Here is a 238,659-nt window from a genome sequence, read left to right on the forward strand (position 1 = left end):
GGGAGGGGGGAGGCTACCAAGGCACTATCCCGTGTGGCTCGCCGAACTAGAGGGGACTTGAGTAAATGAGTAAAATACGAAAACGACAAAAAAAAGCAATAAAAAAAAGAGTTAAAAGGGGGACTTACAAACTTTAATCTCCTCCAAGGCTTACCTTAATCTCGTCTTCAGTCTCTAGTAGACTTATGAAAGGGGAGGTCCTTCCCAGTGCCAGATCTGAAGGGAGGGTAAAGCTAGGGCCCGTGCCCCAGGTGGCAACTTCAGGGAGCAGCAAATTCAAGTATTGTGCCCGCAAGAGTGGATCCAAAAACGTGCCATGACAGTCATGACGAGGTAAAAGAGACTTAAATTACGAAAAATTTTCGGGTGAGAGTCCTCCAATTTTCAGATTACTCTACTGTCACAAAAGATACCTAAAAAATTTCTTTTTTAGATTTTGTATTTCAAAAAAGTTCCGTATGAGAGCCGCTGATACTGATACTCGCATATTCGGCCTTAACTTGGTTAAATATAGAATATTGTTACAAATTCTGTAAATAGTAATTATTGTAGGAACGTAACCTGTAAATAGTTTCCCGTAATGAATATACAACCCCTTTTTCATTCGGCTAAAGTATACGACCCCTATTTTCTTTCTTTTCATTGATAACGGTCTACTACTTTACAGAAGCGTGTGGAATATTTGAGAAATTTCTTTTCGGTGTATTTAAGCCGTTAGCGATGGATAAACAGTTAGTTTCGATTGAGATTTCGAACTGAGTGCATCTTTGCTCTGTTTATTGCGAGGCATTTCGCTGTGTTGTTTTCGTATTTGGAAGTAAATACGTGTGTAAACGTTGAGTTTACGTGATGTGTGATAATTGCTTAATTGCTGATGAATAATTTAGCAGTTGTTGAAGATCTTTCCTGTACATAGTGTAAATAAATTTCCTGTGTTTTTATCAAGAACTGTGTCTTCATTTCAAGAAAGTGGAAGTCGCACCGAATCCGTTACAATTTGGCGCCCAACGTGGGGCTTCTTCTGGACTTTCTTGGAGTAAGTGTGACTTTGGACATTTTTTTTTCATAAAGACTGTTTGAATTTATAGACTTTGTTTGTATGGTGATTACTCGCGCAATGGATGACCAATTAAAACAACTTCTGGAAGCAATTAATGCTGTGAAAAGCGACTTGACTGAAAATATGGCGGCTAATCAAGAACAATTAAAAAGTGATCTGACTGCAAGTATGTTGGCAAATCAAGACCAGTTAAAAAGCGATTTAACGGTGCTGAAAAAGGACTTAATGTCTAACCAAGAAGAAATTAGAAACGACCTTATTTCGGTAAAGACTGTGATGGAAAATAAATTTAATGACATAGAGCATCGAGTTGATGCTATTGAAGAAAAATTTAATACCGTTGAAAGCCGATTCAATGCTGTAGAAAATAAATTTGAAGATGAAGATAGAAGATTTCATTTACTTAAAGAAGAGATCTTTAAGGACGTGGAAAGGAGATTGGCGACCGCGGAAAGCAGCTCTGTACAGTTTGGCGCTCCCACATCGGTTGCTCGACCGTCCATTAAACTTGCCACATTTGATGGGAAAACTTCGTGGCAGGTTTACAAAACTCAATTCATGATAGTGGCGGAAGCGAACGGATGGGACTCTGCTACCAAGGCCTGTCATCTTGCAGCATCCCTGAGAGGTGACGCAGCGGACATTCTCCAGACCCTTCCGGACAGCCAGCGCCTGGATTTCGCCGCCCTCACATCTGCGTTGGAGCTTCGCTTCGGTGAGAAGTGCCAGAAAGATTTCAGCCGACTCCAGTTGAAGTCCCGTTTCCAGAAAACCGGGGAAACCCTGCAAGAGCTAGCGGCGGACGTCGAGAGATTGTCTCATCTTGCTTTTTGTGACTGTCCTGCGGACGTTCGAGACAACCTGGCACTCAACTACTACATCGACGGGGTTCGAGATCCGGAAATCCAGAAAGCTCTACGGATGGCGGATGTCAAAGACCTGAGTTCTGCTGTTGTGTATGCGATGAAGTTAGAGGCCGCCCAGCAAGCAACCCGCAAGGATCGCCATTCAATCCGCGGCGTGAAAACTGATGAGCCTGATCCGGTTTCGTCACGTTTTGCTGAACTGGAAAAGCAAATAAAAGAAATTGCAGGAATCCTCAAAAGGACTTCGGCTCCCAAGGACCATAATGGACAATCACTTAAGTGCTGGAAATGTGGTGGCGAGGGTCACTTACGAAGAAACTGTGAAGCTCGTCAAGAAACCAGAGGGAAGAGCACCTCTCCCTCGCAGGTCCAGGAAAACTAAGCCATGGCAATCTCGCGGGGCGGAGGTCGCCAAATTGGAATGAGCCCCATCTTAAAGTTTTCCAGATTTCATCGACGAGTGGCGGCAGTAATGGACTGTTTGTTTACGCATATGTAAACGGGTTTCCATGCGAACTGATTATTGACACTGGAGCCAATGTTACGATCATTAGAACAGATGTGGCTCGTCAATTTGGACTCAACATTCTGTGGACGCCGCCCTGCGTTACCCTCCAAACTGTGACAGGTGACAAGATCGAGATTGAAGGTAAAGTGAACTTAGAAATTGTGTTTGGAAATGCCATTTACCATCATACCGCATTCGTTGCTGCTATCATAGACCCCTTCATTCTCGGATTGGACTTTTTAAAGAAGTATGACTTCAACCTCGATTTCAAGACTAACGAGCTGCACTCGACGAGAGAAGACATAGCAGTCTTTCCCGCAGAAAGTGATGTAAAATCCGCTCATCAAATAATTGCCCAAACAGATTTATCAATTCCCTCAAGGTCAGAATCATTAATACCCGGCTCCATTGAAGAAAGCAATAGTTTTAGATTTGGACTCATTGAATACCCCAACTTAAGCAATAACCCAAAAGGAGTGCTGGTAGCATCTACGCTTGTGGACCTTTCTAAGGATGTAATTCCTGTGAGAGTCGCCAACGTGAGTGAAAGGCCAAGGAATATCCGGAAAGGCGAAGTGTTAGCAACTTGTACTCCCGTAAACTGCATCATTAGAAGAATCAATTCCCCCGAGACTGTGTCTTCTGAGTCCTTGACATCGAAGTTAATTGGGAGTGCACCCTTATCGAAGGATCAAAGAACTGCTGCGGAACAATTGGTGGACGACTTCAAGCATCTGTTTTCATCTACATCGGAGGATGTTGGCCGTACGAATTTAACACAGCATAGGATTTACACTGGAGAACACCCCCCTATTAAACAGCATCCAAGACGACTACCGTTCGCTAAGAAGGAAGAGGTTGAAACCCTCCTGAAAGAGATGAAGGAGAATGATATGTAATCGAACCGTCATCCAGTCCTTGGGCCTCTCCCATCGTCTTGGTCCGAAAGAAAGATGGCTCCACCAGATTTTGTGTCGATTACCGACGACTGAATGAAATCACCAAGAAAGACAGTTACCCTCTTCCACGGATAGACGATACCTTGGACACTCTTTCTGGACACAAGTGGTTTTCGACCCTGGACTTGAAGAGCGGCTACTGGCAGGTTGAGATACACCCTGAGGACCGAGAGAAGACAGCGTTTACAACTGGACAAGGCTTATGGCAGTTTAAAGTGATGCCCTTCGGCCTCTGCAATGCACCAGCTACGTTCGAGCGTCTTATGGAGACAGTGTTAAGAGGACTCTCTTACGAATCCTGTCTGGTCTACTTAGACGATATCATCATCGTGGGACGCAGCTTCGAAGAACATCTGGCAAATCTTAGGAAGGTGCTGCAAAAGCTTAAGGAAGCCAATCTGAAGTTAAGCCCGTCCAAATGTAATTTGTTCCGCCGGGAAGTGAACTACCTTGGTCACATCATCTCTTCTGAGGGTGTGCAAACCGATCCAGAGAAGGTATCTGCGGTCAGGAGTTGGAGTCGTCCCGAAAACATCCATCAGTTGCGAAGTTTCCTGGGGCTCTGCACGTACTACAGGAAGTTTGTGAAGGGTTTTTCCAACATTGCACGACCTTTGCATAAGCTGACGGAGAGCAAGCAAAAGTTTGAATGGTCCAAAGAATGCGAAGATGCATTTCTACGACTGAAGGAGGCTTTAACATCAACGCCTATCCTCGCCTATCCTCAGCCTGAAAAATCCTTCATCCTGGACACTGATGCGAGCAACGAGGGAATTGGAGCTGTTTTATCCCAAGAAATTGACGGAAATGAACATGTCATCGCTTACTGGAGCAAATGCTTATCAAAGTCGGAGCGAAATTACTGCGTCACCAGAAAGGAGTTACTGGCCATAGTGAAAGCTGTAGAACACTTCCATCATTACCTCTACGGCCGAAAATTTCTGCTTCGGACAGATCATGCCTCGTTAACTTGGCTTTTGAACTTCAAGAATCCGGAAGGCCAGATAGCCAGATGGATACAGCGGCTCCAGGAATATGACATGGAGATCAAGCATCGAAAAGGGTTATCTCACGGTAATGCTGACGCTTTATCAAGGAGACCCTGTCCTGAGAACTGCCACTATTGTTCCCGAATCGAGAAACAGTATGGAACGACTAGCCCTACTGCCTATCAGGTGACAGTGACTTCAACATCATCAGAACCTGATCCATGGAGTGACGACCAAGTTCGAAAAGATCAACTTGAAGACCCCGACATAAAACCAATTTTGGAATTCATGGAAAGTGACAGTCGGCGACCTAGCTGGCAGGACGTTTCCATCTTCAGTCCTGCAACAAAAAGATACTGGGCTTTATGGAATTCGCTCCATTTACGGAACGGCGTGCTACACCGAAAATGGGAATCTGACGACGGCAAAACATCTAGGTGGCAGTTACTACTTCCTCGATCCAGGATTTCAGATGTTCTGAAAGAAATACATAGTAGTGCGACTGGAGGACATTTTGGTGTCTTGAAAACTCTCAATAAAGTTCGGGAGCGCTTCTTCTGGAGCAAGGCGAAGGATGACGTGGAGAAGTGGTGCCATTCTTGTGACGCCTGTGCTGCTCGTAAAGGACCGAAGAAGAGAAGCAGAGGGAAGCTACATCTGTACAACGTTGGAGCTCCTTTTGAACGAATTGGGATCGACATCCTGGGTCCTCTACCAAGAACTGCTGATGGGAACAAATACATTCTTGTTTCCATCGACTACTTCACCAAATGGCCGGAAGCATATCCCATTCCAGATCAAGAGGCTACTACTGTAGCAGAGACTCTAGTCCAACATTGGATCTCGAGATACGGAACACCTTTGCAGATTCATTCCGATCAAGGGAGGAATTTCATCTCTGCTGTGTTTAAGGGCCTATGTCAAATTTTCGGAATTGAGAAAACTAGGACAACACCACTACACCCACAATCGGACGGCATGGTGGAGAGATTTAACCGCACAATCCTGAATAATCTCTCACTTATGGTATCCAGAAATCAACAGGATTGGGACAAGAAGCTACCTTTGTTCCTGCTGGCCTACCGCAGTGCTGTCCACGAGACTACCGGATATGCCCCATCTCAGATGCTCTTCGGACGAGAGCTTCGGCTACCTTGTCATCTCGTCTTCGGTCGTCCTCCGGATGCGCCTTCATCGCCTGAGGAGTACATCCAGGATCTCCAGTCTCGGCTGGAAGATGTTCATAACTTCGCACGAGAGCGAATCAACATCGCGGCGGAGAAGATGAAGACCCGATACGACACAAGGTCTACTGGACATGAATTCAACGAAGGCGACAAGGTTTGGTTATGGAATCCCATCCGATGGAAAGGTCTTTCACCCAAATTGCAGTCGCATTGGGATGGACCCTACAAAGTCCTTAACCGACTGAATGACGTCGTAGTGAGGATCTAAAAAATCACCTAATGCAAAACCTAGGGTTGTACATTATGATCGGTTAGCCCCATACTATGGCCATAGTTCATGAGTATTACGTAAACAACCATGGTTGATAACATAAAAGTTGTAGATAATTTTTGCTTTTAATGTTTAGTAATATTTCTTGTTATTATTGTGTTTTCTGTATCTGTTAGTTATTAATTAATGTGTATATTTGTAAACTTGTGATAGAAGTTTGGCACCCTTTCTGGGGATTGTACTGCCCGGGACGTGCAGTCCTTAGGAAGGGGGCAATGTTACAAATTCTGTAAATAGTAATTATTGTAGGAACGTAACCTGTAAATAGTTTCCCGTAATGAATATACAACCCCTTTTTCATTCGGCTAAAGTATACGACCCCTATTTTCTTTCTTTTCATTGATAACGGTCTACTACTTTACAGAAGCGTGTGGAATATTTGAGAAATTTCTTTTCGGTGTATTTAAGCCGTTAGCGATGGATAAACAGTTAGTTTCGATTGAGATTTCGAACTGAGTGCATCTTTGCTCTGTTTATTGCGAGGCATTTCGCTGTGTTGTTTTCGTATTTGGAAGTAAATACGTGTGTAAACGTTGAGTTTACGTGATGTGTGATAATTGCTTAATTGCTGATGAATAATTTAGCAGTTGTTGAAGATCTTTCCTGTACATAGTGTAAATAAATTTCCTGTGTTTTTATCAAGAACTGTGTCTTCATTTCAAGAAAGTGGAAGTCGCACCGAATCCGTTACAATATAGAATGTCAATTTAAAAACATCAAGTTCAAATAATCTCTGATAGAGATCTCCTCCGCCCGTTCCCTGTTTAACGATAACATACATAGCTTTAAAATCTGTTTTTATGAAGGAGAGCTCCCGAAGTTTAAATTTCTTCCACCGATATCACCAAAGGTCAAAAAAAAAAAAAAAAAACTCTATAGGTACAAACCCGAACCATGATCAAATTAGCTTAAAATACGTTTTAAGGACTTCATTGACAAAAATTCTGCATTTTTAATAATTCAAGCTCGAAATGTTTTTGGGGACGGGTTCCTGAATTCCTCTTTGCCATAGCCTAAAATTGACATCAGTGTACAGGAAAAAAAAAAAAAAGTGGGAGAGAAACCTGTTGTTTTCACTTTTCTTTACTAAGCATAGCTTAAAGTTGCATTTTTAAGACTTCGGAAAATTTGTGAGAGAGCTCTCAAATATTGCTCCCCTAAGATCGTTTCAACTCGCGTTTTTAAAACTTCAATTTCGGAAAAGTTCCGGGAGAGTCTCCTGTCCCCTAAACGTAACTTCACCATTCAAAGATGTTCTAAAATAGAATTCAATTTAAGAATAGTCTGAAAAATGTATTTACTAGAATATTATGAAAGTGATCTTTTCTAAATATGATGTTTAACGAACAGTTCCAAACTGCTTAAAAGTTTAGATTCATCGTTTAATATATTACAAGATGTTTCTGAAAGAGCACTGAATACCGAACGTTTTTCAAATGCCACGAAGTTTTAAGTACAGCTGCTACAACAGAGAAATGAGTAATGAACCAGGTAGTAGAAGCAGGAAAGGGGCAGGGAGAGAGAGCACTTTCTGTATTCTCTCAACTTGAAATTTAAGTATTAATTCTAGAGTGAACTAAACAAATTCAATTCTACGAAAATATTTAACTTTTAACGTTGTCATCCTTTTACTATTCAGTTTCAAAAAACTGTGAAAGAAATTTGGGCAGTAATACCAGGGCCTGATTACTGAATAGGCCACCTAGACCGCGGCCTAAGGGAGTAGCGGTTTTTAGGGGGACTAGATGGGGCCCTTGCCCTTCCAAAAGGGATAAAATTAATTTAGATCCCATTAACTATTTTTAAATTCATTTCTTCGTAACATAATTCAAATTTTTAAACTATTAATTAAAAAAAACCACCCGAAGCATATTTTAATAGAATCACTTTTGTTTGGAAACTGAATGAAATAAAGCCCCGCACATGACTTTCGCAGCAAATTCTTATTAATGGAAACGACTTACGATCACAATGGCAATTGCTTCGAGATCGCAAATCAAGAGTTTTTGAATATTTCAGTGAAATTTATGAGCTATGAAGCTATGGTTTTTTCTCAGTAACGTAACACATTTGAAGGTCTCATAAAAATATATGAAAGTCTCATATATTTTTATGAGACTCATATTTGAAAGTCTCATAAATCCGACGCCGGGTTCATTCACGTAGTGATGGAGAGGAGAACGTAACGTTACCCATAGGAAAAACTGTACATAAATTTATAAAAACTCAAAAGGGGACTATGGGCCTGTTTCATAACTTATTCCTCGTGTTTTAAAAAATTTGACAGTGTTTCTGATAATTTCCGCTCATTCTTACAAGGATTTTGTGAAATATTTTAGGGTTTTGTATTTAATTGACTTGAACTGTTAAAAGAGATATTTTTCGTCCGCATTTGCCATTCGCAGTATCTTCGCTCACAATATTTCTGTACTTCTAAGTAGATTAATTAACTTTCAAGGCAGAGCCTCATTAACTTATGGTCAGGTCCGTGGAACTGGGCACCACAATTTTAGGGAACACAAACAAGGAGCCCTATACTGCCGTGTCCTTGTAAAGGGCACTAATAGCAAATTTTTCATTTATCTTTTTTTTTTTTGCATTTTTGTCATCTATTGTACGTTTGCTTTGTTGTACAAGCTTGCTTATTTGGTTTCCGCTGAAAAAAAAAGGCGCGAAAAAAAAAGTCTAATTCCAACATTTCCCTATTACTAGTAAATATTGAATCCAAGGCACATTTCTTAAAATATCTCGAAAACTCATTTTTGCAGATACTGCCGTTTACCTGCACACGGCAGTATAGAACACAGAAATTCCAAAACAGAAAAAAAATAACGTTTCGAAAAATATATATAACTAACTGCGTTGCACGATAGATGCTACGTCAAGTGACGCATGTTAAGCAATCAACCTTAAATAAAAGAAGGAAAAAAAAGTGTGAAATCTCCCGTCAACATGCAGAAAAGAGCAATTTTATGACTCAAAATTCAAATTTTGACCTCAATTGATTTATTATTATTATTATTATTATTATTATTATTATTTTTTTACAATTGCAAAAATTCAGCCATTGTTATTTATAAGCGTTAACATTCCGTTTCAAATTTTCTGACGAAACCCCATAGGATGGCGAAAATCCCCCTATGGTAAGTTCCTGAGCATCAAATGATTCCTATGCTAAATTTGGCAAATATTCATCGTAAACTGTTGACTGGTTAAGGAAAACGCCCTATGACGGATATGGAGAAAATCCTCCCTCCCCCTATGAGAATTTCTAAGCATCAACGGACCTCTGTGTCGAATTCGGCATAGATCAGAAGTAAACTGTCGATTTTAATAAAAAACTAGTAGCACTCGCACGGCGATGCCCGTGCTAAGAATTTAAAGGAAGTCCGTTGGATAAAAAACTCTCCCCCCCCCCCTCTTTTGATGTGAAATGATCATTTTTCTCCAACTAAAATGCGTACACACCTTATCAAAAAACCCATTAAAGTATCTTTGGAATTTAAAACTTTTCGCCAAAACAAACAGAAAGATTAACAGTAGCTTTGAAACTCTAAATAATCCTTTAACTGTATAGTCGCTTAACGCGCCGAGCTACCCTATAATAAAAACGTTATAAAGAACAATCACAATAGGGAAGTTGCAACCTATTAAATGTTCATATTTTGGCTATTGGACATTGTTAATTGACCCTCAAAACTAAAAAATTCACCATCGCCGAATTTTAAAACACCGTGATTGATTTTTAATGAATTTTTAAAAATCCACGCGCAAAAGTGCGCTCTTCTGAAACGTCACGAGCTTACGTCACAGGGCGCTAATGGGCAGCCTTCCGCCGAAGATCCCTTGTTTTCGCTAGGGACATTTTGAGCGCGCTGATATTTTTATTCTTTAGAAATTCAATAATACTTTTGAACACACTATGGAGGCCGGATTGGTTAAAGCACAATCTAAATAATCTTCCTCAAGTAACATCAATGATGATATTCGAATATTTCCGAGAGGATGAGATGTTTAATGTTGCAGAAACGCGAGGAGTTAAATGCGAGGAGATAAGCCTTTTACGTTTCGTCTTCGAAGTTAGAATGCACGTCCTTCGGTTTCTTCTCTATAGGAAGAGCGCATTACGTCACTTCCTATGCCATTTGAAGTCACAAGCGCTTGAACTTTAAAAATTAGTTTAAAAAAAACTACTTATCGTACCGCAAAAATTTTTTCACCTATGATGTTCATACATGTTACTCTATTATATAAAAATAAAATTGAAAAATCGAAAACTTCCCTATTGAATAAGACGACAAATCAAATTATTTACTTAGATAAAAATAACTATAAGAACAAATACAAACGTTGCAGAAATAAGGAAAATAAAAACCAATAAAAAAAATCTTACAAAATCAAATTATGTACCTGAATATCGAAAAAAAAAGAAACAAAAACAAAAAAACTGAATTCAAAAAGCAGTTCGCTGACCACAATAGTCCCACAGTAGCGTATCGTCTGAGCCGCGAGACATGGTTCCTCTCAGCTATCGACACTGTCGGCCAGCGCTCTCTCGATGAGTTAACTTACGCCGCCATCTATTCAGAATTCATAGAACTGAACTCACCTTCCCATTTAATAAGTATTCATAAAACTTAACAATTAATTAAACATTTAATTTGCAATTACAAATATTTCAGTCAATTTGATTTGAAAAAAGCAAAGAAAAAAAAAAGCTTTCCTCAATAAATGGACTATTTAACACACACAAAAAAAATTTCAATTTGAACCTGTAGTTCCAGAGATTAACGCGTTCAAACGAACAAACTCTTCAGCTTTATATTATTAGTATAGATACCCCTCCCCCTACACATACATCCATTTTTAAATGGATAGGGTCTGGTGGAGGAAAGTGGTCAATGGAGCAAAGTAAGGCCCCTATATATACGACCCGACGCATCAGCTTAAGATTAGCCATTTTGGATCGGAGCGCGTGTTTAAGTGGCTGTCTTTTCTGGCGAGGTGGTTGTTCACTGTGAGCAATTATTAGCAGCACGTGAATAGTTTGTTAAATAAAATACTTTTTTCGGCAAATTTGGCGAAATCCGAAACTTTGCAGCGGTAACCCTACCAGCGCAACAATGAAAAATCCGATCCAAAATGGCTAAAATTAAGCTGATGCGTCGCCCTATCTATATAGCAGCTCTAGGGCAAAGTGGTCATAAATCTAATAAAGAGCTATCTCATCAAAAACAACCCTGTTGTAAAAATTTCCCCGCCAAGAAAACCCTTAACTTTTCCGCAAAAAAAGAAAGCCTTCACACATCCTAAAGCCAAAAACCCTCAGTCTTAAAAAGTTATGATATCTAGTTTGCCCGCCAAGTATCTGCCAAGCTATCATCCTCCCTCTTCTCCTCTTTCATCACACCTACTTCCATTAGAACCTCCTCTCACCTTCAACTCCTCAGAAATATGGATAGATCCTTTAAATTGTTTATCCTGTCTGGCGGGAAGCTTTTCAAAGTGAAGTGGTTCTTGGTGAGCAAAAAGCTTCCCGCCAAACAAGATAAACAATTTAAAGGATGTAGCCATATTTCTGAGGAATTGAAGGTGGGAGGAGGTTCGAATGGAAGTAAGTGTGATGAAGAAGAGGGAGGATGATAGTTTGGCAGATACTTGGCGGGCAAACTAGATATCATAACTTTTTAAGGCTGAGGGTTTTGGGGTTTAGATGAAGGCTTTCTTTTTTGTGCGGAAAAGTTAAAGGTTTTCTTGGCGGGGAAATTTTTACAACAGGGTTGTTTTTGATGAGATATCACATCTTTTTGCATTGATATTATTACTTTGTCCGTATTTTTAGAATTGAAAACTTCAAGTCAGAAAATGTTCAATTGAAACAACCCTGTTTTGTGTTTTTAAGGAACAATAATGGCAAGCCTAATTTAACGTCAAGTTATTTTCTGACCATTTAGATTCTATGTTCGTTTTGTGAGAATTGGGCTGTTTAAATTTTATTTTGCAATCCTTGTATCCTCTCTGTTGCATAGAAAACTTCTTGGATAATAAAATACTACATTTTAAATTATATTGTTTTCGAGTATTTTACAACTTCGCAATAAATTCTATTAGTTTTTTTATTTGACGGATTATTCAACATTTTCATGAAGGTTTTTTGAAATGTTTTACAGCTTGCGGGCTATTTTAATCTAGCTTTTCACTTTTAATTTTATGACTTTTTTTTCTTAAATCGTATTTACTTTTTAAGAAAATACATCGTATTTACGTTTTAAGTTTTTTAAGTTTTATGGGATAATTTTAATTGTGTGTTTGGAGATTTATCTTTCTTTTGATGGAGGTCTTTGTCTTGTTTAATGCCTAGTTTTGTTTAAAAGAACATTAAAAAGACGAAATAATGCATGTTATTATTAAGCAAAATAAATAAATAAATAAATAAAATAAGCCATTAAATATTTAAAATTGAAAGTGTTAGAAGAGCTGTACAACAGTATAAAGCTTGATCATTTTTTCCCTTTTGTTTCTTAATTAAGTAATAATTTTTCGGAACTCTATTTGAGTGTAATGTTTTCTTATTATGTAATTTAGGTAGTTTAGACATTATTCAGACGCTAACTTTATTATATTCCTAAATGGATAACATATTAAAAACTATCACACCTTTCTTGATGATATTGAGGAAATCCAGGAGTGAAATATGATTAAAATTCTTAGTGAACCAACTTTTGACTATAGTTAACCATCAAAAATTTATTTAAATAAAGTTAATTTCTTCAAAAGAACTAGGAGGGTTGAGCATTAAAAAAATTACGGTTATTCATGATGGTTTTAGTTCAATTTTTTTGAACTATGACGACTTTACTTCACCCCACGTCATTAACCCACATGAAAAAGAAAATGCCATTAAGCTAATTAAACCAATATTTTTCTGCCGAAAATTCAGTTCAGCGTGTTCTTTATTAATGTGACGTAAAGTAAAGACAAAAAAAATTTGAAGTTGGGAAAAAAATCCTGTAATTATTATTTATCTAAGTTGATAATTCTATATTTTATGACCACTTTATCCCACAAGACTCTAATAGATTTCTTAAAACTGCTATCCTTGATTGCTAATACGTTTGTTTCACAAAAAGAAAAAAAAAATCAATTTTTACTATTATGTTTTCAATGTATGGATTGTTATTTTATTTTTCTTTGCTTATTTTTGTTTTGTTTTTTCCTTTCTGAATTAGCCAAATGCTATTTCCAGGATCCGAAAACGCATGAAACACGATACCATGTTGAGGCGTTGAGAGGGGCATCCTTGAAAATAACATTTCCATTACATCGCACATCAACCGTGAAAAAATGCATTTAGAAATATGTTTTTTAAGTAACTAGAACGTGACTGGTCACACCAAATGAGGCACTGTGGAGGTGAAAGATATGTTACTGTACTTTCTTTGCATTCGGGTTATTCAGAAGGAATAAAATTTTCGTAGGTTTTTCATTGGAACGAATGCATCCAAATCTTCTTTCAGTGTATTCTCTCTTTATACAAGTGCGCCCCGATGGGAGGTGACTGATCCCTATTCGGATTTCCTTATTCGGCAAAATTTTTCTGACGATTCGACAATTGAGAATTTCCGCACCCCCGAAAATTCAAGTTCATTGCATCCCTGCCTTTAGTGGTATCCGCACGGCTTTGCCCGTTGTTGAAAATTAATAGGTCATTCGGTTCGCCTGTATAGTTACAAATAATGGATGACGAATTTCTTGCCAATTGGCTATGTTCATTCGATCTCCCATTCCACGTCATGATTATTTCGCAATTTACTTGTCCATCTTATAATAATTTTGCTCTGGAAAGCGTTCTTAAAATTGAAATAAAAAAGGAACAAAATCGAATTTTCGAAAAATCGCTTCGAGGTGCACACCTTTATGTTACAAACTAACTTTGTGCCAAATTTCATGAAAATCGGCCGAACGGTCTGGGCGCTATGCGTGTCACAGACATCCAGACAGAGAGACTTAGAGCTTTATTATTAGTAAAGATAAAGAATACAAATTGTTATTAATTTTTGTTCTTGGCAATAGTAAAAGAGCTTGTTCCAACTAAGGGTAAGGAAAGTAACATAAATTTCCTTACTGTATGATTCCAACCAAACTGGCGCCACGACAAAGCAGTTATAAAAAGTGTATAGTGAAACTAGCTTTCAAACTGATGACTTAAACCAAGAAAAAAAATCCTTGAAAACCAGTATTATCAAAGTCTGATTACCTCACAGGCCAATTAGGCCTGGGCCTAAGGCCCCATTTTCCTAAGGGACCCCGAATGTTTTTAAAACTCATGCATAAAATTAAAAAATCATGTATTTTTGTGAAATTAATAAAAGTTCTTTAAAATAAATGTTAAAATTATTTTAACATTATTTTGCGTCAACTAAAAGTCATAGAATAAAGCCTTGGGCCTCACTTTTAGTTTGCCGCGCACTGTGTATTATTTGAAAAGTTTTGAAAACCCAACACCCACAAATCTATGCTTGCTTACAGGGACGCTCCGAAGGGATGCAACTTCCCGAAAATTCCTAATTCGGCAGATGTTCCACGCAATTGGGTAATTTGGAAATAACATTGCAACATAGAATTTTTTTTTTTTCAATTTTTAAATTGTTCTTCCCAATGTTCCTCCTTTGTTACATGTTATGTTTGTATGAAAATATCATAATATTTTCTAAAATATCGAAAATACCCGATATTTTGATATATTATTTCGGATATTTTGATATATATCCGATATTTTCAATCAGCACAAACTACAGTCTTTAAAATAATAAATGAATCTTTAATCACTCTTTATTTTCTTACATTATTTTTACAATATGTAGGCTTGAAAGTAATGTTTCTTTCATTATTTATATCTAATATTTTATTTTACATTTTTATCGATTTTAATGGAGTAAATTTAGTATTAGATGTTGTACTCATTTTTCCTTACTTACATAGTTATATAATTCAAAAATAAAAAATATGCATTAGTCGGTGCACAGTCATAAGACATTTTTTTTTCTGAACAGCATTGATTATTTAACTAGGCACTTTTAATCTATTAAAATTGTTACATTACTAATAATTTTATGAATATAAAATAAAAAAGGAATATTATATTACTTTGTTACATTAATGATGTATTAATACATCATAAAAATATAGCACATAACTTTTTGGTTAATCTTTACTAATAATAAAGCAGAAAGTCTCTCTGTCCGGAGGATGTCTAGATGTCTGGATGTCTGTAAGATGTCTGTAGGATATCTGTAGGATGTCTGTGACGCGCATAGCGCCTAAACCGTTCGGCCGATTTTCATGAAATTTGGCACAAAGTTAGTATGTAGCATGGGGGTGTGCACCTCGAAGCGATTTTTCGAACATTCCATGTGGATTTTTTTTATTCCAATTTTAAGAAAAAAACTATCATAAATGACGAAATCATCATAACGTGGAACCGTAACATGGGCACAAGCCAATTGGCGAGATTCGAAATTATCATAGCGTGGAACCGTAACGTCGGTACAAGCCAATTGACGAGAAAATTCACCATACATTATTTGTAAATATACAAGCGAACCAAAAGACCTTTAATTTTTCTATTACGGGCGAAGCCGTGCGGGTGCCACTAGTTATAATAATAAATAAACAATATTACTACGATTTATATATTTTTTATATTGAAAATTCAGTAGTTGAAAAAATAAATATCGAAAATATCAAAATATCATATTTTCAAAATAAATATCGGATATATATCATGATATATATCATGATATATATCGACTGATATACTCTATATCGGCGAGCCCTGATGTATTTGTATTTTGTCATTCGGTAAAATTGGAATTCCACTCGACAAACTGAGAACTTTTCCCTTCGAAAACTTTTAGTTCAGAGCGCCCCTGCTTGCTTAGGGTTGGCCTTAAAATTAATTTGTTAACTTAATTAATAAAAGTATATTTAAATCATTCACTTTTGTTTTTGGCAACGATCAAAAACCTTGTTCCACCCACCAACGACAGAACAAGGGGGAGGGTGGCGCCATTACAATTTTTGTGAGGTTGTTTTGAGGGGCATATTTCTCTCTTTTTGGGAGGCTCTTTTTTGAGGGGCACTCTAGCATTTGAGGGTACGCGCTATCGCTTGGGGGGGGGGGGGGCACCCCGGATGTAAGCTTAATAAAAAACAAATAGCAATAAAAACTAATTATATTAATCAAAACATTCAGCATCCAGCTTGACATTCATTTCAATTTTGACGCCTTGAATTCAAATTAATGTTTTTTCACAATCACGAATTGCGATAGGACCCTACTCGTTGGTTTCTTGTTTCTACAATGGAATGGAAATGAAATTCACACACGTCATATTATGACCAGTGATTTTCTAGATCAGGTAATACGTGTCATATCCATAAAAAATGGTAATTAAGTATATCTATTGCAGTAAACTTGCACCCATCATTTATCATAATGATTATATTTACAGCTTATACAGTTATGGTATTTTTTATTTCTGATGAATGTTTTATGATGGGAATTAAAAATCGGAAAATGTATTTTCGTTTCTTAAGTTCATCTATATAGGAGTTTTTCCTTAAAAAACATGACTTTACACACACACACACACACACACACACACACACAAAAAAAAAAAAAAAAACGCTTTAAAATGTAAAATTTGCTTGAGTTAAGCCTTGAATGAACGCAAACGATTTATAACCATGACGTCGAAAATTTGTCTCTCTTTATAAATATCAATTCGAGTTGAATTTATTCTCGTCGAAATGGTAATCTGAAAAATCAAAGGAACATTAAAAACGGTAAGTGAGGATAAATTTGTCATTGCTCAAAAAACAAATAAATAAAAGCACTTAAAATAGCCACTAAAAATGAAATGTATCTACCTACACTGTAACTCTCTCTCTCGCCACACTTTTCTTTTGTGTAAATGCTCGTCAATGATCATCAAGATCGCGCGTTTGCCACACAAGATCATGTTTTACCCACTCATCTCTCAGTTGTTCGCCGCAAGGTCAACTGCGCTATCTTTTTGTTCCGTTCTTTTGTTGAAACGGAACCCAAGCATTCGTGAAGGTCTCCTTCCTCCTCATGAATGAAATAAAATTATACTACGCGAAGCTCGAAACCATATGCTAGAAGTTTAGAGGTGCACCTCACATGATAGTGATAGCATTTCTCTATATACCAGCGGCGGCAAACTTGACTGATTTTGATCAATTTTAGGTTTCCTCCAGAGGGGTAGCGAGAAATTTTCCATGGGGGGGGGGGGAGAACGGATCATTTATTTCTACACCTACCCAACAGACAAATTTATATATATAAATATATAGATAGAAAAAAAAGATTTAAATCGGTAGACAGGGGCGGATAAAAACTACCATTTTAGGTCATGCCCGAGGAATGACCCCCCCCCCCCTCCTTCCTTACAAACGAATCTACGGTTGTGGGTGCGAAAAAATTTCTGAAACTTCTTGGGTGTCAATAAAAAGCGCCAAATCGGCTAGGAATAATGCACCAAAAAGGGTAAAAATGTTACTAATTAATTTCATAAGCAATGAAAAGAAGTAGAAATTTCAAATGTTTACTTTAAAAAACTGAATTTAAAAGATTTCTGCAATCGTTTACATTTTGTTCATAAATTGTTTGAGCACAATGTGGATAGATCATAGTGTCAACGGTTTAAGGAGGGGGGGAGGTTCATGATCCCCACGACCCTCCCCCTGTATCTGCTCCTGCGGGTAGATAAATCATAAATACTATATAGATAGATGCCGACCCTGAACTAAAATGGGGTGGGGGTGGGGGGTAAGTATCCTTGTTGAACCGAACGAAACTCTAAATTTTACCGAATGATAAATTGCGAGCATTGTCGTACAACCGCATCCATGAAAAGAATTGTTAGGCATTGTTTAAAAAAAAAAAACAATATTGCACTTGTCTCCAAATTTGCCGAATCGTTATCCAAATTTGCCGAATTGGGAGCTCACAGCTTCTGGATAGATAGATGTATAGATTGATATAAACAGCCATAGCGGTAGACATGTGCAGAAGTTGTATTTTTTGAAAGTAAAAGTTTTAAGGCGAGCTATAGTTATAAACTTTGCATCTTCATGAGCAGTGCCGGATTTAGGATTTTTCTGAACCGGAAAAAAAAACTTGAAACCATAGCGGCTTGTGTGGGGGAGGGGGGGGGGGCAACCGCTCCCTCACTTTAAAAAGTAGGGGCTAGCCCCTCCACTTTGCTATGCTCAAAATTAACGATCGATCAAAAAATGATCGATTCACGTGCTTCAAGAAAAAAGAATGACCTTAATAGGGGTTTCATACTTTTCTCAAGTTAAATGTAATGTTAATTGTTAAGTAAAATAGAGCTTTTTAAATTAGAAGAAAGGAGTCTACTGTCCCGATTTTTGTGGTCGTGTCCTGAATGCTACAGAGATGATAGGTGATTACATCAATAATAAAGTGAAACTTCATAAAAAAATCAGCTGTAGGGCATCCTGCACTTATTTCAACTGCCCCTGCGCCACTGCCTTCTTGACTAGGAAAGCCAGCACGCTGGTAACGTGACGTCACTGCAGAAGGCGATCGGATCGCGAAGCGCAATTGAGACTTTCTGACGAATTCAGTGTTATTTTAAGAACATTTCAATACAAGAAGCTAATTTTTTCCCTTCCTCAAAATCTAATATGTTGATATATATTGTAAAGTGTTTTTTTTTTTTTTTTCATTTAATAGAAGTTTTGAAAATGTTTAAAATAATGTTCATTTGAAAATACGTATTTCTAATTTCAACCATCATTTTATTTTCGGATCAACAATTATCTTGTAACAATTATTACAACTGCTGGTCAAAAATTTCTTTTTAAAGATATGAACCTTATTTTTTACATACACTTCACAATAAGTTACGTATGAAATTGAAAACCCCTGTAAAGTATCAATTGGAATTTTAAAAATAAATTTCAGATAATATTTGTAGAAATTTCAATGATGAAGTTTGTCTCAATATATAAATTAAATATATCCGTTAGTCACTTTTTTCTAATGCTGATCAAAGCTATAAAACCCAAATTATTATTTGATCTGCAAATCACTTCATAACAAATATTGTTCATTTTAGCTTTATAAAACATATGCATGATACAATTTAACAAATAAGTTAAAAGTGAATTATGTCCTGAAAGTTTCAGAGCTTGTGTGTGCAATTGAAAAAAAAAAATGATTTAAATAAACAACCAATTTTGAAGACAAAATATTTATTATAATTACACATATATATTTACATAACTAGAATTTAACACATAAGATAATTCATAGCAGGTCTGACAACATTTTAAATATTTTTAAAACAGTTTTTAAGTAGAGCAATGGATCAAAACCACTTTTGATCCCGAACAAACTGAAAACATTGTGGTTAATTCATAAAACTCCTATGACTCAAGATATTTAAGTTACTACTTTTATTTTACATTACGACGATGTTTTAATGAGTTAAAAAATCTTTCTCTAAAAGTGGAACAGGGAAAAAACTATTTTTGGTTCTGAAATAATCAGAAAAATGGTTAAGTTATAATTCTAGCAATACAAAATACTCCAGTTACTTCACAAAAGTTAAAGATTTCTCTCATATATTCGTTTTGATTATTTAGCTAGTCATAATATTTTAACTTGCAACAATTTTCTAAAAATATTTCAGTGATTTCTTTTTCTCTCTATCAGGAGAAAAAGTAAAATTATATGACAACACATATAACTCATAACACATGTAAGATCCTGGGTTTAGAAACAAAAGCACAATATGAGAAGAAAATTTTACTACTGAAATTTTTTTTGCTTTCGCTTTATCGAATCTTTTGGACCGGTTTTCTTTTCTACAATATTTTCAGTTTTACTTTTCTTTGCAACATTTTTCTGCTTTATGAGGGAATCATTTTTGTTTTTACAGTAGTTTTTTAGTAGTGTGTTGGTGGAGGCTCTTAATATCATTGTCATAACTTTTAAAGAGTTATATCGCTTGCAGCTAATTAATAGCATGTCTTTACTGTACAGAACATTAAGTGTCTCTTGCAAAGCTGTATTTCGTTGATTTGGCATTTTGAGAAATTTTTCCTCATAATCACTTATTAATTTCTGAACGATTATGAAATTATACACAACTATATTTACAACATCTACAGTTGGATACTTGAGGCCACCTCTATCTGAATTGCTTATAATAATGTGGTTGTCAGATTTTTGCAAAGGTTTATCTATTGTAAAATTAGCTTTAAAAAAATAAAAATTATGATGCGTAATTTTGCAATACTGCACTAATCTAATCCTTCTATTATTTTTTATGTAATTTCACTTGAGTTTTCTGTTTTTTTTAATTACTTATTAAAATGTTAGTAAAATTTCTTCTACATCAATGGCATACAAGTATGAAACACCTCCATTTCCTTAGAGCAAAAAACTTAACAAAACTGCTGCAGAATATTTTTTAACTCGTTAGAAAAAAAGCATTCAAAGAATATGCCGTACCAAAAAAAAAAAATCTTTGTTGTGAGCTACAGACTAAAAGAAAGGCTTTATTAAAATCTATGTACTTGATTTAATAATCAACATGATTTAATATTACAATACTTCAAGTAAGAGATTTCAAAAAATACTTACCAATATAATCTAATTCAGAGGAGGCCACGTGCTGATTCTAACGACGTTCAGGCATGTCGTACGCTTCATCTGCACCTACTACTATCCAGTTGACCACTGAAAGAGAGGCGAGAAAGGAGAAGGGGGAAAATTCCATCGCCTATTAGTGTGACGTCACGGCGAAACTAGTTTCCAGCCTCCTGGCTTTCCTAGTCAAGATGGCGGTGCCTGCGCCCCCACCTCCTTTGACCCCCCACTTTTTTGGTGTACCAGTCACCTATGCTTGAAACTGCCGTTCTTTCAGGTTTTAATACCCAGTTTCAAGACCCTTCCCCCTGCCCAACTCAGAAATGAAGGAATTTGCCCCCACCCTCCCAGAAGTTGCCATCAGGTACAAGGACCCTGGTTTGCTTCCTAATAGATCCGGCACTGTTCCCGAGAGATATTATAAAGTGTTAACCTGTAAATGCCAGAATCCTAGATAAGGTATTATAGTTCATTTCGGCGAATTCAGTCAGAAGTTCTACAAAAAGACTTGAAAACCTTTATAGACTTTGTTTCCATCTTTTTCCCCCTCCATCATCACAATTGTTAAATATTTTAATTTTAATTCAAAATTTAGTTTTTAAGGCGTAATTTCTCCTTTTTCAATACCTTGGCTATTTATAAATATAATCCTTGGGCTATTTATATGGAATTTTCCAGCTTTGTCAGAATCTGGAAATTCTATGATTTTTCATGGTTGTTCTTCCCTTTGAAGTAGCAAGCGACTAAATGATCCGACATTTAGAAGGTTAATTGGGAAATTATTTGGCTTATATTTATGAAGTGCTTTTTCGTGTCTAAAATATGTCGATGTATGGTCCTTGAAATTTTTTTCTTCAATAAGGGTGGGAACCATGATACAGGTATATCTGCCACAGAGAATTAATTTTTACAACAGGACTAAGTTTTCTTATATTTTCTTGCCTCTATTAAATGGTTGATATATACCGTGTTCCCTCCAAAAGAAGACCCAATCTAATATCAAATTTTGTCAAAAAAGGTACACTAGGGCTTACTTTCAGTATACCCATCTTTTGTCTTATTTCTATGCATAATAATTGTTCATATTCAGAAAACACATTTATTCGGGTTGAAGAAATACATTTATTTAAATTTAAGAAATATGCTTATTCAAGTTCGATTCTTGTTTAATAAACATTAAATAATATACAAAATTATTAACACGAGAATGAATTCAAGCACATATGCATGGGGGGTCATGTGGTCACGAGCTAACCTTTAAAGTGAACAAAGGCAGCCAAAACTGCATTTTGGGGACTTCAATTTTGAGAAATTACAGGGGAGAGCCCTATTTGCGCCCAAATACTACTTATGCCCTTTTCTGATTTCTACAGCAAGAGGTTCAGTCTTTTGAATGACAATTCTAACTAGGGCTTTTTTTAGGATTAGGTTTCATTTTTCAGGAAACGCGTTACATTTGAGCGTGTGTCTGTCGGTTATGGCCACGGTCAATGTGATGATTGGTTTTTGTTAATAACTAGCCGCATCGCCTGGCTTTGAACGGTCTATCTCAAAAATAAAAGTTGTGTCAAGTGATGTATTTTCAACAATCAGGCTTAAATAAAAGAAAAAACCCGATGTAAAATTTCACGTCAGAATAATGACAACATATATTAAAAACCCCCATTAAAATTTGGACATCAGTCCCTAAAAATTCCCATTCGAATAAGAAAACTTCGTAAATAAAGTTAACAATACCATGAAAATTCTAATGAATACGGAGAGATATATCTAAAAGGGTCATTATAATAAAGGCAAGAGTCACGAAATAGTGTGAAAAGGACCAAAAACTCCTTGTTAGAATTAAAACTAAGCCCTATAAATCCTTGTAAAAATTAGTATAACAGTCCCCGAAAATCTCCAGTACAATCTCGACATCAGTCCCCATAAAATTCTTACTTGAGTGCGGGCAACAGTCCTTAAAAGCCCCCCTCAGAGTAAGGACAACAGTCATTCCCAAAAATTCAAATTAGAATAAGGACAATAGTCCTCCAAACTCTCCATTAGAAAAAAAAAGTCCATAAAATTTCCTACTCTGATAAGGACATCAGTTTCTAAAAATCCCAGTTAGAATGAGGATTAGTTTTCAAATAACATCAACAATTGCTTTAAAAATATCTGGATAAAGAATGGTTTTGCATTCACACTTACCGATAATTCAGTTTAAAAATGAAAAACATTTATGAAAAGAATTATTTTAAATTCTGTGAAACATCAGGAAAACTAAGTGTTCATTAAATACACAGTACAAATGTGCATACAACTAGATGTAACTGCAACTTAACTACAGAACACATAGAAATAAATGTCATTTTAACTATAAAACTTTTATTATCAATACAATATTTATTACAATATAATATTTACAAATAACTTATGAATCAAACTTTGGTAGTTTAAACATTCCCGCAGAATACACAAGCTGTCGATCTCTAACTTTTTTTTCTAGAAATTGCTTCATGTCCTGTATAGAGCATTCATTTGTGCTGGTGCCTTGAACTGCAAACATCCTTAACATACTATGAATACGCTCCAAAGGCAATGAGTCCATATTTGTTAACATTCCAACAATGAAAGACCAAAATCTCTGGGGGGGGGAATACAAAATATTTCAGACTTTTAGGAAGAAAGTTTGCTGCATAAGTTGAAATATATTAGTCAATAATTTGGTTAAACTAGTTTTTATGGATGTTTTCAGTAAAATTAAAAACAAAGCGTCAAATATCGAGAAAAAATTAAGTCAAAATTTGTTTAGATGCAATTAAAAGGAAATTAATATTGAAATTTGGAGATAAATTTCTCGTGAAGACAATGACAATGGTTCATTTTCTTTTAAGGAAGTAAAAGGTGCTCCTCCTTATGTCCACCAAATAATGTAAATTTTGAATCTGGAATAATTTTCTGTATAATCCGAGTTTTCAGTGATCTGAGGTGAGGGGAGCCCGAATTACCTTGGATTTACTAGACTCTACTGTATATGAAGTAGAGATGAGACGGACTCAGCTTGGGTTCGAGAGCCCGAGCCTGGGCCCGAAGCGGGCTCCGGCTCTAGAATTTGAAGTAGATTTTGGGCTCGGGCTCATGGTAAGATTTTTAACCTTCAATCTCCATACAAATACTTTTTCTATTGAAAATGGATTCTTTATTTTTAAATTTTACTTTGCTGTAGTGTAAAAATGCATAAAACTTAAACCATGGAATAAAATATTTCAATTTTAATATTAGAATTTCTTTTTTGGGCAATAAACGTATACTATTTTTTTTTTTTCAAAAACAAAAAAAGGATATTTGACTTAATATTGCCTCACATGAACATTTAAAAAAAAAAGACAAAAAGTAATTAACAGTTATTTATAACATGTTTGTTTGCGATTACTCTATTACAAGACATAATATACTAATTCATCTGAAATACAGCATTTTGAGATAAGTTTTAATAAAATGATTTTTATTAATAGACAGATTTATAAAAAATGTTTTGAACCAATCGCTGTTGAAATAATAAGAACCCATTTTTGGTTGACTTAAAATAAAACAACAGCTGAGAAACCATGTCGGACTCTAGTGGGTTCGGTTTTGAGAGTTTTCGACTCGGGCTCGGATTTTGACACGAGACAATGTCCCCAGGCTCGGGCTTCCAAAAATGAGCCCGAACTCATCTCTAATATGAAGGTAAGAAACTACAACACAAGCAATATCTCATATTAAGTTCAACTGCTGACATGACATTATCTACTTGGGGCACAAAAGCACACAATTCCTTACGTATGGGACTGTGGATATTTTTAAAAATCATTATCTGGTAATTAAAAAAATAAAGAGCAATGATTTATGTATTTGATACCTGTAGCTCTTCCTCTTTCATTTCTTGTGAAGATGCAGTGACAGATTCTTCTTCCTCTTCAATCATAACGACTGATTCTTGGTTAGTAGTATTCTGGTCCTCAGTCAAAACGAAGACATCCGTTTCTTCTTCATAGAGAATACCATGACTCTGCCAGAAAGTAATTTTTCGTCGCAATACTGATGCTTGCAGCTGTATTTCTGTACTTAATTCATTTATACTCCAACGAGCTAAAATAAGTGTTAAAAAATTAATTTCAGATCTGAGCAGGCAGTATCATAGGTCTGGTGGAAGCATTTCAAATCTTCAAAAAAATGTAGCAGAGTTACAGGTAAAACATTACATGATGAAAATGTCAGAAGAAAGTATCCCTTTTTCTTACACCCTATTCAATGTGAATATCGGCGAAACATAAAAACCAACTAACAATACATGATGCCAAACAAATATGAAGTAAAAATCTGACGCAGAGGTCACCTCAAATTACGGAAGCTTCAGTGAAGCACTTAACCATCTGAGTCTACTATAATCTGTTTCTTTGGAATAGGCCCGTCAAGGACACGTTTCCTGTGTTGTCTCTATGGAAGTGGTAAGAAAGATAACAGCACCATACTCTCGTTTTTATGCACTGCAGTTATGAAACCACATTGAAATAAATATAGTGTTAGTACTAGAAATTTCGAAATTTATACGTTTTAAATCATTTTATCTTTTGCCAAATTAAAGATAATGAATGTTTTCATTGACTACTGCAAATAAATGTGTCAAAATTAAATTGGAAACTTTATTCTTCCTCATACATTTAAAAATATTTAGACATTTATAATTTATTATGTCTTTCAACATTTCTTGTTTAAAATTTTAAAATGTATTTTTGTCAATGAACATAAAATAAATTTGATTTAAATCTTATTATTAGAAACATAACTAGAAGAAGAATCAACCATGTTATATGTTGCAGAGGCAACATATAAAAAAGTTCATAGTATCGTAACCATGACAACCAGAATTATGAAGAATGGGGGTTACTTGGGCTTGACACACTGATTTTAAATACATAGACTATAGCAGTTCAGAGCTGACAGTTTTTAACTTCTACTCTAAAATATTAAAACATAAAATGAATTTAAATACTAACGCTTTTCTTGAAAATGCCATAAAATGGTAGCATGAACAGGTGTCACAGATACATTCAGAGTTCTGCCCTTCAATTCAATGCATAAGTCAACATTGCCCAAGTGAGGTTTCCACACGAGCGTTCGATTTCCCTTGAGTGATTCAAAGGCCTTGGTATACTTCTTTAGATGCTCCCAAATGTACTCAGGAAGCTTAATTTTTTCTTCCTTGAAGGAAGGCCAGAACTGAGCAGATAAGATCATGGTATTCACAGGAAAATCCTAAATATCAAAAAGTATAACTTGAATATAAAAGAAACACATTTCAATCAATCTGTGCATTAAATGAGCTGTTGAGAGTAAAAGTGTCCGAAGTCAATAAAAAAAGATTTTGAGCAATTGAACAGTAGATACTTTCTCACAAAAAAAAAAAAAGAAAACTGCTGCTCTTCTGTTTTATGTTTACTCTCTATGGGCACGTGATTAAACTTAGACTTACACCACTTTTGCATGACATACAATGCGGTTAAAACTAAAAATTTCTGCTGGTGCCTATACAAATTACAAAAAAAAAAAAAAAAAAAAAAAAAAAAAAAAAAAAAAAAAAAAAAAAAAAAAACTTAACCATTTCTGCGCTAAAATGCTCGTATATCAGACAAAAATCATGAAAGCCATGACATGATTTCCTCTTGTATGATTGTCAAACTATATATACCGTAAGATGGGGTAACTTTGGGACACTTTTCAAAGTTTTAACCCCGTTCCTATCTTGATTTTCATACCAAAAAAGCTTAAAAAATCATTAATGTATCAGTTAAGTATTCCTCTTACAAGATATGACAAAAGAATAACTGTATTTGCTATGGTATTTCATGAGAAAAAAAAATTAATTTGTGCCAAATGTACCCCACTGATTGGGATAACAGTGGGACAGTGCTTTATCCTCATTGAAAACAGTAGAAAACAAGATTTTGTACCAATGTTACCCTGCTATTATTATATAGGTGCATTATCTGCATTAGAAACAGCAAGAGAGAAATGAGTTTATATTAATCCTAAAATATTATATTTAGCAGATCATGAGAACAATACATTGTACTTACCGAGTAAAACTCAAGACAACAGATATTACTTTAAACTGTGCTTTTAAATGTTACTAAACAAGCAAATAATGAAACCAATATTATTTAAACACTTTATAAAGTTTAGTTTTTGTCAACCAAAGCCAAAAGATTGCTGTAAACTTGCGGCTCCTTAACACTGAAAATTTCTCAGTCCCAGAGTTACCCCATGAAAAGATGAAAACTTGCATTGTAGAGGTTGTAAAACATAGAATTTATAATAACATGGCTACTTCTAGATTAATCACTTCAGGAGGTATTTTTCAATGTATATACAGATCTTAATGTAATTTGGTGGCATGGGCATCCATTCACAAAATTTTAAGGGGGGGGGGGCTCAGATATTTTCCCCACAGTTTAGCAGGATATTTCTTCATAGAAACAGACTTCAGTACAGATTAGAGTCATTAAAATTCGACATTTTTAATAACTTATTCATTAATGGCTGGAAAAGAAATGCTTTTACATTTTTGCAAAGAAAAAAGTACTAAAAGCAAGGAAATTCCAATTTCTAAGTTGGGGCTTGAGCTCCCACTTGCCCCCCTATATGGGTGCCTTTGTTTGGTGGGCGCAGTTCTTGAAGCGTAAGCTAAAGTTGTATTAAAACAAGAATTTTCAAAAACAAATAGTTATAAAAATTTGCTGTCCCAACAAGTGCAGTTGACTAGGGTTCTGACAACTGCTGTTACATAACTGCACAATACAGGTCTACTCAACGGTAATGATTTCAGGCGGAATCAAAGCAGTGTGTCCCACAGAGAACCCAGTAAACTAAAAATTACCCACTGTTCCAAAGTTAGCCACCCAATCCAAAAGTTACGCTGTTTCTTGGTATTTCAAATAGTTAAAAGATACACATAACTGTAACAATAACATAATCAAATATAAATATTAAAAACGGCACCAAGAAATCTTTTGCAATTACAAAATTCTTTTAACTGCAAACAACAGTGTAGGCGCTTTTCTGTTATAGGTACGAACGTCACTTGCACCATTTTTAACCTTGTTCATTTTATTCATTGTCACCGTGTTTGCTCAAACTTATATAGGAGCTATTTGTTTGGCAATACCATACAAGCCTAAAAGTTTCATTAAAAGAAAAATAATAATATGCCAAATAATGAGATTAAGCCACTGACAGTGAAACAAGACACCAAATGAAAAACAGGCTATTGAATAATATGAAAAATTCCATTAAAATAATTTTCTACATGGCAAAAAAAAAAAAAAATGCTCTATTAAAATGTAAAAGAAGTCAAATACATTCGACTTTCATTCTTGCTGCTCTTACCATCTGATCAAAAGCATTGCTTAGTTACTAAATTAAAAGTTACTTGTAAAGTGAAGTTACTAAAATTGAAGTTAAAGTTGATGGACTTTTCAGCAAATACATTACTGAAATTTGGAAACCATATTTATAGCACATTTATTCATACCAAATAAACGATATTGATATTTTGGTTTGCCTTAAAAATTGCCAATAAAACTCTTTGGAATTTTGCCTAGTTCTGAAACTTTTCTACACTGCATTTTAATAAAATTTATTTTCAGGGGTTTTCACATTTACTTTAGGTATTTTCAATTGCTAGACTTTGATTTAATACTTAAGTACAGTCAAACTCCCATATAATGAGCTCAAAGGGGCCATGGCATTTGCTCGTTATTAATGAGTGCTCGCAAACAACAGGTTTGTGAAAAAAATCATAAAAATTTATACATGCTTGCTTTATTATTTTTATATTTCTATACCATACCAAAGAAGTTGGTTATTTGATTTTAAATCTTATTGTCTTTTTCTTGTTTTTGTTTTCGAGGAGCGTTGGGTCCAAAAAACATCGTCATTTGCATCTGTGGCTTTAAAATATTTTGAAGTTTTTATGCACTTTAGAAGCCCAAGTATGTCGAGGGCTATTTAACTTCAAATTCTTCACATTTGTCGTTATGGTGATCACTTTCATTTCTTTCTCTCTCTTGGATTTCAACTACAATATCCTTGGAAGTATATCCTGGAAGTGATAAAACATTCTCTTCAACAAATCTATTATTTTTAAATGCTCCTCAATTCCACGAATTAAAAAAAAAGGCTGTGTCATCACTTGTTCTCATGATTTATGTCTTATCTCTAACTTTTAATTGAATTCAAAATGTCAGTGGAATTTTTCCAAAAATAGAATGATCTGAGAAGGAAATCAACACACATTTCATGAATTACAAAAATTTTGCTTGTATTAAGCGGGGTTTGCTCGTTAGAAGCGAGTTTTGTTCCCATAGAATTAACATTGTACCAACCAAATCTTTTTGATTTCCCCGCTAAATTCGAGTTCTCGTTAAAACAGGGCTCGCTATAAGTAACTTTGACTGTATTTGTTTTTAAAATAAAAACAAAAGACTTAATAAATTTTCATACCCCACTTTCATAATTCTTTGATTCAGTTGAATTCAAATGAGCATTTAAACGTTTGGAATCCGCAATGTCTCTCAGCATCACTTCACAAGAATGCAGCTGAGATTCACCAAACCTCAGTTTCAGTAGCTCCAAATACCGAATCTCACGCTCTGTATTATAGGAGAAAGTCGTCAGGATTCTGTCAGCCAGAAGACTCCTGTATTCATTTACAAACAGCTCCTTGCTTCCATAAATGTTAACTAAAATGCCAATTATGTCTGAGGAGCGTTGGCATTCTGTGGATTTTGCTAAAATTATAAAAGAAAATAAGGCATGTTTCTATTATCATTCAAAATTTATTTTAAATACACAATCACAATAGATATTCAGAGATCAAAAATCAGTTTTTGCACTATGTGAAAGGTACTCCTGGTTTTTTCTTGAGATGGGTAACATGAAAAGGAAAGAATTTGATAAAATACTATCAATTGCAACTTCCAAACCAACTACAAAAAATTAATTTTCCCCACATATGAAGCCCTTGTGGCCTATTCACTGAATCAATTGAACAAAAATTTTAGATAGAGTAATTTTAAAGTATGCGCCAAAGATTGTGATGATTTTAAACAACACAATGCTCATGGCTACAGTTATAGTGAGCAAACTATACAAACTACTAAGGATGGACAACATGGGATATGTTCACATAGAACAACCAGTAGGTTTAATGATGTTACAGGAAGGGTCCATAGGATGTTTTCATTAACCGGTAGCTGTAATAGAAAGCACCCAGTTATTCACTGGTCACCTTGGTCGACTGGCTACTCGATGCGAATAGACCCATGAAAAGAAATAATATTACACAAGGTGGAGATTATCCATAAACAGACACCCAGCAATGATTATTATATTAAAATAAAACAGTATTTTGCACAAAAATGTTTAGTTTTGTTTAAATTTTAATTAAATGAAAAATCATCAACTTTATTGTGTTAATGGAGTGAAGTTGATTGTGTTTTTGGACCCTAATACTATGTATTTATCATATATTTATTTATATACTATGCATTTATTTATCTATATGCTATGCATTTATTTATCTATATGCTATGCATTTATTTATCTATATACTATGTATTTATTTCTTTATACAGACATTCAACATTAATTTTTATTTTTAACGATAAAAAGGTCCATTTTTATGAAAAAAACATTTCAGGTATGGGGAAAAAAATAACTGAGCAAAAAAAATATCAAAATGCAATTAAATAAACATACTCGGATCAGCATCTATAGGATCAGGACACCATTTTTCCCAATCATCTGCTTCTTCTTCGTTAGAATAATTATCTTCCAATTTCAAAGGAACTCCTTTCATAAGTTCACATGCAAGCTCCCCACAACTATCTTCTCGAAGGCTTGATATAATGCACCTAACAGTATCATCACGTGATCTAAGAAATTAAAGAACTTTGATGTTCAAATTTTATGAAGCAGACTAAAAAATGCATATCACTTAGTATTTTGATACAAAATGAAAATCAAAACATTTTCAAAAATGAAATAAAAACATTGAGAGAAAATGATCAGCTGAAAATGAAGGCCAGTATAAAAACAAAACATGATTTTTTTTAAAAATTATTCAAGTGTGGAGAAAAAACTTACTTTAAATATTTACAAACAGGTTCGCTTACAACTTGCAAAACAACTCCTGTATGATCAAGTACTCTCAAAGCTTTGATTGCTGATATATAGGCTGTTAAAATATCAGCTGTATTCACACCTAAAACAAAAGGGATGAATAAGAATTAGAATCAGCGATAAATACCCTTACAAAAATAATTAAAGGTTTTTGCACTATATGAAATTTCTACAGATCACACTTTAAAAAAAGAAAGGAAAAAAAAATCATACAGTAATTTCTCACTTAAATATATGTCATCTCTTTTGTGATCCTGAATTGTATGTAAATATTTAAAGGTCCAGACAAAAAAAAAACTTTTATTAATATGTCAATGATTTTCTCCCACTTATATACCTTTAAAGTTGATTTGTTTTATAATGACCATTACTTTCATGTACACCAGAGGGGGGCAATTGGGACTGAAAAGTGGGGGAGAGGGAAAAAAACTAAAAGCCACTGGATTTTTAGTGGCAGCAAAAAAGTGAATGAAAAAAAGGGTGGGGGGAGTACAAAATTTTGCAAAGGTTGATTTTGAAAGCATATGAGTGGTAATTGATGTAAATCTAATAGTTTAACTCACGTTTTTCTTAAGATTTGGATCAATTATGTACACAATAACTTTTCCTGAAGAAACACTTAGAAATGAAATAGGCTTACATTCTTCACACCAAAGTATTTTGAGATGTCACAAATGGTAATAATTTCACTAAGCAATGGATCCTTTTGCTGATTGCATAGCAGGAAAACAAATTTAAAAATGTAAACAGTCTGAGTTGGGTTGGCTATGCGATATATCGGATGCAAATTTTTACGATGTTGCGTCATTGTGTAGGGTGTAACTGAGACTGCTTAAATAGCAAGTCGATCAATCAATCGATCTCTAATCATTTAGTTCCGTGGCTGCAGTTGTCGGTTTTGTTTTGAAATGAGCATGTGAGCTCGGTTTGATTTGTCCACTAGAGATGAGTTCAGGCTCATTTTTGAGAGCCCGAGTCCGCCCGAGCCCAAGTGATATTGTCTCAGACCAAAATCCGAGCCTGAAGGAAACTTTCTTGTATCAAAAACCGAGCCTTCTACAGTTTGACATGATCTCTCTGTTAATGAAAAATGTTACGTCAAATGTTCTTCATTAAGAGAGTTTCTAAATTTTCTTAAAATGCTCCACTTCAAATGCATTACTGTATGATATATTGCAATAGTAACTGCAAAAAAACACTATAAATAAGCGTTAATTAATTTATTCATTTATTGGGAGGGGGGGTGGTGGTAAATTTGACATTGATTGAACCAATTTAAATGTTTCTTTCATTTTCTCACATTAGGAAAATGTTTATTTGCTTTGAACTTGTATGAAGATTGGCGAGTGAATATCTGCGATGGAGCCCGAGCCTGAAACCTATTTTCGGTTCTAGAGTACGAGCCCGTTTCGGGCCCAGGCTGAGCCCGCCTCATCTCTATTGTCCATGCAGAGGATGTGGAAGATTTTCTAGAGAAATGTGAAAATAAAGATTCGTTTGCCTGTTTAAAGTGCAGGAAGTGTTCTAAAACAGTACCCTATGCTTGGAAGGCAGTTTTTTAAAAAGGAATTTAGGTTTTAAAGAGTTGATGTTTTGAGAATTAGGCCTAACAGGGTCGGAAGATCCGATTTGGCTCAGATCAGGTTTTGGAGCCGGTCGGACTGTACGGGATTCAGTGTGGGGTGAGGCATCCTCTCATAGACTGTGTGTCCCCTACTAGGGTGAGGTGTCCTCTCACAGACTATGTGTCCTCTACTACTGAATTGTTTCCTGTTTTGCTTGGAAGCCAGGTAAATAATTTCCTGTGCTGCATACGGCGAGGGCATGGGTGTGCTTGGAATGGAGTGACCATTGCCAGGGCATGGTATGTCATAAACGAGTGGAAGTTTTTCAACTCAACAGTACATCTTATAGGTGGATGTAGCCTTCGTGTTTTGTGTGCCAAATGCTTGTGTGTGGACTCCCAGTGGTATGAACTTTTCAATAGTTTTTTTCCTGGACTGTACCAACAATGTGGCATTGTGTTTAGGGTCCATTTATGAAGGACATTTTAGAACTGACAGTTAGAGAAAACTAATGTGTGATATTTCTTAGTAATGTTTGTTGGGGGGGGGGGGGGAATATTGTTTGATTTGTTTATGGGGATTTGATTTTTAGGGGGGGGCATTTTAAGGGGTATTTTGCTCATTTAGGGGGCTCTTACATTTGGGGGGTCTCTGCAATATTGAGGGGGTGCACCCTTGCCCTTAAGGGGGCACCCCTGATATAAATACTTCATTTTTATTATCAAATGATTTAAACTCAATTTAGTGATACCTAATTCAAATTTAAGAGTAACAATTTGCAATATTGTTAATACAATTATCAAAATAGTTGTTTATTACAAGACAGTTCCAATGAATCAGAAATTGTAAAAAAAACAAAAAACCAAAATTTTTACCTGGATGTAGAAGTCTAGTTTCAAGTGAAGTTTTAAGAGTTGTAATTAGTTTTGGCCTCAAATTAGTTAGCGCCAAACATTCTTTTAAGTCCAAAAGAGCATTTTGAGATTCGGGAAATTCAATTATAATATCAAATAATTGTTTCATTCTCACTTCAGCATATGCCTCGTGTAGAATATTGACTAATCTTTCCTGTAAAAGAAAAAGTTTTCAAAAGCAACATATCAAACAAGTAAAAAAATATTTAAAAAAATTGTTACTGCAGTATTATACTCCATAAAATAAAATTATCAAAAGACATTTTGGTTGAAATTATCATCCCACTAGGTAAAATCAATCAACTTTACCCAGTACTTTTCTAGTGAGAGAGTTCAGCTTCTGTCTAGACCGAAAATCAGAGAATGTCGATTTTTACTGAAATATTTGGACTTTTGCTGATGCCTTTGGTACCTGAATGGTGCTATTCACCTACTAGTGCATTTTAGAACCTTTGACTCCAAAAGCACTGACAGAGCTGCAGACTTTGAGGAAAAAAGATCGACTCCGACTCTTAGAACTTCAATCCGTTGATTCTCGACTCTGACTCCTTTATCCCAAAATCAATCTGACTCCGACTTTTTGACTCTGCACCCTTGCATTTAAAGATTTTTCAAGGATAAAATGAGCATTTTTAAGGTCTAGTAAGGATTATTTGAAAGTGTGTACTTGTTACAATAACAAAATAATGAGTTTTGATTTTGTTCCAGTTCACATAAAAGCTTCAGCATTCACAAAACCTCTTACACCTTGTTACAAAAGCTTTAAAATCAATCTTAATACTAGGCAATAAGGATCAGACTGACTACTACTGACCTGAAATTCCAATAAAAGCAAAATATTTAAAAATTAAAGACTAATGTAGTACAATCAGTAATTGAAAAATTTTCAGATGTAATTTTAAAAAATTGTTGTGGTTGCACAGGCTGGACACATTTGAACTATTCTCCCAATGTTTATTCGCTTAATAGAAGCAATAAGCATTTGAGTCTTTACCGTGCACAGAAGTTTGGCCTCAAATACATTGTTTTTAGTCACATGCGATTCAAGGTAGCAATACTTGAAGCTGCAGATTCGGCAAATAATGGCGCTGATTGTTGTAACCAATTATTTAATAACTTAAATCAAATTTTAAAATAAAGAAATTGCTAAAAGAAAAAATAAAATTGGCAGATTTAAGATAGCATAGGTTAAAATAGTTTCCAACTTTAAAAATAATTGAAAAATTTACAAGATGCAAAAGGATTGAAATCTTAAACACTGCATGCAACTTTTGGCGAAGCACTAGCTCCACGTTAGCCAATTTCCAAAAATAAGATATTTACTAAATGAGCTGTTAATTCTGAATAGAAATTCTGCAAGACAGAGGTCAAACTCGTCCCCCCCCCTTTTTTTGCAAATTTTTTAATGTCTCTTTTTAAAAATAAGTCACAAAATTCAAGAACTAAAGATTCATTTTAATATTTTTCAAGGTTTTAAGACACTTGAAAATGATTTTTTACTTATTTTTTTGCAAGCAGTTTTCAAAGTTTCTCAAAAGCTTATAAACCATGAAAAAATACATAAGTGTCACATACATCAAATTTTATTTTCAAGAAAGCCATTCAAATCATAAATTTGTAAAGCTTATACCTTTTTTAAACAACTCTATTTTGATATTGTTGGGAAATATTTAGACTTTTCTTGTCTGTGCTTTTTTTTTTTCTTTTTCTTTTGAGAAGAAAAATGTTAATATTAATGTAATGCAAATGTTAAATATTAACCTACTGCAAGACATAAAATGTATTTATAAAAATTACATAACTGAATTGCACTTTGACATTAAGTAAATTCTCATGGTGAGTTCTAGACCACAGCTTTTATTCCAAGCCTCAAAAACAAAAAATTTTTTAAATAACAAAATAGTATCCACAGTAAAGCATGTGCCTATGAGGCAGAATTAGCTATCAAGGTTCATACTCAATTTTAAAAATAAAAATGAAGGAGTTTGGAGAAGAAAAATGAGATTTTAAAGAACTACTTTTACATCATCAAAATTGATATTTCCTAATCTGTTTGTTTTAGACACAATCACGTAATATAAAGTAATAGTTGGATAAACTGCTGGAAGTGAGGTGAAAGGGAAGCAATACACATACAAATACATGTTAATATTGCATTATACATGTATAAAACTTCGAAAAAAAAGGCATTAATATATAAATAGTAATTTCTGAGCACATTATTTGTGCAAAAATTTTCAAATTTTAAATTTTCCCCGGTGGAAATAAACCTCTTCAGAAAAAAACTTATTTTCTCAAAAGCTTATTTTTTTTCCCCAATTGCTCCTATCTTTAAAGAGTTGTAATATTTGTTTAATTGGAAAGACGAGAAAAGTGATATACAGTAAACCTTCCTTTTACGCGGGTTTATTTTATGTGGTTTCGATTATACGCTGTTTAAGATTTGACAACTTTATTCAATTTTATGCGGATGAGTTTCGGTTTTATGTGGAAGTGGCAAAGCAAACAGATAAAATATTCCCCTCTTTCAAAATCCTAACTCCAAAGGACTTCAGATTACATGTAATAAACTGCATTTTGGCGAGCTAATAATCGAGATTGGGCCACTGGGGACATTTTATGCTATTGGTTCCAGAGCTCTTTCCAGAAGTAAAGTTATTAAACTCATAAAGTTCAGAACTCACTGGAAGAACAGCTTTTAGGAGTAACAAAGGAGGCCAAAGCCAATAAGGATACCGAGGTTGGTGACACAAAACCAAAAATGTTAGCATTGAAAATTTTGAGCCATTCCTCGACAATAGAGATTTTCTTTCTGTTTTGTTAGTGAAGGAAGAGTCTATCATGGAAAGAAAATTCTATCATGGAAATGATCATGGATGCGTTAATGCACTGCAAAGAACTACAGAGAAAAATTCTTGATTGCCAAAAGACTATCATAGCCAGCTCCTTTCTATAAAAACTAAATTAATATATATTTTCTTCATGCATGTTGTGCATAGAAATTGGTATAAGTACACATTAAACTTATTATACAATTAGTTGAATGCTTCACTCGCCAAATCGATTAACTCCATAAAACAAAAAGTCGAGAAAAGTGATGAAGAAGATAGTGTTATCCATAGGAGTGAATGGGCCCTTGTGTTACATTTTCTGCCATCGCATGATCAGAAATGTACTGAATCAAAAGTTTAATATAAATTCACATTCTAAGCATTGATTAAGCACTATTAAAGCAGAAATGTGGATTTTTTTTAAAAGTGAAGTTCATCAATTTGGAAACTGAGGCATCCAGTTATCACAAGGACGAAGTATTTTTTTTATCCACAGAACCTAACCCCTATTTTAACAATAATATTAAGTCCCAATTTACGCAGTTTTGATTTACCCAGCATTTCCGAGGTGTTTCCCCACGTAAAACAAAGGTCTACTGTATTTTGAATAACTCATAGAAAAAGATTGCATAATCTTAAACCAAAAATGGAGGAGGTGTGCAGAGTTAGCATCAAAATGCAAAAGTCTAAGGGCAATTCAAAATAATTTCCTAAATGAAGAAGTAGTGGAGGAGTTTTTAAGGCGCATACAATCCCCAGCTGTAGTAAAAAATTGATTAGTAAAAAAACCCTTTAAATATGAAAATAAATGGGAAATAAATTCAAAAAAAGTACTTACTTTATACTTTTCTAATCGATCTACTGGTTTTGAGTTGTCTGTGTATTCATAAAAGATAGAGCAGAACCATTCCACAATGTCAGTAACAATCCACTAAAGCAAATAATAATAGCATAAATGGGAGATATAATCCACATCTAATTCTCTTCACAATTTTAAATAAAAAAAGAAACAGATATTTCAAATAAATTGCTGCCTTTAGAAATGCCTACACAAACCAATTAGATGTCTTTCACTTCAGATGTCAGTCTTAAAATTAAGATGGATCTCGAATCACCAAATAATTTATGACTACATTTCTCATTTATGATGTCAAGATGACATCATGCTTTTTTAGAACATTTTTGACTCGCCTCCCCCCTTTGTCACAAAATGTAAGGGGAGGTGTGGCACGTTGGTCCGCTTTTTTACTTATCATTTTTTATCTCATCAAAAAATTTAATGAGCAGTTCAATGTTCAATAATAAGTTTCATTAAACACTTCTCAACACCACAAAATTTTTTGGAAATGTTGAAGTGATAAACTATGTATTAATTTTTAAACTTTTGTATTAATTTTTTTACAGAACCTCGTAAAGTGGACCAATGTGCCCCATGGGTGGGGTACGTTGGTCCATCTGGTTTGGCACGTTCGGCTGCATAACTCAAACAACATTTGTTATAATTTTAGTGATATATATTAACAAACGTTGTAACTACCTTGTTCTTTTTTGTGTGTAGAGAGAAAGATATTAAGTTTTAAGATTAATATAACATATTAAATTGATAAATCATCTTTAATTGAAAACATTAATAGGCATTCAATATTAGTACACAATTATTTTTTAAAAATCAAAAGAAAAATCAATTATTGAATATTCATGAGACAATATTGAAGTTAACTAAAGATGTGTTAAATGACATTTGAGAATATGAAAGTGCTACTTCAAAAGCTTTGGAAGTAGCACTTTTATTGGACTGAGTTTTGGGAGGATGAGTCATGATGAGGTAATGGGTGAGCAACCGCCTCAATTTATTAATGTTTTCTAGGGTTCTTATTGAGTAGTGAGGTCTTGCATGATCATGGTACGGAATCACACTTTTTCGGCTGACAATTGCTAGAGAGAACTTCTCGACATTGCACTATTGGATTTCTTTTAGTTTTGGTTGATATTTGACAAAAAACTTGTAAATTTGGCTGACATCCAAAATGCCCTCTCCAGATATTTTTCTCTAGAAACCAATTGATTTGTATCCGCCTGGCATTGAAAATTTGCTCAGTAGAAAGAAAAATGCTATTGATGATTACACAAACTTGTTGAAAATTTAGGGCTTGAAAAAAAAAAAAAAAAACACTGCTTTCAGGTTCTCCAAGAAAAATAGAACTAATAACTATCATTTACTAATGCTCTAAAATTTTATTGCAAGATTACTGATACATTTGCATGAAAGAACTGTTATTAATAAAGCTAATTTGTACTAAATGAATTACCAGGTATAATTTATCTAGAAGAGGAGTTTCAAAATTTCCTTTACAGACATCCTGTATGTGCTTTTTTACTATATCTTGAGCAACATTAATTGGCACATCTCCAATTACAGTCTCAAAAAAATGTAATTCATACCTGAAAAGGAAAAAGTATTTGCTTAGTGAATGCAATATCAATGCCCTTCCAGTGAATACAATGAATATTAATTTTTAATACACGTTTTAGTTTCGGGGTGGAAAGGGGAGGGAAGGAACATAGATGTGCTGTCTATTAGAAATAGTATAAAAATTTAAAATAGTAATTATCATTAATGATTGCAAATTGTTATAGGCATGGAAAAACCTTGAGTCTTCAATACAATTGAGAACTGCAAAAAAGTGCATGCAAGTTCAAAAATTTAAATTTAAGCACCTAGTGTTATTAATGAGATTCAATGCTAAAAGAAAAAAACGAATTTATTGAGATAACTTTCCTCTAAAATCAATATATAAATCAATAAATCAGCAATATATTTTTTAAAAAAATAATCAAACGTAGTTTAGTTACAAAACCTGGTTACTGAGCTAAGGGGAATAAATACGTTCACAGAAAAAAAAGGTGGGGACGGGGAAAAATGTTTATAACTACTAACATAAGATTAAATGAAACTCAGAAAACACTAAAACAAACAAGTAGATGAAGCTTGGCTTCAAACAAAATATTGGGGTTCCCCTCCTCCTGTGCTTATTTTCTGTCTCTATTTATGAAAATAATAATAATAATAATAAATAAATTAACTAAAAAACTGAAATTTATAAAAACACAAGGATTCATTATTCTTGCTCCAATCACCCATTAAATTTCTAGGAGATAATTTTCAAGTCTTTTTAATTTTATGATCATACAAAGAGGCTCAAAATATTAATGAATGCATAAAAATGTCTGATTTTTGTTGTTGACTTATTCCACATAATCTAGCTACTATTTTCATATTTTGTGCAATAATATTGGATAATATAAGGGTAATGGTGGCTAAAGAATCTCATTTAATGTTCATACTACTAATTACTTAAAAAATGCATTTAATAAGTTTTCTGTGCTCTAAGTGGGAAAGCGTTTCCTTAATAAATAAAGAAACCTATTTCGCAAAAATTCACTTATTGCATCAGAGGCTGACACAAATTAAACCAGGGTTGGCTGTATATCGACTTTCATGCAAAAATATACACCACCTTCATTCAGAAATAGAACACTCAAATACAAATGTGACGACTAGTGTTCACTCTAGAAAAAAAAGGGCAGAGTGCTGGCCTTTGAAAGGGGCACTATTTTTTAAAAAGGGCACTATTTTAACCCTTTCCGGCGCGGTGGTCACAAAAAGGGACACCAATTTTAAAAATTTCTTTAAAAAAAAGTTTTTTCTTTAAAACTCCAAAAATCGCTGCATCAGTTGCTTTTATTTCTCTTTAATGCACACAGATGGCAGCACTATTAAATATGACTCTTTTTGTTGTCTTAATTTCTTGTTCAAAATACCTCGATTTTCAAGCTCAAATACAATATTTTTTTCAAGATTTTAAAATTTACACCATAAACTAAATTAGTCAACCATTTTCCCTCAGGAATCCTGAGCTAATCAATCATAATTTTGTAAAAGATTCGAGTTCATTTTTAAATGCATAAACAAAGTTTCTTTCCAGGTGTCCCCAAATGTGGACACCGCCCGTCTAGAGCATTGATCTCACTGTTGTTGGTGAAAGATGTAATTTGATACATTTCAGAAAGGGGGGACCAAAAGAATAGTTTACAATGGGCTTTTGTTTATTTATTTTGGGTTCTTGACCCAGAACAGGTGAATTTGAAGGTCCATGCCTGCACACATTTGAGATCTGCTTTTCCTACCAGACAGTTGTATACTTTTTTTATTATCAGCTTTGATATTATTTTTTCTGTAAATGGTATTATACAGTCGTATTTTTTCATTTAATATTTTATAGCGAAAAAGGAATGCACATAAAGCAAGAACAATATGCCAAAAATATTTTTAACATTTTAAATTGCTTATTTAGATAATTTTATATAATCTATATGAACTTTCTTGAATTTTACTTCATCTTTATCTTGGAATTTTTATAGTAAAAATATTGAATTTTATGTTCTAAATATTCTTAATGGCATAAATTATTGAAATAATTAGTAAAAATGCTTAAGAGCTTAAAATATTTGAAATTACTCCAATTGTCATACGTGGTAAGCATAACCACTTCAGAAAACAATTTCTGCTCTAGGAGGGCGGTGGTCACAAACGGGGACACCACCCCAAGATGGAGGGGGTGAATTTAAAAAAATTTTGACTGTAAAATCAATGTCCAGATAACCAATTTATCCCATCCATTGTGTTTTTTTATTATATTCCTAAAATTTTAATGACCCATGCCTGTAAGGGTTAATGGGGTGTCCCCCCACCCAAGGCCAATGATGCACCACTCAAAAAGTACTGAGATCCCCCCCAATAAGAAGATTAAGAGGAGAAATAACATTTAAAACACCTTGCAAAAATTCCCCCATGGAACCCCCCCCCCCCCCCCAATCGCCGTCACCACTGACTTCAGTATTAAATATGACTTCATCCAGAAAATGCACTTGTCTTCAGAATAGGGTTAGCTCATTCCCCCCCCCCCCCACACACACACATGCCAACTAAGCTAATCATTTTCCACTCTCCATAGGAACATTTATCTTATTCTGAAACTTGGTTTTGGGTGTTTTTCAATACTTTTCAGGCCATAATTTTGGCTACCTGGCTTTAGATGTTTTTCAACACTTTTCAGGCCATAATTTTGACTACCTATCCTATAAGAGTAAAAAAATTCTAGGCATTTCAAAACCCTTTTAATTTCAATTTAAGAAGAACAGTATTTAATTACTGATCTATCCTTTCTACTTAAGAAACTGCCTAGTAATGTGCATAGTGCCATCAAGTATTTTAGTAGACATCAAAATCATGATAAATGTAAGTTCTCATTTTTAAAATATATTACACTTCAAATAGAATAATTAAATTAAAATACTGTGTGCAGTGCTTCAGAAATGCAGTCGTAGCAAGGTGCAAAACAAAAAAGACTTTATTTGAGTTCTATTTCCTAGTCTTGGAGTTGTTCAAATTCATAACACAAATGTGTTTACAGATGTATGTGCTGCTAACTGCAATGGCATAAGCAGCTTGGGCCAAGCAAAGACATCTCAGACAATTTTTGTGAAAATTTAATATATCGGCATTTTATTTTTGTGATTTTTTTTAAAATCAATTTTATAATATTTATGAACGCAAAAGAAGCAGTGTAAGATCATTTTAGTTGAAAAAAGCACAAGTATGTCAAAAGTCTACTTTTTCTTCTGTCAATAAGTGTTTAAATGGTCTGTTATATGAATCATATACAAAGATAATAAAAATACTTAGCAAAAAGGAAAGAATTGAATGAACGCCCTGTCAAAGCAATATGTTTCCATTTTAAACGATTTTTTTATGGGGGGGGGAGGGGGCTGGGGGTTAAAAATCCAAGATATTAAAAAAATACCCTTGTATTTTAGCCCAGTAAGCTTTGCACTATGTTCTTCTTAGGAAACAATCAGAAAGTAAACTTTCCAGAAACAGATGTGAAAAAATTGCTACACAATCACTAGCAATGCGCTAAAATCAGCTAAGCCTAATTTTCACGTGCAAACGAAAAACGGACACAAAGGGCTGAAACGTTAGAAAAATGTCAGTTGATTCACGTTGATTTTCAGAAGATCAAGAATGGGAAGGAATGAAACAATGATCTCTCCCCTTCCCAGAGGACCCTACTCTTCCCACAACCTTTAAAAAACCCACCCTCAGTAAAAGGAAGAACATGCCTTTGTTTCCTACTGATAAGCCTGTTTGAACTCTGGGAATCTCATCCCCTCTTTGCCTAGGTATTTGCTTCCCCTTTTGTTTATGAGGCCGTTTTCAGGGTAAAATTCTGGGAACAATGATAAGACATTGGCGTTTTTGCGGATGATCGCTGGACAAATAAAATTGCTCCGATATCGCGGCAGGTCCAAATGATGCTTGAGGCATCTTTTCAAAAAGCCAGGGTGCAATTTCTTATTTTTGAAAAGGGCAGGGCGCATTCTGCTGATATGGAAAAGGGCAGGGCGCATTCTGCCTGTATGGAAAAGGGCAGGGCGCATTCTGCCTGTATGGAAAAGGGCAGGGCGCTGCCCCCTTCAAAAACGGCGTAGCGGGAACACTAGTGACGACCAGCAATAGGCTCTTGGCCCAGCTAGGATGGTTCTAGTCAATTAATTAGTACCCAATGAAGATCAATGGCCCTCTTAACACTATCCACACTCTTGCTCATTACCACCTCTTCTGGTAAGCTGTTCCAAGTGCCCACAAAACCCTACTAAAGTAGTAGTTTTTCCTTATTTCTAGGTTAGCCTGAGGTTTGAATAGCTTAAAACAATGACCTCTCGTCCTGCTTTCAGTGCAAAAATTTAATCCATTAATGTCATTCATTTTGATACATTAAAACAACTGAATCATGTCCCCTCTGATCCTCCTTTGCTCCAGGCTATACATATTAAGCCTATTAAGTCTGGTATCATAATCTAAATCTGAAAGTCCCCTTACTAGTCTAGTTACCCTTCTTTGAACCCTTTCTAATGGACAAATATCTTTCCTCAGATAAGGTGACCAAAACTGCACAGCATACTCCAAATCATGTCTTACTGAACTAACAGATTAACAAGGTCCTGTTCTAAGCATTTACCACAGTGCCAGATGTGATAAAATTGTAAATGCAGCGACACAAACTGATTTGACACAAGTACTGATAAATGAAAAAATTTTCAAAATTTTCACAGACAAAAATATTCAACTAAATCTGCAAAATGCTGTTATAAATTCTGCAAGAGAAAAAATGCTCCTAAATTGAGAGTTGACTTTGGAGTCTGCATTAAATATCTTATATGCTGTTATTAAGTGTCTAATTTAACTTAAGTGTACAGTGTACACTGCAGGTTTAAAATATAAAGTAAGTGTTTGCATTGCATATTTTATTAAATAATACTTAGTTCGTATATTCAAGCTTTTTAAAGGAAAAAAAATCTCCATTAACGTTTGTCAAATTTAATCCCTGGTTAAGATTTTAAAAATTTGGCTAAGGCTTTCAAAATTTGGCCAACTTACTGGCTAACAGTTTAAAATCCCTAGCACAGGTACTAGATTAAAAGATAATAAATTATTTTGATTATAAGATAAATAAATACCTTTGTGCTGAATAGTAAAGTCAGAACAAACAACGTAAGTAGAAGCACAAATTTGTAAATTACCGCAGACACGTGTTTCGGCGTTACAGGGAACGCCTTTTTCAATGCAAAAATAATGAGCTTATGGATGAAAAGACATCCGACAAAATTGGACTTTTGTCGGATGTCTTTTCATCCATAAGCTCATTATTTTTGCATTGAAAAAGGCGTTCCCTGTAACGCCGAAACACGTGTCTGCGGTAATTTACAAATTTGTGCTTCTACTTACGTTGTTTGTTCTGACTTTACTATTTTGATTATAGTTTATTATGAGTCTTTCAGATGATTTTCGAAAAGAAATACCAAAACTTACAACTTTTTGATCGAAGTGGAAAAAGTATTCACAAAATCTTTGCAGCAGCATTTGCCATCTACAGGAATTTCACAGAAAGATTCAGAACCTTTATCTGTAAGTAATAGCAATTAAAAATAATGAAGTAATAAAACTTGCAAACTACTCTAAAACAGAATTATCATTCAGTAAAACTTTTTGCTTTATACACAAATCTTCAAAAACAAAACTATAACATAATAATTTATAAATGATTACTATTGTGAGGAAATAATATTATTAGTATGACCATTGTGCGTGTGTGATGAGATGGAAAGGCACACATCCAGTTTACAGGTGGAAATGGATGCATTGATTAGTTTTCAGGGATGTTGGCGTTTGCAGATGAGTGTTAGCCTCTAAATTAAGCAGAGTCGTTTTGAAATCAACAAATCACACAAGTAAAATTTTTACTTTTCCTCCTCATTAAGATTGACTTCTTTTAACTAAACATCTATTCCTTAAAATAGGTAGCGAAGGATGAAAGGACACATGCCATATTTTAGAATTTAGCGACATTTTGGCAATATGAAAAAAAAATTTTTTTTAGTATACAGTAAAACCTCGTTAAGTCGTCAGTCAAGGGACCAAAAATTTTTGACCACTTATGCGGAGTGACTACTTATGTGGAGTGGGAAATTAAGGAAGAAAAAAAACGCCTTACAAATATTAATGAATAGTAGTAGAACTCTGTGAGAAAAACAATAACTTATCTAATCAATTTCCATAAATTAGTGGAAATTTTAAAAAGGGGGGAAAATACTAATGATAGTTACTTTTTTATTTTCTCTTACTTATACATTACTTAGTAACAACAACTTATTTTAATGTAGTTACGATACATTAATACAATCCTTCAATGTTGACTGATGAACAAGTTGTTGCTTACGGAAAAGAACTACAGTCAAACCTTGATATCTCGAACCTCCTTATCTCGAAACCCTTGATGTCTCGAAAAAAAATTTTCCCCACGATTTTCTATAAAAACCCCTATGTATTTTCCATAGTTATCTCGAAATTTATTTTTCGAAACCCTTGACATGTCGAAATAAACCAGTTCCAGGGACAATTGCTTAATATTTTTCATCCCTTTTCTTGGAAATTTTTTGAATAGGGGATTGGGGCAAGATAATAGGGGAGTGTTGGTATGAAGGGGGTGCTGTATTTTTCCCCAGAGTTTAGAATCTTTGTGCATTTCTCTCGAACATGTTGTCCACTTTGAGGAAAATGGTTCGATTTTTCGTCCGTCATTTTTCCGTCGAAAACGGAAATGGCGTTCCTCATTCAGCTTTTTCAACTTCTACAAAATGGCTGCTGAGAACTTTTTGAATGTGAGGTTACTGGTTAAAAATAAAATTAGAATTTTTAAATGTTTAGGTGAAAAAATCAAGTTGAAATTGTTGATTTCAAAATCTGATCAGCCTGTGCACTTTCGACAATTAGAAAATTTCAAATCTAGTGAAATATTGAAGACTACTTTATTGATCGTAATTTGAAGTGGTCCAATAGTACATATATAAATGCATATAGCGTACGTGTGTTAAATGTGAGAGTTACTAGTGTAATTTTTTTAAAAAGCTTGATAACTCAAAAACTCGATATCTCGAAAATTTTTCCTGTCCCGAGAGCTTCGAGATTTTGAGGTTGTACTGTATCTCTTCTAACGTACATCAAGCTTTAAATCCTGTGTTGTAGTTATGTTAAATACTAACTTTCTCCATGTATTAGATTTTGTCTGTCTTGCTGGAAAGAGTTTGATTCATATTCTCGGCACTCGGCAGAGTCACAGCAAGAAGTATGCTTTGAATGACCAGAACCGAGGATCGAGATTTCAAGGGAAAATGACTATCAAACAGCCTTTCAACTAAGTTTGACACTATTTTCTAAGATCCGATAAGGAAAAGGAATTTTAGAAAACAATTTTTGAGTGACTAGTTAACCGGGTAAAATTAAATTTGGTGACCAGTAAAGGAGGATCATTTTACATGACTGTGAATGAGACCTTGTCGGGACCAAAGAAAAACGACCACTTAAACGGAGTGACTACTTAACCGGTCGACTACTTAATGAGGTTTCACTGTATTTTCTTTACGTGATTATTTAGACCTGAAAGATTTAAATTGCGGCAATAACTGTGTTGAGTTGGCAAAAAAGTAAAAATGACAAGCCTTGCATTCTTTATTCCAGCCCTACTCATGCCAATTTTCAATTGAAATTAATTATCAGGAGCATTATTATTTCTGACCGATGGCTGCTGAAAGAATAAAACCAAGACTCACCCACTTACATAGGATGTGACCTGTCCAATGAGACAACTGCCTTGACCACACAAAATTTAAATGTTTTACCTCTTGGGTTATTTTCTTAAATTAAAAAGTGACATATTCAATCTATAGAACCAATGACGCACTTGCAAATTCTGTTCTAACTTTTCTCTCCATATCACCCCTTCACGAAAATGGACAATTCTGAAACAGGGCGGAGCAAAAGCTCAACTTTTCATGGTTGGACTATACTTCAATATACAGTAAGAGAACCTACCTTCAGACTTAGATAAAATGAAAAGCTTTCTGTGAACACAAATCCTAACTGGAAAATTTTCTGCAAATAATTATTTTGCCTAACTCATCCTTGAATAAAGAATTAAATTTACATTTAAATATGAAAGAGACAAAAAAAAAAAGTGCTTTAAATTGTTTATTTATTTATTTATTCTTCAATAACATATAGTTTGCTTATTTTTTGCCAACTGAAGAAAACTGCCAAAACCATTATTTTTTTCACACATGTGCTTTAAAAGGCTTTTACAAAAATAAACTGGGATTTTTTTAAAATTCCCTTTAAATTTTTTTTTTAATTAACATTAGTAGTTTGAAAAAAATTTCTGCAGAGTCAAAAATTTTCTGCGAATGCCGTTTGTGTGTTCGTCTATATTATTCAAGACTGCAGACCTTGTGTGTGGGGCGGAGACTGTCCCAAAAGACAGGGGGTTGAAACCAATTTACACTATTTTTACAGTAAGAAACCAAATATTTCTTGAGGTACCCGCCAATGGTTCAGTTTAATTATGCATGTCTCTCTTTTATTACTAGAGAGCTTCTAGTTATACTTCATTTTACTTTGAATTTCAAAAACAATACTAGATAACAAAATAATATACTTAACCTTTTGAGATCTTCCTGTAACACTCATAAACTTTAAAGGAATGTTCAAAAAAATCCACCAACACAGCTCTGAAATCAACAGGCCATTTTGCAAATGTGAGAGATCTAGCTGTAGAAAGCACTTCTTCTTTAATAACTGGTTCAACATATTGGATGTTAGATGAAGTATTCGAAGGCAAAGCCTGTGATTTTAGGTTGTCTTGTAAAATTTGCAACTCATCAATTGCAAGATAATAAGTCTTTAAATGATCATAGATATAATCTAGGGCTTCTGGGAACTTTTGGTATCTTCCAACACTGGAATTTTCAAAACGATCCCAAAATCCGGGAATTATGTTGTCATGCAGATCATCTTTAAGCGATGCTAAAAAATATTCTTTAATTATGTGTGACAAGCCATGTCTGTGCAGATATGAAAGAGCTGAAGTGAATTCGTCAGGGCTACATGATCTTCTAGCCTGAAATCAAGAACCAAGAATTGATCAAGTTTAATGCATGCCAAACATAAAACTTCATACATAATAAGGATTATGACAACAATAGAAGTAGATTTCAATCTGTCAAATCTTAGCTATTTTTTGTATAATTCACTTGATTTAATAATTCACTTACTTGTTAACAATTTACCAACCCCAAAATGTCTTTTATTGAAACAATGCTATTTGTTTTAATATTTTTTTTTTAAATTTTCCCCAAACAGTTTGTAAAACTGAGAGCCAACTTTACATTTTTTTTCTTCCCAAAAGCACTTATTACTTTCAATGCAGGTGTCCTTTTCATATAAACTAATAAAATAACAAAGGTCTTTGTTGTTTCTGATTTCAATTTTTTTTTCTGTTTAAATTGTTTGTTCCCAAAAACATAGGAAAAAAATTTTCAATTTCTAAAATTTTTTATTCAGTAGAGTAGGAGGAGATGGGTCAGGTTGGTCTGCTTATCAAATTTCATATTTTATCCCATAAAAAATTTAATGAGCGGTTGTATAAATTATTCAAATTAAGGCTCATCATTTGTTCAAATTATTCCACAGGGGGTGGAAAGGTGTTAAAGGAAAGAATTAAACAACAATATGAATGCACAAACATGTGAATACATGATGTTTCTCTAGACCCGTCATTCGAATTTCTCGGGGAGAAGATGTAAACTGAATGCAAATATTATTGGAAAACAACAAAGACCGCGGCCACTAATGTGTAAAAACTTTGATTTTTCAAAGCTAGAGGGATGCAATTGACTCCCCTAAACGACGGACCTATGTTTCTCAAAACCGAGTGCCAACCAATTGCCACTTTGCTCAAAAATATAAACCTATTTAGATTGTACATTAAATTCCAATCTCTTTGAATGGGATCATAATTTAGCGAGTTTAATATCGTAAAATTAAATATGCACCTATACAAATATATACCTCGTTATCGGGGCCCAGATACGTTGTAACAACATTCCATGCTAAACCAAGATTCTCGATCTCCATAAACTGTATCAATAAATTCCAGCAAAAGTAAGTTTCTGAAATAGTAAAATCTATGAAAACGGATTTCTATGTTATTATTTCTTACATCAATATTTCAAAAGCGTCTTAAAGTAGTGACAACAATATTTTAGGGGCAGATTCAACTGAAACATTTTTCGAACGTTTTCCCCTTTTCCATCGAACGCTTCGATCAAAAGCAGCGACTCCGGCTTCAACTGAAACGATTCGAACGTTTTGTACCACGTGACCCATCCGAGTGGTTGGATTCGAACGATTGGGAAGATTCGATTGATTTTTGTTTATCTTCCAGCAATGGCGTACAAAGTGTAGCGGCCAGAAATCGCTATCGCCTATGACAAATATTTTGCTATATTCGCATCCGCAGTTGATTTGCAGGTGAGTGTTACATTTTTATTACAAATAAATACTTTTATGACTTCTGTAACGATGATTGCTGCTTAAAATTAAGTTTTTATCTAGTTCGAACATTCATCTTTTTTTAAACTTGATAACATCGTGACAAGCTTCCAAAATTAAATCAAAATTTGTTTGCCAAGAAGCTATTTTATAAAAGTTCCTCTAATTACGAAGTAATTGTAACATATGACAGCATTGAGTCTTGATTATTTTATGAAATTATTTAATGAATATATCTACTTCCGAAAGTTCTTTTACTGCTTACATCTAAGGTTAATTAAAAGATATTGCTTATTACTGAAAATACTACTGTTTTTTTTTTTTTAATTTATTTTAAATTCTATGAAAAACAACTATGTGTATAAAAACTTGCTTCTTGTAACTGATTAGATTTCAATAAACAAATTGAAGCATCTAGGTTCAGTTAAACTACTTGGGTTTTCAAGACAACAGTTTTGTATGTTGCTCCTCCCTCCCCCTCCCCTCTTCCAAGCGTTTAAATGCTTGTTATTTGTATAAATGAGTATAATATATATTTTTTTTAAGAAAATGAATAAAAAACTATATTCTTCATTAAAAAATACATTATTTTGAGAACTTTGAATCATATTATTCTTAGAAATTTCTTTGACATTCCAGATGCTGTCCACTTGTACCTTCTCAACGCTGGAATCTTCCAAGGGGGGCAGGAGAATGGAATTCTTCCAAAAGTTTCAGTTCCGAAGAAATTTGAAAATGACGGACGGAATGCAACTGATCAAACAAAGGTGCAAGTACCTACTGGGTTCCCTACTTGAACAGAAGAGGTAAATTTGCTGTGAATATCAAATTGTGAGTACAAAACATGATGTGTTACATATGCATGTAAAATTAATATAGTATATATAACGTACAGTGCACGTGCAGAGTCCGACAAAATTGTGAACTCTTGGTAACCAGAAAAAAATTGTAGACTACCAACAAATTATTTATCCGAGTTAATAGGAAAAATCTGAAAGATCTTCTGAAAGAGTCTTGCTCTAAAACAACTTGTCACCTAGACTTTTTTTTTCTTAAGTCACCTATGTGACATGTTGGAACAAGTATATTTGTAGAACTGGTGCTTGACCTGTTACTTTGAGATTTCCAATGCTGAGGAGATCAATTTCAAAGCTGCTTTTTATTTGGCTTTTCTTTGATTAACCTTGTTGTACCAGAAATTGAGCAATCCCTGGTCCACCACCATCAGAAGTATCGTTTCACTTCGAGGACTTTGTGACCACAGCATATTTAACATGCCCCAGTCACCATCAGCGAACTCAGAAACCTCCAGTTACAAGTCCGAGGTTTTTCTGATCAGGCCAGCACTGAGCATATACTTTAAACAGGGGGTGTCATAGCGCAGACTGCGCCATTAAATTTTAGGGGCCAGTGAGCATATCGTCACCTCAGAGCAACAGTAGTGTTATTTCTGGAATTAGATAGCTCACTGTTGCTCTGAGCAACAATATACTGAATACTGGGTACAGCACTAGGTATACGAATATATTAAGCTTAAAAGAAACTGTAGACAAATGAATATGAATTGTTTATAAGGTCACCCACTTCTAAGATCAGTTTCAAACAGTCCGGAAGGGTGACCTTATATCGAGATACAGCTCGATTATATCTATTATGATTCATTTTACGACACTATTTTTGAAATTATTGATTAATATATTCAAACTAATTCATATAACTTTCTGAAATATATATTTTTCACGGATAAGTTTGTTTTCTTTCTTCAGAGTTCAAGTAATGAGGTTCGGTAGAAAAATCGAGTTAGCAGATAAAATGTTATACTTACTACAGTTGGGGCAAACCTAACTTGGCAGTATTGTGAAGGCTAGACAGATCCTATCTCAGTATTGCATCGTTGCCAGGTTAGGTTTGGCCGAACTATAGCTGTCTGAAATACACCGCCAGCTCAGTCATTCCAGCCGAGGACTGCAGTTTCGTGCTTATTAGCACTCAACAGCCCGGCATAGGAAGTGACTGAGCTGGAGGTGGAAAACCTCTTAAGGAAGCCAAGAGTGCCAAACAAATTGAGTGCTAATAAGCACAAAACTGCAGTCCTCGGCTGGAATGATGGAGCTGGCGGTGTATTTCATGTATTTCTGCCTTAGCCCTGGCCAATGGGCGGTAACTTACAGAAATTATAGCTACCTACTTGGCGAATCAGAAGAGATTGAAAATTGTTTTTGAGTTATTGGCTGGCACATTCCATTCTAACACATTTACTACAGACTGCTGCTTGTAAAATTGAAATCATTAATTAAAAAAATTATAGCAAAAAAAAAAAACATGCAGCAGTTTGACAAATTAACTATGTATTTAAAGTAAAACGCGTAATATCTCTTCAAACCTCGACACAGTGCTTTGAGCTGCTTATTTCGCTTGCTGTCAGCTTATTTTCCTGTTGCCAAGAAAAAATCTAGTTAAGTATCCTACCGTAGGTAATTTTTTTGTTTTGACGTGTATGTTTATGACGGGACTCCTGATTGTGTACTCAATAAAAAGTTTATTTGTTATCAGGAGTGTGCACAGGAGAGGGAAGGGACACCCGCACCCGATAGGGGCCCAATATTTTCAAAACTAGGCTTCGAATATAGAAGTAAACAATATGAAGGGGGGGGGGGGGAGGGGCGGAAAACTCATTTTGTGATGGGACCCAAAATCTCTGTGGACGGCCTTGTGTGTTACATATTTTTGATAATGCATTGATACTCTTATCCTTCTTTTGTAATTTAGGTCTCTGACAATAACTGCAAATAATTGGAGTTGTTGAAAGATGGTCAGGTTGTACCTACGATTATTACATTTGATCTCCAAGTATGAGTGCCAAAGATACTGATGATGGCAGCAAAGGAAACTAATAATTCCGCATTTGTGAAAGCAAATAATGTTAGAAATTGTGTAGCACAAATCTGCAATAAATGAGTTTGTACTTGTAATAAATGTTTTGTTTTATTGAAAACAATGTTAACGATGCACAATTGATAAGTTTATATAATTTTGATAAATTTAAAATTAATGGTAGTTATTGTTTAATGAAACATTGCATGGCTCATTACAGGAACTTTTTTTTTTGGAGGAAGGGGGAGGAGTGTAATTTCTGTGAAGACTGATTAAAAAAAAAAATTGAATTTTGACATCTTGAATTCAAATTATGTTTTTCGCAATCACATATTTTTTACGTGTGTGCAGGCATGTGTGTGTGGGTATTTGTCTGTGTGCAGGCATGAGTGTGTGGGTATGCGTGTAAGTGTGTGTTGTGTAGGCATGCGTGTGTGTGTGTAGGATATGGACGCAACCTGGAGACTGTTTTTGCTGGAGGAGCAGCATCGTGAGGCCATTCGACGGTGGTGCTGGCAGAGGGAGGCGGTGGGAAGATAAAATCACAGCACGCCAAAAACAGTCAAGTGAGAACAAAAAGCAATCGTGATTGCTCAAAAAAAAAAAAAAAAAAAAGTTGTAATGCTATTTACAAAAAAGCAGGAAATATTTCAAGGTTAAAATATTTTTTTATATTGTTTTGCCGTACTTGGTTATTGATTGCATCTTTCTTTCAATTATATTGCTACTCGTAAATTGCATTTTTTGTCATTTTCTTAACCAAACGTTCTCTCTTTTTTTTTAAAGTAATGTTTCTTATAAAAAAAAATAAATCAGTAAAAAGAAATTTAACAACATTAAATATCTACAGAATACTGAACACTTAACTGTAATTTGTTTCGTAAAAATATTAAATCCAATGATAAAATGAAGTTCTAATTATTTAAAAGGTTACTTTTATACAGAAAACATACATATCATAAGTGTAAAAATAGATCAATAATTTGCAATTAATAACTATTCATTAAATTTCAATATTTCAACTATGCTGTTGCTTTTAATGGATGTAATACACCACTGAACAATCAAAATATGATTGAAAAGATTTTTTGTTTCAAAGTTTATGTACAGGGTATCTGTAATATTCAGAGTTTTCAAGTCCGTGATTTTCCGTTGACAAATTATGCTTTGTGAAAATAAAATTGCATCTGAGCTGCGGTTACCCCCCCCCCCCCCCTTCAATATACTTCTAAAAATTCAACTTAAAGCAAAATGTATTGAGCTAAGCTATTATTATAACTAAAAACCAATAAAAGCAACAATTGTTTGTGATGCAAGTTACATGGAAAAAGTAAGATCAATATATTTTTTTGCGATTTACAATGAACCATGAAAATTTAAAATTACAATACATTTTAACTTCATGAAATTAAAAAAATATTTTTTATTCTAAGAAGAAAAAGAACCACACAAATAAATGGTTATGGTTATAAAGTTTCGGTAGCTTTCTAGAAAAAAAAATGTGTGTGTGTCTTTTTTCAGATTTGTATTTATCACTAAAAGATAACTTGCAGATATCCGGAAAAATAAACACACGAAACGAGAATGAGATGACAAACGTAAACAAGGACAACAGCTGCAGTTACAGGTAACTTCATTCCCTCATTCAATTTTGTTATTGGCTGCCTCAAACTTCCGGCCATATGACGAAACGTCGAGCGAGGAAAACAGTCGATTGCAACCCTACGCGTTTCGATCGAACGTCAAAAAGCAAGTTGAAGTGCAAAATTCGAACGATTCCGAAAACGTTCGAATTCGAAGGAGAATTTCGACCGTTCCTGATTCGATCGAACGCGTTTCAGTTGAATTCCCCGCTTAAACGGTTTGTTTACTATTTACTTCGCCGCTAAAGTTTCTACGACTATTTCTCCTACCGACCTACTTCTAATCAACGATGAAAAGGCGTGCCTGACGTAATGCGCTACCTGATTGGAGGTATGGTGGAGATCAGTAACCAATTGAAGCCAATCCTCGACATAAATACAGTTGTAGTCAGTTGTGACTCGGAATCGAAATCGAAATCGAAATCGAAACTTTGAAAAGAGTTCTCTTTAATTTTTATGTCATTTCAAAGTTGGCATAATAACATATACATTTGGCGGGTCTTCGAATTAAAACTTTTGTTTAACCAAGGATACTAGCAGAAGCAACATTTTAAACTGCGGGCCGCAAGAGATGTATAAAGTTGTTGTAAGTACTCCGGTAAAGACTAAATATTGACAACACGTAATTTGATATTTCTACATGTTCGAGAAATCGAAACTGTCTGACTTTCTTATCACAACAAACTTGAATAGTAGAAAATGGAATTGTATAAACAATGTAAAGTGTTAACAAAATGCATAAGTGAACTTTAAGGATGAAATTGGAAGATCCAATCTTGCTACACATCGCATTAAGAAATATTACACTGTTTAAAAAGGTAGGGAGTGAAATTCTTAAAAAGAAAAAATAATAATTTTGTGAATCGGAACTCTCCAATATAAAGTATTTCTAAGCGAAAAAAGTTTTAGTTTCACTTTTTTGAAAAAAATTAAAAGAATTTTATGTAAGTTGTAAAATTTGATTGAAACTTTTCATCGTTGCAATTAACAGCTGCTTCAGGTAAGTTAAGCTATTCCAAATCCTATAACCTGTTAAAACAGTAAATTTGCCTGACTTTAAAATAAGCTTGAGATTTGAAAAGCTCAAAACAATGACCCCCTGGTTTTGCTTAAGTCCATAATAATGTCCTCCATTTTAATAAACTTAAATAACTAGATCATACCTTCTCTTACTCTCTTTTGCTCGACCATATATTTTAAGTATTCTAAGCTTGGAACTATAATCTAAATTAAAAAACCCATTTATTAACCTGGTAGCCCTCGTTTGAACCTTTTCCATTAAATTGGTATCTTTCTTAAGATAAGGACTGCATAATCCAAATGAAGTTTTACCAAACTTCTGTATAAAGATAGGAGAACTTCATTAGAATTTTATGAATTAGGCCTAGTGATGAAACCCAACATTCTGTTGGCATTTTACTACTTGATATACTGCACTGCTGACTACTGATTAAGGCACCCAGATCAACAACATTTTCACTCCTCCCATGTGTAGAGATATGTGTTAGTACAAGGTCTTTCAGTTTCATTTATTTTACTCTATATTTCCTCTTTTTTTTCTGAAATGAAAATTTGTTGACATTTTTTTTTCATAGCAGGTGAACGACTTTGTCTTCTGCTTCCAAAATGAACATGTATTTTGACATTGAAGAGCGTCAGCTGCCCATTATATATTCATCGCATTACAATATACACTTCATGGGATTGGAAAAGCTGCATCCTTTTGATTCTGCTAAGTGGGGCAAAATTTACCATTTGTTGGAAGGTAAATTTGTATGATAACTGGCCATTGATGAAATGGAATGGCGAACATCCGCTTTACAGGCAGAAATGGGTGCATCTATTGGTGTTTACAGGGATGTTGACTTTTGCAGATGTGTGTTAGTCTCTAAATTAAGCAAAGCTTTATTAAAAAAATGAAATACGTACATCAACTCGTCAACTGGATGTTTGCCAATTCCTTCGCAACAATGGGCAGATAATAACAAAAAATATAGTTTTTTCTTCATTAATTGGTATTACTAATAAAAAATTGTTCACTTGAATTATCAGTTTGAGTTAGCTAAATTAATATTGTAAGAATGAAGGCTCTCTGTGCCGATGTCAATAATGTTGCAAGATTCCGGGCTGTTGTGCCATGATCTGAGTGTTTTCTCCCAATCGTTTCGACCACCTCTGTGGCAGTCATCTTCAGTGTCAACGTTGTCGAACATTGCCGATGCAGATGCGGTCGAAACATTTAGGGTAATAACACTCAGACCACAGCACAGCAAGCCTGGAATTTTACAACATTATGAAGTTAATATTGAAAAAAAAAAATCCATTTAAGTCTAAAGAGGTATAAATAGAGTAAAAATAAAATTGATTAAAAGTGTTAGCAAGGAGCTCTATTGAGGTTTGAAGCTAAACAGTGCATTGCGGTGCTGGATTAAGCCAGTATGGAGTCTGCAATAAGGCTTTAGTCATTTGTAGGATCAAAAAAGAAAATTGGCTCTTAGACACAATGTTTAAAATAAGTATGTTTGTTGTTTTTCCTTTTATGTGAATTTAACCTTTGTACTTCCTCTGCCCTGGGAAACTTTGTAATGACGCATTTTTCAATTACAAATGTTACTAAAATGCCCTATATTCTATATAATTAGGAACAGTCATGGACTTATTGTGTGTTTTTGTTTCATATTTGAAGCAAAAATTGCAAAATCACTCTTTATAAAAATTAAAATTTCGAAAAGAACACTTTAGAAAAAGTTCAGTTCCAAAAGCTATGCTATACTAAAATTGCAATCTCAAATATGGACAAATCTTTTCATGATAAATGTGAATTATACATTAATTCTCATCTGAATTCATTCATTTCTTTGTCTCTTTTTAAAATGTTATTTCTAAATTACAAGCTATTTTTAAAACAAGACATTTTCTGAATGGTGTTGTGTTCATGTGGAAAAATGCTCTATTTCAGAAGTTAAAATGAAAATACCAGTTCCATTATAAATAAATTATTAAAAAAGTACAATAATATAGTACATTTCTTATTGTAAAACCTTTAAACGAAAAAAAAAGGGGGATGTAATTAACTGGTGGGGGAGGGGGGTAGATAAAAGGTGGTATATTTAGAATTATATTCACTTTCAGCAAAAAGAGGAATCTATTCAGTGGGGGGGGGGGGGGGGTCAGGACCCGACTACTGAATATTCTGAATAGACCATTGAGAAGAGATAAAACAGAGAGAGTGAAGACTTTCATTCGTGTTGGAAGACCGCAAGTCACCTGATAGATTTTAAAGAAAAGCATTGGAAGAAATCAGGTTTCCTTCACTAGTTTCACGCAAAGCGTGTCGACCATTCGTCATTGTTGAGTCACGTGACTTGAGCTCTTTGCCCAAACTTTTGCTTGGCCTATGATTGGACTATTTTCTTCCATTTACTAATTCCTAGGGCCCTCATGATTTAGGGGCCTCCAAATAGCAAAAACTGTTTCTGTTAATGGCTAAAATTTAAAAGCTTGAATACAGAGGGCATTAAAAAATAATTTGGAATTGAGCCCCTTATATCTTAATCGAGCCCTGGGGGGGGAGGGGGTATACTTTTTAAGTTTTACAGTGTATATGTGTATTTATGTAAGTTTCAATAAATGATCTTTTAACAAATTTCATTTAGCTTTTTTTTTTAAAGTTATATTATGTACATTTATAAATTTAATTCTTTTACCCTTTGTAGAAGCAAAGCTTTTATCAAAAGACACTGTTGTAGAGCCCCATGAAGCGAGTGATGATGTTTTAAAGGTGGTTCATCCAGACACATACTTAAAAAAACTGAAGGTATATTTTATAACGTTAAGTACCTTATTGTATTAAGAATTAATTTTTAGTATTTTTCCCCCATAACTTTGGTCTGATGTAATTCATATAGATGTTATGAGTACAGTAATGAAAAATTTATACATTGGTGCAGTCGAACCCTGCTATAGTGAAACCAGGATGTAGCATTCCCCTGTTTGTAGTGAACCTTCTGAATGCTCTGAACTGATGTCCTATGTCATTAATACAATTTCAAACACTTGTAATAATCCCCAAATGCTAGAATTGGCTATAGCGATACAAAATTTCAAACTTTCATTCATCTGGGAAAAAAAAGTAAGAAAGACATCCTATTATTCATAAATGTACTTGACTTAAAAAGTGGATTCACTTCAAACAAATTTTGTTGGACAGAATTTTTGACCAGTGGTGTTCCCATAGTCCATATATGCCGTATACTCTTAAACATTTTTAGACATATGGCGTATACCCTCAAGCTTCAAAAATTTTCATATGACACATTATGTATATGATCGCATACACATATTGTGCATAACTGATTATTGGGAGTATACCCTCAGAAAATTTGATGGAAACAGCACTGTTTTTCATTTTGAACATGTGCAAAGAAACTTTCAGGTTTCATGAGCTTCAGTATTTTCCGATCGATCCAAAACCTTTCACAAGAACAATTCATCTTCTGTTATTGATGAAAAAAATAGAAGATCTCGAACCTGCAATTTCAGCTTCAGAAGCAACTATCTGTGTTTTGATTTTTTTTTTTTTTTTTGAAACTGAAACTATAGATCAACATGTTGCGGATTTGTTTCCAATAGTTAACTAAAAAACTATTTATCAATAGTTAACTAATTAACTTGGCAAAATTCATTTGAAATCAAAATGCTTGCTCCAAAATGATGCTCAAAAAATAACATCCTTCTTCCATGCTATAGATTTTTTTTTTTTAAAAAGATAAATTTTTATAGTTATCTTATTATTGAGTAGCAAACCTTCGGCTATAGCCATCTCTCAAGTCGGTCAGTTGAGTGTTTGTTATAACGGGGTTGGACTGTATTACGAGAAAAAACATTTTGTATAAATAAAGAAATTGTTGGTGCTTAAACTATTCAAGTTTTACAGTGCCTTGTTTTCACTTTAAATATTCCTATGACAAATTGCTCTGGGCAGTGTTATTAGACAATTTATTCGTATGTTACAGTTGACTCTAACAACCCGCCCTAGACTCCTGGATTTGTGTTGTTATACGAAGTGATTGCTTTATCAAATGAATTGATTATATTTTAGCTATTGCTTTCTCCTTAAATTCGACTAATATACTGTTTCTGAATGATGCAACCAGTGTTAAGTATCATAATATGAAAAACAAGCTTAAAACTGAAGTTCATTAAAATATTATAATTCAGATAGAAAATAAATGCTCTTTAAATGTTATGGCATTATATGATGATAACATTATATAGCATTATAAATTAGTTGTACTTTGTATATGTACACACTGCAATATACAGTAGATGCCTCTTAATGTGATCAAGGCTAACATTATGGGGGGGCCCCCGCATTAACAGGGTGTAAGCCAGTTGTAGAGGGTATAAATGTTCCAGAGATTCAGGGGGAAGTTTCAAATGAGGAGTTAGATTGGGAAACTAAGGGTGTAATTTTGGGGGACTCTATGGTAAGGGAGGTGGGTAACACAGTTGGGAGAGTAAAGCGTAAGGTGGCTAGGTGTTGTTTACCAGGGGCTCGGGTAAAAGACGTTAATATGGTTGCTGAAAAGAAGGGAGTATTGAATAAGGAGGACATGGTTACTTTGTGGGTGGGAACAAATGATGTAGGCCACAGTAAAAATGAGGAGTTTTCTAGGGAATGGGAATCCCTGTTGGATAAAGCAACCAGCTTTTCGACGAATGTCCAAGTGGTTGGTTTGCTTCCCAGGTATGGAGTGCATAGGAGCTGGCTAAATCAACGTGCGAGGTGTATGAACTTGCTACTGAAGTCAATTTGCGAAAAGCGCAGTATCAGGTTCATTGATGTATGGAGTCATTGTAAACGGGATTGGATTGCTAGGGATGGCCTGCATCTGAGCTCTACAGGGGTCAAAATGGTTAGTGGATTAATTTTAAGGGCTTCGGAGTCAAAAAACTAAGTTGGAATGGGGGGCATGGTTCAAGCATCAGGTATCGAGAGAATGAAATTTTTTTGGGTATTGCTAGAAATGGAAATAAAGTGATGAACAAGAGTAGTAATGTTAACAATTGTAATTTAGGAAATTTCAGGGTGTTAAATAAAAGCAACTTAGGCATGCTTAAAGTTTTCTATACCAATGCTCGCAGTATTAGGAACAAGATGGATGAATTGAAAAGCATAGTTATGGATGAGAAGTTGGATGTTATTGGAATTACAGAGACATGGGCTACCGAATCTGATGCAGAGTTATTACATATTGCTGGGTATAATTTGTTCAGACAGGATAGAGTAGGTAAAAGAGGTGGTGGGGTTTTATTTTATGTTAGAGACAATTTTATTTGCAATGAATTGGTCATAAATGATAAGCCTACTGATATTGATATGGTTTGGCTGGAGTTGATGAGCAGTAAGGGCAAAAAGCTACGGTTTGGAAACATTTATAGGCCACCCAATTCAAACCAGGGACAAGATGAACAGATGTACCGTATTATTAGTGACATGTCCAGTAAGGGATCCGTTATCATAATGGGGGATTTCAATTTTCCGGGTATTGATTGGAATAATTTTTATTCTGGTAATGGCAAAGAAGAGGAATTTTTAAAAGTAATTGGTGACTGTTTCTTAGATCAAGTTTTAACTCAGGGAACTCGAGAGGAGGCAATTTTGGATCTAGTTTTTTGTGACATAGGTAGTTTTGTTCAGGGGTTGAGTGTAGGGGAGCATATTGGAGATAGTGATCATAACAGCATTAGGTTCCGGGTTAAATTTGAAGTGTGCAAAGATGATAATTTTAGGTTTGTGCCCAATTTCAGAAACACCGATTTTGTTGCACTTAGCAGAGCTTGAAAGAGGTTTTTTCGTCAGGGTTGGAAAATAGCGACGTAGATCAGCAATGGACGGAATTTAAGGATAAACTTGCTAAAACCGTTGGGGACTATGTTCCATTTAGGAGAAAAGGTGTTAGTACCAAAATTTGGCCCATGTGGTTCTCCAGGGAGACTAAAGAAGCTCTTAATTATAAGCAAGCCACTTTTCGTAAGTTTAAAGAAACTGGTCAGAGTGCAGAGAGACTCCAGTATAGTAAGGCAAGGCGAAATTTTAAGTATTTGGTACGGATTCAGAAAAGGGAATTGGAGCAAAGGCTGGCAGATGACATTGATGGGAATCCTAAGAGGTTTTTTGCTTACGCTAATTCTGGGAAAGCTCGAAACAGTCAAATTGGGCCTTTGGTTGATGAGTATGGAAATTTAATCCAAAACGATAGGGATATTGCAAATGTTCTAAATAACTTTTTTTCCAGTGTGTTTAACGATAACTGTATCTCAACAGTTGACACTAACAAGACACAAGCTATTATACAGCTTGAGGATTTTGTATTTTCCAGGGAGGAGGTTTTATTTCATTTGAAAAAGATTAAAGCAACTAAAGCTCCGGGACCAGATAATATTTATCCAAAAATTTTAGTAGAATGTGCAGAGGAATTAGTGGATGTTATTTTGATTATTTTCAATGCTTCTTATAACTCGGGGACGGTGCCAGAGGACTGGAAGCTGGCTAACATAACGCCACTCTTCAAGAAGGGGTCTAAAGGTATTGCTGGGAATTATAGACCTGTAAGTTTGACTTCGGTGATTTGTAAGATTTTCGAAACTTTGATCAAAATTAAGATCATGATGTTCTTAGAGACTAATAGTCTGTTGACTAGTTTGCAGTATGGTTTCAGGAAAGGTAAATCCTGTACTACTAATCTATTGCATTTCTACGACAAGGTTACCTCAGCTTTAGATAACAAAAAATGTGTGGATGTTGTTTATATTGATTTTCAAAAAGCTTTTGACAAGGTACCGCATGTTGCTCTTCTCAGCAAGTTAGCTGACATTGGAATAGGAGGAAAAACTTTACTTTGGGTAAGAAATTGGCTTACTGGTAGGAAGCAAAGAGTAGTTGTGAGAGGAAATCATTCTAATTGGAGTGATGTTTTAAGTGGGGTTCCTCAGGGATCAGTTTTAGGGCCTCTTTTGTTTATTATATTTATGAATGACATCAATGAAAATATTTCTGGAAGCATGAATTGTTTTGCTGACGATGTAAAAGTTATGGGGATTGTCGAAAATGAAGAACAAGTAAAACAGCTGCAAGAGGATTTAGATCATATTACTAAGTGGGCAGATAAATGGGGTATGGCAGTTAATGTAGGGAAATGTCAAGTGCTACACTTAGGTCATGGAAATAAGCGTATGAGATATCGTTTACAGGGTTCAGTCATAAATCAGGCAGAAAATGTTATGGATCTGGGTGTCTTTATAAATCAGGACTTCAAGTTTAGTCAACAGTGCAGTATTGCTAGTAACAAAGCCAACAAAATGCTTGGGTTCATCAATAGATCTATTTCAAACAAATCTAAGAAAGTTCTTCTGCCTTTATATAGGAGTTTAGTAAGACCTCATTTGGAGTATGCTGTGCAATTCTGGTCGCCTTATCTGAAGAAAGATATTTTTGTATTGGAAAGGGTTCAAAGAAGGGTAACTAAATTAGTAAGGGGACTCTCAAATTTAGATTATGATACCAGACTTAATAGGCTTAACATGTATAGCCTAGAGCAAAGGAGAGTCAGAGGGGACATGATTCAGTTATTTAAATTTATCAAAATGAAAGATGTAAATGGATTAAATTTTTGCGGGGAAAGCAGGACAAGGGGTCATTGTTTTAAGCTATTTAAATCTCAGGCTAACTTGGAAATCAGGAAAAACTACTACTTTAGCAGGGTCGTGGGCACTTGGAATAGCTTACCGGAAGAGGCGGTAATGAGCAAGGGAGTGGATAGCTTTAAGAGGGCCATTGATCTTCATTGGGGACTAATTAATTGACCAGGACCAGCCTAGCTGGGCCCAGAGCCTGTTGCTGGTCGTCACATTTGTATTTGTATTTGTATTTGTATTATCAGAATCACGAAGTCCCGGAACACTTGTGTATTAACATGTGTTAAAAAAAGTATGATATTTAATCAGTGTCTCTGTTTATTGTTATCAATTTTTCCTAAACTTTCAATTTTTCCCCTTTTTTTGTTCCTCAATCAAAAGAAATACAAAGGCAAACCCTGACAAGTAGCTTCCTAGAAAACAAGTTCCCTGCTTATCAGTAAAGCAGAAGAATTTTTCTCCCTGCTCAGTTACACTAAAAACTTCACTCTAAATGGTCAAACATTTTAGCCATGGGGAAAAAGCACAATGATTAACTGTCGAGGAAAAAATTGACATTTTAAACAATTTTTGACAATTTAACCATGATGAGTCAAAGAAATACTGCACAACAGATAAACATTCTCAGCCAGTAATTTGTAAGTTATTACAAACTCGTGATGAGATTGAAAACAAAGTGAAGCCAAAAGAAAATTTAAACAACAAGCGAAACTGCTGGAAAAGATGGTGAAGTTGAAACTGTTTTTTGTGAATGTCAGGGAAAAGGATGTGCGAGTAAACCATACCTGCCAACTCTTCCAGATTTCCCGGAAGTTTTACGGATTTTCATGTCCTTTTCGGTTTTTCTGATTATGAGGAAAATCTTCCGGATTTTTCATGTTTTGTAGGAAAAAATAGTATCTTGCCACTTTTGGCGCTAACAATACTTTTGCGAAATGAGGCACCACGATTTAGGCCAAGTAGCAAGGAGAGGTTGCCGTAGGAGAATTGCACGAGAAGATGTAATGCAGATTATGACGCCACTCAGTGATACAGAACATGACTTTACCGGGATCCAGTCAAAGCGAGCGTCGCGACGGGCAACTAGGGGAACGACTTTGGAACCGTTTATCATTTTCTCTTTCCCTCAGATTGTGCCGTTTTTGCTTCGTTCTATTTTTAAGATGAGTAAACATTATTCCCAAAAGCAATACAAGTAATTTTTACTAAACGAAAGTTAGTTCAATTGATATGAAATTCATAACTAATTTCATATTGTTAAATGTAAAGAGGTTAGGTGCCCTGTTTGGTTATATTAAGAGTTATTTTGCTCTTAATTATTTAATTAACTTTGAAGAAATTAGGTACAATTATGAATGCTAAACATTCCTTAACAATTTTCATAAAATCTTCATGAAACCGAAAAAGTCTGGTTTAAAACAATAAAAACTATTTTTTTCAAAAAAAATAAAAAAAAACGGTTTTTTTACTAACCTTGATTTGCAGTTTTAAAATTAAATGCTTCTTAATTGCACAAAATCATCATTTTTTGTCACCTGTATTCTTTTCGGTTACTGTTATCAAACTATATTTGTCCCAATGTGATCACATTAAGTAGTGCCTACAGTATTAATTAAGAAAAAAAGAGCTTAGTAAGAATTTCAGGAGAAACAAATTTTAAAAAGGTATGAGCAATTGATTTATTACATCCCAGAAAATAAGGTACCAATCTTCGAATGTATTTTATAAAAATATAAGATGTACTTTGTATATATGTTTTATTTATTTATTTAATTTTCAAGAAAATCGGTACTTAACTGCAGTTTAGAAAGCTGGAATTCTGCATCTTCTAAATGATTCATATTTTCTTGCCAGGAGTCTCATTAACAGCTTCTTTAAGTTCCTCATCACTACACTAATTTTGTTGCACTCAAGCAGAGCTTGGAAGAGGTTTTTTCATCAGGTTTCGAAAATAGCGATGTAGATCAGCAGTGGACATAGTTTAAGGAAAAACTGGCAAACACGGTTAGGGATTATGTTCCATTTAGAAGAAAAGGTGTTAGTACTAAAATTTAGCCCATGTGGTTCTCCAGGGAGATTAAAGAAGCTCTAAATTATAAGCAAGCGGCTTTTCGTCAGTTTAAGAAAACTGGTCAGAGTGCAGATAGGCTCCAGTATTGTAAGGCAAGACGAAATTTTAAGTATTTGGTATGGATTTCAGAAAAGGGAATTGGAGCAAAGGCTAGCAGATAACATTGATGGGAATATTAAAAGATTTTTTGCTTACGCTAATTCTGGAAAAGCTCGAAATAGTCAAATTGGGCCATTGGTTGATGAACATGGAAATTTAATCCAAAACGATATAGATATTGCAAATGTTCTAAATAACTTTTTTTCTAGTGTTTTAAACGATAACTGTATCTCAACAGTTGACACTAGCAAGACACAAGCTAATATGCAGCTTGAGGATTTTGTGTTTTCCAGGGAGGAGGTTCTATTTCATTGGAAAAAAATTAAAGCAATTAAAGCTCCAGGACCAGATAATGTATAGCCAAAAATTTTAGTTGAATGTGCAGAGGAATTAGTGGATGCTTTTTTAAATATTTCAATGCTTCTTATAACTCAGGAACAGTGCCAGAGGACTGGAAACTGGCTAACATAACGCGGCTCTTCAAGAAAGGGTCTAAAGGTAGTGCTGGGAATTATGGACCTATAAGTCTGACTTCAGTAATTTGTAAGAATTTCGAAACTTTGATCAAAATTAATATTATGAATTTCTTAGAGACTAATAGTCTGTTGACTAGTTTACAGTTTGGGTTCAGGAAAGGTAAATCATGTGCTACCAATTTATTGCATTCGTACGACAAGGTTACCTTGGCTTTAGATCACCAAAAGTGTGTGGATGTTGTTTATATTGATTTTCAGAAAGCTTTTTATAAGGTACCGCATGTTGCTATGGGAATAGGAGGAAAAACTTTACTTTGGTTTAGAAATTGGTTGACTGGAAGGAAATAAAGAATTGTTGTGAGGGGAAATCATTCTAAATGGAGTAATGTTTTAAGCAGGGTTCCTCAGGATTCAGTTTTAGGGCCTCTCTTGCTTATTATTTTTATGAATGACATCAATGAGAATATTTCTGGGAGCATGAATTGTTTTGCTGATGATGTAAAAGTTATGGGGATTGTAGAAAATGAAGAACAAGTAAAACAGCTTCATGAGGATTGAAATTACATTACTAAGTGGGCGGATAAGTGGGATATGGCAGTTAATGTAGGGAAGTGTCAAGTGCTACACTTAGGTCATGGAAATAAGCATATGAGGTATTGTTTACAGGGTTCAATCATTAGTCAGGCAGACAATTTTATAGATCTGGGTATCTTAATAAATCAGGACTTCAAGTTTAGTCAACAGTGCGACATTGCAAGTAACAAAGTCAACAGAATGCTTGGGTTTATCAATAGATCTATTTCAAACAAATCTGAGAAGGTTCTTCTGCCTTTATATAGGAGTTTAGTAGGATCCCATTTGGAGTATGTTGAGCAGTTTTGGTTGCCTTATCTGAGGAAAGATATTTGTGCATTAGAAAGGGTTCAAAGAAGGGTAACTAGACTATTAAGGGGATTTTCAGATTTAGATTATGATACCAGACTTAATAGGCTTAATATGTATAGCGCTATTCCAACCTTAGGCTAACCTAGAAATAAGGAAAAACTACTACATTAGTAGGGTTTTGTGAGCACTTGGAACAGCTTACCAGAAGAGGTGGTAATGGGTGGTAATGAGCAAGGGGGTGGATAGCTTTAAGAGAGCCATTGATCTTCATTGGGGACTAAGAAATTGACTAGAACCATCCTAGCTGGGCCAAGAGCCTATTGCAGTTCGTCACATTTGTATTTAAGTGTTCTATTTCTGAACGAAGGTGGTGTATATTTTTGCATGAAAGTCGATATACAGCCAACCCTCGTTTAATTTGTGTCGGCCTCTGATGCAATAAGTGAATTATTGCGAAATAGGTTTCTTTATTTATTAAGGAAATGCTTTCCTACTTAGAGCATAGAAAACTTATTAAATGCATTTTTTAAGTAATTAGTAGTATGAACATTAAATGAGATTCTTTAGCCACCATTACACTTATATTATCCAATATTATTGCACAAAATATGTGAAAATAACCTTATTAGACATAATTATAGATATTGTATTTTCACATTGTTGTTATTGTGCATTAACTGCTCACATCAAGGGCGTGCACAGAAATTTTGGGGCCCGTCACAAATGTTTTTTACAGGCCCCATCCCATATTGTTAACCCCTATGTCCTTACATATACAGTGAAGCACCCTTTATATATTTCTCTTTTATATGTTTTTATCAATTATACGTTTTTAATATTGTCCCTACAGAGTTTATTACATATTAACGCATACCTATTGTAGGTTTTTTTCATTTTTACGCTTTTTAACATACAGTCCCTTCAGAAACGTATAAGCGGTGCTTCACAGTATTTCACTTCTTATTTTAAAATTCTTGAGCCCCCTTCAGGCTCGGACCTGGCCCAGCAGGTGTCACTTCCACCTAGTGATGTGCCGGATCGTTAAAAAAGTAGATCCGCAGATACGGATCTCAATTTTTTTTTTACCCAATTCAACTATCCAAGTGTAAAATTTGTTACGGAAGGTATTCCCCTCAGAATAATGACTATGAAATTTCAACCAATCACGCGTATAAAGGCTTGGAATTGCATTTAAAATTTACTTAACAAGATTATAGCTCCTACTGTATATAAGTTGGAAGCTTCAAATAAATATCAAACACAGAAAACTTCGTTCTTTCAATTCAGGCCAACATTTTTAACGTATGGGTGAATTTTTACTACCATAATTGTGAAAAACGTTGTCATTTTTTAATTAATATTTCCAGTAATTAAAGTTCTACAAAAACGAAGCCAAGCTAAGAACACTTTCGATCAAGTCACCTTTTGAACGAAAAATGAACTATCAAAATCAGTTCATCTGTTTAGGAGCTACGATGCCACAAAAAGACACACTGATACACACTTTTAAAACTTATTTCCCCTTCATTTTTGCATTTGGGGGGGGGGGTGTACAAATTGGCTTCTGAAATGATACCTTATAATTCAAATAGAGAATAAAACCTAATTTAAATGGAATTTAAGAGTCTTTTATTCAAATATTTAAAATTCTTTAGAATAGAAATGATCCGTTTAAGATCCATCAAAACAGTAACGGATACGGATACAGATCTTTATTTTCCCTCGGATATCCACGGATACGGATATCCGGAACATCACTACTTCCACCCCCCTGGCTCACACTACAGTGTTCTTATGTTTTTACACACTATCACTTTTCTATAAAACTCACAATGATGAAAATGATGATAAGATAAATGTAAATGAGTGACAATATTTCTCCTTCCTGGCCTCTGCATTATTTCCCTAGTGAATGTAATGCTCGAAAAGCAAGTTGAAAGCAATTTACAAATACATCTGTCGTCTTTCAATAATGTAGTGATATAATACATTCCCCAGTAAGTGTTTAACAGTTGAAAGTAGATAGCAAAACTTGACATTTTCTGAAGCATTTTTATAAATCCGCCCCCTCTCCCTCAACTGACTCTACTATAGCCCCTAAGAAGAACTTGTTTTATTTAAAATCAATGTCATGTTAGTTTTTTTTTTTTTTTTTTGAGGAAAGAGTTGACTTGAGGCCAGTGTGAAAGCTAATAAATGAATTTGAAGTGAAAGAAAGAACCACAAAACTGCAATAGTTGAAGCCCGAAGTGGGTGGGAAGGCTGTGTTTTCTTTCTTCTTGTTGTGAGATAAATATGGCGTTCTGTATTTTCAGACTGAGAAAATTTCTACGTGTCTGGTTCAGGTCTTTGTGAAAAGATCCTTCTTTTTATGGTCGTTGTACCAAATGTGAAATAATATGTTAATGGAAAATATTGCCTTTTTTTGTTGCTGGCTTTTTCAGTAATTAATAGTCTTAATTTGCTTTTTTTAGTATAAATAAATTCAGTTAAATTACAGATTCTTTTTGTCCCTAGTGGAGTGTTAATGTGGCTCGCATAACTGAAGTACCTTGTGTGTCGGCTTTACCTAACAATTTGGTTCAAAGAAAAGTTTTAAGACCTTTTCGTTATCAAACTGGTGGAACAATTCTGGTAAATATATAATATTTTTTCTCTATTGCATTCTATATTATACTGTATTTGTTTAATATGTTCATATATTCTCTCTTCAGAGGTAAAAGTTTTTAAACTAGGCAAGTGTTTGAACTATATTTTGGTGACAGTGACTATGTTTTTGAATGATGGTATTTGTTCATTTTTTAAGAAGTTTTCTAAATTGCATGCTCTGTGATATTATACTAGATTCAAGTGGTAGAAGGATTAAAAAAATATATAATCCTGCATAATTGTTAGAATACCATCGGCGCCCATATTGAAGGGGGGGGGGCAAGTGGGAACTCAAGCCCCCCCCCCAGAACTTAACTTTACCTTGTTTTTAGTACTTTTTTCTTTGCAAAAATGTAACATTTCTTCTCCAGCCGTTAATATATAAGTTATTAAAAATATCAAACTTTAATAACTCTAATATGTACTGAAATTGGTGTCCGTGGGGAAAATATCCTGCTAAACCAAGAGGAAAATATCTGAGCCCCCCCCTACCTACCTCCTTAAAATTTTGCATATGGACGCCCATGGAGTTTACCATTTTTGTGTCTGAAATAATATTTTAATATTGATATACATTTAGATCAAACCCATGTCTTTCTGAGCATCCATAAGAGTATTATAGTGGAAAACCCATATAATGCATATCTTGGGACGAGAATTTTGGATATATAGCTTTGAGCATTATATATATCAAATCAAATTTATAAAATAATATTCTTAATTGTTCCTGAGAATGAGTTTTTACTACATTAAGTACTAAGCTGGAAATTGTGCAATTTAATTAGCTCTCAAAAATGTGTGAGCTTCAGAATCAAAAATGCATTACCATAAAATTGGCTAGCTTTATGGTTTTCATAGCAGACATCAAAGACAATCTGTGCAGGTCCGGATCTGCTTTGAAATTAAAACAAAAAAAAAATGAAAAAACTAGCACTAAGACTTATTAACATTGCAAATATGCACTGCTGGTCCCTAAGAAGAGGCCCTACAGATTTTGTTACAGGATGGCTCAAACTTTATAGATCCAGCCCCGAATCTGGCACTTAACCTTTAGGCTACGGCAACTATACAATTATCTTTTCCCTCTCCCTACGGCTCAAAGCTTTCTTAGTTCCTTCCCCCCGAATAGGACAGTCTAAGAGGACAGCATAAAGGGGGCGATGTCCACTTCGACCGTTGAGCTCTCCGCAATACAGGGTTACTATAGTGGGACACTATACTTGGCTAGTCATCACTTATTCAATGGTTTGAAAATATTTTTTTTCCCTCCTTGTTCCTTATGAGGTTCTCTAGGTTTAGATTTTCTGTAAGTATATTTGGTTCAGTTTTAAAATTGAAATCACTGAAATAACGCTTCTCATCTAACCTAAGGCTAACGACAACAAAATAATAAATATCAAACTCTATTTGTGAGGTAGACCACTGGATTCAATAAATGCCAGATGTCCTTATCTATGCGCTAAAATGCGGAGGTAAATAGCGTTCAACTGAGACCAAAGCCATTGTAAATACAATGTAGAATACCTTAGATTCAAGGGAGGCAACTTTGCTTTTCAGCTTGGCTATTCAGAAAAATGATGACACTAATACGTGTGTCCAAGAAAGAATCCACAATAATAGCGAACAATTCCTTGCTTTGCTTTTCTGAGCAGGTGCAAGCGGAATATGCTTGAACACCGCATTCATTTACATAAAGAACGTTAGCGCTTATCTATCTTTTAGAGCATGCAGGGCACCCTTTTTTGTATATGAAGCTGGCGTTTCAAAGTCAATCACTGTCGAGTGAGATAATATGGAGAGACAGCCTACAAATCCCCTGATATCCCCATTCACTCTTTCTTCTAATTGTGGTTGAAATACCTCTAGTAATTGTTGAAGGATTAAGTTCCGCTCCCTTCACAATGCACAAGAAAAATATCTGGGCAAATTTGTTTTAGATTCCAAGTCTTTCCTCTTTTCAACATTTCCTATTTATGTACTATCTTTATAATACATTTTCACTACCCAGTACGTTGTTATTTGTGAGTAAGAGAAGATAAGTAAAAAAAAAATTCGCATGAGTAAACAGAAAACCAACCTCTTTCTTCCATTTTTTACTGGCATAAACAGTTCCAAATGTAAGAATTAATTAACAGAAAAAAAAAATAAACAGACATTAGACTCTCATTGAAAACTGAGTAAGATATATCAGGTGCTCTTATAAATCTTTTCACTTAACCTCTTTTTTTTTTGCGCAAGGAAGAAAGAGGAGCAACCGACTTTGACTTAAAAATTAACATTTTAAGCCCCTTAAATACAAACAGGGGGAAAACTGAATGCACAAATTTATACTTTATTAACTGCTTTATAAGGCCATAACGTTTAAGAATTCCTAAGTTGAACCATAAAATTAAAAAATTCAGCGAAAAAAAAAAAAAAACCTCGTAAACGTGCCCCTGTGTACCATACTTATTTTGTTTCATTCAGCATATCCTTAGTCCTTTTGACTTTCTACTGAAATAATATTTGCTATAGACAAAATATCAAGGAAATACATTTATATTTTCTAAAATATCAAAATTAAGTTTTTATGCTTTTCACTCAATAAGTGAACAATTAGATAGATTTTGAGGCGTAGCGAAGGGGGGGGGGATAAAAACACCCCTCAGAGCCCTTGATTTTAACATTCTTGCCATCCCTAGTGCAATAACTTTTACATATGAAAAGGCTCGTTTTGAACAGAAAACCCCCTCCAGAAGATAATTCTGGCTGTGCTAGTGACTCTTTTTATTTAAAAAAAAAAAAAAAAAAAAAAAAAAAGAGCATTTAGTCTAACTTTCAATTTTCAAACCAAAAGATTCACGACACAGATTCTTAATTGGACCTCTCTTTCAAATTTATTGATTTTAGAATGTTTTCCATGTTTTGTTGAAACGGTATTACAAATAATTTTCAGTTAAAATGTAAATAAAGAAATAAATGAAACGTGGCAAATCGCAAATTGATAAGTTGTTTCTTATTCAGCATGATATTCATTTTCGAAAAGTTAGCAAAATAAGATATGCTTTTCAAGTGTTTAATTATTTTTATAAAACCATAACAAAAGAAATATTTTGGAGAATGATGTTTCTTGCGCTCTGCTCCCTAAATATCTACACTGCTTAAACTAAATAGGTGTTTTGTACTCAGTAAAATATGCTGTTATTAATTATAGGAAGCCTTACTATTGGGTTATTAAACAGAAAAAGGCTATCAAAAATTTTTCTTTCCTTCAAGTATTTTACTTCTGCTTAACTTTCTCCCCTCTTTTTCGAAACTTCGCCACACATTCCTTCACTGGGAACAAAACTATGCCAAACGCCTCTGATTGACAGACCCCCAAAAGGGGTGTAGTGCGTTTCATTCATTTTCTCCCTGCGTAGGCGTGTGTGAAAGGATTATCAACTGCGGGAAGTAACTGGAGGGGGAAGGGAAGGACTGGTACAGACGTTGTACCACAGCCGTAGGAAGAGAGCACTTTTTGTCGGTACAGCATATGTACCGCCGTTGGCTAAAGGTTAATTACTTTGAACACAATTTTTCATTAAAATCTTTGAATTAGTGTGGAAAAATGAAAAACAGTTTCATAATTCAATGAACGAAGAATGTTGTTGTGTTTGTAATGAAGAAAATGGTGCTTGTTTAACTACAGTTAAATCTCAATAGTTCGAAGTCCCGAGGGGCCGGCTAAAACGTTCGAGTTATTGGTAGTTCCGAGTTATGGGAAGTTTCCACAACAGCCTCAAGAGTTTGGGACCCAATGAAAACTTCCAGATAAAGGAATATTCAAGTTATAAGCTTCGAGTTATTTAGATTAGACTGTATGCAACTTATTGCTTACTCCTAAAAAGTTGTGTGGTTATTCAAATGTATTCTATTGTGATGTTATTTACTTTAATATAACAAGTTTCTCTCTCTCTCTTTCTTATCATTACTATTTATTGCTATTGCGTTAGTACCGAACTAATATTCAAATGCCATTTTAAATGATGTATTTTTATCATAAATTTCCAGATTTTATTTTGTATATTTACCATGAGTTTATTCTGTAGTTTTATTACTTCAACAGGCTGGCAAATTGGCTCTTGAAAAAGGATGGGCCCTAAATCTTGGCGGTGGCTTCCATCACTGCTCTGCTGAACAAGGAGGTGGCTTTTGTGCCTATGCAGATATAACATTATCCATCAAATTTCTTTTCAAGCATTTTGACATCACCAAAGTGATGATTGTTGATCTGGATGCCCATCAGGTCAGACATTATTGGTTGAAGCATGCATTCTTTCTGTATTTGCAGTATATAATTCACGTTTTGCAAAGTGAGGTTTTAGCTTTTCTTCTTATACTAGAAAGTCGCCCGTCATGGTATGATGGGTGAAAATTGTTTCTACATTTCAACGAAGCAATTGCCTGTTTGGTGAGAGTTTGATAGTTGAAATTTTAACCCTAACACCAGTGGATTAACCCAAATCTCCAGTAGATATCATCAATTTGCATCTCCAGAACTCGAATATGCTATGATTTACAATACTACCGAAAAAGGTAAAACATTCCATTCCACGTGTTTTTGGGGTAAATCACAGGCTTCAGATGGTTTATAGTGTAATGTAATTTCAGAACAATAGAAAAGAAGCTTTCGCTGTTGTAAAACATGGGTTCATGAAAGTTATAATAAGTGATTGGGAGGCTGTGTTGGAAGGATTTATAATATGGGTTCCTAAAGTGGATGCCACAGTGAAAATTGAAAAGATCTCGCCTAATCTACTTTTCGTAAAAGTTTCAGACAAATTCAGAATTTTTATTTTAGCACCACACTCAAAACTAACTGAGCTGTGCTGTGTACAACTCGAAAATAATGAAAAAATTCAATTCGTCAAAGGGTGCCCCAACTCGGAAAAGTTGGGAACCCCTAATTTATACTGACTCCCCATGATCGATAGTGGTTTGTGTAAATCATAAAGTATCAAGTAATATAAAACTTATTGACTTAAATAATTACACTAAAATAGTTCAAACTAAAACTTATATCAATCATTAAGTCATATATTAACAATTTTCAAATATTATCTTCAAATCCGGACTTTTTTTCCAGTCCTAACATCAATCCGGGCGAAGGTAAGAAAACTTTACCTCTAGTAACTATATGTGTTATTGGTATTAAATTTGAGTTCAAGTAATGAAACCTCTTGCAAATCTTTTGTTGTTACACGTAGGACTTTTCTGTGACTATTTATTATTTTTTATTGGCCATTGATCTTCACTGGGGATTGTAAATTGACTAGGACCAGTCTAGCTGGTCGTCACTTTTGTATTTGTATTTGTATATATATTTTTTAATGTGGCTGCTACGATTTATTTGCTGTATTTATAGGGAAATGGCCATGAAAGAGACTTTATGGGGGATGAACAAGTTTATATTTTAGATGTATATAACAAAGGTATCTACCCTCATGATGAATATGCTAAAGGTAAATTTTATATTGCTTCTATAAAAAAAAGATAAAAAGTCTGAGATCTTTACAAAAGTCTTAAATAAAATTGTAATGACAGTGTAGCATAGTTTCCAACTCACCAAATTTGTTCAGAAGACTCTGGAGTTTTGATGCCTTCTCCTGAGCTTCCCTAAAAAAGTAAACATCTCCCAAAATTTCATAAAACAGCAAAATTCCTTATAAAAGAGATTTTTCAGTGATTAGAATTTTGGGAAAAATCTCACATTAAAACGATCACAATCGTCAAAACTAACCATTTTATAGTATGAAAATTGTATACGTCAATCATTTAAAAAATATGTTGATTTCATTTTCCTTCTTTTGAATATTTTTATTTCCAAAAAATAGCATTAAAATGCTATAAATTTTTCTTCAATTTTTGCCAGAGAATATTTTGCTGACGAATATTTATCATTCATTACTTATAAGAAATAAAGAACTTATGCTTATTTTAAAACATTTTTTTCAAACCCTGAACATGTAGTTTTTGAAAAGTATAATTTCAATCTCTGAATTTCAGTCATATACAAGGTAAAATTTAAGAAATCCTTACTTATGTTTTAAACGTTTCTTGTGCACTCAAATTTTTGTAGTTAAATCCAATCATATGAAGTCTCCCTAATTTTGCACGTAAGTCTACCTAATTTTCAGCTTTTAATGTAAGCAGCTATGATGTAGTGTTCTGAATTTAATATATTTTATATGAAATAGCAAAGTTTTTACAGACTATTTCTTCGTTTGCCTGCGTTTTACTTCCAACTGCCGAAAAAAATAAAAAATAAGAGCAATTATTAAGTTAGTTTTGCTAATAAATTTAACAAATTAATTTCAAGGCTGGACTTAAACAGGCATTTATTTGAGTTTTGGGCATTAAATTTTTCAAATAATGCAGGTTTTCGAGCTTTATTTAATTCAAGTTAAGTCATCAGTTTAAAAGCATTTTTTTTTAATTTTTTTTTTTTTTTACTAGTTTAAAATTGTTTTTACATTCGAGCATACAAACTTGCAATATTTAGAACAGATAATAGAAAAAAAACTTTTCTCTCTTTTTGTGCAATGCATCTATATTTTTGATTAAAACAAAAGTCAGCACTTTTTTTTTTTTTTTAATAAGGACAGGTAACAGCTAACTATGTTTTAAATTTTCAGAAGTTTCACCTCAAATAAATTTCAAAATGAAAAAACTTTAAAATAAAATATAAAATCTGTTTTTTAATTCTAAAGGCTATTACTATAAGTTTGGTTCACACTAAAAAGAATGAAGTAAAATAAGCATATGATTTCTCGATTACAGCTCCCAAAAGTTGCAGTTGATGTTAATATCTTTACATTTAGGATAATTCTAATGCAGCTAATGAAATTTAAATTGAAAATATGAGAGAAGAAATAGGAGGTATACAGCTTTGTGCGAATAGCCTTTACTATACTGCCTAACATTTCTTCTTGCTTCAATTTTTAATTAAAAAATTTATTGGCTGCTTTAGAATTAACCTAAATATAAAAATATTAAGATCATCTGCATTTTTTGAGAGCTCTAATAGAGTTGTTTTGAGTTCTGTAAATTTTTAAATTAAAAATTTAGGAAAGAAGAAATATAGGTGGTATATCAAAAGTTATTCATACAAAGCTGTACCTCCTATTTCTTCTCTCATATTTTTAAATTAAATTTCTTTGGCTGTGTTAGAATTATCCTAAATGTAAAAATATTAAGATCAACTGCAATTTTTGAGTGCTGTAATCGAGAAATAATATACTTATTTTATTTCATTCTTTTTAGTGCAAACCTGCAAACCAGTTATGATTTGTATCTAAACTACGTTCTCGTAGTAGCAAAAGAAATGAAAATGAAAATTTCAAAATGGATTGAAATGTTGTGTATTAAACCCAATTTTATCAGCCATAGTATTCTGTGATGAAATTTTTATGATCTGCATAGAATGTCATTTACTTAGTTAATATTTTATATGCAGTCAATTTGCAATAACTTGGAAGTCCAATAACTCAAATATTTCTATAACTCAAAGATTTTATCAAGTCCTGATCCCTGTGTCTTTAATTCCATGCTAATTCGAAATATCTCAAAGTTAACTTCCTTTAACTCAAAGTTTTTTCAAAGATGATTTGAAAGTTATTTTGAAAGAATGAAAAAAAAAAAAAAGGAAGAAAGGAAAAAAAATATAATTCAAGTGACTATGAGAGAAAAATTCATTAACCTTTATTTGCAATTCCTGCACAATAGGCCTCTAAAGCAAGGACAACACCTGTTGAGCCAATGTGCGATAAAGGAGTCACACCGTGCAGAAATGTGTATAGCTTGCTTTCTTTTGTTGTACTGTACTGTTTACACTTAGACACAGGGTTGTTTGGTTTAAACCAACCATGGTTTAAAGCAAGTGCTTTTCATCAAAAATAACATGTGGTTTTCTTTCTTTTTTTTTTTGAAAAATTTCATTGTTTTCCCCCAAATGTTTTCATAAATTTTACATATTGCTGCAAAGACTAAAATTTATTTAATGAAAAGTAAATAGCAAAGCTTTATAAATAAATTATAGATTCAATAAATTTAAAAACATGTTTTTTAAAGTAAGGCAAGTTTGATAAATAGTTTTTATTTTGTTTTTTCTTTTTTTTTAAATCTTTGCAGCTTTCCTATTAGGTACATAAATATACAAGGCAAACCAACTAGGTTTTTCTAAAGTTACATGGGGGAAAAATTATAAAAGAAGCTCTTTTATGTCTACAATGGAAAACATAATGATTTTCTTAAAACCTACTTGTCCTATTTCTATACTTGTTGTCACTGATACATTAGTTAAATAAATTACATGATTTGAAACATTTTTTTAAAAAAAATCTTCATACAAAATATGTGTTGATCTTTTGATTTTTAAAGCTGTATAATGTACATCAGACTTGTGATTCAGTTGTAGATACTGCAAAATACTTTCCATGTTTAAAAATGCATGATTTTAATTTTACTTTTATTTTTTTATCTACACTCAGGAACATTGAAAATAGCGCCCCAAAAAGGAAGCATTGGATTGAAGTGAAATATACATGAAAATGCGGGTGAGAGAGACACTTGATCCAAAAATCCAGGCAATTAAACAAATACAAGCTAAGAAACGAGATAAATACAATTCTACGTCAATAGTGCGTTGGACCCCCTTTTGCTGCAATGCATGCCGTAATACGAACACGAACCGGCATTGAGCTAATTAAACGTCTGATGTGCTCCTGAGGCAGATGGACGCTCAAATTTTGAACAGCAATTTCTAAATCTTGCACAGAGACACATGGCAGCATTTGGTGTTTCAGCTCATCACATACATGCTCTGTAGGGGACAAGTTGGGGGAGCAGGCTGGCCATGGAAGAGTCTCAAAAGGATATAAGAAGTCTTAAGCAACTCTAGCTGTATGCGGGCGAGCATTATCTTACTAGAAAATTGCCCCTGGGGGAACATTTAGGAATGGTCCTACATGTGGTTGCAGATGTCATTAAAATAATACTGACCCGTTATGATTCTATGTAGCACAGCTAGGGTGGATCGACAATCATAGGCTAAGGCCCCCCAGAACATTATGCTCGCTGTTCGGGCAATGTGTAGTGCGGTTAAATGAGTTGACTGGTACCTTTCTCCAGGGCACCTCCACATCCATTTGCGCTTATCATCTGACCTCAAAACAAGCCAGGATTTATCACTCAACACCAACTTTTGCCAATCAAGGACATCCTACATCGCTCTGGCTCTGCACCATTGTAGACGGAGTTGCCTATGCTTCGGTGGAAAAGGGAGTACACGAAAAGGGCATTTGGACTGCAGATTCAGTGCCCCAAGACGTTTAAAAATGGTTCGAGGAACAACTGCTACCCTTACGTCTGCTTCTATGGTGAAACTAGTCACTGCGGGATTCACGAGTGCTTGTCTCACAATCCTTCAATTATCTCTCCTTGTCGACTTCCTGGTCGCTCCAGACCTGATTTTTTGCACGTGGGTACCATCTCGTGTCTACTGCCTAAAACAGTTTCTAACGAAACATTCCCAATGATCCACCTGAGCAGCAACACAGCTTGTCAACCAACCTGCAATTTTCATGCTTATGATCAAACCTCTCTCAAACTTGCTTAACTGTAAGAAACGCTTTCTAGTTAATCGACCTGGCATCCTTCACTTATTAAGGCTCTCCAACAATTGTGATGTAATCCTAACACTAATAAAACATTAATAAATCCCTAATTATGCACTGGTTTATATAGCACCTTTTTCCCGATTGCACCGATACTGTAAGGTAAACGGTCATGCGCATTGACACCACATTTGGATCATTTGCATATCAGATGTCACTCTTCTAATACGCAAAATTTCGCAATTGTACCTTTCTTCTTTCTTGGGGCACTATTTTCAATGTTCCTGAGTGTGTTAATAGATAGCTATGATTATGAGGAAATTAATTTGCAAGAATTTATTCCTCGATATTTTTAAATAATAATGTCTGAACTACCACAGTAAATTATGTCTTTGATTATTTATACAGAGACTCATTTACGTATTGTATTTTTTATAATAGTTAAAGATTTTCAAGCAATATTCTCCCATACAAATCTAAGTATGAGGAAATGAAATTGCAAGATTTTACTCCTAATTATTTAATTAATTATAAAGAAATTAGGTACAAATATGTATATTAAACATTCCTTCAAAATTAATTCATAAAAGCTTTATGATTTTCCTAAATTGAAATTGTTTTTCTTACAAAAAGTAATGAAAACCAAAACCCGGTTTAAACCCAAAAACCCGGTGTTTTTTTGGACTTTTTCAACAACAAAAAAAAAAGAACTTTTTATACCTCCTTGCTTAGACATGTTGGTGGACTACGAATCTCCTTTTAAGCTGTCAAGTTATCAACTCATTGTACCTTTATTCAAAGGCTGAACTAAGTTAAGATACGGCCCCCTTCGTTCTTTAATTTGATCATTTGCTGATAAGTTCCCGAGAGCGAGAGAGTTTTACTATTAAAGATGTCTCAGCGAAAGCTAAAAACCTTGGATTTAGAAAGTAAGGTAAATCTTATTTATGGCATTGAAAGGAATCCAACAATCAAAATGAAAGATATTGCATTGAAATATGAAATACTTTCAAATACTCTGTCAACAATATTAAAAGAAAACGAGAAACTTCAAAAGCGGTACAAATCTATGAATCCGAATTTGAAATGAGTGAAGATGTGCACCTTTCCTGAAGTAGAATCAGCTCTATTCAAGTGGTTTCAGCAGTATCGAAAACAAGACCATGCCATTCCTATAAGCGGGTCTTTGCGGTGTGAGAAAGCAATGAATTTTGCTGAACATAAAAAATTTCCACACCAGTGCTGAATTGCTGGAGAAGTTCAAGACCAGACACTACTTTGACTTCAGAACTCCACAGAGAAACTGTGCATATTGTGCTTAAAATCTTTTACGTTCTGTAATTTTGTCTGTTATATGCACAATGTTAAAATATTCGATGGTTTTTAATATTAAAATGTCCAAAACCAAAACTAGCGGTAAGTCGGAAGTTTTTTGTCAGTCCCTTCAGATTTGAGTTATTGCGAGTTGACTGTATTTATGTACAATGTAGTTTATATATTTATGTGCATTGATTTTTATTTTTTAAATCTGTGAGTTACATAAAAAATAATCTATTTAAATCATTAACTCAGGTGCAATAAAGAAAAAAGTAGAGCTGAGACATATGACAGAAGATGAAGAATATTTAGGAAAAGTCTCTAGGTAAGTGAAAAATTGTTTTGTAATAATATAAAATTATTGAATGAAGTTAAAAAAAAAAAAGAATAATAATAGTGTGTTTCCATTTGGAAATATTATTTGCATTTTAAAACTTTTCTGTGTCTTTTACTGTACAGGGTGATTCAAAAAGAGTGGTGGAGTTTCAAATGTGTGTATTAAGTGAAAATGTTACAACAATTTCCCCCCTACTTTAATCATTATAAAGATGTTAAATTTTGTCTGATGATTTGGAAAGTTTGTTTGCTTCAATTATTATCAATATTATTAATTATTTATATATTTCAGTAATATTCAGAGTTTCATTCTGTAAATTGAGATTTACAGAATGAAACTCTGAATATTACCAAACTTTACCCCCTCATAAAATTTTAAGTTTGGGGTGCCCCTGAATCCTGATCAACTTGTAATTAGAAAACTTCATTATTTGAAAGTATTTCATGCTTACTGCTTCCTAATACCTTTTATGTTTATAATAGTAGAATAAGAAATCTAATTTCCAAAGGTTTTGTTTCTTTGGGAAACAGTTTTGATAACAATAACAATTTTTGAAAAATTATGTTTTATTCATTTTAAGTCAAAGCACCCTTCTATTTGTCCATCAAATAGGAATCTCTCGGAAGCTTTGGAAGAATTTAATCCTCAACTGATTGTATACAATGCTGGAACAGACATCCTTAAAGGAGATCCTCTTGGATGCTTATCTATCACGCCTCAGGTATTGTGAATAAATTTTAAAGTCCGTTCAGTGTTCCCTGAAATACTCTTCATCTATCCAAATAGAAGTATTAAATATCACTGACTTGTGAAAAAAATATTCGAGGAAGCAGACGAATTGTGTAATAATATAAAAAATGAACAGGTAGCTATCAAAAGAGCATATTAGAAAATTTTATATCGAAAATGTAATATAGAAAACATTTTTTGGCATGTAAAATCTAATATTGATCTTAATATCAGAAGTGTGCAATTTTGTTATTGGTATTTGAGAATCAAACTCTATCTTGAGCTCGAGCTCGAGATCACTCTTGAGCAGATTCAATACAAATTTGTTCATTACTTATGTTACAGAACTAATGATCAAGATTTTTTAACTTATTCTTACTCTCATTTATGTAATATTTATAATGTTCTCACTCCTAAATCACGCCGTGAACTTTTGTGTCTTCTTTTTTTCTATAAGGTTCTACATAATTTAATCGACTGCTCTGATATCATTAATTCGATACAACTTGCTGTCCCAAGTAGGACTCTTAGAAGTCGTTCTTCTTTTTAAGAAAAATTTACCAGACGGAACTATATAATTTTTGTCTTTTCAAATTTCAAACTTTTTAACATTCATTATCGTGATTTTGATATTTTTAACTTGTCATTTTACATTTTAAGTCTTTATATTTTAATATTTTAAATGCATAATTTATTTTATTTTTTTTTAATATTATTGTTGCCACTGTAACTGGATTTTTTCTGTAGTGTGCAATACTTTTAATAAAAAAATAATAAAAAACATTAATTTAAAAAAAATATTTTCCCTTTTGCGATCGCAATTTTTGTGAAGGATTCGTTTTTGTTTTCGCAATGTTTGATAATTTTTGCTTCTACTCCTCCTGTACAATTCTGAATGACAATGCACTTAAATGGGGAGTTTGGATATTTTGAAAAAATTATATGAATGTAGGTTGTAAAACCAAAATTAAATATTCAAGTTTTGTTGGAGTGATATTCAATCATTTTACAAATATTTTATTGTTGCCTTTACTCTTTCTGTAATGGAAAAATCAAAATATGTTTTATCAACACTGAATGGATTTTCTTTTCTTTCTTTCTTTCTTTTTCTTTTGTGAATCAAATATGTGTCTGAATTCAATGATTTAATTTAATAGACTGTTGATCAACTTTCATTTCCCAACATTTTAGCAGACTGCAGTTTTATTTATTAGAAAATGTAGAGTTTTTATAAACTTTAACTTTTTATCAAAAAATTTAAGTTTTACACATAAAATAGATTTTTTTCAGATGTTGCTCTATTGTACTTGATTGAAGTCTTTTAAAGCAAACGAAAAAACTTTTCGTTTATACTGATGCTGATATTTTTACTTTTGGTTTTTGTTTTACTCTTAATTTCAAAGCAAAGTTATATTCTGTAATACAGTAAAAATGTTTTTGGTGTTGCAAAATACTTTTTTTTTTTGGCATAGCATATGATTTAATTGTATTCTCTGGTTTTAGGGGATTATACAAAGAGATGAAATTGTTTTTCGAGCTGCCGTCACGAGAAAAATTCCAATTGTTTTTGTTACAAGCGGTGGATATCAGAAATGCACTGCACGAATTATTGCAGATTCTATTATTAATTTGAAAAATAAGGGTATTCTTGTTTAATTTTATTTCTCTTGTTAATGAATGTAAGTGACATAACTCAAATGCAATTACATTACCTTTTTAAAAAATTTAATATATTTTTAATTTTACATAAATATATGAATGAATTGTACATAAAACTAAAAACTAAGGGACTGTCTATAAATGTTGTCACTTTGCCTCCTCCTACCTTTGTTACACTTCACTTTACACCTTCACCTCGCTACATTTTAACATTGGGTAAAATTCAGAATTTCATTCAGCAAATCGTATTGTTATAAAAAAAAATTTATTTCAACCAAAATGTGTGCTGTCACACTTCTTGTTGCACTCTCCTTCTCCTATGTCCCCATCTGTCAACTTAACACCCTCCCTTTCTCCCCCATAAAGCGTGGCATCATTTGTAAACAACCCATATAAGGAAAAGAGCTGATGAATGCAAATATGAAAAAAACGAGCAAAAAAAAGTCTGCTCTACGTTTAATCAAGCAAAAGGTTTATGTGTGTTTGTGGGTTAAAGTATTAGCCATCTGCGGGTCAGATGAAGCTGAAGATTGCGGATCTCAGAAGAGATGTAGATGGTAAAAGGAAAACGAATGTTTTTTCGTTGTTGAAAATAAGAGTTTGCATACGTTTTAGTGTGTTTTTTTTTCTATGAAATTTTGGCTAGCAGCATCCAGAACTATGCCCTAACCCCTTTGAGGACTTGTTCCCCATTTGTTTCAGTTTTAAGCAGAATTTTCAATTTATTACCATTTAATCTGAAATGTTTTTATTTAAAGCTAGATTGACAATTATATCTTGCCCAATATTATTTAAAGTTCTTTTTAAGTTCTAAAACATGACTCATTTTATACTTAACTGCTTGGATTATGTGCTCTAAAAGGTAAAAGTACAAACAACTAATGGTTTAAAAGAAGACTTGTGTATGCATTATTAGCAAAACTCGGGATTTGATTAGAAACATATTTAAACTGTGTACACGACCAAAAAAAATCTAAGTATTTTTGTACTAGATTTTGAGTGGAATTATTTTTTATTTATCTTTGTTTGCATTACTTCACTTGAATGGATTAATCTAACCATAAGTTTAGGCCTTGATGTTGAGATTTTTAGCAACTGTAATTATTAATGCAGTTGAAAATCTTTTACTGTCAAATGCTTATAAACCATTAGAAGAATTGCTTCTTTTGAGCTGCACATTTGACAAAAGGTTGTCGCTTTTCAATCAAAAGGTTGTTGCGTTAACTTTTGATTTAATTCCAAAAGTAAGGTTCCAACTGCAACTTTTGGATTTGTTGGATGAAGGCTTTTAAAACATTGGTGCCAACTTTAGCAATTTTCCAAAAATTTGTGCCAAAAATCACCATTGCATGAATTTTCTTAATATACCCATCTTGAAATTTTGCTAAAGTGTACAATCATGATGCATTGGCACTGTAACTAACTTATCACATTAGACAACTAGAGATTTATGTATTTTTGCTTACTGGTTGAACGATTTGGTAACAGGGACCCTGACGGAAGGTTATTGACCCTCCAGAATTTTTCTTATTCAGGAAATTTTGTTTGACAATTTTGCAAATTTGGAGACAGCATTGCAAAACTACCAGTTTTTTAAACTTTTAAAAAAATGTTTTACGTCTTTTCTCATTAGCTGTACATACACATGTTTGCATTTCAACATTGAGTAAAATTCAGAATTTCATTCAGCTAATTTAAAAATTCAGGATACTCTAACTGAACTTTTACACAATAAATTTTATTAAAATTTCCTATGTTCCAATTAAATAGTACAAAAATAACAATAAATATTTATGCTTATTTATATATCTTTTGCCAATAGTAATTTTTACTATTGAACAATTCAATTCATATAATTGCTAGAACCCACATCACTGATTTTTTAAATAAATGAAAAATCCTAAAATGATTATACTTATGAGCCCAATGTTTAAAGATGAATAATGCCTCAATTTAGAATCTAAATTAGTTTCATAATTGTTAAGTATTTCTTCTATACTTAAGCCTGATGAATAGTTTTCATGATGTTCAGAAACATTGTATTTTTGATTTAACAAATTCTGCAGCTTTTTAACAGTTTCATTTAGTATTTCATGCTGCAATTTCACTGCAGATTCCAAATCTTTCATTTTTGCTTCACCCTCAGCTACGTTTAACAGGTGTTTATCCGCCGTAAACATTGAATTAATTCTGTCCATTGTTTTTTGAAGATCCACCACTTGGCTTAAGATGTCATTAGCAAAACTTTTTATATCTTTTCGATGGCGCCAGTTGTTGATACTTGAACCAAGTATTCCTAATACACCTCCAACAATTCCAGTAATTAGAGAGAGGTATTTGTTTTTTTCTCTGTAAGTCCTCTCTTGGTCTTGACTGTTATTTATTGATAAAGCTAGTGTCGTTTGCTGTTCCTTCTCAGTTTGATCATACAAAGAAAAGACATCTTGTAAACGTTTTTGTTCCTTCAGCAGTTCACGAACCTGAGGAAAAGCAAAAGATTTGTGAATACAGTAGTTGGATGAACATTTATGTGATGTACAAGTAAAAACATGTTTTTTCTTCTTGCACTTCCAATTTTACTACATTCCCATAAAACATCTTTGTCAGAAAAATTGGTTCTAGATACCATACGGCATATAAAACTAGGGTGTACAATGTTAAATACAAAAAGAAATAAAGATATATTTTATTAACTCAACACACATGTTCACACTAAAATTGTAAAATATTGTGAAGTTCCATGTAAACAAAATAATGCAATGATTTGTAAAAAGTTCATATTATTAATTGGGTGCCTCAATTGCCAATTCGATTAACTCCACTTAAAAAAAAAAATCATTTCTGCTTTAATAGTGCTTTACCAATACTTAGCATGTGAACTTATATTAAAGTTTTGGTTCAGTACATTTCTAACCATATGATGGCAGAAAATGTAAAACGAGGGCCTATTCACTCCTATGGATAACACCATCTTCTTCATCACTTTTCTCTCTACTTTTCTTTTTATGGAGTTAATCGATTCAGCGAGTGTGGCATCCAACTGAGAAAGAGAAAACTTTCAAATTTTATCTTGCCATGTCAGCCAAAAACTAAGATTTTTATACAACCTTTCTTCGCATACTACTTTTTCAAAATTCATTTTTTATTACTTTAAATGACAAAACTAGACCAAAGCAATTAATTACTAAATTAAATTACTTATAACTGATATAATTTCTAAATAAAACTGACTGTAATAGATACCAAACCTTTTTTGTAGTTAATTCTGAAATGCTTTAAAAATAAGCATTTTTTTTTTTTACTTTTTTCAAATTATTATTTTTGGCTAACAACTATTTCCAAAATTAATGTTACAAGCAACACTAACAATAGGAAACACGATGTTGATAAAGTATATTTTAGTTGCAAATTTGTGCTGTATCAATATAGTGTTTCCTATTGTTACTTTGTGGCTGAAAACTATTTATTTAGAACACTACACAGATTTTAGAACTGATATAATTGACAATCAATATTAGTCTATATTATTAACCGAACAATCATTATGTTTTATGAAATTACTACATAATGCTGAAAAAAAGTAAAAGCTTTTATTAATAATGACAGTAAACCTACATTTTGTTTAGTATTTTTTAAAGAAATTTTCTAAATTTAAAAATAAAACAACTAGTTTACAAAATGTTATAAATATCTGAAGTCTGAGGCACCCTATAACACAATCATTCCCTATTTTCTGTTCCATATAATAATACAAATAAAATGAAATTCATTTTCGTGCTCACTTGAAACTTGTGTTCGCATGAGTTTTTTTTTTTTTTTTTTTTAAATCTGTTTTGTTTTTAAGATTAACTTGGAGATGTTGAACTAATAAAGTTTTGGGAAAAGTGTGCCCCTTTCATATCCCACTTTTTCTGGTTGAATATCACATTTTACATTGTTTAGAGAAGGTGGTACTAATTTCTGTACCTCAAAGCCAGGCTAACGTAATTCACATAACTAGGGGGCTATCGCCCCCTGCTCGCTATCGCTCGCCAACCCCCGGAACTGCTTACGCAGTTCCCTGTGGATCGCTTCGCGATCCATGCTCGCTTCGCTCGCTCGCTGTATGCCAATACATTAGCCTAGCTAAAATTTTCCGTAAAAATTAAAGTTGGTAATGGCATTTAGGTCACCATCCATTTAACCAATATGAAAATTACGTTCATAATGTTAATTTGTCTGCTTTAGCCAGATTTTCGACAGTTTAACTTTGCTGTATGTAAGATGACTGCCTTGGCAATGTGCACAACTTTACCATTATAGATACAAAAGTGTCTGTCATTGCTTTGGAGAGATTGCACTTCTACCTGTTGGTCCGCGGAAGGTATTTTATTTCCCTTCTACCACCCATTGGAAAACCAATGAAGGCATTCCCCTATCCGCCACCTGGGGACGCGCCCTCTAGGGGTTACAGGCTCCCCCGAGGGATGTATTTACATTATTTACACTCTTATATATTTACATATTTACACTCTTATATATTCTAATCTGAGAAAACTTCCTCATATACACAATTAAAAATGTCCCGTTTGGGAGCCACAACTGACACTGCTTCAAAAGATCTTGTTCTTGATAATGCCACATAGAGCTGGCCATGACTAAAAACAGGCTCAGAGAGCACCAAACATATTTTCTCAAACGTTTGTCCTTCTTGTTGTTATTCTGAATCCTTGCCACGTCACGAACAAAAAATGGTTTAACTAAAAACGCGAAAACTCGCCAAGGCTACTTTGCTTGCACAATACTAAAACTACTATAACCCTAAACAAATTTGGCGAAACCTTTCAGCTGAGAATAAAAGGAATAAAGTAAATTCTTTCTCGGTTATTCATTTTGAACTGAACTGTCGTACTGAAGCAGAGAATAGGCGACGCTCAAAGCGCCTACGCGTTCAAAACAACATTGCCGATGAACATGATTGTGGAGCAATGTGTGAAGAATGCGAATTTTGTGGTGCTCTTTATTGGCAGAAAGAGCGTAATACTGCAAATAAATATACTAAATGTTGCCATGACGGAAAGGTGCGGTTACCGGCATTGTGTGACGCACCTGATCTGTTGAAGGAACTGCTGACTGAAAATTCCCCAGCCGCTAAAAATTATCGGCAGCGAATCAGAGAATACAACTCTGGAAATGGCTCGTCTTAAATTGGATTCAAGAACGGTTTCCTGCCTTCTTTGAGCTTTTCTTTGCTGATTAAGGTTGAAATGGGCCACAGCCCGACTCAAACTCATCTCAAAAAAAAAAAAAAGTTCGTTGAGTATTCTGTGATTCAAGATTTCAAAACAACGTAGAAGTTTGTTTACATGATTTATCGGCGAAGTGTTGCACACAGAGGTTTAGAAATTCACCCCTTCATTTGCCGGCACGTAAGAGAATTATATATATAGATTGCTATTTTACAGGATAGCGGAAAAACGGTTGCTTGGTGCATTCTAACTGTATGACTTATGCACTTTAAACACTGGTAAATTTAAAAAATATATATATATTTTTCGTTTGTTTTGTTTAGGATTACGTTCATATAGCTCGATGCAGAATAGCATTCTACCTACAATGCACTAATAAACAGAAAATCGGAATTTTTGGACTCTCTGAGTCTGGCTCTGAGGTACAGATTTGTAGTGTAGATTATAATAAAAACAAGAACTTACCTGTGTAACCACAGATATATACATATCATCTCCCATTGATGTTTTATGTAATATATCTTGCATCTCTTGTAATTTCTTTTGAACAATAAAAATTTCCTCTTGAACTCGTCTTCTCTTTTCCTGTGTAACTTGCACTTTATTTTGATGCTATATTAAAAAAAAAATCATCAATGAATTCCCAATGTAATTCTTTAAACACACTGTACATGAAAATGAATACATAGAAAATATTTTAATTTTAGCCTTGATATTTATCTATATATGTACAGTAGCTTACACTGACTGTCACAACTACTAATGCTACAAAGCTGAAATTTGGTTTATTTTATAAATGTAGGCACATGATAAGAATAGATTTTTGAAATTTTAATTGTAAAGGAGGTTAGATAGTATGAGGAACCTTGCCCACATACGTACAAAATGTTCAAGGGCTCGAGTTCAAGGTGGAACCAGATGTTAAAACATTTGAAATTTTGCAAGAATTGCTCTCTCCCCCTCATAAAACACTAATTAGCAGAGATTATTAGTTAAAACTCATTTTTACATCTACCAAGAAATTATCCAATCTTTACAAATTTTATACTGTTCAAAGGTCCACAAAAAATAACCCCTTGGGAAATTGTTTCGAACCTTGAAGTGGCTAAAATAGCTACAAAAAAAGTTATAAGCGTTTTTTAAATTAAAAAAAAATAATTTCCAAAAGATTTCAATTCCTCCATCTTTTGTGCGAGAATTTTAGCTTGAAAAAAAGCTGTTGTCATTTCTTGCATATTTAGAAATAACATTTCTTTTAATCATTTGTTAATACAGTTGGCTCTCTGTTGAAAGATTTTCAAGGGTCCACAAAAAATCGTCCTTAAGTAGAAAGCACCCTTAAATAGACTGCTTTTAAAACTATAGCGGACCATCTGGGACCGTGAAAAGCCGTCTTTAAATAGAGAAAGTTGTTAAATAGAGCGTCGTTAAACAGAGAGTCAACTGTAATGGGGGCATTTAAAATATTTTTTCCTTTTGATTATGTTTTTGCAATTTAATATTTATATTTCAATTTTTTTATTTTTTGTGCAGCCACTGAGATACACATCAATGTATGCAGCCAACAGGCAGTTGATATTACAATTTTCAATTTTAATAAGTTGACTTAAGGACCTACAAGCTTTAACATTATTTTTAAGGATGGGTGGTGTGATTAGAGTTTTGCAGAAGTGACGTTCTTATTTTAGTGCCAACATTGAGGAATATTGTCCTTATTTTAAAGGGTTTTTTTTAAAAATGATATTAGAGTTATTTTGGTGAAGATTTTTGGATCTGTTCTAGGTGAGGAATTTTAGAGGGCAGCCTAAGTTATTTAAAATTATTACCTTAATTATGTCTGGGATTATCAGACCTGATGTCTTTTTTTTAAAACCCCGATATAAAGAAATGTTTTTCTTCTAATGTAGAATTTTAGGTAGTATTTTCCTGATTCAGATTATAATTTTTAGAGACTGCTCTCAATACTTTGATGGGCATTTTTAAAGGAACCGCTGATGTCATTTAACAATTGCTGTCTTCCTTCTGATGGGGATTTTTTGGACTGTTCTTTCCATATTAATGGAGATTTTTAGAAACTACAGTGTAACTTCGATTTAAGGATACCCAATTTAGTGATTTCTTCAATTTAATGATACATTACACTGGTCCGGATTTAACTGCATTAAATTTCTATGTTTCTTAATTTAACAATAACTTTTTCTGGTCCCTTGACAGTCGTTAAATCGAGGTTATACAAGTTAAAAAGGTTAATGCGGAACATGACCACTGTTCCTTCCTTCTTGAAACAATGCAACTATTGAGATAGCTTGCAAAGTGCAGGGTGTAACATAATAGTGATTCAGATTTCCAAGGGCAATGTTGACTTCAATAAAGAACTACCTTTTTGGAATGGAAATTTTAGGGATAGCCCGTGAAAAGCTGGGTGGATTTTCAGAGAATGCTGTCATTTTTCTGATTCTAAATGAAACTATAGAAATATTTCTTCCTTTTTATGCAATATGCCAACTGCCTGGTTATCATATCCAGAGACTGCCGTTTCATCCTTGTTATTTACCGAAGCAATGGTTCGGTTCAATCTTCGAGTTGAACCGAACCATTGCTTCGGTCACTCGTCTGGTCTGCTAATCCTGTATTAGCTACCAGTTTGTTTCCCACTCTTGGCTTCCTTAAGAGGTTTTCCATCTCTAGCTCAGTCACTTTCCTATGCTGGGCTGATGAGTGCTAATAAGCACGAAACTGCAGTCTTCGGCTGGAAATGATGGAGCTGGCGGTGTATTCCATGAATTTCATTGTTATTTTTTCTCTGCATTTTTACGTTCTGCAATGGAATCAGACTTTGTTCAAAGGGTGTAAGTCAACTTTTGCCGAGTAGTGACTTATATGCCCTTTTAACCAAAAAGTGATTGAATTATAGTATTAATTAAAAAAGCATTCTGCTAAAATTACAATTTTATTTAGCTTATTGTCTGAATAATATCTATACTAATATTATCAAGAGAGAGGGCGGATTTTTGTTAGTTTATATGTTCGAGGCAATCTCCGGAACCACTGCACCTATTTGAAAAATTCTTCACTACATGAAAGGTATTTCCTTACTGAGTGCCATAGGCTATAATTCGAAAAAATCCGATAAAGTTCTTTTTTTATTCCAATTTAGGCCCAAATTTCACATAAATTCCTGAATATGGGAGTGAAAAATTACTTTCACATATTAATATTATATATCGTTGAAAAGGGTAGAATTTTCCGCGTTCTAAACAATTTGTTTCAATGCTCTAACTTAATTACGGCAGGAGTAATTTGAGTTTTTAGCTCAATCTTTTTTAGGCTTAGCTGAAATTTAGGCACTACTTTCTTCATTAAATCTATTAATAAAAAGTGAAGAAATTGTCCCACAGTTTTCTTTTTGACACCATTGGAAAAAGTGACATTTTTTACTCCAGATCTCTCTCTCGACCTATGGTCGAAAAACTTACGCTTTTTGAATCCATTGTTTCTTTCCTTATTTTGCATTTAATTTCTTAAACTTATTTTATTTCGTGTTTCCATGGTTACGCTTTTAAAATCCATCTTTCGCACTTTAATTTCTTAAAAGTATTTTAATATCTGTCATCATTGTTTGGAAGGGTAATTATGCAGGGTGTTTTTTTTTTCTTTTATTTAAGCCTGATTGTTGAATATATGTCACTTGACAAAATTTTTATTCTCAAGGTAGACCGGGCAAAGCCGGGGAACACAGCTCTTAATATATAAAGATTTGAAAGCTACTGTTAATGTGATTTTGTACTTTTTTGTTTGTTTGGCGAAATATTTATTATTGCCAAAGAAAAAAACATCCACTTCACTCGCATAAGGGCTGGGTTCCGGTAGCGTGGTCGCTTGGCGTGTTAGCCTCTGAGCAGTTCAGTCTAGGATTATTGTTTTAAAGCAACCGTAAGTGTAATTCATTGTTTTAGTGATTTATTTTAAGAAAAAAAGAAACTTTTTATTTGTTTTTATCGAGTAAAATGTACGACATTTTTTTTTTTTTCTGACAATGATTTTTGAATGTTCCACTGTTTTTTTTTTTTTTTTTTTGGTTAGACGGATGGACTATGAGAGCGTGGTTGCTGGGTGAGTTTGGCGATAAACAATAGAGTTGTAGAACTATTTTTACATTTGAAAGATATTATTTGATGTCTTTTTTTTTGTTTATTCGGCAAAATATTTTAAATTGCAGTAAAAACCCCTTCATTCGCTAAATAGAGTTTTAAAGCAACTGTAAATCTAATTTAATGATTTGACAAAAAGTTTTAAATTCCAGAAAAACTTGAATAGTTTTTTTTTTTTTGAAAAGGTGTGTATGCATTTCATACATTGAAAAATGATCATTTCACATCAGAGGTGTGTTTGGCGTCAATTTTTTTATTCAACGGACATCATTGTGCAGTAGTGCTGGACGATATATTGATATACCGCTGAACACCGGTTTCATAGCCATATCATAAAAACCGGTTTTTTGGAAACCGAACCCATGATATATCACGGCGGGCGGTATATTGTAAACGAAACCGGTGTCTTCGAATTTCGAATTCACCGACGCTGGAATCGGCTGCAGGAAACCGGTTGAATAGCGATCTCTCCGACGGACGTTCGATTTGCCTGAAGATCGGTGATTCCCCTCCGAGACCTGCTGATTCGAAGACTACGCTCCCCCCCCCCCTCCGCCGCATGATCGCTTCCGTCGCATAGCGCGAATGGAGGAGTGTTACGTCATCGGTGCATCTGGTATGGACCACGCTTGCGCTGCTTCGAGGGTGGATGGAGGGTGAGAGGGGACACGCTCCTCCCTAACGCCTAACGATACCAGTATTTGGTAGCAAGCTTTGTCGTTTCTAATTTCGGAGGAGATTCGAAGATTCGAATTTCGAACTTGTCAAAGCTGCTGAAACCGGTTTTTTCACCTTCGTGAGCTTCACCGAATTTATCACTAAGCTTTTATTTGGAACCGTTCATTTGGTTTTCTGGCGCTTTATTAATTTTCTTTTCTCTGTTCTCCTTACTTCGTTGTTATCGTTATTGTTACATATTTCAAAATAATTATCGTTGTTTATTGTTCCTACTGTTCTTTTTTTAACTTTCTTCTTAGTTTATGCTTAGACCGTTTGATGCAATTTATATCACTATAAGTTATATATAGTTAAAACTTATTTTGACAGGTATACTCACAGGGAGGAGAGGAGGGGGGTATAGCACGACTTGCGCCATCCAAAAAAAAAATGGACTGGGGGAGGGGGGATAATTTTTTTATTTATTTAATTTTTTTTATTTATTTAATTTTTTGATTTATTTGTATTTTAAATTATTTATTTTGTTCTGTTTATATTTTATTTCATTTATTTATATAGTTTGTGGGTGTGTGTCATTGGCATAGCACACAGAACATTTCTAATAAAATAATAATAATAAACCAATAATATATATAAAAATATTTAAAAAAATAAATGAAATAAAAAGGAGATCTAAAAAATAAAAAAGGGAGAGGGTTGAGAAAAGGGGGGGGGGCATTGGCACACCTGTATTCTGATGTGATTGGCTGATTGGTATCTGAATAGTATTTTATAAATTTTAGAAATTGTCTATATAATGCCAAAATCTTTGATGCAAATGATCCCAAGGTGTGTGTTGTAACGCTCTTGTATTGTACCCATAAAGGTTGGGAAATTCTTCAAAACTCTCGTTTCGAATTGAAAAAAGGAATTATTAGTATGATCCTATAAAAAATGAGAGCCTGATTTTGATATGTATTTCATAAAGGTGTGGAGAAGGGATGCCATGATAAGTCCCCCTCTATATGTATACAGCTGATTATACCTATATATCGATATATCATGATGTTTACTTTTTGATATATCGCAATATGGAAATCCAGATATCGTCCAGCCCTATTGTGCAGCTACTGCTAGTATTGAATATTTTTGTTTTAAAACATTAAAATTATTAGATTAAAGATAAAAGATCTGAAATTGAAGCTTGCTATATCTGATCCTCGTAAATAAAGTCATCTTTTTGTCACTTCTACAACTATTCTAAGAAATGTATTTAAAGAAAAAAAAAATTTCCACCTTTGGCAAAAATGTGCCTTCAATATTTGTCGGTTACATCCATTCTTCTCCGGAGTACTAATGCACAAGTCACTCCAATTTTACTTGCAGCTTTTTATTTTAAGTGTGGTTTTTCTTTTTTTCGTGTGATTTTCGTAACAGAAATGGCATACGAAAGCAATATAAAGTAATAATGTTTTTTCTTTGAACTAGTAAACCTTTCTGGATGCTTAAATGTGATAATTTGTAATGTATTTCAGAGCAAAGTGCTAAAACTGAGTAACTTGAATAAATAAACTAAAAATATAGTTTAATTGGGTGTGCTTATGTTTTTGTGTTACGCTGGGTCTAGGCTTATCACTTAGAAGGATCAGGATGTACACATGCCGTGTGCCCACCTCCTTAAATACCATGAAGACTGGCCCCTAATTGCGAGTTCCCCCATAAATAAGAGAAAATTACAAATATCCCTTTCATCCAAATTGACGAGAGGCCATGTCAGTCTACTCGGAAATCGAGGGGCGTGACCCTTAGGAGGGCCCGGCTAGCTATTGAAGAAGCATAAATATTATAAGTTTTATGGGAGGAGAGGGCCGCCGACCAAACTGACAAGGATCTTGCCTTGACTCTCAGCAGCCCAGGGCAGCTATGAACAAATGCCCATGCGGGCTTTTAGAAATTAGTGTATTTGGGCATGTTTTTTGTTATTTTCCATCACAACATAAATTAAGCCCTTTAACCATTACCTGACCTGGAAAATATAAAAAATTGGGCCTAATTGTGTGTTAACCAAAACAAGTAAAATATAAATCAGTAAAGTATTAAAGGACATTTTTAATGAATCTGCGTGCATATTTTACGCAGTGAATACTTTAAATACGCTTCAATATTTTCTTTCAATGAGCAACTTTTTGACTTTGTATTTTATATAAAAACTAGTGTGGAGAAGAATAAAAGCACTTGATTTTGAAGAAAAAAAAAAAAAAAAAATTTGCAGTTGGTTAATTGCAATTCTTTTAAATACAAAATGTCAAAAAATCTCAGTCTTAGATCAAAACACTTCACATTCTTTTTTCCCCTGTCACATCTTTCTTTTCATCCTTAGAAAGCTATTAATAAGATTTCATGAGCTTTAGTTACTACTATCAAATATTGCTCAGATAGCAATGTTATCAAGTACGCAGTATGAAAAAAAAAAATCTTACTTCTAACACTTTTTCATGCATTTCTGACAGTCTAGTTATTCCAAACAAATCTTCGTACGTTTTCATCCAAACTTTTACTTTATTTTCTAAATTCTCTTCAATTGTATTTTTTGGTTTAATTATTCGAGATTCTGAGCAGTAAAGTAACGATGCATTAATTTGAATACTCTTACGAGACTTAATTGATTTAGTGAAAAATCGCATTCTGTTCAATTTTAAAAGCATGTTGTAATGCTGAAATGAGAATTACAGAAAATTGTTTACATCGTGTGATTACCGCGCGGTTTTCAGTTTGGTTTTTATTCAGTGAATTTTGGCTTTGTAAGGTAAAGCCGATTTTAGAAAGAATTTTTTTTTTTATTTATACAACTTTGCAACATAGAACGTTGGAAAGGGTAGATACATATATTTATGAAATAAAAATGTATGAAGTTGTTATGCATATGGCTGCGTTCGGAAATAATCCGCCGGTTACACCGCCGTACCCGTGTTTAGTATACACACAAAGTAGAGATTGAATTGAGCCAATCAGCTTATTGACCTAAATAACCCCTCCCCTCACGCAGGACACACAGCGAATGAACCGATTAGTCCAATTTGTTGACATTCGGGCTCAAATGACTGGAACGACGGGCCACTTGTTCCATTCCTCGAAGATTCGTGCTCTCTACTTTCTTCGACCGACTTTGTATTTTGTGACGAAATTTGAATGTCTACTTTTGGAAAATAATTCACAAAAGTAGTCAGCTCTCAGGCATTACATTCGATTTAAATTTCGACCCCACGTTCCGAAAGAACTTTTTCTTTCCTGTTGCATGAATTTCGAAGATGTATGCAGCTGGTGGAATGGAATCTGATTTTTCAGACAGTGATTGTGACATTGTATTTTCGTCGAAAGATTCGTCTAAAGCTGAAGCAGAAGCAACCATCAACAAAAGCAACCCAAATACGTTTTCCAATGGTGTTATAAAAACTGTAAGTGCATGCATTATTTTTTAATCCACTGAAATTTATTTTTTTAAACTTTTCTTATTGTTAAAGTTCTAAATAGACATTGGATTTGTTTGTTTTCTTATCGCCTGTTAAACGTGCATGTTGGATGTTTAATAATACAAACGATACACCCAGTATATTGACAGCTCCGTTATATTATTCAGAAACTAGTTGTATCCTTGTAAAACAACTTGTCAGTCTGGAATAGACAATGGCCAAGCTTGGAGGCAGTATCATCTCATTAAAGCTGAGAGTGCGAAGAAACTGGTACAACCCAAGTACTTTGGTTATACCCAAGCTTTGCCTTCAATTTACGAGTTGAACTGTACTAATTGTTTTTTTTCCTTTTTTTTTTTACACCAAATTCAAAAGAGAAAGCGAAAAGCTTACCTTTTCATTCCTGTGTCCAACTTCTTTTCGTTCCCAGATGCTTGAAACTTGTTTGAAACCTTTCTTTGGTCGTTCTTCTAGTCGGTGCTAATTCTATTAGCTTCCAGTTTGTTTGGCACTCTATGCTTCATTATGAAATTTTCCAGCTCCAACTCAGTCACTTCCTATGCCGGGCTGATGAGTACTAATAAGCATGAAACTGCAGTCCTCGGCTGGAATGACTGAGCTGTCTGTGTATTTCTTGTATTAGTTATGTAGTCGTGGTAAATCACTAATACCTATAATTATGCGATTTATTGATTTCACACAAACTAACATGCCATTACAACTGATTAAATCACAACACATAATGAAACATTTATTATATACAAAACATTTTGCTGCTACACCAGAATTTTTTTTTCACTGAGAGAGTTTTCTTTTTTCGATCCGTACACTGCTGGTGCCACAGCCCATCTGGCCTTGAATCCGCATCCGCGTGTGTGCAATGTTCATTTGCCTATAAGAGATCTCTTTCGAGATACTTGTTGACTCTCGCTGCTGTGCTTTATTTACTTAAGCTATCAGTTTGTTGTCACTCCTGGCTTCAATGAGATAACGTCTGCCTCCAGCTTGATTATTATCTATTCCAGATTGAGGAGTCCACAACAAGGACAAAAATCTGGTTGGCATAACTGAGCTGTTTGCATGTTGCATGTTATTCTGCCTTAGCCCTGGCTTAAGAGCAGTAACTTACTGCTTTATTCAATCTACGTTCAGTTTGAAGTTTCTTTAATGTAAGATCTTTATAATATTAAATACAGTAGCCTCTCATAATATCGTGCTATGTTATATCGCTCATTCGGATGTATCGCTCTTTTCTTCTGTTTTCCTAAACATTAAAGTAAAAAAAAATCTTGCTTTAAGTTTGAAATGATTTATGAAAATATAACAGTATTACAAGCAGAAAAGGTCTCATTCTTCTTTATTTTGTCAATGAACAAAACGAAAATGCTTATATACTTTTACATTTGCTGGAAAAGCAGCGGTAATTGTTGTTATCCAAATATATGCATACCTGCAGAGAATTTCAGTTTAATATAGTTTGTAAACTACTTGACAGTTTCTTCTGGACGAGTGAAAGCGTTTTCTGGAAACAATCTGATTATTTTTACTTTTCACATCCTTTCTATAGCAAATTGAAGAGATTAGAAAGTCTATTGGGCATACGAGGGTTTTGGAATGCTCACTCTTATCTCGCGGTAACTAAGAAAGAACATTCATTCATCATTTGATGTTCCACCTTTCTGACACTGAAATTTATACAAATTTCAACCTCGTTTAAAGTTTAATATGTGTGATAGTACTTTTGTGAACTACATCGGAACCTTTTAAAAATGATGTCAAAAAGAATGAATGCTAATTTACTTGTATCTTGGATGGATAACTATTTTTGATGACCTCGGTTATATTGCGCTTTTGGATACATTGCGTTTTTTCTTTGTCCCCTGAAAAGTGATATAACGAGGAGTTACTGCATATGTCATAATACATAAGAAGACATTTCTTGGTAATTTATCTGTTAATGTGTGAGATTTACACTTAATTTACTAATGGCAGGATTCAAGATTCGATTAGGGTAAAAAAGTATCAATTTATTTGCAATAACATTCAATTAATCCATTAATTAACTAAATAAGCATGACCTAAAGCTAAAATTTATCTAGTATACAAATCCTGAAACCAATACTAAATCTCTTCCACTTATTAGGATTACAACGTCAGTTGAGACAACTAAAGCATAGATACAAAACATATCAGGGTTGGCCAGATTGGACCCAATAGGTTTTTTTTTTTTTGAAAAAAAACATTTAAAAAAACCCCATAATTTAGCCCACTTAAAAGTTTTTTTAAAAATTCCTAAGAAGTTTTAAATGAAATTAATGAGTTAGAATACTTTCAGAATTTAAACTTATTATTTTTTTGTTCTTCACTACAGAGAATAAACATTAAAAAAGTGTGTTAGGAACTTAAATAGCCTACGCATTGCACTTTACTTTTAGTCACTTGAATGTTAGACTTTCTTACGTCTTAACTGTATTTAAAAAATATATTTCAAACATTTTAAAAAAGCATATTTTGCTTTTTGCTATAACTGATCAAGAAATAATTCAAAATATCTTGGCTAAGTCATATTAGGTCTCATTTTCTCAACATTTGTAAATTGTATAGTAAAAACTACATTAGCAAAAAATCATTCCATGTGATTTACTTAGTGCAAACCAACGCATGTCGAATAAAAGAGAGATATTTTTTCAGGAATTAACAGGACTTAAAAACAGTCGGACAGAATAGGATCAACAGCATTTTTATTATCTTACAAAAATGTTTAATATTTCTTACTCTATACAAAGAACTAGAAAAACAGGTGACATAAAATTTAAACCAAAAAATGTCTTGATTGAGCTGGAATCCAGTAAAATGGGATTTTTACACATTAAAATTTAGGTTCTAATGTAGTATTGCATATCAAAATGAAATACAATAAAGTAAAATGAAAAAAAAAAAAAACATAATTAAAAAAGAACAATAGATTTTATGACTTGAGAAGTAACTTGGCCTAAACTTTTGGTAATCATAGACACTACAAAATCAGAAACTTCACCATTCTTAGTGTTTGATACAGCGAGAACAAAAAAAATGGAAGAATAAAGAAAATGAGGCTGTTCTACTCCCCCCCCCCCCCACGCCTGATTTATCATTTTATCTGATTTTTTTCTTTATGTAACAGCTTAAAAATACTTTGACCTTGATCAACATTCTAATTAATTGGGTTGTATTCTTTATACCAGTTCAGTGGTGCTTTGTTCTTGTCCGAGTGTGAAACTATTCTTGAGTTGTGCTTTGAGTTTCTTTGTGCGAATTCTCCTGAATTCATTCATTACAGTCCACTATTAAATCGAATTTTTGTGAATTCTGTGCTTCATTTCTTATTCATCATATTTATTTTATGGTCCGTCAAGCCAGAGCTTTTATACATCAACGTAGGTGAGTTTGTTCCTTTAATTTGTGATTAACAATGGATCTTTAAGCCTTGAAAAAGAGAAAAACTGCAATTAAAGCCAGTTTAACAAAATTGAAAGAGAAAATTTACTGTAATATTGATAATGCAGATTCCACAGAATTGGAGTTTTTCAAAGAAAAAATTCAAAAATCTAGTGAAGATATTACGTCTGTGTTTAATAATATTTTTGATTTGTCCGATGAATCGAACTTGATTCTTTCATTACTGAGTTACAAGGTCAATGTGATATAATTGATGAATTAGTTCTTGTAATTTCTAGAGCCATTTCTAAGAACAGTAGTGTTGTGAAAAATGAAAGCAAATGTTCTGAGGCAGCTGATATCAAGCTACCAAAATTAACTCTGCCGTGTTTTGGTGGTAATCTTGAAGAATGGTTGTCATTTAGTGACCTTTTTAGCGCTGCGATTTTGAAGAATGAAAAATTATCTGGCGGGCAGAAATTACAGTATTTAAAGTGTTCTTTAAAAAGTGAAGCGTTAAAAATTGTGCAGTCACTTTCAATTTCTGATGCGAATTTTACTATTGCGTGGAAGTTACTTTCCCAAAGATTTTCGCATAAAAGAGAACTTATGAGTGCTTTAATAAGAAAATTGCTGTATTGATTCTTTAACCTTCATTGCAATCGGAAAATTCTTCACAAATTTTAAGTTTGGTGGATAGTGTAAGAGAATGTATTCGGTCTTTCGAAACTTTACAGTTCAAAGTAGGGAACTTTTCTGACCCTCTATTAATGTTTATCATGCAATTTAAATTAGACCCTGAGATAAGAGGTTGGTGGGAATGTTCAATGGAAGGAGATAGTGTCCCAAAACTGGATTTATTATTAGAATTTTTAAAATCTCATTCAAGAACACTGCAATCTAGTAAACAACAGGGTAATAAAAACTAAATGTTCTTCAAAAGGTGTAAACATTCACATCAGAGATCCATTCACTTTGTGTTTATTGCGAGGCTAAGCATTCTTTAATTAAGTGTAATAAACTTTTGAATTTAAGTGTTTAAGATCGAGTTAATTTTGTGAAGAAAAATAATGTGTGTTTCAATTGTTTACTTTCAAATCACAGAGTATCGCAGTGTAAGAGTGTTTATAAATGTAAAAAATGTGCTAAAAATCATCACACCTTGCTTCATTATAATCAGTCTGAGAACAACTCCGAAGCTAATTATCAAGGTGCAAGTAATTCAAATACATTATCGGCCAGGGCTAAGGTTTTTGTTCTACAGTCATCAGCTGCATCAAACTGATATAAGCAGGGTCTGTGATTCATCAATGCCTGAAAATATTTCTGCACCTATAACTTCTTGTGTTTCTGACTTGAACTATCATGGGCAAGTATTATTGTATACTGCACTCATCAAGGTAGTAGATTCTTCTGGAGAGCTGCAACTTTGTCGAGCATTACTCGACCCTGGTAGCCAAGCCAGCTTCATAACTGAGGATTGTTTACAGAGGTTAGGCCTATCTAGAAAAAGAGCTAAGCTTCTCATATCGTGCCTAGGATCATCAGATGCTAAAACTAATGGAATTTCAGAAATCAAATTTGTCCCACTTTCACTAATAAGTTATCATTCACCACCCCCATGTTTGCGATTAACAAACTTATTGGAGAATTACCACATATAACCTTGAGTAAAGAGTTTGTTGAGCAATTTAGTGATCTCACTTTAGCAGATCCATCATTTTTCAAAAGTGGACCAATTGATATTCTATTAGGAGTAGACATTTCCATGTTCAGAGGAGAAACTGTCAAAGGAGGCGAAAATATGCCATATGCATCTCGCTCTGATTTAGGGTGGATTATTTCAGGTAGTGTTAGCCTTCCTGCGACGGGGAACCATACTATTCAAGTGAATAATATTCAATTGAAAACACAAGAGGTGCTAAGACTCTGTGCCTGAAATTTCTAGTTTTACTAAACTAGAACAAGACTGCGAGAATCATTTTTTTATCTACATTTTCAAGAGATAAAAACGGTATTCATACAGTAAAATTACCCTTCCACTCATCTCCAGAGTTGCTGGGTGAGTCTAGACAAGCAGCAGTTTAAATCGTTGGAGAAATTATTATCTAAGCCTGAGGTACACGAGCAGTACAAGAACCTTCTGAGTGAATACTATAACTTAGGACACATGGAAATCGTGCCTAATAATGAGGTGTTTAGTGATTCATCCTATTATTTACCCCATCATGGTGTAGTAAAAGAATCGAGTTCTACTACCAAATTAAGAGTCTTTTCTGATGCTTCTGCGAAATGAACCTCAAGCCCTTCAAGAATTCAGCAAGAACTCTACCCTATTCTCCTTCGGTTTAGAACGTATGAAGTAGTCTTTTGCGCTGATGTAGAGAAAATGTTTCGGCAAATTAGAGTGCATCCAGAAGATAGGAACTGTCAAAGAGTTTTGTGGCGAGAAAATTCATATGAACCTTTAAAATCTTACAGATTAGTAACGGTTACATATGGAACTGCGAGCGCCCCATTTTTATCTACAAGAGTAATGAAACAGTTAGCTTTAGATGAAAAGGATAACTTTCCCTTGGCGGCGGACGTTGCTATTCGTGATTTTTACGTTGACGACCTTCTATCAGGAGCCCAAAGTGAAGAAACAGCCAAATTCGTGGCCAAGCAAGCTTTTGAGATGATGTTGAAGGGAGGTTTTATTCTGAGAAAATGGCTTTCAAACGTGCCAAATGTTTTAGATGACATTCCCGAAAGGTTTAGAGCAAATAATACTTCTGTAGAGATCAATTGTGACACAAGAGTTAAGGTTTTGGAATTCAGTGGCAACCATCTACAGATACCTTTCATTTCACTGATTCCATTGATATGGAGAAGCCATGCACTAAGAGAAATATTCTTTCTGAGATTGCCAAAATTTTTGATCCTATGGGATGGTTAGCACCTGTGATTGTGTACGCCAAGATCTTAATTCAAGAGTTATGGGGTTACGATGTGGGTTGGGATGAACCTATTGGTAAAAAATGTGAAGAAAAGTGGAGAAGATTTTATTTAGAACTACCACAGCTATCAAATTTTCAAATTCCGCATTTTGTTTTGTGTTCCAGTCCATCTCTTATAGAAGTTCACGGATTTTCTGACGCATCAGAGAAGGCCTATTGTGCAGTGATATATGTAAAATCTTCAAGTGATCAAGAAGTGCATGTAAATATTTCAGCTGCAAAAATTAGAGTAGCACCGCTGAAGTCCCAGTCTCTTCCGCGGCTTGAGCTTTGTGCTGCTTTACTGCACCTTTTACAAGTTATTTGTTCACATATTGAAATTACCTTTGATCACGTCTATGTTTGGACAGATTCGCGTGTCGCATTGTCATGGATCAACTCTGAACTAGTGATGTGCCAGATCGGTAAAAAGGTAGATCCGCTGATACGGATCCGGATCATTAGTGTCAAGATCCGCGGATACAGATCTCAAAAATTTTTTTACCCAATTCTACTATCCAAGTGTAAAATTCGTTACGGAAGGTATTCCCGTCAGAATAATGGCAGTTTCTTCAAAAAATGTCAACTGCTGCAAAATTATAATCAAGACTATGATTTACTCTTTAAAGATATCTCCGTTAAAATTGAGGGAGAGTTGGAAGGAATGGGTCAGCGCTCCATTATTGCTTAGATGGAATGTGAAAAATTATTTCTAGCTTACTCGGTAGATGTAGGATACAGGAGCAAGAGTGTAAATCTGCTACTGGACAGGCTAGAAATAATTTTTCCCATTTTATTTCAGCATAAATGCAGCGCTGACCCAATCCACCGAACTTCTCCGACCGACGAAATACAGAGCCGGGAACACCTTTACATACAGTAAATAGACAATTTAGTCTCACTTTTTTTGAAAGATGACGAGAAAAACAAAAATGAAGAATAACAGAACCTCAAATCAATAACAAAAACTAATATTAAATTAAAAATTAAAAAAACAAAACATGTCCCAGAGATCCAACCCCATATTAAGATGATTTTCGCGGGTCAGAACATGCATTTGTTAACAATTATGACTGACAGCAGGTAAAAATGTTAAATCATTGAGCTTTTTCTCCTTATCTTCCGACTATGAAAACGCTACTAATCACGCGTATAAAGGATTAGAATAGCATTTAAAATTTATTTAACAAGATTATAGCTCCTACTGTAAAGTTGGAAGTTTCAAATAAATATCAAATGCAGAAAACTTTGTTCTTTCAATTAGGGCCAACATTTTTAACGTACGGGTAAATTTTCACTACCATAATTGTGAAAACGTTAAATGGGATTTTAATTAATGTTTCCGGTTATTAAAGTTCTACAAAAACGAGGCCAAGCTAAGAACACTTTCGATCAAGTCACCTTTTGAACGAAAAATGAACTATCAAAATCGGTTCTTCTGTTTAGGAGCTACATTGCCACAAAAAAGGCACACTGACACACACTTTTAAAACTCATTTCTTCTTCCTTTTTGCAAAGGAAAAGGGGGGGGGGTACAAATTGGCTGCTGAAATGATACCTTATAATTTAAATAGGGAATAAAACCTAATTTAAACGGAATTTAAGACTCTTTTATTCGAATATTTAAACATTTTTAGAATAGAAATGATCCGTTTAAGATCCGTCAAAAAAGTAACGGATACAGATATGGATACGGATCTTTATTTTCCCTCGGATATCTATGGATACGGATATCCGGAATATCACTACTCTGAACTACGTCGCTGGCAACCATTAGTTGCGAATCGTGTAGCCAAAATTCAAGATTCCAATTCTAGTGTTTCTTGGAATTTCGTAGCTGGAGATGAGAATCTGAAATCGCATCTTTAAGACTTACATTTTGAGAAATGTCCATTGGAAGGCCTCCAAATTCCTCCTCCTAAAACCACCAAAGATAGTCTTAAAATTGCCGTTTCGAAACTTCAATTCTAAAAAGTTTCCAAGAAAGAAATTAAACCCTATTCCTTTCCTTAATGTCAAATCAAAGATGGACTACTTTCTTTTTAGGGCCTCAATTCAGGAAAATTGCTGTTGCTGGGTCCCTCAGGGGTGCCCCTACCTTGTATCCATCCTGGCGTCAGTGACATATTTACACTATTGGAGACCAATGAATATTGGTCTCCAATAGTGTCTCGATGTATTTCTGCTCATCCCCTGTCTATCACTAAATAAACTGCAATAGTTTTAAAAATGAACTTTTCATAACTTTGACCATTTATAAAAGAAAGCTAGATCAAGTATTCTTCAAAGGATTAGTTGGTTTACTTTTTCATCTACCACGATAAACGAAGATTAAAGTAATTGATAAAATACTACCTGTTCATCAAAAACTCTTATTTTCCATTGACAAATCACGCTCCTAAAGTACATTGCAATATGCAACTAGTCTCGGAATTTTTGCACTGAGACTCAAGCTTTCAAGAAATTCGATGAAGTCATAAATCATTTTGCAAATAAAAAAAACTAGCATGTTGTGGCCATCACAAAACTTTCTTCTATTTCTTTCTTATGAATTCTGATCCCTCCCCAGGATTCACGAGGAAGCAATATTACCAACAAGAACAATATTACACACACAAAAACTTGACGGCCGTCCCAATTACCGAATTATCGCAAAAGTAGAAACAAAGTGAAAATTGAAAGTTATTTTGAAAGCCTTGCTTAAATAAATTAGTTAGGGGCAACATATGGACCAAATTTTGTTTGATTCCGCCAGTTACTTCTTGAGGAATAGCAGGCACGCATAATCGAAGAAACATTCAATTGCTCCACCCCCCTTGGGAATGGAACTGGAATTCACGGCAAAAATTAATGGGCGCAAGCAAGGGCGGATACAGGATTCCATTTGAGGGGAGGGGGGTCATGGCGAGGGCTGAGAGTGGACTCAAGTAAAATTTTTTGAAAACTCTCTGAAATTTTCAAAGATTATGAAAAAGCCCCCCTTCCCCTCCCCCCATAAAAAATTCAAAATTGCATACAAAAATTATTGAAATAAACATTTTTAAAGTTTTTTTTAAAGAAATTTTTCAGGTTTCAGAATGTTGTCAGCCCTAAATTTTCGGAAACGACAACCATAGATTATGTAGTCTCACATAAGGCAATTTTCTTAAACTTGGGTTACTTTTAACTAAAATAATAATAATTAAAGTAAATCACTTGGTTTGAACTCTGGGATTCACATTGTGAAAGCCGTGAAGGGATAGTATCATATTTCCTGTTCTAACAGTGAACTTTGAATTTGTGCTTTAAAAAAGTTTTAATCCTGTTCAAATTTACATAGCAACTTTGAATAAAATGGACATCTAAGATACGGGTTAAAAAAACTTCTATATTCTATTTCTATATCATGGGATATCCCCTTAATGTTTGAACCTTGCTCACCATGAGATACGGTATGTCTCCCCGTACCTCGTTGGTCATTTTCAGTACTCAAATGTAATGAACATTATTCGATTACAAAGACATTTCGCAGATTCCAGGGGGGGAGAGGTCGCGACCCACATGACACCCCCCCTTCTTCGTTTCTATCCCTTCATGTAATGCCCAATAAATATTGAATTTAAAAAATTCTTTTTTATATGGTTTTGATCAAGCTTTGTTTATTGTTTTAAGCAAACGTTCAAATTCGTCCACAGTTTTAGGAGGGGGGGGGGGGTCATGAACCCCAAGACCTCCCCCCTGTATCTGCCACTGGGTACATGTTCACATAGGGGCACGTATGTATACAAAATTTTGTTTGATTTCATGCAGTTTATTGCTGTAGAGCGGCCACAATAACTCAGTCACACATATACAAACACACAGACATTTTCCAAAAACGGTCGAAATGGACACAGCATACCTCAAAACGTTCGAAATTCGAAAATTTGCACAAAAACAATATTTTTTTCTTTGTATTAGATATAGAAGAAAGTAATAAGGAAGGTTGCTTTGAAATAAGTTCAATATTGATATTATGCTATGTGTAGTTTCAAAGTATGAAAATTTGGTTTTGATATGTGAATTTCTGTGTCATATTTTTTTCTTTTTGAATGATTTAGCAAAGAGGATTCCTGAATTAAAATTATGATTTTTAGTAAAATTTAAATCTTTTGGTATTTGCTGTTGCAGCACTCAAAATGGAGTTAATTGTTAACTATTCAGCAGTTGTGATTTTTCCCCCCTTTTTTTCCTTCTTTTTTGGGGAGAGGGGGGAGGGCGGGGGTCCGGTGACAAAACTGACTAGGGACCCGCCTTGGCTCTCTGTGACCCTCGGGTGTGTCAATAGCTAAGTTATTCAGTCTCTCTTATCTCATTTTATTTCGTAAATATTTTTTTACTCTTTTCAAAACTGAAAAGGGTCGTTCGCCAGATGCATTCAACAATAGAATTGTTTAAAAAAAATTCAGCAAAGTTTCCACGTTCGGAAATGTACATTACATTCCTTTAGCTGCTTTGTAATGCAATAACAAGACAGACCTACCTAAAGTGTCTAGATTTTCTGTTTTTGTTTCAAAAGTATCCTCGTTTTCTTGTAGAAACATAATAAAATGATCAAATTCATCTTCCAAAGTACTTCTGTTTAGTTTCAGTTGGTAAAATCTAAACCCAGCAAATTCTAGCTTCAAATTCTAGCCGAACTTATGGGCCCTATGCCATTGTAATTCAAAATAGTGGAAAAAATTGGGAGGTCCCTAAACCAGACCTCATGGGTTTATTGGTAAATCAGGTTCTGCTGTAAAATAACTCATTCGTTTAGTTGCAGTTGGTAATGTCTAAAACCAACGTATTCGAGCTTTATAGATTATTGCCGAACTTCGGGCTTCGATATTGTAATTCAAAGTAGTGGGGGAAAAAAATTTCAGGGCCCCTAAACCAGGCCTCATGGGCCTATAGGTATGTCAGTCCCCAGCTGTGAAAAAATTCATTCCTTTAGTTACAGTTGGTAATATCTGAAAGAAATGTACTCTTGTTTTAAATTCTAGTCGAATTTCGGGACCCTGCGCCATCATGAGGCCCCATGAGGCCTCGTAGTCCGCTTACCGTTATACCCGCCACAGTCCATGCTGGGTCTTCGATTTTTTTTGAGATAGGGCAAAGACCTAAAGCTGTTATAATAAATCACCCATCTTCCTTCAAATTTCTATTGGGGGTTTTACCGTGAGTTTCATTAATTATTTCTCATCGCCCCAGATTTTTTTGAAATGTTTCAATTCATTAACTTATGTTTTTTAACATAACCCTGTGAAGCGGTCTAACATGCTTCAAGCATGGGGTATCTTGGTCCACATTCCATTTTTAATGATAAATATTATCCAATATTGTAATAGACTTAAGTTCTTTTGTGTTTAGCATAAAAGAAACATGTTAAGAAAATGCTTGTGCAACTTCCATACTACCTATTTTGGGAGGGGCCCAAACCAAATATTATGAGCACTTTTTTAAATTTGAGATTGAAACTGCAAAGTGGTGAATTTCTTATTCACAATGAGTAGTTGTACATTTATTTCAAGAAGGGCTCGGATACCTTTGGCTCCTTACTTAAATTTGCATTTGCAAACTATACTTGTAAGATGAATCCTATGTGCAATCGAGCCAGCTTTATTGAATATCGATTAAAAGAATATCCCGTTGAATATCATTTTCAATGTACTAAACCAATGTAATCTGTTATTTTCTTTTGTTTTTCTTTGTAATCTGGTATTCTGCGTTTTTAAAACATCAATTTCGAAAATTTTCTGGGATTGGGCTCTAGAACTCTCCTTGTTCTTAACATCACCAAAAATGGACTAAAAGTATTAAGACTACAATTTTGAAAATTGTCAGAGGTGATTTTTTGAACCGTATTCGATCCTCTTATGTAGCCAAAAACGGTCTACAATCGCGTTTTTAAGAATAGTTTCAAAAAATTTCCAGGGTTGTGCTCTAAAAACTCACTTTTGCTAGCACTTCTCTGTTCGCTCCAATTTTAGTATATGTACTGCCAAAGCGAGTACTTTTTCCAGCAATGATCATCTAAAAGTGATTTTTAAGACTAATTCTAAAAAAATTTATGATTCTTCTTGAAGCCTCGCCTTGCTATTGTGTGTGTGTGTGTGTGTGTGTGTGGGTGGGTTTCCTGGAAGTGGGAAAACCGCCGAAGCCATTTCTTTATTTTAATCACAGTAAAATTAATTTGACATGGGACGATAAAGTGCACTGTCTGCAGTAAAAAAATAACTTTTTAAAAAATCGCAAAAAAATTTCATGACTCAAAGAAAAGACTTCATAAAAAGGGCAAATTTTTGCGCTGAGAAATTTATAATATTTTTAGACAAATAAAGAAATGAAAAAACTTTTTCACATGTGTCCCCCTTTCTCCTACATAAAATTTCAGGTTAATGTTTCACTTCTGATCTGAAGTATGAAAAACACAATTTAGGCCCTCTTTGGTGGACATAGACTTCAGAAATCTATGGAAAAAAAAAAAAAAACTTGCTGTTTTTTTTTTTTTTTTTTTAATCTTACCCTCTTATTTTGTGCAACTATATACAATGATGGAGTAAAATTTCATTAAAATATATTTAGAGGTGGCGCAGGTCGCATTTACATTCGTACTATTGATAAAAATGGGCAAGCATCCGTAATTGTTATAGTTGGGGTAAACCTAAAATGGTAGCTTCTTAGTGTTGTGATTAGGCACTGCCTGGCCTTCACAATGCTGCCAGCTTAAGTTTGTCCCACCCATAGTAAAGCTTTGTGTTTTTTATATCTGTGAAGAAAAAGAATTATGCAATTGCAAATAAATATGAAAAGCAAATCAAGTACAGAAAAATATGAAAAGCCAATTAAATCCAGAGAAAATAGGGAAAATAAACCAAATGCTCAGAATGTATGATAACTTACTCATTAGGTGTGAAATTAGTTTTTAAGGGTACTTTTCTTGCAATTTCTGTATTTTTTTTTTTTTTTTGATGTTCTAGAAGCATTTGAAGAATACACTTTCTTCTCTTCATCATTGGTGATAGTCTCAGCAAATGCTTCAAGGCAGTAAATAATAAGCAGTAACATATAAAATGAAATCATAGCGATTCTCGAAAATCTTATACGTTTAAAACGTTAAAATAGAATAGAAAATAGTATCTCTTGAATGTATTTGAATATTGAAAATGAATTGAAATAATTCGATGAAAATGTGTTTAATTAATTCTAAGAGTGCTAAGAGTAAATGGAATAGTGATATGTGATCAATAATGCTAAGAGTAAATTGATTAGTGTTAATTGGTAATTAATACTAATAGTAAAGTGATTAATTATATGTGGTAATTAATACTGAAAGTAAATTGATTGCATGCTTTAAAATTAGCTAAACGTTTGAAGATGCGATATGCAGGGTAATGTTTGCAAAAAAATAAGGGTTTGATTCCTGTCACTGATTGAGGAAAAAATTGCTAAGCCCTAAAATGTGTGAAAAATGATAAAGTCTAAAAAAAGTGCGAAAATAAGCAAACACCAAAGTGTATGAAAATAATTTAAATCGCGAAAAAATATTTTAAGTCCAAAAGACTAAAAATGTTTAAAAATAATCAAAGATTAGAAGATACTACAATAGTCTAAGATCAAAATGCTTGAAAATAATCAAAATCGCGAAAAATATTTCAAGTGTAAATATTGTTACGAATCCAGCCACTTCAAGAAATTCTTTAATGACGACACAGTTCTTGAGAAAACACAGGAGATTTATTTACAACTATGTACAAGAAATATCCTTAGCAATTGCTAAATTAACCATAGCAATTAGGCAAATATCAATTAACACCGTAACCTCAAGGGTCCCACACGTATTCACATCAAAATACGCAAAAACACAGCGCAAAGGCTAATACACACTTCCAGCGGAACGCTGAAAACGAGACTCCACAGTTAGAAAACAAACAAACTGACTCTATCATTCACAAGACGCCCGGTGTTTTATACCGAGCGAAGAAATATTTAGAAAATCCTACAAATTTCTCATATTTTTTTTTTTATTCCATTCACAAATCTTATCGTTCAGAAATGGGGGGGGGGACCGTATACTTTATTCGAAGGTAAGGGGGTTGTATATTCATTACAAGAAACTATTTACACGTTAAGTTACTACTATAATTTTAGATGAAGAATAATGTAATAAACGCCAAATTTAGCCAGATTACAACAAATTAATCATAAAAATAATTACTATTTACAGAATTTGTAACATTATGTATAAAAATAATTGAAATTCTAAATGCATAAAAATAGTCAGAGTCGGAAAAAATGAATAAGTTCAATATGTTTGTATATAATTAAAAGATGCAAAAGTAATTAAAGATCCAAATGCATAAAAAATAAACTAAGTCTAAAAAATTGCGAAAAATAATCAAAAGAGCTTTAAAATAGTCTAAAAAAAAATCGTACTCCAAAATGCATGAAAATAATCAAAATCGCGAAAAATATTCCTAATCCAAAAATGCATAAACATAATAGTCGGGGAATAAATGCTAAAGTTTAAAAAAAAAGTTCTGGAAAAACAACTAAGTTTAATATGCTCGAAAATAATCAAAGTTTGAAAGACGCAAAAATAGTCTTAGTCTAAAAATTGTGAAAAATAACCAAAGTGTTAAGTGACGGGAAAAAACGTTACAGTTCAAAAAATTGTTGAAAAACGACTAAGTTCAATATGCTCAAAAATAATCTGTGTTGGAAAAAAAAACGACTAAGTCCGAAAGGTGTAAAAATAATTAAAGCTTAATATGCTCCAAAATAATCAAAGTTTAAAAGATGCGAAAATAATCTAACTCTAAAAATTGTGAAAAATATTCTAAGTTTAAAAATTCGCGAAAAAAATGAGTCTAAAAACGCACGAAAAAACGGCAGTCAGAAAGCACGCGAAAATATTCTGAAACCGAAACTAAACCCCATAGTCTTCTACGAGCGCAACCGGGAGGTCACAGGCGGTTATCGGCATGGGAGGCGGAGTGAGTTGGGAGGCGCAATCGGATTGCAGATCCACCGACTGCCATGAAACTCCCCTTTTTCCCCCTACTCACCTTTCCTAAGTGCCAATGTTCTACTAAATTCGATTGCTTTGCGCCACCTCCAAATATTATTTCATTGAATTAAAACTTTTCACACATCATATTTATGAACAGTGTAAAAAAGTTGCGGGAAAGAACAAAACATTTCGAAAAAAAAAATTTTTTTTTGAAGCACCCTAGTCTGCAGTAAGCTGCAATCAGTGCTTTTTAACGTTGTTATTTCTTATTTTACTTTTCAGCACAAAGGTATTTCTTTAACTTATAGAGAAAGGACTCAGGATTATCCCGAAATTTTTTCGTAGTTGAAATATTAAAAACACTACTTTGGATTATCTTTGAGGGGTTCGGTGTTCCCCCCCCCCTTTTTTTTTTTTTGTCTTTGACTGAAGGAGCAAGAGATTCTGATTATTTCCCTCCCCGAAAATGTTTCGAAACTGAAGCTTTCAAACTTTCTAACCGTCTTTAATTTTGGGGGGGGGGGGGGGGGGGGGAAGAGGGGATCTTCCTGGTTTAAAAAAAAATTAAGCTACTGTCTTAAAAACTCACTCGAAATTTTTTTGAAGCTGAAGTGTTAAAAACGCTATTTTAGACCACTTTTGTTGAACTTAGAAGAAGTAGTTCATGGGCTCTCTCCCGAGAATTTTTCAAAACCAAAGAATGAAAAACGCTATTTTTGGGGCTACCTTTGGGTGACTTAGGGAGAAGATTCGCATTCGAGGGCTCTCTTTTCCCTTTTACAAAACTGAAGTCTTAAAATCCCAATTTCATTTTTTTTTCCAGTAAAAGGAGGAAGGGTGAGTTGAGGGATGGTCCCCTAAAATTTTTCGAAACTGAAGTTTATAAAATGACAAGATTTTCTTAAATAGGGAGAGCTGTAGTTTGCTAATGTTTAATGGGAAACTCTTTCCTTTTGTTAACAAATTTTTTTCAGGGATATTAAATAAACTAAACCAACTATCAAAATCATTTTTTTTCCATAACAAATTTGAATCCGAAACCTTTTTTTTTCCCTGTTATAGCTATTTATTTTGGAATGTCAGTGTTTGATGGAGCGTAAAAGGCTTGGTGCATCAAGGTACCGTAGGCATATAGCCGGATGAGGATGAGAAATCATACCGGATAAGAGAAATCAGGGAAAACTTTTAATAAGACAGGGAAACGTCAGTTATTGGACTTTACCTGTGGCCACCCTGAATGGGTTTCAATCAATCACTCCTGGCAGTTTTTTAGAATTTTAATCTTAAAGCCTCCCTTTTAGACTATCTTTTATGATGGGATAGGGGAGTTACGGAAAAAATTGAAGTCTCAAAAACGCGATTGTAGGCAATTTTTCTTTTATTACATGAGGGAAAGGAAAAAAGGAATGGGGCTCAATGAATCATCTTTGTTAATTTTTCCAAAATTGTAAGGTTAAAAACTCCGTTTTTGACTATCTTTTGAGATTTTAGGAACGAGAGAGGTTTGGAGCGCCTCTCCCGCGAAATTTTCGAAAAATCGAGTTTTAAACATGCAACTGTATAGGTCATGTTGCTAACGAAAGGAAAGGAATGGGATTCAAGAAATTTTATCCTGCTATTTTTCGAAACTAGTTTTAAAACCGCAGTTTCGGGCGATTTTTGTGAATGTCAGGAAAAGGAAAGATTCGGGGCTCTCCTGGAAAATTTCGCAATAAATAAATTTCTGCCTTCTAATCGAGCTCCGAATGTTGTAAACGATTTTACCCATCTACTGAAAAACGGAACCCTCCATCACTGTATGTTACACTTATAGGTATTTTAGAGCAAAAACACCGACCCAGGAAAATGAGAAAGGAGTAGGAAGCAATTCTGAAGCCTCTTAATAGCCATCAATCTTCCAGGGAAACATGCAATGCATTTTCGTTGACAAGTTGCTGTCGCTGTAAGCAGAAGCAGATCTAGAGCCCCCCCCCCCCCCTAACACCTTGTGAGTGTAGGAGTTTTTTAAGAAGGAAAAGAAAAAAGAAAGAAAACTTGATGAGAAAATAACAAAAAAAAAAAAAAAAATACGAAATTTCGTTATTTTTGAAGGGCAATTCCATTGCGACGGGGTGTGACATTCAGACACTATTTTTTACTGGTTAAAGCAACATTTTAAGCACTAAATCAGTTACCAAATACTAACAAAGTATTTTAATCATGTTTAACTATGCATTTGCTTGAATAATTGAGTTGAAGCAAAACTGTAGGACCTTTTTAATTTTTTTAAAGAATTTTTTAAAATTTTGTGACTTTTGCGAGACATAAGTTTTCACCTGCACTCATATTTCTAGAAATTCCTGTGAATATTTTAATGTTTCATGACTACAGCATTTTTTCCATTGAAAGACATTCAAATGAAACTTGATACATGATATTTATGATTTTTTTTTTCTTTTTTTTTTTTTTCTTTCGGTGCTGTGACGAGTGTGACAAAATTTGTGACGGGTGTGATACTGCAAATCCGCTACTTGGATAAGCAATTTCTAAAAGAATAATGATCGGTACAGATGACAAACTGGACAATAGTGAAAATAAATTAATTTCATAAGAAAAAAAGCTTTTACTGGGTGTATAGTTTAGCAGATCTTTAATGGCCGCTAACGAAATTAGGTCTAGTGTAGCTTTTTTTTTGTAATAGTAAACAATTGCTTTTTTTAAATATCACCTTTTACGAGGAAAAATCAACAGGATCATCCATTAGCTTGCATATCTTTACTTATTTTTTCTTTTTAAAGTTAATATGTAAAACAGTAACATAATACTAATAATGTAGTGCTTTGTACTACGTTGCCTGTGGTAGTTAGTGAATAGAAAAATAAAAGCAACATCAGGTGTTAATATAATCTGACTGGCAGTAAGAAATAGCATTTGAGTTTCAGTAATAGCTATATTTTACAATGTAAACTTTGCAGTCTGTTCAGCTTAAATAATATCAGAGCTGCTTTCCTTAAAGTTTTCACTACTCTGAACTTCCATTTCTTCATTGATTCTAACTTGCAGACGATAGTCACTTAGTGTCTTTCAGATCAATTTTTGCATCTTCATTGCAATTAAATAAATAAAAAGCGATTTGATTTGACTTCAATTTGACAATGTTGACTGCATTTAGCCCCCCACAAATACGACTACTGTCGCATTCTATTCCAAATGGTAAAAAAATTCTAATCTCATGTCAGTTGAAAATCCCCTGTCCTGGAAAAAAGCACTTGTTTCATTGTTATGCATCATTTATAATTGAGCTCTACAGCAAGCAGAACATTTTTTTCACTTTTCTGCGTTAAGACAATTCCATTTTCAGATTAGTCATGCTAGAATTTTAAAATGTCCCATGGAGCATATTTGTCATGCTGCAGTAACTTACTTCCATAAGGGAGCAAATAGTATTTAACCATGCACAACTTGTAAATGTGAAAATTGGTTAATGAGACTTTATATTGCACCCTGAGAACCTGTGCTATAATTTTGGGCAAAGTTTACTTGTTGTATAATTCCAATGTCTCTGATCTTGCTTTTTGTCTCATGAAAAATATTTGACTGAGACATCAGGGTTTGAAATAGAGCACGGGATTGCGCGAAACGCTCACAAAATCGGTAAATCCCGCGCAATCCAAAGGTCCCCCGTGCGGGATTCCCCCCCCCCCCCCTAAATCCTTAAACTCGATAACGAACCCCATACCGGAAAAGCGGAGAAGATAAAAAAAATTTCAAAATCCATTTTCATTTTAGACAGATGGAAAAAATTTAATAAAGCGTCCGTCAATTCAAAGCAATTCAAGTTACATCAACGAATTCCGATTCGCTGGCATCAACGAATTCCGATTTGCCGACATCAACCGATTCCGATCCGCCGACATCAACCGATTCCGATCCGCCGACATCAACCGATTCCGATCGTTCCGATTCTCCGACATCAACCGTCCGATTCCGATTAGCCGATTCCGATCCGCCGGTCGAAATGCGATCCGAAAGCTGCTGGAAACAACAGTCCGTTTTCGAAAGGTATAGGCAATTTTTTACTTTAACTTTTTGATCGTCAGATAAAAAGTCTTTGTGCAGTAGAAATATTATTCTAAACAATGGGGACCGAACCCCATTCGGATAATTAGATTCAGAAAATGGTCTATTTAAAAAAAATAATTGAGTGTATGTTATGTTGTAAAATATTTTATTAAAAATGAAATAAAATAACATTGCAAAATTACTGAATAAATATTTGAAAATGAGGTTGATATTACACTAAAAAAATTACAATCTAAAAATGAATAAATAGAAAAATGAAATAAAAATGAATTATAAAAAAAAATCGAAACACATTTTCAGAACTTATAAAAATTCTACTCCAAATTCAAAAAATCTCCCCTGGAATCTGAAGTAAAGGGGGACATTCCCCCCTAGAAATTGAACCTTGTTTCAAACCCTGGCAGGCATTTTCACAAAACAGAGTAATTATGGAAATGTGCAACTGATTATTTATTTAATTTAGAGCTATTTTACTCCTTTGAAATGTTTCAAGAATTAAATAAAAGTAAATCACTTAATAACTAAAAAATTGTTGAAATACAAATAATTCAAATCTGTCATGTTATAAGATTTTTAGATTTTTTTTAACAACAATGCTAATTTGTTAAGAAATAAAATCGTTTAACTTTCTACTTCATTTAGAAAGTTTTTAAAAGCTAATTTAAATGCTGTTACACCTGTCCCAATGATTTTATCAAACCCGTCACAAACGTTTGTCACGCCCGTCACACCAGATTTTCCCAGATAACAAATATTTGATCAAATTTAAACATTGTACTCCTATTCAGACCTGCAAACATTAGAACTTTGGAAAGTTTCGTGTTTTTCCATGGAAAAATGCATTTGCTATGGTAACTTAAGCATATTTTTTTGTGACGGGTATGATAGCAAGACCTTATAACTTTACTAGCTGCGTTGCCCGGCTTTGCCCGGTCGCATTTAAGCATACGGTACTCGAATTTGGACATGTGAATAACACGCGCTCTTCATTGGTCGAATCGTTTGTCAATCAATCGCCTTTCGCTGGAAGAGATGCGAGAACGTTAAGTCCGAATGTAAACATCGTGTTATAAGCTGTTTATTTTTCATTTTTGAGAAATAAATTGTTTTGCTAATCTTTTTATGTTTCTCTAAAGCATAGTGGCCGCAATTTTGTTCTGAATTTAAAAAGAAGGTTATGTTTGAGTGGCAACTATTTTGTTGTTTACATTGTGGATTTCTGTTGCTTGCGATTCGAGTATGCTTCTTCATTACCTTTTTTTTAAATGAATTTTAAGCATAAGTGGCGTTTTGTTTTACGCATTGATTGGATCATTAAGAATATTCATTTTTATCTTATTGTTCAATCATTGCGAAGGTGAAATTTGCTAGAAAATAATCTTACTATAATTATTTTCCAACGTTACTATGAATCGTTATAGCAACTGAAACTCGAGTGATGCAATAACTAGAAGCAAACTTAAAAGAGACATTAAAAAGATGATGATTTAAATACCTGCAAAATAGCTTAGAAAAGTTATGTGAAATAGTTTGCTAGACATATCCTTTAAAGTATATTTAATTTCTGTTCCACGCTGTCACAAACTTTAACGCTGATTTAAAGCTGGAATTGTGTCACCATTGTGTGCTAGTACTGGCTTGTGCCTATCCGCGTTTTGTGTCCGCGGAGCCGGTTACAGGAGAGGCCATAGGGCATGCCCCTCCCCCTTCAATTGACCACAATACTATCCATCCCTTGTGGTGAAATTATTTTATGAATAAAGTGTAAACAATTACAATATACAGGATGGCGACAGAAACTGTGAAGAAAAGTTCCTTGACTTTTCCATGATTTCCCTGACTAAGTTCACCAAATTTCCCTGATTTACGTTGCCAATGATAATAGTTTCCTTGCTTTGTCCTACTTGAAAACCATTGCATATTAAATAAAATGCAGTGTTTAAAACGTTTTAAGCTGCTAATTAAAAATATATTTGAAAAGATGCTCCCTATTTACTAAAAATAGTATATTATATTGTTTACAGGGAAATGTTATAGGAAATCTAAAACAATTATACTTTACTATCAGTAACTAGTTAACATAAGAATTCTACAAAAATATTACAAACACTCTTAAAGAAATATCTAATCATGATAAATTAAAAAGTTAATATAGAAAAAATTTAACTATTAGTATTAAGTATAACTATTGCTGCAAGAATAATTAAAAAAAAAATATGTACACAAAGTAACTCAATTTCAAATGATTTTCTTATTTGTTGAGGGAAAAAATCTTAGATTACTTTTGTAACAAACAACATTGAAATGCAAAAAAAAAAAACAATAAATTAATTTCAAAATATATTTATATGTATGTATAAATTGATTTTAAAATAAAATAATTTTATAGTCTGAAAAAAAAAAAACCCTTCGTATAATCTGAGGCGACAGCGAATAATACGATGGCAAAAAACAAAGTTGACTCTCATTCAACATTCAATTTTAGCAATTAAATTAAAAATGCGATGAAGTAATAATTTTTAAGCTTTTATCTGTATTAGTTTAAAAAACAAAGATTTTTTCTTGAAATCATGATTACAGTATGCTAATTACTTCAAGACAATGAGTAAAGGCAAGGGAGCTAAGGAATTAATGACGGCTTCCTCTGTGCCTGTAGGGTTGTTTATGCTACGTAGCATGGAACTCGTCAAACGTAAATTCGAGGTACATAAAATAAACAACTCTACAGACACAGAAGCAATCATGGGAAGTTCATCCTATGTTTAATAAGTTAAGATTCAATACTTTGATGTTGAGAAAAAAAGATGCACAAATATGCGGCAGTGTATAATCGCACCTCATTAATTTTACTTTTTTCTCAACAGATAATTCTCAGAAGACTCAAAGGGAATTAGGGTACTTAATTATGCAAAGCAAAAAAAAAAATTTTTCCTTCATTTAATCAATTTTCCCTAAATTTTTGTTATTTTTTCAAAATTCCCTGATATTTCAATGATTTTTCCCTGATTAATAAAGTTCCCTGATTTCCCTGATCTGTCGCCACCCTGAATAATTGATTCAACTCATGAATTATCTTGAGTTGTAAAGGTTGAAACCTTTTTTTAATTGTTCATAAAATTCTTTCGTAAAGTTATTTGGTGCCTTATTGCTAGCTGATTTGGTGCTTTTTATGGACACTTAAGCAGTTTCAAAATTTTTTGTGGTCAAAACTCTAAAAACTTGTCAGCATCATCCTCCACCCCCCCCTCCCCCGAAAAAAAAGTAGTTAGTAGCCGCCCTTGGGTATGTGATTTCTGAAATCCTGTGATTTGAAACAAACGAACCCGTTTTTTAATGTAAATTCTGGTTTAGTTAAGCTTTGAAAAAAAAAAAAAAAAAGGTACGCTACCACAGATAACTCGTAACCATCCTAACGAAAATTAATCTCTCTTAATAAGGCTTTAAAACAACAAGCTACAGCTATTATTATTATCATGGTAATTATTTTCATAGGAACATTTTTTTTTCAGTCAAGCATAAGCAAAAAATAACCACAATTGCTTAAATATAAAAAATAACTCCTTTTCCTGTTTTAATTGCATTTTATAAGAAATTTTATACATAATTTTGATGTTTAGCTGTATTTCCCTTTGTCAATTTAAATATTTTGCAATTGATTGATTCAACAACAATTTTAAATATTTGAACACCAAAGGCAAGTTTTGTACTAATAAATCCTGGAATACATCACACTGTAGTTCAACAGCTTAATTAATCAAAATTGACTTTGAAATATATATATATATATATATATATATATATATATATATATATATATATATATATATATATAAATTAGCCATAAATAATTGTTTTTTAATCATTTATTAACACTACAAATCTATAGAAAACATAGCTGCACAATTTGAATTAAAAGTTCATAACATGTTTAAAAAAATCTTTTAAAAAAATCAAGGTATTCAAAGTTAAATTAAGTATTTTTTAAAAAGGACGAAGGAAAAAAATTAACTCACCAGTAAACGAACTTTTGACCTGATGGGTATGAATTTCTCGTGTTCCACTTAGTATTTGTTTTCTTTCAAAATTCTTGGACCCAAGTATCTATGTCCAACGTGGACGTGACGTTGCTTCTTATTAAGATCTTTTCATAATTTTTTACAATAATATTGTGAAACTTAGCAATTAGATGTTCGCTTTTTATTTTCATGGAGAACGAAAGCGAATCCATATCGGCCATCTCAGAACAACATGGCGCGCATTTCAGCGGCGGCGGAGCGAAAGGCAATTGATTGACAAACGATTCGACCAATGAAGAGCGCGTGTTATTCACATGTCCAAACTCGAGTACCGTATGCTTAAATGCTGCCCGGTCTACCTTGAAAAAAAAACCCATTGCGTTAAGTGAAGTATCTTAATAACCAGAATTAAATGAAAGAAAAAAAACCATCACGCAAAATTTTCTCCCCAAACAATGACGACAGATAATAAAATACTTTTAGGAAATTAAAATAAAGTGAGAAAGATGGATTTAAAAGGCGTAACCATGGAAACACAAAATAAAGTTTAAGCATTAAGAAAGAGAAAGATGAAAATAAACAATGGATTCAAAAAGCGTTATCGTGGAAACGCAAAATAAAATGGTTAAAAACTTGAATAGAGAACAGATTTTTGAACTTCATTTAATTCGCTTGTAACTTTTTTTCTAATGGAGATAGAGGGTTAAACTTTCGACCTTAGGTCGAGTTAGATCTGGGGTAAAAAAAAAAAAAAAAGCAGCTCTTTCCAATGCTATCAAAAAGAAAACTGTGAGACAATTCCTTCACTTTTTATTGATGGATTTAATAAAGAAAGACGTGCCTAAATTTTAGCTAAGCCTAAAAAAATCGAGCTAAAAACGTAAAAATCTCCCGCCGCAATTAAGTTAGAGCATTGGAACAAATTGCGTAGAACGCGGAAAATTCTTCCCTTTCCAACGATATATAATACAGTGAAACCTGTATAAGTTGACCACTTGTGGTGCAGTACTTTAGTGGTCAACTTAGACAGGTGGTCAACTTACAAAGGAGTTGTTATATGATTCTCAGCCAAATTTGGTGTATATTGGTGACCAACATAGACAGGTAATCAACTTACAAAGGTGGTCAACTTAACAGGTTTTACTGTATTACTATTTGCAAGTACTTTTCACCCCCATGTTCGGGAATTTATGTGAAAATTGGGCCTAAATTGGAATAAAAAAAGAACTATTCATCAAATTGTTTTCCAACTGATCTGCAAACCTTCTCAGGACTTAATGGAGCAAACTGTGAAAATTTCAGCAAAATCGGCCGGGTAGTTCTCGAGTTTTGCGAGTTCAAACACACAGACGCTTTTTGGAGACTTCATTTTATACTATGTAGAGATTTACACTAAAAATCCTATTAAATGTTTTGTTATGGAAAATTAAATGTTCCAAAGGATAGACAAATGTCACAAATAGTAATTTATACACACACACATACAAAATTCTCCTGCTTTAAATAGTAATCTTGGGCGAATGAAAAAATACTATGTTTTCTAATATTGCTTATTGTAATGAGGTAATGATGAATTTGGCATGTGTTGCAGCTATGAAGATGTATTTATTAGTGATGGTGTTTAGTAATGTAATTTTGCATCTACAATAAGCTCGTTCTAAGCATTATTTCAGAACATAAAATCTGATATGCATTCTCTTACATAAAAAAGAATTCGTGGAGAGTTTTTAATACTTGTTGCAATAAACCGCATAGTTAACAGATTTAATTAAAAAGAAACAAATAAGGTTTGATAAAAGTGAACCTGTAAAATGAAGGAATACTTGGGTCACTTGAGCAGCCAGAATTATTCTTCTAGGGGAAGGGGGGGGGGGAGGTTACAGCAGAACTTACAGGTGCATAAACGCCATACTGGGATCGATAATTTGTAGTAAAACTAATAAAGGTTGTGAGGGATTGAATTCTCCCCCCCCCCCAGGTAAGATTAAAACCCCTCCCTTTATGAAAATCTGGACACGGGCCTGATTTTCGGAGGATAACCCTGCACCCCTTTCCCTTCTCCACCAGGGCTGTCCGAAGGGGAGAGGGTGAGCGGGACAATCGCCCCGGGTGCCGCGAAATGAGGGGGCGCTGCAAGGCGCCCCTCGTTTCGAAGGGACAAAACGACATTCACATGAAATGAGGGCGCCTCATCGTTTAAAATGCCTCGATCGTATAAAATGAGGGGCGCCTTGCGGCGCCCCCTCATTTCGTGTATCATAGATACATAGTCATAGACACACAAAATAGAGAATCATTGCAATGATTCTCTATTTTTTCCTAGGGCACGAAAATATTCCTCTCTCTAAGTCTCCAAATAGCCCGGTCGCATTTAAGCATACGGTACTCGAATTTGGACATGTGAATAACACGCGCTCTTCATTGGTCGAATCGTTTGTCAATCAATCGCCTTTCGCTGGAAGAGATGCGAGAACGTTAAGTCCGAATGTAAACATCGTGTTATAAGCTGTTTATTTTTCATTTTTGAGAAATAAATTGTTTTGCTAATCTTTTTATGTTTCTCTAAAGCATAGTGGCCGCAATTTTGTTCTGAATTTAAAAAGAAGGTTATGTTTGAGTGGCAACTATTTTGTTGTTTACATTGTGGATTTCTGTTGCTTGCGATTCGAGTATGCTTCTTCATTACCTTTTTTTTAAATGAATTTTAAGCATAAGTGGCGTTTTGTTTTACGCATTGATTGGATCATTAAGAATATTCATTTTTATCTTATTGTTCAATCATTGCGAAGGTGAAATTTGCTAGAAAATAATCTTACTATAATTATTTTCCAACGTTACTATGAATCGTTATAGCAACTGAAACTCGAGTGATGCAATAACTAGAAGCAAACTTAAAAGAGACATTAAAAAGATGATGATTTAAATACCTGCAAAATAGCTTAGAAAAGTTATGTGAAATAGTTTGCTAGACATATCCTTTAAAGTATATTTAATTTCTGTTCCACGCTGTCACAAACTTTAACGCTGATTTAAAGCTGGAATTGTGTCACCATTGTGTGCTAGTACTGGCTTGTGCCTATCCGCGTTTTGTGTCCGCGGAGCCGGTTACAGGAGAGGCCATAGGGCATGCCCCTCCCCCTTCAATTGACCACAATACTATCCATCCCTTGTGGTGAAATTATTTTATGAATAAAGTGTAAACAATTACAATATACAGGATGGCGACAGAAACTGTGAAGAAAAGTTCCTTGACTTTTCCATGATTTCCCTGACTAAGTTCACCAAATTTCCCTGATTTACGTTGCCAATGATAATAGTTTCCTTGCTTTGTCCTACTTGAAAACCATTGCATATTAAATAAAATGCAGTGTTTAAAACGTTTTAAGCTGCTAATTAAAAATATATTTGAAAAGATGCTCCCTATTTACTAAAAATAGTATATTATATTGTTTACAGGGAAATGTTATAGGAAATCTAAAACAATTATACTTTACTATCAGTAACTAGTTAACATAAGAATTCTACAAAAATATTACAAACACTCTTAAAGAAATATCTAATCATGATAAATTAAAAAGTTAATATAGAAAAAATTTAACTATTAGTATTAAGTATAACTATTGCTGCAAGAATAATTAAAAAAAAAATATGTACACAAAGTAACTCAATTTCAAATGATTTTCTTATTTGTTGAGGGAAAAAATCTTAGATTACTTTTGTAACAAACAACATTGAAATGCAAAAAAAAAAAACAATAAATTAATTTCAAAATATATTTATATGTATGTATAAATTGATTTTAAAATAAAATAATTTTATAGTCTGAAAAAAAAAAACCCTTCGTATAATCTGAGGCGACAGCGAATAATACGATGGCAAAAAACAAAGTTGACTCTCATTCAACATTCAATTTTAGCAATTAAATTAAAAATGCGATGAAGTAATAATTTTTAAGCTTTTATCTGTATTAGTTTAAAAAACAAAGATTTTTTCTTGAAATCATGATTACAGTATGCTAATTACTTCAAGACAATGAGTAAAGGCAAGGGAGCTAAGGAATTAATGACGGCTTCCTCTGTGCCTGTAGGGTTGTTTATGCTACGTAGCATGGAACTCGTCAAAGGTAAATTCGAGGTACATAAAATAAACAACTCTACAGACACAGAAGCAATCATGGGAAGTTCATCCTATGTTTAATAAGTTAAGATTCAATACTTTGATGTTGAGAAAAAAAGATGCACAAATATGCGGCAGTGTATAATCGCACCTCATTAATTTTACTTTTTTCTCAACAGATAATTCTCAGAAGACTCAAAGGGAATTAGGGTACTTAATTATGCAAAGCAAAAAAAAAAATTTTTCCTTCATTTAATCAATTTTCCCTAAATTTTTGTTATTTTTTCAAAATTCCCTGATATTTCAATGATTTTTCCCTGATTAATAAAGTTCCCTGATTTCCCTGATCTGTCGCCACCCTGAATAATTGATTCAACTCATGAATTATCTTGAGTTGTAAAGGTTGAAACCTTTTTTTAATTGTTCATAAAATTCTTTCGTAAAGTTATTTGGTGCCTTATTGCTAGCTGATTTGGTGCTTTTTATGGACACTTAAGCAGTTTCAAAATTTTTTGTGGTCAAAACTCTAAAAACTTGTCAGCATCATCCTCCACCCCCCCTCCCCCGAAAAAAAAGTAGTTAGTAGCCGCCCTTGGGTATGTGATTTCTGAAATCCTGTGATTTGAAACAAACGAACCCGTTTTTTAATGTAAATTCTGGTTTAGTTAAGCTTTGAAAAAAAAAAAAAAAAGGTACGCTACCACAGATAACTCGTAACCATCCTAACGAAAATTAATCTCTCTTAATAAGGCTTTAAAACAACAAGCTACAGCTATTATTATTATCATGGTAATTATTTTCATAGGAACATTTTTTTTTCAGTCAAGCATAAGCAAAAAATAACCACAATTGCTTAAATATAAAAAATAACTCCTTTTCCTGTTTTAATTGCATTTTATAAGAAATTTTATACATAATTTTGATGTTTAGCTGTATTTCCCTTTGTCAATTTAAATATTTTGCAATTGATTGATTCAACAACAATTTTAAATATTTGAACACCAAAGGCAAGTTTTGTACTAATAAATCCTGGAATACATCACACTGTAGTTCAACAGCTTAATTAATCAAAATTGACTTTGAAATATATATATATATATATATATATATATATATATATATATATATATATATATATATATATATATATATATATATATATATAAATTAGCCATAAATAATTGTTTTTTAATCATTTATTAACACTACAAATCTATAGAAAACATAGCTGCACAATTTGAATTAAAAGTTCATAACATGTTTAAAAAAATCTTTTAAAAAAATCAAGGTATTCAAAGTTAAATTAAGTATTTTTTAAAAAGGACGAAGGAAAAAAATTAACTCACCAGTAAACGAACTTTTGACCTGATGGGTATGAATTTCTCGTGTTCCACTTAGTATTTGTTTTCTTTCAAAATTCTTGGACCCAAGTATCTATGTCCAACGTGGACGTGACGTTGCTTCTTATTAAGATCTTTTCATAATTTTTTACAATAATATTGTGAAACTTAGCAATTAGATGTTCGCTTTTTATTTTCATGGAGAACGAAAGCGAATCCATATCGGCCATCTCAGAACAACATGGCGCGCATTTCAGCGGCGGCGGAGCGAAAGGCAATTGATTGACAAACGATTCGACCAATGAAGAGCGCGTGTTATTCACATGTCCAAACTCGAGTACCGTATGCTTAAATGCAGCCCGGTCAAAATAGACATTCGAGTTCGGAAAAATTCGCATAGAGCTGAAAATTGGTACAGACCTTAAGAACATCATTATAAGTGAAATGTCAAAAGTCCTCATCGATCTCGGTGGTGCTAAAAATTTTATTCAAGGTCAAAGGTCCAAATTATTATTTTTTTTTTCTTTTAATCGCAAAAATTCGGACAATGCTAAAAATAGGCACAGACCTTAAATACATCATTATAAATGAGATATAAAAAATTTAAACTGATCCCACTTGATCTAAACATTTTATGGAAGGTCAAAGGTTAAAAAAAAACATAATTTGTTTTAAAAAATCGTAAAAATTCACAGAAAGCTAAAAATTTGTACAGACCTTAACTATATTATTATGAATGAAATATCAAAAATCCCCATCGACTCCACTCAATCTAAATATTTTATGCAAGCTACATCTAACTACCAAGAAAGAGAGGGGGGGGGGAGGTAGGCTTAAAAAAAGTGAGAAACTACGTTATGAGATAAAAAAGAGAATATGTTTAGTTGAACAGGGAAATGTTAGGGAAACTGATTTTGATCTAACTGTGGCCATGCTGCAAAGAAGTCGCGTTCACAAATAATGTCACGCTTTGAAGGATGGAGCGGGATTTCGTGAAATTATGAAAGTTTGTGACAAGGAGAGACGAGGGATAACAAGAAGTGTGTCATCACACATTTTGGTTAAAAGTTTTTTAAAGAAAATTATAACCATATGTTTGTGTAATGTAGCAGAACATTTGACAAAGGAAGGAGAAAAACGAAGGTGAAGTGTGACACTTTATGACAGGAGGAAAAGGGATGCTTAATATGTTGAGGAAAAGTGTGGCATCATTTATGTCTAGGTTTCTAAGGAGGTCACAGGTCAGGGCCCCATCTTTACTCTGTGGTCAGGGCGCAGACTGCGTCATTGAAATTTTTTGAGGGGATTTGGGGGGGGGGGGTGATTGCTCCTGGTGGGGTATCGCTGTATTTATTAGACTGCCCCAAAGAGCATAACTTAACTTCCAATTGCTTATGAATAATTCGATTCTACTCCAGCCAATTCGGAGCACACTTATGCAAATTTATTCTTCATTCTCAATACAGTAAACCCTCATTGATTCGCACCCTATTAAACCGGACTTCACTTAATCCGGACTGCCATTTAAATGTGCATACTGTATAAATAAAAGGCAAATTAGCTCAATACAGATTTTTTGTAGACCGTTTTGTTCTGTTATTTTCTTTAAAAGGCTATCCATATAAGGGATGTCACAATTTTTTAACCCTTTGACCCCCCCCTCCCATTGTGTCACAAGAAATCTCACAAAAATGCGTGATGTCACATTTCTTTTTATCCTCCCTCTTTTCACAATTTCACGAGCAACCCTCCCCCCTCAAAGTGTGACATCGTTCGCGGACAGCCCTTAGCCCTTCATAGTTTTATGCTTCACTCTCGAATTCCAAATACAGTTTCTACTGTATGCAGGGCCGACTCGGGTAGTTCTGCTGCCATAGGCGATTTTGGCTAGTGCCTCCCCCCCTCCCACCCCCATTGAGTAATAATAATACTAATATTAAATAATGATATTTGAATAAAATAAAAATAATAGTCAAGTGTTTACAATTAAACGGAGTTTCTAGTTACATTCCAAATTGGGTTTTGTATATCCAAGCACTGGTACACACTTTAAATTAGTTTTTTTATTAATATTAAAGTAGTGCATCTTATGGCGCTGAAACAGATATTAATATTTTCAAATTATTTTTAAATTGCGCAATTTGCCGCCTCTAAAAGTAAATTGAATTTCTAGTTTAATATTCCGAGCTATGTTTTGTATATCCAAACACTGATACACTCTAAATTATTATTATTATATTTATTTATTTATTTTAAAGCCTTGAAGCAGTGAATCTTATGAGGCTGAAACAGATATTTATACTTTTTTAAAATTTTCAATTTCTAAATTGGACGCCCCTAAAATCTGCCGCCCTAGACGGCCGCCTACCCCAAGAGCCGGTCCTGCTGTGTGCACTGGTTTGTTTTTGTAGCTTGACTCAATTTATAGGTTATTTTGTTTAATCATCTCGCCCTTCCATTAATTCTGACGACCAGGATTCTCTATTAGTCCTGGATCAGTTAGGTTCTGCTGAACAAGTTTAATTCGTAGAGTATGCATTTTCACAACGTTTTTCGTTGTTAATCAAATGTCATTCTGCGAGCGGGATTGTTTCGTAATTTTTCTTGGCTCACATCACTCGATTTCCCTTGTGCCAAAGCTGGGTATGAATGAATCAGCTCTGCATCATTTTTTACAGCAAAGGTCAGAGAGTACGCAGACGCGCTTTTAAATCTCAAAGGATTTACCGCTTCTTGTTCCGGGATTTCCTGTGCATGCTCTCTTGAGCACTCTGTTCTATATTCTTTCGTCGAAGATTACTTCTACTCAGAAGCTTCGGGCGGGGGTCCAACATTCCTTAAGATCCCTTGAATGGTTATTTTGAAGCATTAATCGTTTTTCGCTGGATCAAGGAATTTTTCTGAAGTAATTGAAGACAACGAAATACAAATCAAAGCAATTTGCGCGTCGGAGAGCATATTCCACATCCTCTCCCCCACCCCATCCCCTCAAAAAAGAACTTTTACATTTTAAAAGCAAATTTTTTTTATTTGATTTTAACAAACTGCTTTTTTTTCGCGATATTGTTATGCTTTATCTTTCATCTAAGTTTTACATCTTAATATATAAAAATCAATGTCCTGAGATAATATATATATATATATATATATATATATATATATATATATATATCTTAATATATAAAAATCTGTGCGGACGTTTGTCACAATAAGGCTTTTATACGGCTGGACCGATTTTGATAAAATTTTTTGTGTGCAATTAAGGGTTGGCAAGCATGGTTTTGAAGCGCGATGGATCGAATCGGAAACGTTTTTGTTAATTAATTAGTTTAAACATTGGATGGTTATATTTCCCAAATGATTAATATTTATTTTAACCTATTGTTGAGCGAGAATTGAAATAAATATTTAATCCGTTGCCAAACGACAATAAGAAAGCCAGCTCTGCTTTTGTAATGAAATTTCCTACTGTGATATGTCAATTGAGAAAAGATAAAACGTAGAGAGTGAGAGTAAAGCCTTCATTTCTTGAAAGCAACGATTTTAGGTCCCGTGATAAAATTTAAAGTAAAGAACTGGAAGGTTCACGCAAAACGTGTGTTCTGTCGTCGTAGTTGTACCATGTGACCGGATCGGTGCTTCAGGCTTTTCTAACCAAGTGATCAGAAAGTACCGTACCCAGCAACATTTGTTTCCTGGCTCAAATCCATCTGAATTTTGGCACCAATGTCAAGAATACTTTAAGGATTATCAAACTAATCAGTACATTATTAAAGGAAACGATGATCTAATTTAAAGACGAAACAAATTTTATTTTCGTCCAGATAAATTACACCAGGGTAGTTCTGTACACAAAAGATAAGTGAAGTGGTTATCTTTGCTGGAAAGAACATAATAGGCAAGAAATGAAGTTTTAAAAGCTTTCATTCAAAAGATCGGACCGCTAATCGGTCGGAGTTGGCTTCACTCACTGATCGGCTGGATTACAGTAACGTGGTGGCTTGGCGACTTTGGCTATAAACAATAGAGTTGCGTAATCATTTGTTTACATTTTAAAACTACTGTTTATGTATTTTATTGTATTTTTCCGCGAAATATTTCAAACTTCAAAGAATTGTTTTTCGTTTTTAAAGAGTGTTTAGTCATAGTTGAAGAATTTGCATTTTACATCGGGAGGCACGGGGGGGGGGGATGAGTGATTTTTGCTTATTCAGAGAACTGTTTTTACCTTTATCATTTTTTTAAACGATATCCTTTCGATTGTTTTATTCTTTTTCATATGGGTGATGTTGCAGCGGGATTTTCCGTTTGTTCTAGATGGATAGTTAGTTTTTTACATTTAATGTCTGGAGGACGCTTTTAATCCTTTGAGTATGGCTGAAGGAACAAATCATCAAGTATTGGAGAAAGAATATAGTTAATAAAACAACTGCTCAGTGGGCATTAGATAAATCAAGTTGTAATAAATATATGCATTCTGACATCAAGCAGCTTAAAACATTTTCTTTTTACTTATTTTTTTCAACAAAACGGTTCAAACACTTGATAGTTTATTGAAATTTTCTAACTTTTCAATTTACAAAGTTTGAACAGAACAACGTCTGTCGGGTCCTCTAGTATATATATATATATATACATACACTAGCAGTACCCGCACAGCGATGCCTGTGCTAAAAATTTAAAGAAAATCCGTTGAATTAAAGAAAAACAAAATACATCAAAATTACATTTGCAGTAGCTTTCAACTGTAAAAAACTCCATAATTCGTCGCCAAATTCGCCAAGCGACTTTCTAATTAAAAAGAAAATTAACATACGCACAATGAATTTAAAATCTATATGGGCAGTTCCATGATAAGGTCAACCAGATGATCAAATTTTCAAAATTAAAATATGTAAACAAATGAGGTGTCATTTTAAAGGTAAAAAGTTGTATATTTTGAAATGCCTGTCTAAAATTTGATCACTTCAGTTATAAATAAGTTACAGCAGGTTAAACCAAGGTCAACATCTTGAGTATTTTCAAGCCATATTTGGAGACTCGAGAAGAAATTCTGTTTTTTCCAAAACATTCATGCTAATATTATGAATTGAGATGAATAACCATTTAAAGATACAGAGTGTTGCTGGTGATGCTGCAAAAATGCGTCAAAATATAATTCATTTTGATTTGTAAAAGAATTCCTCTGGGGTACATTAAGTGTTTTACGTCCGACATCAAAATGGGCAGTTAATTATGCTGAGCCAATAATTTCAAAGCTACATACATGTATGTTTGGGTACAAAGTAAGAATTTCAATCTCTTTGATGTAACCTATTTTCATTTTGTAACAAGTGAATATTTTTTACTAAAATCTAGGTGTCGGACGTAAAGAAAATTTTACGTCCGACACCATTTCCGACACTGTTACATTCCTTTAAATAGCATATGTTTTCAACTGTGTTTCTCCTTTTTTTTTGCCTTTAATTTCAAAGTTGAAGTGAAACATGCATAAAAAGCAACTTAGTGAATTTATTGTATATACATTTAGGGTTGATAGGGGTAAGTAGGACCCCTTTTGAGAAAAGGTGTGTTGAATGAATGTAATACAGTTGATTAAGATCAATTTTGACAAATTTGCCAAAACTATAAGTGTAAAAAGAAATTAGAAACACTAAATGACGGCGTCTATGTAAAGTTGGCTAAGGAAGAACCATTATCAACATTCAACCCATATAAATCTTGATGGTTTTCATGTAAGTTTCACAAATAACTAATCACCAGCTTTTGTAGCTGAACTATCAATTCCTACTAAGTCATCATAGTTGTCTTGTATTTCAGTAATACAAATATTTCATCAAAGTTGCTTTTGATTTTCAAATCCTCACTGTTAAGGGGGGGGGGACTACTTACCCCATAGTGTGGGGACATCTTATAGCAAAATTTTACGGGGTAAATGGAGCCCCTCCTCTAAAACAGTTTTTAATAATATTTTACTCAAAAATTCTGTCTGCAGTATGCACTTTAAGTTAAACTGTACATGAATGTTTAATGATCATAAAAAATAAATGCTAACCGGGAAACACTTCTTTGAAAAATGCTGCTGAAATTCGCCAAAAAATATTGTTCAGATTTTTTTTTTTTTTTTTTTGACTAAGTTCTCTGACCTAGAAAAAAAATTCCACTTAACCCAACTAAGCAAAACTAATCACTATGATGAACCATGACATTATCAATGTAAAAAAGTATAAAAATCATATGGATATTTCAGTTTTTGGGGGGTGACCCACTTACCCCAATGTCCCACTTCCCCCAATCAACCCTACTTTTGAATTTACTTGGTAAATTTTGTTTCAGTATATGTAACCCATAATTTACATATTTATAACAGTAATCATTGTTATGTATTTACATTTAAGAGCAATAGTTTACATCCAATATGAACAATTTACGTTCGACACTGAAAATTTACGTCCGACACCAAGCTAAAAAAATTTTTTTAAATAATTTTACTCCTTATAATATCATTTGAAAACTGTAATATATGCATCAATCATAAGTGTACTTTAGAATTATGCTGTTTTTAAAATTAAAATGTAAGCCAATTCACAGACTTTTAATCATTTTTAAGTGAACCATCAATTTCACTATTTGTGTGTTTACGTCCGACACCAAGTCTTTAAATTTTTTTAATTTATACTTTAGGGATCTATTTTAAAAAACTAACATGCTTTTTTTATTCAGTGGGATGTAGTAAGTATCTTGTAAATAAATTTGATCATTTTGGAACAGTTTATATTTGGTAAATGGAATTAAAACTGAGAAATTTTTCTTCATTTTTTACGTCCGACACCATGGAATTGCCCATATATATATATATATATATATATTGTTACAAATCCTGTAAATAGTAATTATTGTAGTAACGTAACCTGTAAATAATTTCCCGTAATGAATATACAACCCCTTAACATATGGCTAAAGTATACAACCCCCTATTCTTTTTATTTTCATTGATAAAATTTGATAACGGTCTACGCATTTCTCGAAGCAGAAAGAATGTTGTAGAAAATTCTTGGATGTTTATAAAAGCCGTTAGCGATGGATAAACGGAGAGTTTTCGTTTGATATTTCGAACCGAGAGGATTTTTGCTCTGTTTATAGCGAGGCATTTCGCTGTGTTGTTTTCGTATTTGGAAGTAAATACGTGTGTAAACGTTGAGTTTACGGTGTTGTGTGATAATTGCTTAATTGCTGATGAATAATTTGGCAGTTGTTGAAGATCTTTCCTGTACATAGTGTAAATAAATTTCCTGTGTTTTTATCAAGAACTGTGTCTTCATTTCAAGAAAGTGGAAGTCGCACCGAATCCGTTACAATTTGGCGCCCAACGTGGGGTTACTTCTGGACTTTCTTGGAGTAAGTGTGACTTTGGACATTATTTTCATAAAGACTTTTTAAATTTGGACTTTGTTTTTATGGTGATTACTCGCGCAATGGATGAACAATTAAAACAACTTCTTGACGCAATCACCTCTGTGAAAAGTGATTTGACTGCAAGTTTTACTGCAAATCAGGAACAATTGAAAAAGGAATTAGCGACTAACCAAGAACTGTTAAATAGTGATTTAACTGCTAAAATCACTACAAGTCACGATGAAATGAAAAGTGACCTAACGTCGATGAAAACCATGATGGAGAATCAACTAACCGCCATGGGAGATAAAGTCGATGCCCTGGAAGAAAAATTTGATACTGTGGAAGAGCGCATCGCCAATATGGAAAATAAGTTGGAAGAAGAAGACAAGAAATTGACTTCATTTAAGGAAGAAATAATTAAGGACGTGGAAAGGAGATTGGCGACCGCGGAAAGCAGTTCTGTACAGTTTGGCGCTCCCACATCGGTTGCTCGACAGTCCATTAAACTTGCCACATTTGATGGGAAAAGTTCGTGGCAGGTGTACAAGACCCAATTCATGATAGTGGCGGAAGCGAACGGATGGGACTCTGCTACCAAGGCCTGCCATCTTGCAACATCCCTGAGAGGTGACGCAGCGGACATTCTCCAGACCCTTCCGGACAGCCAGCGCCTGGATTTCGCCGCCCTCACAGCTGCGTTGGAGCTTCGCTTCGGTGAGAAGTGCCAGAAAGATTTCAGCCGACTCCAGTTGAAGTCCCGTTTCCAGAAAACTGGGGAAACCGTGCAAGAGCTTGCGGCGGACATCGAGAGACTGTCTCATCTTGCTTTTTACGACTGCCCTGCGGATGTTCGAGACAACCTGGCACTCAACTACTACATCGACGGGGTTCGAGATCCGGAAATCCAGAAAGCTCTACGGATGGCGGATGTCAAAGACCTGAATTCTGCCGTTGTGTATGCGATGAGATACGAGGCCGCCCAAGAAGCAACCCGTGTGGATCGCCATCTAATCCGGACGCAGGAAGCTGATGAGTCTGATTCCAGGTTGTCCCACCTCGCTGAACTTGAGAGACAACTCGGTGACTTGACAAGACATCTGAGCAGCATAACAGCCCAAAAGAAACAAGAGCAGAAGTGCTGGAAATGCGGTAGTAAAGGACACCTGCGAAGGAGTTGTCCGGCTCGCCAAGCTACGCGAGGGAAGGAAATCACCACCACTAGAGCTCTGCAGATTTCCTCTTCTAGTAGTGGCAGTGATGGACTTTTCATTTACGCACATGTAAATGGGAACCCCTGCAGACTGATTGTTGACACTGGAGCCAATGTGACAATCATTAGGACAGATGTGGCTCGTGAATTTGGATTGAAACTGCTGTGGACATCGCCACGCGTAAGTCTCCAGACTGTGACAGGTGACAAAATTGAGATTGACGGTAAAGTGGACTTGGAAATAGTGTTTGGGAATGCCACCTACCATCATACGGCATTCGTCGCTAATATCACGGACCCCTTCATTCTCGGATTGGACTTTTTGAAGAAATATGACTTCACTCTCGACTTCAAGACTAATGAGCTGCACTCGATGAGAGAAGACATAGCCGTTTTCCCTGCAGAAAGTGATGTCAAATCCGCTCATCAAATAATAGCCCAAACAGATTTGTCAATTCCCTCAAGGTCAGAATCATTAATACCCGGCTCCGTTGAAGAAAGCAATAGTTTTCGATTTGGACTCATTGAATCCCCCAACTTAAGCAATAGCCTAAAAGGAGTGCTGGTAGCATCTACGCTTGTGGACCTTTCTAAGGATGTAATTCCTGTAAGAGTCGCCAACGTGAGTGAAAGGCCAAGGAATATTCGGAAAGGTGAAGTGTTAGCAACTTGTACTCCAGTAAACTGCATCATTAGAAGAATCAATTCCCCCGAGACTGTGTCTTCTGAGTCCTTGACATCGAAGTTAATTGGGAGTGCACCCTTATCGAAAGATCAAAGAACTGCTGCGGAACAATTGGTGGATGACTTTAAGAATCTGTTTTCATCTACATCGGAGGATGTTGGCCGTACGAATTTAACGCAGCATAGGATCTACACTGGAGAACACCCACCTATTAAACAGCATCCAAGACGACTACCGTTCGCCAAGAAGGAAGAGGTTGAGACCCTCCTGAAAGAGATGAAGGAGAATGATGTAATCGAACCGTCATCCAGTCCTTGGGCCTCTCCCATCGTCTTGGTCCGAAAGAAAGATGGCTCCACCAGATTTTGTGTCGATTACCGACGGCTGAATGAAATCACCAAGAAAGACAGCTACCCTCTTCCACGGATAGACGACACCTTTTACACTCTGTCCGGACACAAGTGGTTTTCGACCCTGGACTTGAAGAGCGGCTACTGGCAGGTTGAGATACACCCTGATGACCGGGAGAAGACAGCGTTTACAACTGGACAAGGCTTATGGCAGTTTAAAGTGATGCCCTTCGGCCTTTGCAATGCACCAGCTACGTTCGAGCGTCTTATGGAGACAGTGTTAAGAGGACTTTCTTACGAATCCTGTCTGGTCTACTTAGACGATATCATCATCGTGGGACGCAGTTTCGAAGAACATCTGGCAAATCTTAGGAAGGTGCTACAAAAGCTTAAGGAAGCCAATCTGAAGTTAAGCCCGTCCAAATGTAATTTTTTCCGCCGGGAAGTGAACTACCTTGGTCACATCATCTCTTCTGAGGGTGTACAAACCGATCCAGAGAAGGTATCTGCGGTCAAGAGTTGGAGTCGTCCCGAAAACATCCATCAGCTGCGAAGTTTCCTGGGGCTCTGCACGTACTACAGGAAGTTTGTGAAGGGTTTTTCCAACATTGCACGACCTTTGCATAAGCTGACGGAGAGCAAGCAAAAGTTTGAATGGTCCAAAGATTGCGAAGATGCATTTCTACGACTGAAGGAGGCTTTAACATCAACGCCTATCCTCGCCTATCCTCAGCCTGAAAAATCCTTCATCCTGGACACTGATGCGAGCAACGAGGGAATTGGAGCTGTTTTATCCCAAGAAATTGACGGAAATGAACATGTCATCGCTTACTGGAGCAAATGCTTATCAAAGTCGGAGCGAAATTACTGCGTCACCAGAAAGGAGTTACTGGCCATAGTGAAAGCTGTAGAACACTTCCATCATTACCTCTACGGCCGAAAATTTCTGCTTCGGACAGATCATGCCTCGTTAACTTGGCTTTTGAACTTCAAGAATCCAGAAGGCCAGATAGCCAGGTGGATACAGCGGCTCCAGGAATATGACATGGAGATCAAGCATCGAAAAGGGTTATCTCACGGTAATGCTGACGCTTTATCAAGGAGACCCTGTCCTGAGAACTGCCACTATTGTTCCCGAATCGAGAAACAGTATGGAACGACTAGCCCTACCGCCTACCAGGTGACAGTGACTTCAACATCATCAGAACCTGATCCATGGAGTGACGACCAATTTCGAAAAGATCAACTTGAAGACCCCGACATAAAACCAATTTTGGAGTTCATGGAAAGTGACAGTCGGCGACCTAGCTGGCAGGACGTTTCCATCTTCAGTCCTGCAACAAAAAGATACTGGGCTTTATGGAACTCACTCCATTTACGGAACGGCGTGCTACACCGGAAATGGGAATCTGACGACGGCAAGACATCTAGGTGGCAGTTACTACTTCCTCGATCCAGGATTTCAGATGTTCTGAAAGAAATACATAGTAGTGCGACTGGAGGACATTTTGGTGTCTTGAAAACCCTCAATAAAGTTCGGGAGCGCTTCTTCTGGAGCAAGGCGAAGGATGACGTGGAGAAGTGGTGCCATTCCTGTGACGCCTGCGCTGCTCGTAAAGGACCGAAGAAGAGAAGCAGAGGGAAGCTACATCTGTACAACGTTGGAGCTCCTTTCGAACGAATTGGGATCGACATCCTGGGTCCTCTACCAAGAACTGCTGATGGGAACAAATACATTCTTGTTTCCATCGACTACTTCACCAAATGGCCGGAAGCATATCCCATTCCTGATCAAGAGGCTACCACCGTCGCAGAGACTCTAGTCCAACACTGGATCTCGAGATATGGAACACCTTTGCAGATTCATTCCGATCAAGGGAGGAATTTCATCTCTGCTGTGTTTAAGGGCCTATGTCAAATTCTCGGAATTGAGAAAACTAGGACAACACCACTACACCCACAATCGGACGGCATGGTGGAGAGATTTAACCGCACAATCCTAAATAATCTCTCGCTTATGGTATCCAGAAATCAACAGGATTGGGACAAGAAGCTACCTTTGTTCCTGCTGGCCTGCCGCAGTGCTGTCCACGAGACTACCGGATTTGCCCCATCTCAGATGCTCTTCGGACGAGAGCTTCGGCTACCTTGTGATCTCGTCTTCGGTCGTCCTCCGGATGCGCCTTCATCGCCTGAGGAGTACATCCAGGATCTCCAGGCCCGGTTGGAAGACGTTCATAACTTCGCACGAGAGCGAATCAACATCGCGGCGGAGAAGATGAAGACCAGATACGACACAAGGTCTACTGGACATGAATTCAACGAAGGAGACAAGGTTTGGTTATGGAATCCCATCCGACGGAAAGGTCTTTCACCCAAATTGCAGTCGCATTGGGATGGACCCTACAAAGTCCTTAACCGACTAAATGACGTCGTAGTGAGGATCCAAAAATCACCTAATGCAAAACCTAGGGTTGTACATTATGATCGGTTAGCCCCATACTATGGCCATAGTTCATGAGTATTACGTAAACAACCATGGTTGATAACATAAAAGTTGTAGATAATTTTTGCTTTTAATGTTTAGTAATATTTCTTGTTATTATTGTGTTTTCTGTATCTGTTAGTTATTAATTAATGTGTATATTTGTAAACTTGTGATAGAAGTTTGGCACCCTTTCTGGGGATTGTACTGCCCGGGACGTGCAGTCCTTGGGAAGGGGGCAATGTTACAAATCCTGTAAATAGTAATTATTGTAGTAACGTAACCTGTAAATAATTTCCCGTAATGAATATACAACCCCTTAACATATGGCTAAAGTATACAACCCCCTATTCTTTTTATTTTCATTGATAAAATTTGATAACGGTCTACGCATTTCTCGAAGCAGAAAGAATGTTGTAGAAAATTCTTGGATGTTTATAAAAGCCATTAGCGATGGATAAACGGAGAGTTTTCGTTTGATATTTCGAACCGAGAGGATTTTTGCTCTGTTTATAGCGAGGCATTTCGCTGTGTTGTTTTCGTATTTGGAAGTAAATACGTGTGTAAACGTTGAGTTTACGGTGTTGTGTGATAATTGCTTAATTGCTGATGAATAATTTGGCAGTTGTTGAAGATCTTTCCTGTACATAGTGTAAATAAATTTCCTGTGTTTTTATCAAGAACTGTGTCTTCATTTCAAGAAAGTGGAAGTCGCACCGAATCCGTTACAATATATATATATATATATATATAAAAGGTGACGGTGTTTCTTTCTTTGTTTGTACTCGATGGCTAGAAGACCCCATAGCACCTACAGCCCTGAAACTTGGCACAAAAACTCGAATGTACCCCGGGCCCGTGTACCTCGAAGCCTAAATTTCGAATTTGTTTTTTTATTTCTAATTAACTAATTAAGCTAAATTTCGGCTAATTAGGGGGTAAAAATCCCCCCACTCCCAAACGTTATATAGCGTTGGAAAGGGTTTTCCTTCCCAAACAAGATGATGTTTGTTCCATTTCTCTCAATTAATTAGAACAGGAGATATAAGCGATTCTAATTGACCCAATTTTCAAGGTTTTTCTTTCGAAAAATTGCTATAACACTAGATCCACTTTCCAGACAATTTTCAACTATAACACTAGGTCCATTTTCCAGACAATTTTTCAATTACTTTCTTTTTAAACATTTTGGAGGAAGTTGCCTTTGTTGCTTATGAATATTAAAGAAGCGAGGGGAGGGGGTTCTGATGCCAGAAACCGCTTGAAATATAAAAGAAACGTTGTTTAAACCCAAAGAAACATTTTATGCTATTTTCGGTCAGGGTGAGAGAGAAAAAGGCAGTTAAGCAGTTCTCCTCTAGAAATTTTCGAAATTGAAGTCTTAAAAATAGAATTTTTAATTATCTTTAGTGACATAAGGGAGGGGAGTAGGGATCAGAAGGTTCTCCTCTAAGGAGGGGCAGTTGCCCCTCCCTGCTACGTCCATGGTATCAGGTGAAGTGGGACAAAAAAAAAAATAAACCCTCCCCTTGAGAAAATCTTGCGTACGCCACTGAAAGAGATTAAATCAAACTATAGACCAAAGCTAAAGCGGAGTGTGGCACATATCAAACCTTTTATCTTATAAAAACAGCATTTTACCTCTCATAGTTCTGTTCTGACTACAATCTAACCCCTGCTGTCGCAAACTCAGCACATTGTAATGGCGAATCTAGCCGATCATTTTAAGAGGGGCTATTCGATTTTTTTTTTTTTAACTTGGCGATGATTTGGCCAACTTGGCGATCTATCGCCAAGTTGGAGACAAATTTGGCGAAAAATATTATTTCTCGAATTTGGTTTCAGGTCGGTTCGTGACGAACTTGGGATGAAAATATTTAAAATGTTTTCTTGCTTACTTCAATTCACTTTTATCATTAAATTGGTGTAAAAAAGAAGTCATGTGATGCACACATCAGCTCGTTTCTTCTTTAAAAAATTTCTATATTCACAAAGTTTCGTAAGGGACCATGGCCCCCCTCTAGATCCGTCCCGGCCGCATTGGAGGTTAAGTTTAAAACTTTACCTTGTAAATCAGAGATTTTTAACTGGGGGGGACCTCTACTAGGGGGCGCATAAGAATTCCAAGGTGGATTTCTCATAATATTTGACTTAGAGCGCCTCCTAAAAATAAATTCTTATAAATGCTCCTACTTTCACAATAACATTATCCTGACAAAATACTGTATGTAATGTTAATGTTTTATACTAAACCTTTTTTTAACTCAGATATTGAAGAAAAGCAATGCTGTATAAAGGATTTGAAAAATGGTGTTTATTGAGCAGATGATTTACGAATTTGTTGATATTATTTTTGATAGCATAATTTTTAGTTGCAGTATTTATTCTCATTATAGGTCATTCTATTATTAGCCTTCTTGATTGGAATTTTTTCTTCCTTTTACAAAAAAGAAAGTATTGTATTCGCGAAAAAAATTTCACTCAAAAATCGACCTTAATTTCCATTTTACTCACCTCGAATGAATATTGAGTTTTTTTTTTCTTTTTGACTCAACCACACGTGGATAAGAGCCTAAGAACATATAGACGCGTGAAATATCCATAATGATGATTCCCGAGTTAATTACAACAAATTTTCTCGTGACGTTTGTATGTACGTATGTATGTGCGGATGTGTGTATGTATGTCGCATAACTCAAGAACTCTAAGTCCTAGAAAGTTGAAATTTGGTACGTAGACTCCTAGTGGTGTCTAGTTGTGCACCTCCCCTTTTGGTTGCATTCGGGTGTTTCTAAAGGGGTCTTTTGCCCCGTTTTGGGGGGTAATCATTGTTAATTTTGACGTTAACTCAAGTGGTGTTATAATTTGTCGGACACTAAGCGATATCTCGCCAGTCTTTTGGTCGCCAAGTTTTGTCGCCAACTTGGCGACAAATTTGGCTGTTTTTTTTTTTTTTAAATTTGGTTTTAATTTGTCCATTGTTGGTGATATTTAGAGAGTAAACAATTGAATCACATTAAAATTGCCAATAATGGGGAAATGACATTAAATTGGAGTAAAAGGAAGTCATGTGATGCACACATCAGCTTGTTTTACATTTATATTTGGGAAGATAATTTCTTGTTTTTCTTTGTATGACTTTCAATATATTTATCTAGTTAATTGATTCTTTTCAGAATGACTTTATTCCATCCAGTCATTCTAGTGTGACATCGCAGTCAAGTTATGCAAATCAACGCTCCCACAGAAAATTTTCACGTCGGCAATGCATAGACGTGAATTCTTCACAATTACTAGATGATTTGAGATATGCAGTCAATCAAGGGAATGTGGAAACTGTGAAAGCTATATTATCAAAAGGTAATGGCTTTATTATAATTTTTTTACGTAGATTTCAACACTCTAAATGAATTAGCACTGCTTACTTGTTATTTTGCCGAACCCGCTCGAAAAATTTGATCCAGTTAGTTTCGATTTGGTTGAAACACAAACACCATAAGTGATGACTAGCATACATTTTTACCGAGCGCTAGCTTTTGTTTTTCCAAATTAAAAAAAAAAAACATCTGAAAAGTGAAATAAGAACGTTTAGTATCCCAGCTAAAAAAAATCTGCAGAAAATTTAAGCATATTTGGAACATGCTTTCTCAAGAAAATCTGCAGTTTTTATCTGTAGATTTTTTGCAGAAAGCGTGTTCCAAATATGCTCAAATTTTTTGCAGATTTCGTGAAGAAAACATGTTTCAAATATACTTAAATATTCTGCAGAAAATCTGTAGATAAACTACAAAAAATGTATACAGCAAACTAAAAACAGTAGATAACAACTAGTAACAAATGAAATTAATGCAATAAAAATCCAAAAACATTTTTAGTTTTAAGTTTCGACATTTCTTTAATAAAAATGAGTAAATTCACTACAGAGTGGTGTTTCATGTTCGTTTGACAAAACATATAATTAAAACTTGAACTACTCCTCCGAAATGAAAATTTAAATTTTATTAATTTGGAGCTTATGCAAATTGAAATAATCAAACCAAAATTCGTCACAAAAATACATCGCTATGATTGTAAAATTAGTGTAAAGTTTCAAGACGAAATAATAAATAGAACTATTTGTAAGAATTAAAAATTTCGCAAAAGTCCCCCAAATTGACCACGTGGTGGAAAGTAATTAAGTTAATTAGGCTGGTTATTATTGAGACATCGTAACACATTTTTTTACTAATAGATATTAACAACGTAAATGTTCGCTCAAAATTTTAAGTCAATCGGTGAAAAAGTAAAAATTTCAAAAATTAAAAACCTCTGATTAGGCATAACAATTTCAAACTAACCCTAATCTATTATACACTTATTAAATAAAAGTTAATTTTATCAAATAATAATTGTTGAATTTTAAAGTGTCTTACCTTTTTGTGAACCGGGGCATGAATCCAATATTTTTTCATGGGTGTGCAATGATGAAACTTGAAATTGCCCTAATTATTTGTTTCCGTGACGGAGCAAAAACAATGCGCGTCAACTGGCCGAGCGGCCATCTACTCTCATAGCCCTGTGACACCCGCATAGTGCGGGACAGACCGGGGCCTCCGCGGACGCTAAGAGGATTGGCTTTCGGTGTGTTTGTACTCGAACGGCGGAATGCCGTTCGAGAACATTATTTCAAGTCATATTTGTTCTTATTTAATTTCCTGATTTTTCTCCAAGTGAGACAAATTTGACTCTGTTCTAATCCGTATCCTTCTTGAAATTGACATTTTTGAAAGCCCTTTCAAACCATGTAATAACTTGCATTATTCAATGTCATTTTGTTTAAAAAAAAAATGATGTATTGCAATTTCACTTTTCTTTGATTTGAATCATGCATTTATATTAAAATTGATTTTCATATCATATTATTCGTATAATACAATAAACACAGATTTTTTATTTGGTAAATGTTTCAGACGTGTTTAAATTTTTTTAAATTTCAATTTAAGTTATCAAAATATAAATCAAAGTTCTTGGGGGGAAAAGTTTAAGTTATTTATTACTGATTTTAATTAGAAAAACAAAGAAATGTGTTTAATTTTCTAAAAACTGAAAAAAAATAAATAAAAAAATTTAAAGTGGGAAAAACTTTTATGCTGTAATAAAACTTTGAAAAATAATTTAAATTGAAATACAGATTTCATTTTGTTGACCATAAAATATCTACAAACATGCGAACTATTTAGAGAAAACTGTAAAGAAATTTTTTGTGTAGATTTTCTGTATTTGCAGATTTTTTATCTTCCAAAAATCTGCAGAATATTTAGAGAAAACTAAAAGAAAACTTTTTGTGTGGATTTTCTGCAGATTATTTTGAAGACAAAATGCAGATTTTGCTTGTCTTCTAAAAATCTGCAGAAAACTTGAAAAATATTTCAAAAAAAAAAATTTTTTCTGCAGATTTTCTGAAGATTATTTTTAGCTGGGATGTTCAACCTGCTATTTTTTACTCTCTATACGGTAAAGTTTACGCATTTTAGCTATCAGTATACTTTTTAAGCATTTTTTTTTTTGCCGTGCCCACTCGGAAAACTCGATGTAGTTGCTTTCGATTTGATTCAAGCTAACGCCATTCGTAAAAATCAACATAAATTTCCTCCAATTTTTTCTTTTGTTTATTAAGATTTTTAAAAATAAAATTTATCTGAAAAGTGAAATAACGTTTAGTATGGCAAAAAAATCGAAAATTTTGAAATTGGTAAGTTTTAAAATAATTAGGCAAAGTCAGTGTTTCGAGTTACTCAGAAATGGGAAGTTATCTGATTACTAGACTAGGTCTATAGCTGCTTTTTTGGTCAAAATTAAAGTAATAAATATTAAAAATATTAAAATTTTTGAGTCTGCTCCAATGAGCCCCCGATTCCCGCCTATGTCCTGTCAATTGCAATTCATATCTAGTAAGAACCAATGTTATTTAAATCTGAATTCTCCTGAGTATTCTGAAACCAACCCAGTTTACAGTATTAAAAATTCACAAAGATCTTAACTAATATTGTAAATGAATTGATTTACAATATTGATGAATCTGAATTAATTCATCTATGTATGAAATATATTGTGTTTATAAATGTAAAGTAATCAAGATCTACAAATTTTTAAACATTTGAAAAAAATCCGATTTGAAGTTAAAAAAATCCGACTTTTTTGATTTTCCTTTTTTGTAAATCAGAAAAATCACGAATCCTGTGTACAATTAAATTGCAAATACTATAAAGCAAAATATCTCAATCTGAATTTTCAATCAGAAAATGTCTGCCTTAAGAAAATATTCTTAGGCTATAAATTTAATCTGTCTTAAAAAAAATCAAAATAGTTAAAGAATGAAGTTTAATTCTTGAGTTTGAAGTGAAAATAGTAAAAATAAATATATAAATGAAACATCTTACCTATATACTGATTTCATACTCTCATGAGCTGACAATATCCCGTCATTTTTCTGCCATGACAATATGTATAAAGGATTCCAAAAGAAAGCTCCTCTTGCCTAGCTGATTTTACACTCTCATGTCAATGTCTTAATACTTTCCTATCATGACAATAATGTATGCAGCATTGCAATTGTAGCCTACTGTGATATTTTCCTATTGTTTTTCTGCGTACACCTTTGAACTTTACTGATATGTCAACCCTCTATACAATACTGAAGCAGCAGTTTTTGCTTACTCTGGTAAGCAACAAGTTTGCCGCCACGCCAACACACTCCATCCCTCCTGGGGTGACATTATAAGATAAAATTCTTGGGTCAACCTTGGCAGATCTTGATACTGCTGCCACCAATATAACATGTTTTATACTGCACTAGTGATACCCGCACGGATTTGCCCGCAATAGAAAAATCAAAAGGTCTTTTGGTTCGCCTGTATATTTACAAATAATGTATGGTGAATTTTCTCGCCAGTTGGCTTGTACCCATCTTACGGTTCCAAGTTATGATAATTTTGTATCTCGCCAATTGGCTTGTGCCCATGTTACGGTTCCACGTTATGATAATTTCGTAATTTACTTGTCCATCTTATGATATTTTTTTTCTTAAAATTGGAATAGAAAAAGAACCACATCGAATTTTCGAAAAATCGCTTCGAGGTGCACACCCCCATGCTACATACTAACTTTGTGCCAAATTTCATGAAAATCGGCCGAGCGGTCTAGGCGCTATGCGCGTCACAGACATCCAGACATCCTCCGGACAGAGAGACTTTCAGCTTTATTATTAGTAAAGATAAAGGATGCATTATTTTTTTTTTTTTAATTGCAACAACAACATATGCAACATTTTATTTAGCTTAAATTTTCAATATTGAGATTTCTTTGCATTATCAACATTCCAGATTGCCTTAGTACTATTGGCATCAATCTTAAAAACATTGTTGAAATCAATATTGTATCTGCACTAACGCCATCAAGATAGTTACTAATTTCATGTTGTTGCCATTAATGTAGTAAATATAGAACACGAGGGCTCTCAGAGTGAATTTCAACAAACGTTCCTTCTATTGTTGTTCCTTTCTTTCTTCCATGCAGTGGAGGTCAATATCTGCTGCCCTTGGATGCAACTTTTAGGCTTCACTAATAGTCAGTCGCTTAACTATTACTGTGGAATATTATTGGTTTAGGAATTATTTACCAATGATTCTTAACTGCATTTATTCATTAATGTTAAGCTAGACAAGCTATAGCGCAGACAATGCGATCAATGTCAGAAATGGCAGAAAAAACTTTTTGTTCCTAAACATGGCTGCAAAGAGAGACATATATCAAAAATCTTTTTAAAATCATTTCGAGGTCATGAGTAAGTTGCATTTTATTCATTGACTATTTATGTTTTTTTTTTTTTTTTGCTTTACTCCTTTTTTTTTTTTTTTTTTTGCTTTACTCCTTTTTTTGTTGCTTTACTCCTTAAAATAAATTCATTTTTTGTCTAGACAATATTTTCAATGCTGACATCCACTCAGAAATAGATTTTATTCAATTATTTTATTTTATTTATTTATTTTTATTTAATTTAATTTATCTATGTATTTATTTATTTATTTATTTTTGTTATCTTTACTGTTTAATGTGCTATAAAAACTTCTTCAATAGCTTCCAATTTGACTTTTTATGTCTTCATGATGCATAAATTTAAGAATAAATCAAGTATTCCAAAATTAATGAAAAAACACTTTACACTAGTAGTAATTACTGTTTTGATATATTTGAGTTGTGTATACTTAAGAGGAAAAAAGCTCCCTTTCTACAACACAATTTCCATTTAAAAGTACCTTTTTAATTTAATTAAAACGCTCTTTTTTATCTGGAAGAGCTGTGCCACTTTTTTGGTCAGTGGGAAACACTACATGCTCTTAGTGGCTGTCCATAAATGCTGTCACACTTTTTTTCAACAAATTGTATCCCCCCCCCCATGTGTTGTAAGGTTTCATACTTTTGGCGTACCACCCTCTTGGTGTCACATGAAGTACTGTTTATCATAGACACATTGTTATTTAAAAATACACTAGCTGTGTTGCCCGGCTTTGCCTGGTCTACCTTGAAAATAAAAACTGTGTCAATTGACGTATATTTAACAATCAGGCTTAAATAAAAGAAAAAAAAATCATCATGCAAAATTTCGACAGATAAAACATCGCCAAATAAAACATCAATCATTTGAATGGAAATGAGATTGTTCGAACTTGTTTTAAAACGGCTTATAACTTTTTTTCCTTTGGAGATAGAAGCTTAGTTTTCCAACCAAGGGTCAAGTTATATCTGGAGTAAAAAATGTCGCTTTATCCAACGGTGTCAAAAAGAAAAGTGTGGAATAATTCTTTCACTTTTTATTGTTTTTTTAATAAAGAAAGAAGTCCCTAAATTTCAGCTTAGCCTAAAAGAATTCGTGCTGAAAACGCTAATAACTCCTGCCGTAATGAAGTTTGAGCATTGAAACAACTTGCGTAGAATGCAGGAAAATTCTACCTTTTCCAACATATAAAATATTAATATGTGCAAGTAATTTTTCTCTGCCATATTTGGGAATTTATGTGAAAATTCAGCTTAAATTGGAATAAAAAAAGAACTATTCATTGAACTTTTTTCGAACCTGTTTACAGAACTTTTCCGGATTTAAAGGAGCAAACTGAAAATTTCAGCAAAATCGGCTGGTTAGTTCTTGAATTTTGTGAGTTTAAACACACAGATACTTTTTGGAGACTTAATTTTATACTACTACTAGCTGCGTTACCCGGCTTTGCCCGGTCTATCTTGAAAATAAAAATTGTGTCAAGTAGAGACGTACCGAGTACTCGGTAACTACTCGGTACTCGGCCTACTCGGCCAATTTGCCGAGTACTCGGTACTCGGCCAAATTTTGATCAGATACTCGGCCAATACCGAGTAGTTGCAAAAAATTGAATATTGTCCCAGACAGATATTAAAATTTATAAAAAAACGCAATCACATATAATATTCTGCAATCATTTACAATTTAAATTTAAATTTTGAGAGTAATGAAGTTTGTAATGCTTCAAGGGAATAAATCTTTATTTTAATGTCCCCAAAGTTAATAAAACTTATTTATTAAAAAGTGTGCAAAAAAGTAAGTATAGAAAATATGGAATTTTTATATTAAAAATGTATTTTTGCTACAAACAAAAATTAGTTATAAGAAATATAAAAATACCTTTGCTTAAAAAATAAAAGGAAATAAAACAACGTTAAAAGCACAGTGCAGACACGTGTTTTGGCATTACAAGTAATTCCTTTTTCAATGCACAAAATGTGAGCTCGTTTAAAGGCATCCGACAAAAATCGGATTCTTTTGTCGAATGTCTTTAGTCTTTAGCTAACATTTTATGCACTGAAAAAGACGTTCCTTGTAACGCAGAAACACGTGTCTGCAGCGTTCCTGCACATTTGTTTTATTTGCTTTTAAAAATTATTTATTTTTGGCGGACAAGAACTATAATAGATTGGTACAATTTGTTTTAATTCCAACTTGATTAATCATACCTTTTATATTTATTTTTAACTTTTAATTTAAAAAATAATTTTTTTTTAAAATTTTTGTCAAATATATACATATATATATAAACAATTTTTTTAAATAATGCATAATTAAATTTCAGCAGGAATTTAGTTTTAAAAACTATTATATGGACATGGAGGTCTATACAACTATTCCAATAAGTTCAAAATTCATCACATGTGTATCGGTGGTTCTTCTTAAAACATAATTGGTACTTGGTAACTCGGCCGAGTAGTGAAAGGCCGAGTACTCGGTAACTCGGTACTCGGCCGAGTAATGAAAGGCCGAGTACTCGGTACTCGGCTACTCGGCCAAAGTGCTACTCGGTACGTTTCTAGTGTCAAGTGACGTATATTCAACAATCAGGCGTAAAAAATAAATAAAAAAAAACATCATGATTTCCTTCCCAAACTATGACAACAGATATTAAAATACTTTTAAGAAATTAAATCCAAAAAGATGGATTTAAAATGCGTAACCACGGAAACAGAAAATAAAATAAGTTTAAGGAATTAAAATGCGAAAGAAAATGGTTCACAATTTCAATGGAATCGAGATTTCTGAAACTTGATTTAAAAAGGCTTGTAACTTTTTTTCCTTTCGATATAAAAGCTTATTTTTTCGACCATAGGTCGAGTTAGATCTGGAGTAAAAAAGGTCGTTTTTTCCAATGGCGTCAAAAAGAAAGCTGTGGGACAATTCCTTCACTTTTTATTGATTTATTTAATGAAGAAATTAGTGCCTAAATTTCAGCTAAGCCTAAAAAAATTCAAGCTAAAAACGCAAAAAACTCCCGCCGTAATAAAGTTAGAGCATTGAAACAAATTGCGTAGAACGCGAAAAATTCTACTCTTTCTAATGATATGTAATATTAATATGTGCAAGTAATTTTTCACCCCCATATTGAGAATTTATGTGAAAATTGGACGTAAATTGGAATGAAGAAAGAACTATTCATCGAATTTTATTCGAACTGGTCCGCAAACCTTTTCAGGACTTAAAGGAACAAACTCTGAAAATTTCAGCGCAATCGGCCGGGTAGTTCTCGAGTTTTGCGAGTTCAAACACACAGACGCTTTTTGGGGACTTCATTTTATACTACGTAGAGATGTAGAAATTATTTCACACTTCTTACTACCCTTTCCCTTGTCACAATGTCATAAACCCTGTCCCTCTCAAAGCATGATATCCTTTGTGGATAGCCCCTTTTTTCATGTTAATCATAATATTTAATATTCATAGTCTGTCCAATAAATAAGCAAACTGAGCCCATTAAAAATTTATTTTGCAAAACTTTGTCCACATTAATTTTTTTCCCTTCAAAGTACTCTCCATTCGTTGCTATGCAAGTAATCCCATCTTCTTGTCCACTCTTTAAAGCACCTTTTGAAGTTCTCAATTGTTAGGCTCTTTAGTTGTGTTGCTTTATTGAGTTCAAATTTTCCTAGTGATGTCCCCTCATCACATTTTTGCACTTTAGGAATAGGGAAAAGCCACAAGGGGCAAGATCCAGCAAATAAGGAGGATGTTTAAGGATAGAGATTCAATTTTTGGCTAAAAACAGGCAAACAATCAATGTTGAATGTGCAGGTTTATTTTCATGGTGAAGGATCCATCCATCACCTTCACCCGACCACCAGTCAATTTTGGTCGCATAAAATCTTAAACACTGATTGATACATCGCTCCATGATTTCATCAATTTCCATTTTTGACAAACAGTAAAAACAAGAACAACAGAAACTAACATAACTTGCAACAATGTGCAGTTTGGCGATCCGCCAAGCACTGACCGCGCATTGGGTGTCAGGCAACTATTGCTGACAGCGGGACAATAGTCCGTGTCATGGCCGCTAAATTGCATTAGTTTACGTACTTATTGGACAGGCTACGTACATCAATATATGATGGACTTTTAAACATGTACATTTACTGAAAGAAAACAAATTTACAATAAGCACTTTTAAAATTAATGTTTTATTATAGATATTTGGGTGGATACCATCTTGAAATCGGGGTGGACGAGTTTGATGTTTGCATGTAGTGCTGGGAATCTTGAGTTAGTTCAGTTTCTGCTTGAAGAAAAGGCCAATCCAAATTATCATAAAGGTTAGTTTGATGTACTTCTTGCTTTTTTATTTGAAATAAAAGAAGTATAGTATTCGTTTGTTTTTGTAATTATGCATTTTTTGTATCGTGTATTCGGGGCTCGTGCAGAGCATTGGACACTGCGCCAAATGCAATTAAACTCATAAATTTGGTAAAAGAAACTCTGATTTGACAAAGTATTGACCAACAAAATCTTCTTCAAAATTTCCACAAAAAAAAAAAAAATCCCTTTAGTTCTTAAAATTGTTATTAGAAATTCTGCTAGAAAAAAAAATCGCTGAATCAGGAACTCGATTTTTTATGCATTGTTATTAAGTGTTTATTCAACTTAATTGTATGCTACATGTTTAAAATATAAGTTCTTGCATTTTATATTTTATAAAATTATTACTTTGCTTTCAAATTGAAGTTTTCTTTTGGAAAAAAAAATTAACTTGCCATTAAAATTTATTCTTTGGCTAAGACATTTAAAATTTGGCTAATTTGCTAGTTAGCAATTTGAAATCCCCAGCACAGGCCCTGGTATTGTATTTCATCTCATAAAACCAATTTTCGACTTGCTTGATTTTTTTTTTTTTTTTTTTTAAGCATCTTTGATGATTATTCTGGAATTTAAACCCTCCCAATTACTTATTTTTAAAAAAATAGTTGTAAGACTTTATATGAGGTAAATTGTTGTTTTTCCAGTCTGATGAGCCCAAACTATAGCAAAACTGCAGTCTGTGATTGCTGTAACTGAGCTGTTTTGTATAATCCAGTGATTTTGTGCAGAAGAATCAATACAACCTATGACCATTCAGTTACTAAGTTACCCATTTTGTAATTTTAAGTAACACACTTGAACTACAAATAACAATGCTATATTTATGTTTTATAATTTATTATTATAAAATGATGATAATTTTATATGATAATTATTATTATTGTATAAAAATAAATAATAAAACATAGATGTAACATGACCACTTGAAGAATTCATAAAGAATGAGCTGAAATTCAAAAGAAAAAAACCTTATGCTTGATTAGAAAGTTATAACAAATATTCATTTTTATTTTAAAATGTACATTTAAAGATACATAATTTTGAACATAAATTCAAGGAAAAAATTATAAATTTAGGTGATGAAAATACTACTCTTGATAAACATTTTGTTTGATTTCAACTGGCAGACAAAAGAAAGAAAAAAAAAAAGATAATTTTCTAATGCTTGAAACAAGTTTTTGTAACAAATAACAGTAGAGTCTCAAAAGTTCAAGGTTTCGCTTAATTCGAGGTAATTTATTGATATAATAATTAAATATTGATATAATATGACTAAGGTACACTTTGTGTAGACAAAAAATGTTTTAATCTAAAAAGTGAAAAATTTTGCTGTATAGAACTTTCCTAACAACATTCAATAAGGTAATAAAAAGGTATTGAAAGATTTATGTCAACAACACTTGCCAAGTGGCATGAAATATTCATTGACTGTTGAATATGGCATTAAGAGATGACTTGTGGAGAAAGTAGGAAGTAGGTTGATACAAAAAATAACTTGAAATTAAAACATCGTTTTGCATCAAAGAACAAACAAACAGCTCTTTTGGAATATCTGATTGCAATGAAAAAGAGAAGTGCAAAACTTGACATTGTATGAAGGGTATGTATGAAACTTTATCCTTCTATGGCTAACGTTTTTGCATTATATGAGGTACACACGTCCGCTTACACATAGACACAAATGTCATGACAAAACTCATTAAAACTTATTCGAGGATGATCAAATGGCATTTTTTGGTCACCTGCAGGTTTACACACAGGTAAGTGCAGACATCAAGAAAAAAACTAATCAAAACTTGTTTAGGGTTTAATTAAAATATAAATTTATGTTGCTATTTGATTGATAATTTTTTTGAGGAGACACTATTTCCTTTTCATAGCCTAAGGAAATAAACAGTGCATGTCCATGTATAATTCAAAGAATTTTTCGGATAATCTGAGTTTTCAGTAATCCGAGGTGGCGAGAACCCCAAATACCTCGGATTTTCGAGACTCTACTGTAGTAGTCTATTTTTCATACACAGCTCAATTTCCATGCACTAAAAGTTCTCAGAATTAATTACTCTGGTAAAACAGAACCATTTTTAAGTTTTATTTCAACCAACTACTCCTTTCATGATCTACATTCTCTCAACATTATTTGTTCTCTTTTTTTCAACAGACATGCTAACCCCATTGATGGCTGTGTGCATGTCAAAGAAAAATGAAGAAGATCTTTCAAAATGCTGTTCACTACTCATAGACAATGGAGCAAATGTGAATGCACATGAAAGGTACTTTTTCTCTCACTGCTCAAAGAGTAATTTTAAAACAAATAGCTAAATTTAAGAACATAGCAAGGGATGTTACATTGTAAAATTATCATTAATATTTTCAAAGAAATCTTACACACAAGAAAAGATACTATAATACTTTAATAAGTATATAGTTTTCTACGTGTTTTTTTAATTCATGCCCTTTGTTTATTTTAACAATTATTATGCAGTTCTTGTTTGCATAAGGTTTCTGCTAATAATTCATGTTTTTATTTTCTGCATCACTAACTATACACTAGTTGATGCAACTATGTTCAGTTAAAATTTAAATACAGAAATCACTCTTTAAAATGATAGTTCAATGAAAGGTATAGTGAAAAGTATAAGAATGAAATAATGAAACATGTCATATGCTGCAGCAAATATTAGCATTGAAAAGAAATTATTACATCGATTCAAATTATATTTCTGCAAACTAAACCTTAAAATTTTCCCCTTTTTTTTTTTGGCTAAACTTGCGGGAGTTAGGAGACCAGTGGATAGAGAGGGTTAACAGTATATTTAAAAAAAATTTGCCAAAAAGTTGATGATTTTGTAAAAACACCACTTTTTCTATGCTTAATTATTCTCTTTAAATACTAAGTCATTGTAACCCCTAAATGTTGACCAGTTCACCTTTTTTATTATTAATTCTATAATACCATATGGAACAGGGGCAAGTTTGGAGAATATGATGTTCAAAATTCTATTTTTGAACCACCTTAACAGCCATATTAAATTGTGTTATTTTTCTTGTCTTTCCCAATGAAATAAATTCTGAAGTTTTGAAGTATCTGTGTCAATGCCTGAACTTGGCTTAACTTAACCTACTGGGTAGGAATAATGTAAAGAACTGGAATATCACCTTTTTATTTAGTAACAATATAAATTCAATATAAATTAGTAAATAAATGCTTCATATTGTATTAAATTGCTTCAGGAGTCATAAAATTGAGAACTAAACTGGTTCATGAAACATTAAGATTTATCATTTAATTTATTTTGGTTAGATACTGTACATTTTAAGTTTGCTTTTGAAATATTCTAGGCATTTAACGACTCCATTGATGTTTGCCAGTAGAGAAGGTTATACACAAATAGTAAAGACACTTTTAGATAATGATGCTGAAATAAATGCTCAAGATAATAGAGGAAATACTGTAAGTTTTTTGTATTTTTCCTAAATGTGTACGAAAAATGAGTAAATCAAAATTGTTTTTCATTTATTGGTAGGGCCACATTAATTATGCTAACAACGGTATGAACTTTTTCCCCTGAAATATTTTTTACACACAGTTCTTATATCTATCAAGGGCGCTGAATCCAGTGGTGGAGCTCTGCTCCGGGGTGGTCCAAAAACGGGCTTGCCCGTTTTTGGACCACCATCGGTAGCCCGTTTTTAGACTATGCAGTATTTTAAGTTTATGGTGTACTAAACCATTACTAAACAAACAAATATTTCAAATCAAGTGCACTAAAAGAAAGCCCCCATTTAATATACTTTGTTTTAAGATAAAAACCACTTCACTGTATAAATTAGAAAGATATAAATTAACTTGTACAAGCTTCAAAAAGTTTTGAATTCTTCAAAAGTGAGTGTTTCTTACAAAACAGTTCCTGATAAATCATGTGATTTAGCTACGGAGGTCATTTGCTCACTACGCTTTTGTTGCTTCCTGTTGATTCATTCAGTACCATTTTTGTGACTGCATTTTCAGCGGGTGGCCCGTATTTGGACGTATTTTGACCACTTCCTCTATAGTTAATTGGTGTTAAGATTTGTTAACTGAAGCAGTATTGTTGTGTAAAATAAAATAAAGTTCATTAAAATATTGTACTAAGTTGGTCTGTATTTTTCAGTAACCTTAAATGATTTTTCATAAATATTTTTACTAACCTTTCTTTGTTTCTTGTTTTAATCTTGTTGCTATTTTATTGCATATTATTTTTCTATTGTACAAGTTATTTTAACTTTAATGTAATGATAAAAATCTAAATGCTGTTGAAAAGTCCTTCAGTTTTTAGGCTCATCAGTCTGGAATTGCCACAATCAAGCTGGAGGCAAATGTCATCTCATTAAAGGTGACATTACCCTTCATACTGCTAACTAAAATTAATTTAGCACAAAGTGAACGATAAAAGCTTTGGTAATAAACTGTATATTACTGCCCCAAGCTGGAGCTGAGGTAGAACCATTAGCATATACCAACAAGAGTAAAATTGCGGTCTTTAGATATCTTGACCAAGCTGTTGGTATATATTCATAGTTTTTTTATCCCCAACTTGAGGGCGGTAAATTACAGCTCATGACCTTAAGCTTTTACCTTTATTTTATGAGCTGAGCCGCACCAGTGCTTGTGGACTCTCCCGTGGCTGAATTAATTTTAACCACCAAGTATGAAAGCAATCTTAGCTTCAATGGTTCAATGAGAGGACATCTGCCTCCAGCTGGGTTATGGCTATTCCAAGCTGATGAGCTCAAAACTAGAGCGAAACTGCAGTCTGTGGATGTCATGGGCGGGCTGTCAATATATGTTTGTAGTAAAGCTCATAGTCATTTATAACTTTTGCTCCCTTTCCTCCCTTGCTAGAAAAATTCAAAATGATGGGCCTGCTTGTTGTTTTGTCTTATCCTCGGCTTATACAAATACAATACAAATACAAATGTGATCACCAGCAACAGGCTCTGGGCCCAGCTAGGCTGGTCCTAGTCAATTAATTAGTCCTTCATGAATATCAATGGTCCTCTTTAAGTTATCCACCCTCTTGCTCATTACCGCCTCTTCCGGTAAGCTGTTCCAAGTGCCCACAACCCTACTAAAGTGGTAGTTTTTCCTGATTTCCAAGTTAGCCTGAGATTTTAATAGCTTAAAACAATGACCCCTCGTCCTGCTTTCCTCGCAAAAATTTAATCCATTCTCATCTTTCATTTTGATAAATTTAAATAACTGAATCATGTCCCCTCTGACTCTAATTTGCACCAAGCTATACACATTAAGCCTTCCAAGTCTGATATCATAATCTAAATCTGAAAGTCCCCTTACTAGTCTAGTTACCCTTCTTTGAACCCTTTCCGATACACAAATATCTTTCCTCAGATAAGGCGACCAAAACTGCACAGCACACTCCAAATGGGATCTTACTAAACTCAAAGACAGAAGAACCTTCTTAGATTTGTTTGAAATAGATCTATTGATAAACCCAAGCATTTTGTTGGCTTTATTATTTGCAATGCTGCACTGTTCACTAAACGAAGTCCTGATTTATTAAGATACCCAGATCCGTAACATTTTCTGCCTGACTAATGACTGAACCCTGTAAACCATAATTCGTATGCTTATTTCCATGACCTAAGTGTAGCACTTGACATTTCCCTACATTAACTGTCATACCCCATTTATCCGCCCACTTAGTAATATGATCTAAATTCTCTTGAGGCTGTTTTGCTTGTTCTTCATTTTCGACAATCCTCATAACTTTTACATCATCAGCAATGCAATTCATGCTTCCAGAAATATTATCATTGATGTCATTCATAAAGATAATAAACAAAAGAGGCCCTAAAACTGATCCCTGAAGAACCCCGCGTAAAATATCATTCCATTTAGAATGATTTCCTCTCACAACAACTCTTTGTTTCCTACCAGTGAGCCAATTTCTAACCCAAAGTAAAGTTTTTCCTCCTATTCCTATGTCAGCTAATTGGCTGAGAAGAGCAACATGCGGTACCTTGTCAAAAGCTTTTTAAAAATCAATTTAAACAACATCCACACATTTTTTGTAAAAAAAAGCTGAGGTAACCTTGTCGTAGAAATGCAATAAACTAGTAGCATAGGATTTACCTTTCCTGAAACCATACTGCAAACTAGTCAACAGACTATTAGTCTCTAAGAAATTCATGATCTTAATTTTGATCAAAGCAGGGTTCGAAAATATCGAAAATATCCGATATTTTGATATATATATCAGTTATTTTGATATGTATCCGATATTTTCAATTAGCACAAACTAAAGTCTTCAAAATAGTAAATGCATCCTGAAATCACTCTTTATCTTCTTTTATTATAATTACTGTATGTAGACTTAAAATTAATGTTTCTTTCATTATTTTTAAGTCAATATCTAATATTTCATTTTACATTTCTATCAATTTTAAAAGAGTTCATTAAGCATTAGCTGTTTTACTCATTTTTCTTCTGTTAGCTACTTTTGCAGTTATATGATTCAGAAATAAATAATATGCATTCGTTGGTGCATAGTCATAAGACATTTTTTTTTTCTGACTAATGTTTCATATTTAATTAGGCACTTTTAATATGAATTAAAATTGTTCCATTACTAATAATTTTATGAATATAAAACACAAGTATAAAAGGGATATTATATTACTTTGTTATATTAATGATGTATTATACATCATAAAAATATAGCACATAACTTTTTGGTTATTTTTAATACATAATAAATGAACAATATTATTATGATTAATGTACCTTTTATATTGAAAATATCATAGTTGAAATAATAAATATATAAAATATCAAAATATCATGATATTTTCAAAATAAATATTGGATATATATTGTGATATATATCATGATTTATATCGACTGATATATATCGGCGAACCCTGGATCAAAGCTTCGAAAATCTTACAAATCACTGAAGTCAGACTTACAGGTCCATAATTCCCAGCATTACCTTTAGACCCCTTCTTGAAGAGTCGCATTATGTTAGCCAGTTTCCAGTCCTCTGGCACTGTTCCTGAGTTTTAAGAAGCATTGAAAATATTTAAAACAACATCCACTAATTAATCTGCACATTCAATTAAAATTTTTGGATAAATATTATCTGGTCCCGGAGCTTTAGTTGCTTCAATCTTTTTCAAATGAAATAGAACCTCCTCCCTTGAAAATACAAAATCCTCAAGCTGTATAATAGCTTGTGTCTTGTTAGTTTCATCTGTTGAGATACAGTTATCGTTAAACACACTGGAAAAAAAGTTATTTAGAACATTTGCAATATCCCTATCCTTTTGGATTAAGTTTCCATGCTCATCAACCAATGGCCCTATTTGTCTATTTCGAGCTTTCCCAGAATTAGCGTAAGCAAAAAACCTTTTAGAATTCCCATCAATGTCATCTGCTAGCCTTTGCTCCAATTCCCTTTTCTGAATCCGTACCAAATACTCAAAATTTCGCCTTGCCTTACCATACTGGAGACTCTCTGCACTCTGACTAGTTTCTTTAAGCTGACGAAAAGCGACTTGCTTATAATTTAGACCTTCTTTAGTCTCCCTGGAGAACCACATGGGCCAAATTTTGGTACTAACACCTTTTCTCCTAAATGGAACATAATCCCCAACTGTTTTAGCAAGTTTTTCCTTAAGTTCCCACTGCTGATCTACGTTGCTATTTTTAATCCTGACGAAAAACCTCTTTCAAGCTCTACCTAAGTGCAACAAAATCGGTGTTTTTGAAATTGGGCCCAAACCTAAAATTATCTTCTTTGTACACTTCAAATTTAATCCGGAACCTAATGCTGTTATGATCACTATCTCCAATATGATCCCCTACTTACAACCCCTAAACAAAACTTCCTATTTCACAAGAAACTAGATCTAAAATGGCCTCCTCTTGAGTTCCCTGCGTTACAACTTGATATAAGAAACAGTCATCAATTACTTTTAAAAGTTCCTCTTCTTTGCCATTATCAGGATAAAAAAATATTCCAACCAGTACCCAGAAAATTGAAATCCCCCATTATGATAACGGATCCCTTACTGGACATGTCATTAATGATACAATGCATCTGTTCGTCTTATTCCTGGTTTGAATTAGGTGGCCTATAAATGTTTCCAAAGCATAGTTTTTGCCCTTATTGCTCATCAACTCCAGTCAAACCATATCAATATCAGTAGGTTTATCATTTATGACCAATTCATTGCAAATGAAACTGTCTCTAACATAAAATAAAACCCCACGACCTCTTTTGCCTACTCTATCTTGTCTGAACAAATTATACCCAGCAATATGTAATAACTCTGCATCAAATTTGGTAGCCCATGTCTCTGTAATTCCAATAAATTGCTTTTATTTAACACCCTGAACTTTCCTAAATCACAATTGTTAAAAATACTACTCTTGTTCAACACTTGATTTCCATCTCTAGTAATACCCAAAAAATTTTCGTCCTCTCGATACCTGATGCTTGATCCATGCCCCCCATTCCAGCTTATTTTTTTGACTCCAAAGCCCCTAAAATTAATCCACTAACCATTTTGACACCTGTAGAGCTCTGATGTAGGCCATCCCGAGCAGTCCAATCCTGTTTACGATGACTCCATACATAAATGAACCTGACACTGCGCTTTTCGCAAAAAAGCTTGTGTCGGTGTATTACAGCTTGTTACCTCGCGTTTTCCTTCACCTTTCCTTTATGGGTTGAGCTACACCTTGCTTGCACACTCTCACTAATGAGCTAAATTAAATTTAGCTACCCTGTGAAGGTTATCTCAGTTTTAATGAGAGGACATTTGCCTTCAGCTCAGATTTGGCTATACCAAACTACTTTCTTCATTTATTCAGGATTTCAAGGTCTTTTGGGATAAAGAGTTCCTCAAGATATCAAGCTTCAGTTTTATGTGCAGTTTAAAATCTATTACACTTGTAATATTTTTTTTTAAATATTGTGTCACTTTTTACTTTTATCTAATTTGTTTGATACAGGCAATCGCATGGGCAGCTCAGTGTGGTCATGGCCAAGTTGTTCGACTGCTGTTAGAGAAGGGTGCAGATGTGAAAATTTTGAATCGAATGGGACAGTCACCAATAGATCTTGCATATGATCATGATCATAGTGAGGTACTTTTTATTCCTACTGTGTGCCAGCAAACAATATTCTAATAAATGTTATTGTATTTTCTTAATTACTCTGCTTTTTCTTTATTTATGAGACTGAGAACTTAATTATGCCCGTAATGTATTATAAAGCTGTTAATAGATGCATAATTTTCTTTTGATATTACTAGGGGGCTCTGCCCCCTGCTCGCTAACGCTCACCAACACCCGAAGATTGCTTCAAAATCTTATTTGATTCACAAAGATTTAAATCCTCAATTAGAAAGAAAAAAATTAAAAATGCATTATGTATCAAAAAGCACCCCTTTCCCGGGTTTCAAAATAACTTGTACCAACTGCCAGAGCCGTAAGTGCTAAGGGACTCTTGAGCATTGCAAAACTGCAGTTTTGTACGTTTGAAAAGTCGCTTTCATATTCGTGGTCTGTAGTGATATATTTTGCTCTTTAGCTCGTGGCTTGAATTGAGCCTAAGATTTTCCGCTAAAATCGAAGCCCTTAAAATTTGTGAATAAGAAAGACAAGAAATGCGAATCGAAAAGACGTAACTATGGCAACGCCAAATAAAACATCAATAATTTTAATGGAGATGACATTATTGAAACTTGATTTTTTAACGGCTTGTAACGTTTTTTTCCTTTGGAGATAGAAGCTTAGTTTTTCAACCATAAGTCGAGGAGATCTGGAGTAAAAAAAGCCCATCTTTCCAATGGTGTCAAAAAAAAAAAGCTCTGGGACAATTTCTTTGCTTTTTACTGATAGATTCAATGAAGAAAGTAGTGCCTAAATTTTAGCTAAGCCTAAAATTCTTCAAGCTAAAAACGCAAATAACTCCCGTCATATTTAAGTTAGAGCATTGAAAAAAATTGTGTAGAACCCGAAAAATTCTACCTTTTTCAACGATATATAATATTAATATTTACAAGTAATTTTTCACCCCTTTAATAGGCAATTTATGCAAAATTTGAGCTTAAAAAATTAATTACAAAAAAACTAATTCAAATTTTAAAAAATAAAACCCCAGGTGCACACTTCCGGGGCTCGAAGTAACTTTGCACAAAATTTTGGGGCTATGGGGTCTCCTGGACGTAGGTTCGCCACGGACTTCCTTCCAGAATTTCTTTGAAACCTTACTTTTATTTACTAGTAGCTGTACCCGCAGGGCGATGCCCGTGCTAAGAAGTTAAAGGAAGTCCGTTGAATATCAGGGCTGTAGGTGCTATGGGGTCTTCTGGCCATCGGGTACAAAGAAACAAAGAAAGAAACACTGTCACCTTTATATATATAGATAAAGAGATTACAAAAAGGGCATTATCATATGTTGGTAATTGTTTCATAATCTAATTTCCTTTAGTGTAAACATGGCGCATAATTATTTTTAGAGTAGTTCACCATAGTGATGCAGGGATGTCTTTATAGAAGGGGGCGAGAGTTACGGCTTGTAAGAAAAAAAACTTGCTGCTAAATACCCAAGCATTGCCTTCAATACACGAGTCAAACCGCACCATGCTGCGGACTTTCTGGTTAGATAAGTTTACTTTATCTGCCAGTTTGTTTGCACTCTCAGCTTCAATGAGATGACATCTGCCTCCAGCTCGGTTATTCACTATTCCAGGCTGATGCGTTCTAATAAGAACAAAACTGCTGTCTCTGGATGTGATAACCGGCTGTCTAAAATATTGCATGTAGTTCTGCCTTAGCCCTGGCTTACAGGTGGTAACTTGCTGCTAAATCTTAAATTAGAAAAACAAAGTGCCAATTTTACCTGAATTAGGGTAGCATAGGATGTCTTTGGTTTTTTTTAGTAATGAATTTGTTAAAAAGGCTAATAACAGATGAAACTTTGAGCAAACTGCAAAACCTTGAAATTATTGTGGAAAAAAACTTGATTTTCCTGTGGTTTTTTTCCCAATTATTTTTTTTCATTTCTTAATATTTTTTTGCTTGATTTAATATACCATATGAGGCAGTGAGAAGCCAAGGGATGCAAGTGGACTATTTTAATATTCGAGTAAAACATGTTTAAAGATCAGATCTTAGGTAGGCTTTCATTGATTTTTTTTTTTTTTTTTTTTGAATCATGTTGTACAGCAGCACCTACCAGGGCTACTAGTACAATCTCTTGCCCCACGACAGAGGAGAGGTTGACCTACCATTTATACTGTTTATCTCCAAATTTTTAATTTTGCTGCTTATAGCCCTTTGCTTCTCACTACCTCATATGTCCTTAAAGGAAACAAATTGTACACTATAAATTCTTGAAAATTTGCCCTCCTGAAACTAATATTCGACAGTGATGTTTTCACCAATTTTTCTGAGGGTATACTCCCAGTAATCCATTACGCACAATATGTGTATGCGATCATACACATAATATGTCATGATATGAAAATCTTTGAAGCTTGAGGGTATATGCTATGTGTCTAAAAAATGTTTGAGAGTCTACGGCGTATATGGAGCATACCCTATGGCAGCATTTCTTAATTTCTTTGATTAGTGGAACCCTTTTTAATGCTCACTTTTTTCGTGGAACCCCTGGTGTTTCAATAGTTTGCAATGCCGTAGCCAGTATTCTGTTTCAGAAAATGCCCAGGTTCTTACCTCAAAGAGACTATCACATTAACTATTTGTCATTAAATTGCTAATTAAATATACATAATTATAGATCATTTTAATTATTGATGAGTGCTGATTATTATTTCTCATTGTAAAATACCAGTATTTTCCTATTTGTGATTCTGAGAAATACTCAGAATTTTTAAAAGTAACCTCAGAATTTATGCATGAGTTAGGTATATGATTAAAAGATCTTCTTAATTGGGAAAAGAAATGCTGATGTGCTTTACCTACGAAAGTGTTTATAATTCACTTAAATTTACATTAAAAAAAGTTTTTAAACCTTAAAATTAAATTTTTAAAAATATCTCTTATTTTTTAACATTTTTTATTTATTTACTAATCAGAGTTTTTCATGTCACTGCGTGTTCTGTCAGACAGAACTGGAGTCACTGTATGTATAGGGGCTTTAGACAAGAACTAAACCATTTGGACCCCCGTGACTAGTACTCCTCCTTAAATTGGTCATCACTCATTAAATGCTAAAATTGTCCTTTCAACTGCTGCCATAGATACTTTTTACTCCAGAGCAGGGCCTGATTAACGCACGGTCCGGCGGGTCCGTGGACCTGGGCACCACAAATTTAGGGCACTAAAATAGCCTAAATTAACTTAATTCCTTCCTTTTCAGCTTTGAAAAGAATCAAAAATCGTTTGAGAAACTGCGTTTCTCAAGGTAATTTACAGGCGTTTTTCTTATCGACCATTGAAAATACTGTGACATCAAAATTAGATTTCGGACACATTTGCCTCTGTTAAAGCCAGAAAGAAGCCTTTTTAAAGTTTAATGTCAGAATTAGTTTTTTTTTTGCTATTTTTGCAGTTTTAAATGGTTTTTTAATTCATTTTCACCTTGAGGTAAGGCAATTTTAACTATGATTAGTATGGGAACGATCAAGTATTTGGTATTCAAATCCCAGGTTTCTGTAGTAATGTGTAGATTTCTAGTGCATTAGGTTTCTAGTACAAAACATTAACTTAGAAATTGTGCTGATATTCTCATGGGGGAGAACAAATTTTTACTCAGGACCTGGGCACCAGTTTGTTTTGATCGGGCCCTGCTCCAGAGTCCCCCATATCTGCCACTATTTTTGGTTTAGCCAGTTGGATGGGACGCTGAAGGCAGCTTAGATTTTTTGAACCAGACCAAAACCAAGCAATCCCTGATCCAGCATCCCCAGAGGTATCGTTTCACTTGGAGCACTTTGTGACCACGAGTGTATTCAACATCCTCCAGTCACCATTAATGATGACGGTGGATCTTCGACCAGTGAGGATCGAACCTGGGATCCTCCTGTTACAAGTTGGATGCCTTACCGATCGGGCCACCACAGCCTTGCCATAGATACTGGGAGGGTGGCTGGTATCAAGGGGGAAATATTTGAAATTGATGTCAAAAATTGTAATTTATGGCAATATTTGGTAATATTGTAGGAGAAGGATTTGGGGTGTTATCCCAAAATTTGTTCAACATTGAAGCCAAGCCACTTTTAAACTATTTTTGGCAATAGTAGGGAGTTAATAGCTTCTTCCGAAACTTTTTCAAAATTGAAGATTTTAAAACCAAATTTTATGTCATCTTTGGAGACATTAGGCAAAAAATAGGCGTTTTGGGATTGATCTCGGAAAAATTTGGAAGTTAAAACCTTTAAGGAACCGTTTCATGCTATTTTCGACAGTCAAAAATTTGCAAGGCGAGAAATAGAAATTGTTCCCATTGTAGCTAACCCAGATTGGTAATAATGCTTGGATTAGATGCGAAAGTGACAGTAAATATGTCTTTGAAAAGGTGTTAATTTTGTCATTTTTTTAAGTGACGAATTTAAAAGGTGTGAAAAGAAATATACAAATATCTTGGAACTTCTGAGAGAGCTCCGTGGAACTCTGGGGTTCTGCAGAACACAATTTAAGAAACGCTTTCCTATGGGAACACTGCTGATTCCATATACTCCACTGTAGTTCTGCACTTTATACTAAAAATGTAATTTAACTTGAAGTAAAGAAACTATTATTCCACTGTCATTTTGTGCAAATATTTTATTCTGAATTAAAATTTACTGTGTTGGACAAGATTGGCACTTTTTATTTTGATTGAACTTTGATTGTTTTTTCATTACCTATAGGTAGCATCCTTGCTTACTAAGGGTGTCATTACAAAAGAGGATTCAACCATAGATAGGCCTAATATTACTGTCAAAACTGCATCGGGTGATGCTATACGGATTGCAATGTCAGTGAGGTAATTAGTAATATTTTTTTCATTTGAAAAGATGTTATTGAACATTTTTTTATTTTTCATGTGCACTAAAATATTACATTTAAATCGAAAATTCTAAAATAATGTTGAAACATTAGAATTCTTTAAAATAGAAAGTACTTAATTCATCAAAGTTTTATACTGAAAATAGCTGACCTGGCAAACATTGCTCCACCATGTAAATATTTTCTTGTGAGTATTTTGATTGTTAATTAAAAAATAACAGATGTATTGTAAATTTGTAGGGATGAGATCTTTAATCATTTAATAGGGAAATTGCATGACAGTTACTATTTTTTGCCCACTACTATTTTTCTAAAGAACAAATATGGTCTTTCAAAAGGTGTGGGACCTAAGTTAAACAGTCTCCTAACCATTAAAAAAAGGAATTATCAAAATTGATTTTCTCTATGCAAGACCCTATGACTGACATGCATACGATATGAACTGATAATGGTTTCCTTTTTCAAATTGGTTGAAAAATATTTATAACTGAATTGGCATCCAAACCTATTCAAGAAACTTTAACCTAACCTGTAGTATGGTTCAAAAAAAAAAAAAAAAAAAAAAATTTGGAAGATTATTTATTTTGACCATAGCCTTTTGTTTCAATTAAATATTAATGTTAAGAAGTTAACTGTGAATGAATTTAGTATTCCTTCTCAACATTTAAGTTACGAATGTACAGGATGATTTCAAAAGAATGGTGAAATTCATAAGGCTACCAATTTGGGAATATTGGATCTACAGTTCTCTGGTGTAGCTTAAGTGAAAGAGCAAGTTGTAAAGTTTCAATTAGCTACCGCTAGATGTCTCTGCATGTTATCCTATGTGTCCAACTAGTTATTTATTATTCAGTTAATCATATTGGCAATCAAGGGAGCAGTGATTTAGCACTTTATGATTGGCTGCTCCTAGGTCCCCAGACCTAATAAGATGATTTTTTCCTGTGAAAATATGTGAAAGATACTGTATACTCTCTTACCTGTTAATCTTGACAGCTTGAAAAATTTGATCACTGCAGCAATTAAAGAGTTGGCGTTGAAAAAGGGTGCAAGTCAAGAAACAGTTTCTTGAAGGCTGGGATAGGGAATAGTGGTGTGCCTGGGGACGCTTGTACCTTGGGACACTGCTAATTTCTAAGAATCTATTTTTCCAGCCATGTTTTTTGTAATCTCTAATAGTAACTTTTCTCCACTAAGTGGTGCCATATTAACAATCAGCATCAAAAGAGTTAAATTGTTGATTTTATGAGAGAAAGAAAATTTCAAGACTCCAAAGTAAATATGTTCTTTATTTTTATTTCATTTTTTGTCTTTGTGTTTGTAAAACTAAACTGAATTTTATTTTGTTATAAAAGAGAAGCACTTTAAATATTTTGATTATGAGAAAGTAATGATATGGTGTGGTGATTGTACATTGGGACAGTGAAACATATTGTACCTTAGGACATGTCCCAAGGTGCAACATATACATGGTTCTTAATAGTTAACATATGTTTAAGAACATAGAAAAATGTTCTAATCTGATGTAATCTTTTAAACACATTTGATGTTACATAATAATTCATTGCTTCATTGTTTATGATTCATTATTCAATTCATTACCTTTTTTTTTTTTTTTTTTTTTGAGCAATCACGATTGCTTATTCTGCCGTGCTAAGCACAGATGTGGTATCTGCACATTTTATCAAAATTGAGTTATTGTCACCAGGTGATCGTTAGTAATTTAATTTACCTAAATGTCAAGTTTTTTGGCGATTTGTGAACGCGAAATATTAAAAAAAGCTTTAAGAAAAAAGTCGTAACTGCACAGTTTGTGTAGTTTGCTAAAGCAATTTGAACGTAAGTGACAAATACTAAGCCTTTAAAGTGGTATCTGCGCAGTTACCACTTTTTTCCTTAGTAATTTGTAGATACGACTTTTATACTTTAGTAAAGCAGCATATTTAATAATGTAGCAGTTTATTGTAACACAGAATATTAAAATTAGTTTACCGTTGAATAGTTAATACAGGTTGATAATAAAAACTAATACAACTTTGCATAATTGTTAAAGTAAATATTCAGCTTTTTCTATTTAAATGTTTATTTAAAATGCAATTCTAAAAATGAAATGCATGTAAAATATTCATATGTAATTCTTTCAGGCAAACAAACCGCATTTCATTCTACGGCCAATAATATTTTTATTTAAGTATCGTCTGCTGTCAAAATTATCTTCATGCTCGGTAAAAATGAATCTAGAAAATAAAACATTATAAAAAACACATTCTTTGAATATAAAAAACAGAAAATTGTTATGGATTACAGTGTCCAGAGTTTTGAAAATGGTATCTTTCAGAAAGCACATTCTGTTAGATTTGTATTAACAAAATAAAGCGAAACAGCAAAGTCCAAAGGAAGCAGATGTTTTTAGTATTATTTAATGATACTTTGAGCACGTTTTACTAAACTATTTTTGTCGTATCTGTGCAGATACCCCTAAAAATGCCTAGTAATTGTCACTTACGGTGAAAATAGCTTAGTATATGAAAAGGTTTTGAACAGAAAATTTGTCGTAACTACATTTATTAATTTTAAATTAAGAATTTTACAAAAATACTCTCTCACGGTTTTTAGATAAGTTATTTACGAAACAACTACCGCAAGTTGAGCATTTAATTAAGTCATAAATCAAAGAAACGAGTTGTAAAACTTTAATCGTCAATTTCTCATTTTGAGCTCTACTGCAGATACCACATCTGTGCTTAGCACGGCAGTATTGTTCTCACTTGACAGTTTTGAATTCCTATCATTTTATTTTTCCACCACCTCCACCTGCCAGCACCACCGTCGCGTTGGCCGGCCTCACGATGCTGCTCCTCTTGCGAAAACCGTCTCCAGGTTGCGTCCATATCCTACACACACACTCATGCCTACGCACCACAGACACAAACATACACATACACACACTCATGCCTGCGCACCACAGACACAAACATACACATACACACACTCATGCCTGCACACAGACACAAACACATATGCCTACATACACACACACACGAACGCATATGCCTACATACACACACACAAACACATACACAGACACACATGCGTACACACAGCACTGCATACACAATACGCAAACACATGCCATTTTTACACACACACATACACATGCACCCACACACATGTGCCTACACAAACACACACGTGCATTCATACACACACACGCCCGTAATTGCGAAAAACATAATTTGAATTCAAGTTGCCAAAAATTCAAATTAATATTTTTTTTCAGTGCAAAATTGGTTTAAGTACATTTATGTTTCCTGAATCATGAAGAGCGTCCCATAGTACAATAGGATGTACCTTGGGACAGTTTGAACTCTTACTTCAAGTGGCTGGCTATATTTTATTTTCAAACTGTCTGAATTTAAAAAAAATATATTGCAGAGAAATATGTTGGGGAATTGAAACATGTCTTTCAGATTTTAAATTTGATTTAAATAATTGACGTTGAAAATTAAAACATGAAATGTGTCCCAAGGTACAACACTCTCCCCTATGTCTGTAATTTGGAAGAAGTAAGCAGGAAGGAACCGTTTTTTGACTTGCACCCTTTCAATGTCAATGCCTAAATTGCTTTTGTGATTGCATACATCCCACAACGTGTATGACTTAAATATGTTTGAAATTGTTTTTATACCATCTTTACTCTTAGAACTATACACGTTTGAAACCTTGCCATTCTTTTTAAATCTCCTTTTGTAAATAATTGTAAATTTTTGTAAAATTGCTGAATTTTTTTTTTTACTTAGGAATTTTAATATGAACCTATGCAAAAATGATATAAAATGCTGAAAGTGAATTTATTAAGTTAAAGTGAATCATTCAATAAAATAAACTGTAAATAATTACATGATTATATTTATTCTTCTCTTCTCATTAGTCGATAAAATTAGTGTTCATATGCAGCAGTTATTTTGTTTGTGTTTGTTAACTGTGATGCACATGGAAATCATTACCAAATCAAAAATATGGAATGAGACCATTATATCATATGGATATGGAAAGCATAAATGATGCTATTGAAAACTGAGAGCTATACTGCCATGCTAAGCACAAATGTGGTATCTGCAGTAGTGTTCAAAACGAGAAATTGCTTTTTAAAATTTTGCGCCTCCGTATAATTGATTCAGACGCAACTCGTTTTAAAAAAATTTTATTTTCACTATTTCCCATTCACAAATTACAAATGACCGTGATACGTAGTATTTAGGTGATATGTGGAGTAATTTGTCAAAAGGGAACATATCCACTCTTTAGAAAAATTCATTTCATGAGATTTTCTAAATCTTTCAGATGACCTTTATCAAATCACTTACTCTCAAGAAGTCCAAATGTGAAAAATCCTCTTTTATTTAGGGGTAAAGTGTGGCTTTTTGATCAAAAGGTAACAAATCCGTCCTCTGCACTTTTTAGCCTACTTTCCCAGTAAAAGTCAGAAAAAGAAGAAAAAAGCATGAAAGAAGGCTTAATGCATCTTAAAAATATCCCGAAAAACAAAAAAAAGTCAAAAATAAATAAAATAATTAAATAAATATCAAAAAATTAAAAATTGGAAAGTAGGGTATTGAGATGGGGAAAAATGTCTGTCGGTCTATCTGTCTGTCCCCCCCTAATAACTTTTGAATGAATAGTCCGATTGGAACAAACTTTTTTTTGTTCGAAAGATCTCGGCAAGGACACCTCATTCCCATATTTTGCTTTTTGGTTTGAACTATTTTTTGTTCAATTTTGAACAGTTCAAAAAAACTTAACATTAGCTCCTACGGGGAAATTCAAGGCAATTCCGAACTGTGAGGCGAATTTGCTTCAAACAAACTTTGTAGGAAAAAGCTTTTGATGAAAAACTTGTATATAAAATATCTTTTTGATTTGAACAATTTTCTGTTCAATTTTGAACAGTTCAAATCCCTTAACATTAGCGCCTATGGGGAAACTGAAAGTCAATGTAGATTCCGTACTTGAAGGCGGATTTACTTCAAACAAATTTTGTTGGAAATAGCTCTTGACGCCGAACTCCAGACTCCGACTCCGAGAATTTAGGGGCACCTGAATCCGAATCCGACTCCTGTGCCCGACAATTAATCGGACTCCGACTCCCCGACTTCGACTATGACTTCCTAGCTTTGGCAAAAATTTATACACGGACAAATGACTGACTCCGATTCTTGGATATTCGACTCCGACTCCTTCATCCCAAAATTAGATTGACTCCGACTCCGACGCTATGGTTTTCACTGTGAAATAATTATTGTTGATGTGATTTGTTTTTATTTTAACGCTAAAGTTTTTATTTAGGTATTCAGTTTTCAGTGAATAAACTCGAAGTCATTTATGTTTCTACATAAAGATACGCTCAGACGATTTTTTTTTTTTTTGACAATGAAAAGTATTTCTTTACGTTGACATTTTATTTTTTTTATTTATCTTGATAAGTGCATTAATTCATTTAAAAAATTATTTTTGGCAACAGGGGAAAAAGAAACGATTTTTTTTTTGATAGGATGTATTTATTTTAATGAGCTTATTAATTTTTATTATTTTTTTTTCGTTTTGAAAGCTGTTGAAGATTTTTTTTAATGGAAAAAAGTGTATTAGCTGCTTTGTTTAAAAGTTGCTGCTATTTTATTTGTTCGTTTTGTTTTTTTTTTTTCTTTTTTTTACGCATCTAATTTTTTTTGATGAGTGAGGAATATTTTATTCCTAGAAAGTAGCTTAAAATATTGGAAAAATATGTTTGAAACAATTTGCGATTTTAGCTATTTTGAGAACATTGATCAGGTACTAGAAAGTAGTATGGGTATACGGGAAAGTAGGCTCGTCTAGTTCTAGACAGAACTTCTTGTTATTTTGAACAAAAGGGGACATATCCTGAAAGAATCTGTAGTGCAAAGACTTTTAGATCCAAAGGAACACATGTCCAAAATCCTCATGTTTTAATCCACCACTTTTAGGTTCATGTACTTTGATAAGAGAATATGAGAAGGTGAAATATTAGAGTTTTGGTGAAATTGGAATTCTCAACATTCAGGTTTTCGTTCAAAAGGGCACATATCCAAAATTAAGATGGCGATATCTCCTTGGTTTTTTTAACACAAATATTTCTTACTCTGGGCCATGATTTGCTGTGATTTTGTGCTCAATTCTGAACTTAGAGAAGTTGATAAAACTATTTTGCTCTTACCTATTCGTTTTTCTCACCTCCTTAACCTTTTTAGGAAAATGGATTTGTTCCCTTTTGATAAATTAGTCCTCATGTGCTGTAAAGAACCACTCAGTGACAATAACTTAATTTTAACAAAAATTGCAGATACAACTTTTGTTCATAGCGCAGCAGTTTTGAATCAGCCAAATGTCTGTGGTACTATTAAAATATTCAAAACAAAAACTTTAATATAACTCAATTCAGTTTTTGTCTACGCAATCAAAACAATATGCTTAAAATCCAGCAAAATAAATGTTTATACTTAATGTTATATGTATTTTATTATCCTTGCTTATTTTTATTTTCAGAGATACTTCAAGTTCTAAAACCTTTGTAAAAGTTGGAGAATTGGATCTCTTTTTGAATGGCATTGGTTGTCCAGAGTTGATTCCAGTATTTAATGAACAGCAACTTAATTTTCATGATCTGTTAATCATGAATGATGAAGAGTTAGAAAAGGTATTGCTTGTTATCTTAATCTTCTCTTATTCTTGCCAGTTTACATGAAGCAAAATACAGGGTGTTTCAAAAAGAATGACCCGATTTAAAATGCATATATTATGAAAACTAATGAAAATAGACACTTCAGATTAATTTTATATGACATGGATAACAATAAAGTTTTTTTACATACAAAGTTAAAGGTTCTCAGTATGTTCACCTTTGGATACACGGCATATGTCTACACCGTAGTCAAATTCATTCCTAACTGTTGCAAGCATGTCTGCATCGATTGCTTCCACTTCTTACACAAACAACCCGTGTCTGAATTGTTTATACCATCTTCTAACTCTTTTTGTGGTAGGAAGTTCAACACCAGGGTATTCTCAGCAAAAATCACTCTGAACAGTTTGTTACAGACTCAGAGTTCGCGAAGCGTAGAACACAATATGATTTTTGTCTTGCAGTTGCCATTTTCACAAACACTTAAATGGCAGGCAAAGAAAGAGTTAGCGCTACCTGTTAGCAACTCTGTGAAATTCAAGAGATGATTATTTTCCCCATTGTAATGATAATGTTATCTGACGAAAAGGGGTAAAATTTTAATAGTTGTGATTTTTTTAAAATTAGATCATTCTTTTTGAAACACCCTGCACAGTAAAACCGTGTTAAGTCATTGCTCAAGAGATCACTCTCACACTGGCCGGGGCCACTTTCACACACACAAATTGTTTTAAATCCTCTGAATTACTTTTATTAATTGCAGTAGGATTCATTGAGTAAAACAAGATTTTTAGATAACAATTCATACAAATGGATGAGTAGGGATGTCTGGCTTTGAAATGTTCCAGCAAATCATTGCTTCTATCGAAATTTTTAGTGTTAAAATCCACTGCAATTTCTATGGCATTTTCTTTTAGAATAACGGCAGAAATTGGCATATTCTAACATCTTTTAACCATCAAAACTCATCTAACTTCAATTTCTTCCCTTTTTTGCCTTTGACATCAGTTCATTCAATCACTTGTATCAATGAAAGAATGCCGTTTAATGTAGTCCTGAGAGTATGATGTTCTATGGCTAAAGCTGTTTTCGAATCATTTGGTTTTTTTCAAATGTGCAGTTACGTCTCTCTTTTCGTTAAAAGCTAACAAGGTTAATGAAGATAATGAACAGCAAAAGATAATGCAGTTTTCATTTGTCCGGCATGCTAAAAATGTAATTGAACCAAAAAATCAGGGGGGAAATAAAAGTTATCATAGTGGGGCTTACTCACTATGAAATGAAGTCCTACTCAAGGACAGCTTATTAAAGCATGTACACTCCACAGAGTCACAGCCAGAAATATGCCTTTAATAATTAGCAACAAGATTCAAAGAAATGCATTACAATCATAGAGAACTAACAGGTGCTTTGCTGAAGTGGCAAGTGTGGTCGAAACTTAAACAATTCTCCTGATTGCTTATTATTCCAAGGGTGTTTGTGATCCGAAAATTCTGAACATTTTAGATTGCCGTTTCCAAAAATTTTGGGCTGACATCACATACTAAAACTGAAAAATTATTTTAAAAAACAAAAACTTTTTAAATAGTTTTATTCAATGTTTTTTGTATGCATATTTAAAGAGTTTTTACAAGGAGGAGGGGAAATGGCAGTCTCATAGTTTCCAAAAATTTCACTCTGACTTCAGAAAATTTTACCCGAGTCCACTACAAGGATGGATCCAGAAAATTTTCAAGGAGGAGGCGATTATTTTTTACTCTTTACTCTTTTTAACTTCAATTACTAAAACAATTCGGCTGAGTGTAGAAAAAAACCCCTATTGCTTACCCTTACGAAATCAAAGGTTTCCTACAGTTATGTTTCTTTCGAAAAATATTCACTGAAACTTTGAACCTAAATCTAAGATCTTCTAAAACTAAGGTTTTGGAACTTCGATTTTGAAAAAAATCCTGTAGAAAGTTCCAGTCCCTATCTCTAGACTAGAGTTACAAGAGATAGACTGGTTTTGCTTGCAAGGCTTGAATTTCAGAGAAAAGCTATGTTTCTCCTTACACCATTGAAGATGATGTAAAATTGTGTTTTTGGAGCGTTAGTAACATAAATATACCTGAAGAAAGTTCTTGTACCTCGACTCAAGGAGGGGGCGATCTTCCCCACCGCCCCTCCTTTGTAACCGTTCTTGGTCCAGTATCACCCCTGTATTATTCTTATAGTGAAGTTATAGGGCTGAAAAGACAACATGACTACATTCACAATAGCGAAGAACGATACGTTTGGCCATTTTTGTGGGTGACTAGCTGCATTGCCCGGCTTTGCACGTTCTACCTCGAAAATAAAAGTTATGTCAAGTGACGCATGTTCAACAATCAGGCTTAAATAATAGAAAAAAAACCCTATAGAATGATCCCTCAAAATAAGGATTCTTAAATTTGATTAATGGCAAATCTGAAAGTCCCAAGCAACTCTCTTAGATAAATCTTTGATTATCATCAACTGGCAGTCCAAAAAAGATGAATGGCCAAAAAAAAATCAAAAGAGGAAAATTTTACTTCAAAGCAAAAAACAAAAGTTTTATTTATTCACAGTGGAGAAAAAAAATGGCAACAGATCAGAAATGATTTTTTCACACTAATTTAAATTGAGCTCGTTGGCAAACAATAAATTTCTGATTTGATATTGGAGTTCCATTAGGCTTAGAAATTATTTTAACTTTTTCCCAGTGATTTTACAGCCATGGTTTTTTTTTTTTAATTTAAAGGAAGCATATCAATTTCAAGGCATTTTTTGCCGGCTTTTGAATGGGACCAAAATTAAGAAAATATGATGATTATTTTGGGCAGAAAGAGCCATTTAATGCTATTTTCGGGTCCTAAAACTAAAATTCGAACGGTTCAGTAATTTTTTTGCCGTTCAAAAACCCCCCTACATTGCTTTTTGGATGCCCAAGTACCTCCCTTCCAAATTTGATCGAGATCCTACGTAAACTGAATTTGTATAGGGAACAATACACATATACACACGCACATATATATATATATATACTAGCTGACCCAGCCACACGTTGCTGTGGCAAAGAAGTTGGATTAAAATAAACTTTTATTCATTATTTCGATAGAAACAAATAAATATTTTCAGTAAAACTTAAAATAATATAGCCGATTTTAAAACATATGAGATTGATAATGGGCGTGATTCAATGTAAAAACGATTCATAAATGTTCCTGGAAAATAATGGGCAGCTGATGTGGCTAATTTCTGCCAGTAACATGACATGCCAAAACCCGGAAAGTTTTCCGATAAAAGTTAATAAAATTCATGAAATTATCCCGGAAGCATCTTGAAAAATTCAAAGATCTTCCCGTTTGAAGCTAGTCGTGTTACTGGAACTTTAGTGTAAACTTAGGAAGGGATAAAAAAAAAGCTTAGCACCTTTCTGATTTAATAAGGAACTTCTATAAGCAGTAATGCAAACATAGCCGAAGCTTAGCCACAACTGCAAGCAAGTATCGAAAATTTTTACTCAGTAACGTTTCGGATTTTTTTTTACAGTGCAGGGTGAAGAAAGTACTTATTGAATTCAGTAAGTACTAACTAAATTTTCTATGGAAAAAGCACTATACTTACGCTTAGTAAATTTTGTAAGTATGACGTCGGCCAAAGAAAAAAGCAAAAATAACTTGAAAGTGATAGTAAATATCGAAACTGATTGTAAAATAACCGAATGTAGAAACTAAGCGTAAACCACCATACACTTTTAGATTCTACACTACATTTTATTCACCTTAGCTTTCTCTATAGTTTGTAATCAATAACTTCTTTACAAAATTCACTAATTAAATTAAAAACATTTAAAAATAAAAAATTTTCAATGAAGTAGATAACATTGACTTCGAACTATTGTTTCTATTATTTGAAAAGTGAAAACTGTGATAACGTCGCAACACAAACATTTCTCCTTTAAACTTTCCGCTCAATATTGTTGACTTTTGATAAAGAAACGTGTACCGTTGAGTAATTTAGGTGGGTTTAAATCGCGAAAAAGAATAAATTGTTGAGCCAATTTTCAACCGGAAATTGTGTAGTCGCATTCCTGGTGTATCCAGGGAATTTAAAAATTTGGTTGGAATGTTTACTGCTTTGTTTTCATCGACAACTGTATAGGCTTGTTCAGCATCAATGGGGAGCTTTTTTTCCAGCCGTCAGTAATGGCTCATTATTCGCAATAATTGTAGCTAAGAGAGCGTCATTGCTCTGTTGTTATACGTTGCAAACCTGTGTTAACTAAGTCAATGGCCCAACTATCAAGTGACGGCATAACATAATAATGTGTCAAATTCGAAATTGAAACGCAAAAACCTTCAGTTAAAACTAAAGCTTCATATTCATCTCTGGTGTAAAATCTGGATTTGGACATTTGTGTGTTTGTTAAACTTTATGAAATACGTCTTCAAACGTGAAAGTTATATAGTTTCTCCTTAAAAAATGATGATTGTGTTGTATAGTATGTCGTCAAAATTGTTTTAAACAGTTGACGAATACTGTTTCTCCTTATGTCAAACCTACATTAGAAAGTGTCAACTCCCAATGACTTTGTGCGACCAATAAATACAACTTGCGACATGCATCGGGATATGTATTTGACAGTTGACAATTGACGATCCACAAATATTCCTGTCTGTTCGGGAATGTTTACCGAAAACAAAACTGCTACAAAACCAGCGCGATTACAGAGGCAAATATGATTTTTAAAAAAATTAATTTATTTGGGAATAGACTCTCAATTAGTTCACTTTTCGTCTCAACGGTAGTGTAGAAATTGTCTGGCTATTTGTTGTACTGTATATTTTGATACAGTTCAATTTCACCTTTGCCAATACACAGCAATTGCTTAGAAAATACTTGTGCGATTAGATTATTTTTCGTTTATACTCACATGTTCATGGCCAATCGCATTATCTCGACAATACGCTATAAAAACGATTGTTTTATATATGCGTTGATTTCATCGGAATAACTGGTAATGTCTGTCGGAAGTCCAAAGACAGTATTCAGACAATTTCATCTAAAAGTTGATTGTTGCCGTTCAAATCTTGCACAATCCTATGATGTGCTTCGAATGAATTCTTTTACTCATGAGCCATAGTACACTTATTTTATTTTCACTCTTTTTCAACACTACAGCCATTCTATGTTTTTTTTTCTTTAATGTTACACATTGCGTTTTGTTTGTTATGAATATCTAATAGGCAACTTTAAAGTTGAATGTGCTGTTCGTCTACCATCTAAAAAAATAGCAGCAATGCCTGACGATGCAACTGTCACTGCAATTTTCTGTTGCAAACACGTCTTTGCAAGAATTAATGATATTAAAAATCTCTTGGGGAACAAAATAAAGAAAATAATTGTTTTCCGCTTAAATTCCGTACCCTTCCCGAAATTAACCTGGAATATTTTTGAAGAATTTAGTAGTCTTCTTGGTTAAAGGCAGTTACATTGGGTGTTGAGTCAATCTGGACGAACCATAATCGCTCCGAAATCGATACACCTATTAAATACGTCTAGTTAATCCTGATACTGGTGGAGAAAAATATTTTTCACAACGGTGTGAAATCTGCAATTTGTGGCAATTCAAGGAAACGTTTTGAAAAATATAGTTGATTTTTTAGGAAGTGAATAATAACCTGTAATATCCGGAAACGTTATATGGAAATTCTAAATAACATTTCTGAGTGTTTTCATCATGGTGTTTTTAGCAGTAAGTTATACGATGTTTGAGTAATATCGATTAATTGACTTACACCGCCATCTATTAAGAATTTTTAGAACTAAACAATTAACTCACACCATTATTGCATAATTAATATGAAATTTGCAATAAAAAATTATAAAAACTATCCTATCTTTTAAGTTGGACCAAATGACACATAGATATGAAATTTGAGAAAAATCGGTTGAGTAGTTTCGGAGTTTACCCCGAACAAACATCGTGACACGAGATTTTTATATATATATATATATATATATATATATATATATATATATATATATATATATATATATATATATATATATATATATATATAAAGGGTGTTTTTTTTAGAGGTAGAGAACTTTAGGTTCAAATAAAACACAGTTAAATGTTGTTAATTGCCATGAATGTTGCTTTATTCGAAAGATGATTCTTTGCCATTTTTATTTAAATATGATTTCTGGCATATGGCCACCTCAGCTGGCTCAGAGAAAGTCCAATTTTCTCGCTTTTTGCAGCAATAGAGGCCATATGTCAGTATTAAGGTGGCGAATGTTCTCTTCCAAGGCGTCAATTGTCTGTGGCTTATCGGTGCAGACCAGAGACTCCACATATCCCCACAAAAAGTAGTCCAGCGGTGTTAAATCGCATGATCTTTCAGGCCAATTAACGGGTCCATTGCACGAAATTATTCGTTCACCGAACGTTTCTTTCAATAAATCAATTGTGACACATGCTGTGTGGCATGTTGCACCGCCTTGTTGTCTATTCATGATGAAATGGCAAATCGAACTGAACACAAAATAAGTAGCAGCTATCAAAATAATATCATATATATATATACGAGGTGTGGCTAGAAAAAAACCAAACTGATGCTATAAAAAAATTTTATTTTCCATTATTTACAATTTGATGTTATCGCCTTCAATGTACTCTCCTCCTCGGTCTATACACCGCTCCATACGAATTTTCCACTGTTCATAGCAATGCTGCAGATCATTTTCGGTAAGTCCATACATTACTTCCGTCGCTTTTTCTTTTACTGCTTCAACACTCTCAAATCTAGTTCCTTTCAAAGCTGACTTGACTTTAGGGAAAAGAAAAAAATCACAAGGGGCCAAATCAGGTGAGTAGGGTGGATGGTCTAAGATGGGAATGTTGTGATTGGCTAAAAACGTCTTCACTGACAACGCATTGTGAGCTGGGGCATTGTCTTGGTGCAGGATCCATGTCTTTTTTTTCCACAAATCGTTCCGTTTTCTCCATACTCGCTCACATAGGGTAGTCAAGACGCTAGTGTAGTAATGCTGATTCACTGTTTGTCCCTCTGGTACCCAATCAATGTGTGCAATCCCTTTGACATAAAAAAAAACAACCATCATTGCCTTGAATTTCGATTTTGACATTCGTGCTTTTTTTTGTCGTGGAGAATCAGGAGATTTCCAATGCATCGACTGGCGTTTGGTTTCGGGATCGTAAGTAAAAAACCACGATTCATCACAAGTAATAACATTTTGTAAAAAGGTGGGATCTCTTTCAATGTTTTTTAGGATGTCAGAACAAATCATTCTTTGGCGTTCCTTCTGTTCAATTGTGAGACACTTTGGAACCATTTTTGCACACACTTTGTTCATGTTGAAACTTTCATGAAGAATCTGCCTAATACTTTCCTTGTCAATTCCTGTCAACTCAGACATTGCTCTGATTGTTAAACGGCGATCTTCTCGAACAAGTTTACCGATTTTTTCAATGTTTGCATCAGTTTTTGCTGACAATGGTCTGCCAGTGCGAGCGTCATCACTTGTGTCTTCGCGGCCATCTTTAAATCGTTTAAACCACTCAAACACTTGTGTTCGCAATAAAAAATCATCGCCGTAAACTTGTTGCAACATTACAAGCATTTCACTTGCAGATTTTCCAAGTTTGAAGAGAAATTTGATGTTAACACGCTGTTCTTTCTGTACACTCTACATTTTTCCGACGCACAGACAAAACGTCAACTACTTAGAACAGATGCCATGGGCAGACTGAGTGCAGGAGGCAGATGAAACTTGAGCAGTAGGCGGAGCAAGAGTCACGTGACAGGCCAGGCGACTTTCAGCCTTATTGCATTCGTTTTATTGTTTCACCTTTGCTAGTTCGGTTTTTTTCTAGCCGCACCTCGTATATAGATAGATAGATAGATAGATAGATATGGGAATTTATCCCAAATAACACAAAAATACTTCATGAAACACATTTAATAAGGATCAACAGTACATAAACGAACATAAATACGAACATAAACACATGACAAACACAAAAAACAAATGTCTAACTTCGGTGTCTAGGGTCTACACAACAAACATCTTTCACTCGCGTCTTCCTTGTCTTGTTTTCAATCTGCTCCGCTCGTCGCAATTTAGCCGCACAGTCACAGTTAGTATTATGAAGCTCATCTCCACATATATATATATATATTCTTTGTTTTATTTATATAGATAAGTTATTCCAGTATTATTGTTTTGGGAAAGAGTAAAGAAGGGTTATTTTACATTATTGTGTATAAGACCTTGTAGGAAACGAAGGAAATCTAGGTTTTCTCCATGTGATAACTTATTTAGGTTTTGTTGTGTGCAGTGCCGGATTTAGGGGAGTGCAGGTGGGGCTACTGCCCCGGGGCCTCCACAACAAAGTGGCCCCCACAGTAAAATTTTTACAAAATATCCTAACTTTCACGTGTCAAAAATATCAGATATATACATATATATCAAAATATTCGGATATATATCAAAGTATCAGGTATTTTCGAAAATATGATGATCTTTTCGAACCCTGATTAGGGGTCTCCGCTCCTTTGTTGCCCCGCGGCCTCCACACTTCCAAATCCGGCCCTGGTTGTGTGTACATTTACTCATAAGGGGAGGGAATGCTGTATTCTAAAGTCAGAATAAAATGTCTAAAACATAAATTTTCTTGTAAAGATTTCTAGAACCTATATAATTAAAGTGAAAAACCAGCGTAAATAAAGCACAAGTTTTGATGAAGATACAGAGCTCTCTCGCGGCATTTGGTTGTGTTGGTGATCTTTTTGCACTGTACTGCTGAAGAGGTTCCATTATAGCCTTGAAATAGCTATATGCTGTATTTTCTTCAGAATTTGTGCTTTATTTACATTGGTTTTTCACTTTAATCATATTGTAGCACAAAGCTTATAAGATAATTTTTCATTTCTGGAACTTGTTGAATGCCCAAATCTAATGTTCAAACAACTGCACCTTCAAATTTTACTTTAAAATTGCAATAAATGTGCTGAACATTTTCAAACTTATTCAACAAAAAAAAAAACTAGATTATATTTTTGTAATAGTTTAATGGTCATTTTGTCACAGTAAACATAGCACAGGGTTCGTACGCTCCTTCAAAACTCCTCCAATAATCCTTCATTTAGGAAATTGTTTTAAAGGGCCCTTCAAACTCCTTCATTTTGGTTTTAACTCCTTCTTTTTTAGTTCAAGACTACATAATCTTCCTCTATGACAGCAACTTTAAATACTTCGGTTGACAACTTTGTCGCAAGGGAGATTGTATAAGGGCGATTTTAATGTAGTAATTTCGTATATTAATTTTTTTCATAAAGATGTTATTTACAAATTAATCAGGGAAGTCATAAAAGTTGAAGGTGAAAATATTATTGGATGACTAAGACATTTCATAAGTGAAGTAAAACATGCTTAACTGGTGCTTGGCAATTTTTTCAAGTTTTATGATAATTGTTTTTCCCTCCACCACACTCTCAGTAGCAAAAGTAAGGTTGCCTAATTATTATTTAAATATTTAAAACTACATAAGCAGATGTACCATATTAAGTGATTGTGTTAAAAAAACAATTGTTTAGTAAATTGCAGTTTTGATGTTGTAAAAAGGGTCATCCAAAAGTGATGTCATGCTTGAGGAGGAGACGGGCTCATGAAATTGTGACAAGGGGAAGAGAGGGTGACAAAAAATGACATCACACAGTTATTGTAACACTGTGTTTATGAAAAAATATGTCATGTGACAAGAGGAGGAGTTAGGTGAAGTGCGACTCTTTGTGGTAAAGAGGGAAGGGGGTCAAATATGTTGAAAAAAAGTGCGACATCATTTAATGACAACCCATTAGTACTCCTTCAAAAGCTCATTTTACTCCTTCAAAACTCCTCCAAATCTCCCTCACTTTATTTCTGAAATTGAGTACGAACCCTGTAGCAATTCGACATAGGCTTTGCTTAGATAAATTTTATAGAAAATTTTTAGCATATTAAGACTTCTAACATTCTATACACTAATTGTTTTATCTTTTTATTTTGTAGGTTGGTATCAAGCAAATAGGAACAAGAAAAAAAATTCTTGAAGCTTGTAAAGCTGTGCATAAAAAAGATTGGGAAAATTCTAGTCTACCAAACTTAAGACAAAAGCAGTATATTAGGTAACTACAAATTTCGTTTAAAATAATTATTTTTTATATTTTAAAATAATTATTTAACCATTGTCTACATACTTTCCATTGTCTAAAACTATGATGAATTTGTCATAGGAATGCAATAAATTAGTTGCACATGAGCTATTTCTGGTAAAACCATACTGCAAACTTTTTATCCCGAAAACTGTATGTTTTTAATTTGTCAGAGCTCCAAAAATTTTACAAACCGCCGAAGCTGAGTCCCAGGTCTATTTATCTGCTTTAGCTTTTAGACCCTTTTTTGAAAAGTGACTTTCTGTTTGGCAGCTTGCAGTCTACCCTCATCATATAAAATGTATCTCTTCTTTTTTTAGTTGCCCTGATGCTGTAGCTATGATGGCCAACATTGCAAAGCATTTAAAGTACATATCAAGTTCAATAATATATATTAGACAACAAATTCAGTCTCAGCCAAGAATATTAGAACTTTCTCAAGTAAGTGAATAGTTAGTCATTAGTTTTTTTTTCCATTATAATTTGGTTAGACTTGTGTAAATTTTTATTTTCATGTTGAAATATTTTCAATTTTGTGGTAGTAACATTCTGTGTGTGTGTGTGTGTGTGTGTGTGTGTGTGTGTGTGTGTGTGTGTGTTGTTTTTCTTTTTTTTTTTGTACACTTTTTATACAGGGTGCTTACAAATAACGAACGGTTCAAAAAAATTTTATTACTGTAGTACAAGTTTTTCTATAATGATTAAATAAATGTTAAATAAAAGTAACATCATTGTTGATCAATGTTTAAGTAATGGTTTCTATTATCACGCCTTTAACTGTAACCACGGATGACAATCTTTTTGGAAAGGCTTCTGCAGCGGCATGCACTACAAGGAATGGAATTTCATTCCATATCTTTAGCAGTAAATTTTTACTTCCTTTTACAAAAAAGGAAGTATTGTATTCGCGAAAAAATTTTCACTCAAAAATCGCCCTTAATTTCCATTTTGCTCACCCCCAAATGAATGTTGAGTTTTTTTTTCGATTCGACCACATGCGGAAAAGGGCCTAAGAATGTATAGACACGCGAAATATCCATTTTGACCATCACCGAGGTAATTACAACGACTTTTCTCGTGACGTCTGTATGTATGTGCGTATGTGTGTATGTGCGTATGTGCGTATGTATCTCGCATAACTCAAAAATGGTATGTCCTAGAAAGTTGAAATTTGGTACATAGACTCGTAGTGGGGTCTAGTTGTGCACCTCCCCTTTTGGTTGCTTTCGGATGTTCCTAAGGGGGTCTTTTGCACCTTTTTGGGGGGAAATCATTGTTAATATCAATGCAAACTTAAGTGGTGTTACAATTTGGCGGACACTTGGCGATATATCGCCAGTCTTTTGGTCGCCAAGTTTTGTCGCCAACTTGGCGGAAAATTTGGCGATTTTTTTTTTATCTGGTTTTAATTTGGCCATCGTTTTTAATATTTAGAGATTAAACTATTGAATCACATTAAAATTGCCAATAATGGGAAAATGACATTAAAATGGAGTAAAAGGAAGTCATGTGAGGCACACATCAGCTCGTTTAATTTAATCGTGGACATTGGTTTTAGGTTTCTCAATTTATTCTCTATATATTCCCATATGCAATAGTCCAGAGGATTGAGATCAAGACTGGATGCAGGCCATTCTTCTGTGAAAATATAGGTGGACAATTCTGTTTGAACCATTGTTGAACAATCTTTGCTTAGTGGGCGGGTGTTGAATCTTGCTGAAATGTGAATGAATATTTTAAAATAATTTTTGGGATTCTTTAATCATGTGAAATTTCAATACTTTTTTGTAAATAATAAATTTTGTCAATTTTCACACCTTTTTCAATAAAAAAAAGGGGCAGCTTTCCTCTCTTGCTTATAGCACCCCAAACCATTACTGAAAATGGTTTCTGGAACCTCTGAACAATTCTTTTGTTGAACTGATATTCTGCATTGATGTTGCATAAATCCTGTTATTTTGCCTATTATGAGATGTTCAGACCCCGAAGTGGTTTTTTTGGGGAAAAAAGTAGGAAATAAGGAATGAAAAATTAAAAAAGTAGGAAAAGTAGGAAAAAAATCACTTAAAAAAGTAGGAAAAAATAGGAAGAGATAGGACTACACTCACGTCAAGAGGAAACAAATTCAGCGTAAATTTTATTTCTAATGTAAAATAAACCAACAGTATTTTTGAATTAAAACTGTCCCAAAAATTAACCAACAGTACTTTTGAAGTATTAAAAGAATTTAATGAAAGACAGAGTTGCAAAAACAAAACGAAATAAGCTGAGAATCATCAGTATCAAAAAAAAAAAAAAAGCTGGTGGAAACAAAGATATTAATTACAAAAATATGAAAATAAAATCCAAACAAAGAAACACTCTTCAACAACACAGTAATAAAATTTTTAAGTGTGACAGAATAAAATGATAAAGAACGCGATTGCAAAAAAAAAAAAAATAATAATAATAATAATAATTTTAATGAAACTCATATTTTTGTGCAATAAAACCATTTTTGTTGAAGATTTGTTTTGTCAAAAACGAAAACATTCCTTCGAGAGCATCCATTTATCATTTCAAAATACTAACACTTTCAGCTCCTGTTGTCATAAACTATGATACAAAAAGCAAAGCAAATTTTTAAATTAGTTTTAGTTAAAAATAATCAGCAGTTGACATGAGTTCTTGCATAAACAGGAGTAGATGTTTGAATTTGAAAAAAAAAAGGAAAAAGGACTGAAAATGCAGAATTAAAATAAAGTTGTCCTTAAATATGGCACATAAAATTTATATTAAGTTAAATAAATAACGAAACACGCAAACTAAATTGTATTATGTTATATATTTTTAGCATTTAACATAAATTTTTGTTTCAGTCACGTCATTTATGGGGGTCAGTGGGGTCTATTTCTCCCGTCCCTGGCTTTGGAAAGTTAATGCTTAACTAGACAAGTTTGTACAGTGTTTGTTGTTTTCAGATAAAATTTGCATTCAGTATACATCCTTCGATGACGGGCCAGTTTTAATTTTAATCAAGCAATAAAAACGAATATTGTTTTATTGGTTTGATGATTTTTTTACCTCCTTGTTCCAAAATTTTTGTCACCGAAAAAAAAAGGAAAAACCCATGCATGGTAAACGTAACATTTTATCAAAGATAAAGATCAGTTACTAATGTTTCTCTGTGCATAAAAGGGAAGGCATATAGTTTCTCTCAATCCTCACCATAAAACAAAAATATTCATTCGGAACTTGTTCACGAAATTGAGAGTGAAGGGGAGCACCTGGCATCAAATGTCTGCATATATTTTTTCTCCCCCCCCCCCTTAATCAGGCGCCTTTAGTACAATAACTTGCAGTAGATACGCCGCATCGGTATAATTTCCGCACCCCGGAAAGATCTGTCAAAAAAAATTTAATGTTCAGAAATGCCGCATTGCCAGAAACGCAGCACATAAAAATGATGAGCAACTCCACCGATATTGATGATACATCAGAGTAGAAAATACCCATTTAAAAAATACAATACATTTATGCTTGTGGTTCTATCTCCCAACTTTTAAAATTTGAAGAAATAAAAATGGAATCTCGCATTTAAATTAATTTCCGATTTTTCTCCAAAAATCGGGAACGTTTTGCAAATCTAAGTTTTTTTTTTCTGCAAATACTCTTTGCAAGGAAAGAAAATAATTTCTTTTTAATTTTAAAATCATGTTTACAATTTTGAATGAACAATAATCATATTTCTGTATAAAAAAAGTTAGTTTCCGCTATAATTTTTAAAGTGGTCCGTTTTTGCGAATTTCTATCGCTTTTATTTTGTATTAACATCAATAAAACATGTAACAGTGTACAGGTTTTTCATTTTTTTCTTTCTTACATTTCTTTCAAGGTTTTACAATGCCTTTCTGTTTAAACAGAGCTCCATTTCAATTGTGATCAACTGTACAAAAAGTTGGGGAATAGGAAATATTTTCGGCTTTTCCGGCACTTTTTGAGCAGTCGGCCGTTTACTTCAATTAAAGTTTCTAATTGACGTGTAAATGATATATAATTGCATCAGAATGTGCCAGTTTCTATTTCTTTATTGTTTTGTTAAAACAATAGGACTGAAGTCTGGGCGATATAAAGAAAAGTCGATCATAAACGCCGCAACGGCAAAAAAGTCACTTACAAAAATTTCACTTTTAAACACGCAAACGACGCAACGTTTTTTCCAGAAATTATTGTAGTCAATCAAAGAAAAGTTCAGGAGCCGCTTGTTTCTTTTGCTTTTCAAAATTGAAACATGCAGAAAATTATCGGTGCGGCATTGCAAAACTAAGAATCAATGCACAATTAGAAATGCTATACTAAAGAAAGAAAAAAGTAGGGAAAAAAAGGAAAAAGTAGGAAAATAAGGAGAGAGCTCTAAAAAGTAGGAAAAATAGGAACTCTTCGGGGTCTGGATGCTTGTTGCAAAAATCCGAAAAAATTATCTCATTAGCAGCATGTCTTTTCAGCAGTTCTTTGCACTTTCTTAGTCTTTCAACTTTATTTTTCTCTGTTAATCCATGAACTGTCATTTTCTTGTAAGCTTTTAATTTTAAATACTGTTTTATGATGATTCCAGCCATATTTTTTGATAAATTTAGGTCTCATGAAATTTTTCTGGCAAATTGTGCAGGATTTCTTTGAATTCTTTCGCGGACACATTTTATTAATGTTTTTGATCGTACACTGCATTTTCTTCCACCACAATGCCTTCTACACTACCTGTTTCTTTAATCCATTTTAAAGTTCTTTCAATTAATCTCTTTAATACATTTAAATACTTCAGTTTCTTAAAAATTTCACAATTCCGCTTACCTTTTAAATGCAGTTCAAGAATTAAACGTCATTTAGCATCCATATTAATAATGCAAAGAATAAAACGGAATTTAATTCAAAAAATCATTTGCGCTATTGATCATAGAATTAAACTAAAACTATTAAGTGTTGCCAACACTAAAGAACATTTTGAATGCAGATTATGCACAAATGAATTTTGCCGTCAGTTATTTGTGGGCACCTTGTATACAATTAAACCTTGCTTATCACGTCCCCCTCCGGATTGTCTGCTGAGTGTTGTCATAACTGGAGTGATGTCTTGCCCGAAATAGTTTTAAAGTAAATTAAGTAGTTGAGTAATATTTAATGTGATGTGCCAAAAGGCAATCACTTAATCTTAAAACTACATTTAATATATTAATTAATGAATTGATATTAATTATTATATTCAATTCATGCTGTTTTTAATTATTGTCAGACAAGGCTAAATGCATAAGAGAAAAAACTCCACTCAGTTTTTAATTCACTCTAAAATACTTTCTAATTTAAACAATCCTATTCTCTAAGAAGTTAATTTTTAAGTAAATCAAAGAACTCATCACTTTTGATCTCAATCTGATAAGATTTTGACAGCTAATACCCTGCTTTTAAACTTTTATACTTTTAGGTTGTTCTCTTTCTTTTATGAAAGAAGCTTCCTATGACTAATTACAGCTGTAACTGAGATCTTTCTCCTCTTGCTTCTTTTCTAGACCAGTTTTCAAATCCGTCTGCTTTGCATTCCTTTCTATAATCCCTCACATTTAAAATCTCACTTCTAGGCCTTATGTAAACACCCAGTCGTTGTTGAGGTGGCATGCCTGAGCTTACACAACTCTCTTATCGCTTGCCAGAAACTCCAACAAATACCATTTTCTAGATATTTTCATTATTTTATTGAAAATATTTCTGTGATGAGAAAAAGTTCATTCTGTCTAAACATCCCTAAATGTCATGGTAACTGGAGTTTCACAATGAAACACAGTTGTGAAGTCCAAGGCCACTTAACATTGAGATTTGCCATAAGTTCGGGACTTTGGAGAAGTGTTGTGATATCTGGAGTGTCGTGAAATTCGGGTGTCGTGATAGCAAGGTTGTGCTGTATTTGTGAATGAAATCCTTTTGATATTGTTCTGAATACAGAAGCCTCTTGTCATATCCAATTTGAACATGTCTGAAAATGCTATCTAATGTACAAGTAATTCATTTTTCTATTATGATGACTTGTTAAATGCAAATAATAAAAGTAAATTGAATTTAGTGATTGTTATTTTTATATGCAGTTCTTAAAAAATATTTTTTTAAATATTTGCTGTAAAATAAGAACCCTAAAGTCATTTCCTTTACCTTGCAAAATTGTCAACAATAATCAAGATAGCACTAGTTGCATTGCACTGATTTAATTTTATTCTTCATACAGGAAAATCTGTGAAGTTGACCACCCCTGTAAGTTGACCACCTGTCTAAGTTGACCGCTTTTTTTCAGGCACGGAATTGCCCATTATCATATAAATCAACCTTTGTAAGTTAACCACCTGTTTAAGTTGACCACTACTTACACAGGTCAACTTACACAGGTTTCCCTGTATTATGTAAACTTTCTCTAACATCTCAGCCCCTTTCTTCGTATTGACAGAATGATGGAAGTTAGCATCACATTCATCATCACTGCATGTATTGTTCCTATTTACCAGTCTGGTCAATCCTACAATGATATCTGCATCAGAGTGTGTTTCATAACTCTGTGCATCACCAAGATAAACCTATTGTTAAAGTTCATCTTCAGTAAATCATAAATATAATAATTTTACTGATTAATGAAAAACTGTTGCACTATTTTTCCTATCCGATTGAAAGGTACTACTGCTTAAAATAGCAAAATATACTCTGTTCAAATACGCAACTATGTTTCTTCAAGATTGCTGTTCTGTTCGTTGATCAGATAAAAAATTTCAATTTGAAAATCTTTTTCTATCAATTTATTAATAGATTTTTTAGAGGTATTTTATTTTTTTGTTTCTTAAATTTTTTTTTAGCAGCAATGTAGGCTTATACTGCTGTGGAGTCAACTTTTTGCAAAGCGAGACACTTTTTTTTTTTTTTTTTGGGGGGGGGGGGGTATTAATCAATAATTTCCATGTGCATACTATTGTTTCTAAAAGGCTAATTTCCTTGTTTAACTAGCTTTTTGCTTAGAATGCCCCAAGTATTTATTAATACGATATTTCTTTGAGATAATCAAAAGAATGAATGCTAAATCATTGCATCATCTCTCATTTGCTAGGTACAAATTTATAAAAGCGTTTTAATAGGATTAAGAGTTTGACTGGAAAAGTGGCATCAGCTAGGGGGAAAATGTACTTGTTTCAATTTTGACTGTATTCTGTGTGCCTATCTTCCAAAATCCCAGATAAACTATAGCTGATAAGCCTACAAAGACTTTGGTTTATTGATACTAGTCACAAAAACTTTAATTTTTGTGACTAGTATCAATGCATTACTTAGATGCATTACGATGCATTACTTAGTTTTATCTTCATTGTTATTTAATATTATTTCATTGTAATTCAAAATTTCAATAGTGTGTTCGAATTCTTTACTAATGATATTTATTTTTTTTAAACATTTTGTGCATTTATTGTAACACTTAGGATTCAGCGAATGTTCATGACTTATTGGATGAAATGGAAGATGGTTTGAAGAATGTTCGGTTTCTAAATGACGAGATGAGATTTTTGAAAATGCACCTGGAAAAAGTAAGGATATTTACATAAACCAATATATTTCAAGTCTAGATCAGCTGGATAAAAAATATTTTATAACACGAAAGAAACGGAAGAACATTTTATGTATGGTCACATTTATGTAAAATTTTCCTTGTTTTATGTGAAGTTCTTTGCACTCAGATAAAAAGGAAAATGTAAAACAAAGCAATATTTCTAAGTTTAAAAAAACAGAATGGGGTAAAACAGAGCACTATTGCCTCGAAAAGCATCTAGAATGTTACAAAGAACATAAGCAAATTTTAGCTCCACGCAGTTTGGTGAAAGAGGCAGAAGAAAGAACTAAATAAAGCAGTTGCGGGGGGGGGGGGTGGAATCATCGCAATAGATAGCTTGTGTTTCCCAAGGTTGTTTTACATGATAAGTTTTTCTTAATAAAGTCAAGCTTTGACGTTTCAAAAAAAAAAAAAAAAAAATCCTGCATTTCCGATAAAAACTGTATTTTCCATAGTTATCTTGAAATTTATTTTTTGACAACTTGGATGTGTAAAAAAAATTTCACAGAAACAAGCTACCATTGCAATTTTTCCTTAGCTTTTGTAGTCTGGACACATTTCCTTGTAGCTTTTCATCCCTTTTCTTGGAAACATTAAGAATAGTGGATTGGGCGAGTAGTAGGGAAGTGTGGGTATGAGTGGGGGGCTCTAGTCTTTATTATTCTAGTGATTTTTCTTAAGAGTTTGTGTCTTTTGTTCTTTTTGGAAACTTATCCACTTCTAGGACAGGAGGTAGATTCTTTGTCGAATGGAAAGATAGCATTTAAAAATACAGATCTGGTTGAATTAATGTGCATAAATAAACCAGCTCCTTCAGGAACTTTTACCCAATAATCGTTTATTTCTGAAAATTTGCATTTTCCTTTTTTTTTTAGGTTCAAGATAAAGTGCAATTCATACCAGCTGATTTAATTGTTGAAACAGTGCCTACAGGTACCAAGTATGGAAAAATATTTCTTTCAGTGATAGGAGTCACCGCAGCTTCAGTAGTCGTTGTTGGCCTTTTGTGGAAAAACAACTATTCATTTAGTAATTTAAATTCAATATTTAAGTTTAGAGCTCTTCCTATAGCATTATAAATTTGATCTAATGTTTTCCTACTGTATATTTTTGTAAAGAAAATTTTCATTGTATTTCTATTGAACATTAAATAGATTTACTATATTTTGACCCACAAATTTAAAGAAACCAGACCACCCCGAGAACAACTAAGTGCATTGAATGTATATAATATTTGCCAGTAAAAATATTTTTTCATGACTTGAATTTGATTTATACATTGAAATACTTTTACACCTCAAACACAAGATACAAACTTTTATGATAAGAAAAAGATTAGATTTTTTCAAAAGTGAAATGACAAAACTATCATAATTTTATAATGCTTTTATGAATGCAAAGGAAAAAAAATACAGAATGCATGTCATTTCTTCTCCAATTATGCATAGCCAAAATGTTTTTCGATCCAATAGTTTTAAAAAGTTCAGCACACAATGTAATTTAATTGTAGCATACTGATGGACAAAGTGTTGTAGTGGAAATTCCAAAAGCAATGTTGCATTCATCTGCAGTAGATTATGCCAGCTCAGTCCAAATGTTTATTGATTGAGGCGAGTTCTCGAATCTGTATGAAACTAGAGAAGAAGTATATTATTTACTAAAAATTAAACAAAAAACATGATTCAGAGAAAATGTTTCACAAAGCAAATATTTCAGAATTCAGTCACATCTCAACTACAAATGAATGGGTGTTGAGAAAAAGGGCTAATATTTTTTTTTCCTTTCCTTTTCAAATGAAAGGTCAAATGTTGTATCAGCAGCGTGCAGGGGAGGGTCAAAGGGTCAGCTGATCCCCCCCTCCCCTGTGACAAGAATTTTATTATGATTATTACTAATCTTCAAATTTTTAAATTCGAAAAAATAGTACATGGAATAAATGTTAACCTGTTTTTTGCTTTGTTCTGTAAGGCATTTCTTCTCAGCGCGTCACTGTTCAGAGGATTGACTGGATTTGTTTGAATGAGCAATTGATATTTTCAGTTTTTTTATTCATTTTCAAAAGCAGAAGCATCTCTAATGAGCTTAATCATTGATAAATTGTAGGGAGGAGGGTATTTGAATGGGTTTTCATCTTATTGGGGAGGGGGATCCCTGCTTAAGGGAAGCTTTCTTACATAGGAGATATAATGCTGGCCATTGAAACTTGACCCCCTTACAAACATATTTCTGAATCCGCCCCTGGCAGCGTGTCGTACTGGCAGGCATCAAACCCACAACTTGTGAGTTACATGTCCAATGCCTTACTGATTAAACCACAATGGCCGTACTTGGCACACATTGGGATAGTGGCCAAATTTTGTCTGCCAATAAGAAGTAGTGGTAAAATCTTTGTTTTGGCCCCCGTTTCTTGAAAAGTCCTTAAAAAGGTATTGTTTGCTCAAAGGGTTTCCTGAACACTTTTGTATCTCCTTTTCGAAACCTTTAAAAAACATTATATATCCTCACTTTGATTTTCGAATTATTCCTTGGTTATTATTATTATTATTGCCTATTATTCCTTGGTTAAGGTTCTGCAGGTTGTGTCTGCAGGAAGAAGTATCATCTTCATCATCTTCATTTTCTGAAGTCTTCCACTTAGTGCTCCCAGCTTTGTTCATAAAAAAAGCAATTTTCTGATTTGTCTTTACATTTTTCTTTTTTTAATTCATTCAAAATTTTCTAATTAAATATATTAAAAAAGCAGATCAGTCTCATTGGATTATCTGGGAAAATTATCCAATTAAACAGGGATGTTCAACCTTCTGGGGGAAAATTCGGTTCTCAAAGGTTTTATTTTTTTTTTTCAGCAGGGCATTCATTTACCCATTGCCAAATTAAATGGAGCTGACAGTATAAGTATGAATAAAAACTAAGAATTTTTGATTCCAAAAAAAAAAAAAAAAAAAAACAACTATAAATTTATAGTATGCAATCATCGAATATATTGTAAATAAAAATAAGAAAAACTTCAATTGCAAAAGTCAGATATGTAATTTGTTGTTTTCACCAATAACTTTATTATACAGATTTTTAAAGATAGTAAATTTCAAAAAAAAAAAAATTTGCACCGTATGCTGTACACAAGGAGGAGGATCTTAAAAGCGAATACTTAATATATTTTCCAACATTATTGTAAACTATTTTTATTTGCTTTTTTATCTTCCTTTTTTTAAAATCAAGACAATATAGGGGCTGTCTACAAATGATGTTACACTTTGGGAGGGGAGGGGGGATCGTGAAATTGTCAGTTTGTGACAAGGGGGAGGGGGGATAACAAGAAGTGTAACTTATATTTAAGACATCAGTGCCAGTATTTAAGATTTAACCTAATGCACATTGCTAAAATTTGGGATGATGTGGAAAAAAGTATTCTATAATAATCAAAAAGATTTCAATAAAAATTAAACTACTAAATAAATGCATTTATAAAACATACAGTTACCTTATTGCACTCCATTGTTTTCAGTTTAAAAACATTATTCACAGAATCTTTCTTTGGTAAAATCTCTGCTGAAATATTCTTGTTTTGAAGACGAAGGGATTTGAACATACTCAAGTCTTTTGTATCTCCTCTTGTTAGAGGTTCATGAGCCTTAAATTTTTCATCAAATATGTAGGGTAAGGTGACATGGTTGTTGTAGTACTTCTCAGAAAAATCTTTTAAGAAACCACTAACATCAGATTTTAGAGGAGGTGTCATCAGTTTGGAATCACAACTCAGTTCTGCCGATGTTGGAGGTCTTGCTTCACACAAATATTTTGTTTTTGATGATTGAATTTTACTTGGCTGTGTGTCATATATTCTGCTACTAGAATTGCCTAATGTGCATGACAAATTATTTAAAATCTTAAAAGAATATTCACCTTTTTGCTTTTCTAATAGTTTTTGCTTAGCTGTATGCACTAAACTTTCACAAGAATTAACACTTTGCAAATGCCAAGGAGTTCTTATGCTTTTATTTTCTTTTGTATAATGAAGAGACAAGTCACTTTTAGCAGAACTGCTGGCTGAAGAAGTTGTACACATTGCATAGCCATTATTGATGTTAAATTTTGTGTCAAAAGTTACATTAGCCCTCTGCTGGCTGTTGTCATTTCCATCACCATTTCCATTTATGTCGGGAATTGTCCTGATTGAAATATCATTGTTGTTCTCTGCATATTCAATAATTTCATCTTCTTTACTAATGAATGGTAATAAATGATATTTGCATCTAGCTTCTTGAGTTTCTTCAGATTTTGAAACATTGCTATTTGAAGAGGCAGACCTAGAATGTGGAAGAATCAAAAAGAATTTTAAATATTACAAATTATCATTATTTATATTACAAATTATTTTCGCTACATTGCACATGTCAGGGGACAATAAAGATGCACAATAGAGTTGCGGTTAATAAAAATAACGATAAAACTAACATTCAAAAACCTAGTATGTGCATCTAACAATAAATATGGACTAACCTTATATTACCACAGATTTTTGAATAAAACATCAAAAGGAAATTATCTTACCAATTTCGTTTTTAACAATATAAAAAACTATTAAAACATTCCAACAGTTTTTTGGTGGAAAAAGAATTTAAACAATAACAACTAAAAATGCAGTGAATTAAATACATCTGTTTTCTAAAAAGAGAAGTTAAAGAATTTCCATGAGAAATACAGGTTTTTGCTACTTCAGTGATCTCAAATTTAGGTTGAATTTTTTTTCCAACCGCACTATACGTTCATATATACCTAAGAACGTATAAACTCCAGAAATATCCATTTCGACGATTTCTAAGTTAATTACAACGAATTTTCTCCTGACTCCCATATGTATGCGTGTATGTATCTCGCATAACTCAAGAACGGTATGTCCTAGAAAATTGAAATTTGGTACATTGATTCCTAGTGGGGTCTAGTTGTGCACTTCTCTTTTTGGTTGCATTCAGATGTTTCTAAAGGAGTCTTTTGCACCTTTTTTTTTGGGGGGGGGAGGGGAGGATCATTGTTAATTTTGATGCAAACTCAAGTGGTGCTATAATTTGGTGAACACTTGGTGATTTATCGCTAGTCTTGTGGTCGCCAAGTTTTATCGCCAAATTGGCGAAATATTTGGCGATTTTTTTTTTTTCAAACTTGGTTTCCATTTGGCCATTGTTGGTGACATTTAAAGAGGAAACTATTGAATCACATTAAAATTGCCAATAATGGGGAAATAGCATTAAATTGGTGTAAAAGGAAGTCAGGTGATGCATACATCAGCTCGTTGTAAAAGGAAGTAAAAATGAATAAATAAATGAAACCTGGCAGTCAATATACTATTCCATGTCAGTAACAAATTAAATCCTTAGTTTCAAAGTTAGTAGTTTTCCAAATTTATAAGTTAGGTCGCTCGAAGTTGTTGAATAAAATTTACTTTCAACCACCTATTTTTGACTATTCATTATTCAGTGAGAACTAAATTAATTTTATAAATGATTAATATCATCTTATACTAACTTTTAAATCATTGGGATGATGTTTTTCCATACAGTTAAGAAAAAAAGTTCAAACCTTTTTGCTTTGCACAGACATGTGAATGGAAACAATCTTATTTTTTGTGTTTATTGAGCTTGACAAAGACACGTGTGGTCCTTTCACTACTACCAATGCAATTTTTGTCTTCTAGTTTCTACACAGTGATAAAACACACCAACAAAAAAATTTCAAGCTTGGTAAAGAAAGATTAACGCTTTTTAATGCAGGTTAAAGCAAAAATATTAATTCAGTTCTACCTGAGATATCAGGGTTCGTATACTCCTTCAAAACTCCTTCATTCAGGAAATTTTTTGAAGGGTCCTTCAAACTCCTTCATTTTGGTTTTAACTCCTTTTTTAGTTCAAGACCACATAATTTCCCTTTATGGCAGTAACTTAAAATACTTGGATCGACAGCTTAACATCGTCGCAAGGGCAAAGGTATAATAAGGACGATTTTGATGTAAAAATTTCGAATATTTATTTTTTTGGGATTTACAAACTGATCATAGAAATCGTAAAAGTTGGAGGTGAAAATATTATTAGATGACTAAGACATTTCATAAGTGAAGTAAAACATGCTTTAATGGTGCTTGGCTATTTTTTCAAGAAGTAGGTGTACTTTATTAAGTGATTGTGTTAAAAAAAAAAACAATTGTTTAGTAAATCGCTGTTATGATATTGTAAAAAGGGTCATTTACAACCACAAGTGATGTCATGCCTTGATGGGAGATGGGTTCATGAAATTGTGACAAGAGGAAGAGAGAGGGTGACAAAAAGTGACATCACAGTTATTATAATTTGACATGTGACAAGGAGTAGTAAGGTGAAGTGTGACACTTTGTGACAAAGGGAATGTCATTTAAGGGTAGCCCATTAGTATCCCTTCAAAATATCATTTTACTCCTTCAAAACTCCTTCATTTTATTTCTGAAATTGAGTACGAACCCTGGATATGAATGTTCATGAATATGTAAAATTTCCCTTTAATATTTCACAGCATCTTTGACTTGTTTCAAATGCAATTAAGCCAGAGTTCTGAAACTTTCATATTTTGGCAAGAGCTATCTAATTTAAAAATGAACTAAGTATCAAATTTAAAGACTGATTTTTCTACTGACCAATAGTAATTCAAATTTCAGATTTTGATTTTTTGTCAATTTCGACAGTATGCACTACAACAAGTTTAGTTTAGTGAACCTTCAAACTTAGTAGTGCTACTAAGCACAAAATTTCTTCACAGTGCAAACAATCAGTTTGTTTTTATTATCTGGCTCTCCTGGAACATCTGAACTTAGTCTCTTGTTTTGTATGGCAAGCATATACTTTCTGAGCGTAAAATTAGAATGACACCTACTATTTCAGTTTTATTGTTTGAGGTCTGAAAATTATCCAACTTAAGTTTGTACATAATGAAAGCAATGTACAAAATTTTACAAAAATATTGATTTCAAAAATTAGTCCAGCTGACACAGAATGACCTCAATAGTAGTTGAATAAGCATGATAAATAAGGGTAACTATAGTTGGGGCAAACCTAACCTAGCAGCATTGTGCAGGCTACACAGATCCTCATCCCAGCATTACGCAGCCTGGTTTGGTTTGCCCCAACTGTGGTGGCATTATAAAGAGATTTTTTCAAATTTCAATGGCTATTGAACTTTTACCCTGAACTAACCTCACATTTAACTTGAGAGATTGCACACCTAACAGTAACAAAAGAAATCGCGCGGAGTGACCGAGTTGCCCCAATCAGTTTTATCTAAAATTTTCTATAAATCATCATTTTCTAACCTTTGATAATCTGCAAGTTTACGTTTACACGCTCGCGTGGGGAGTGTGAGTTACCCCGTTAACATGTGAATTCTAAGAAATGATTGCGTCACTTGCAGGAAGAAAAGTGAAAACAACATTTTACCTACCAAGGGGACTGTTAGATAGGAGGATACTGAAAAGGTGATTAACTACAGATAAATATTTACTCTGCGACAGGTTTTTGGATAAGAATGGGGTGACTGTGTGCCCCGTGGAATCTCTCTTAAGTTAAGACAATGTTTTTCACATTATTTTAAAAAATAAATTATAACCTGGGAGTGTCTTGTAGGAAAATGACAATGTGCTTCCGTACATAGTCAGTTAACAATAATTCAGTAGCACTTGGTCGACTTTCTGGATTAAAACTAAGCATTGAGGAAATAATATCCAACAGGTTTGAAGAATAAATACCAGATATCAAAGCCAGCTAAAAGTAAAAAAAAAAAAAAGAATAAGTGAAAAAGGGAGCAAAAATTATTAAATACAAATACAAAAGTGACGACCAGCAACAGGCTCTGGGCCCAGCTAGGCTGGTCCTAGTCAATTTACAATCCCCAGTGAAGATCAATGGCCCTCTTAAAACTATCTACTCCCTTGCTTATTACCACCTCTTCCGGTAAGCTGTTCCAAGGTTCCACTACCCTGCTATAATAATAATTTTTACTAATATCCATGTTAGCCTGAGATTTAAATAACTTAAAACAATGACCCCTTGTCCTGTTTTCAGTGCTAAACTTCAGCCCCGTAACATCTTTAATAAATTTAAACAACTGAATCATGTCCCCCTCGGTCTCTTCTTTGCTCAAGACCGTACATTTTTAGCCTTCTAAGCCTGGAATCATAATCTAAGTGAGAAAGTCCATTTATTAGCCTTGTAGTCCGCCTTTGAACCCTTTCCAATACATTAATATCTTTCTTAAGATAAGGAGACCTAAACTGAACAGCATACTCCAAATGAGGTCTTACCAAACTTCTATATAAGGGCAGAAGAACTTCTTTAGATTTGTTTGAAATAGATCTATTGATAAACCCAAGCATCTTATTGGCTTTGTTACTAGCTATGCTGCACTGTTGGCTGAACTTTAAATCCTGACTTATTAAGATGCCCAGATCAGTAACTTTTTCTGCCTGACTAATGATTAATGCCTGATCAACTAATGATTTAACTAATGCTTGATCATTGATACACAATACAAAAATCACATGGTAGTCAGAAATACTTTTCAAATTAATAGATGTAAATTATATTTAACAGTCATACACATTAGAGTAGATGTGATGAGAATAAAAGATAAAAAAGGTTTACTTTTTCTTTCACAAAAATGCTCTTGGACACCAACAAGCTATGAGCATCAAATGCATACTTCAGTGCAGCTAATTCGTACATACAACAACCTAGTGCCCAGACATCCGACTGAAACACAGAAAAAAAAACTAGCTCCTCATTACCTGGAATTTCTTTTATTTCATTTTTTTAACAACATTTATGCGTTAATTTGTGAACATTAATTGTGTCATACAAAGATACATATGGATAAAAAACATTCGATGGCAGTAAATTTCAAAAACAAAAAGTTACATTTAAAAAATATATGAAATACATTAGAATACTTCAAAGGTTACATAATTAAAATGAGACATCAGCAAAACTTTGTCTTCTAATTGAATTGTATAGCATATTTGTTTTTGAAGGGCATATGAATAACAAAACAGACATGTTAATGATATGTTTCACTATCTAAATTGTGGGAAGGGTTTTATGCATGATTATGATTATTATACTGATTTGTAACCAATACACATAATAAATCGATGATTCCAACAATTGTTTTTACATACAATAAAAAAGTTGCAGAAATAGTTGATCAAAGAGTAAAATATAGTTAAGCAATATAAATATGAATCATTGGTTCATTTTTACATTTACATCCTTTAAAATGCTTAAAGCATTTTTTTTTAGAATGCAAAATAAAACAAAAATATCAGCCATAAAAAAACTTTTTTCCATTTTTGTAGAAGCTTGCAGATTTTTACGACACAATTTAAAAAATCTGGATTCATGGGGAATTCAATCTGCCCCGAATTTGGATTTTTACAGATTCTAGAGATACTAATTAATATATATTTTTCTCTTTTTTTTAATACCAGTTTACTCGATCATTTCATTTTATTTATTTATTTATTTAAGTCAATTTTTTTTTTTTTTTTTTCAAAATCACAACAGATAACAAAACTCAAACAAGTAATGAAAATAGCCTTTAAAGTAATCAAATATAATACAGAAAGCGCTAATTTTGTTTACTTTTTTTTCTTTAATTTTCAAAAATTGTTTGATACCCACATAAAAATATTGGTGCTTTTAAGCAACATAATATTTGAAAAATTAAAGTTGCCATACCTTTTCACTGATATTTTTTCCAGCATATGTTTCTGGACTTAAGTAGCAAGGTACTCCTATTAGTGTCTCAGCCAGTTCTTCAGTAACTTTCAATGCTTTTGATATACCAAAATCAGCAATTTTAATCAGGTTATTTTTTGTTAAAAAAATACTCTTGGTTTTCAAATTGCGATGCAGAATTTTTCGATCATGAAGGTACTGAAAAAAAAAATGATTTAATGCCATTGTAATAAGTGTAAATAATCACTTAAGATAACAAAATTGCTTATATCAGAAATGAAATGGCTGGACATATTTGAATGTAAAAATGTTTTGAATTTCAATTCAAAAAAATTTTGGGTGGAAAATTTATTAAAATGTTTAATGAAAAGGTTTCATCTATGTATGTATAGTTAGTTATACACATTATATTTTTTAGGTAGTTCTGTTTTTAATTTAATAATAAAAATTTATTTGCTTTTAAAATTTTAGTATTTTTCTTATGTTCCTTCTGAATTCTCATCTAAAATAGAATGAATAAAGATGTTGGTTGGCTTCATTTAAAACAAAATTAGTTGATCTTTTGCAAGTCATTTATTTATTTATTTTGTTCTTAGTGCTTTATATTCAGTCATCTTTAATAAGTAGTACTTTTTTAGAAAATAATTTTCATAGTGTAGTAAATTTTCAATATTTAACCATCATAATCGGTAACACTTGACGCCTTTTGAGAAAATTTTGCCAAACTTCCTATCCAAGGCAATGCCTTTTCCTTTCTTTTTTTTAATAAAAAATTACACGATAAAAATATTGATTGTAGATGTACCATTTGATTTTTATGCTAAACCTAAACCCAGTGGCGCGACAGCCCATTGGGGTCAAGGCCAGGGGTGGCATTTCAACATTTCATTGGGGGGGGGGGGGTTGAGTTTCTTAAATACAAATTACCTCAGTATGGAACAAAACACATATTGGCTGACAGCAAGTAATCATGATATGGGGGGAGATTGCATAGTTAAAGAGCCCTCAGAATAGATATTTATTGATGTGAGATATTTTTTTCCAAAATAATACATATTTTTAAAGAGTATCTATGGAAGCATACTATGCATTGAGCAGCTGAAATGTATTTCCAGCAGAAGAAAGTGATGAACATTCATTAAATGGACGCACTTAAAGTATGAGCGTAACAATGAATGTAAAATACCAAGGCATTTTCTTGTGAAAGTCATGCAGCCACTTCACTGCACGGGCCTCTCATAACCATCGTTACGCAGAGCACACAAGAACGAGATATTTAGCCTATATGAGAAAATTGCTTCTTTAGTAAAAATTAACCATGATTCTTCATCAGTTTTTTCTGTTCTGAAAAGGCTTGATGAATTTCTAATAATTTAAAAAATGGAAAACACTAGCTCATGTTTAGAAATGTGTTGAGTTTCATCAGCCATTACAGAGAGCCAGCAAGATTGTTTTTCTTGAACATTGATTGGCATTTTACGTAAATTGAATTTGCTCATTTTTATCATTCCTCTCAAAAAATTTGGGGGTGCGACCGCCCCCTCTTGACCCCCCTATTTGTCGCCCCTGGCCAAGGCTTACAGTGCCCATTGCAGTCTTCCTGACCAAGGGCTCTGGGGTGCGAGGCAGATGTTCCGGTTAGGTGGTCAGCCGAACACGAAGCCCTCAAGATTTAGTTCCCAAGCACACTTGGTACTCATTTAATTGACCCACTGAAAATGGAGAACTGCTGTATCGACCATTCTCAACCCAGGCCTGCGACGTGGAAAAGTGAAAGGATACCACTGAGCCACTGGGCTTCCTTTCCATATAAGCATATGCAAAATTAGAACTTTTAGAAAAGTTTTGATTGTACAAACTTTAATTTGCCTGAAACAAATTCATGTTTTGCTATTTATATTTTATACTTATTTTTTAAACCTGTATTTAAAACTCAATGATACCTTTAGAGCCATACACATTTGAACAAACCAGTGAACGATCTGCTTTTCTTCGATATGAACATCATTCTGATTTTCTATGAAGGTGAACAAATCTCCATTTTCAAAGAAGCACATGACAATGAAAAGATTTCCCTTGCTGTTATAGAATGAATCCAGATAGGTGGCAATATGAGGGTGCTTGACAGTGGACAACAGTTTAGCATCCAAATGAGCACTTCTTTGCTCCCTTTTAGGCAAATGGTGAAGATCAATTTGCTTCAAAACAAACTGAAACAGTAAAAAAGGTCAAGAATCAAAAATCATGTTTAATAAATATTATGAGAATTAGTAAAAGAAAATAAACTACAAATAAATACAAAAGTAATGACCAGCAACAGACTCTGTGCCTACCTAGCAGGCCAAGATAAAAAGTTCCTCTGTCTGCAAACCCAAAGAGTTTTTTTTTAAATTTCCTTTGAAAAAATACATTCCACTACCTCAGGGCTGTCCAACTGCAAAGAGCTCACGGGCCAGAATTCCAGTTACTGATCACCTGGCGGGCTGCAGTTTTAAAAAGTTGAGCAGTGACCTCTTATACACTAACAATTAATAGTTGAATTATTAATTATAAAACAATGAAAAAGAAGGATTATCAAACAAGCTGCAACTTTATTCGGGAATCTAACATTCTCGCAACCAGTCAGATCAATATTATCTAAGGAAAAGAGTGGAGAGTTAACGAGAACAAACTCTCAATTTATTTTTCAAAACAAACAGAGGCCGTATAGTCAGTGTGGGGGGGGGGCTTTATTTTTTACCAATTGCAGGCAGGCTTTGCTTATCTGAAATGTTTCTCTCTTCCCTCCCTGTCTCCCTCCGCCAAAGCGAGGCAATACTATTTCTAGGAATTCGTATGCACAAGCGTGCAGGGTAGGACTGCTTGACCTGTAGATGTCCTGTACCTTTTTCTCCCAATACAATGAAAGAAGTAAAAGAGCGAAGAAGAGGAAACTTCGCGGACCCCGGCTGAACCAAGAATAGTAGTCTCGGATGCGTCTTGATACCATGAAATGTCGAATAACGAAATATGCTGAATAAGAGGTTGGCTGGCCACACAATATGTGTTGGCGAGCCGCATGCAGCCCGTGGGCCGCCAGTTGGACAACCCTGCACTACCTGAATCCTGCTTCACTAACAGCAAAAAAGTAAGGCTATATATGCGAGTAAAACCTCCACTATGACTAAAATATCATAATTAATAAATGTACTAGTTTCATACAACATAAGTTATTGTCAAGCAATTAACACAATCAAGACACACTACAGGGGGGAAAAATGGGTAAATAAAGAAAGTTGTAAAAAAAACTGTCTGTAAATTTTGAAAATTTTCTGCAAACAGTGTTTACATTTTCATCAGTATCATCTGGGTCTGCTAGCAAGGTTGGTCCTAGTCAGTTTATCAATCTCCAATCAAGATCCCATAGCCTTCTTAAAAATATTCACCCTATTGCAAGTAACAGCTGTTTCTGGCAAGTCCGGCTCTTAGGATAGGCGACCTGTGCCACTGCCTAGGGGCAGCAAATTTCTTAATGGCAAAATGTATGGAGGTAAAAAAAAGAAAAAACTCAAATTTGTTCCTTAGATTTTTTTTTTTTTTTTTTTGCAGCTCCAATTGCAGTAATACATGAGCATGCTTGGTGATCTAAGGGGGGGGGGGGGGAAATATATCATTAAGACCAGGAGGCAGCAATTCTATTCCAAATACCTACAATCCTGATGACGTAGCAATTTTTCCTAATTTCAAGATTCGTTTGAGATTTTAAAAGTTTATAACAATGACACCAAGTTTCCCAATCTGTGCAAAAAATTATTCCATACACATCCACCACCACCATTTTAATAAAGTAGAATAACTGAATCATATCCCCTCTTACAATCCTTTACTCAAGACTATACAATAAACATTCTATGCCTGGAATCATAATCTAAATTTGAAAGCCTATTTACAAACCTTATAGCCTGCACAAAAGCAACGTAAAGGCACAAATTTGCAGGAAACTACCTAGGCTGGTCATTTAAAATTTTTCTATCTTCAGTGTAGATTTTGCCAAAAACAGCAAAACCACACCCACTTCCAAAACCCATTGGGGGGGGGGGGGCAATTCACCCGATTTCCCTAAATGATGAACCTGAAACTATATTACACATATTTTGGGGTCATAAAGAACCCCTTTTTCAATGCAAAAAAAGAAGCTCAATTCTTTTATTTTGAAAAGCAGGTCTCTTGCAATCTTAGATCACGTGCAGTTTCCAGCAAATTTGCCTTTTTATTGTTGTATTTTCTTCTGCTTTTAAAGCACAAAAAGATTTTTCAATTCTTAGTATGATCATGTTAAAAACATTCAAAAAAACTTAGTTTACAAAAATGGGTGATTTATCATAAGGTGTGTTTTCAAAATTTCGCGCCAAACTAAACAAAAGAAAGCACTAATCTGTTTGTCAAATGTTACCAAAATCATTTTAAACATAAAACTTAAATTTGAAACCCAACAAGCCATGATACAAAACTGAAAGTTAGTTTGAAATAGAAACAAAATCAGCTTAACAAATAAACTATACTATTAAAACATAAAATAATCTGCCAAATAAAGAAAAATAAGATGAACTAACATGAAAAAGTCCAAAAATGTAAAATTGGACTGCAAGGAGCCAATTTGGCATGTTCCACATTGCGATAATTACCAAACATAATTGAGAATAAATTGAAGAGGGAATGATAGAGTGACTTAGCTATTAAAATCTCTAAGGCAAATGTACTCAGGAGTTTGGTTTTTTTTTTTTCAGGGGGGGGGGGTTCATTGCGATTTAGGAGATGGGCACCCGAGTTAATGATGGAATATTAAATATTTCTAGTTCTTTAAACAAAAGAGCAAAATGATTCAGAAACTGGTATTCTACTTCTTAAAAATCACAATAGATACAGCTAGTTTCTACAGTAAAACCTGTCTACAACGATATTGTTGAGACCTTAAAAAATATTGTTATCGACAGGTTATCCTTATAGACAGTTTGATTATTATTGCTCACATTTTGCTGGGTCCAAGGAAAATATCGTTATAGACAGGTTTTTTGTTATAGACAGTATTGTTATACACAGGTTTCACTGTATAGTGATTTATAGCTTTTTCTAATTAAGAATGCATTTTAAATTCAACTTAGGGTGCCAGGTTTCTATTTCCCCTCTATTTTGACGTGGATAGGGGACAGTTGCAGCAATATATGTGTTTTCATGTATAAATACAAATAAAGAAGGATTGACTTAAAAAGTAATTCTTCAACTTTTTTGTATAAATTTTATCTATTTTGTTTTCAGAGAATAAAAAGTTTCTTGGATATAATTGACGTCCTTCAAACAGAAAATACATGCAACACATATCATCGAAGTAATTATCAAATACTAAATTTGAAATAAGAAATGTTTTGTAAAAACTTTATTACTGAATGCAACTAAAATACTTTTATGAAAAAGAGTTAATAACGAAAGAAAATAAGTATACCTTCTTTCTAGTTTTGGAGCATTTGACAAGCCACACTTCACTAAAAGTCCCTTGAGCAATTTGTCTAATGAATTGATAATTCTCCATTTAACAAATGCATTATCGTACACATAAACGAACTAAGAAATTTGACTATGAATATAAATAAAGGAAAAAGTTCTTAATTTCCTAAAATATAGCGCAAACATCTCAAATAGCTTGTAATAATATACAATTTTCACAGCACCTAAACTCTTCGCAAATTCATCATATCTGCACAAAATAATCGACCGGTTTGACAGACATAAAATGTTGTTTACTGTTTTGACGTTGCCAAATAACGAACATAAAAATCAAACTTAAATATGAGACTCAACTTTTCCTGGAGTGAAGAGTTAACTTAAGGTGTCCTCTGTAATTTAAAAAGAGAGTAAGAAAACCTTCAGATAACAAAGTTGCTTTGAGCAACTAGGCATGTAATATCTGCATTTCGTATTTTTCATCACCCATTTGCCTTTTTCATTATATTCGCTATATTTTTTGGCACAGGGACTTTCGTGTGTTGCAGCGGAAAGAATACGAAGGAGGCCCTCAACAAAAAAAGGGGCCAGACATACAGCATTGATTTTTGAACAGCCCCGGATAGTCTGCTTAAAACAGTTCACATAAAAGTCTATATAATATAGAGCCATTGTGTCTCTAAATCTCAGAGGCAGTCCCCAAACTTGCGTATTCATTCCTCAAACTTTAAAAAATATCTTTTGTCATCAAATATCAAATTTACATGAAATACACCGCCAGCTCAGTCATTCCAGCGGAGGACTGCAGTTTCGTCTTATTAGCACTCATCAGCCCGGCATAGGAAGTGACTGAGCTGGAGGTGGAAAACCTCTTAAGGAAGCCAAGAGGGCCAAACCTGACCATTTCCGATTTTAATAAAATTTGGCATGAAGGACACATATGACAAGATAAGTAATCCTGCCCATTTTTAGATCTTTGTTCTGAAAATTGTTCAAATTAGTCCTGTAAAAAATTCAAAAAGTGCGAAAAAAAAATGAAAAGTTGCTTTTTTTTCAAATAATTGTAACTTTTTCCCAAATAATAGTAGAATGAAATTATAAAAACCAATTTAAAGCTAAGAAATATAGCTTTCTATTGATATATTACATAACTTTCTTATGGCGAATTTAGATTTCAAGGCCATTTATCGTGACTCTTGACCTTGAATCTCTCAACCGCCCCCCCCCCCCCCCTCTAAATTTTTCGAAAAAAAATATTATTGCCTCTACACTATTCTTACGCTACCACTTAAAAAACTAGGCTAGGATCGCAGTGGCAGGGCACTGCAAAAAAAAAAAAAAGAACAGGAATGCTACATATTTTCTGCAGATGAGAAATTCCATGTCACATTAAACCAAAAGTGTGAGTTTTCGACTTCATTGCATGAAGGATATATAAGACAAGGTAAGTAATCTTGCCTATTTTTAGACTTCTATTTCGAAAACTGCTCAAATTATAGGATTGTAAAAAAATTCAAAAAGTGCGAAAGTGCGTTCTTTCAAATGATTGTTAGTCTCCTAATTATAGTAGAATAAAAATAAAAAAGCCATTGTAAAGCTAAGAAATAGAGCTTTCTATTGATGTATTACATGACTTTCTTACGACAGATTTAAGTTTCAAAGTCAATGTCAGGTCATTCAGGGTGACTTTTGATTTTGAATATCTCAAAATACCCGCACTCAAAAATTTTTGAAAAAGATATATTTTATTGCTCCAAAACACTATTCCTCCATTCCATTGTCCCCAAAATTACCCTGGTACATACCACAGTGGCGCTGCAAAAAAACAGAAATGTTTACATATTTTCTGTAAAAATTTAACACAAATTTTGAACGATTTTTAAATGGAAATCGAAAAATTGACAGGATTGCTTACCATTTCGTATGTGCCTTTCGTGAGAGATTTTAATAAAATCAGAAATGATGAGATCAAAAATTCATATTTTTGGTTAGATGAGAAATGGAATTTCTCATCTACGAATGATATGACATATGAAACATTCCGGTTTTTTTTTTTTTTTTTTTGAGCAATCACGATTGCTTATTGTTCTCATTTGACCGTTTTTGGTGTCCGTGCCTTTTTCAACTTGGGCCAGAAGCCTTTGCAGAACCACCGCCCACCGTCCTCTGCTGGCGGCGCGGAGCGGCTGCTCCGGTTTTGAGCTATCCGATCTCCTGGTCGGAGGCGTCCATGTCCTACACACACGCACGTTCACACACATACACACACACGACTTCACACACATACCCTCGCACACGCCTATGTGCATACACACAGGTTCACACACACACACACACACAACTATGCACACGTAACCGCCGAGGAGGAGAGACAGGCTTGGGGGGGGGGGGGGGGGACAGGAGCCGTTTCTAGAAACAATAACTCCAATGAGTAGGGTCCTGTCTCAGTTCGTGATTGCGAAAAACATAATTTGGATTCAAAATTTCAGAATTCAAATTATTATTATTTTTTTAAAAGTGCTTGCCATTGCGATCCCAGCCTAATTTTTTGTAGTGTAAGAATAGTTTTGGGGCAGTAAAATACATATATGTGAGAAAATTCTAGGGGACGGGGGGGGGGCTGTTTTGAAGCATTAACATTCAAGTTCAAAAATTCACGGTGAATGACCTTGAAACCGAAATCTGCCGTCATTACATTAATAGAAAGTTCTAGCTTTACAATGGTTTCGAAATTTTTATTCTACTATTATTAGAAGGGAAGTTAGAGCCATTTGACAAAAAAAGTGCTTTTAATTTTTTCCGCCCATTTTGAGGGTTTTTTTTTTTTTTTTTTTTTTTTGAGCAATCACGATTGCTTATTGTTCTCATTTGACCGTTTTCGGTGTCCGTGCCTTTTTCAACTTGGACCAGAAGCCGCTGCAGCACCACCGCCCACCGTCCTCTGCTGGCGGCGCGGCGCTGCTGCTCCGGTTTTGAGCTATCCGATCTCCTGGTCGGAGGCGTCCATGTCCAACACACACGCACGTTCACACACATACACACACACACACGCCTACGTGCATACGCACAGGTCTACGCACACACACAACTATGCACACGTAACCGCCCAGGAGGAGAGGCAGACTTGGGGGGGGGGGGACAGGAGCCGTTTCTAGAAACAATAACTCCAATGAGTAGGGTCCTGTCTCAGTTCGTGATTGCGAAAAACATAATTTGGATTCAAAATTTCAGAATTCAAATTAATTTTTATTTATTTATTTTTATTTATTTTTTTTTCAGGCTTATAGTTTGAACAATTTTTAAAATAGAAATTTAAAAATTGGCAGGATTACTCACGTTAGCTTGTGTGTCCTTTATACCAAATTTTATGAAAATCGAAAATGGTAAGGGTGAGGACAATAACTTTTTTGATTGATCCAACATGGAATTGGTCAAATACTCCTTACGCTTTTAAGTTATAATTCGTTCAAATTTTTTTTTTTTTTTTTTTTCGTGTGTAAGTTTGTATATATATAAATTTGACAAAATTAGTTATGTTTTTCCTGAAGGGGTTGTCTATAAATGATGTTATGCTTCGAGGGGGGGAGCAAGCTTTTCATTTAGGGGATTCAATCAGGGGGTCAACTGCCCGTCCCCTGGCTTTGGGAATTGATGTGTTTTACATATAAGTGGGCGTGTACATTACTGTTTTTTTAGTATAATTTACTTTGAGCGTATACCCTTTGCTACCCCCACCCATCTCTAGAAAAATTCGAAATTACGGGCATGAGAGGGATGGTTCGTTAAATTGTGCGTTTGTGACAAGAGGGAAGGAAGAGGTAACAAGAAGTCTGGCATCACGCTTTTTTTAACAACAATATGCTTATGCAATATAGCGTGACATGTGACAAGAGGGAGGAAAACTGAAGTGTGGCAAACTGAAATGTGACACACTTTGAATCAAAGAGGCGGAAAGGAATTAAATATGATTTTTAAAATGTGACATTGTTTATGGACAGTCCAACTGTCCCTAAATGAGAGTCCATTCAGGTAAAATCAAGGGGGCCGCGGAATTTTTTTCCAAAATAGGGGAGTCATGAACCTTGCGATGTGGGACACGGTTGAGCTAAATTAAATTGGTTAAAGGTTTTAGAATAGAGAAAAATACTTCACCTAGTTTCGACCAAATCTAGCATATGTATAAATGAGAGAGGAATTATTATTTTAAATCAAATCATAACACAAGGCACAGAATGCTCATCAGCGTTTTTTTTTTTTTTCTTAAGGGGACACGGGACCTTTGGAGAGTCAAGTTTTTTTTTTTAAATATGTTATGCTATGAGTTAAACTTAAGAATATTAATTTTGATAACTTAAATATTTTTAGCTTAATTTTAAATAATCAGTTTGAAAAAAATTTACATAAAAATACAGCGAAATATAAAGAAAATTATTAAACACAAATCAAGTAAATAATAACTCCATAATTTACCTGTAGACATGTAATGATAATATAAATCAAGATTTATTTTTTAAAAACAATGCTTAGTTATATTTATAAGGAGCATACGAAGTAGAAGAAAAAAATATTACGAAAATTAAACAAAAATTCATTTCTAAAAATGAAACAAGATAAACAACTGATCAACTGATCAAAACATGCTCCGCCCACTTTTCGGAAAAGTCCCTGTAAAATCCTTAAAAATTGCTTTGGAACCTAAAAAAGTTTCAACTAAATATCATTCAGAACACATATTCTGATTTTTTAAACGAAAAAATTTTTTCCCGATAATTTGGTCTTTTTGAAGGTCCTGTGTCCCCAAACTCATTTATTCACAAAAAGGGATTCGTAATAGGTCCTTAAAGAATTTAATTTTACAAGTATTATTTTTAAAAGCTTACATGGCCTGATTTTCATGTAGACCAAAAAAAAAGGATTTAATAAAAACTGCTTGTTTCAGAAAAACGTTCAATAACAATTTGTCAATTTTCACTTTACTATATTACTGTTTTGTTTTTTGCAATATTTCTACAAGTACTTTAAATTTTATGTAAATATAACTTTTAAATTAAAAAAATACGATTTTTGATTATTAAAATTAGTTAGAGTAGTTAATTAAAATTAGCTTTTTAAAATAAGAACATGAAAAAAGCCCCCGTTAAAATATAATCCCATCAAAAAAATGATAAAGAAATTAAATCAAAATAAGTAAAATTAACGAAATAAATTAAAATAACTGATTAAAGGCTTGAAAACGTGAAAAAAAAGAAAAAAGAAAGGAAAAGAAAAGAAATTAGCCTCTTAAGACATGGAAATAGTTGTCTGAATGTTTTCCGCCTTATGAATTTTGTAAGAAAAATCCGATTTAATCTCCTCCGAAGACTTCCATGATGCTGGATGAAAGGTGTACATTAGGGTGGAACGAAAATGACCTTAATTTTTTTTTTTTTAATTTTTTTGGTTTGCCGTAGGGGGAAAAAGTTGTCATTTAAGTTTAAAAAGAAGCAGAAGAAATTTCATTGCTTTACTACAACATCTTTAGGTGCCGCAACGAGCTTAAAGTTTGATAATAACCGAAATTTCCATTTAATAATAAAATTCCTTTTTATGCTTTCCCATGTATATAACGGCAAAATATATGTGACAGTAAATACATTTTTATGCATTACATTAGGAAAAAAATACTAATTACAAAATACATTTTTAAAAAAAATCATGATCTTTACTAATAATAAATCTGAAAATCTGTCTGGAGATCGCGATCTCTGTCTGGATCTCTGTGACGCGCATAGCGCCTAGACTTTTCGGCCGATTTTCATGAAATTTGGCACAAAGTTAGTTTGTAGTATGGGGGGGTGTGCATCTTGAAGCGATTTTTCAAAATTCGATTTTGTTCTTTTTCTACTTTAATTTTAATCACATTTATCCGAGCAAAATTATAAGATGGGCGAGTAAATTACCAAGTTGTCATAACGTGGAACCGTAACATGGGCAATCCAATTGGCGAAAAATTCTTCTTACATTATTTGCAAATATATAAGCAAACGAAATAACGTTTTAATTTTTCTTCAACGGGCAAAGCCGTGTGAATATCACTAGTATACTCTAAAATACATTAACAATTCCATTTTTACCATTTAATGTATTCTTAATGATTGTAAATAAATGGTTAAACCTGTATGATGTTTGTGTCTACTTCTTTGACACATTAAAGTGTGTGTTTTTTTTTTTTTTTTTTTTTTTTTTTTTTTGTACCAAATAACTTTTTCGTCCAAATAACTCTTGAGTCAATTTTTCGTCTCCTGCGACTGAACCATACTTTTTAAGAGCCGCTTGTGGTTACAAGTTTCACTTTGAGGGATTCACTAGACAAATATTTTACCAAGGGGGGTTCGGTTATTTCATTTTCACCCCACGAGATCAAATTGATGTAATCTTTAACGGAAAAAAATTATTTGTTGAACTTTAAACTTCTTAACCCCGCCTCTACTTTGTGTTCTTGCATTCAACACATGTCATAGTCCAAATTCTCCTACATTTCTACGATCTTTGCATAACATAGCCAAATGGAAATTTTCTGTTGCATCAAAATACCCATTTCTTTATATAACCCGGTCTATAATGTTCTTAAAATCATGAGAGAGATATCGTGAATGTAAGATACGTTCAAATAAATGTTTAGAGCCGTAAGTACGAGAAGGTTTTAACTCGATCTTAAACTACACAGGAGCATACGCTTTGCCCACTTGATCCGTACAAGAAATGGATCCTTTCTTGAAAATGTATTAATGAATAATGATTACTATTAATATATTTCAGTGTTATTATTTTTTTCAAACAATTTTAGCGAAATGCCACGCCCATATAAAGGAAACTATACTTTACTACACTTCAATAATGTAATGAGTCAGAGTCTTGAGATTTTCAGTCGGATTTTTAGTTGCCACGTACAATCGAAATATACGGTTTGCAAATGTAAGTCATCTTGAGTGGGAAAGTTTTCCCAGGTTCCTTGAAGATAAATCTAGTGAGCAAGTCCCACTGGATATAGTGACACACATATCCAATACATATTTGTGATCGGTACTTATGTCCTGTATATTCTCAAAAAGAACGTTATTTTCAATAGGTAAGGAAGTATCCACAGGAAGATTAGAACAGGTTTCCAACTTTTGACCTATTTTGTCTTTCAATTCGTTTGATTCTTTTGTTTTACCATCTAAGAATCGATTAGGCTTATATTTCTGTTGTCTCAAAGAAGCTCTTGACCAAATGTAATCTATTCTGGAAACTAAAAAGTCATATATATTTCACTTATAGAAAGATCTTTTCCAGTCGCACTTTTTAGGCCGTGTCTAAAAAAACAGTAGCATTTCATTACATCTTCGTAAGTAGGTAGTAAAACTTCATTGAAATCGCTAAAGATTCCAAAAATTGGACATTCTGACGTTTGTCTCGTCTGCACTTGTTTAGACTGAGCCATTGGAACTCACGACAATGAAGATCACGACGATATCTTACCAACTAACGAAATTTTACGTTACTCACTAACTCAACTCGACAAAGAAATTGACACCTAATCTGAGCTTGGCCCCACTCACACAAATTACTGCTGACCAGCCACGCCCCATTTACACATCCGCTGCTGCAATGACTCAAGCTCCCAGGTGCCAGTGCATTCGGCAAAAAGTGCATTTTTGGGAAACTTATTTCGCTCTTGCGGCATCTCAAGACATAGTCAGAACAGCAAATAAAAAGTTATTTTGCGACCTGTTGAGCATAAAAATTGCTTTTCAACAGCATTTGAAGCATAAAGATAAATTTGAACTTTTTTTAAAAACATTTTAAATGTAGCAAAAATTGCAATTTTGCAAAACTTTCTGCTCTTTGCGGCACCTCAAGACGTTCTTCAATATTTTTCATATTTTTTTTACATCTTGTTTGCATGAAAAGGCAACTTTTCCGCACTACGGCAAATTGAAAATCAAAAACTTTGTTTTTCGTTCCATCCTAGTGTACATTCAAACGCTTTACATTTTGATTTAAAAAATATTTCGTTCATTTTTGAACAGTTAAGATAAACTTAAGATAAAATGCAGGGTGGTACTGTCTAAATTTTGTGTAAATTCATATCTAAGAGGCTCGGTCAAAAACAGTTGTAAACGTAAAACTTTACTATTTTTTTAAATTTAAATTTTTCAGCACATGAATAGTGTTTATGTACTGATATTAATGCCCGCTATTTAAGTTAAAATATTTTTACCTATAAACTAATGACACCGTTAATAAAATACGTGCACCAAAAAACTAAAGAATTCTGAATATACTTTTTAGTTTTTCGTTTAATGGGCTAAAACGAAAAAAAAAAAAAAAAAATCTACATTTAACATTGAGGAAGGTCATTCATTAATTTGACTGCCTAATTCAATTAACTAATTCTGAAAATTTAAAATGTACCATTTTCCAAACAAAATGAATTAGCTACAAGCAATTTCCTCCACGATGAAAATATTTATCAAGTTATATACCTTTCACTTAATTATTAATTTTTATAGTCTGGTTTATTTGGCAATTTAAAAATGGAAAAATTTGTTTGTTATGAAATTAACAATTTCCAATTTCAATACAATCTTCTTAAAATTTAGAGCCTTTGCAGGGGTGCCCCCAAAGGGCAAGGGTGCACCCGCCCCCCTCGAACCTGAATATCTTAGAATCTCCAAGAAGCAAAAGCCCCCAAACGAGAAAAATACCCCTCAAAATACCCCCCCCCCTAAAAAGTTCAATATCGCAGTCTACGCCGTGTCCCCCCCCCCGCTAGGTGGGCACCCCAGCCTTTGTACTTCATTTTTATAAGCAAATTCTTACTTTTATTTATGTTTACAAGTTCAGTTTTTAAGTTTTACATTCTGAGAGGATGTTTTGTAATACAGTTTTACATTATATTTCTCCGATGCTTGTAGGCGTTACACATCTAATATATATAAATGGATACTTCTGTATGTATGTTCGAGGTAAGCTTCAAAACTACTGGACTGATTTTAACCATTTATATGCTCAGATAGCTACATTATCAGAAAAAAAAACGTAGGCTTTGATTTATCTCTAAAAAACTTAGTTTAAAAAAGTTATTATTTAAAATAGTAAATTTCATGTAGCTTCCCTATTAAATGATTAAATATAGAGCCCATTGTTGAAAAAATTCTTTGCCTTACAATGGCAATATTAATAGTAATCATAATGAAAATTTTGAATCAAGGTTTCTCTGGAGCAAGCATAAAATTTAATCACTATCATTGCTTTCTTAGGATTTTTAGCCTCATCTATGCCAATAATCGATAACGGGGCTAAGTAAAAAGACAATTGATTTTGGCAACACTCTTCAATATAAAGTGATTTGTTTATTTATTTATTTTGTTTTATTTATTTATTTTTATTTATTTATTTATTTTTTTTTTATTATTTTTTTATTTTTATTTTTTTGACGTTACTTATGGCAGGCACACTACCGGGAGTATATGAGAGAGGTTTTTTTTTTTTTTTTTTTATCTTTGTTTTGTTACGGAATGGGCGGTTAGGTTTAAGTAAATAGAGATGGAATAGAAAATTTTGAGACAGATTGTATAAGTAGACAGAAGCCGCCGCAGGCGGCATTCTTAGCGTAAAAGGTGAATGGCACAAAACAGAACTGGAGATACCTACATATAAAAAATATTGTATCCATATTCATATTGATAAAGGTAAAATAGATTGATTAATGCCGCTGCCAACTTTTTTTAAACTGCCAAAGGCGTCAATCTTGGCGTAAAAAAGACAAACAGCTGCCGTAGACGGCTGCTTGCATAGAAACACAGCCAGATAGAAAAGGTAATGACGTAAAAAGGCGAACCAGCTGGTCACCGCAGGCGGCTAGTTCAAAATATGTGCTGAAATGAAAGTGTTTGCTATTTAAAACATTAATATTTCGTAATTGCTGAAATATAACACATACAGTTTTGGGAGATTAAAATTGGCTTCATGTAAAAGTTTTTTTTTTTTTTTTTTTTTTTGTTTCTGTTTTGGTTTTGTTTTTCTGAGATGCTAGTTTTAATTGCCGAAAAATAAATTTGAAGTAATTTGGAACCTGAGACGAATGAGAAACAGCAAGACAGAGAAACGCTAATGTTACAAAAAACCATGTTAGTATGCGGGTAAGTAAGCTCGTTTATTTCTGAAGGAATGTCTTGTTAAAAAAATTAATTGTTTTTTGCAATAAGAAGTAATTTTTTACTTTCAAGTTGAATGTCTTACAAATCGCGTATTTAGTACTTAAATTCTTAAAACTTTCGCGTTCCATCGTTCTTCCAGAATTAGAATGATTATTTCACAGTATTATAAATGCAATTCTCCGCAAAGGTTTTCTGACACCAGTCACAACGCCAAAAAGCACAAATTGCAAATGACTACACACTGCAGACACGTGTTTCGGCGTTACAAGGAACGCCTTTTTCCATGCAAAGGAAATGAGCTTATGGATGAAAAGACATCCGAAAAGGCGTTCCATGTAACGCCGAAACACGCGTCTGCAGTAATCTGTATTTGCGCTTTTTGACGTTTTTTCTTATTGCACAAAATATCCTTTGTAATAAAAAAAAATATATTATTAACGATGATGAATAAATAAATAAATAAATAAGGCACATGAATGAATCGCGAAGACTTTATCAGACAAATCCAGAAGCAGGCAAATAAACAAACCATTCATAAACCCAGTTATTAACCTTCTGTTCTTAAATAATCATATTTTTCTACTTTGTGGAGAAAAATTACGCGGTGATTCGTTTGCTTGAAGAGTATTTTTTTGAGTCTCGATGACAGCCGATAGTGGTCTGCACCATCTTTTTCCCGAAATGAGGTCATTGGCAGGACTCCAGCAGGCGACAGATCCTATCAACATTCGAAGCATCGAGGAAGGCAACGTGGTTCTCTGGAGGGCCTGCTGTCTTGTAGAGGAAAAGAATATTGTTTACATATAGTACAGTAAAAATAGGGGTCGGACCCAAACATCCAAAAAAAAAAAGCTAAACCTGGTGCAAATTGTTTATTACCCTCCCAATAAGAACAGGTAAAAAGTCCCACCGCATTGTGCGTCGGGTTTTGGAATAGGGGGCATCTAAAAATTGCAGTTTTGAGTATTTTTTCAGAATTTTTAGAATAAATTTAAAGTGAGAATATTATGTTATACTAAATTTAAAAGCATAAAATTAAAGGTGTTTGACCCCCAAGAGGGATGACAAAACCCACAAATGCTAGAGCCCCCCTATCCCCGTAAAGCGAAGCAGTACCCCCGAACCCCCCTCCATACATTTCATATGGAAACATTATTTTATGCTAAGAAAATTGTTAGAGATCAAGTGTGTCCATTTTCCAAGAGCGATGGTGCACCTCCTCTCAAAGCTACAACAACCCCCCCCCCCCCTCTGCCAAATAAAATAAATCCTCCCCCCCCCCCACCTTTTATTTCAAGTAGAAGTATTATTTCATGCAAATCTAAAATGCATAAATCAGGACTGTCCACCCCATTAGAACAGTAGCTCACGTCCCAAAACGAAATTATGTACTAAAGTATTATCCTCCCCCCCCCACCCCCTCTGATGGTGCACAATTGATTAAATGGCCAGAAAAATAACGCTGAACTGTTTTTTGCTTTCAAATGATTTCTCCTAAACTTGTAACAAAAAGTCTTCGTTATCAAGATGTTTTTTGGAATCTAGATCCTCAGCAAAATCGTTATTGTTGCAGCTATGTCTAACACAGTTTGTGCATATAATTGAGCACTTCAGTCTACTTTCAGACTTTTCAAACATTCACTATATCCAATGAATCCCTCAGAACAAGCAGAAGATTTGAGACGCAGAAAGTCTTCTAGAGCAGAAGGCTTGGCTGTTGTAATAGGACTTCATTTATATTTCTGTGGTGCTTTCTTTACACTCATCAAAAATGACACTAGCTTTCCCATACTTACAAGTGACCTACACGCTGCATTGCTGGCATATTTCCTTGAAACTTACATATCATTACCAAAAATATGTTCAAGCGGGTATCTTCCTTCTATTATATATGAGGCAGTGAGAAGCAAAGGGCAAAATTAAAAATTTGGAGATAACTAGTACAAATGGTTGGTGAACCTCTCCTATATCTTGGGGCAAGAAATGGTCATAGTAGACCTGGTAGTTGCTTCTATACAGCATGATTTAGAAAAAAAAATCAATGAAAGTCTACCTAGGATTTTATCTTTAAACGCGTTTTATTCAAAACTTGAAAATGTTCACTTACATACCTTTGCTTCTCACTGCCTCATATATGACACCAGCTGTTCGTTCTGTGATTTTGGATGAACCTTTTACTTCAGATAATAGTACTTTAACGATACAGGATTTCTTTCCTTCTGAAACCAGATTCATCGAATACTGATGGAGGATCAGCGCATAACTCGTACCAGAAGTTTTTAGCAATTTGTTATTCCATCTTTACTGTTCATACCATTCGGTGTAAAAGATGGTTTGGGCTTGCACATCTTTACAGATAGTAACTACTCTCGTAACAGAAGCTAAAGACATAACTGCTTACCTCCTTTACAAAGAAATGCCACAAAATTGTCTGCCTTCAATATGATTTGATGTTACTACCCGAACGTTAAAGGTCTTATCGCAACTCACCTTATCATCAGCGAGCAATACCCATACCAACTTGAGAGGGAAGAAACTTCTGGGGCTTTAGAAACGGATTGAGATTTCCAAACTGAGAGACAAAAAGGTGTAAATATTTAGCATTCTATTGATGTATTGCTCATTGCTCTCATCAAGACTTGTTCTATCGTTGAATCACTACAGGTTCTAGATCACCTGAATTTGTCACTGCGTTAGATCGATGGATAGCTGATGTTTGATGTGATCAAATTTTTTTTATCGCATAATGTATTCAAAAGTTTCAGATAGAGTTGCAAGTATATGTCCGCATATTTAGTATAATTCACATAACCAGCTGCGTAAAAGAGAGGTAGCTTGGTGTTTGCAAATGAGAACCCCCACCGAATTAGAGGGTGCAGAATTGCAGCATTGCCCGTCTCACTATTGGCAATTCCGGTTTGTCCCACCCTTACGGTGATGGCAAAAGATTGTAGAAAAGTTGAAGTAAGTTAATCAAGAAGAAGTAGGGAAACTTTGGTCAATTTGGACTTTTTTTATGCTGCACAGGAATTTTTTTTCCAGCGTTCTAAACAGTTTAATAACTCCAGTCACAAACAATTTGGTTACTGAGCTTGCTTAGATCTTTTAGAATTGTCATTCTGACATTACCATATCATTGTGAGGCATTTTGTACTTCGGAAAAGTTTAAGTCAGGGAAATTTTTTCGTGAACTTCACTGCAAATGTGCACTCACTGTGATTTTAGAATGTAAATTCAGGGTCCCCCCCCCCCTCAAAGCGATGGCGCACCCCTTAAGTGTGACAGAGTACCCATCAAGAATAAAAGTCCTCAATAAAGAAAGAAATACCCCTTGAAAAAACTGCCTTAAAAATTCCAATGACGCAAAGCTGCTCCATGGACACCCCCCATTCCCCCCCCCCCCCGCCTGTACACCCCTGTTAATTAGAATTTTTTATGTGAGAGTTTATTGTTTTACTATTATAGAGTGGTTTCTGCGAGGTTTCAGAATTTTTTTTAAGTAATAGAAATTATTTTTATTTAAATAGAGGATTATTTCGTCTCCCCCCCTTCCCCCCAAAACCCGACGCGCAAAGTGCTGGGACTTTTTACCCCTTCTTGCTGGAAGGGTAAGAAGTAATTTGCAACAGGTTTCACTTTTTTTTTTTGGATGTTTGGGTTTGGCCATTTTTTGGCCTAATTTTACTGTACTAATACAAGAACTTCGATCTGCAGGCGCACGCCCAGAACAGAAGCTTTCTCTCATCGTTTTTTCCCTCCTCCCTTTTTTTTCCATCCTATGCTTACTGGACTTGCTGATCACAGGTACAACCAGGGGCACAGCTAATCTAAGTTTTTTGAAGTTAGGAAATTCAGGCCCGTCATTTCATATTTTCCAGGGGGGGGGGTCCAAAAAGTACGTGCTCAATGTATAAATTCGAATACTAACACCCCCCCCCCATGCATAAATATACAGTATTTTTTCAAAGTCCAGAGGAGGCAATTACGCCTTCAGGTCCAGGTCAGCCATTTGGAATTTTTCATTGAGAAGGAGGGGGAGAGGGGGTAAGCAATCAGGGCCTGATTGCCCAAAAGGCTCGAGAAGCTTGAGCTTCCTTTCAGAATTTTTAGGGGGCCCAAATATGACTCTAAAACTGTACTTAACAATTCCAGTTTCTACTTTTAACTGTTTTTTAAAGAGATTGCAAAAATTAGTACTTGCTAAATAAAAATGCTTGAAGGAATTAAATAATGATAGAAAATGAGAATACATTTGATAAAATGTGGCCACAAGCTATATTTTCAAGTGTGAGATTTGATTCAACTCTGTTACAATGTACTTTTGAGACATTTAATTTCCTTTGTAAAGTGTCAAACATGCCCACATCTGCTGAGAATTCAAGTGCAACATATGTAATGAACAAAATTTTCGTCAGTCGGTGAGGTGGAATAAACTTAAATCTGAATTCTTCTTTGCTATAGTCAGTGTTGTATCAATGTGGATAAAACGTTTAGAAAAATTTTCCGAAACAAAAAGTAGGGGACTCCAAAATAAGACCGAGCTTCCCCTAATTTCAGATGTTAATCAGGCTATGCAAGCAATGCAAATTTTATCGGGAAACAACAAAAACCCCGCCCACCTCTATTTAAACACATTTATTTTTCAAAGCTGGGGGGGGGGGATATTGACCCCTCTAAATGATGGAGCTGTGGAAATTCTTAATTTGCTGAATAGAACTCCAACTGCTGCCGAATGATTAAATACAAGCAATCACGCATCTAATAAGAGACATTGTAAATTAAAAATAAGAAAAAAAAATGGCAATTTTGCTAAATGTTTCCGAATTTGTGACAAAGAAATTTTAACAAGGAAATAAGAAATTTTTTTGGGAGCACTTCCGAACCTTGAATCTTTAAACTTTTAGCTCTCGACTCCGACTCTTTTACCCCAAAATCAGCCCGGCTCTTCATTCCGCGACCGACCATACTTTTTGCTACGAAACCATTAACCTTTGTCTTGCTTCCCAATATTTGTGAAAGTATTTACAAATCTTTAGCCGTAGATCAAGGAAACTATCTACTTCAGTTTGCACACAGTTTTCCACTGTGCTCCTCATTCGATTTCATTGATTTCCCTCCCTAGGTTATTCCTGAGTCAATGGAAAATATCCCTAGGGCGGTTCAAAAATACATATTAAAAAAAAGTTTCTCCTAGATAACAGAACACCCCTCAATATTTTTAGACTTGTGGATAGTAATATACTGCAAGAATTTTAGCTTGCTATTTCAACTGAAAGAATGTACTCAACCCCCTCCCCCAAACTTCATAAGTATGGGGAGGGGGGTTAAAAATACAATGAACTAAAAAAAAACCGCTAAAAATTGTAATATACTCGAGTAATATGCATATACATTGCAATAAAATAATTATTTACAAAAAAAAAAAAAAAACAGCTGGGGAAATTAAAGGTTTTTAAATGTGTGACATTTTTTATGCTACGGCTAATGTTAAATTGAGGGGTCATTGAGCAGAGGCGTAGCTAGACCCGACTTTCGGGGAGGGTTACTTCTTTATATATATATATATATATATATATATATATATATATATATATATATATATATATATATATATATATAAAATAATAATAAAAGTGAAAAATATTGAAAAGACCACACCAAGAGCCCATAGATGCGCATCGCAGCAAAACTAAAAAGCCAAGTAAATATAAAATTAAGCAAACAGAATTACAAATATTAAACAAATTATAAATAACAAATGATGATAAAAAGGAAAAATGCAAACAGCTATTAAGTAGGAATAGAAAAAGAGTGAATCCAGAGCTCATCAGCCGTGGAGGATTCATTAATTATGGTCAAAAGACCAAAAAAATTTTTTTTTTAACTATAAACTAGAAGAGAATGCTTAAGCTCCAGTACATGTAATATAGAGTAACAATGGGCAAACGCACCACTTGCTAAGCTAAAAACAATAAACTAGAGCTCAAACCTAAAACTAAAAGCAGGGGGTTTCGCCTCGACTAATTAGGAAAACAAGTTCCGATAATTAGCCTTCCACGGGACAGTACCTGCCAATAACAAAATTGTCTTACCTTGAAATCCAAGTAGACATATCCTGTCCGTTGTTCAGCATGATAAAAAAGCCTATCCATTCGTCAACAAAACATTAAAAATATAAAAACCATGTCCGAAAAACAGTCCAAAGACGTACCAGGTCGCCTGTTTCGCACGTGTCAAAATTTTATCCACTACGGTGATACATAAAAAAATGGTTTGTCACGGTTGTATCATACATTTACACAGTTAAACAGTTTCAAAAGAAGCGAAATGTTCATCGAAGGCTATACTTAAGCAGATGTTTTTAACTAGATTTTTAGGGAAGTTATTATGAAAAAGTAAGTTTTTGAGTACTGAAATTTCTTGCTTAAATGCAGAAATGGTGTTGCAAATTCTTTTAATTCTGATAGCTTGCGAAACAATAATGCCAATAAAAACCTTTTTACTAAGGCAGGAGGAGAAATCTTGTAAACTGTTAACTGCGAAATTGAATTCACGTCTTTTATCATAGATTGTAGTGGAACAATTTGAGTCAATTTGTATGTTGATATCCAAGAAATTAAAGCTATTATGATTAGAATTGGTCTTTTTGAGCGTTAATGAACTATGATAAATAGTTTTGCTGAGTTCAGAAAAATTAGGAAAATTTATACACAAAAGGTCATCAATGTATCTACAACAAAGAGGTGTAGAGGAAGGATTGTCAATTAAATATTTTCGTTCATAATATAAAAGAAAAAGGTTGACTAATGTAGAGCTAAAATTAGCTCCCATTGCTATGCCATTAATTTGAAGAAAACATGAATTACCATTTTTGAAAAAATTATTGAAAATACAAAATTTAAAAAGACCAAGAAAAAACAATTCATTAAAATCAAGGGAATCCTTGACTGAATTAAAAAGTTCTGAAACAGAGGAAAAAAGTTCAACGAGTGGGATATTGGTGAAGAGGTTTTCAAAATCAAAAGTTTCTAAGTGGTTTATATCAAGCATATTAAGTAAATTGATGACTTCAACACTATTATTAACAATCCAGAACCAGGCGAAACAGGCGACCTGGTATGTCTTTGGACTGTTTTTCGGACATGGTTTTTATATTTTTAATGTTTTGTTGACGAATGGATAGGCTTTTTTATCATGCTGAACAACGGACAGGATATGTTTACTTGGATTTCAAGGTAAGACAATTTTGTTATTGGCAGGTACTGTCCCGTGGAAGGCTAATTATCGGAACTTGTTTTCCTAATTAGTCGAGGCGAAACCCCCTGCTTTTAATTTTAGGTTTGAGCTCTAGTTTATTGTTTTTATCTTAGCAAGTGGTGCGTTTGCCCATTGTTACTCTATATTACATGTACTGGAGCTTAAGCATTCTCTTCTAGTTTATTGTTAAAATTTTGGTCTTTTGACCATAATTAATGAATCCTCCACGGCTGATGAGCTCTGGATTCATTCTTTTTCTATTCCTACTTAATAGCTGTTTGCATTTTTCCTTTTTATCATCATTTGTTATTTATAATTTGTTTAATATTTGTAATTCTGTTTGCTTAATTTTATATATATATATATATATATATATATATATATATATATATATATATATATATATATATATATATATATATATATTTGTGTGTGTGTGTGTGTGTAAATTTTTTTAGTATTAAAAAAAATAAGAGGCAGGTGAATCTTACATACTTTGGAATGGGGTGCCCCAATTCCGATACTTGTGTCAAACAAAACAAAAGCAAAGTTTTTTTTTTTTTTAATGTTATGGAAAATTCAACTTTTTTTTTCTTTTCCCTCCATTTAACTTAAAGTGAAATTTTCTAGCAACGTCTTGTCAAAAGTTTTGACTCAAAACCAGTCTATCCAAATCAGGGGGAAATCACATATCTGATGAGCGTGTTCCGTTCATTTCAGTGTGACTGCTTAATTTAGAGGCTGACACACATCTACAAAAGCTGGCATCTCTGAAAGTTAATAGATATTTTCATTTCCGCCTGTAAACTTAATGTTTGACTTTCAATCTCATCGGTGGTCAGACTATAAAGACTATTTTTACCAACTTGGTTTACACTAAAAGTATGAAATAAAATAAAAAAAGACTTCTTGAAATACAACCCGCTAAAAATGAAATTGCTTTTCATATCGTTATATTTATATGTTGCTTTTTATGTATTTACATTTATGCTAATTCTAAAGCAGTTATTAAATTTTGAATAAAAAAAAGTTAGGGAAGAAATATAGACGGTAGAAAGTTATTCGCTCAAATGCATACCATCTGTTCTTCACTCAAGTCTTTATTTTTAATTTTATTAGCTGCTTTAGAATTTACAAAAATATCTATTTGAGAGAGCAACAGCAATTTTCGAGTATTATAAACAGAACTCTTTTTTATATTCTACTTTTTAATGCGAACCAAGCTAACAGAAATAATCTAGATTCATTTCGTTTTTAAACATTTTATTCATGTAATGCTATGCAGTTTTTCTTTTGAATTCAAATAAAATTACTTTCAGAAGGGTCCGATGGGACTAATGCTGCTTTGCAGACTGTACTTCGTTTTCTTCCGACGACGTTAACTTTCTCTTTTTAGAGCAATCCTTTTCGTCATTTTAATTTTTTTCTTTGGGTTTAAAAAAGCTTGTTATCGGTTTTGCTCGCTTCATTATACAACAACTTTCACTTAGAATGTACTATTTTAAACAGACTGTACGTTTCCAAAAGAATACGCAGTAAATACTGGCTGAAAAATCAATGTGATTGCAATGGATACTCTGTTTAGCAAAGGTCGTTTTGACTATGACCTATGACACACACGAGACCAGACCAACAAAAACCTCTATCGTCTCGAATTCCGGTTATGCTATCATTTTCGGATTCGAAGCCCAATGATCTTTAAAGCAGCAAACAAAAACATTTTCTTTAACTCAGAAACAGAGGAATTGTCTTCAAGAGCTGAGGAGGCAGTGGAAAAAAGGGAGAAATGCGTTACACGAATAATCTTTCCATGAAGAATAACCAAAGGACAGTCGTTTCGCGCACCTTCTTGAAAGAAGAGTAAAGAGGTGAAATCCACAAATTTGACATGTAAAATGAGCATTTCAAGTTCATGGTTAAAGGTCATTCAAGTTAAAAACCATTTCGCTCTGTTATCTGGATTAGTACTGTTCTTTGGTTGCTCTCTTTCTTAAAATTGTTTCCTTAGAAAACCGAAATGATAGGAGTGAAAAGAAAGTTTAATATTTTTTCAAGTGATGAAAAAAGGAAAATCCTAGAATATTGGCCAGGTTAGATTTGCAGCAATTGCTAACCTCAATAGGATAAATAATGAATCGAAAAAAAAAAAAAAAAATCAGGGACCAAAAAGCAATAAAAGACTTTTTCTTGAGAAAGATATGCTTAAAGTTTCTTTTACTGTCAAAATGATTCCTTAAACTCGCAATAAAGCACTTAATAATGTAATAATAGAATACATACCTAACAAAACTAATAAAGAGGAATTTTAACCAAGAGAGCCCAATGTTGTCTTTAGTATCGATTTCAAATTTTCACCATCATATTTCAAATTTCTACAAAAAGTTTCTTAAAGCCCCCGCATCTCAAAACCTCTTTATCTCGATTTTTTTCTTTAATGTGAAATTTAAAATATACAGATTCGACTGTATGCAATATTCCCACTGCGCGGCTCATAAAATTAAACATATTTAACAATTTGCAAAATCTATGACAAAGAAAGGCAACATATATGTGGATTTAACAAATCAATCTCATTTTTTAAGCGAAGTGTCAAATTTCACTCAATTATCAAAAAAATGTCTCTGCAGAGGGAGGCGTCTTTATGCTTGAGAGTCACACATGGAGCAGATTTTCAATGGCTTTGGGGGGGGGGGGAGCGAAATGAATTTTTGACCTTTGTTACTCAGAAAAAAATAGTTTTGATTTTTTTTTCTTTTTCTTCTTTTTTTTTCTTTCTCTTCTCTCTTCTTTTTTTTTTCTCTCTCTCTCTCTCTCTTTTTTGAGACTAACGTTTCGGGGGGGGTGTCCCCAACCCCCCCCCCTTAGCTACGCCCCTGTCATTGAGCACCCTCTTAAAATTTGAGTAAGGAGCTAAAACTTTTACAGCATAATTCTTTTAGTAAGTGTAAAAAATATGGGGTGTCCTGGACTCTAGCTGAAAAAAAAAAATTGAACCACCCAACTCCCCCCCCCCCCTCTAAGGTTAGTGTTGCAGTTATCTGGACAAAAGCCTACTACATAGGTATTCAAATCATTTTGCAACAGGACAGAGTAATTAACGAAGCAAGACAATAAAATGTCAATATTATTTATTAGCAAACCACCACTCTTCTATAGCTTTGACTTTTCATGCAGTATGATAAAATAAATGACAAAGTCATTATCCTAAATACTCCTTCACCGTTAATTATTTTTTGAGGTGAAGTAAATCGGCCGGGGACACCGGGTTTTTATCTGAAATCCGGGACCGTCTCGGTCAAAATGAACATCTAGCGTCCAGGGACGGGAACAGAAAAATCTTTTGGAGGGGCCCGGTAAACTGCACTTTTGCGCGTGGATTTTTAAAAATTCATTAAAAATCAACCACGGTGTTTTAAAATTCAGCGATGGTGAATTTTTTAGTTTTGAGGGTCAATTAACAATATCCAATAGCCAAAATATGAACATTTAATAGGTTGCAACTTCCATTAAAAAAAAGTTTATTGCCAATTAACAGCTCATTATTTTTTAATTATTATTTTGAAAATGTGTGTATTTTTCGTAGAGTTGTAATGCTATGCATAATTAAAGATTTTTTTTTTTTTTTTTTTTGGCCCCTTTGGGAGAGGTAGCCCCAGGCCCAGGCGGCCTGTGCAGTAATCAGGCCCTGTGCAGCCCGCATGAACCAGGCAAAGCTGCTCCGCGTGACCCGTCATTATTTTCAGTGTTACGGTTACGAATAGAAAACCATGCTCTGGAGTTCTGGAATCTTTCAAAACAACCGATTCGGTATCCAGAATAATTGCTGTGAATTTGGAGCCTAGTAGTCAGAAATAGGTTTTCTAAAAAAAAAAAAAACACACACACATACAGACAAAAACTTTGGATTAATTAAATGAGCATGTACAATAGTAATTAATGACAACAACTATTGGATCGTAAACTACTTTCCTCTTCCGTGTTTTTGAATGTTATCCAAAAGGTTAATACCACAAGTAACTGACTAACATTTTTGCAACAAGACAATAATATAAATCATTAATATTCAACTCAAAATATACATTGTAAAAACAATCTTTTCCCGTGAAATATTGTATTTTTTAATCTAAGTTCAATGGTATAGTCAAATTCTCGAAATACATTTCGGACTATTTAGCAAAAAAAAAAAAAAAAAGAATAGTTAAAAACATGGTAACTGACTGACATACTTGTTTTTAAAATGTCAGTCATTTACCATGTTTTGAAAAAATAATTCAAAATGCGTTTCGGGAATTCAATTATACCATTAAATTTAACTTAAAAAATACAATATTCCCGGGCAAAAGATCGTTTGCACAACATATTTTTGCGTTGAATGTTACAAAATACGCAGTTTCGCTTCAAAAATGCCAGTGCTCCCGATACCATTAAAAATATTCACATGTTACGTGTGTTTTCTGACGCACCACTGATGTATATCGTATATTATCTTCCATTAGTTCTCGATCGACCGAATCGAAGTCTTATCACTATTGGTGGTAGGAAAGAGCTTCCAAATAAATATTGTGGTGAACTGACCTCAGGGCATTTCTACCTGGTAGGTATTGTGTACTTTGTCCATTCTCGGAATGCAACTCTAAAAGTTGTATTCCCCTAAGTGGTTCTTTTCATGTTCACAATGGTCTGACCACTTAGGCAGATAAAAGAAATCTTTGGCGCTCCTTCGGAGAATGGGAAGTGCTTCGACTTTCACAATAACTATCTGTCACGCCGCCATTCCACTCATAGCACAAGTCTCAGGGAGAACCAGGTAGGATATATGTTTCCCAGAACACCACCCATAGCTCTTCACACGCCCACTGTCTTGCAATGGCGTTCTTCGGGGGGCAGTTCGAATAGGGGGACTCGGAAAGCCAGCTCAGCAAATTTCGAAGTTCTCAAACAAGTACAGTGGAACCTTTTAGAGGTGTCGGAATTCCGAAACCGGGAGATCCGAAGTTCCGGATAATCCGAACAACTTTCTATTTGAATGTCTAGAATTAGATTTGAAATAAAAAAAGAGTTGAACGAGGATTTCCACTGCAGTATAAGTCCTATTTGTCTGAGTAAAGCCAGGATACATATCTAAAACTGATAAACCTTGTAAACAATAGGAGCACGGTACTTTGAGGTGTAATGCCATGCAGTAAACGTCGACGAGGAATCAATGACGTAGCACACAGCAGCGCACCCAGAATTTACCTTCGGAGGAGTGGGAGGGAGGTATCCTAACAGTCCCAGTCCTTACTTGTAAATGAACGACCGTATTTATTGGTAATGAATGAACCAAGGCTTTGAAATTAAAAACCGAAAAGAACCGTTATTTTAGCTGGAACGAAAACCGGAACTGAACGGGGGGGGGATATCTGTTTGTTTCGGTTCGTCTCGGAACAAACGGTTTGGATCTTCAGTCATTTTGTACCTATAAGCAACTTATCAATATTTTCTAGTGACAATCATATAAAACATCATCATTGCATGTTACATTGCTACATTATTGATAGAACTATAATTTTTATAACAAATACGAATATACATAAAAATAAAACACAATTATTCATTCGGAAATGAACCGAAAACCTTTTCTTTTGGCGGAACGGAAACCAGAGCTCTGCTTGGTTAAAACCAGCATTTCGTTGGTGAAATGATTTGAATAATACAGATGTGATTGCCCAAGAGCTATGACAGATCTTCTCAAAAGTCACGATGCACCCCTTAGCTGAAATTCTCCCTAAAATCCCCCCCCCCCCCCCAAAAAAAAAAATTAGAATAAATGGTTTTAAACGGCGGCAGGTACGCTTTTTTGTTGACAGGGTTCCTGCAGTTATTCTGCCCTCTATAAAAGTCCCAAATGAGCGGAAAATGAAAACATCCGGCACATACGACACCGAAGATACTGTTCACCTCACACCAACAGATTTTTATCATCCAACTATTTACTAATTGACACAAACAAACCGCTCTTTTTCGCGGCTGCACCCTTACCGCACCTGTTTCCCTCGGAGATGTGGCGGGGAATTGATTCCTCCTCTTTTAAACACCCGATTCCTGGAAATACGTACAGAAAACAGAACTTTCTTCTCCGACCCCTCTCCCGTCAACATTTTCTTCCCTCCGGGCGTTAACAGACCCTCCTTTGAAAAATCTTTTGCTTGATTTCAGGGCACGCGTAAGGGACGATCTAAAATTGAGAATAGTTACTAAACGATCTTTTGTAATGCCAGCTGTCAGTTTTTCCTTTCCTAAAAAAATCCCTATCTTATCTTATACATATAAAATCTGAGTATCTATCTATCTATCTATCTATGTCCAAGCTTCTTCTCCCGAACGACAGTGAACTGACCATCGAACCAGGTATCGATGGATTCGTAATCCTCCCGTCTTCATGTTTGGCTATTTAACATAATTCTCCGATAATAATTAGCGGAGATATCAATTAAAAACTTTTAATTATGACTCTTAGATTTCAAAATCAAATCACTATTTTTCGAAGGCTTTCCTCCATTCAAATTATTATTCAGTGCTTCATCTCAACTTTCCATAACAATGCTTTTATTAAAATGTATAGCGGGCGAAGAAAATCATTGAGATGAAAGATCTGTTGCCATTTTTTTTCTCGAATATGAACAGGTAAAATTCTTGTTTTTATTTTGAGGCTTTTCCTGTAATCAGGGGATTTAAAATGTTTACTTTTTGGGGTTTTCCGCAATCTGCCGAAAAATTTCACTGACTTTTTTTTTTTTTTTGGTTCAAGCCTGATTGTTAAATACGCGTCACATGACATAACTTTCATTTTCGAGGAGGACCGTGCACGTCGTAAAGTAAATGAGTGATTTACAAGTTATTTGAGTTCTTTGAGGGTTTGTACCTGGAAAAAGGATTGATGTAATTCTTGTACGACCATGTGGATAGAATCCATCCAAATATTTATCTGAGTGGTATGTTGCATTAATAAACACCCGGGCAACGCCGGGTAGTAGACTATTTTATGTAAAAAGCGGATTGTTATTGTGCATAAATATTTCCGATATAGTCTATCAGATGTAATTCAGTTTAACATGAGTAAAGATTATAGTTGATAATGCATATATTTTCCCCTTTTGTGCTGACCGAAAATGTACTCATAACTTGTATCATTGATAACGATTATTAACGTTGATGAGGTGTTTTGGCAAAAATATGTTTTACTGGTGTTTTGCAAACCTTGCTTTACGCGCATTTATTTATTCCTTAACGCGTTAGAAACTAGTGTCAGTGTACTACAAAAGCATCAACTGGACTGCTCTTACATTTTTTAGGTAGCCCGTGCAACGCCGGGCACGCAGCTAGTCTTATACATATAAAATCTGAGTATCTATCTATGTCCGAGCTTCTTCTCCCGAACGACAGTGAACTGACCATCGAACCAGGTATCGATGGATTCGTCATCTTCCCGTCTTCATGTTTGGCTATTTAACATAATCCTCCGATAATAATTAGCGGAGATATCAATTAAAAATTATTAATTATGACTCTTAGATTTCAAAATAAAATCCATATTTTTCGAAGGCTTTCCTCCATTCAAATTATTATTCAGTGCTTCAACTCAACTTTCCGGATGAACACTTTTATTAAAATTTACAGCGTGAAGAAAATCATTGAAAAGAAACATCTGTTGCAATTTTTTTTCTCGAATATAAAGAAATAAAATTAGGCTTTTGTTTTAAGGCTTTTCCTGTAATCAGGGTGTTTAAGTTGTTTACTTTTCGATTATTTTGCCGTAATCTGCAGAAAAATTTTGCTGTTTTTTTTTTTTTTTTTTTGTTCAAGCCTGATTGCTAAATACGCGTCACATGACATAACTTTCATTTTCGAGGAGGACCGTGCACGTCGTAAAGTAAATGAGTGATTTACAAGTTATTTGAGTTCTTTGAGGGTTTGTACCTGGAAAACGGATTGATGTAATTCTTGTACGACCATGTGGATAGAATCCATCCAAATATTTATCTGAGTGGTATGTTGCATTAATAAACACCCGGGCAACGCCGGGTAGTAGACTATTTTATGTAAAAAGCGGATTGTTATTGTGCATAAATATTTCCGATATAGTCTATCAGATGTAATTCAGTTTAACGTGAGTAAAGATTATAGTTGATAATGCATATATTTTCCCCTTTTGTGCTGACTGAAAATGTACTCATAACTTGTATCATTGATAACGATTATTAACGTTGATGAGGTGTTTTGGCAAAAATATGTTTTACTGGTGTTTTGCAAACCTTGCTTTACGCGCATTTATTTATTCCTTAACGCGTTAGAAACTAGTGTCAGTGTACTACAAAAGCATCAACTGGACTGCTCTTACATTTTTTAGGTAGCCCGTGCAACGCCGGGCACGCAGCTAGTACATATAAAATCTGAGTATCTATCTATCTATCTATCTATGTCCAAGCTTCTTCTCCCGAACGACAGTGAACTGACCATCGAACCAGGTATCGATGGATTCGTAATCCTCCCGTCTTCATGTTTAGCTATTTAACATAATCCTCCGATAATAATTAGCGGAGATATCAATTAAAAACTATTAATTATGACTCTTAGATTTCAAAATCAAATCCCTATTTTTCGAAGGCTTTCCTCCATTTAAATTATTATTCAGTGCTTCATCTCAACTTTCCGCAACAATGCTTTTATTAAAATGTATGTGAGCGTGAAGAAAATCATTGAGATGAAAGATCTGTTGCCATTTTTTTTTCTCGAATATGCTCAGGTAAAATTTTTGTTTTGAGGCTTTTCCTGTAATCAGGGGATTTAAAATGTTTACTTTATGGGGGTTTTCCGCAATCTGCCACAAAATTTCACTGACTTTTTTTTTTGGTTCAAGCCTGAGTGTTGAACTCGCGTCACTTGACATAACTTTTATTTTCGAGGTGGACCGTGCAAAGCCGGACGACGCAGCTAGTAATAATATAAGAAAATAAAAATAACTAAAATAAATTTAAGTAAGGAAAGTTTAGAACCGATTGTGTTTCAAAAAGCCGTCTAAGCGCCTTAAATTATGATTATATAATTATAATGGAACGAAAGTGAAATTAAAGAGTGTTAAAAACAGAACAGAAATTAGAAGAAAGAAAAGGTTAAAAAATAATAATAATGAGGATTCAAAAGCGTGGATCTCATTAAAGAACTAAATTTAGACATTTTATAAGTGTACCAAACACAATTTTTACTGTTGCTTACACAAAACTTATTTCTGTAAAAAGATTTTACATGACAGAAAATTGAACCCGCCAAAATAGGTCTTAAAATTTTATTTGAAACTTGGAGGAAAATAAAGTTTTTTTTTTTCTCTCTCTCTCTCTTTTTGCGGAAACATTTTGAAATTATACTTAATTAGTTTCCACTTAACACACACATTGGTTCCTCTTAAAACAGAAAATATCGGGAAGGGATCCACTTTACAACTAGTATGTTGTGGCCATCACGAAACTTTCTTCTATATTTTTCCTTTTTCTGATCCCTCCCCATGCTTGTCGAGGAAGCAATATTCCTAACAAAAACAAAATGACACATGCAAAAACTTGACGACCATCCCTGAATTATTGTAAAAGCAAAACAAAGAGCGAAAATTGAAAGTTACTTTAAAAGCCTTACTTGAATTAATTACAAATATTTTATTTATTAAAAAACATAAGATGGCAACAGTTAAAAATTTTAAATCATTGAGATAATATTTCCGATCATTTCCATACAATTAAAATCACGAGAAATACGCAGACGACAATCTATTACGATTTATCTTTCTTATTGTTGCATTAATAAAACTATTTTTATTCGCAAAAAAAAAAAAAAAATACAACACCTCTTGGAGCGATTGGAGTCAAAATTGAACCAAAGCCTGTTTACGTATGGATTCACATATATTCCAAATTTCAAACAGAACGTAGCATTACTTCTTGAGATAGGGCACTCACAATGGAAAAAAAGAACGGGCGATTGCGCTACCCCCTTTTTAGCTGTTGACACCAAAATAAAATCAGCTCTTATACCCACTAAGGGCTACTTGTCAAAAAATTTTTGTTTGATTCCGTTCGTTATTTCTTGAGATACAGCAGTCACAATTCACGACAAAAAACGTTCTATAACTCAACTCCCGTTTGAGCTATTGACACCAAAATTGAATCAGCACATGCTCCAGTTAGGGGCAACATATGGACCAAATTTTGTTTGATTCCGCCAGTTACTTCCTGAGGAATAGCAAGCACGCGTAACTCAAAAAACGTCCCATTGCTCCACCCCCCTTGGAGGAATTTGCGCCAAAAACCAATGGGCACAAGTTCACATAGGGTCACATATGTGTACCAAATTTCGTTCAATTTCATGCGGTAGTTTTTGCTGTAGAGCGGCCACAAAAAACTGTTCACACACAGACGTGACACACACACACACACATACACACACACATACATACACACACACATACATACACACACATACATACACACACACATACATACACACACACAGACAGACAGACATTTTCCAAAAATAGTCGAAATGGACTCAGCACACCTCAAAACGTTCGAATCCGTCAAAATTCGAAATTCGAAAATTTGATTAGATATAGAAGAAAGTAAAAATTAGATAAACTGAAATACTTCATGAGTGTCTTTCTGTCATACTTCGAAGAAAGGTAGGAAAAGTCGTTTTACAGAAATTGTCAATGATGGGGGAAACAGCAAAACACGTTCCATGTTAGCTCCGTCAAATGTCGCCAATATCGGCACTGGATTCGGAATCTTGTTTATGACGAGAAACTTTTACTGATTTTCTGGTAAAAAACCTGCGTTCTTCTTTTTTCAATGCGTGAATATTAAGCAATAAGCGTGATCTATAAAGTTTACTTCACGTCATACTTCCTTTTACGAAAAAGAAAGTATTGTATTCGCGAAAAAAATTTCACTCAAAAATCGACCTTAATTTCCATTTTACTCACCCCCGAATGAATATTGAGTTTTTTTTTTTTCGACTCGACCACACGTGGATAAATGCCTAAGAACGTATAGACACGCGAAATATCCATAATGACGATTCCCGAGGTAATTACAACGAATTTTCTCGTGACGTCTGTATGTACGTATGTATGTACGTATGTATGTGCGTATGTATGTCGCATAACTCAAGAACGGTAAGTCCTAGAAAGATGAAATTTGGTTCGTAGACTCCTAGTGGGATTTAACTGTGCACCTCCTCCTTTTTGGTTTCTAAAGGGGTCTTTTGCCCCTTTTTGGGGAGAAATCATTGTTAATTTCGATGTAACCTCAAGTGGTATAATTTGGTGGACACTTGGCGATAAATCGCTAGTCTTTTGATCGCCAAGTTTTGTCGCTAACTTGGCGACAAATTTGGCGATTTTTTTTTTTTTTTTTTTTTTTTTTAAATCTGTTTCAATTTGGCCACTGTTGGTGCTATTTAGAGAGTAAACTATTGAATCACATTAAAAATGCCAGTGATGGGGAAATGATATTAAATTGGAGTAAAAGGAAGTCATGTGATGCACACATCAGCTCGTTATTATTTCTGATTAATTTCAAATGTAATACTTCCTTATCCGGTAAATGTTGTCTAATGATTTGACAAATCTGGAGACAGTATTGCAATACTTCACGTATTTTCTAAATAGATCTAGGTGTGTGTCCACGTTCGAATTTTATAATACAATGAAAATTAGAGTTTATAACTCATTGATTCAAAAGTTTAAGTTCGAGACACCTCTGACTTCTCCACTCAGGGCCTGATTAAGGCACAGACCAACTGGGCCTGGGCTTAGGGCCTCATCTTCCTAAGGTCTCTCAAATTTTGAAAAACTTATGCATAACTTTAAAAAATCATGTATTTTGTGAAAAAAATAAAAAATTCTTTTCTTGGTAAATGTTAAACATTATTTTAACATTATTTTGAGAACTTAAAGTGATAGAGTAGAGAGAAGGGCCTCTAAAGCATTGTGAGCCTTGAGCCTCACTTTTAGTTAGTCAGGCTCTGTCTCCACCAGAGCCGTGTCCAAGGGGAGGGTTTTAGGGGTTAAACCCCTCCCATTGAAAAAAAAAGTACGTCAAATGAAGAAAACGATCGACTTAAATTAACTTTAATTTGAATCTTTTATAACTTAAAAAAAATTGCATAACATTCAAATGTTATGTAAGTTACAACTGTTGAAGCTTTGCCGACTAAAATAATAATTTGGAAAAACTGTGGTGGTAGAACCGTTGAATTATCTACCAATACAAACACTAATATTGCTTATTGTAAGTAGGTAATGATGACTTTGGCATATGTTGCAGCTATGAAGATGTATTAGTGATAGTGTTTAGTAATGTAATTTGCATCTACAATACACTCGTTCTAAGCCTTATTTCAGAACATAAAATCTGATATGCATTCTCTTACACAAAAAGAATTCGTGGAGAGTTTTAAATACTTGTTGCAATAAACCGCATAGGTAACAGATTTCATTAAAAAGAAACAAACAAGGTTTGATAAAAGTGAACCTGTAAAATGAAGGAATACTTTGGTCACTTGAGTAGCCAGAATTATTCTTCTAGGGGAAGGGGGGGGTACAGCAGTACTTACAGGTGCATAAACGCCATACTGGGATCGATAATTTGTAGTTCAACTAAAGGTTGTGAGGGATTGATTCCCCCCTCCCTCAGGTAAGATTAAAACCCCTCCCTTTATGAAAATCTGGACACGGGCCTGGCCTCCACTCACATTTAAATGCAGTAAACCCTCATTAATCCGAAACCTATTAAATCGACAGCTATTTAGATGTACGTATAAGGCAGTGGAGAAGCAAAAGGATGTAAGTGGACTTTATAAAGTTTCTCATAAAACGTTTCTAAAGATAGCGCCTCAGGTAAGCTTCCATTGATTTTTTTTTCTCTAAATCATGCTGCACAGCAGCACCTTCTAGGAGGACTACTCTACTAGTGCTATGTCTTGCCCCGAGACAGAAGAGAGGGTCACCTACTATTTGTACTGGTTATCCAAAAAATTTTAATTTTGGCACTTACAACCGTCGGCTTCTCACTGCCTCACATAATGTACTGTAAAAATAAAATGCGAGTTAGTGCAATAATGTATCTTTGATGACCGTATTTTGTATTTATGTAACATATATTTTTGTTTTTTTACTTTCTTCTATATCTAATATATAGAAGAAAGTATTGGATTCGTGCAAATTTTCGAATTTCGAATTTTGACGGATTTGAACGTTTTGAGGTGTACTGAGTTCATTTCGACTATTTTTGGAAAATGTCTGTCTGTCTGTGTGTGTATGTGTGTGTGTGTGTGTGTCACGTCTGAGTGTGACCAGTTTTTTGTGGCCGCTCTACAGCAAAAACTACCGCATGAAATCGAACGAAATTTGGTACACATATGTGCCGCTATGCGAACTTGTGCCCATTGGTTTTTGGTGCGAATTCCTCCAGGGGGGGGGTGGAGCAATGGGACGTTTTTTGAGTTACGCGTGCTTGCTATTCCTCAGGAAGTAACTAGCGGAAAAACAAAATTTGGTCCATATGTTGCCATTAACAGGAACAGGTGCTGATTCAATTTTGATGTCAATAACTCAAACGGAGGTTGAGCTATAGAACGTTTTTTGTCGTCAATTGTGACATCTGTATCTCAAGAAATAATGAACGGAATGAATGAAAAATTTATCGGCAAGTAGCCCTTAGTGGGTATAAGAGCTGATTTTATTTTAATGTCAACAGCTAAAAAGGGGGTCGCGCAATCACCCGTTCTTTTTTTCTATTGTGAGTGCCCTATCTCAAGAAGTAATGCTACGTTCTGGTTGAAATTTGGAATATATGTAAATCCATATGTAAACAGGCTTTGGTTCAATTTTGACGCCAATCGCTCCAAAAGGTGTTGATTTTTTTTTCTTTTTTTTTTTTTTTGCGAATAAAAATATGTAGCTTTATTAATGCAACAATAAGAAAGATAAATCGTAAAAGATTGTCGTCTGCGTATTTCTCGTGATTTTAATTGTATGGAAATGATCGGAAATATTATCTCAATGAGTTAAAAATTTTAACTGTTGCCATCTTAGGTTTGTTAGCAAATAAAATATTTGTAATTAATTCAAGCAAGGCTTTTAAAATAACTTTCAATTTTCGCTCTTTGCTTTGCTTTTGCAATTCGCAACTCCAACGAACTATAGGGGGCACTGAAGTCACTGTCTAATGGCGGACTTAAAAACTAAAACAAACGCACATGGTAACGAAGAAAATGCTAAAAGTGTTGTGATTTTTGTTCGTACGTATGATTTTTTTCGCTTTATTCTTTTTAAATTAATTTTCAAAATCTTGTGGATATTCTGGCCCACGTAGAAAGAAATGAGAATTCAAGAAGCATTACTAAACGTCAAAGATTAATGCAAACTACGTAGTTCGTAGTTCTAAGCAGCTATTTCCACGATGTTGAATTCGATATTTATCAATTCTTGATAAAACTAAATAATAATTGTGGCCTGACAAGAACAACAATTAATGCTAGAAAATTCAATATGACATTACAAATTATTATCGAAAGAAGATGATACTTCTTTGCCTTGCTTGGCTAGCGCTTATTGTTTTCCATTTGTAGCTGAGTTATTTCTCTCGAATACCCGAATCGGTTAATTTAAAAAATTTTTGTTTCGATTTTTCTAATTTCTGAGTTACGATTTGATTGTGTCATGTTATGCAAATCATCAACAAAATTCTCACGGATATATGGTGGTAGTTTTCTTTTCAGTTGATTGACCATTATTTCTTTTCACTTATCGAATTCTGTAATCTTACTACCATTTTATTCCACTCATGATAAAAATTAAAAATGGTTTAACTAAAAACGCGATATCTCGCCAAAGCTACTTTGCTCGCACTATACTAAAACTATAACCCTAAACAAATTTGGCGAAACCTTTCAGCTGAGAATAAAAGGAATAAAGTAAATTCTTTCTCGGTTATTCATTTGTTCTTCGATAATATATTCTAGAAAATATTTTGCATACTGTCCATTCCAACTAAATGCTGCTGTAAAATATGGTAAGTTCAATTAATTTAAGATTAAAAAAAACCCCATATTCTTACAAATTCATACAAAACAATAAAAATTTTTACCTTGTATAACGTTATCCAAGTTTGTTAATCCAGAATTTTCGCTTTCACCAATTATTAAGGAAATAATGAAAACTAACATTATTTTGAGAAGCTCGAGAATACTACTAAGGGACAAATTAATTTCTGTAGCTGAAAGCAAACTAAGACACATCGATTGCGTTAATAAATACTCAGAACAAACTGCCTGTGTTTACGTCAACAGACACACGTGGAACGCAACGTGGCAATGTTTTAGTTTCATTTGCAGTTTTGTAAATCACCGCAAGGTAGCGTATTCGAGCGCTGGAGTTCCGAATAATTCAGACATTGGGATGGTCGTCAAGTTTTTTCATGTGTAATTTTGTTTTTGTTGGGAATATTGCTTCCTCATCAAGCATGGGGAGGGATAAAAAAAAAAAGAAAAAAAAAAAAGAAAAATATAGAAGAAAGTTTCGTGATGGCCACAACATACTAGCTCTTTTATGTAGTTTTACAAGTAAAGTCGTTAAATAGCGTTAAATAGAAATTTTCGCTCTCGGGCAATATTCAAGTCTCCGCATAGTACTCAAAATACGGGGGGTTTTCAATTTTAAGTTAATTTTTGAATTTTAAATATATTATTTTTTTATTATTCATTTGCAAATGTTGATTTAAAAATGTGTTCACTAATGAATTTTGAACTTGATATTTTATTGAAATGTACTTAAATGTAATTTTTTAAATGATAAATGGAAAAAATCAATTTTTTGAAAAAAGTTATAAATTTTAGTCCTTTTAATGGACATTTAAATATTTTTAAATTTGGATGAATACATGTGTGTGGCACGTATGTGGGGCTATACACTGTAACAAATTTCGGAAACGTTTCTGGATATATCGGAAACGTTTCCGAAATAGTAGGAATCCTTCATCCAATAGCGAACTCCTCAATATTCAGAAAGCTTTTTGTTATTTCAAGAAATCTAGAAGCGGAAGTGATGACGCAACGTTTCGAAACCTATTTCATCCTTCCAACACAGGCGCCAATGAGTCGGAAATAACGAGAACTTCTTTTTTTCTTATCTATGGTTGCTGCAGTCAGCAACTGTTTAGCATTGGATTGCTTGTTATTTCATGTCTAGAGAGTAGTAAAATGTGTCGAAAATAATTTTACGCCTTTGCATTTTGGACTGCCCTTGATTTTTTAGACGATGTACGCAGCTATTAAGTTAGTTAATAACCATTTGCTTCTTTACAGTTTCCAATGCGACCATGATTAGATATATATTGTGTGTTCAAGCGTGAATAGTTTCAACACCCGTGTTTATACTTAATGAAACGAAACCCTTTGGATTACTTATTCAGTTGTAATGGAGGTACTTAGATTTTCTTCCGCTCATGTTCACTTGTAAGTATTAATGGATATTTTAAAACATGTTGTTATATACATTTATATTTTTGTTGATTTGCATTTGATGAGGCTCCAATTGTAACTGTTTTTGGGTTTATCGAATTAATTTAAAGTTATCCTACATACCTATGTGCGCGGTGTACTATTTGTTGTAATCAACTGAAACTGATTAATTACGCAAAAGAAATAAGATTTATATTTGAGAAGCAATCACAGAAAAGTTATTTCGAAATACTTGGATGTACATACATTTTGGTTCAAAAAGAAAAAAAAAATCAATTGTTTAATTCGTTAGAAATATGGTAATGCAAATATTTTCTAGTATTGTAATATGCTTCACAAAAAATGTGCCGGTATAATTTATCTTTTTTTATTACAATTTATTCATTCATTTTAAAATATTTATACCATTAGAAAATGACCATGTTATCTATTAGTAAGAACATAGTTATGAAATTAATTCATCTGCTTATTCATTTTGTTAAATGTGGTTAACAATAAAAAAATTCCTTGACATTAGTTCCGAAAATAACATTTCCTTCGTGGATATACTAGTTTAATGTAGGACAGTCAGGAGGAATGAGTCAGTGGAAATTGGAATAGCTGCATTTACATGCCGAAATAAAAAGTAATATTATTTCATGTCATCGTTTTAAAGGTGATCAGTTTTTAAATACTATGTTATTAATATGCAATGCACATATGGTGAGAAGACGAGGGGCGATCACCACGCAGACTGTGCCATTGACATTTTCAAGGGGTTGCTTTTTTTAAGGGAGGGGCGATTTATATCATTTTATGGGTGCACCATCACTCTTATGGTGGGGGGGGGGACTCTCGTATATATGAAATGGAATAATCATGTAATAGAGTTCAATGTTTTAATAAATAAAATATATAATGCATTTTGCGCACACTCTAAAAATAAAATCAGTAACCTATTTTGATTAAGTATCTATATTTGTGATAAACTGGAAAAGAGCAAGAACAGAAGAATAAACCCGAATGGTTCCAGCAGGGGGACTTTGGTGTCATATTTAAATTCACCAATTTCTCTGTTGGTACTTTTCGGTACACTTTGTTCGTCAAAGAAATTGACTTGACGTGAACGAATTTCGGAACGCAAAGTGTAGGTAAGTTCTGTCAAATTTTATCCGAAAATAAAAGCTATCAAGTTTGATACAAGATATGTTTTTAAGTTCTGCATTAAAAATACAATATGTTGATAATTTTGTCTTGAAAATATTGAGAGAAAAACTGAAGTTTAATATTGTTTAACAAACAATCCCACTTTTGAGAAAGTACTCCCCTTCCCTCCCCCGACGATTTTGTGATTATGAATGAAACTACTATATTATTTCATAAATTTTCAAAAATTTATAACTGTGCATATGTTATGCTGTTAACCATGCTATTTGTCATTAGAAATTCAGAAAAAAAAAAAAAAAAAAAAAAATCCACGAATGATTCTAAAATTGCTTGTTTCATTGCTCTTAGATATGAAAGAATTGAAACTGATATGGCATGCAATACTATAGTAAAGAATTATTTTTTAGAAAAAATCACGGAAAAAGGATTCCGAAATTCTCAGAAACGTTTTTGAAAATTGTTTGGAGAATTCCGAAATACTCGGAAACGTTTTCGAAACTTTCATGAACCACAGCTGCACAGAATACTCAGAAACATTTCTGGAAATTACGGAAAGAGGATTCCGAAATACTCAGAAATGTTTCTGAAAATTACAGAAAGAGGATTCCAAAATACTCAGAAACATTTCTGGAAATTATAGAAAGAGGATTCCGAAATACTCAGACACGTTTCTGGACATTACAGAAAGAGGATTCCGAAATACTCAGACACGTTTCCGGACATTACAGAAAGAGAATTCCGAAATACTCAGAAACGTTTTTGAA

The 238,659-nt window shown here is 33.9% G+C and overlaps 5 protein-coding genes across 5 annotated transcripts; 2 read left to right on the plus strand and 3 right to left on the minus strand.

Annotated features, from left to right (window-relative positions):
• Positions 1 to 22,992: 22,992 nt before the first annotated feature.
• On the minus strand, positions 22,993 to 48,726 carry LOC129226193 (anaphase-promoting complex subunit 2-like). The gene is made up of 12 exons (XM_054860793.1): positions 48,650 to 48,726; positions 47,243 to 47,699; positions 44,060 to 44,153; positions 38,436 to 38,568; positions 36,965 to 37,057; positions 33,257 to 33,449; positions 30,781 to 30,898; positions 30,394 to 30,569; positions 29,137 to 29,423; positions 25,632 to 25,890; positions 24,494 to 24,723; positions 22,993 to 23,236 (listed from the first exon to the last, which is right to left on the minus strand). The coding sequence occupies exons 1-12, from the start codon at positions 48,713 to 48,715 to the stop codon at positions 23,024 to 23,026; spliced, it is 2,319 nt and encodes a 772-aa protein (XP_054716768.1). The 5' UTR covers positions 48,716 to 48,726; the 3' UTR covers positions 22,993 to 23,023.
• Positions 48,727 to 54,107: 5,381 nt separating this feature from the next.
• LOC129225914 (histone deacetylase 11-like) lies at positions 54,108 to 82,581 on the plus strand. Its single transcript, XM_054860446.1, has 9 exons — positions 54,108 to 54,235; positions 55,245 to 55,414; positions 57,366 to 57,466; positions 68,398 to 68,514; positions 72,617 to 72,796; positions 73,916 to 74,012; positions 79,737 to 79,806; positions 80,431 to 80,539; positions 82,051 to 82,581. Exons 2-9 carry the CDS (start codon positions 55,276 to 55,278, stop codon positions 82,201 to 82,203), a joined length of 966 nt encoding a protein of 321 aa, XP_054716421.1. The 5' UTR covers positions 54,108 to 54,235; positions 55,245 to 55,275; the 3' UTR covers positions 82,204 to 82,581.
• A 1,349-nt stretch (positions 82,582 to 83,930) lies between these two features.
• Positions 83,931 to 94,954, minus strand: LOC129226069 (uncharacterized). The gene is made up of 3 exons (XM_054860653.1): positions 94,723 to 94,954; positions 87,900 to 88,046; positions 83,931 to 84,686 (listed from the first exon to the last, which is right to left on the minus strand). The coding sequence occupies exons 1-3, from the start codon at positions 94,945 to 94,947 to the stop codon at positions 84,078 to 84,080; spliced, it is 981 nt and encodes a 326-aa protein (XP_054716628.1). The 5' UTR covers positions 94,948 to 94,954; the 3' UTR covers positions 83,931 to 84,077.
• A 386-nt stretch (positions 94,955 to 95,340) lies between these two features.
• LOC129225824 (ankyrin repeat, SAM and basic leucine zipper domain-containing protein 1-like) lies at positions 95,341 to 188,769 on the plus strand. The gene is made up of 12 exons (XM_054860337.1): positions 95,341 to 95,697; positions 139,959 to 140,142; positions 148,804 to 148,926; positions 151,131 to 151,242; positions 152,312 to 152,423; positions 157,992 to 158,126; positions 162,860 to 162,975; positions 169,560 to 169,710; positions 179,776 to 179,891; positions 180,239 to 180,359; positions 187,400 to 187,504; positions 188,403 to 188,769. Exons 1-12 carry the CDS (start codon positions 95,551 to 95,553, stop codon positions 188,604 to 188,606), a joined length of 1,626 nt encoding a protein of 541 aa, XP_054716312.1. The 5' UTR covers positions 95,341 to 95,550; the 3' UTR covers positions 188,607 to 188,769.
• Positions 188,770 to 188,917: 148 nt separating this feature from the next.
• LOC129226414 (uncharacterized) lies at positions 188,918 to 203,007 on the minus strand. The gene is made up of 7 exons (XM_054861015.1): positions 202,759 to 203,007; positions 199,223 to 199,489; positions 197,280 to 197,477; positions 196,188 to 196,295; positions 195,154 to 195,308; positions 191,009 to 191,834; positions 188,918 to 189,161 (listed from the first exon to the last, which is right to left on the minus strand). The coding sequence occupies exons 1-7, from the start codon at positions 202,843 to 202,845 to the stop codon at positions 189,126 to 189,128; spliced, it is 1,677 nt and encodes a 558-aa protein (XP_054716990.1). The 5' UTR covers positions 202,846 to 203,007; the 3' UTR covers positions 188,918 to 189,125.
• Positions 203,008 to 238,659: the final 35,652 nt, after the last annotated feature.

This window comes from Uloborus diversus, chromosome 7, assembly GCF_026930045.1.
Source record: "Uloborus diversus isolate 005 chromosome 7, Udiv.v.3.1, whole genome shotgun sequence".
Classification (NCBI taxonomy): domain Eukaryota; kingdom Metazoa; phylum Arthropoda; class Arachnida; order Araneae; family Uloboridae; genus Uloborus; species Uloborus diversus.

Coding starts and splice junctions, on each gene's coding strand:
- LOC129226193 (XM_054860793.1), bottom strand. CDS start 48,715: ATGGAGATCGAGAATCTTGGTTTAGCATGGAATGTTGTTACAACGTAT. Junction 38,569..44,059: donor TCCACTTCGATCAAAAAGTT/GTAAGTTTTGGT, acceptor TTTCCTTTTCAG/GTATGAATTACATTTTTTTG. Junction 30,570..30,780: donor CCTGTTTGTAAATATTTAAA/GTAAGTTTTTTC, acceptor TTAATTTCTTAG/ATCACGTGATGATACTGTTA.
- LOC129225914 (XM_054860446.1), top strand. CDS start 55,276: ATGAACATGTATTTTGACATTGAAGAGCGTCAGCTGCCCATTATATAT. Junction 74,013..79,736: donor TCATGATGAATATGCTAAAG/GTAAATTTTATA, acceptor TCATTAACTCAG/GTGCAATAAAGAAAAAAGTA. Junction 79,807..80,430: donor TATTTAGGAAAAGTCTCTAG/GTAAGTGAAAAA, acceptor TCCATCAAATAG/GAATCTCTCGGAAGCTTTGG.
- LOC129226069 (XM_054860653.1), bottom strand. CDS start 94,947: ATGCTTTTAAAATTGAACAGAATGCGATTTTTCACTAAATCAATTAAG. Junction 88,047..94,722: donor TGCATGAAAAAGTGTTAGAA/GTAAGATTTTTT, acceptor TTTTTAATATAG/CATCAAAATAAAGTGCAAGT. Junction 84,687..87,899: donor ATATATCTGTGGTTACACAG/GTAAGTTCTTGT, acceptor GCTTTTCCTCAG/GTTCGTGAACTGCTGAAGGA.
- LOC129225824 (XM_054860337.1), top strand. CDS start 95,551: ATGTATGCAGCTGGTGGAATGGAATCTGATTTTTCAGACAGTGATTGT. Junction 158,127..162,859: donor ATGATCATGATCATAGTGAG/GTACTTTTTATT, acceptor CATTACCTATAG/GTAGCATCCTTGCTTACTAA. Junction 187,505..188,402: donor TGAAAATGCACCTGGAAAAA/GTAAGGATATTT, acceptor TTTTTTTTTTAG/GTTCAAGATAAAGTGCAATT.
- LOC129226414 (XM_054861015.1), bottom strand. CDS start 202,845: ATGGAGAATTATCAATTCATTAGACAAATTGCTCAAGGGACTTTTAGT. Junction 199,490..202,758: donor GCTCCAAAACTAGAAAGAAG/GTATACTTATTT, acceptor TTACTGTTTCAG/TTTGTTTTGAAGCAAATTGA. Junction 195,309..196,187: donor GCATTTTTGTGAAAGAAAAA/GTAAACCTTTTT, acceptor TTTTACTTTTAG/CTGGCTTTGATATCTGGTAT.